This window comes from Telopea speciosissima, chromosome 3, assembly GCF_018873765.1.
Source record: "Telopea speciosissima isolate NSW1024214 ecotype Mountain lineage chromosome 3, Tspe_v1, whole genome shotgun sequence".
Lineage (NCBI taxonomy): Eukaryota > Viridiplantae > Streptophyta > Magnoliopsida > Proteales > Proteaceae > Telopea > Telopea speciosissima.
The window spans coordinates 6,793,620-7,072,668 of NC_057918.1; the positions used below are offsets into that span (position 1 = coordinate 6,793,620).

Here is a 279,049-nt window from a genome sequence, read left to right on the forward strand (position 1 = left end):
TGAGTAAGTTGTGTATTAATTGCTGTATTAATTGCCGTATTCGATCACATAATTCAAATTCTCAATTCTTACCATATTGTATGGGGTAGCTTAATTCCGTATGCGATTTTTATAAGTAACTATATTAATTGTTGTATTAATACATATTTATATATTTTAATTTAATTAAACAAAATAAAAAACTAAAACCTAAATCTAAATGATGTATTAATTGTTGTATTAATAAATATTTATGTATTAATTGTTGTATTAAATGCCGTATTAATTGGTTAAACTTAATTAATATTAGATGTAGAAATCCAAAAGAATGGGAAATGATTTCAAATTAGAAAGCCATATTAGCTTTAAGTATTCACGAATGCATGAAAAGATTCCACAAAAAAATAAAAAGAATGCATGAGAATATTAGAATTTAGTTGCAAAAAAACCAGTTTTTTCCTTGATTTTTACTAGGATAAACCCATATTTTTGCTTCTATACTATTTCAAAATGACCGTATTAAACACATACCAATTAATTACAAAATGCATTTTATTGCCTCGAATTTTTTAAAACGAACTATTGCCGTATGAGCCAATTAATTGCCATATGTATCCATTACCATATTATTACCGTATCCAAACTTACTAACTATGGGTATGCTTTGACCGAAATTCTTGCATTTAAAACACGTCAAAAAAAAAATAAAAATTTAAGATGTATAGTAAGCTTCCGGATGATTTCTGTGCCAATGCTCATTCTGAAGAATTACTCATTCAACATTCATTAATAAAACTATGAATTCCTCATTCAACATTCATTAATAATTTGGAGATAAATATCAGAAGCCCCATTCAGAAGCCCCATTACCGTCAGGATTAGAAAGGAGAGAAACCATTAGCCATGGAGGCACAAGACTGGCTACAAGAAGCCGAAATATTTCCAGTCTATTTCAATCTTTTATGTGATTAAATAATGCATCTTCATGACAAAGTCCCGGCGGTGCCCGTTGTTGACTTCCCAACCCCACCCTCCCCCCGTCAAAAAAAGAATCTAATTTTTAAGGAAACAATCGAGGAGCAGCCCAAGATCCAAGGAGTTCTGTAGATCATTAATTTGATCTCATTTGTGTTCTGCAACTCCAATTCAATCCAATGATCCAGTATTCCAGTCCACTCATTGGTTTGTGTTCATAAAATATGATTACTGATTAACATTATTCGTTACCAGGTTGAGAAAGTCGTCAACGGGCGGCGGATTTTCCTCCCCACCTTCCTCAGTTTTCCTTTGGCTCTTTCTGTCTATAAGGGTTGACTTGGTGAGGGAATTTTTTGATTAATAAATTGTTTGTTTGTTTGTTTGAAGAATTAATGGGAAGGAAAGAGGGAAAAAGCAGATCCAAGTGGGAAGAGAGTTGGTGTGAATTTCTTCTCCCCATTCACGAGTTTCTTCATCGTTATCACCGTCATCCTATTCCCCTGTTTTTAGCTTACGTCGCAGTCAAACTCAATTGCTCAAAGTAATCTTTCCACTCTATTTCCTGGGGAAGACTTCTGCAACTCTTATCATTTCCTATCTCCAAGATCCCTTTTCCTCTCCCTTCTTCTTCTTCATCTTCTTCGTCGTTTCACCATGTCTTCACCGTGTTCATTGATTATCTGTGTCTTCTTCTTGTTCTTCTCGTTATTTACAAGTCTATCTGTTTCGGACCCAAGAGCTACGATGGCGGGTCTTATATGTTCCAACAATACAGCATCACCATCCCAGCGACAGAGCTTTGTTGATAACTTCGTGGCGGCCATGGATGCTGTTACCCCCCAAGTCACTTCCCGTAGATATGCCAGAGTTGTTAGTGGGAGTGGAAACACCACGGTGTACGCCTTTGGTCAGTGTATGAATGATCTCTCGCAGACGGACTGTGACCTATGCTTCGCCCAGTGCAAGACCCAGATCCCCAAGTGTGTTCCCTTCCAAAAAGCGACTCGTGGTGGCAGAGATTTCTTTGATGGCTGTTATCTGAGGTACGACGAGTATGATTTCTTCAGTGAAGCTTTGAGTCCTGAGGACCGGACTGTTTGTGGGAACCAAAGTTTCGCTGGAAATCGGATAGCTTTCAGGGCGAACACCATCGTGCTCATGAAGAATCTGAGTGCCCAAGCACCCAAGAATGGTGGTTTCTTCGTTGGGTACGTAGATCGAGGGAACTCCACTGTGTACGGATTGGCACAATGCTGGGAGTATTTGAATGCAAGCGCTTGCAGTAGTTGTTTGCGAAATGGGGTTTCAAGGATTGGTTCATGCCTGCCAAATGATGAAGGAAGGGTGTTGAACGCTGGGTGCTATATGAGGTATTCGACGCAGAAATTTTATAACAATTCAACGAGCGTTGCAGCTGGAGGAGGTGGAGGTCAGTTTATTATTTCCTTTTTTTTGTATGTGTGTGTGAAGGGTGCCGGAGGTGATTCTGGGTTTCTTGGTGAATATTTAAATTCCCTATGCTCGTTCTATATTTCTGCATCTTAGTTCTGGCTATTGAATTTTGTACAAAGGAAGGTTTCTGAAATTTCTAATTGAGATTTCTAACAATCTCAGTCATGGTGTGCTTAATTGGACTTTTGATCATCTTTTCTAATCGTTGCAACGGAAAAGCTGTTATCTATCTCTTGGACTTTTGATCATCTTTTCTAATCGTTGCAACGGAAAAGCTGTTATCTCTCTCTCTCTCTCTTAACGTGCCTTCCCCCGTTCGCCAGAGAGGGAGAAGTAATAAGATTACCCGTGTAGCCGACCTTGTTTGGTTGTGCCTTATGTTCACATTACACTCCAGAAAGTAGTCATTTATAGTTCAATTGTGCCCTCTACCAAACTTATGTTCAACTTTACAGACTTTTGTGGCTAACGATGACATTGAAAATCAGTGCAGACCCTCCCCCCCCCCCCCTTCCCTCCCTCTTTCTTAGGATCTCCTTTGTCTTTGATGGATACATCTATGCCTCAGGAAGGTTGATGAAAACCATCCAAATTGTTCATGCCACCAAATTTTTTGGGTCCTTATGGTTAAATGGTTCCAATCTGTTTTCCAGGGAGGAGTGTGCATTGAAGTTCTCTGAGAATGCACCACCCAATTTTAGAAAGTATGGTTGTGTTAAAACCCTTTAGGGAACATTGTACCGCAAGTATACACCCAATGTTCAGAGTATGTTCTAGGAACCAAACCACCTGTTAGGCTTCATCTGGTTGAATGTAAAGTAATGTGAAGTTGAAAGAGAAATAAATTAAAATTTCCAGTGTAGCGAAATGTTGAGTGCCTAATTATAAAGCTTTTTAAATAGGGTAACAAAAATTTTCAATTAAATTACTTAAATTTGTGTGGAAAATGATGACAAAGGAAATAGTTTACTTCACTTTCAACAATGTTAATAATTGCTACTATGCTATTGATCTTTTCTTGAAATATGTTACAACTTCTGCATCCAACCAAACAACAACAACTCAGCCTTATCCCAACTAAATGAGATCGGCTACATGGATCCTTGCAAAGACAAAAAATAATAATAATAGGTTAATAGGAAACAGAAAAGAACTCAACAACAACAACAACAACACTACACAGCCTTATCCTACCTGGATGGGGTTGGGTACATGGATCCTTGCGCTGCACAAATACAGAAACAACAACTCAGCCTTATCTCAACTAAATGAGGTCGGCTACATGGATCCTAGTCCTCCAAGCAGCTCTATTCGATGACATACATGATAGAAGCCCTAAGCTATGCATGCCTTTCCTCACCACTTCTCGTAGCTACTCCCAAAACACACTAATATGGTCGTTCTGTACTTTATCCTTCCTAGTCTTGCCTTGCATCCAACCAGACAGACCCTTCATATGTTTAAATATCTTGTGCACCGTGTTTGGGTAGACTCTGTTTGCTGAGGTGGATAACTGAGTTTTCCCAGCAAGACTTTCCTTTGAGCTCTTTCAAAGTATTTTGCGGTTTGTTTTGCCGCCATTAATGAGGACATAGTGTACATAGTGCTTGAGTCAGTGGCTGCATTTAAAAGGACTGATCTACCTGTGTGGACAGGAACAGAACCTAATGATTTCTGTTGGCGTTTTGGTCCTGTATCAAATATTGAAAACTTTTGCTCTTACATTTTTAAATCTACATTGGACATCTGAGTTAATTTTCTTTGTATTTTGGAGTAAATATGCAATATTTTCCATGCTTGTCCTCAGAGGCTTCGATTTCTGGAAGTTGACCCGTCCGAATAGGGTCCTGTAGGTGGCTAATATGTCCATTTCCTTGATTTCTGTTAGATAAGCCCTACAGAACAGAAACACAGCCACTTCACCTTAACAACTTGAGTATTGGGATGGCACTTGACAAGCCACCTTGACTCCATTATTTTTGTTGTGCTCTTATACTGCTGTAATTAATTTGTGCTACTTGGTACAATTAGAGGCCTTTGCCATGCTGCAGGTTGAAGGGCCATTGGATTCCAGTACTGCACTATCTTTGTTGGTGGTGTGAAGAATCTCTTGAATCAAATCATGCCCAGGTTCTGTTGGTTTAGAAGAAACACAACTTGGGATGGGAATATTATGATGGCAATGATAGGTGGTAATTATGAAGATGCATTTATTGATGTGTTTCTTGAGAAGAAGAGATTTGGGTTTTTGGTGGTACTTAGAATTCATGGTCGGGTATTTTTTCCACAATGTTGTCATGGGATTTTTATAGGGGCACTTGATTGACTTTGCAAAACAAAGAACATCCCCTTAGTGGGTTTGCGGACTTGAGTTGTTTTGATTTTGTTCCTTGTTCTTTGTTCTTTGAATTGTACTTTCGGGCTGCCGCTTGTGAGAGAAAATGCACCCCATATGGATTGGAATTAATAGGAAGGAGAACAGGGTAATATCATAACCCAAGTGTGTTTATATAAGGTTCTAGTTAGTTGAGTATGTTAGCTTTGGAGTCCTGTATCTTCCTTTTACTTACGGTTGGAGGAGGAAATGGTATCCAATTATTTAGATTCTGTTGTTAGAAATTGGAGGAGTGAAGGAGAGATGGAATATCCATTAGAAATGCCTAAGTACTTGAAATTGTACTGAAGGAATTTGTTCTAATGATATGGTGTTACTGAGCAGGGGTAAGGCTGCATACATTATGACCCTCCCCAGACCCTTCAGTGGCAGGAGCCTTGTGCACTGGGTACGCCCTTTATGATATGGTGTTGCTGAGATTTAATTGAATAATGATGAAGTGTTTAGGTTCAGATTATGGTTATGAGGTTATTCCATTTGCTTTAAATTATAATCTTCTTCCATGTTGTACACAAATTGACAAGTCCAATTTTTTTCGTTCATGGTATGATACTGTTGCATTCAACTTGATCTTATTATTTATTAAACATTGGAGAATTTAATTGAAATAAAGTGTTGAGTAGAGAAATCCAATCCAATGTCTTATGGTCATGTGATTTGGATGTTTGGAGTCATCAGGGCAGGAAAAAAACCTAAGGGTGTTAACCTAGAATTCTTCAGATGGTATCCCTGTGGAATGAATGTTGAGACTGTGTTAACACAATTGTTTTGTACAATTGAGTGCATTTGTACATTGTTTATGGAATCTTTGGTCCATAAACTTAGCATAAAATACCGTTTATTTTTTTTTCTGTGAGTTTCATCCAATAGGATCATAATGTTGACAGTTGTACTTTACGTGATCAGGAGGCCACCACTTGGCCATTATTCTGGCTGTTACTCCTTCTGTATTGGTGGCTCTGATGGTTGTTGTGACAGCTATTTTCTTTGGAAAGAGAGAACTCGCAAGGCGGAGGAGAGGTATTGACCAATTTGAATTCTTCACATTTAATTTCTTCTTTCCATATAGGCCAGGATCCTACTGACGTTTGATTGGATATGTACTTCAGAGAGGAAACAACTTGGTGCCCTGGTGTCAACTGTAAATAAGTCTGAGCTCAATTTTAAATATGAAACTCTTGAAAGGGCCACAAACTACTTCGACAATTCTAATAAACTTGGCCAAGGAGGATCTGGTTCAGTGTACAAAGTAATTCATATGTAACCCACTCCTTGCCACAGATAAGTTGCTTAACTTTTTATGATCTTAAACTATGTTTGTTGCAAACAGGGGATTTTTCCAGATGGGAGGGTTGTTGCCATAAAGAGGCTTTTCTTTAATACAAGGCAATGGGTAGATCATTTCTTTAATGAAGTCAATTTGATCAGCGGCCTACATCACAAAAATCTTGTAAAGCTGCTAGGTTGCAGTATTACTGGTCCTGAAAGCCTTCTTGTTTATGAATATGTTCCAAATAGAAGCCTCCATGATTACCTTTTCGGTAGGATTCTCTTCCAGGTCAACCCATTTTAATAAATGATTAATTTCTTCCTCACTCCTCTGAATTCGGGTCAATTTGACTTGTTTAGATAGAAATAATGCTCGGCAGCTAAGCTGGGAGCTGCGATATAACATCATCCTGGGCACCGCTGAAGGCTTGGCCTATCTCCATGAAGAATCAAACTTGAGGATTATTCACAGAGACATTAAATTGAGCAATGTACTGCTTGATGAGAACTTTACAGCCAAGATTGCAGATTTTGGGCTTGCTAGACTATTCCCGGAAGATAAGACTCATGTCAGCACTGCAGTAGCAGGAACACTGTAAGTTTACGAGTCTTCCCACCCTCCAATTTGATCTTTTAATTACTTGGGTTTTTTTAGTCTCCCTTTCCTCTTGACTAAACATATGAGGAATAAAAACTTGAAATCTAAAGATTGTCTGAATCATCTTAGAGATCTGGAATGGGAATTTGAAACTTTATTCTAACCATCTACTCCATTGCATTTCTTGGATGCTCAGAAGAGAAGAAGAATGGTTGAACCATCTTTTCTTTTGCATTTTAGTGGATTGTGGTTGGGATATTCTGTTCCCGATCTTGTGAGTGGGCGATTAAATGGCGGTCTTTGTCCTGTTTCATCTGTGTCATGGGTACAATGGAGACAATGAAGATGGATTCTCCTTGTCCTGTCTTTGGCACAAGTTTAAGATCTCTCTCACATAATCTTTTCCTTTTCACTGAACCGTGCATCTCTTGCTCTGTTACAAATGTGATAATATAGTCACTCTTTGCTACAGACTTGAGGACACTCGTGCCCATAAACACCATATCTACGACATAGGTTGTCAAGTGCATGTTCCTAACAATAGCTACCTAACTATTTGTGACTGTGACATTGTAATTACAGGCCATAGAATGTTACTGTTGCATATTTAAACACACAGTACTAAATTATTAATTGTTACACATTTTATGTAGACCATTATCTGATAATTTTTGGGCTGTTGTTGAACTAGTATTACCAGATTGATGTTTAGCTAATTTTATGAGTACCAAATACATAGATTATAAAATATTGGCAACAAGATATAAATAATTTGGGAAAATGTTGGGTATGCTAGCACCCTATGTGTCTGTCTCTATCTTCTCCCACCCCCTTTGAAATGACTCCCTTACCTTTCAAAGGGGGGAAGAGAGAGATAGACACATAGGGTGCTAGCATACCCAACCTTTTCCCTAAATAATTTATATCACAATAATAATTTTTTTAAGCAATTACGGGTTATGGCCGTGTACTGTCTGTGTCATGCGTATTGTGGAGATAATGAGGATGGTTTCTTCCTTCCCTCTCTTCAACACTTGTTTCCTTATTTTCTATATTGTTTGCTGGATTCCTCTTTGAAATGGTAAAAAGAAAAAAGTATGCATCACTTTAAACAGTCAAGGTCCAGTGGTCCACACCACTATCAAGTATCATCCTGGTTTTTCAAAATATATATATATATTTTTTTGGGGGGGTGGGGTGGGGGGGAGACTTTGAGAAGTTTTCTAGGTGGATTGTCAATGTCTTTCCACACACTCCCTCTATTATTCCCCATGGTGGATGATGTGGCTACTCCTGAGTGTCAACCGGATACGTAAACCTCTGGGATTGGCTTTGTGTTTAGTGTCTCGATAGGAATTCTCTTTCCACTGACTGCTGTTCCATGGAGATTTGATCTTGATGAACAAATTACCCATTTAGTGTGGGATACTCATACTGATAAAAGGATAGTTTGGGCTAAAATGGTTTGGTTTTGTTCAAAAAATTCTAAGGTGAGGAATTGTTGGGTACTTTCTCATTTTGGAAAGATAGGTGGCTGTTGGGTTCTTAAGTGGCAGGTGAAGGGAAAATACAAGTCACTGGCACTCTTTTAAGTACTACTAGAAAGCAAACAATTCAAGCATGACCTGCATTAGGTCAGCCTGGTACAAAATGGGATGTCTAGAAGAAGAAGCATTTTTTCTGGCCATCCTTTTAATTTGGAAAGGAAATAGAAAAACAGAAAATCAGGGGATGTCATTCAAAGGAGTGTACTGCATATCCAGATGAACCTTTAATAAATGGTCTTGATGGGCCACACCATAAACCTCACTGCATGTTTGAAAAAGGGGCCATATAGTTATTTTGGACACCAATCAAGGAACTCCCTCCCAAAGCACATGCACGGGCACAGACACATCGCCCTGTAATGTTAATTGTGATAGATTCATGTTGAGATTTACATTTTGTAGGGGCTACATGGCTCCTGAATATGTAGTCTGCGGCAAATTGACTGAGAAAGCAGACGTATATAGTTTTGGCGTGCTCGTGATTGAAGTTGCTTGTGGGAAGAGGAACAATTCCTTCTTGCAAGACTCATTGTCTATTTTACAGATGGTAACACTATCTATTATGTTACTACTCATTTCTTGTGATGGTGATACTCTCCTTGGAGACTAGCTTATTCATCAATCTAACTTTTTTCAGGTTTGGAACCTGTATGGGTCAGGTAGACTATCCGAGGCTGTTGACCCACAGCTGGAGGGTGGGCTTCATGAAGAAGAGGCCTGTCAGGTACTCCAAATTGGACTACTTTGTATTCAAGCCTCTGCAGAATTGCGGCCATCGATGTCTATGGTGGTAAAAATGCTCACTGATAAGCATGACATCCCCAGGCCGACACAACCACCATTTCTTAATTCGAGGAACATGATGAGCTCCATACCTCCACCTGGAAGTTACAATTCCCAGCCTGAATCCTGTGGTCGATCTTCTGGAAATAATGAGACAGAGAGCTTGATTGAACCCAGATGAACTAGTTTCCTCTTGAAGAATCTTGCTTATATTATGGAATTCTAATCTTGTCTTGTTACTCAATTTACCTGGCTTACCTCGGGGCTTAAGACTGGCCTCAAGATAGAGACTCCGCTCACTTTATACATCGAGTCTTCAGCATTTTTCTGCATGTCCTTGTATTGGCCCAATCTTGGTTGAAGTTGGACTGCCCTGAACGATTCAGTAGGTGAGTGCTCAATGGCTGGAACACACCTACAGGTGATGTAACATAGGGGTCAATGAAGTGTTCACATTCTAGATGGGCTTCACATGTTGTCGATATCAAGAAACCTTTTGCTCCCATTTTTGCCAGCCATTGAAGGTGATACATTTGGATTATGATGTGAGCCTTCTCTCAGATTTTAGCACTTCCAGAAAACTAAATCTGTATACACTTTCGATGTAAATTGTATTTTATACTTGCTAACTTGGTGCAATGCTTAAAATTTTTAATTCTTAAATCTTCCATTTGAGTTCTCAAGCCTAAGATTGTTTGTCCTTTGAGAATCAGGTAAAAATCTCATTTGATGAGCTTGAAAATGGAGGCGACCATGGGTTTTAATAGACACACAAGGAACTTGTAACTATGGTTGTTTTGAGAGTTACACATCCTTCTACAAATATATTGTCCCTCAAGTTCTCTCAACACTTTAAACATCATTGTTCCAGGGTAGCAATTCGATCAGTGTAAATGTGTCAAGGTCAAGTAGTTTTATTGGGCCTAATTTTCTGTTTTACGTATCATAGCACACTACAATGCCTATGGGTTTGAATAAGAAGACTAGATCCAATGCCACAGACAATACGTCTTATGTATCTCATCCACCCACGCCATTTCTCTTAATCTGATAAATTATCTCCTCCACTATACTTTTATTTGTTCCAACCAACCACACTAATATCTTTTTATCCACCAAGACTTGAAGATGGAGGAGTAATAAGGGAGAAACTAATAGCCTTTTGCCCGCTTTGATTTGAAGTTTCACGCGCTAAGTCACTTCTTGGGGCTAGAAATTCAGATTATAGTCTCAACGAGATAAGCTATCACAAAAATTACCAAAAAACTCCACAAGAGGAATCATTGAAACCATAAATTGGTTCCCAACAACCCAATAACTCAAAGAAACAAACTTTTTAGATTTATGTTAGCATCAAAATATGAAGAGGACACACTATGATATCACCATGTGTACTAATTTTCTATATTTCAGAAGGGGGCAATTCTACAAAAGCAATGGGAAACAAAACTAAATAAAAAAGAATGGCAAAACATCTCTATTTTCCAACCCCCAATGTAATTCATTATATAAAACTCTTCCTCCCTGAGTACCTCTTTGATTCTGCTTATTACATGTAGCAAGCAATCTCTTCTTCATTAGCTTCTCTGCTGATTCCTAATTGATTCGAATTGATAAACTTTCATGAGGTCATATGAGTGCAAATGCTGCCACATCGACATTTTTCTATCCATGAAACCAGAGTACAAACTTTTTCTTATGATACTGCATGTAATGCTCACAATAATGTCTGATGTTCTGATGAGAAGTGAGATTGCTTCTACCTTGGCTGAGATACTTCACTTGTCAAAATTCGGTGGTGTTTGATGTCAAACTATTACATAGGAATGGAGGATTTGCTGGTGTAGGAATCATGTAATCGTCATTGGTAAGCATCTGAACCACTTCAGACATTGATGGTCTTGAAGATACAGAGGCCTGGGTGCAAAGAAGCCCAATTTGGAGCACATTACATGCTTCTTTTACTGGATAATCATCTCTCATTAATGGGTCGACAGAATCTGGCAATGTACTTGACTGATAATGATTCCAAACCTGAGTCCAGAGTCATCAACCATGTTTTAAATTGCATGAATGGCTTGATCATTTATGTTTAACATATGGTTACAAGAAAAAGTGAAAGATATAAATTGATTTGTACTATCAAAAATATTAAATATTTGACCATTTTTGCACAATCAAAATGAGACTTACCATGAGTAGAACAGAACCGGACTCCTGCACGAAAACACTGTTCCTCCTACCACATACAGTCTCAAGGACAAGCACCCCAAAGCTAAAAACATCAGCTTTCTCTGTTAGTTGCCCACGAACAAGATATTCAGGAGCCATGTACCCCCTACATCAAAAAGAAACTATCAAGGATGGTTTTTTTTTTTTTTTTGGTTAAAAGGGAGCTTATATATTATAGATTACAAGTATAGAATTACAGTCGTAGCATCATTCTGACTCTATGGTTGCCATCCAGATGATAGTTGGGAGTTTTCAGATATCATGGGATGTTCGGTGGCTTGTCGAGGACATTTGGCAGTTGCGGGACACCTTTGTTAGCTGTATTTTTGCACACCACGTTCGCGAAACCAACAGTTGTGCTGATTTCTTAGCTAGTTTTTTGCATTCCACACAAGAGATATCACTATCAATGATGTTTTCTAGAAAGTAGACCAAACATCACCAATAAGAAAAGAGTGCAACGATTTAGCAAGAATACTGATAGGTGATGGGACTTCAAGGGGGCAAGGCTGCATACATTATGACCCTTCCCAGACCCCACAATGGCGGAAGCTTCACGCACTGGGTTCGCCCTTTACTGATAGGTGATATTGATGCTTTCATAGTGGGATGGGGCTTCAAGGGGCATCTAAGTCTGTACGCCTTTGGCTTGACTTCCAATCTGACAGTTTGAAACTCACTAGCACCATGCGCGTGGTCATTCTATATAATGATACATAACATCAGAGAATAGGTTAAATCTATGATTAAAATTCAACATCCAGGACTGAATCAGACTCTGCTGATCCAATTGATGCAGTTAAGACTGTCAAATTGGGTCAATGGGATCTCAGAAGACTTTATTTTCGCCCATGGTTGGGTTCTATGAACCTTGGGCTTCTTATTTTTGGGTTTATTGATGTAATGGGCCTCATTTATAAGCCCATAAAGTGGGGGATGAAGTTAGCACACAGGATTAGTAGTTAAGTTGAGTGTTTAAGTTAATTGGGATACTTAATAGCTATAGAGTTCTGTTTTGAGATTATTTACATTATTGAGAGTATTAGAGTGATTAGGATACCTTTTATGAGTCAAATTAGGAAGGTGTATATATATGTAATACATCCCCTTTCAATAGAGATGATTATAATCAAGAATATGAGTTTTTTTTTCTAAGAGTTTTGGTGCAGTAGATCAATCCATATGGGATTGGTATCCCAAACCTGATTTCTTCTCTTCTCTTCTTTTTTCTTCTTCTCGCTTCTACCTCCCAAGAAGATCAATCTCATCTTTCTTCCCTCCACTTTCATCGATCTGATTTTTTTCCTTAACAACACAGTTGCTTCCTTTATCTCAGATCTGATCACAGATTTGATTATTGGCCTGCTTGCATCTGAGATCCAAATCTGGATTTTCAGATTGCATTACCAATCCTGAGTTGACTTGACTAATGCTGAGCAAGAATGGTGAGTTTTGGCCGAAATTGAGTTAAACAGACCTGGCCAACCAAAAGCAGATCAAGCTCTCAGTCTCAAGTTGGCTCAGTCAGTCTGCCCAGTCCGATTTCCGATGATAAAAACTATTGATTAAAATGAGTATTTCTGCAGCGGATGATCAGGTAGTCGGGATAAGGCACAGACTAGAATAAATGACATTTTTCCAGTTAATTGTAGAGAAAGTTTCATGGAAAATATAAATTAGAATGTGAAAAAACTATAACAAGATACCAGCTGTGATAAATAATAGATTTGGGCAGATTGCATCAAACCATGTGCTAGGAAGCAAACCTAAAGAAACCTCTCACCAAAGTGAGAGAGGCATGGAAAAAAAAGTGTCGGTGTTAATCACACTAGTTTGAGACGGGGTAAACAAGTGCTCAACATGATTACCTCACTCTAAACTGTGCATAGAGTAGGCCTGATGGTTTTAGAACACCTCTTGCTCCAACATAATAGGCTGTATCTTCTGTTGAATCATCTATCATTACCAATCTCTTCTCGCCAATTTACCCCATGTCCACTGTGGCCGTCTCCCCATCCTTTTGAGGCAATTTGTACTAGTAAAGCTAATCCGTCTCATTGGTGCATTCATCGTTGTCACAGTTGACTTTCTTCATTTGTAAACCTTCAGGGTTCGACCCTGAGGTCTCGTTGGCTGCTTCATTTCTAGTTTTATGATGTTATCGTGCATACCCCATCAATCATCCCTCTTGACAATCTTCATAGTGGCTAAACTCATTCTACAGACATGTTTATTGATTTGTGCAATTGCGTGCAGGTCACAATCAGTCAAAAAGCAATATCTTCTACATTTACTCTGCTATAGTACTAGGGAAACATCATCTTCAATCTCTCACCAAGAATTTGTAGCTCAAAGAGCTAAGATTTGGGGTTTCTTAAATTATTCAAGGATAACCCATTATCCTTGTTACTTGACAAGAACAGATTGAATTAATGCAATCATTATGTACTGCAAGCGGAGGGTGGGCCTTGGTGCAACGGTAATGTTGCTCCGTCGGGTTTGAGTCTGGAAACAGCCTCTCTGCAAAATCAGGGGTAAGGCTGCGTACATTATGACCCTCCCCAGACCCCGCAGTGGCGGGAGCCTCGTGCACTGGGTACGACCTTTTTTATTATGTACTACTGCAAGCAAGAAATAATGTGAATGAAACCAAAGCCAGTGAAAGAATGACTGAAATGAAGCTTGGCTTACATTGTTCCTGCAATTCCAGTGCTAAGGTGAGTCTTATCAGTTGAAAAGTGTCGAGCAAGTCCGAAGTCAGCAATCTTTGCAGCCAGATTCTCGTCCAGGAGAACATTACTACATTTTATATCCCTGTGGATTATTCTTGGTTCAGAACCATCATGAAGATATGCCAGCCCCTCAGCTGTTCCGACAATGATGTTAAACCTCTGCTCCCAGGTTAAAATTTGGGTCTTGTTCTTACCTACATGCAACCAAAATAATAGAAGCAGCTAGTTTAAAGACGTGATTGTAGAATCTACGGCAACATCATGCTTCTGTGCATTGGCAATTCATAACAATTTTTACTCATAACGTAAAACAGTAGAAATACCAAATTGGAAATCAAAGGTACTCAAATTTGAACTATTGTTATTTAGCTTATATTAGAATTCAAATGAGCTGCAAACTGTGAAAGAATGTAACTAATTCTAAGCTGAGCAGTGAAAAGAACTGTGAAGGAAATTCAGAAATTTGTATTGAAGAGGGACTTACCAAAAAGGTACTGATCAAGACTCTTGTTGGGAACAAACTCGTAAACCAGAAGGCTTTCCGGGCCTTCAATACTACAACCCAGAAGCTTTATGAGATTGTTATGGTTGATTCCACTGATCAAGTTCACCTCATTGAAGAATTCATCCACCCATTGTCGGGTGCTAAAAAACAACCTCTTGACAGCAACAGTCCTTCCATCAGGGAGGTCGCCCCTGAACACCGAACCAGCTCCTCCTTGGCCTAATTTTCTTGAGGGACTGAAAGAATCTGTTGCCCTCTCAAGTGTTTCATAATTGAAATTCAAATTAGATTTTTTTGCACTTAAAACCTTACTGAGGCTGCATTGTGCTGGAAGATGCAAGAGAGAAGAGAACTCTATATCAGAAAACATTGATGGATGAGATGAAATTATGGATGGAAGCAAGCTATTTCTACCACATGATATTATTGTTGCTGGTGTGGTAGTCATGGTAAATATACCTGTGTCCTTCGCTGATAGTTTCGCGTACCCAAGACAACCACCAACCAGAGCAAGCACAAGAAAAGCAATCATATTAAGCACGATGATCACAAAAACCTCTGCGCTTTTAATATCTGAAAAGGCATGAATATAAGGGTAAGGAGAATTGAGATAAGAAGCTAAATTGAAAAAATACTGATGGTGAACAACAGGAACAAAGCGCCCAGAAGAATACACAGGATATGAATTATTCATCAATCAAGAACAGCGATTAGAAACCAAAGTCGTAAACGCCACACAAGCATCAATATTGGAATGGGAATTGACACTTTTAAAATAAAGAAGAACAACATACTTGAATTAACAATTTCTGTGGCTTCGTCATTATAAAACTTGGTGGTTGAATACCTCAAATAACACCCTGCATTCATTGCAATCCCTTCCGTTCTAGGCAGGCAAGAAACCAGCCCTCGCGCTGCGCTCTTCAAGCAAACTACGCATCCGGCCTTGCTGACGGTATTCCAACATTGGGCTAACATAAATACAGGGTTCACACCACCTTTGGCCTCCACCACCCCGAATCCAGCGTGGGCCGATGCAATTTCCGTAACATTGATGAACGATTGAGCGACCTTCTTGAAGAAGTCGTGAAACAGATATGGCTCCGTAATCTTAGGAGCTGTGGGACTACATTTGATGGTATCGATTTGGGGGTCAGACGACTGGTTGAAGAAGTAGAATTCGTCATAGCGGAGGAAACAACCGTTTAGGTAGATTCGACCCGAAGTGGAGGGAAGACATTGTTGGATCTTGTTGCGGCTTTCAGAGAAGCAGTGCTCGCACTGACTCTGGGAGAGGTCTCCAAAGCATTGGACCAGAGCGTACAAGACAGAAGAGGAGGAGGGTTTTGGGGACAGGGTTGCCCAACTCTGGCTTCTGATGGGTGCTATAAGATTCATCAGGGAGGAGAGGAAAGAGATTTTGGCCAAGTGCGAGGCATCGGAGGAAGAGTTGTGGCAGAATACGCCATCTACGTTGGCTTGGTGGTGGGAGAGGCAGAGAGGGAAGAAGAGAGAGAAGCTGGAGAAGAAGAAGATTAAAGAGGAGGAGATACGAATGGGTGATCGGAATTCAATTGGGAATGGAGAAGGCATTGAATTCTTAGAACTGATCAATGAATACCCAATGAACCAATGACTTTCCGATGTCTTTGTTAATTCACGTGAGGATGAGATGAATCTCTCTCTCTCTCTCTCTCTCTCTCTCTCTGTGTGTTTATCTGTGCGTCTCCTCCTCCTCCAACCTTGTGCCCTGGTTCGGAAGGAAGGAGGGGGTGGAGGTTTGGAGGCTTGGAGATTGTCCAGGAGTTGGGAGTTAATCGTTCCGTTTTCTACTTTTCATGGTGTTGGGTTTGGGTTTTCTTCTTCTTCTACTTTTTTTTTTTTTTGGGTTGTTGATTGAGAATCACGGAGAGGATTCAAGAGGACTAGAAATTTGGAGTGGGTATCCTCTCCTCTCTCCCCTCGCCCCTCGCCCATTTGTGGGGTGTGAGCTTAATAACTGTATATCAAACTTCTCTCATCAGAAAAACTGTATTTGCTTCTGTGAGTTGTTATTTGCTTATAATTCTTATCGGAGATTTTACGAGTTTGTTCGAGTTCGCTGTTCTTATGGTTTGTCTCGCATCTGTCCGTTTGGCGGTTCTTAGGAACCGCTATTTCCACTCCTGTTTTTGTTAGTTCCAGATCCGGATTCCGTTTGCAACATTCTTTCTCCAATGAAGTAGAAACTTCTGCTTGGAACCCGCAAAATGGGACCGCAAATTGGCCGTAAACGTGGTTTTGTTTTCTCCGGTTCTCTTTCTATACTTACCGTATTTTAGCTCAAAATGAAAATGCAAATAAGATAGAAACTAGGGGCCAATGGGAGCATACGAAAGAGCATATTTCATGGGGATAGCCGGTAGGTCTTTGGAGACTCACTCGCTCAAGTGATTTGGTATGATTTCTATTTTTATTTCATGTAGTGATTTATATGTTGGAAATTGTTTGGTTTGATTTTTACACCTTATTTCAGTGAAATAAAAATCAAATGAAATACAAATTCTGAAATAGGTGAGGAGATGTATCAGTTTTGAAATTGAAATTGATTTCACTCCTTCTCTGAAATCTGAAATAGAGCTAAGAAGAAGAGAGAGAATGGAATCTTCTCAACAGAATCCATCCATGAAAAATCATTTTTGAAGATCTATTGACCATGAAATTTGATGCAGAGTTTTCTAATCTCTTAATGATGAAATCAAAGCACCACAGCCTGCAAAACACAAGCGCTGTTATAACCCGGTGAAAGGGAGACGAGCTTAGATACCATTTTATTAGAACTAAAGGTATAAATAAGCATAGATCTAACTAAGTTAATTAAGAAAGGAAGATGGGTAGCTACAGGACATTGTTCTAAGATTAAATCTGTATTTAGAAAACCTTCCTTCACCTCAAGCTTCTCGGGATGAAGATTTGATAATTTAAGGATTTTACAGTTCCATTCTCAGACATTGAAGGGTCTTGTGAACTATATCAAGACGGCAAGTAGAGGCCATTCGTTGTCTGAAAGAAAGACCCATAAAGCTACTCTCTTGTTCCTTCCTGGGGGTTTTCTTTGCCCCTCTTCATTCAATTTCAAACTTTGAATTTCATAAAACCTCATGGAGGGTTCTCTCCATCTCATGCTCACTTTAATTTAAGGGTTCCATTATGTTATGAACAAATCGCTTTCATCTCAACCAACCCAGAATCCGATCATGGTGTTATATAGCTTGAATTGCACCACAAGATAAAATGAAAAAATATATATATATAATAAAATATAAAAAAAAAAGAGGCAAAAATTATGTATTAGTGTCATTGGGTCTCACAATCACTATAACGAGGTTTACATGAATTAGACAATATTGGTTCAGAGGGATTTTCACAAGAGAATAAGGGATGTGAAAGCTTCGTAGAATTGGCAACAAAAGGAGGTTTTGAAGGAGTAGGGAGATCCAAGTCCTTTTGTATAAGCATTTCAATTGCCTGTGCCATTGTAGGACGCAAAGAGGGAGATAGCTGAGTGCACAGAAGACCCACATGAATAACTCGTATGACATGTTCCATGTCATCAATCTCCAAATATTCATCTATGATTTCCTTTACTGTATTTGACTGAAAGTGCTTCCATGCCTGTAAGAGGAGATCAGATGACAACTTATTCTTGATAGATGGAAAACACATATCCAAGTTGAATAATTCAGTAAATCGAATTTATACTTGTATGTCTTATATATGTGAAGCTATATATGGCTAAATGGAAGTAAGCATTTGGTTGGTAAGCTTGGAAAATTACAATAGTAACTAGAGTGTCGAGTGATTCGTCTTGCTTGAACTTGCTATTCATAATGCCACTGACGATTTCAAGTACAAGAATTCCAAAGCTATAAACATCAATTTTCTCACTTAATTGGCCATTAGCCAAGTACTCTGGTGCCATGTACCCTCTTTAGTCCATGAAAACCACAAAGCAAGTGTAAGAATCTGAAAAAGGTATATAGCAATTTAATGAAAAGTAACCAAGGTTTGAAGACTAAGACTAGTGAAGAAGTAATTAACTAGAACATTATGGTTTTAGGACATACAATGTGCCGCAAATAGGAGTGCAGTCAAGGGACATGTCTTTCGAGCAGAACCTTGCTAGACCAAAATCTGCGATCTTTGGTCTATATCTCAAGTCTAGTAAGATGTTACTCGCCTTAATATCTCTGTGAACAATTAAACATTCACAATCATTGTGAAGGTATTGTATACCTTCAGCAGTTCCCATTATTATCCCAGACCTTTTCTTCCAGTCTAGTTCTTTTCTCTTCTCTGGATCTGCACTTCATGGATAGGATGAGATCAGTCATAGTAATTGGAGAAATTCTTAGTGGGTTTCTTTTCCATGATTAGAAACTAAAATAGGACTATCCCTATCACCAGGCCAAAAAAAAAAAAAAAAAAAAAGACTATTTGATCTACTGAACAACCCAAACCTGTTTAAAAACCATATAAAACCCTGTGTGTTCAATACTGTACTAGTTGTCTGACTGACTCACCAAAAAGGAAGTTGTCAAGGCTCTTGTTTGGAAAAAATTCATAGACAAAAAGCGTAACATCGTTTGTGAGGCAGCAACCCAGAAAACGAACTAAATTCTTGTGCTGTGTGTGAGTTAAGATGTACATTTCATTGTAAATCTCATCACTTCGACTCTTATAGCTAATAAATAACCGCTTTACTGCGATTTCTCTGCCATCTGCCAAGCATCCCTGTGTAGAAAAGAAATAAGTAGGAGAAAAATACATAGAGCAGCAAAAAGAAGCAAGCTGAAGTCGAAGAATTAAGAAGAATATATAACTCAACAAAGTAAAGGGAGAAAAATATATATATAAGAAGTATTTACCTTGAAAACTTCACCAGATGCTCCCTCCCCAAGCTTGTTCATTTCATTAAAAAACTGTGTTGCTTTCTCTAAGGTTGAGTATTTAAAGTTCAAGCTACTTTTGAATAATGCTGCTAAGTTCATACCTATTCCTTCAGAATTTAAAAATACAATGGTGAGATCAGATGAACATTAAAATCCATCCCTGTAAGTAAAGAGCACAAGTGTGAGGTTCAACATTAACCATTTACATGTTTTTTTTCTCAGGCTTTTTGTCAAATAGCTGAACTTCACTCTTTTTACTACCTTGAGGTTTGACCCACCTTCGGTGTTACAATATCTTAACAAGAAGACTACAACGCTTTCATAATAAACGCTTGATTTTCTCGGTCTCAAGCATTATCAGAAGATATTGATCATTATTACCTTTAATTTTACTTCGCTCCCTGTGTATTCTAGCATGAACCATGCAACCAACAACAACTCCGATTGCAATCGCTCCCACGGAGCCAACACCAATAACCAGAATAAAAATGACCAATGTAATAAGAGAATCTACATAAAATTGCAAATTAAGGAAGATTAATGCATTGAATCATGGAGAAATCTAGTATAATTCATAGAAAGAGGGTGATGGGATAGCAGAGACAGAGACAGAGAGAGAGGATTACAACATATGATAAGTTAGGCACTTACTCCTCATTTCTTGTTTTTTGAGTGGGTTGAAGAAAGGATAATCAGCATATCTCAGAAAACAATCATCAGTAACAACGCGAGCCTCTGTTTTGGGCAGGCAATGGAGGATAGATTTCTTTGCATTTTTAAGGCAAGTGTGACATGTTCCTTTGTCCGTCAGCTTCCAGCAAATGGCCGATGCAGACACTTCTGTCTTCTCGGATACTCCCTTCATAATGTACCCATAGCTATGATCTTTATCCACTAACACCTTCTCCACCAAGGAATGAATCGTTTCCTTCACCACTTCATTAAATTTCGCTTGCTCATATTTGTGTTCCGGGCTCGTGCCGCACAACTTTCTTATCCGATCCGTAACATAACAACTTGTTAGATTGAAAAGGAAAAATTGATGATCTCCCATATCAGATTTATATATATAAAAGTTTGGAATTGATAGAGAAAAATTTTTTATTTAATAGAAGTTGGTTACCTTCTCTGAGAATGTAGAGGGATCGTTATAAAAGCTGTAATTCTCAGACCTCATGAAACAACCGTCAAGGAAGATACGGCCACCGTTGAACGGAATGCAACTAGAGAGCATTTCGTTGGCTGTTTGGAAACAGGTCAAGCAATCGGATTTGGTGAGATCGAAATGGCATTGGGCCATAAGGTATACCCTGTCTGGAGGTTCTCCATTAATTCCAAACCCAAATAAGCTTCGTCTGATTTGGGTTCTCACCATTTCTGCACTTGCTTTGTAGTTCTGTATAAACTGTGTTACGTTGTGAGAATGTATCGTTTTGCACTTCTGCACCACGATTTCTTTCCTAGGGTTTGCGTTCGTTAGTTGTATTAGGGAAGGTAAGAGTATCAAAAAGGATAGCAGAGGATCTGCCATGATCATGGATGAGAGAGAATTTTTTATTTTTCTTATTTTTTCCTTCATTTTTTTCCCCCGAAATTTTCTTTTCTTTTCTTCAAAAGCGATTGTTGTTACTTTCGTTATTTTTAGTCCGTCTAATATCTCTCTCTATTTTCTTTTTTTAATTTGTACATTTTTTTTTCATTGCGGGTAGAGAGATTGCTTGGTTTATTTTGAGCAATAATGAGAAAATGGCGGCAAGACGGTAAGATATATAATCACTTACAACTGAAATTGTTGAAACTTTGAGGACAATGAGGCCCAGTTCCAAGCTTGTATGATACAAATTGATATTTACACGGCCACGTGCTAGGATGTTGTTCGAACGACGTGGACAGATGAAGCACATCTGAGTGTGGTGCACATGCGTGGTGCGTGGTGTGATGGAGAGAAGGATTTCTTAATTTTGAAAATCTCCTTTTGACGCCAGATGATCTCCAGCTCGGCCACATATCAACATCTGCTGCTGCGTCAGACGTGATGCAATTCGAGAGTGTGCTGGAGAGGAATTGAATCCCTCAAACCATGCGTCCATGTTAGATACCATCCAACCCACCCTCCAACGGATGCAAAAACAAATAAAAAGTATTAGCGAATTTTCCATTCTCTCTCTCAAATTGTGTATGATGGTCTTGTTGGCGGTACGATGTCTTGTATTTCGTCACATGGATTTGTGGGTTGATTCTATTAAAGGGCCATAGGGCCCAAGGCCCGAGGAAATATAATTTTTTAGGATTACATGGGTATCTCGATAATGTGTGCCTATTAAGGTTTTGTTATAAATTTGTAGTGATTGCTCATTCTCTGTAATCTGAGAGAGATGTGAGAACAAGTAATTATAACCATATTTTCCATTGGTAGTAAAAGAGATCTCATCTCATCATGGACGTAAGCAATCTTACCAAATCATGTATATTCTTATAGACGACAGTGTGCTTGTTTATTTGTAATATCCATTCGTTTCTTGCTTCGTTTTAGATATTCGTTTTCTCCAGGTAATTATTGGGTCAATTTGCCTAATATTACTCGTCATACATCCCCTGGGAAAACTATGCCACATAATTCCTTTTTTTTTTTTTGGGTGGTAAATACATAATTCCATTAACCTCCATTGATTATTAAATTTTAGAAAAACGAGTTCTGTTAAAATATGTGGCTTTTCTAATAGGAAAACGTGTTTTGTTGGTTTTTTTTTTTGTTTTTTGATAGAAACATGTTTTGTTGGTTTGATCATTTAGAAATAGGAAATGTAACGAAATTCTCATTAATCGGAATTGGAATCACAATCTAATTTTTGATATCTTCCACAATTACATGACGAAATTTTGCTACTACACTTGTAGCAAGAATGTTTTTGCTACGATGCTGACAGTCAAGGAAATTGAATAAAGGGTATTTTAAAAAATACAAAAAACCTAGGAGGGTATTTATGAGTCCAAAGGGAGAGTAAATTATTCTACTTCCTTGGCTGTCAGCCTTGTAGCAGTAAAATTTTTTCCACAATCACATTGGAGTTGGCGAAAGAAATTTTGCTTCTACACTTATAGCAGGGGTGTTCCTGCTACAAGGCTAGCAGCCAAGGAATGGAATAATTCACTTTCCCTTTAGTAGCAGCAGAAATTTTTCCGCACTTGCCATCACCAGCTCTTTACCTCTTGGCCATTCTCTTCACTTCTCATCCCAACTCTAACTCCAATACCCCATTAGCCTCGGAGTATTACCTTTACCTTAATATCCCCACTGATTCCAACTTTTAGAATTTGGCATGGCATATGTGCATTAGCTTGAAGGGAAGGCTTCCTTGGAGGCATGGTTCGTAATATCAGATCAGATTGGTCAGATTGGATCGGTATTGGCCTTGACCGATTGGTCGATAATTGGATCCCTTGACCTGATGTGATACGTTTTATTTATTTATTTATTGTTTTGGTTTTTTAACGAATTTTTTGGGGGGTTTGACTTTTGATTCTTGTTTTAAAATTTTAAAAATTAAAAAAAAAAACCAATCTTGCAAAATCCAAGCCGCTTTTGACCAATCTTAGGCTATGTTTGTATGTCAAGAAAAGAAAAAAATTTAACAAGCGACATAACAACAGAAGAACTGAAATTAACAAGAGACATAACACCAGAAAGGAAGAGTGTATTTCGATTTGTGAAAGGGAGAGAAAGCAAAGTACCCTATCCAGTCGGTGGGGCCCTGTGTTAAGAAATAGGATAATTATCACCTCAATTTATCTGTCGGTCAATTTTCTCAATTTTTTACAATAGAGGGAGATTGATCCCACCCAAGCAGTGTGTTCAGGTAGCGAATAGAATGATCATTTCCACCCCGTACTAGATGGAACTGAGGAAATCAAGGGGCAGGTAAATTGGGGGTATAAAGATCCGCCATGGCATTTTTTTCTTCCAATCAAATTTTATACTCAAAATATTGACAATGGATTGTAAGTAAAGTCAAAGTCAACACAATTAAAGTTAACAACAATACCTTCCAAGGCCGCGTTAGCGGGGCTTAGTGCTGGTTGGTTGCTTTGGCAGCATGTGTTAGTGGGATCCACACAACCCCAAGCAAAAAGTCAACGATAGCCCAAATGTGAGGGTAAAAAGGTCAATGAAAAAAACTCTTCTCTTATCTTCTCTTTTGTGTGTTTTGAACTTCCAAATTCCAAACGTCGACCACAAGGAACGACACTGACGTCGAAACTGTCGTGGAGTCACTAGAAAGGAAAAAACAAAAAAAAAAAAGGAAACGTCGGAGGAGATCAGGTCAGGCCGACCACTCTGCTTTAAGACCTTGAGCGTTTAATATTGACCTTCTTGCTCTTTATAGATCCATTCGATCTGAGTTCGAGAAACATCTTTCCTTTTTATTTTACTTCTTCTTTGACTCTCGTGTTTGTACTGTAATATTTCCTTTTTTGCTTCAACGTTGATCCATTTGATGCCCTTTCATGGAGGTCTGCAAGTTTTCATCCTTTCTTTTCATGAACCTAGTTGAAGATAGATTCTTCCTCTCAGAGCTTGGTGTTATACTGTTATTATAGGCTGCGATCGGAGAAGTGAAAGGTATGTGTTCTAGTTTCGAGTAGTTTCTCTAACAATTTTTTTTTTTTTTTGGTTCAATTATGCTCTGAGAACTCGAGATATAGGATCTATATATTTTGATCGTATTAATATGCAATTTTTATTAATGAAATCTCGTTTTTGTAATGAGTCTTAAGAGTTGAATGTGCTGGCTTGATGGTTAAGTTTTTATATTCTTCTATCTCTATTGAAGAATTCCTGAATCTTTCTCACTAGGTTTTCTAGATTTTCTACAAATTTCTGATCTTGCTTCTTTTTTCTTTCCTTCTCGTTTCACCTTAAAAATGAGATTTGATGTTCATGAACTCTTGAGCTTGAGCAACAAAGCAAGTTGAAGTCTCAATCTAAAACAGAGCTTAATTGTTCTTTGAAATCGGAAATCAAACCCCGCCTGAACATCAAAGCAATCTTCTCCCTTAAAATTTAACTCTTCAGTCGAAAACAAAGTAAGTCTAATTGTTCTTTTGAAATCCAAAATCCAACCCCTCCTTCTCAGGGTAGAGCGGATGGACGGATCATTAAAATGGCCTTTTCTCATTTTCTCTTCACTTTATCATCTGATTATTTGTTTCTGAGAAAGGGGAAAATAGATCATAAAGGGCTACTCGTCGCTCACAACTTGCAGTGCAAATTTGGTTGTTAGGTTCCTTGGCACGAGGTGGCGTACTGCGTAAGCGTAACCCCTCTGTATTTGTTTAATTTTTTATTCCATGTGGAAAAAAAATTTAAAATTCCCCAATCATGTCGCCGAGACTACTACGCTCAGTAGGCCCCAGTTCCCACACAATACAAAAATGAATCAAAAAATAAATCCCAAGTTGCCATTTTCAAACCGACAAAGATTAAGAAGAAACATGAACATCTTCTGACTGGCCCAATTCGAATTTGGTTGGCAGATTGTCTCATCAATCAATTGAAACATTCTGATAATTCCAGAGCAAATAGTGGTCCGTAAGTCGAGAAGTAAATTAGGTGGTAGTGACCAGTAAGTAGAGCAATTACATGGATTGGTTATCAATCCGATCCGGTTCAAAAGTTTTTCAAAAAAAAAAAAAACTGAGCCGAACTGATCTGATCCAATACAGATTGATCCGGGCCAATATTGAACCGATCTAAGTCAATACAGGCTGATACCGAATCTTAAAACCATGAAAGTGGCCGATCCTGGGCCAATCAGGGGTCTGATCCCAAAGGTACTGTTTTCTCCACTCCAACCTGATCCAAGGTCAATAATACAGGCCAATCCGGATTGCTATATTACTAAATACCCGATGCCCAACGGTAGCAGGTAGCTCTATGCTCCTCTCATGGCGTTTTCTGGTCCGCCTAAGATGTCAATATGTTTGATTTTGATTTTTTTTTTTTTTTTTTTAGTTTGATTGAAGATGCAATATATATATAAACTGAAATCAAATTGGAACCAATTAATAAATTTTATAATCACAAATTTAAATCAAATTGAATTGGTTCAGTTTATTGGTTTTTATTTGGTTTTTTGTATTTGATTTCATTTGGTTCGTATGCGGTCTAAATAATTGGTTTTAGGGAAAAGGTTGGGGAGGTTGCTGGGCTGCTCAGCCTCTCTATCTCTCTCCCCTCTATGAAGACTTGTTAATTTTTGTTTGGTTCACTTCTTTGGTTTGTATGAAACTTGGGTACTACTCATAGAAGAAATCAGCCAGTAAAGAGCAAACGATGAAAAAAATTCAATACTATGAGAGAGAAGTGAAGAGAGTCGATAACAAAAAACGGAAAAGAAAGAGACGAAGTGAAAAATGAAATCTTAGAACTGGTGTTTTAGCCATCTAGGTTTTAGTCTAGTTATACTTCATTCAATTCAATTCAAACTGATTGTTTATGCCTAAAATTGAAACTTAACAGAATGAAATTTTATCAAACCAAGGCAAACCGAGTTTTTTCGATGTGAATCAATTCAATTTCAACGGCCTATTTCGATTCCAATTTTAAATTAACAACCTTTGGTCCGCCCTATGTCATTAGAGGGTAGAAAAACAGCAAGTTTTGGGAACAACTGTAAAGATGATAAAGTTCATCTCAATCATCAATTTGGTTGACTATTAATAATTGCCCAATAAAGAAAAGAAGAAACTACCAAGTTTTCTTTAAGCTGTCTAACTTGGTGCACAAGCGTCCTATCACGATTTAGAAACGTTGTGCAGAATTGAAGATTCGATGAACCTGCATTCACACGCATTTACTATGGAGCACTCATGGGCAATAAACAAGTTGGATGAATACAGATTACAGACATTACTAGTTAATTAACCCACCATCATCATCTTCTTTCAGTAATCGTTTATTTTCTATGCAAAAAGGCATCTAATGCATGACTGTTCTGCTTTACTGGACAGGCTCAAATACCAAATTTCATCAAAATATGAAGAAATCAGATTCTCCCCTGTTTCTTGTCTTCGTACTCATAGTATCTCTACTAGTAGAAACAACATTAGCAGATCCAAGATCCCACACAATTGAGCTCATGTGCGAAACTAAGTTAGAGCACAACACAACCATCTATGTCCCCAACTTCATTGGCACCATGGATATCCTTGGCAACAAGATTCGAACTTCTGATTTTGGAGTAGCAATTGTGGGCTCAGGGCCTGACGGTAACTATGGCCTTGCTCAATGCTACGGAGATCTCTCCCAGCTTGACTGTGTTCTTTGCTATGCTGAGGCACGAACTGTCCTTCCCAAATGCTTCCCTAACAATGGGGGCCGCATCTACCTGGATGGTTGCTTCTTGCGTGCTGAGAATTATAGCTTCTTCCAGGAGATTACAGGTGCTGGAGACAAGGCTGTATGTGGAAACGCAACGAAGGGACCTGGGTTCTTGCAGTCTGCTAGAAAGGCTGTGCTGGATGCAGTTGCAGCTGCACCGCATCAGGGAGGATACTCCAGGTCTACGGTGCGTGTGTCAGGTACAAGTAATGAGTCAGCTTATGTTCTGGCAAATTGCTGGAGAACATTGGATCCCACCTCTTGCAGAGCATGTTTGGAGAATGCATCAGCCTCGATAATAGGGTGCTTGCCATGGTCAGAAGGGCGGGCACTATGCAGGGTGCTTCATGAGGTATTCAGACACAAACTTCCTGAACGCAGAACAGAGCAGTGGAAATTCAGCAGGTATGCAACTAGGCAATTACATCTCCCATTCGTATATAGGTGATTCCGATGATCCCATAACTCAAAGTTACATTCACCAAGATACAATCTCATTAAACATCAAGTGCCACAACAAAGGAGATTTAAATAAGAATCATGGCATTGTACAGCGTTGCATCAACTAATACAAAGTTTACTGCATTGTTCAATTTTACCTGACTAGATGCTACATTGATGGTCTTTGCAGGGAGAATAGCAGTGATGGTGGTTGCCATCTTGAGTTCTGTGGCTATTTTACTAATGGGGGTGGCTATAGGAATATACATTTGGAAGCGCAGAATAATACAGAAGAAAAGAAGAGGTACAATACCTTCGAAATTTACACCTTTTTTATTTGGCTATTCAAATTATAATCATCAATATGTGATAATCATTTAAAAATATCATAAGACCAGGCTAATCCTATGCATTCAAGAATGGTTTACCTTTTTGGATTTATCACAGTCCACATTATATGATTTTCAATAGAAGCCTTAAAAACTTGACCTTGCTTTTCAAGTGCAGAAAACTTCTTGAATCCTCGCAGCTTGCGGACAATTTTAACAAGACAATACAGTTTTAGATATTAATAATAATATTTTGTTCTGCCTTATTATCTGCTTTTCCAGGTGCAAATGACATGGTAAAATTGGTGAAGACGCTTCACGACAGTAGCTTGAATTTCAAGTACTCTACACTTGAAAGGGCTACCGGAGCTTTTGATGATGACAACAAGCTTGGTCAAGGAGGATTTGGAACAGTTTACAAGGTAGCTTTTCCATATGAGAGGAAATCAAATGACTCTGTCGTATTCCTATATCTGTTTCTTGGGCATCCAACAAAGATCCAATTGTTAAGCATCATTCAAACATCTGAGACTTCAGGAAACTTTTATTGGTATGTCCTCTAATTGACTTCTAAATTGATTTACTCACCTCCACTTCTAGGGAGTTCTGCCTGATGGAAGGGAGATCGCTGTGAAGAGGCTTTTCTTTAATAACAGACACAGAGCTGCAGATTTCTACAATGAAGTTAACATGATAAGTACCCTGGAACACAAGAATTTGGTCAGGTTGTTGGGTTGCAGCTGTTCAGGACCAGAAAGCCTTCTCGTCTATGAATTTCTCCCAAATAAGAGCCTTGACCGCTTCCTATTCGGTACGTCTAATTTTCACTCGGTATCCTTTCTTTCTATTCTTCTTTCCCACTGTCAAAGATCAACAAATAATTTGGTTTCACTCAGTTGGCTGGGTCCTAAGTATGATACGTGCACTTCAAGTTTACAGTAGAAAGGATCAGCATTTTGGGCTGCATAAGCTTACCCAAAATGACTAACTGCTAAGATATCAAAACCACAGGTCTCAGAAGTTTTGCAATTGGCCGATTTTAATATATGGGACTCAAAGCAAATATGTATTGTTTATGGTTTTCAACATATTTGCAACGATTGACAGCTTTTCTCTTGTTTCACAACAAGATAGATCCAAGTAGAGGTAACGTACTGGCCTGGGAGAAAAGATTCGAAATAATCAAAGGGGCAGCACAAGGTTTGGTCTACCTTCATGAGAACCCCAATATTAGAGTCATTCACAGAGATATAAAAGCCAGCAACATCCTATTAGATTCAAAGCTCCAAGCTAAAATTGCTGATTTTGGGTTAGCAAGGTCTTTCCAAGAAGATAAAAGCCACATCAGTACTGCCATTGCAGGAACACTGTAAGTGTGCCTTCATTCGTTGTTTTCTGCAAACGCCCAATGCAATTAAGTCCTTGGGGATTACGATCAAGTTCCCACACCTAAGTTCATGGATATATGCATTCACATATAACACCAATATTGTTTTAACATGTATATGAAGATTTACATGTATGAATGTATATACATACAGGATCTATGAAGAACTTGATTTATTTTTTTCTGAATCACAGGGGATATATGGCTCCTGAATACCTAGCTCATGGTCAGTTAACAGAAAAGGCAGATGTCTATAGCTTTGGGGTGCTGTTACTAGAGATCGTCACAGGACTGCAGAACAACAGAAACAAAACAGCTGAGTATTCTGACAGTCTTGTCGCTGCTGTAAGTTTCTATTTCACTTGATATTTTCCTTTGAAAAGCACTTTCATCCGCTACTCTTTGCATCTTCCGATAATCCAATAATCAAATTATACTTGATAACATCTTATTTCTTCTTTCCTTCAACTTGCACCATTTGGGTGGAATAGGCATGGAAACACTTCCAACTAGGGACAGCAGAGAAGCTTTTTGATCCAAATTTATTGTTGCATAATTACAATGATGACATTAAGAAGGAAATTGTGTGGGTAGTGCATGTGGCACTTTTATGCACACAAGAGGTGCCCTTGTTGAGACCATCAATGTCAAAGGCCCTACAAATGCTCTTGAAGATGGATGAACAACTCCCTGCACCCACAAATCCTCCTTTTATGGATGTGACGACAATGGCACTCACTGACTCATGTGGAGTCCAAGATCACCTTCTTAGTACTACTACCACACTTTCTGTTGCTACCGTCTCCCACAGCTCCTTTTATCCCAGGTGACCTCAGAAGGAAATTTCAAAAACAAACCATGCCAGCGCTTGCACAAATGCAAGAGCACAAGCAGTTTGGATATAAAACTTGGCCAGCTTCATTTAGAGGGGGTGTCAGAGAGGAAAAGGCAATGAGATCTGGATGAACTAAATGAAGCTTCTGTGTTGACAAGAGTAGCCAGGCTAATATGAGGAAAATCTTCGAACTGAAACGTATGCAGTGTAAGAATGTAATGTAACTTTTTTCACATGATTTCTTCTCAATTAATTCAGAGCAATTGAGTAGATAATCAATTATGGTAACATATAGATCAAGAAATGGAGTTGATAGATCCCCAAAAATCTCAACTTCTCTCTCTCTCTCTCTCTCTCTCTCTCTCTCTCTCTCTCTCTATATATATATATATATATATATATATATATATCTTGGATCCATGCAAAAGGGTTTGGCTACAATTTTTTTACAATGTCGGCTGCTGACTTGACGCACCAAACCTCCTCCTTTATTTGGGCTTGGGGCCGACAAGCTAAAGGAGGAGAAATAGAGATGAAGAAGTAGAATATGGTAGATGAAATGGAATGGTGTATCTGGAGTGTTGTGTAACTGATGTATTCTTTTAAAATTCAAAGGAAAATGTTATAGGACAAGTTTACAACAAGGGATGATGTATGGAGCTGAATATCGGGCAGTAACGAAACAACAATAAACAAATGTAGTGTAGCTGAAATGAAGATGTCGAGTTGGATGAGTAGTAAAACTAGAAAATATAAAATTAGGAATGAACAAATTAGAGCTAATTTAAGAGTAGCTCTGATACATGATAAGTTGTGAGAAAGTTATTTGAGTTGGCATGGACATATGCTCCAGTACATTGTAAATAGGGGTGAATTGATTCAGATTGGAGGAGCTAAAAGAGTCTGGGGTAGGCACAAAATGATACTAGGCGAAATGGAAAAGAAAGACACGCATAGTTTTGGATTAGTATCAAATATGTGGCTTTGCCTTCCCCCCCAAAAAAAGTTTATGTGGCTTTTGAATTGGAGATCAGGATTCATGTAGCCAACCCCATTTTGTTGGGGTAAGGTTGAGTTGAGTTTGAGTTTGATATCCGTTCATACGTAAAGAGTTTTTAGAGGTTGTAAATACAGAATTAAGTGCATGAAAGTAACCAAAACTCCCACTAATGCTGAGCAGAATATGAATTATGATCTTATTTCATGTTTCTATGAAATGAATACTACATTAACAGGTTTGAAGTTCAAGGGAAACATTTCATATTAGGCTTTAAAAATTGCTAACCTACCAAACTGGACAGTAAATACAAATAGGGAAAACACTGAGAATTACCAAAGATGAATAGACATCCTTTTTCCTTCTTATCACATTGCAACCAAGCAAAATTCAATTTCCTTCACCCAATAAGGCTGTGGAGTTGCAGAGAGAGCAGCAAGTGAAACTACCAACTAACGCATGGCTACCAGGTTCCCCATGAGGCCTCCACCAATTTCATAATGCTTGGCATCAGAAAATCCTGCTTCTAATGCAAGTGTCTCCAACTCTCTCCCTGTATCAGAAAACATTTTTGTAATCACTAAATAATTACCAATCAGTAACAAAAAATTGCCCTGTGATGAAAGCTTTGATACTGTCCTGCTTCCTAATACAATCGTTGATCGGCCCTGTTCTCTTTAAGGCTTCTTTTGTTTTGACATAAAACAACGGAAGTAAAAAAAAAGGGGGGGAAAAGAATGCAAAATTCCTAGTTACAGAGGTTGTTTCACCAGGAGTAAAAGACGGGACCATAGTTGTCATGGCATCGCCATGGCGTCCTGGCGCTGGGAGAGGTGGCATATCGAGCTACGCCATGGTGATGTAAATATATCGTTCGATATGGCTTCCATGGCGACGCCATGACGCCATACCACGATATGTTGGCATATCGGTCGATATTTGTACATATAAAAGTTAGATTTAAATTATTTTTTTTTAAACCATTTAATAGCTTAGATGCTTTGCTCCAAATCACACACACTGAAGAAAGACTATTGTTATCAAGCTTCAGTAAATAGGTTAGCCTATCATTTGATTTTTACTATTGCTTTCAATTATTTGACAGGTTAATCTATATTTTCAATTTTTCATACTTTCATATACACTAATGGATATTAGTTACACTTTCATGAATTAAACCATAGTGGCATAGTATATTAGTAGTAGTGTAGTACACTTTCATGTTGATTTTTTATGTTATAGGACATATATTATAGCATACTAAATGACATTAAAAATACAGAAAATAAAAAATTAAACATGGTCGACATGCTCGCCATGGCAATGCCATGGCAGGCGACATGTCGATATATCGACGTGACACCCTTCCACCGACTTGGATCGCCGTGACGCCGTGACAACTATGGACGGGACATAAATTTCCAGCAGGTCACACTATTGTTGTGCCTAAATGTCGTAAAATAAAATAGAAGTAAAATATTTCCCCTACTTTATTTTATTGAGAAGATTTGTGTAGCAGAGATGAGGATGTTCAGATGGATGTGTAGAAGAACTAGGAAAGATAAAGTAAGGAATGATCGTATTAGAGTTGACTTGGGATTTGCCCCCATCAATGACGAGCTTCGAGAGAGTCGTTTAAGGTGGTATGGTCATGTCCAACAGAGGCCTAAGGATAACCCAGTAAGGAGGAGTGATATGATCCCGACTGAAGGAGTTAAAAGAAGTAGGAGCAGGCCTAAAATGACCATAGGAGAAGCTGCGAGGAAGAACATGCATAGCCTAGGTCTTGTACCAAGTATGACCTCGGATAGAGCTTATTGGAGGGCAAGGATCCATGTAGCAAATCCCATTTAGCTGAGATTCTCCTGACTTTCGGGGCTGTGCCTTTTCCTCTTGCTTTCATCTTCCATCTTTCATTTTTCCTTTATTTCCCATTTTTCAATTGCCATTTTTTATTTGCATCCCTCATCTCTTCATTATTTTTTCCTACCTTGTTTTGTTTGGATCCATGTACCCAACCCCATTAGTTGGGATAGCTGCGATTCTCCTGACTTGCTGGGCTGTGCCTTTTCCTCTTGCTTTCATCTTTCGTTTTTCGTTTATTTCCCATTTTTCACTTGCCATTTTTCATTTTCCTTCTCTTACCTCTTTCCCTATCTCTTCATTATTTTTACCTACCTTGTTTTGTTTGGATCCATGTACCCAACCCCATTAAGTTGGGATAAGGCTGAGTTTGTTGTTGTTGTTGTTGCATAACACAGTCAGGAAGAGAACTTCAATTATTTTGCAACCAAATCTCTGATCAGCAGCAAAGCACGGTCGAAGGACCTATATAAGATGAACTTCAAAGCCCTAAAAGATTAGGGTAATGCGATGGATAGATTGAAAGTAATCAACCAATCAAATATTGCCAGAAACCATAGTACAACAGGGTACCACCAGCCTTGAATAATATTCAGTAACAATGGAAGGTTGAGGGAATCTTCATAGCAATAAGAAACCCTGGTTTTTCATTATTTTATCAACTAGGATTTTAGACAAAGCACTCATACAGCATTGGTTTCTGTGGACCATAAAAAGAGAAGTCCAAGGAAGACTCTGAAGGTGAAAAGAGTCTGAGAATCACTAGATCTTAATGCTCTGATACCATGTGACAATACCAAAACACCAAAACCAGTAACAATGGAGAGAAAAGGAGAGAAGAAGAAGAAGTCGAGAGATAACGGTTGAGTTGTGTGCAGAATACTCAACCATGGGTCGTAACCTTTTATTTATATTCAATGAGAGCAAAAGTACAAACTGACTTAAGAAGAAATTACAGCAATACCCTAAATACCCCTCACTCTAACTAACACTAAAATTAAGAATAAAAAACATAACCACAGGAGAAACCGAGACTAACAAGTGACTAACACTTAACACTGCCGTTTCTTTCAGATTCAGATCAGAATCGGTGGCGATCGATTCCGGTGCTGTTCCAATCTCTCAAACCCTGCTTTCCTATTAAATGTGTCAGATCCTTCTTGTCCTTGTCTGTGCTATAAAAGACCATACAGTTCAGAAGTTAGGTAGGTTTGGGCAAGCTCCTCAACCTCCGAATCATTCAAATTTTCATTGAACCATAAGAATTCATACCACCTGACATCCACTTCATATAATCCGCTACTAATGCTTCTTTGTTAGAAGCCACATCCAAAAAGGAGGATGATGAGTTCCCTCACCATATCTATCTATATATACATACATAAAAGTTTCGACCAAGATTTAGCTCTTGCCATTTTTTCTGTTCACTTTATGTCCATCAAAACAAAAGCACATTTTCCAGTAAGCAGAGATACAAATGGATACAGAGATTATACATCATTGAAAGACAACATACCTGTTAAGAATTCCCTAATTGAACTTTTCAAGTATGTATACTCTTCAGCTAGTCCATAACTGCTTGCAACCGGAATGACAACGTTATCAATCATCCATTCCTTGCAAAAATGAACAGGATCAAAATCAAATAAACTGTTTGCATCTATGCTGGTATTCTGCATTAGGACTTTATACTTACAAGTTACAAGTCACAAGATGATCCCTATATTGTTTGAATGAAATCAAATATTCTAAAGGGCCATTTAAATACACAAACCACTTCTTCTAAGTGGCAACTCTACATGCAATACCACAAAGCATTTAAATGCATGACAGCATCATCCTAAAGTCACTTCAAATGATAAAGAAATAGAGCTTAGTTCATTTCTTCAAGTTCCATAGTGCCCCAATTCTAAATAAGCTTCTCAGAATCCTTAGTTATGCCCTTTTCAAATGCAAATTGCGTGGTCCTTGACGATATGGTGACTTCAAATTACATGAAACACAAAATAGGATAACTCATCCTCCAACATTGATAATAAATGAATAATCACATTAAATTAGATTTCAAATTTGGGTAGATACTATACAGACAGACATAATAAATGGGTGAATAATATATGATGGACAGAGAATTTTATAAAGTCTTCTAGATGAACACACAGCTCACTATACTCATGTTCATGTATTCTTATTATTTCTTTCTTCATACTTCATGCCACTATCAACTAAAAGATGGATACCAGTACATCCTTCAACATTCTCACACAGAAGCATAAATCACAATATTTAAGGTTTGCAGTGGTCACAACTCAAAATGTTTCCAACACTTACCATGCAGAGAATTTCATTGATACCTGATTTGCACTATAGAAGATGCACCAAAAGCGGATCACATGGCAATGTAAACACACAGAAGTAACAGATTTCTTATTCAAACTGATACCAAATACAAAACCGCAGTGCTTCTTTCCAAAAAACAAACGCAATTAAAATGAAATCAATTTAAGCAAGAAAATATTGAGTCATTGACTATTTACAGCTGATCAAATAATGAAATAAACACCTGGACATGGTATTTATACATTTGGGAGACCCTATACATTCTCTTCAAAGGTGCTGAATTTGGTATTAGAAAAAAATTATTCATCAGCTGATCAAAATAAATACCAGCACTGTGGAAGTAAATAGTTGTGAGCTCTTGTTGAAATCCAGAATTGAAACTCTGGCACCTGGAAAAAACAGCAATAATGAGATGCGTGTGTGTGCATTGTGTGTTTGTGAGAGAGAGAGAATAAAATGACCTGGTTTTAGGACTCGCAACATCCCCTTCATAGCTTTATTTCTATCTACCAGATTGCGTAGCCCATAGCCAACAGTTATTGCGTCGAAGTGACAGTCTGGAAATGGTAAATCAAGTGCATCGCCTTCTATCCACCTGCAAGTATATAATACATAAGTTGGAAGTTCATATGGGATAGAGGGAAGAAAAGGTGTATCACAGTCACCAAAATCCAGAAATGCAAACTGTTGTGTCTGGAATTCTTGGACCCATTTCGAAGAATGACCCGCTCCGACATTTTTTGTGGTGACCCGAATGGAACTTTTTCTGAGATCTGTGATGGTAGCGGAGGGCTTGGCCCAATAGGAGGAGTATTTATGTTCTTTACCCGCTTTGTTGTAAAACAGTGAGAATTCCGGGGTTTTCGATTTAGGGTTTCTAGGAGAGAACTGCACCGCCGTTTTGGGTGTTCTTGAGGGATCTCCATTGTAACTTTCTCTGATTTATATAGTGAAACAGCTTCGCCTTCGCCCGTGGATGTAGCACACCATTGTGTGAACCATGTTAAATCTCTGTGTCATCTTGCTCTGCTTTTGTTTCTTTTCGTATTTTGGTTGGTGTTTGCTCTAACACAAACTTAAGCTTTGCCATTTCAAGGGGGAATTATAAATGGTTGACAAACAGATTATTTTTCCTTTTCTTTTCCTTTTTTTTGTTTTTTTTTTTGGGGGGGGGGGGGTTGGGGTGGGGTGGGATCCGGCTCCTCTCCAGGGAGTATCCAAGGGTTGGGCTGTGCCGCACACATCTTGGCGCATGCCTAGGGATGTGTGCAGCACAGTCCAACAACTGGATGCTCCCTGAGCGTGCTGGGCTCCCTGGAGAGGACCTCAATCCGGTGGGGTGGGGGGAGGGGTAAGAGTGTTAACTAACAATTTGTCCAAGCAACTCTAATGTATAAGATAGCATGCATGTGTGGACACCCAACGTCAAGATCTTTACTTTCATATAGACTTGCAGACTTTAAATCTCTAAAAAATAGAAAGAAAAAAAAAAAAAGAAGAAAATTGCTTGATATGTGAGTGTGGAGGAAAGTCTTTATTTTAAAGTTCTGTTTGCATGAAAAACCTTTTGCTGGATACAGACATACAGTTGTCAGGACTTACATTTTTGCATGTTGTAAACAGAAGCAAGCTTATCAATAAACATGATAAGGAAACCAACAGCGTATGCTGAAGCATTGAGATTGATGGTCAATAATGATCCATGATTAAGGATCCAAGACGAATGAAACTAGATCACCATCCGATTGTGACTTATAAGATCATAATTGGATCAGTTTATGAAATGGTTCATATGATCAAGTCATCAACATAAAAAGGGGGTGGATGATCATATGATTTGAAGGGGGTCAAGGCCATCATTTTAGGAATTGTCAGAATCTTCAACTGAGATCAAAGGTTGTGACAAAGGATAAAATATGTTTAGAACTTTAATTAAACAAGTGAGCTTTGGCACCCAAAAAAAGAAACAACTTTCAAATGAAATGTGGGAGCTGACAGTAAGGATTATATGAGACGGATAAGATCACTTTTCTTTGACAGCAAAAAGGAGGCAGCATGGAAGGAAAACCAGGGGGGGGGGGGGTTAGAAAATATTAGGGCCAAAGATTAAGAGACCAGCCAAGAGACTATCATGATCACTTGGTTAACAAAGAGTTCCAGTGACACGGTTAGGACAAAACAGAGAAAATAGGGACTTTGCAATATGAGAAGATAAACAAAGAGGGAAGTGGAATATCACTCTAGAAAGCATCAGAACTGTCCATATACACAGCAGACTTCTCAGACAACAAAATAGCAACACAACACAATAGGATCCAATTCAATATACTCACTACCACTTTTATTTTGAACCAGGCTTCTTTTAGAATTCTATTTCAATATCTTTTTAATTCAATTAATCAATCACACACAGATCAGCATTTTCTTTTTATTTAATCGATAACCTGATCACAACACCAGTCTCATACTGTTCACAGTCTTGTCATTTTGCAATTAAAGTCCTCCATACAAAGAGGGTAAAAATAACTCATTTGGAAGTATGATCCTCCCTTCTTAGTTCCTAGGTCTGTATTTTGGTGTCCAGATATGCATGCAATCAAGGTTTCTTAACCTTTTGTTTCTCGGCTGTAAACGGCAACCAGGGTTAGAGGAAGTGTTTGATTGTGAGCCATGAGGGCAAAACATGAAATGATATGAAGAGATTGTTAAAAGTACTAACAACTGCTAGATTTACCAATGCTCACACAATGTTCTTGTAGAAAGGCTTCCAAAGCAAGCCTTGTCGAGATGCTGCAATGAATAATTGCTCCTTTGAGAAATCAAGACCAGTCACCTGTGAATTGTGAAAAGAAACACAAATGGTCATTAGATTCCCTTAAATCCAATCAAACATAGTAGTTAGGATTTAGGAGTAATTTCTTTCTTTGCATAAAGGAAATCATAGTGCTCCATGAGAGGAAACAAAAGGGATTACAGCTCACCGAAACAAATGGTTCACACTACAGCATGAAATACACTAAGGCTCCATCTGGTTGGATGAAAGTGTTGTAATGTGATGTTTAAAATAATTATGTAACTAAAATCAACTTACTAACAAAAATAAGAAAATTTCTTCTTCATTTTTCAGCCACATCACTTAGTTTTTAGTTTGAAAGTATGACAATGCAGAATATTACTTCACTTTTCAACTACCATCTAAAATGTAGCTTTTATTGTTATTCTACCAGTCCCTTAGAGCAATTACTTCAACCAAAACAACTGGTCTATTTCACTGAGAGCACAAAAATTCTAAGGGATAATTTGCAAATTTTTTAGCATAAACATACTGAAGACGAACAAATAAAAGTAAAACCAACCTTCCCTTGAGAGCCAACCTTCTGAGACAAGAGAAACGCTAAATCCCCACTTCCACAACACAAATCCAGCACGCAGTCTCCCTCCTTTGCTCTACACGGGAACAACAGAAAATTCAAACCTCAACAATGATTACTGAACAAGTAATACAAGAAGGAAGATTGGAGAGAGAGAGAGGTGGGCATTGAATAAAAGTGTTCACCCGCTCCAGGAGACGGCCATTCTTTTCCACACACGGTGCTGTCCCAAGCTCAACAAATCGTTCAACTGAGAAATGTTGCATAACGATAGTTTAGAAATACTATGCTATGCTCTACTCTACTCCACTCCACTAGAAAAAATCATTTCAGTTTAACGCTAAAATCCTTAACCCATGATTTACAGAGATGTACATTATCATAGACAGGAGCGATGCGATTAAAGAGTGCTTGGCGTTCGATAGCACATAGAACAGGCCGATAACCGGCGGGAAGTTTGGTTCTTGGCCGGAGACAGAGAAGACAGGAAGACGTGGGTTTGAGGGAAGCAGTAGCTGCTACGGCCATCATCGTCACTCGTCACCCTCAAGGCTTATGAGCTTATCCATAATCCACAGAGTCCCTCCACAACCTTTGTGAATCCGAATGTGACTAAAAAGGCGAGAAATTTCCAACCTGAACCCATATCTAGGCCCAATGGGTAGAAGCATAAGCCCCATTCGGGTTCAAGGCATGATCGAGTTAACAGTGCCAAACGGTTTTTTTTTTTTTTTTTTTTTTTGGGTTTTTTATTATTACCACCCAAAAACTTTGATATCTACTATTACCCTCCCAAAAACTTTCAAACAACTGTTACCCTCCCTTCTTGCATACTAATAACAAAATGACCCCCACCGTTACAGACCCGTAACGGAAGGAGTTAGTAGTGATATTGTGCTGTTGTCACGAATTATATATGACCAAAATACCCTTATGTCTAAACGAAATAAAACAAATCTTCAAATGGGACCTTCCTCTTCAGTTCCTCTTGATTTCCTCTTCACTTCATCTGTTGCAGCCAATCGGATTGGTATTTTTTTTTTTTTTTCAATATTAAACCTTTCAAAGGATAGGTTGCAGCGAAAGAAGAAGAAGAGCGATGGGCAATGAAAGGAGCAAGTTGCAGGGAAAGAAGAAGTGAGGAGGGAGTGAGTGAGGGACAGGGGCGGTGGGTTGGGAGGATTTGAGTTGTAGGGCAAGGAGGAGAAGAAATAAAATATGGATTTGTATTTCGAATAAAAAACAAAACCAGGGAGAGAGAAGTTAGAGATAGGAAGAATAGTAAGGGTTCTTCGTCTTCTTCGCAGAGGGGGTGGGGCAGTTTTAGACTTTTAGTGTAGCTTTGCTCCACTATTACTATTGTTGCTCGTCACTCAACTGCTTTGCCACGTTTTGACTTCCGACTTCAGAGTTCAGATGGTCTCTGTTGTGAGTCACAAAATAGAGCTTATTCATATTCATGTGTGCAACAGAAAAGTTGTTCATATCCCATTAGATGCAGAATCGTTTCTTATTGTTTCTTTTTCAAGATCAAAGAACTCCCACTTGACAGAGATTGATTCGGTTGTTATGGGCCAAGAACAGGGGTGGTCACAAATTGAGGGCCAAGGTATTGGGTTACCATCGATTCCGGTGGTGCTGCCTACTCTTGGAGGTGGGGCGAGGTTCCAGGGGGATTGGGAGGAAGAAAAGGGGGTGAGCAGGATTGCAAGAGAGGATTTGAGGAACCATGACAGCTACTTCAAAATTGGTCTTGGTAAGGGATTTGAGGATTTGAGGTTCTGGTTCGTAGTGGAGAAAGAAGAAGGCTAGAGGTGTTTTTATTTCTTCTTCTTCCCTTGCACATGAACTCCCATTCGTCTCCCATCATACCGCATCTGGTTTCCACTGGCATCAATCGCATAGAAGAAACCATCTTCTCCAAACGCTGTAGAGATCTTTAACCTCTAATTTTAATTCAGGGTTTTGATCTTTCCTGAATCTGAATCCACCTTAACAATTGAATATTTTTTTTCAAACCCTAACTTCCTGAATCTGACTGAATCCATGGTAATGGATTTTGATGGTTCTGTGTTTTTTTTTGGCATGTTTATCTCATTTGGCTTGATTTGAATCAATGAGAGTGGTTAATTTATCATTGGAGAGGTCATTTTTCAAACCCTAACTTCCTTCGCCGGGAGAAGGAAGCCGATGTTCATGTTCCACCGATGTGCTGCAAGTGATAAAGTGAAGAGAGGAAGTGAAGAGGAAGGGTTTGGATGAAGGGTATTTTGGTCATGTATAATTCGTGACAACAGCACAATGTCACTATTAACCCCCTCCGTTACAGGTTTGTAATGGTGGGGGTCATTTTGTTATTAGTATGCAACAGGGGAGGATAACAGTTGTTTGAAAGGTTTTTTTTTGGAGGAGGGGTAATAGTAGATATGAAAGATTTGGGGGTGATAATTGTAAAAAACCCTTTTTTTTATTTTGGGGTACGAATAGTGCCAAACTTACACCCCTATCAGAGAAGGAATCGTTATCCTCTCCTGTTACAGCACGGTACTGTAACACATCGTACGGTGCTGCAGAGATTATGTGGCACAGTGGACCTCACATGGTGCACAAGACCTCTGCAGCTCTCACGATGCGTTACAGAACCGTGCTGTAACAGAAAACGATAAAAATTCATCAGAGAGGTGGATTTTGAAACATACTAAAATAGGATGGTGGCTGAACCTTAACCGTGAAATGAAGGAAAATTTTATCTTCAAAAATATGTTTGACGGTCAAAAAATTCTTTCATGACAATCCACAGAGTTTGGCCTTTTTGAACCACAAGAAAACATTGTTTGAGGAATCAGAATTGTATCAGACATATCGGTCTATCCAGAAATTGTCCAATTCCATCGATACGTGCCGATATGGGATCTTGTGAACTAAAATCATGCATGGAAGGCATCTTGCTTCAAGCACAGTAGTGTTGATCAGCCGATTTGGTCTGGTACTGGCCAAGTTGAAGTCGAACCGATGAGGTAGAGCAAGGTTTGGTCCAATTCGATTTAGGTTTTTTCTTTGTTTTCCCTAACAGATTCATATTGGTCCGATAACCTATCAAAAAAATATATATATATATATATATATTGGTCCGATAACGGTTTTGCTTTTCCATATTATATTATATAAATAATGGAAACAAATGCCATTTATCGTTTTTCTTGGGGGTTTTTGTTTTTTATCGTTTTCCTTTTAATCCGGTTTTCAGCTGGTTTGGTTAGTTTTGGTTTAGGATCAGTTTCTTTTAATTTCTAAAAATCCAAGTGAAGCCAAACCGGTAAATATCTGGTCAATTCAGATTGAACCCGTTTATTTTCAACCGACCTGAACCGTTCGGCCGGAGTTTGACACTCCTAAAACCAACCATTGGATGGGAAGCCCCCCCTTATTGGATTTACGACTCATCTCTTACTGCTCTTGTTTTGTTTGTCTATGCTTGTTCTGGAACAAAACCTGGTTCCTTCATTGTTAAACTTATATTCAAACTGATTTCAAATGAAAATAAAAAAATTGATTCATTTTGACCACTGAGATTAACAATTAGCTTACGAATGACGGTCTCTAATGAAATTACATACCCAAAGATCCATAATCGCAGCCAAAAGGATCGAAAAAGCCAACCAAAGACTAGTTACAAACTAATCTAACAGAACCTCATTAACAATGAAGATTATGCCTGATGCCCCCCAACCCAAACTTTCAAACAGAGTTGAGTGGTAAACGAAACACCTTAAGTTTATTTTAAAAAGAATGGACCAGTTTCAATCAAATCATTGGGAAATCTAATTGAATGGCCTAAATCATTTGTCCTTTAACCCTAATTAAAAGGCATAGAATAGATACCCCTGTTGGGGATTAGGCAAACATTTGGAGCTCTTAGTAACACTACTGTAAATTTCCAATGGCACCTGTGAACAAACCACGAACCCATCCACAAAGTAGTAATCTGGAGCAGATCCTGTGAAACAAGAGAAATCTTCATGCACAAACTATAGATAGGTGCATCACACTCTCTATCGACAAAATGGGAAATTATCTACAGTTCTGCAACTGGTATCTATAAAAAAGCTGCTTGGCAAAGCTTCGAAGCAGTCCACAACATGCACTCCCCAACCACCATTATCTTTTCCCTATAAAAAGATATAAATTAAAAGACCAGATAGGGCACAAATATGAGAGGAATACACAAATTGAACTTTGAAAACAATGCATTCAGTATTAACAAAGATCATATTCAAGAATATACACACACAACAAGTGTTTGGTGCCAATCTCAGTCACCCATAAAAAGGGGTCCAGAAAGACTGTCCACAATAGCAAACTGCATGTTTTCGGATGGTCTCCAGTGCCGCTTCCGCTGGTTTATAAACCAATTGTTTATTTGCTTTTGGTCGAGGCCTGTCGACTCAGCTAGTGCAATCTTATCAGCCTCCTGAAAATTGAACCCAAAAAGGAAAAAAGGATATATAAGAGATTGAACTTGATGATGAAGACAGTTAACTCAGACACACAAACATTTAAAAATAATAATTATGGCCTGGTCTATTATTCTCTTGTTGGATCTGCGGAGATGGAACAGAACCAGGAAATAAAACCAAGGACATGAACCTTGCAATCAAATGAGGTCGCAGGATACGATCATGAACACCATGGGTAAGCAAAATGTATTCCAATCAAATGAAGATAAAATAAGGTTTCAGAATATGGAAGGAAGGGCTATTAGGCCACTGATGTATGCAGTATATTTGGAACTCTCAAAAACGTAACTTTAGTTGAAAAGTTTAAGGGATCAAATAGAGAGACAGGAAAAGATATGGTTGATCATCTGTCCAAGCTATTCTTGTGTCTAGTATAATATTAGGATGTCTTATCCAACTGTGAGTCCACATGGAAATAAGATATCAGTTCACTGTAAAATACCCTAAGAAGTATTATTATGGTCTCTATTGCAAATGTGAATCCAAACGCAACCCAGTGTCAGCCCCAGGGAATGGTTGAAGAAACCAGTTCGATCCCGCTTAATTTCTTCTAAATCATGTGTACAAGAAATCTCAGCTCATTAAGGATATGCATGTGGGCAAGACAACCCAATAAATCATAGTTGACAGTAATGTTGAAAGCAAACCAAATTTTTAGTGGGTTTTTAGTTACTGCAATAACTCTATAATGAATAGATTTGTAGCTGTGGTCATCATAGATTCCTTAAACAATTAGCAATTCCAGCCATCGCTTGGTAGAAAAAGTAATTTTTACCGTTGGGTACGGCCATTTGTAGTGAAAATTCCACCAGTCGAGCAGTGTTTGCCTTGCTTCTCTAGGCAGTTTTCCTTTCTTCTTTTTCTTTGAAAATTCCTGCTTCAAGCTACTAATACAACCACTATACTTGCGTAAGAGTTTATCCTTAAGCTCTCGATCCTCAGCTCTTCGCTGGACCTCCTGAACCTCCATCTCTCCGCCACTAAAATCGTCATCAGATGATCCAGCAATTTCATCTGCCAGATATTTGACAGATACAATTTAAATAAGCCAAACACCAGATTTCATGTAGAACATGTTGATTTTGCTAGCAGAAGTCAGTTAGCAATTAAAATATCATTACTTAATCCAAAAGCAATAGTCAAATGTACGTGTGGACAATAAATGATCAAAAATGATGAAAATTAAATAATAACGTGGGCAATATACCAAAAGTCACATGAATGAGATTTTTTTTTTCCTCAAAAGACACAAAGACACGAATTCCATCCTTAGCGACTTGCCTATGCAACCTCTAGAAGAAACTAATGCTCATTCTCAAGAATTGACAAACGACACAAAAGCGGAAGCCAAGGCAAAAGTTTTGATTGTAATTGACATCCTCAGCACCCTACATAGATATAATGTTCCATAAGCACAAAATCTAGAAATATGTCAAAGATACTTGCTTGGGAGAATGCAGGATCAATTGGTAGGACTGACCTAAATTTAGTTCTTGCACTTTACATGGAAGTTCATTTGGTCTTATTTCAGTCTATGACAATAAGCGCCGCTTTCGAACAAACTTAGTTTATGTTATCCCACGATTGATGATTTGGTAGAAACCAATCTACTCACATAGAACTGGCTTGTTTGCAATGTTAAATTCTATGGTCTAACTAGGCAAAATAAGAAAAAAAGATCAAACATGACAGCTTCCGGCCACTGACCCATTTTCAATGCCCTATCTCCAGCCCCTAAAGAAAGAGGAATAGAACACCCAAACCCAACCCCTAAAGAAAGAAGAGAAAGAGATAGTGAAGAATAAGATCCCATCCATGTTATTGGTGTAAAGGTTGCTTTGGTCATTCATGAAATTACAAAATTAACCATTGTTTCTCATATCATAACAATATTTCTTCCACACAAATTCTTTTTTTTTTTTTTTGGTTAGTCCACAGAAATTCTACATCACAAGATACTTTTATTTAACTTTATTTATATTATTGTTTGGTATTTTAAGTACATTAATATGTAAATACACACAAAATCACATTAATTGCTCTTCAATAAATTTTTTTTTTTTATTTTTTTTTTTTTTTTTTTGTGGGTAGAACCTCACCAAATATTGTATGTGTCCTGTGACAATGAATAATACTTCCAAAATCTACAGAACCCAGCCTTAAGCCATGATATGAACAACCAAATAAATGGCAGCACTAAACCAATCTCATCGAAGTCACATTGAACCCAAAATATTTGATCCAACTAAATAGTTAGAAATGCAGTGAACCATACATAATGCATTCTAGGAAGGCAAAACAGAAAGCATACTCTTCAACCCCAACTATTCTTATCCAAAGGATTAAACTACATATAAATTAAATTTAAGAGATGAATGCCAGATACTCATTGAAACCCAGTGTTTTAACATCTCGTCTGACACAAACCCAATGAATCGTTTGACCTGAGATTTAACCTTCCAATACCATTGAAATGTCTTCTTCATTCTGAGAAATTGCAAAGTGCATGCAAGATTGGATGGCTTTGGAAAAGGTTAATTTTGTGAAAATTTCTTACTGATAAAACATTTCAATCTGTGTCATCAATAACTACACTAACTAAATAGGAAAGAGACAAAAGAAAAGTCATTTAGTTTTACATCCATTTTAATATTCATAAAAATTTGAAATACAAAGAGAAAATTAAGTATCAAACATCGCAATATTAAAATTAGGCTTAACAATGCCTCCTATAGATTATTTGTTTTTCCCTCCTTTCCTTCTCCCAGTCCCAGCAACAAAAGAACAAAATAGTGAGTAAAGGCCATCACCCATGCGCACACATTACAACAAGCAGCTTGCTCAAAAAATAAAAGAAAGTGGGTGCAAGAACTGGAGGATGGTCTGTTTTGGGGATAAAAGCCAGATGCGAAGACCGAGCATTGGGTGCTACACAGTACAGAGGCTACCTTGACCGACCGACCGAGATCTAAGGCCACACTTGTGAATGTGCTTTACCAGTGTTTGGCCTTGTGCATTATGCACCTCACCCACACCCAAAAGGAAACAAACCAAAAAAACCCCATCGCCTGTGGCATCCGCAGAGTCGTTGGAAGCCGGACTGGCACCGTCAAAGCTGGACCTGGGATTGACCACCGGGAGAACAGAGATATAGAGAGAGAGAGAGAGAAAGTGGGAGACAAGATTCTGAGGGTTCGTTCTGTCGTTTCAAACTTTCAAAGTCTGTCAGTTACGACGTGACAGTACAGCAATCGCATCAAACTGCACAAGTAAAACCGTAAGGCACGCATCCCCCTCTATGTTCATACCCTATTTACCAAAGCACCACTCAAGGTCAGTTCTAACTCAGACGCTGAGTCTTTAGTGGTTTATAACTTTTAACCCATCGCCAGAACCTCCTAACTTCAGTTGCGTTGAACAAATACCATGGTTCTGTTATTTCAAGAAATGGTTTTCAAATAAAAAAAATTAGAAAGTCGCAGTTCAGAAGGGAATACGGTGAGGGACGAAGGCGTTACGTCATTCCAAAATTCAACCTGAGCTACTTAATAGAGGTCAACAGCCCAACCATATACCTGAGCCAGCCCATGCCACAACATCCATAGCTGTTGTGCATCACATCACGTCGAGTTAAGAACACTAGCCCACCCCTCCAAGAACAGTTCGAACCTTTTAAACCTTTCACCGAGTATGGTCAAGACATGAAAAAAATGTAACCCTAACTCTTCATTCTCCCTCGCACGCCGACCAAGTGTGGCCAAACACGACTACACTGTAGAGCTTTTACGTACCATCATATTGAGAAGCCCTAAAAATAAAAAGCAAGAAAACCAACCTGAAAGATCCTAGCGGTAAATCGAAATAGGCAAAAACATAAAAACAACCTAGCGAACCTCAATAAGTTATAGGTCCCTTTCCCTGGCATCGAAATCTCAACTCACTAGCCAACGTCTAAACACCTAAACAGGACTGTCGAGACTAAAGCATGGGTTGCGCGAATATCATCGTGAACTGAAAGCTTGGGTTCAGAAGAACCAACATCACAGCTCGGTTCGAGGCCAAAAAGATTCAGTTCTCGGTTCAACCACATGAGAACTCCAGTAACGACCAAGTTTACTTATTAATGGAAGGAAGACAATGGCCATACTTTGCACGGTACTCTGTAGTCTGTACTGACCTGCGCTGGATTCCGACAACCTAAATAGTGCCACATCATTAGTTCATCGCCCTGATCTGTACACAAATAATTACGCTACATGACATCCTTACCCTACAAGCTATACTTAATGTTTGCCAATGCAATCATCTGGGTTTTTAATCGAAATCCCCCAAGCGCCCTTCCCCCCTGCCAGTGTTTTCGTTCATCAAATCATGATTTCAGTAATTCTACCCAAAAAAAAACATTTCATGATTTCTGTAATCAGATCCCTGCAAATTGCAAAACGGCCGATTAGGGAAAGGGAGGGTTAAGGGCTAGGGGAGATCTTATTACAAAAAAGTAAACGCATTTGATTCGGGGCCTAGTTACAAGGTAGACCTAACGCTACCGAGACGTGCGAAGAAACGGCACTCAGAAACTAGACGAGGCTTTTAATCAAGCACTGGACAGGCAGTGGCCCACATCGATACGTGTCAACGACGAGAAGAGAAGAGAGAGAAGAGGAGATTTTTGATCATTCGAAGGTCTACCTAGGCGAGAAGAAAATGGAGAAAATGCCCCAACAGAAATGACAAGTACTAATCAGGGAGCAGTGACGAGTCCAGTCAGTCACTCAGACTCAGTCAGAAATACTGTGTAAAGAAAGAGAAAGATAAATCTAAAAACAGTCCCGCAGCGGGAACAGCGGGAGTCCATGTGATCCACCGAACACCCGTTCCAGCCGGGTGCACCATCAGACGTCAGGTTTGGCATTTTCACCGACTAAAACCGCGTCACCCTCAAAAGCCCGTTTCCCCAAAAGTTGCCCTTCCTATTTTCTCAAGCTACCCAACTTACCTCTCTCTCTCTCTCTCCATAGTTCTGCTACTGCATGTACCCTTACTTCGGTTAGTAAAACATCGACAGGACAAGACAAGAAGAATTAAAAGCTCGAGCAAGGAGGTCCAAAGGCCAAAACTCCAAAACCTAGATATTCTGCAGCAATGTAAAATCTAAAACAACCCTTCCTACTTCGCATCAAACAAAACCATTGAATACCATCCAATATGCATAATAAGATTATTTTAATTAAAAAGTTATACATGCAGCTATATCAATCTAATAATTCCCTTCCAGGGCTTTTCAGGCTTCATATTGGGTAGCATCTGTTCACCTCATCTGTTCATTCAAGTCTAACCAGTTATCAAGCTAATATTCAAGCGTTCTATGAAATCACTAGCAGTTTGTACATAAAGTCATTTCTGATGAGATGACCACATCTAATTCTAATAACAAACTCACATTGTCACCCACCAACAGAACCAACATATAGTCCATTGTTCACACCCTTATCTCAGGGACATCCCCATCCCCTCACCCAGTCACCCCCCCCCCCCAAAAAAAAAGGTAATTGCACCGCCTATGAGTGCTGAAAAACAATCTCATTCCAAACACAATTATAATTAAATCCAGTAAGGCATACTTCTAGATCTTTTCACACAAGCAATAGACATAAAACTAATCCTCTAACATAATAGTGCTAATGAAAACAACAGCCCCAACAACACCCCCCCCCCCCCAAAAAAAAAAAAGAACAGAGTTTTTGGTTTAATTCTAGATGTGATCATTACTGCTGCAGACCAGAAACCTGATAAACAACACTCACACACTAGTACTTGTCCTCGAATTTCTATCAGGAGAAGAGAATCTTTTCTTTTTATTTTTTTTGGGAGGAGAGAATAATCTTTACTCTCCCAATGGAAAATTTGCAGCTTCAAAATTGTATTAAAGTCTATATTTAACTTAACATTGATATAGAATCCCAAAGCAACCCTAACAAATCAACCAATCCTCCAATGCACAGCTATGTTGCACTCAATATTCTTCAGACTTGTCAAGCCTGATAAGTTTTATTTTTTCTTTTGGGGGAAGGGCACCCAGTAGTAGGGTGCCAATTGTTCTATTGAACCATACCAAAGACCACTATCCATCCTGTAAATTGCAGAAATAAGTGAACCAAAATTCCTCCAACAATATGCATAAACAAAACAGCTCATTAAAGAAGAATAGAAAATCACGAAAGTACGAGAACTTGGAATATGATATCCAGCAAAAAATACTTAGAAAAGAGGGATTAATCAGTATCAACTGATACTTCAAGAAGTAAAGGGCAATGGCAATCTGAAGAAGTGGTATGGAGGTGCTCTTAGCCAAAGGTGGCACAAAAAATTATTTCCTTAAACAATCTAACCACGTGCATCCCTAACATAGAAATTAGAATTGGCAGCAAATCTCTCAAGTATCTCAGTATAAGCCTGTAAGGTGAATTCTTGAGGGCCCACTTAAGTGATGACGAAAGAAAACAGGAGATGAAAGCAATATGATTAAGAAAATTAACAACCCTGAAAAGGTAAATCACTACTTCAGAACACCACTAGTTGCCTAACCACATCCAACCTCCAAAGCCATCATCGTCAACCCTTTTACCGCATTGATAATGCCAAACCGAACTAACATTTTTTAATCACTAAACCCACATTAAACTAAGTCAAGGCTGTCATTCCAACATCAATTCCATAAACTCATACAACACGATCATAAGAACAGAGAAGCGTGCACCGATTTGCTAAAAAAGATACTAAAAATAGCACAACTCCATACAACAAAGGGGACAAACATGATCTTTATTTAGATCATTTTTCTTATAATTATGGTTAACCCATTATTTTATTGAACCACAAAACTATGAAAGGAATCAACAAACCCAAGAGAAAGAGCAAAAAAGGCACGATGTCAAAGGACAAGATCAGAGAAATCACGTGTTGTGATATTCGCTTAGGAATCCAGTGAATTGATCACGAGGAAAATCAAGGTTTGGTTCAGGTTCTAAATGGCAACTTCCGAGGATTCTTTCTTTGCCAAGAAAAGATTCTCCCTTTAGCCTCTTTAATTTTTTAATCTATGGCTGGCAGAACCAACCTGCTCATTAGATCTTTCCCAAGGCTTAAACCACCACCCACCAAAGCATGCACCACAGCAGGCTCTTTTGGAACTTGAAACTTAATTTTTAAAGAATATCCCACAGGCCACAGCAGACATCATTACATACCATTAAACAAGAGAACCATTTATTTACCCGGGCAAGAAATTAAAAGAAAAGAGAAGCTTCAGATATCATGTCAATGCCTTCACTTGCTTAATAATTTTCACCATTAGTAGTGCCACTAGAAAGGAATAAAGCACAACAAAAAGTATCTAAAAATAAAAATACCAAAACTATGAGCAAAACCCAAACAACTTGCAATATTTGAATGCAACGCTGAGTATTGAAAAGTTCTAAGAATGAATTTCGAAGAGAAAAAAAACCAGTATTCACAACATTCTCTTTACTAAAACCATACTATATGTCCCATTTCCACCTAAAGATTGTTCCCTTTAGTCTAATAACTCACAAAATGTGTCAAAATATCTTAAACTAAGTAACTTGCAGAAAATATAATAGGATCACAGCAAGAAAGAAAAAGCTGGATTCCTCATGTGTCTCATACATTGCTGCACCATTGAGAACTTGGCCAAAAAAAAAAAAAGACTACAAAACATAAGGGAGATGACATGATTAGGAAGATGAAAATGCCAATTACAGTAGTAGAGCTTCCATCATATTCCAGTCATTATGGATTCACCAGCTCATGCCAAGAATACTTGGCAAAAAAATTAGTTCGTCACAACAAAATCAAGAGAAATAAATTTCTGATGGTGTATCATACAAAACATAAGAAGATGAAGCTAAGAGGAATCAGTCATTCTGTGATAACTAACATCAAATAAATTTCACCCTAAAGTCTACATCAAATGAAACTTTTACCCAAACATTAAATCAAAAGAGACAAGCAAACATGGTTTAGATGTGTTTGGTTGAAATATTGTTATTTTCATAACTGAAATAACAATAAAATCTACCTTGTTTAAAATGTTTAAGAAAAAAAAAAAAAACAAAACAAAAACTGTCATAATGCCTAAGTACTACAAATCCAAATAACTAAATAAGTTGGCATGAGCATGCTTCCTACCTGTATAATACTTGTAACACTTTTTGATTGACTATATTACCTAAGCTAAAAACTTCTCTGAAGCTACCACTCTTTATTAAGGGAAATCATTACCAGATTCATTTTTCATCATTATTTAGGAGATGCTCCAGAACAAATCTCTCTAACCTTCTCAAGTTTCAATGCACAAAACTAATAAAAAAAGAATTATAAAAACTAACCACAAGATATGCCAACACAAAGCTATGAAATGTCAAAGTCAGAATCTCTTCCAAGTAAAGGTAACTTACTACATCAGTAGGAAAAAGGAATAAATAAATTAAAAAAAAATACCAGATTCAGTCCAACAAGTAAAAAGCAGACTCAACAAAACAAAAGAACTAAGAAGAAAGAAATGAAACTATTCTCAAACTTACAAACACCCTCCAAAAAAAAAATTTTTTTTTTTTTTTTTTGAGGATCCCTAGGCCTTTTTAATTTTTCCAAGAGTTAGTATGAATGTGTGTGAATGCTGCTGCTAATGTTTAAATGTGAAACTCTGGTAATCCAATTCCCAGCACCAGAGTAGGAGTGAAGGAGTAGGTTTGCTTCGGATTCTACAACATCGATCACTGTGGCTTGCAAGCTGAAAGCAACAGTGACTAGCTCCTTCAAGTGTATTAGTTTGTGTTTGTCGAAAACTCTAGTACAATACAATTAGTACTATAAGGAGGAAAAACCAACATAAATGGCTGAAAACATCAAGAAGGAACTATAAATGCACATCAAATGAGGAAAGAGAACCTAAACAGCACAAAGATCAATGAATCAAAATACTGTAACTGAGATCATCACAAGAAAAGATCGAAAGAGAGAGACCCGAAACTGAGCTTCTAGAAACACCCTTGCAAAGATTGCTGAGCTGTATTTCAATCTTGTTCAAGAAGGAGGTAGCTTCATCAAAAGGCCTTGCGAGATCAGATTTATATTTCACCAACATATCACAGTACATTTCCTAAAAGAAAAAGAAACAAAAAGAAGTTATTAGATATAGTAAAAAAAATTAAAAAAATTAAAAAAAAAAAAAAACCAGACAGTAAACGAAATGAAGGTAACCACACACACACACACCATGAATTCGTCGAGCTCGGGATCAACGCCTACGCAAGTGGAAGCAGTAGCAGCGTTTCTCTTGCAGACGTCATTTTCTCGCCGGATTTCGTCTAATAGGCACGCTATCTCCGGAGGCGCTCCTACCTGTAACCGATTAAGGAAACCTATTAGTAAATTGTAAAACGGCGATAAGAAGATCTAGCTATAGACCGAAATTAATGACGGTGAAGTGTTTTGAGAAATGGAAAGGTGGGAACTTGGAAGCTTGACAACCGTAAACCTTTTTTTTTTTTTAATTTCACGACGAAACTCTTTGAATCATGAAAGAAAAAACTCTGAAGTCCTTGTTTTGAAAGGAGTAAAGTAAGAAAGGGAATTCCTTTGCAGTGATTTTGAGGCAAAACTAACACTGAAGTGGTAACAAGAAAGGATCAAAGACAAAGATCGAACGATAAAAACAAAAAAAACAAAAAAAAGGCACCAAACCGAACTTACTTCGAAAGACACAGATATGTTTGAAGGTTCATCAAATTTTGCTTGCATCTTCAACACCTGAATACTAGACTAACCTACTTCTCTACGTAAACCTACTCACGTAGTAATGCGAAAAAATCCAGATTATTTTAAAAGAAAATTTTAAAAAACGTAAGCCATGGATAATTGTACACCACCGATCGAAAAAGTTGAAATCATACACTAAACTAAACTCCTCTTTGATCTTTGAGAAATTTCTGTTTCTCAGAGAGATACAAAAACTCCTTCTTTCAGTCTTTACCTTCTGACAATCGATGTAAGCTTCAAGGAGTCTTGGATACCGAGGATGAGATGCGATTTTCGCCTTTATCACACTTGACATTTCTTCTCCTCCTCCTCCAACAACAACACCACTTCCTCTTGTTTGAATTTCATGAGGCGTAAAAGCTGCCGCCGAAAACAACTGATCCGCTCCAAAGATCGGAATTCGATCGCTTCCAAGTGCTCCGCTACTAAGCAAACTCTGGTAATCCGCCGCTGAAACCATATTATCCGGCGACAACGACGTCTGCTCCGTGTAATCCAGACTCGGTTGGAGTCCGTACATTCCCTCCATCAATAATCAATATTTCTCACACACAAAAAGATAAAGAACGAAATTTTTAACTACTACAGAAATATATATATATATATATATCTCAAAACACACAAAAAAAACTACTTATTCTTCGTATACATCAAGAAGACGTAGGTAGAGAGGTTCCTGCTTTTCTCGTTTCGTAATCATATTCTCATAAGAAGATTATACTTTTAAATCTCTCTCCAGTCTCCACTGCTTTCTTCTCTGTAAATTCTGATTTTCTGGACCTGGAACTTGGAGTTGGAGGAGTAGCAGAGAAGGACTGCAAGTTGTGTTCTTGGAGATTGTGATTTTGTTTAGCGTACAAACAACAGGATATGAAGAAGCCTCACATGTATTTTTTTTAATAATTAATGGTGAAAGGTTTTTCGGATGGTCAATGGGTGAGTGGTTACTGACCCACTTTTGCGAATTGCCAGGTGGATTGATGATGTGGCAATTTAGAAAAAATGGTCCAGATTTGCCACTTGGCAAATCTCATTATTTAATTCAATTATTTACGCTCTTATTTGTAACCGTCCGATCTTGGTAGTCCTAAATTTGTATAAATCTTTATTTTGCCACTTGGAAATTTTAGCGTTTGTTCCTTCGTTTCTATAAATTTTAGCCACATCAGACCTCCAATGTGATACAAATACGCTCTGTGGCCATGTCTATATATGCCCTATTATGGGCTTCCCATTACTTAATTTTTCTGCTTATCTTTTTACTTCACAACATTTTGAAGAGGTAATATTGTACTTTCATCTCAATTCAGTCAATTCAACAATTAAAGAAAATATTTAAATCGTCCCCCTACTGTTTTTCCCTCCTCAAAGAATAAAATAAAAGAAAGCCCATGAGATTAAATATGCATTGTCCACTTAAACAAACAGTGCCGCACGATGTCTTTTTCATTTGACAAATATGTCCTCAACAGAAAATAAAATTCCACTCTTCTTTTCTTCTGGTCCATGATGATGGCATGGCGCACACACAGCTTTCTCCAATGGACCGTCCGATACTGTTGACAAGATCTCGTTTCAACCGTGAATATACGTCGCTCCATCATCAGTGGCCGATACGATTCCAGATGTTCCTTAGCTCCGATACAACTTTGATCACTTAATCACAATAACTAGACCTTTTTTTTTGGTAATTGAGAACTTTACATATATATTTGATAGAAGGGAGGGATCGAATCAGGGAGGGGATAAGATACCAGCCAAGAGACTCGAACTCGAGACCTTTTGGTGAGCATGGGCATGAAGCGCACCAATTGAGCTAAGCAATTGTTGGTCACAATAACTAAACTTTTTTCACGTATCAGAGGTTTTGGATGATTAAAACCGTTAGATCAGAACATTTTTTGACAAAATTCGTGGGAGGCTAATATGATCTAGACCGTCGGCGTCGTAGGATGGTATTTGTAGAGGAAGGACAGAACTGTACATTATGTCACTATGTTAATATCCGATCTAAGAAAAACATAACAGAATCTCATGTCATGAGGTTCTCGGTCGGCCTTTACACTTATAAAAAGCATAAAATCAATTCCTTTCTTAGTTAATTACTCAAAAAGGCAAAAAAAATTTGTCACTAATTAATCAACTCTTTTTTGATAAAAATTAATTAATCAACTAAACACTAACGCTTGCGATTGAATAATTCGGAAAATAGGCATTCATGGAACGAATAAGTTGTAAACTGTCAAAAGATAACAAATAAACATGAGCTCTGATACCATGTTAGATGGCTCAATACAAAACTTGAAGGATCAAGTTTTCCTCCACCCAAGGTGGATGGGATCCCATTCAATGTGGGGTGGCATAGAGCAGGAAAAGGTATCAAGAGAGTATTTTAGAATATACCAAAACCCTAAGATGGTAGATGAACTATCCTCTATGGGTGGATGGAATCTTATTCCAAACTTTAATGCATTAAGTGAAAAGACCGTATCAAATCCATGTAGAACTATACCTCTATAATTTTCAACAAATTCACGTGAAAGCATCAATAAGTGGCCATTCCCCCTTTTCTTTGGGGCAAGGTGGTAATTTTGCACCCTCTCTCTCTCTCCTCAGGAACTATGCTCCCCCACAAAAATCATTTTTCTCAATTTTCAATAACAAAGGGTCTGTGATGATTTTTTTAATTTTTTTTTCTTTCTCTGTTTTTTTCTGTTGAGAAAGTGCACGGATGGTGATAGTGTAGGCCAAGTATTGAATTCTTCCTCTTTTGAGAGGATGGTTTTATCTTAGTGGGGTATTGTTTGCATCAAGCGTCAAAATGCCATTTTATTTTTGTACCAACAGAATATCTACAAAAATAGAGCGATGATTTCCCACCAGAGAAGTGTTTTTTGTCATCCAAGCTTATCTACCATGATTATTTTTTTTCTCTCTATTAAACCTTATCTACCTTGAAATGAGGTTTAAATTTTGTGGATATACCTGATTAGGGTTGATGTCTTGTTCTCATTGTTTTCCCGTTAAGGTGTGAGGAAAGAGTTTATAATTTTTTTATCCAATACTAGTGAAGACTGTTCTCATCTCACCGTAAACATAAACATAATTGATAGTGGGAATCCAATAACATAATGGAATAATTGAATTAGGTGACTATTGCATCCAAAATAATAGTATAAAAATAATAATTTAATTAGAAAGAGAATATTTTAGCTTAGAACCACAAATGAAGTTCTTCCCCTTGATAATGGTTTTTCTACACTAGAGCAACGCACGAGAGATAAATGCCTCCAATGCTTGAATGGATCGAAAACTCCACAAGAAGCACACACAATCTCTCACTTTTAGGGTTTCACAAAACCTCATTTTCAAGCACACAAGGAAGGAGAGGGAGGGAGACTACCAAATTTGTGTGGTGTCCTCCCTTTAGTTATAAATCCCACTTATTGGGTATCTTAGATTATGTGCAATTGGAATTCGATCTAATCCGTACTTGTCATGTGTCCAACTTAAGAAGTTACCTATTTCTAAATTGCTACTAAAGGGACGGAGGAGGTAGAATCAAAAAGAGATTTATACTTAATATAATTATCTTCATTTTTTTTTGCATCGTAAACATGTTTCAGTTTCTATAAGACCTCCAAGGTCTCTCATCCACGTGTTAAGTTTTAATTTAGTGAGTTGGTCAAGTGGTAAGTAAAGAATCAGAAAGCCTTAAACCATCAAAACAATGAGTGATCCTATTGAAAAGCAAGTAGACATAAACTAGACGGTAGGCCTGTATATATGTGAATTTGGTTGGGAGTAATTTTGAGAGATGGTCAATTCAAGTGTTGCCATATCTATTCAATGTTGAAATCAACTCATCATCTTACTACATGGCAAAACTAGGTGACAGCCTAGAGAAAACTTATTTGAGTCTTTAACTAGATTCTCAAGAGGAATTTTTTTTCCTAAAATAATTGTAAAATTGTTTATCCAAATTTATGTATCCAAAGCATATTTTAAAAAGGGTTCTTCTAGGTGTCACAATGCATATTGAAGTATAACGCTTCACTATTTGTCACTAGGACATGGATTTGTCTACTATGATAAAGGAAAATTGCTCAAACTTTTATTCAAAATTTTTAAAAAATTACTAAAATGACATCTTTAATAATTTTAGCTAGTTGTTCTACTCATTTTAAGCTGAAATTGTATCGATGAAATGTGTGTTTGATCTTCTATCACATGGACTAACCCATATACTACCACGTGGCAAATACTGAAATGTTATACTTCACTAGACATAGTGGTAGGACAAAAAAAATCATAAAATAATTTATTTATGGAAACAAAAATTTTATGTATGGACACACCCGATCAAGTGAGATTGAAAATTGATTCCCTTAAAAAGAATACATTTATTGGAAAAGGATCTCATGTCTACACAAATTCGCTACCATGTGGTAGATCAAGTGAGATTGAGAACCCATGGTCCCCTAGTCATTCATCAAATTTCAACCTAAAAGGAGTTATTAGTCAGTAATCAAGAAGTTAATAAAGAAACTGGAGTCAATGAATCAAAATTAAATGAGTGTGTGTCATAAGGGTCAATCTCAATACAACCCAAAAAAAAAAACTAACCCAAACATGGCATGATACAATTAATGAAAAGGCTCTGCTTGGATCGACCAAAATGACACAAAATCACATGGAATGATATAAGAGGAATTTTTTTAAATTAAATGGTTACACAAGATTTTTTCGAGTCATTATCGAGTTGGCAGATTTAACCTGAAAATAACATTTTTTTTTCTTTTTTCTTTTTTCGTGTTATTTCATGTCAACCCGAAAATGACCCAAACCCACCCCTTCAAACCAAATAAAACTTCAGGGTTGTGTTCATATGGGATTGGGTGTCGTATTTCAAGGAATAACTCATCCTCATGGTCTAAAAATAGTAATTTAAAAACATAACCGTTCGATGTTCAGGTGTCATGGACCGACCATAGAATCTTGTTCAATAAGTGGAACGTATTATCTGTCCGCTATCAATATGGACAATAAGAGTTGAAAAAGAGTAATCACTCATTCTTAAAACAGCACAAGTTAATTATGGTTGTAATATCATTATAATTATGGATGTAGAGAAATCTCCACATCCAATCTCATTAGTACCATTAGATCGTATTAAGGAATAATTATCGCATTGTCAATACTCAATGGTATCAAAAGTGTAATGAAGACCCAAGAATCCAATCATATATATATGGTTATATCATTCGTGGGAAAGAGATTTATCTTATATGGTTGAAAGAAAACTTAATCATATTTATAAAAATAAATTTCTTTAATAATTCTAAGGGTCGAGCTTTCCTTCAGTCACAGTCAATGGGTATCCATTGGCTGACGCATTTAATCAATAACCATAGGAGATCATGCATTATATTCGACCATTCATAAATGGGGGGCAGACTTTTATGGCCATTAATGAGGATGGTGATCCTTCATCACGTGGCGAATGAAAACTTCTTCTTAATTCTAATATTTAAATATCTAAAAACAAAACAAAGGGAGGAATACCAAACAATGCATAGAACTTAAAAATCACCTATGTAACTTCGCAACATTATAAAATGGGAGAAGAGTTCTTTGGTTTGGCTAAACTAGTTTGGTCTCTAGTTTGAACATCATTCCAAGATCTCTTGCTCACAATTCAAGTTTCATCCCAAATCAAATAGCCTAAGTAGGAATGTAAAACCAATTTGGATTCTCTATTGCCGAGCTGTCCAGTAGGATCGTGCTGCTCAAACACGGTGTTATGCGCAATGTCTGTCTTACCCCTGCCCAAATGCCTCGTTTGAATGGGGGGAAGACGATCATTGTGGGTAGCACCGTGTCTGAATAACACAGTCTTGCCGGACAGCTCGACAGTAAAGGATCTGGATCCATGTAAAACTTTGAAAAACTAGGACTATGAGAGGATGCCTGCTAACACACGACCTACTGAAATAAAACAAAGTACCAATACATGAGAATGTAACCGAATGAATTTGAATCTCAAACTTTGGATACATAGTCAATCTAAAACTTTTTTGTTTTTTAATATCTAAAACGGGTAAGTGATTTGCACACGCCAACTTAAATTTCGAATTTGCATGCAGGCACCCACCATTCTTAAAACTTAGATTACTGTAGCACCATCTCCTATAAAACATCTTATGTATCCTCTCATTTTCATTATTTTCCCATAATACCCCCTTCTAAGGCTTGAAACTGCACATTTGCATTGGAGGGAACCCTCCTCCATCAAAAAATTAGATATGGGGAAAAGATCTCTGTCCGGAAGTACTGGCGTAGATGGCATTGGAGGGAACCCTCCTCCATCAAAAAATTAGATATGGGAAAAAGATCTCTGTTCGGGAGTGTGGCCTACGCCAGCACTCCCATGAGTCTATCTCTCTCCTCCTCATGTGAAAAGACTCCTCTACCCCCTTGTTTTAAGGAGGAGAGAGATAGACACATGGGAGTGCTGGCGTAGGCCACACTCTCGGACAGAAAACTGCTTTCCATTAGATATATACGCCCAATAAATTTAGATGGTGTGCCTTGAGTCCTCGACAAGGAAACCTTTTACATGTTGTAACTTTTGTTTCAGCTTTGGAAATCAATCGAGGGTATAAAGCGTATGAAGGTGAAACCGAATGTAAATTGACACCACAAACCATATGTAAACCGAATCTAAATCAAGATTAAATACATTACAAGTTGGAATTGTAAACCGTTTTCCAAAATTGACAATACAAATCACATTTAAACCGGACATGAATAAATAACAAAAATCGATTAGAAATCAATAAAATTGGACTGCATGCTAAATGATTCTGATTTTGATTGATTTCTATTTGTGATTTACACCTTATCAAGATGTAAACCGAACCAAAATTAAATGGATTGATACCCTTACCATGGTTTGAGGTATCAATGATACGAAACGATTAAAGGGTGAAATGGTTAAAAAAAAAACATTTTTAAAGAAGAATAAGGGATAAATTTATCCGATACCAAATTGATTTCCGAGTTGACCGATACCTATTTCGATACCATGCAATGAAACGAGGACCCTTACAGGCCTCAGCAGGTCAGCTCAGGTCATCTTTGCTTTCGATCCAGTTTCTCCCACCAGTTCTCTCCAAATCCTGGGCCGGGGTGATTGAAGCCTTAATTGCAGGCGTTTTTTTTCAACTACACGAAATTCGGACACAGAAAACCACTGTAAAGCCAGCAATGGTAGCAGTTGCTACTGGCTGCGGCGATTTAAAATTATTGGCCAGTAAAATTTCTAAAAGGAAGGCATCGCCATGATCGTTTCGTACGTACTGCTTTCTTTGCTTGCGTTTTCGTCTTTGTTTGGCAGTGTTTTACAACTTTTACTTGCCAAATTTTTTTTTTTCAATTTTTTGCAGACCATTTGATTGATTGATTGATTGATTGACAAGGTGACTGTCAGAGCGCTTCAGTCGTCGGAGGAGTAACTTTATATGTAAAAGCTAGCCTCCTCCTGCTCTTCCTTCCGCCATGGTTCCTTCCTTCCCTCTTCTTTGACCTCTGCTCTTTTTAAACAGCGTAGGCAATAATGCAAGTAGTTTATGGTCATTTCTTGATTCATACAACCTACGAAGTAAACCTTACTAATTACATACTAATCATATAAATGGATATAAACAAGTCTTATTAGCAGAAAGTTCTATATATATATATATATATGTCAGTAGGTTATGTTAAAGTTATGAGTTTATTCTTACCAAAAAAAAAAAGAAAGGCTATGGGTTTAAGAATCCTAACCCGTCGTGCTCTAGGCATGGTTCCAACACCTAGATACTGCTTTGCTTTCATGAAAAGATAGAAATCAAATGGGATAAGATGGTCATTTCCTATGCGTTCCTTTTCCCTAAAGTTTTTTTCTTGGTGAAATTCTTTTCCCTAAAGTTATACATGAATAAACTAGTGTTACCATATTGTGATATTTTTAGAAATCCCAAAATAGATCTGAGTGGTTTATTTTCATGATTTTTCCTACTTGGAATACTAGTAGTTAATTGTAGTCAATTCTTTTGGATTAGAAATGTTATAGTCTTACCATATCATCTATCGGAGTATATATCAGTTATGAAAACATCTTTACTTAAAAATAAAAAATAATCGAGTTTTCCTCCACCCACGGTAAATGGGATCTCGCATTCACCGAGAGGTAGGAGAGGATGGGAATGGATGTCGGGATGGTATTTTAAAACATGCTAAAACCCTAGGAGAAGTACACCAGACTTGAGAGGATAAAAATTCAAAACCCACTCAGTCCCAATCAAAATCATTAGGGAAAAAGATCTCTGTCCAGGAGTGTGGCCTAGGCCAGCACTCCTATGAGTCTATCTCTCTCCTCCCCATGTGAAAAAGACACATCTGCCCCCTTATTTTAAAAAAGAGAAAGATAGACACATGGAAGTGTTGGTGTAGGCCACACTCCCGTACAGAAAACTACTTCCCAAATCATCATTATGTGTGAATCTCAACAAAAGGACAAAGAATTTTTTTCACCACACTATCCTAGGGTTCAAAAACCCTATAGGGTTTTAGTATATTTTCCAAAATACCCTACAATATGCATCTGATGCCCGGATAAATGGGTTAGTGTGACTTAACAAAAACTTGGTCCTCAATAAAAATCGAACTTTGATGAAGTCACAAGTCAAAGGGATTATTCTCAACAAAAATCTCTTTTTTGAGGTTAGAATTCAAAGTAGTCAAGGAGGGGATTCTCAAAAGAAGACCACTTGTTGAGGTTATATATATAAATACATCAAGTCAAAGGGAAAAAGAAAGATGTGCAGCAAAAAGAGGAAAGAAATTCTTTGCCACTGGCCTGTTTCTTAATTATAACCCACTAATTTGAATCCTATGGGATTTGATTTAAGGAGTGCTTTGAGATTGAAATTCTTCTTCTTCGATCCATTGGGGTGTTTTGATCATTCTGGTTTGTTAGTTTAGTCATAAAGAGCTAGTATATATCACCAACGCCACAAAAAAGCCACTTTGGACATTGGACCATGAAAGAGAACAGCGTTTCCTCTTGGTCATCCTTTAACAATGGAGCTGGGTAGCTAGTAATTAATTACCCTAATTTGATACCCAGCAGCTTCATAATCCCTTTATAAGTATCTATTATATTTCTAAATAATATTTGGCTTTAATGGAGGCGCGCATCTTCTTTATCACATTCTGTCCTTGTTTTGAGTCTAATTCATGATTTCATGCATGTTCTCCCAATAATTGAAATTCGATCAAGTAGGAAAAAGATAAGAGTAGCATATTTCAGTTCAGTTCAGTTCAGGTGTTCTTAATCAAAAAAGAAGGATTCTCAAAGCTGTTTTTTAGGGAAAAGTGATTATATATTATAAGAACTTGATTATTCTTTATAAATGTTTCATTTAATGAGTTGGGGACAGTAATTGCAAATGTAATCAACCTTTTTTTTTTTTTTTTTTGGTAAACCAAATTTAATCAACTTAAGAGGGTATAGAAAATTAATTTGTATCTAATACCCATCATCTTTTGACCCAATAAATTCACACATAAAACAGAGAAGAAATCACATCATCATCATCATATAAATATATATATATATAAAAAATATATATATATATATATATATATATAGTAAAAAGAGAGCCTCGGATTAGAGAGAAGGCAACAAAGGGTTGCGGAATCTGATTTACATTTTAAGTATGGAATAGAGAGATCTGAGATCTCCCACCGGGAAATGGCTCGAATCCATCTAGTTTCCCTGCACGTAAGTGTGCTACGAAGTTCAATGATTTTTATCTGCTGTTGTAACTGGAGCACTGTTGTGCACATTGTGCGGCACAGCAGTAGCCATGTGTGCACAGTGGGGCCCATGTGCGCACAGCGGGCCCCACTGTGCACACATGGCCGCTGCTGTGCCGCACGATGTTCACAGCAGCGCCCCAGTTACAAAAGCGGATAAAAGTCCTAAAAAATGGTAGTGTTGAATTAAATGATATTATATATGGAAATTTCAAAATATCTTTTCTTAAAAAGGTTTTCCTATGTTAGTCTGAAAAAAAAATCCTCTCCAATTCCCCCATGGCACAGTGTTGTGCAATTTGGGATGGAGATGAGGTGCGGCATCCAACGATGCCGAGCTCAAAAAGAAAAAGAAAATAAAAAAATAAAACTAGGGCGGTACAACTTGGACCTTTGGCTGTTGCACCATGTTAGTCTCCCATAAAGTATTGCACTTAAGACGTAGTTGATATTAATTTTAGCAAAACAAAGAAGTGGGAAATCTTTAGTCTCACATTGATTACATAAAATAATAAAATGAAGTTCATATAATGGGGATTAAAAGGGTAAGGTTACATGAAACTGAGATTCTCATCTCTAGGGGTTTTAGGGTTTATTTTCAGGGGGTTCTTTTTTTTGCTAGATTGGAATTGTATCCGAAACTCCTTTGCCATCTGATAAGGTTTTCTCAGTGCCGGTAACAACTATATTTTTGTGTCATCTCACTCCAAGAGACGCCTCACTATGGGGATGGTGAGAAGAGATATATTTTACATCCCAGAGGGGCTATAATTGGAGATTCCATTCTTTCTGGTACAGAATTTTCTATAAAAATGGGAAATGCCCTACCTTTGAGTGCGATTTGAACCATTGATTTACGATGAAACCTAGAAATCGATCACTGATCCAATTTGAGTACCTCTGTGGGATTTTCAAAGGGTATCTCTCCTCTATAAATAGAGGACGCTCTAGACACTTGAGAGATGATTTTGTAAGTGTTCTATTTCTTCTTTCTTCTTTGTCTCTCTCTCTCTCTCTCTCTCTCTCTATTTTGCCTTTTATTTTATTATTTTGAGAAATATTTTGAGTTTCATTCCTCCCATTGGTACAATCCAAGTGTATTTTGGCGTGGCCAGGTAAGTGAGTGTAACAATTATTGAAAAGCCTAAAGAGTTGTTTCATCTTAGAGATCGATTTGCAAAGAGCCATATTGTATCATAGGGGCGACTACCATCTCAAAGAAAAAGACCGGTGAGATGACTTATCTCCACCATTACTCTTATCCGTATGAAGTATTATGTTCACAATTGGAAGTGTTTTTTATTTTCGTTCGTGTACTAAGCTCTACTACAATACATGGTTGCTTCTTTTCAACTTTCAAGTGTTAAGCCATTGATATAAATTCTATATTCTTAATATTTCTTTGATTTTATTTCCAAAAAATAGAAACTCTCGTAAACAGTTGAAGGGTGGAAGTGTGGAACAATCTACCGGGACCTTTATCTGCTCCATTTCCTAGGCAAATACATTTCCCCAAGTTCTTCTAATAGAGGGGATGGAAATGACCACCTTACCCCTATTCGAACACACTGCCCAGGTGGGATCCACCCCTCTCTATTAGAGGAACTTGGGGAAATGGAACGGACAGAAAATAGAGTTGATAAAAATAGCAATCTATCGTGACAAAATATTTGTAGAGTTTTGATCCAAATCACATTATCAAGGAAGGCAGTAGCTACTCTGGTAGTCTTGCAAATTACACCATGGAAAAGTAAAAGATGGCCTCTTCACATGCCCTTGGAATCCTCTACAGTACCGACGGGGCGGTAGTGCACATCCGGCGGTACAGCAGAGGCCATGTGTGCCACCTGGCCTCTGCCACATGGCCTCTACTGCACCAGCAGATGTGCACCGTCGCCCCACCGGTACTGCAAAGGATCTGGTCCCTTTGGACACCAAGTGGATTGATGCGGCATTTACTATTAATGAACTCCTAATTATGATTAGGGTTATTGATGTTTTTGGTTGGCCATTGTTGAGGTAGTGCAAGAAACTCGGGAACATGTCTATGTGTTTCCCGTTCTCTTCCTTCTCTATGTCATTTTGAGAGTTGACTAGTTATGACTTTTTTTTCCCTCTTTCTTTTAGTTAAATATAAAATCATTAACAAGCTTAGATGAAGTAGAGAACAGTAAAAGCTTTTCTGTTAAGTGCATATGTTGTGATGGGATTGGGCAATTATCACATCCTTAAGTATAATTATTAAAAGAGAAAACGGTAGGAGGCCGTATGGTTCCCTATCCAGCATAAGCTAAAATTTGATTGGTCATCATGATGTTTATTAAGTGGCTTTATTGCATTATTTTATGATTTTTTTCTTCTGTTTTTTTTAATACCGGCCATCATTCCCTTTCTATCTATTTACCACATGCAGTGGGGTCAGCCTTTAACATAAAAATTGGTTTGGTAATGATTGAATTTTTTTCATATATCAGTCCGATAAGATACGGTACCAATACCGTAGATGAGTGTAAAATGGTCCAAAAACTAATGTATCAGTTTTTTTAAGGGCAAAATGGTCCACTGATACGGGGTATCGATATCTAAGACCACGGCAAACACATCATTCTTCATAACAAGTAATATCAAATAGAAAACTAGAGATTGTGCATTCCCCGGCATGAGAGTTAGAATGGCAATGGGAGCACATAGACGGGCATTCAAACAGGGGTGGAGTGGTCATTTCATGATGTATTATGTCTGACCATAGGGGGTTGTGGGCAGTGTTCTTTTTCTTATAAATATATGGGAAAGAGAATGCCATCCGGTCACTTAGTGCATGTTGCCCTGACACAGTGGCGCGTGAGATAACCACCGCACTTCTGGAACCCCGAAAATGATCAGAGTTGCGAAGGTCATTTCGCGCACCCTGTGTCAAGGGGCAGGGACGGTGTGTCTAACGTGACCAGGTGACATTCGTTCTCCCTAATATATATTTATATGTTAACCCAAGATCCAGCCCATACATAAAAAATACATGCCCCTAAATATTATTTAGTTTTAAGCCCATAGTCCATTGGCAATTTAAAATCCCCTACTCAATTGATTAAAAGAGGAGCACCCAAAAAAAAAAATTTGGATTTTGGTCAATTTTTCCTTTGTTTATTGTATACTTGTTATATGTATAAATATTAGGGGTGCAAGTTTGGCCCTGTCGGCCCGACCTTGCTTTGGCCCGTCCTGAGCCCGAATAGGGCCTGGGCTAAGATATCTTGACCCTGAGGACGGGTTAGGGCTGGAAATTTCTTATCTTGAGTCAGGGTTGAGGCCTTAGGTTGAGCTGGCCCGGTCCGGCTCAATCCTGTTTTAAGTTATACTATAAAATATATATTGATATAGTGTATATATTATAAACTTTAAATGTCACCCATGTTTTGTTATATAATATATTATATATAAAGATAATAAGTGATATAAATATTTTATTATAGTGTTATTTTAAGTAAAAATGATAATTTTCTCCCTAGCCCAGTCCAGCCCATGCATCTACTTTCCCCCTCCCCATGATCAAATCATATTCAAATCTATTTATAACATCTATCATTCACCCCCAAAATTAACTTAATATGTGTGTGATTATATAATTCAACAAATAAGGCACCCACCCAGGGTTTTGGGTATAGGTATCAATGCTTGTATTGATAAAGAAGCATTCTATATCAGCCCATTATCGGTCAAAAACTAAAAAATGAACCATTTTTTGAGCGATACACCCGATCCATGTCAATATTGGGTACCGACGATACCAATACACCCAATCCGTATACGTATCAACAATATGAATGCCTGATACAATACCGATACCTTAAACCATGCACCTAAGAGACCAGAAAATACTCAACTCAACCAGGCTTTAACCCAACTATATGGGCTTGGCTATGTGTGTTATTTTAGACATTTAAAAATTGTTTTAAAACAATGTAGGGAAATGAAGTCAAACGTGCAAAAAGAATTTCAAAGGAAAAACCTATATATGATGAATCATATGGTTGGGATAGGTGATTAAATTTAATACGTAACCTATAGAAATAATCCCAAATAAATCTAATATAGACATGGAAAAAGTATAGGTGTAGTTAGACACCTCATTTTGTCACCCTAGATATATGCATAATGATGAATGAACGTCTCAAAATGATCAAGAGAGGTAATTGGGCCAAAAGCTTGGTGGGCTGAAATTTGAATGCCCAAACAGAACTCAGCCCTTACTCTTGGGCCTGGGCTGCCAGGCCTAGAATTGGGGTTTGGGAAAGAAAAAGTATTATACGTAGGGATGTTTACCTTTACCCCTTTAAAAACAATTTTTTTTTTTTTTATGTATACATCCATTCATACGAAAAACGCAAATTTATAAAGACCATGTATTGGAAAAGCGAATGCTACCTGGGCGCATACAGTGCGCTGCCTTTGCGCCAAACATAGGGTCATGTAAAATGACAAATGTGCCTTTTCTGGGGGCATGGCGATCATTTCGCATGCTTCTGTGTCTGAACGTAGGGGCAACGCACCGCATGCAACCATGTACCGTTAGAGGAGTTGGAGATTGGAGTTTAGGACTTCAGGTAGAGGGTGGGGGCAATGGGTGAGTAGTAGAGGGCACAGGCGATCGTTGTACAAGATGGGCGCGCAGAGGTTTACTAAGGGGAGAGCCGGAGTTCGGTACCATTTGATGACACTCCAAGAAACATTTTTTTGTGTTTTTCTGTTATAAAAAACGGAAAAACACCTAAAAACCGTTTGATAAAAGTGTTTTGTTTTTCCTGTTTCTTGAAACAGAAATTAAAAAATATGGGCAAAAGAATTTGAAGAAACAACTCTGAGGTGTTTTTGTGTTTTCAGAAAAACAAGTCGATGGAAACAAGAGGGCAAATTGTGCCCGATACTTTGGACCAATCGACCTCACAACCTCCGTCGCGTAACGGTGCCTCAAACCTCCATCGCTCTCACGAACAAAGCTCCAAGGAACTCGAACCTGTGTCTCACGACCCAAGCTCACACTCTCCTTCGTGATACTCGCCCAAGGAACGAAAGCTCCTCCATCGCTGTGAAAGGTCCAACCTGCTTCTCCTAACGAAGCTCCTCCATCGCCTCTCCAGGGAATGTGAATGTACAACTTGCTTCTCTGAACGAAGCTCCTCCATCGCTGTGAAAGGTCCTTCAAGTTGATCCCTCCCTATGCAAGCTCGATTTCCGGCTCTGGTCTTTGTGGAGCGCAATCTCTGCAACACATTCACCCTATAGGTATGCTATATCGCCCTCTCTTCCTCCCTTATTCTTTCTATAACTGATACATCCATCTCTTCCATCTCTGTTTCGAACTTCAAACCCTAAAATTCCTTTTTTTTTTTTTTATGATTGATATTCGTTTTATGTTGATTTAAATGTTTGATTTTGGTTTGGTGACGAAGGGAAAATGATTGGTTCTTTCCTTCTCTTTTGGGTCTGGTTTGGATCTCTTTTGTTGCTTGGTTTGATTTTTCATTCAATTGCGTTGGAATCTGAATTTTCCAGATTGATAATGCCTGCTTGAATAAGAGATATAAGAGATACTTTTCAAGTGGGTCTCTGGAGTCTGGACTCTGGCCTTACCCCATTGATTGGATAATGTAGTAAACCTGAGTGAGAAATATGGAGACACTTTCCAGAGATGGGTTGTTAAGCAGCCTCAACTTTGATTGATTCCTATGTCCTAGCCCAGTTGATTGCAACGCCGGTAGGCGAGTCTCTTCTCAGTAAGTCCCTTCGTCTTCTCCGTACCTTGGTGAACTGATTCGAGTGTGATGATTCCTGTGATAATGAGTTCCCTTGTCCTTCTCTGATTCGATTGTGATGGGTCCTTTGTTTATCTTCTCGAGTGTGATGAACACTATTTTTCTTTATTTGAGAAAAACCACCACAATTAACTTGACTGTGTTTTTTCTTCTCAAAATTTTGGCGCCCCTTTTTTCCTTCCCTTGCCCAAGCTCCTCCCCCTACTCTTTACTCTCTTTCTTATGTACATTTAGAGATCACTTATTTAGCTTCTTTTCCGAGTCTTATGTTCAAAATTCTTTAGATTTTACCTATTTAATGATAATTGATTGTTCCTAGATTGATGAATCATTCATGGCTTTGAAATTACATTTTGTGAATTTTTCATTGAAAGTTTCATGTTAGAAGATCCTATTGTCTATTCTTTAATCTTTAGTCATCTATCTTCCTCTCCCAAAAAAAAATATAAGAGTAATGATTGTCTTTTCTGTTTTTGTAAGACTTATAGTTCACTTATATCCTTTCTCTTATGAATGAAAGCAGTAGATGGGAATATATGCGGGTCTATGTTTTGCTTCAGTTTGGGCTTAGATGTGGTTCTGCCTACTTGTATAATATGCGTTACAATTGATAGTTACATAATTGTATTTACATTGTTTTCTTTGTTCTGAGTGATTATTTCAGGTATGGATGTGGCACATTGCTATCTAGATGGCAATGCTGATGCGGTTGAGTTTTGCCCACATCAATCCTTCCACCATCTTCTAGCTGCTTCAACATACACATTACAAGAGGGTGTTCAGCCGAGTCGGTCAGGAAGCATATCCCTTTTCTCTGTCGATGCCAATGCTTGCAGTCTTAACTTGCTCCATCGTGTAGAAACTGCTGGCATCTTTGATATAAAATGGAGCCCCATCGAAATTGGTGCGGGTCCCCTGTTAGGGCAAGCTGATGCTGATGGTTACCTGAGACTTCATAGTTTGGAACACAGTTTGGATGGACCAGAAACTAGAGGTATGACTGAGTTCTATTTCTATTTAGCTTTGAGTTTTCAAGTTACGAGACAAAGATGTATTAAAAGATACACACTGGAAATGAATGGCTGGCAAAAACTTTATAAACATTATTTATCTACTTTCAGTTGCTTGAATGCCAACTTTATAAGAGACCTAATGGAACTATTTGATTACTTTTTGGCAAATATTATTTGACTTCACATATGTTCTATTTTCCTTTAGATGTTGATAGTTGTTTCTCGTCCTAGTGATTTATGTTGTGTTGTCCTTATCTATTAAATGGGCAACATATTTATGTTGTTAGTGCAATCACAACTATTTGCATAAGTTCAGGGATCCATATTGACATTCTTCCTGAACCATGCTAATCCTGTGTGTGTGTGTGTGTGTTGTCAATGAGTAATTAGGGAAGTGTTCCGGCAAAACATTCTCTTGTCCTTTAAATTATATGAGACACCCTGAATACTAAGCTCTAGGCCTATTTATAGATCTACAGCATCTGGAATTATGCCAATTTTTTGTAATAGAACCACAAGGTTTCTTCATCTAATAATCCTCCCATCTCCAGAAGAGGTTTTGATTAGCTGTGGTATATTGCATTTATTAATGTCTCTTTCTGCTATATGTTTGCAGTAGCCTGTCAACCTGTGATTTGTAACTACTATTCTCCTCTTACAGTGACTTTTTTTGGTTTGTCTCCATACATGCAACAGCTGAATACCCGTTCGACTTCGAACATTTGCCCAGTTGATTGGGCTTATCAGTAATTCCCAAAAGATAGTTTCTTTCACTTCACAGACTGCCTGCAGAACTTTTGTAGAATATTTTATATGGATTAGGGATCACTTGCAGTTGGCACTTTATTAAAGGTTTCACTCTTACAGGATTAATGTTGCCAATTGATTGTAGAAGATGCAATTTTTTTAAGACTGAAATACGCATTATGGTGTGCTTAGGTTTCATTTTAGGTCCATAAATGGTCTTATTCAAACTCTTGATCATGTGTTTAGAATCTATCCCTTCCTTAACACCATGTGGAGGTGAGCTTGGGCCTAATAAACCATTTTATGCAGAACATTTTTCAAAGGCAATGCAGTTCCTCTTCTTTCATCTGCAGTTTTGTGTCAAGTTTTCTATTTCTGTGGGTAACTGCAACCCATGCCCCTCCCAGACTTTGACATAGGACTGTTGTTACGAGTATATCCTCGTGATACGGTCTCCTACATTAATTGTATATATTCTCATCTTTGTTATGTTGTGAGTTGTAGGTACCAGGCAGTCACTGCACACATTTTGACACATATTGTTATGATAACCATCATTCATTATTAAGGGTGTCAAAATCAAACCGAAACTGTTTATCAAAATTGAATTGAACCATTAAATCTGAACCAGTGAACATTTATAAATGGTTTAGTTTTGGTTTAAAATGAAATTGTTTATTAAACGGTTTGGTTTTGAACCATTAAACTAACGATTTTAATCTGTGTGAAAACTGTTAACTTGAATATAAACCAAATCGTTGAAGGACCGTTTATGAACCTATTACCTCTTCCTTACGTCTATGTCTTATCTCTTTGAGTTTCAGAGTCACAAAATCCAGGCCAAAACTGTTAACAAAACGTTTAAGGACTGTTTATAAGCCTATTACCTCAAATCGGTAACAAAATCAAAACTAAAATGCTTAAAACCGTGAAACCGAAACGTTTATAAGCCAAGAAATCGAAACCGTTTAATGAATGGTTTTGGTTTGATGGTTTCATAAACTCAAACTGTTAATAAATGGTTCGATTTTAAATTTTTAATGTCTACCTACTACATTATGTACCAAATCGAACTGAACTGTTTAAACCATAATTGCACTGTTTAACACCCTTATTCATTATCATGTTCATACACTTACTAATTACAGCTAACAAATCCTAGTATTGAGAAGCCCCATTTCTATCTTCAAAATTAAAATGAACATAATGCAAACTGAAAATCCAGACAATGGAACTCAGATGCAAGGGGGCCCAATGATCAAAAAAATAAAATTCATAAAAAAAAAAAATCTGTGATCAGATCTTAGATGAAGGGAGTAACTACGTTCTTAAGGGAAGAAATCAGATAAATGGAAGGGGAGGGAAGATAGATGAGATCGATCTGATTGGGAGAAAAAGAGAGGAGAAGAAATCAGGTTTTGGATACCAATCCCGTATTCCCGTATGCATTGCTCAATAACAAAAACATTTAAAAACAAAAAAAAAACACTCATTCTTTACTTAAATCATTTCTAATTGATGGGGTCTAAATTTTCTAAATTGCCTCATAAAAGGACTCCTAAGCACACTCATATGCTTGATAAGTATATGAACTCAAAACAGAACTCTATCTAGCTTTTAAGTATTCTAATCTAACTCAGACACTGAACTTAACTATTAATTCCATGTACTAACTTTATACCTACTACATAGCTTTATAATTTAGTCCCATTATAATGAAGTCCAGAAAAATAAAAGGCCCAACCTATAATATACCTAAAGGTTAACTTCAGCTCATTGGACTGCCACCAGCACCTTATGGACCTCCCAAGCTTGCGCAAATGCCTCCATACAGGATAATTTCTAGTGCAACTGCATCAGAATAGAATGGTTAGTTAGTGATTTCGTTGTTATCACTCAGTAAAATGTGCTTGTAATCATCAACTATCTGTCAGAATAAAAGTTCCTACTGCTATGTGTGATATGATTTATTTGTATAGTGGCAAGTGAACTGAGATAGTTAAAGTCTAAGTAGGATGGATTATTTCATCTGATGCAGGGCATGTTCTGAGAGAAGTTGGTGGAGAAAATGTTAGTTCTTCGATGTGCCTGTGCCTAGACTGGAATGCATCAGCCTCATCCATCTCCCTTGGGATTTCAGATGGTTCCATCTCAGTAGTCACCCTTGGAGAGGCCCAACTACAGAAACAACAAGCTTGGCAGGCACATGAATTTGAGGTCTGGGCTACATCTTTCGATATCCATCAACCACAATTGGTGTACTCTGGCTCGGATGACTGTAAATTCAGTTGTTGGGATTTGCGGGAGAACCCTTCACAGTTGGTGTTTCAAAATACCAGAATTCATAAGATGGGTGTTTGTTGCATTACAAACAGTTCCAGGGATTGCAATACAGTGCTCACTGGGAGCTATGATGAGTACCTTAGGGTTTGGGATTTACGATCAATATCTAAGCCTCTAAATGAGATCGCAATTGGTTTAGGAGGAGGAGTTTGGAGAATAAAGCAGCACCCTTCAGTTCCAGACTTGATATTAGCTGCATGTATGCACAATGGATTTGCAATTGTGAAAGTTAGAGAGGAAAGTGCTGAATTAGTGGAGACATATGTCAAGCATGACTCTCTGGCATACGGAGCAGATTGGCAACGCGGAGAATCAAGTGATAAAAGTGGAAGAGGAAAAGGGTCCTCCACAGTAGCTACTTGTTCATTTTATGATCGCCTTCTTCGAATTTGGATGCCTAAAACTCAGATGGTTACATGACTTAAAATGCATGATGTTCCTCAATATATCTTTGGTTCGGTATGCCGTGTCTTTTTCTGGAACTTCATCCATTTCTCATTAGGTATGTTCCCTCTCTTGGAAAATCTGGAAGACAAGAAACCGAGCTATTTTTCAGCATGTGGATCCCTCATTACTTGGCACCTTTATGGCTTTCCAAAGTGCTGTTGAGGCATATTATTTGAGCTGGGACCCAAAGTCTCTTGTTTGTATGAGAGCCCCGCTTGCAGTATCTGCTTCACTACCGATTGTTTCGCCTTTGCATGTTCTCATTACCACAGATGGTGCCTGGCTTATTCACAACAAGCATGGTGGAAGGGGAGTCGTCATTCGGTCTTCTACTGGGGAGTTCATTGCTGCTAGATGCTTCTTTTGTCTGGGCTTCTCTGCTCTTGCTATGGAGGTGGAGGACATTCGTGATGGACTTCTTGTGCATGCTTTGAAGCTCCATTTTTTGATTGTTTTGTCGGACTGCCAACCTCTGATTGTGAGTCTCCAGTCTTCGGCTGTATTGCTTGATTGGGCTGCGGAGGTTATTGTAGAGAATATTAGAGCTTTGCTTCCTTGGTTTTCTCATGTGTCTTTCTTTTTTGTTCCTCATTCGCATACCAAATAAGCTCTGAAGCCCACTTTTTGGCTTCTGGTGCTTTGAAATTGAAGCTTTCTCGTGTATGGTTAGTCACACCTCCTGCTTTCCTTCCTGATTCTGTTGTTCTTGATTGTGGGAGATTTTCCCTGATCTTTTTTCTTAATAAAGATTGCTTTTTCTGACCAAAAAAAAATACTACAAGTGAAGGTAGCAAAAGAATATTGACCTGTACCATGTTAGCAATTGATTATACAGCCAATAGATTGCCACCCAAAGAAACACACTTAAGGATTCTGTGTGACCTCTGATTGGGATGAGCTTAAATTAATGATGTGAGCTATTAGAAACAAGTGAAAGGACAGAAACTTACAGGCAACCTTCCTATATCCCCATATGCAGTAAGTTTATAATTTTTATTTGTAGTTACCTTCTTGACAGAAGCAACTTGGTTCAAAAGTGTATAAACAACCATCTATGGTATCTATTGGCTTTTCTAGTTATGTGTTTGCAGTGATGTATGTACCCTTTATGGCAGAAACAAAAATTTGCACTAATCATAGATATGAAACCTTATCTGTCATCTTTCTTTTTTTTGTCTCTCTCACAATTTTAATTCTTCTTGCACAATACTCTCTGTTTTTTTTTTTTTTTTTAAAAAGTTGGGGTTGGGCGGGTTAGTGACGTATTGAGAACTTAATATCTGATAATGTTTACATTTTACAACCCTAAATGGGTAAGGGAATCTACTGTAGAAATCCAAAATAATTACCATTTTGGAACATAAAATTAAAATATTGCTGACAGAGGAGGATGCATTGAAAAATTTCTGCATTCTGTTTAACAACTATTAGTTGTTGGACATATTGTGGAAACTTTGGCAAAAAATCATTAAAAGTTCTTCTCCCTTTTTCTACTAGGCTTAGAACCGTTTAGAAGTTGGTACCGTACCGTCCCGTCCCGTCCCGTCCCATTAATAATCTAGACTAGAACCTAGGTTTGGTCCTGTTAACTAAATGAGACGGTATTGGGATTGACACATTTGGTACCGATATCAGTACAAACCCATCCCAAAATACCGGGAACCGTCCAAATTGACACCCTTAGGTTTCGCTATATACCGACCTAAGTTACTACTTGTTGACTCGATTCTTCAACCTCTAAACTTGATCCGAGTTTGACCATGTCAACGGTTGATTGGTTCATTGACCAACTTGACCAGTTGATTCGGTTCGGTTTATTTTTTTAAAACCTGATTCAATTTTGTCCCATTGTTTATTTTGGTTGATTAGAATTGGAAATAGTTTCTGAGTTTGGTTTCTGTTATTTTCAAAAACGAATTATGGGCTAGAAATCATTTCTTGAAATACATTTGATTTTGACTATTTTCAGAATTGATTTATGGGTGAAATAAGTTTATGGAAAGTGTTTTAAACAACTGCTTCTATTTCAGTACTTGTTTCTGCTTCATGGAAACAATTCTATTTTAGAAAAATTGACATCCCTAGCCTCATCTTGTTTATTTTTGGACGAGCAACGCTACGAGGACCATGGGGTCAGCTATAAATCTGATGTACCCTTCCACTTGCATTGCACTACAGATAAAGCAATGAAAATTCCAGGGCTACCAAGACGATGCGTGAGAATACTATTGTGATGTTCTAGATTTTTCAATGTTTTCTTTTGCCATTTGGCAAATTCCATTAAGTCTCTTGCTGTGAGAAATAATATTTTTGTTTCATGATATACAATTTTCATTTTCCCCTCTACCTTCTAGCTTTATCCCCTTTCTTCTTCTTTGCTTTTTAAAAATCCTTGGCCTACAATAGTGTCTCAAAGTAATTAGATTATGTCCTATTTTGATCTTTCAGGTGGAGACTTAAGAGTGAGCATATATGGTTTTAACTGTCATTGGATTTGTCATACTGGTTTGGAGTTCTCTGGTTTAATCTTCATAATCTTGTTAGTCTTAGCCACAAAAAAGTACAATTATTGAGTAAAGTCATAGTACTGCACTGCAGCAGCAAGCATGTTTCATAGAACAAACCCCACTTCTTAATTATTTGTTAGATGTAAAATTTGTTACGTGTTAATGGATATAATGACAAAACTAGTGGCATTTTTGTCAATTTGGGTCTGCTTCGTGTTACACGTGGCAAACTTATTGCTTAATGTTTGGAATTGACTCGAGTTATGTTTGGGTTTGTGTCCCAAAAACCCTGGCCCTACCTTGATTGGCCTCTTTAGCTCCCAACATTGCATGGCTCAAAACAAACCCTCCATGCGTATCAGGATTTCTGTTAAAAAAACAAAATGGGCCCAACAGCCAAAAATCAAATAAGACGGTGCATCGTCTCATGTTAATAGGCCCAATAACTACTGACCCATCTCAAATAATGGCTGGCGCCACATGGCGCACATGGATGGCTGTGGACTGATATATGACCTTACACCCGTCTCACATGTTTAAACTGCAATCTAAAACCCATCTCACTACTCTTCCTCCCCCATCCCTTTCCACCCACCTCCGTCATGCCCCGTCAGCCTTCCAACCCCCTGCCATGAGCTCCAATTGTCAGCTTCGACAGTTTATAGTTGCTGGCAAGTTTTAGGGTCGATGAGCCCTGTTGAAGATATTGTCCCCAAGACCAGAGACCTCCATGGAATGAGAATGTGAGAGAATTTTACATGACCCATGGAGCTAACCATGTTTTCTACTGGGCTTCTTCGTGTCTACTATCCAATCAAGGCCACAGTACCATGCAGACAATAAAGAGAGAACAAAAAAGTACAAAAGTAAGGGGAAAGGATATTTTTATCAACCTAAAACTTTACATGTCAAAATTTTTAAGCAAAAACCCAATCAACCCACCCAATTTTTCAACAGATGAGAATGTGAGATAATTTTACATGACCTTCCTTTTTGTACAGATGAATACAGGCATTGAACAGCTATAAACAAATAACATATTTCCATTTCCAAGCTCTTCAAATAAAAGATATAGAATGTAGAGGTAGAGGGCAACAAGGAAAGTTGTGGGTTATCTAGGACCCGAGAGCTCCATTGCTTCAACCACAAGTGAAGATTCTTCTATAAAATCTGAATATCTCTGAGGGAGGTTCTCAGATAATCGGAATCTTGGGGTCTCAACCTTCTGTGAAGCCTCCCATTTCTCAGCTAGGCCGTCACCTTCTAACATCCTCACCACTTCAGACATTTTTGGGCGCTGAGAAGGGTGGAACTGTGTACACAAGAGAGCTACCTGCACCATCTCCTCTAATTCGACTCTGTCAAAATTGTTTTTCAAAATTTTGTCCACCATTATATTGAGTTTTCCCTCCTGATGAAGCTTCTTCACCTGCATAAAATTTTAACCACATTGTCAAGAGGGAACCAAAAGGAGACAGCAAGTTATACTTAAGATCATAGTGAAACAAGTCCACCATTCTTCGGTTGGGAGAAATCCTTGAACAATACTAAAGTTGAACTCATCTACAGACATCAAGGCTGAGTTAAAACACTCAAAACACGAATTTTTTAAAAGGTACAAGGAACAGTCTCATATTGGGTGACCTACATCTGTTGAATATAAAGTACAGCCTTATATTGCACCCAACAAATAAAAGGTACAGTCTCAAATGGTTGGACTGTTCAGTGCATGCAGTGGGTTACGGTACTACCATTCATTAGGCATAACCTGCTATCTCTATGCCGCCCCCCCCCCCCCCACAATCCAAAAAACAAGGATTTCATAACCTTAACTTTCTGATGGACTGTTCATATTTTACTGGAAAGAGAAATGCAATACACAACAGAGGATAACAGAAAGGTCATCTGATAGTATCAATTTTTGGTATAGGTCCATCCAGAAAGTGGGGCCTAAGGAATGTTGGCTTAAATTGAGTCCCTTACAAGAAATACATTTGGGTTGCAATGCAATTTGTGAAAATTGGCTGAAAATGGACTTTCCAATACACATTCTATAGGGGGCTATTGGGAGAGAGAAAGAGAGAGAGAGAGAGAGAAAGTACCCAATCAAGCATTACACCTTTCTGGTTTGCTTGCCGTCCAAAATCCAAAGCCCTCTGACCTGTAATGAGTTCAAGGAGCAAGATCCCAAAGCCAAAAACATCTGTCTTTTCTGATGACTGGCCAGTTGACAAGTACTCTGGAGCTATGTGGCCAACAGTGCCACGCACAGCTGTAGTTACATGAGAATCCCGGTGATCCAAGAGCTTAGCCAACCCAAAGTCTCCAACAACTGCTTCAAAGTCTTCATCAAGCAGAATGTTGGCAGCTTTCACATCGCGGTGAATAATTTTGGGGTCACACTGTTCATGCAAATACAGTAGTCCACGTGCTGTCCCTAACGCTATCCTCTTACGTCTCAACCAGTCCAACACTGGCTTACCATGAATGTGATCTGAAAATAGCGGGGGGGGGGGGGGGGCAGAGCTTTAAAAACTGAAGTATTGAGACGTGGATATACAAGTTATCATTGGACTGAAAGCCCAAAAATTGAAAAAAAGTTGGCACAAAACATGGTTAGATAATTGAAATCAACCAGTGTTCTGCAATAAAAAGTAAGTCAATGAAGTACAGCTAGGTCAATTTTTTTATTTTTTATTTTTTAAAATTTAGAACTATAACAGAAATTTCTTCAATTATTCACCTTTACAGAAAATTATATGAATTAAACAAATGTAAAAAAAATTCAAGAGAACCAAACCAAGATAGGACATTTCTAACTCCTTTAATCATTTTCATTTCTAGAAAGTAGCCTAGATTCACATGAGTCACAAGTTTATCAAGTTTCAAAATATGGCACATAAAACACAAGGCCTCATATGAGTCGAGGATGAAGCCCATAAATGGGGTAATCCGTAAACAGTTATGAAGACTGAGCATAATAAAAGGATTGCAAAGCAAATTCTAACCTTATCCATCAAATTAAAAAGGAGTGAATAAGGAAGTAACCACAAACCATGGGAAATTCTGTGAAAGGAAAAATATAGTGAAATACTGAAATAGATGTCTACATATAATTCATAATATATCTCAAATAATGAGTAAAAAAAGCAAATAGAATAAAACTGCAGAATAATGCCACAGAAGTTAAAAAATAATACAGGTAAAGTACAAAAATGTTTGCTTATCTCTGGAAAATGTCATAGAATATGCATATTTTAAAAGATGCTAAACACAAGAATTATTCTCAAATAATTCTAGCCACCAAGTCCATCTCACCTCTTAATCGAGAAGCAACACTTCCATTTGGCATGTAGGGGTAGACCAGGAGCCTTTCGTTCTCCGTCGTGCAAAACCCACAAAGTCGGAGAAGATTTCGATGGACAGCTAAACTTATCAACTCAACTTCAGTCTGGAATTGTAGTTCACCACCAACAGCATTATAGTCTTTCAACCTCTTAACAGCAACTACAGTCCCATCTTGCAAGCATCCTTTGTAAACAATTCCAAAACCACCGCTTCCTAAAATGTTCTTGGAGTTGAAATGGTCAGTGGCTGCTCGGAGCTCTTTAAATGAATACCTCTTCAAATGACCCAAGCACACCTCTGGATCATATTGATCTGCCATGCAAAACATAAACTGAGAAATGCTGGGACAATCATATTCACGGACAAATGCACAAGCAAATAAACAAACTGTCGCATTAAATACCATATAAGCATATTTAAATACAGAAAAAAGTGCTAATAAAAAAAAAGGAAAAAAGGAAAATTGGAAATAGAAATAAGTTCAACAAGGACTAAGTAAGTAATCTTATTAGAAGAGGCATTAAATGCTAAACCAGGTACAGGAGTCGAGAAGCTCAAAACTGGCTCAACTCTACCAGGAGATTTCCAAATATCAAGACCAATCTGTCATAGCAGTTTGGAATGGTGAAAACAGAGCTCATCCAACACTAAAAGAAGTTTAGATTAGATTATTAGGATTGTCTCATCACTTTTTGACTTTCTTACTTTTGACCAATAATATGTTCACAGTAGAATACAATATCTAGACATGCTTATCCCCATTTTCCACAGCATACATAGAAAGCACTGGCCTTTTAAAGATCCTTCAGTACTGGCCAACATTATGGATACAGATGGCACACCACGGGATACAGATGGGTATTTATGAGATTTAAACTATTAACTGCATCTGTATCAACTAACAAGAGAAATGACCAGGAAACCAAATCTTGATTTAAGTATGAAGGAACCAACCATTGACATCGAAAAAAATCTGTTGATTGTGCCTGTGTCGCCACCAAAGAAACAAACCCACTACAATGATGATAAAGGATGCAGATCCGAAGCTTGAGCCCAATGCAAGAGCTAGTCGGGGGCTTTTCGTTCTCCCAGGTTCTGATGGATCTGGGAAGACATGCATTTCAATAGCTTAGAATAGCCCATCAAAGACACATTATCTTACTGTTCATGTAAACAACTATATTAGTCACCTCTTAAAGCATCTGGTGGGAAATATAGTGGCTCAGGAGACACAGCAGAACAGTTGTTCTCAGAATTTGGCCCACAAATTAAAGGGTTTCCAATGATTCTGCAAGGAGAAACCGAGATGGGAAATTGATAAACATAAACTCCAAAAAGCAAAACGAGCACTTAAGTGTGAGAAAATAAAGCTTACTTGAATGTTCTTGCAGAAACTTTTGGCAGGGAACCACTTAGATTGTTATATGAAAGGTCCCTAGAAGCAAAGCAAAACCACAAATTCAGTAACAAGTTCATGGGGGGAAAGACGAAAATCCAATATGTTGTTCCAACAAAGGTCAAACTGTGCAAGTAGAAGACTTCAAGGATATGGACATACACAAGAGTGAGACCTTTAACAGTGGATAGAGACTCCGGACACGGTCCAGAAAGGCTGTTGTTATTCAGTCGTCTGGCTTACTCACAAACGAAATGAAAGAAGCATCTGTTAGCTTTCATCAAGAACACAGTTCGAGTAAACAGAGAAAATTATCCAATAGACCCTCTCTCAAATAAATAAATAAATAAAATCATTTATCAGGGCAATTATTTAATCAACTGACAATCTCCGTATGATTTTGAAGGATAATGACATTCATTTATTGGGATTAAATTAAAAGTTTAGGGTTTGGTTCTAAAAATTAAAGCAACATGAAGCTCTCCTTACTTACAGATAATTAAGGTTCTTAAGGTCTCCCAGAGAACTTGGTATCCCACCAGTGAACTTATTGTTTGAGAGATCTAGTGTTTGTAGCTTCTCCAGCTTTCCAATGTCACTAGGAATAGGACCAGAAATGGCATTGTTCTGCAACAACCTACACAAAAGTAAAAGCATTTCTAATATGTCTTGTTATGTATTCCTGATGAAAGTATGATTTTTGGAATTACCCAAAAGTATAAACATCAGTATTACTTCAGCATAAAGGAAGAAAATGCAAAATGGAGCAAAGACTCCGAGGAAGTAGCCCAGAGCCAGTAACAAACAGAAACAACTTCCAAGCCTAGAATCATAATCTGAATAATCATACATTTGTTGAGTACCAATAAGAATAGGAAGGTGGCCCCAACTTACACAGATTGCAGGTTACTGAGATTTCCGATTCCTGGAGATAATGTCCCGGATAAGCTCTGACTAGGCAGCCCTCTGGTTGCAAAAAACACAAGAAATGAGGAGTTGGAAAGATGTTTATTAGTTTCTCCGCTTTGTTTTGTTCTTAATCGTTCAAAAGGAAGGGATGAGGGACCATAGATCTTACAGAGCAGAGACGTGACCATCGGCAGAGCAGGTAACCATCCTCCAGCTACAAGGATCAACCGAATTAATGTCCCAGTTCTCCAATACGTTATAAGGATCGTTTAGATCATTTTTTATAGCCATCAAAGCTACAACTGCATCCAGATTTTAAGAAGGATGAAAAGGGAATGGGAGAGTTAGGACCATTCATTGTTTTCATTCTCTTTCCCCCTCATCAAGAGAGTTATAAGCAAAATACCCCTAAAAACACAAGAACAACATAATATGAAGCTTCAACACCATAAAAGCGTCAAAAACAAAAGGGGCTGTTCAGTAGTAGTTTCTCTGTTTCTTATGGATACTTAGATATACCAGGAAGAGAAAACTAAATGGCTCAAAAAAAATCCGAAAGCTGGGGAGAAACAGAAAATCCCAGTGGATTGTTGCTTCATTGGGCAACATTACATCAGTATTATCAGCGTAGCTAAGAAGGAACTCAAAAGAAAACAAGATCTACTGACCTTCATAGTTTATACCAGAAGGAGAGAGAGTAGCAAATGAGCCCTCCATACATGCCAAAACCAGTAAACTCATTCGCCAGAAAACCAAAAGCGTTCTTTCCATGCTCTGTTTTCGGTGCTGGAACGTCCTAATGCTCGTCTCACCACAAGCAAAAGCACAATGACTAACACAAAGAAGTCGTTCTCAGTAATCAAATGAAACTACCGCTGTAGGAAGATTATAGTGGCAGCAGGGACGCAACAGAAATATTGCTTAATTCGAACAAACTCCGCACTGAAAGAGCTCGCCCAATCAGAAGCTCAGAGCCAAACTTTGATTACCAAAGAAAGAAAACTGTCGATTTTGGCTTTTTCTTCAAACAAACTCCATTAACAGGCAAGAAGCCTCTTCAGTGGTCATACCCAGATGCCAATCCGCCAATGCTTCAAAAGGAAGCCTTTCAGCTGAACGAAATTCATTGCTAAAACCACCATTTCAGGCTCTCAGCATAAGAGAGAGAAGGAAGCAGAACTCAATGACGGAAAACTTCACCAGCAAACGATACCCAGATGCAAACGCCACCAACCCAACAAAAAAGCCACAAGCTCAGCCACAGAAAAAAAAGGAACACTAGTTCCAATTGCAACTCCTTGGCAACATTCAAACCAAAACAGACAAGAAGTAGAAGAGCAGAATTTCCTCGGGAAACAAGAGACCCATCAACTATCATATCTGAAATTCTGAAATCCTAGAGATGTGAGAATGGTGGCCGTGATTTCTATCCCATTCACCCGATCCCCACATATTCCCTGTGGGTATGTTGTTGGTTTTTATCCCTGCCTTGTTCATCCCCTGCGATTCTTGCAAATACTCTTCAGCTAAAAAGCAGAGATTGACAACAAAAACAGAACCAGACACGCAAAAGCCAATACAAATAGGCCAAAGACGACACAGATACAGATGCAAAGAGCAAGTAAAGAAGAGAAAAAGCAGTATAATCCCAATAAGGTAACTATTAGTAATCTGTAATCAAAGAATCAAAATTTAAATAAAAGGGCAAATAGAGAAGAATCATAAAAATGTGGGGTTCTTTTGTACCCTAATAATTTTGCTGGGTTGAGAGTGATTAGACTGGATAACACAGAGGGGACTGGGTAGGGATGATCACTGAAAAGATAAGAAAAAAACAAAGGAAATGAGGTTATCCAGAAAAGCAGAGTCTGAGAAAAAGAAAGAAAGGATAAAAAGAAGAAGAAAAGAGGCAGGTAAAAATTTGGCAGGTCACGTGCTTGGATTGTCTCAAGCTTTGTTGGCTGGCTTTTTTGGCCTGGATCGAACGAAAATATATATTTTTTTCCTTTTTTTTCTTATTAAATTTCTTTCTGCCATTAAAGTTAAACATTAGTTAAACAAAAAAGTGAAAAAGTGAAAAAAGAGAAAAAGCTGTTCTGTTAATTGATAATTTTCCCTTCTTCCCCTTCTCTCTATAGTCTCCAGGAGGACATACTCCATGCTAACATGCGCCTGATATTTATTTAAAGGAGAGGCCCTTTGCTTTTACCTTTAATCCATAACTTTTTTTTCTCTTTTTTCCATTGAAAAGTTGAAAGAGATCCCTCTTTCCACTTTCCTTTTTGTGTTTCTTGTTGGGCTTAAATTAAAAAGTTTTTGTGTTTAACTATTGTTGGTTACACTTGAGATTGTATCTCAATTATCTTTCTTCACACATGTAAGGTATAAGTGTGGACAGCCCATGGCTGGTGTTAGATGGGGTGAGATGGTTACCACATGGAGAGAGGATTTGGACTCATAAGGGTGTCAATCGTTTCAATTTTTTCAATTGGTTTTATTTGATTTCAGTTTGGTTTCATTCGATTCGTATACAATTTCAATTCAGTTTCATTGAAATCTTAGAATTTTCGTATTAATTTTCTAGGGTTTCATATGGTTTAGGTTTAATTCACTTCAATTTATACAATTATACTTCACCCTAAGTGAGGGAAGAGTCTAGCGCTACTACACATACGGCCAGTGCTCAACACTTTGTCTTCTTTTCACTTCCAAAAATCTTCATTTATGTGCTTTAAACAGTAGTGGAGGGGACAAATGTTGAACAATATTGTCCCTACACATACATGCAGCGTAACTGGTCTCGTAAGGGGGGGGGGGCATTAATCTTTGTATTATAGGGGCAAAAATGATAATGTACATCACAATTAAAAGTTTAAGAACATCATATAATTATTATATAAAAAGAAGGCTACCAGGCTATGGTGACGCTACATCCCCAGACACAAGAAGGATGAAATGATTATATCTCTCCTACGGTGGTGCAAGGGCCACACACGACGCAGCGTGGCTGCGGTCCCCCTCCCAATTCATTTTTTTTTTTTTTCAACCCATTATATGATTATAGACTAACTGTAAAGAAGCCTGATTATATAAAGAATATTTGTAAATTAAATTAAATGTGATGTTTTCAGATTCATTGGCTCATAAAGAAGGATTCTCATTCTCCCTTTAACTTAACTCTATTAAAAGTGCCACTATAGCCATTTGTTAGTAGAAATTGGATTCTTGCGAAAAACTTCGCTCTTTCTCTCTCCTTCTCTCCTCCTGTGATTAGTGTTCCTTCTTCCCATCTTTCAAAGCACTTTACTATTGGGGGTTAATTGGATTGGTACTTAAAAGGTGCAGAGTCCAGAGTCCTCCTAGCCCTGGAATAAATAACAAGTAAATTTGAATTCCATATTCTTTCTGCTAACTTTGTGAACAATTTGCTGGGCAGTTGGGCACGAATGGTTATCCTCTCCTGTGAAGTGCTGCACTGCATTGTGCGGCGCAGCAGAGGCCATATGGCACAATGAGCCTCATATGGTGCACATGGTCTCTGTAGCCGCCGCACGATACAGTACAACACTGTGCAGTTACTACATAGGATAAAAATTCGTTGGGCACTTGGGCATCAGAATTTAGGTGCCTCAAACAAGGCCCTATAGTATTTGTTTTTAACATAAGATAGGAAGTACATTATATTACAGGACTAAACAGTAATAGAGGAATACAAAACTATAGACAAGCAGGGATAAGGGATCCGGCTCCTCTCCAGTGAACTTGTGCGTCACACGATGTGCAGCGCACATCGTTGGATAATCGAGCTGCAAGGTGTCGACCTTTTCACCCTAAACTACACCATAGGGGAATTGGAGAGGTTTTAAATTTGACCAATACCAATTTCTGTCCAGGGGTAAAATGTAAAAAAATCAACTTTTTTAAAGAAAAATGACCAGTCCAGATCGATAGTCGTGAATCTGATACCCATGTATACACCATGATGTCGCCAGCCATTGAAGCAAGAGACTATTAACAAAGTGCTATTGTTTTTCAATCCTATCAAATTTTAGATTATTCGAGAATTAAAATTGACTTAAAATGCATTCCAAGAATGCATGCCAAACAGAGCTTAATAGATTATCTTATTCATGCGTCTTATATTATTTATTAACATGTCTCCATCATTTTTTTGTTATTTTCAAAAAATAAATAGAAGTGACAAATATTATTTTTCCAGTTTAATTGTGCTTTCTAAGATGCGCCGGAATTTTTAATTTCCAATTTCATTCCTAAAAGGGTCATGATTCAAGAGATCATGGATTCCAATCCAAATCAATAAGACTCGGTAAAAATCGGCCAATTGTTGTCAGAAATCAACTAAAATGGCCTAGAAACACCAGATCAGAATCGGCAACAGAATGGATTGCTGCAGATTGGAATTACACCCGAATTGAGAGAATCCGCGAAAATATCGACAGGAATCAACTAAAATGACCAAAAAACACCGGATCAAATCAATGCTGATTCGAAATTTTGAATAAATGGATTTGGCCGATCCACTCTCGATTCTAAAACAGTAAACAAAAAGGCAACTTTGAAATAACCTTAATACAAGAGGGAATAGCTAAAATACATGGAAATGATGAACTCTTAGGGCTGTTTGTTTGACTGGAAGGATGGGATGAGATTGTGAGATTGTTGTGGGATTGGATTTCAAAATGTAGTGGATTGGAGAATAAAGGGGTGGGATTTTTATTTTTTCCATGAATAGTAATCAACATGGTTTTAGTACACGGTATTGGAATAGTTATCGATCAACTCGAAAATTGATATGATATCGGAACAGATCGACCATATTGAGCAAATTTGTCCTTGATTCTTCTTTTAAAAATGAGTTTTTGATTATTTTACCGCTTATCTGTACCGTATCATCGATACGATGTTGACACAATATCAGATTTAGTCACCTGCAAAATCGGCACATATCGGGCAATATATATCTATACTTCAAACCATGTTAACCAAAGTCTTTTGGTTTTTTTTTTTTTTTTTTTTTTTTTTTGATGAATCTTTGGATAATATAGGGGCAGGATTTTCCAATACCACATCAATACTTTGTCATCCTAATTCTCTCAACTCACCTAAGTCCCCGTCAAACAAACGGGCCTTAGAGACATGGTTGATAATACTGGTCTTGGATCGATGGATTCATCCGGATTTATCAAGGCTGATCCCGTTACTTGACCAGTCCATTACCGGTCCATTGGTACATCTCAGGGGTAAAAGGTCATAAAAATCGTTTTTATGAACCGATTCAGAGCGATCCCAATCCGATTTCCCAGAACTGAAACCATGGTCAGAGAGGCAGGCATGGGCATCAATAGAAGTGCCAAATTCTGGAATTTGCATTGGATGATTCAAAAACCTCTCAATCTATCAGTCCCCTTCACTTGTCAATCAGCTTTAGTCCCTCCCTCATTGTTCAAAAGCTCAAACTCCAAAAAGAATAATACTGTAGATCCGTAGAGGCATATATAATATGATATATTATAATAATAATAATATTACACTAGTGTTTACTGTATGTCTAGTGAAGTGCTTTGGTATTCCATTATAGACACATATGACAAATGCTAACTATTGTTAGTATGTAAAGCCGCCATACTTTTAAGTTTTAACCCTAAGAACACGGAATCGTGGGACCCACATACTTTTAGGAAAAGTTCGTTTCATAGATAAGGTGGTGGGCCCTGTGCATTCTTACGGACCTGTCCAAGAGCGCCTGGCCCTTGCACCACGGGGGACAAATGAGAGAGTACTTAATAGCATGGATGAATTTTTATTTTATTTTATGAGGGGTAGGGCAGTAGTTTCATAGGCTTTTGTATTTGGATACAGGGACACACAACTAGCAGACTTAAGGGGTGTCAATTGATCAGATTCTGGGTTGTTGGTCTGGTTTTTTAATGATTCTGGACTTAAGGGGTCAGGATTAGAACCAGATCAATAAATTAATCGATTCTAAAACTGAGATTCAAGATCATTAGCTAATAGGTGGGTCGATTCCAATTTTTAAACAGTTTTAAACAATTCAAAACAAAAATAAATTTCTAATACATGTTATAAATATTTAATAATATTATAATAAGACATTAATTTCAATCACATGGAATATGTAATCCACTATCATTTTATCTCAAATCACAGATCCAGTTTGTTTAGGTAATGACCATCTTGTTGATGTCGTATCACACACACACACACAGGAGCCATGGTGTCCATAAAGAACTTTTATTTTTTTATTTTTAAATTCTCATATACGTGAAGAAATTACTATTTTTTCCTATAACAGAATGAAAAGGGGGAGGGAAAAAGTAAACTTTCAAATGTACACGATTTAGTGCCTCAATTTTGATTTCAGATCATACGATTCATCCGATCCAATTCCTCAAACCTTGGGAGTTAACCGACCCAGTAGAATTGAAACAGAAAATAAAAGAGTTCATTTAAATAAGAAATGACTGGTTTGCTGGAGAATTTGGAAGATCTTAGAGCCTAGGGCTGTATTTGACTTGGTATGGTTGGGAGACAAATTGTGAACTTTCCCTACATCATTTTCTTCCTCACTATAATGGAAAAGTGGGATGGACTTACTTTTGCATTTAGGAGCTATTTGCTCTTTCACGCGCAAAAGAAACAGTCGGCAAGCCCTACAGCGGCTCCATCAACTTAAGTACCACCATGTGATTTAGGATTCGCAGGCCTTGCGAATGTCAGATGGAGAGGAGGTTTTTTCGGGATGCAACTCCACTTCAGGGAGTCCATCACTGTCTAGTAAGGCATTCAACAGTTGAGCTGATTGGGGGCATGTACCATGATGTGCGCAGGCACATATCAAGCTCACTGGGGACTCCCTCCCTGATGGGGGTGGCTGGAGAGGAGCCCGACATTTTTTTGTCATAAAAAAATATAAAATTCACGTATTATATATATATATATAATATCGATGTACATAAAATCTGTGAATTTTTTCCATTATCTATGAAAAAATCTGTAAAATAAATTCTTTGGATTATATGATCAAATACATGAACTTAAATGGAGGGTGGGTTCCATTTCTAGTACTTCTCTCCCCTGGGATCTGATGATGGGGTCCATAAAATCTAGTTGATTACCATTGGATGGTCAGATCTGGGAAAGAGATTGATGAACGGTCGACCATGTATCATCCACGACTTCATATTATAGGGAAAGGGTGGTTTTGGTATTTCAAGGGAGGGCTTTGTCCTCATCCCCAAGGATTTCAAGAATGACGGTGCACCATGCATGTCAGTAGACTCAGTACTCAGTACATGATTCCTTTTGCTTGTTTAATTTCATTTCTCTTTATTTTCTTTACTTTTCATTTCATTTCATTTCATTTTTGGGCATCCAAGCATAGCCTTGGTTGATTGTAATTGTACTCTAATCGTATGCCCAAATCCTTAAGTCACCTATCCCTATAGAAAAACTTCTCTAATATTCTATTTTATATTTTGTCAGCGTCACAAAACCACCCACCTCGCCATGTCGGAGTGCTATTATTTAATTTATCTAATTAAATAAAACTATCCTAATAGACTTCATATTCTTAGTTTCCTACCACCTGACCCGACTGTGTCCAAGAACGGGGGATGGAGCGGGTAAAACCCAATATGGGAATAGGATTCATTGGTGGATAATTCTGGATCCTCTATTTGCGAGCTGCTCTTACTTCTGTGTGCCCCACACACGGCAAGGTGGAAAAGACCGCCTCTTTGCTTGGGCAGGGGTAAGGTGATTTTTTCGCTGTCTTGTTGTAACTGGGGTGTATACGGCAGTGGGGATAGCTCGGCAATAGAGGACCCCAACGCTTCATTGGTTGTTTATTTGTTTTTTTTCTCCCCCCCCCCCCCCCTCATTTTGGATTAAGTTTTCCTTCACTTGCCACACCTTGGTTACTTGACCCTATGATTGGATTATTATAATGTTTTATTGGAGGTTTTAAAGATTTTGTGAAATTTTAGAGTTTCATCCAAGGTGCAGTCTTTTTTATGAAAGATGTGCTGAAGCGCTATTAAGATTTTGTCCAATTTGAAGTATAAGTATATTGTTCAGTCTAACATTGAATAATTATCATTGGTGTGTGGTTTGTGTGATTACACTTTTACTAAAAAAAAAAAATAAAAATTGAATAATTATCACCTTCAATTCCTCTAGTAGGGAGGGAGTGGAACCCATCTTGGGCAGTGTCTTCGGACAGGGGATAGGGTGGTCATGTCCATCCTCATGTGAGGAATTAAAGGAATTGGATGGGGCAGCGAATTGGAGGGGATAACGATTCGTCTAACATTTGCCTTGGATGTGGGTACAACTTTGAGACTGTGGAGCACACATGTAGGGGTGCCAATTTTTAGACCGGAATCAGAACCAACCACCTATTAGCTTATTGGTTTGGATCTGGATTTGGTTCCAAGAACCGCTAAGGAACTATTAAGAAATTGAAGAAATGCACATAACTCCTACCCTAAATCGCATGATATAAATATAATCCTTAATAGAAAAAGAGGAATTGTCGAACTTGGGAAGTCAAATACTCAAAGATGAATTAAATTGTTGTTAACGAATATTTCCTCACTACAAATTATGAATGTAAGATTTCATTGTTGTCCAAACCAGAAAATAAATCGATCTAAACCGGTATTAATCTGACATTGAAAAATTGAAATAAATCCAAACTGCACCGGATCAAAACTGATCGAAAACCAAAGTTTTTTAACAGTTTGATTTTGATCTCACTCATTTCGAGATCAAAACCAATTGAACCCAACCGAAACCAAACCGAAACAACCGTTTGACACCCCTAAAAATAAAAATGTGAAAGAAACCTGTTGCGTCAAGAAATCGTCGAGCGGTCCTGCGAGTGCCGTCACCTGCAAGTGGACCAAAGGGGTCAATTAGAGAGAACCGGTGTGGTCCCGGCCTAGGGCTCTCCGATGCCAAAGTTAGATCTCCTGGCGCAAACAGATGAATAGTATTTATTCAGTATGAGTTTAGATGTCCCTTTAAGGGTGGTGTACCTTTCCTTTTATAGTAGTGTATGGCTGTGTGGAGAGTCCCAGTTTGATGGCGATTGTGCCGTTGAGTGGATAGAGGCCCTGGGTAACAGGACTCTATCTTGATTGATCATCTCCCCGCGGGAGGGAGTGTCCTAGTGGTATCAAGATCCTTGGTGGATAGATACCCGCGTGTGGTGATAACGTCCTTGGTGATTGAATCCGTTTGGGGGACGTGACTTCTAAGCGGTGGCCTAGAGTCCTGGTGGTGACATGAGTCTGTAGCGATACGATCGGGTCATAGATGAGTAGCCCCGATGTTCGTGCACGTCACGTCTGCTGCCACAATGCCGTGCCTGGGTGAGAGGCCACGCCTAGGTGAGGTCGCGCCCATGGCCCCCCGCGCCCCAGGGTCGCACCCGGGTGAGGCCGCGCCGGGTGAGAGGCGGCGCCGGATGTGGCCCGCCTAGGTGAGGCCGCTCCGGGTGGGCCGTGCCTGGTGAGAGGCTCGCCGAGGATGTGGTCGCGCCTAGGTGAGGCAGCGCCTAAGTGGTGGCCGCGCCTAGGTGTGGCCGCGCCTGGGCGAGAGGCCGCGCCTGGATGTGGCCACGCCTTGGTGAGGCCGCGCCTAAGTGGTGGCCACGCCTGGGTGAGAGGCCTCCTGGGTGTGGCCGCGCCTAGGTGAGGCCGCACCCGAGTGGAGGCCGCGCCTGGGTGAGGCCGCGCCTGGATGCTGGCCCCGCCTGGGTGCTGGCTGCGCCCGGGTACTGGAACCCCGGTTCGTTCCCCTTGGTTTTGGAGCGGGTCGCCCTGTGACAAATGGCGGCCACTGATTGGCCCGGTGAATATTGGATGTATCATTTGCCCCCCACTCTCTTGGGATAGGATGTCCAAAAGAGTAGATGCCTTTACATAGTGAGGGGTCCGCCGCGAATAGACCTTCCTTACGGGGCTTGCTCAGAATCTAGTAATGAGGTAGGAGAGGTTGGGGGTTCAAACCTTTCCTCCCGCACTTTTTCATCTTTTGTTTTTTATAGACATATGTCCTTCTCCTTCACTTTTTCTTCTTTCACTTCTCATTCCTCTTTCTTGTTTTTGTCCTCTTTTGGTGCCCACCATATGTTTGTCTTTGGGTCACCTAGCCTAGTATCCATTTTTGCTTGATTTTGGGTCCTTGTGTTTGCTTTGTGCTCACTTGGTGTCTTGTTTCTTTGGAGGGCCGGTGGTGCTTAGCTTGAGTGCCTTGTCTCTGGTGGTCTCTGTCACTTGATCGTGCCAGTGGTGTGGCCGCGTCGTCGTGTGCACTGCCTCCCCGTTCGATCGCCTTCCCTTGAGGTAAGTTCGACCCCTTCTCTTTCTTTTTCCTTTTTTTTTTTTTTTTTTATGCAGGGTTGCGCCTAGGTGAGGCCGCGCCTGCGGGAGCGAGGCCTCGCCTGTGGGGTGTGAGGCCTCGCTTGGGTTGCCGCGCTTGTGGGTCTTGAGGCCACGCCTGGGGTGGTCTCGCCTGTGGGCGTGAGGCCTCTGGGTCGTCGCGCATGCGTGAGGCCGCGCCTAGGTGGTCCCCGCTGCGGGTGTGAGGTCGGCCGGGATGGTCTGTGCTGTGGGTGTGAGGCCACGACGTGGGTGTGATGGACCCTCATGCTTGTCCACTCTCCTTCTTCTTTCTCGTGATGGATTTTTGTTTATACTTTGCGGTGGTCTTCATTTCATTTTTCTTGTTAGCTTCTTGTGCGGGAGATCGTTGCTCGAGCAAGTAGCTAGTCCGCTTCATTATTTATCCATGTCATCACCTAATGACTCGATCCGATGCGGTCATGGTTGGATCCCTTGAGGATTCTTCTTCCCCGCGGATACTTTTTCTTTTTGCCTTCCCCTGTTGCTAGTGAAGGGGAGGAGGAGGTTCTGGAGATTCCACCCCTAGTAGGGGTCGTAGGGCCTCGAGCTTCTATTTCGTTGGTGATCTTAGGAGTAAGTTGGCTTTCATTCCTAGCGTCTTGACTTCTTCGGACTTGGTGGTTCGCGTCGGAGAAGACTCGTGATTATGACTTCTCAAGGTTCCCCGAGGTCACTACGTGCTACCCGAGACCGCTATAGTGGCTCGTGTCTCTCCCGAGGATGATGTTGTGGTGACAGAGGAGGGTGCGGTCTTACGGAGGAGAGTGTTGCTCGCCCGGTGAGGCCGATATGATGTCTCCTTCTCGGATCGAGGGCGCTCCTCCACTAGATGCCCCCGATTTTATAGATGTTCTTTTTGGATGTTGACTTTTTGGATGATAATTTTTGGATTGTGATGCTTGCTTTTGTATGTACTTGACTCTTTCTTTAGATGTTGATATGATTTGATCCTTGTCGCTTTGATATTGATCTATGCAATCTCATGTAGTTGGCATCCATAGGGATGCCTTGTCTCGTGGTCCCGGACCTTAGTGGCATGACGCCTCGGTGGTGGCATAACACCTTGGGCATAAAGCCTCGGTGGTGGCATAACGCCTTAGGCATAAAGCCTCCATGGTGGCATAATGCCTTAGGCATGAAGCCTCGATGGTGGCATAACGCCTTAACGTAAGTCGGTGGTGACATAAAGCTTTAGGCATGAAGCCTCGGTGGTGGCATAAAGCCTTAGGCATGAAGCCTCGTGGTGGCATAAAGCCTTAGGCATGAAGCCTCGGGGTGGCATGTTGCCTTAGACATGAAGCCTCGGTGGTGGCATGACGCCTTAGGCATGAAGCCTCGGTGGTGGCATGACGCCCAGGCATAGAGCCTCGGTGGTGGCATGACGCCTTAGGCTTAAAACCCCGGTGGTGGCATGACGCCAGGCATAGAGCCTCGGTGGTGGCATGACGCCTTAGGCATGAAGCCTCGGGGGTGGCATAATGCCTTAGGCATGAAGCCTCGGTGGTGGCATAAAGCCTTAGGCATGAAGCCTCGGTGGTGGCATGACGCCTTAGGCATAGAACCTCGGTGGTGGCATGTTGCCTTAGGCATAGAGCCTCGGTGGTGGCATGACGCCTTAGGCTTAAAGCCTCAATGGTGGCATGCGCCTTAGGCATGAAGCCTCGGTGGTGGCATGTCGCCTTAGGCACGAAGCCTCAATGTTGGCATGTCGCCTTAGGCATAAAGCCTCAATGTTGGCATATCGCCTTAGGCATAAAGCCTTAGTTGAGTAGTAGAAGAAGCAGAGTATTCCCGAAATTTTTTTCAATTCATCCTTGAAACCGTAATGCCATCTACTGCTACTATTGGTGGTGCCAAACTCTGTTGTTGTTACTTTTTCTTGATAGTACTTCTTCAAGTATAATGAGTTTCGTGTACGGTCTACCTTCTTGCCCCTTGGAGTCTTCAAGCGATAGGTCCCTCGGACGTATCCGCTTGGAGACTATGTAGGGTCCTTCCCGTTGGTGGTCGGCTTCTCTGCCTTGGTGGGCTGTGATGCACTTGCCCTCCGTAGGACTAGATCTCCCTGGTAGAATAGTCTTTCCTTGACCCTGGCATTATAGTACATGGCAAGATATCATTCTTTGTAGGCGACGTTCCTTAATAGTGCTCTCTCACGGACCTCATCTATAAAGTCTAGGTTACTTGTAGTCCGTCGAGATAGTATCGTTCATTGAAGTGCAGAACCCTATGGGACATGGCGCGAGACCTCTTGGCGCCAATGCGTCGATGCCATATGCTAGGCGGAAGGGCTCTCTCCTGTGGGTGTCCAGATCGTAGTTCGGTATGCCCACAGGGACGCTTGGCAAGCTCTTCGACCCACTTTGCTTTGGCTCCCTCTAGCCTTTTCTTGACTCCTTCCAAGTAGTGTTACGTGGGTGACCTCCACCGACCATTGGCTCATGGGTATGCTACCGACACAAGCCAATAGTCAAGTTGTAGCTGTGATGAGAATGCTTGGAATTTGGGGTTGTTAAATTGTTTGCCGTTATCCGAGATGAGGATCCATGGTACCCGAACTCGTAGATGACGCCGTCGGACGAACTTCTCCATCTCTGCCTCTATTATCTTGGCCAAGGTTTAGCTCGACCCGCTTGGTGAAGTAGTCAATCGCGACAACCAGGTACTTTCTATTTTCCATGTGCGGTGAAGTTGCCTAAGATGTCCGGTCCCCACATAGCAAAAGGTATGGGGTTGAGGATTGATGTCACTTGGTGGCGGGTAGATGGGGTTGGGCGAACAAGTGACATTGCTCACACGTCTTGGCATATTGGATGGCCTCCTCTTGCATTCGTGGTCGACCCTAGTCACTCGGCGAAGGATTTTGTAGGCTAGGCTCGTCCTCCCATGTGGCTTCCGCATATCCCCTCACGGACTTCGCTAGGGGCGTACTCGCCCCCTTGGGTCCTAGGCACCGAAGTAGTGGTGCTGTTGCCCCCGCTTGTACAATACCCCGTCTAGGGACGGTGTACTTTGCAGCTCTCGTCTTGATCTTCCTTGCCTCGGCCTTGTCTTACGGTAAGACGTCGTCCCGTAGGTAGTTGAGTATAGGGTCCATCTAGCTAGGCCCCTCCTCAATCTCATTAACTTGCTTCTCCCGGCATGTTAGCTCATGTAATATCTCCACGCACACTTTGCATTGGCCAGGTTTACGAGTTCATCATTGGGTAGCCTGGACGGTGCATCAACAGATTGCATTCTCGATCCTTAGAACTCGAACCATCTCGAACTTCCTGACCTCGGACCTCGAACCTCAAACTTCTACCATGGTTTGTCGATAATGGTCCTTGGCCATGGCCAAAGACCCCCTTTTTATTTTTCTTCCTTCTCTCTCTTCTTCTTTGCTTTTGGACAGCAGCCTTTGACGGAGGGCACCCATTCATGAAATTTTTTTTTTTTTTTTTTTCTCTATTGATAGGTGACGTCCATTAATGATGACCATAGCCCTTTGGCCGTGGCCTCTTGGTCGTGGTCTTTTGGCCATGGCCTCTTGGCCGTAGCCACTTGGCCTCTCTCTTTTGATAGGTGACGTCCATTGATGACGACCATAGCCCTTTGGCCGTGGCCCCTTGGTTGTGGTCTTTTGGCCATGGCCTCTTGGCTGTAGCCACTTGGCCTCTCTCTTTTGATAGGTGACGTCCATTGATGACAACCATAACCCTTTGGCCGTGGCCCTTGGTCGTGGTCTTTTGGCCATAGCCTCTTGGCTGTAGCCACTTGACCTCTCTCTCTTCTTCCCCCTCTGTTCTCCCTCTGTCTCCGGTAAGGTGCATTCAACGCGAAGTACGCCAAGGCTTGGCCTTTGATGGCAGTCTGGGTTGGAACCCGAGGTCATGCTCACTTAACTCCACCGCCCATGTTATCAATCGCAGGAGATGTCCATGCGTGCAGATATCTTCTTGGGGTAGGTGCGTGAGGACTATGATGGTATGGGCTTGGAAGTATGGTCGAGTAGCTTCTCGGCCGTCGTTACCAATGTATAGGCTACCTTCTCGATCCTAGTGTACCTGGTCTCTGCATCGATCGGGACATGGTGATGTAGTAGATGGGCCTCACGGACTTTGTCTTCTTCCTTGCGATGCTAGATCCCGACCCCGAGGGGTGGCGGCCGGTAGAGCCGCAACTCTTCGTTAGGTTAGGTCGCCGCCAGCGGTGGTGGGCTCTCTAAGTACTCCTTCAATTCTTGAACGCCTTTTGGCACTCTTCCGTCAATGTGAAATCTTTAGGGCTTCGGAGGTTCTTCAATGTTTTGAAGAATGGTAAGCACTTATCACCCGATCGTGACATGAACCTGGAAAGGGCGGCGACCCTTCCATTTAACCTCCGCACTTCCACGACCGTTCGAGGAGGTGCCATCTCTTGATGGCCTTAATCTTGGTTGGGTTGGCTTCTATTCCACGGATTGAGACCAAGAACCCCGGGAATTTTCCGACGTTACGCCGAAGGCGCACTTTGAGGTTTAGCTTCATCTGGTTCCTCCTCAGACCGCAAATGCCACCTCTAGGTCGGTCGGTGTTGGTTGGCATGGATGCTTTTCACGAGCATGTCATCCACATATACCTCCATGTTGCGCCCGATCCGCTCCTCGAACATCTTGTTGACCATCCTCTCGATAGGTGGCCCCTGCATTCTTTAATCCAAACGGCATGACGTTGTAGCAGTAGTTCTCTTTCTCCGTCCGGAATGCGGTGTAAGACTCATCATCCTCATACATGAGGATCGGTTGTATCCGGAGTAGGCGTCCATGAAACTCACATCTCATGGTCGGCGGTGGCGTCGATCAATAGGTCGATCTGGGCGTGGGTACTCATCTTTTGGGCATGCCTTGTTGTGTCGGTATAGTCGACACACATCCTCCACTTCCTACTTAGCTTTGGTACCATGACCACGTTGGAGAGCCAGGTTGGGAACTTCTCCTTTTTGATGAACCCTGATCGGCTTAACTTCTCGACCTCCTCCTTGATTGTTGCTTGTCGGTCGAGGGTGAAGTTACACCACTACATTGAATGGGCTTCCTGGTTGGATCGACATGTAGTCGGTGTTCCGCTATGGAGCGTGGTATTCCCGGCATGTCGGAGGTCGACCATGCGAAGACATCCATGTTCGCGTGGAGGAGGTGTCCAAGCCCTTCTTCTGTTCCTTGCTTAGCGAGGAGCCGACTGAACGACCTTGGAGGGGTCGTCTGGCTGAGGGGCCATGGGATGAGGTCTTCCACCGGCCTTCCCTTCTCTCTGTCGGTTCATCTCTCTCGGTCATTGATCATGCTCTCTAGGCGAGTGCCATTCCACGGGTGTTACCATTATTCTTTTTCATGAAGGTGGCGTAGCACTCCTTGCTTTTCTTACGATCTCCTCGGACTTCGCCTACCCCGTTCTCGGTGGGGAACTTCATCTTCGAGTGAAGTGGTGATATGACTCCTCTAAAGGGCACAGTGATGGTCGCCCTAAGAGGCCGTTGAAGGACACCACGGACTTGACTACCATGAAATTTACCATGATGGTTACTTGTTGAGGGTGTACCCGAAGGTGATGGTAGCTCGTGGTACCTCCGATGGAGGCGGTGGCACCGAGAATCCATGGAGATAAGTGGGCTCTGGTTTGAGCGGTCGTCCCCGAACCCGAATTGTCGATAGGCGTCCAAGGAGAGTACGTCAGCGACGCCCCTATGTCTATCAAGACACGTACAGTCGATTGGCTACCTCCTGTACTACCAGGGCATCTTCATGCGGGAAGTTTAGTCCTTCCGAGGTCTTCATCCGAGAAGGAGATCACCGCCTCGATCTTGGCTATCTTCTTGGGCTTCTCTGCCACTCCCACGAACCTGGCATGAGCTTTAGCTTTTCTGGTGGACTCTTGCCCTGGTCCTCCAAGTATGGTGAGGATAGGAGGTCCCTTGGTGCCACTAGGTTCGTGGCATCTCTCCGCTCTTCTGGGCGGTCTCTCTCGATCTGTTTTTCTTTCTTCTCGTCTCGGCTCCACTCTGTCTCCGTCGCGACCTCTATCTCCTTGGCCTCGAGCGGTTGTCACGTCTCCTTCACATACTTGTTCAAGCTTCCTGCTTTTACCAGTTGTTCTATCTCTCTCTTCAATTGATAGCACTCATCCGTGTCGTGCCCATTCTCTTTGTGGAAGAGACAATATTTGTTAGGGTTTCGCTTCTCCGGCGTTGCTAGCATGGGTCGTGGCCAATGGGTAGGTCACGGTCCCGGATCTGCATGAGTATCGGGACTGGTGGTGTTCGAGTGGTGTGAATTCAGGGTGCTTGCCCTCTCGCTTCTCTCGGGCGGCGGTCTGTCCTCCTAGATGGGCGGTCGCTCTTCTCTTGTTGGCGCTCTGTCCTTGACCTCTTACCCTCGTTGCGGTCATCGGGTGCGACCTCTTGTTGTCCTGAGGCTTGGCCTCGATTATTTTTGTTCTAGCTTGTAGTACCTCGGCCATATTTGCAAACTCGTTGCACCGCTCCAGGAGCTCTTTCATAGTCCTGGTCTCATGACGTGCCGGTCCTTGATCAAGTCCAGGTCCCTAATACCTCCTGCTAGGGCTGCATGTCGTGTGTCGGTCATCCAAGTCTCGAACCTCCAGGGACTCCTTGGTGAACCTGGTAACGTATTCCTGAGAGATTCCCCAGGGGTTCGTACCACGTTTAGTAGATTGACGGTGGTCTTCTTCGATTGATTTGCTTTGGAAGCGGGTGACGAATCGCCGCATAGCTCGCGAACGAGCCTATAGATCTCGATCGTAGCCTGGAGAACCATGATGTGGCTGCTCCCTTGAGGGACGCAGGGAATGCCCGACAGATACCACGTCCGACCCCCATACGGCGTCATCATACCATTAAAGTAGTTGATGTGGTCATTAGGGTCGGTGGTACCACTGTGAGAGTTCAAAGGTGGGTAGTCGAAACCTGGAAGGTAGTGTGGTGACATGATCTCTGCCGAGAAGGGGTGTTGTCCAGGTATGGAATGTGTCTCGCCTTTGGTCTGCTTCTTCAACCCTTCCAGCTTCTCATCCAGGTCGCGGAGTCTTTGATCGAGCTCCTCCCGTGTCCGCCCCCACGCCTAGCCGGACGTTCGGCTGCGACCCCGTTCACGCTCTCTCCTGGATGTCCCCTCCCGCCTTGAGTGTTGGCGGGATGATGAATGGTCATCTTTGTGATGAACCCTGTCGTGAAGGTGAGGGCTTTCTTCTCTGTAGGTCCGGCCGTCGTCGTATGTGACTTTCTTCCAGTCGTCAGTCGAACACGGACCTCGGACCGATCTCTGCGGGCTAGACACCCTCGCCTTGGGTGTTGGCGTCCTCCCACGTTCCGACCGTGGTGAGAGGTCTCTTGTTCTCCTGGGATGCTTGGGAAGGCTCCCCGCTGCGGAGTGGGGGTTGCCTGTCGCGCAGAGTCTCTCTCGATCTCGCGCCCCGGGAGATGATCTCCTAGGGTTTGGCTCTTGTTGAGGTATGGACTCCACCCTTGCTGGGTGAAGTCCTCCGACGGTGAGATGTCGCCACGCTGCGTCAGGTATTCTCGAAAGAGTCGTTGTTCATCGAGGATCTGTCGTTGCAGGTCGTTGATCGACCCACGGTGGCGGAGCATTGGGGTCGGTGTCACCTCCACCACCACATCGTTGGCCTCGTCATTGTTGGGCTCGGCGATCACGAACTGGTCATTAGGGGGGGATCTCCTCCTCCCGGAGGGACATGGTCCTGGTCGTTGACTCTGCGTGAGAGCACTCGGGGGTGGTGATCCATTCCTTGCTCCGTTGTTGGTGGTGGTAGTCTTCCTTCGTGCCATTGAATGAGTATGGAGGCGAGCTAGTAGCTGTAATGGCTAGCGTCGTTCCCACAGACGGCGCCAATCTGTTGCGTCAAGAAATCGTCGAGCGGTCCTGCGAGTGCCGTCACTGCAAGTGGACCAAAGGGGTCAATCAGAGAGAACCGGTGTGGTCCCGCCTAGGGCTCTCCGATGCCAAAGTTAGATCTCCTGGCGCAAACAGGATGAATAGTATTTATTCAGATGAGTTTAGATGTCCCTTTAAGGGTGGTGTACCTTTCCTTTTATAGTAGTGTATGGCGGTGTGGAGAGTCCCGGTTTGATGGCGATTGTGCCGTTGAGTGGATAGAGGCCCTGGGTAACAGGACTCTATCTTGATTGATCATCTCCCCCGCGGGAGGAGTGTCCTAGTGGTATCAAGATCCTTGGTGGATAGATACCGCGTGTGGTGATAACGCCTTGGTGATTGAATCCGTTTGGGGATGTGACTTCTAAGCGGTGGCCTAGAGTCACGGGTGGTGACATGAGTGCCAGTAGCGTACGATCGGGTCATAGATGAGTAGCCCCGATGTTCGTGCACGCCACGTCTGCGCCACAATGTCGTGCCTGGGTGAGAGGCCACGCCGGGTGTGGCCACGCCTAGGTGAGGTCGCGCTGAGTGGTGGCCGCGCTGGGTGCGGGTCGCACTGGGTGAGGCCGCGCTGGATGTGGCCGCGCCTAGGTGAGGCCGCGCCTGGGTGAGGCCGTGCCTGGGTGAGAGGCTGCGCCAGGATGTGGTCGTGCCTAGGTGAGGCCGCGCTGGATGTGGCCACGCCTTGGTGAGGCCGCGCCTAAGTGGTGCCACGCACGGGTGAGAGCCTCCTGGGTGTGGCAGCGCCTAGGTGAGGCCGCACAGTGGAGGGCGCGCCACGGGTGAGGCCGCGCTGGATCTTGGCCCCGCTTTGCGTGTTTGGGCCTGCGCCAGATCTTTGGAACCCGGTTCGTTCCCCTTGGTTTTGGGCGGGTCGCCTGTGACACATGGCGGCCGCTGATTGGCCCGGTGAATATTGGATGTATCAAAACCCTTTCCTTAATTCCTAGCTCTTTGGTAGGCCGGAAGTCACGGATTCATCCTGAGGATTCTCTCCTTACCCCTGAGCAGTTTGCAAGTAATGGGAAGGGTGGGAGACGAATCTATAAATAAGAGGCTTTGAGGAGAGAGAAAATATTAGTGGGTTGCACAATATTTTCCCTTGAATCTTCAATAGCGTCCCATAGCATATAATGGTACATTTTTTTTTAATGTCTAATTTTGCAAGTAAGTGGGAACGTGTGGTAGAAAGGGGTTGTAAGTATAAACCAATGTGTGGTCTTGTCGGATCCATCATGAGCCGCCCCTAATGGGTTGTTGGGTCTGGTCTGATTAAAGATTATGCGTTCGGTCCATAGGTATAAGCCTGATCGAGCCCGCCCTACTCCCTACCCAATCCACACCCAGAGGGTCTCGTCCCAACTCCCAACTGCCTTCAGAAGTGGTAAGCCCCATGTGCGTTTCACAGGACAGGATGAGTGTAGCTGAGCATTGTTTCGATGGATTGGTTCCAGTTTTGGCTAAACTCCAACTTGGCCCTGTTGCCATTCCCGGGGTTTGAAAAATGGGATAAGGAATATGTTCTATTACGTAGGATTGTTTAAATGGTTATATTATCCCAAATGGTAACTAATTAATAAAACGGTTCTAATTAAACGTTTCTATCGGTTTTAGTTTCGGTTTTGTTGTTGAATTCAATTTACCAATTTTGGGCCCAATTGAGATGGACCTATTTTATTTGGTTTGAACCACGACATTTAAGCTCAAATTTTAATTCAAAAAAAAAAAAAAAAAAAAAAAACTAGATTAAATTAATTTACATGGTGTAAATCCATTACAAAACACCAGAAAACGTATATAGAATGTCAAGGCTGACCAATATTTTTATTTGGTTTAGTATGTATAAGTGGTTCAATATCATTTTCGTTTTTAGTCACTTTTAATCAATTCAAATCGAATTATTCAATAAACAATTTTACTTTTAAAACTAAGATTGAAAAGAATAGTAAATAATTTAATTTGTTTTCGATTTGCAATTTACACTTTTATTGTGGAATTTATCCTGACACTCTCTCTCTAGGGGTGCAAGTTTGGCCTTGTCGATCTGAACCCGCCCTGGCCTGTCCTAAGCCTGAATAGGACTTGGGCTGAGATACCTGACCGAGGGCGGGTCAGGGCTGGAAATTGTTGGTCCTGAGTCAGGGTCAGGTTGAGGCCTTGGGCTGAGTCTGGCCCTGTTTTAAGTAATACTATAATATATATATTGATATATTATAAATATTATAAACTTTAAATGTCACACATAATTTGTTATATAATATATTATATATGAAGATAATAAGTGATAATATATTTTATATAAAATTGATAATTTTCTCCCATACCCTCTATCCAACTCAATCCAGTCCATGCATCTCTATCTTCTCCGACTCCATGATTAGGTTCAATCAGGGTCAGCCCGGCCCAACCCTGAGGGTGGGTCAGGGTTGGATTTTTCAGACCCTGAGTCAGGATCAGGTCGAGCTTGGGCCCAACTAAAGAGAGTTAGGGTTGGACTGGGAATTTGAAAAGCCCGGCCCAATCCGACCCTATTGCAACCCTATCTCTCTCTCCTTAGGCAGAAATACAAATCATGTATTGAATGAATCTATTTTCCACCCTCTCATTGGTGCGATTTTCCACTCTTACATTATGGGAAATATCTACCTTATTGAATTTACCTACGAGAATATTGATGCACATGTGATTGGTAATAGTGGAATTATAGATAAATTTTATTTTTATTTCACCATTTTTTTTTTTTTTTTTTTCAAGATATGAATATATGATATCTAATAAAGGGAGTTTGTCCTTTACCAAAACATAATAATAATAAAGGGAGTTTGTCTTTAATTAAAGTAATTAACAATGCTTTGATATACTCGACCCAACTCACCCAAAGCCCTAGGGTACTTTTGTCGCTTTGGAAAAACAGAATATTCTTATTCTCTATGGGTCCCAGCCTATGTTATAAATTCCCCAAAAAGAGTGTGAGAATTAAGAGGGCTCAATTAACTAACGATATTATACCCTATCAAATGTGCTCTCGAGTTTTACCCACAAAAAAAAAAAAATGTGCTCTCGAGACAATAACCTCAACCCACGGGGTATTTTGGTCGCTTTGGGAAGATGGAAAGCTCCCCTCGTAAAAATAATGGAAAAAAAATCATTTTCTATACATAAACTCTCTTAAATTTCCCTAAAAGTTGAAACATTGCTCACCCATCCCTTTCTCTCTTACGCACAAGGAAATGGATCCGTCTTAGGTTGGCATGGTCGCTTTGTAACGATCTTCTACCAAATTATACCAAATCTTTTTTGTATTGGTAAAATATACCAAATCCAATACCAAATCCAATTCTTAAATTTAATATATATTTAATAGATTTTAAATATGGTATAAGGTTCCTAAAAAGCGGGGTGGGGCGGGACATAGAACGATCATTTCATGCCCCTCTGTGTCTAGGATATAAGGGGCCACAGCCTTCCAAGGTTTTTTTTCTCTTATATATTTATCTTGTGGCAATTTACGTGAGGCTCAAATTTTTTTCGACATGTAAATTCCAAAAGTTTCGTATTCACATGTAAAATTTTAATGTAATTGTAATTTGGCAAATGAAAAAATAGAAATCGAAAAATCTAAAGACCAATGGAGAGTGTGTAGTAGTGGCCAACACATAACAATATAGTTATTGAAGGGAAAATGTTTTTTGTCCAAGGGCATGGCCTATGCTACTACCCCAGTGTCTATCTCTCTCCTACCTCTATAAAATGACAATTTTGTCCCCAAGGATGAGAGAGACATTAGAGCTACTAAACAGAAAATATAATCTTGTTTTTTTTTTTTTGGGTGAAAGGACAGAAAACATTATCACTTGATTGAGTTATGCTTTAAAATTTAACAAGTGGTCAATTCACATCATTCTTTAGTCCTTGCTAATGGTTATAAATATCATATCACACACTTTTACATGGCAAAACTTATGAGTGTCAAATAGTCTGTTTGGTTCGATTTTGATTGGGTTGAATCAGTCTTAGTCTTTGGGCCAGAGTGGGCCAAACAAAAGCTGGTGATAAGGGAATGCTCGGTTCCAATCTGTTTCAGTTTTTGTATTGGGTTTTTATTGGTTTGATATCGGGCTTGGTCTGGTTTGGTTTATCATATATATAAGCACTTATCAAAAAGCATTAATTTTTTTTCTTCCGGATTTGTATCGATTTTTGTCAATTTCTGTCCATTTTCATTTTCAGTTGGTTCGATTTTTGCAACCACCGGTTTGTTTGGTTTTTAAACCCTTAGCAAAACTGAAGAAATCTTCCCATGGATTCCTTGCCAAATGGGCTGCTTGGACAAAACTTTTTATTTTAATCTTTTGGTGTCAATTTTAGGTTTTATTGGACCATTTCATTATATTTAGTGAATGGTATTAGATCGGGTATCGGCCATTCCAGAAACCAACACGGATCAACTCGTATATTTCTAAAAAATCAAATTTTTTAAAAACAATTTTACCCCTAGTCTTACCATTGTACCAGCCGATCCAATATCGATATCATTCTAAAGCTTCAAACCATGCATTTCATAAGAATTGCGAATCTATGCATATTGGACAAGCTAGGGTTTGGCAAAAGGTTTTACAATGTCAGTTGCTGATTTGACGCACCACCCTTCTTCTTTTTCCTCCTTTGTCTGAAGTTTGAGATCGCGACATAAAACGATGTCCCAATTATTTCACAGAACAGGGGATAAAAAAGCAAATAAAATTTTATCGGTCACATGATGGGAAGGTCAAAAGTGACATAAAACTGTGACTGTGAGGTGGTAAGTATTTAATTACAGAGGTGGGGGGGGGGGGGGTTTGCAAAAGGTGAGAGAAAGGTTACAATCTTTCAATCATGGTGATGTGTTAACCCTATAGGAAAACAAAAATGATAAGAAAAGTATAAAGCAAAGATTTGATATGAAAATGTTGAAAATGAAGGCTCCAGAAGCAAACAATCAATCAAAACCACTCCTCTCACCTTTTCCTCTTTCAATTTCAAAGTGGGCCTCCTACCCCCCCCAACAAACAAAAAAGGATAAAATACGAAGTAGGCCTAAACCCTAGGCATTGTTTGTTTTGGTTCAACAAATTAGAATCAGACAGGAAAGATGACCCTACTTGGCTTTGCTTTCTGGTTCAGGATGAGGTGGACTGGGACTAGTTGGGGAGCGGAGACCATACTCATCCCTTGTGTGTGGGGGGGGGGGGGCTCATGAAAGAGCACATGGGCTAGTAGGGTTTTGGGCCCCCAGTTCTCTTTCTCTCTCTCTCTCTCCCTCTCATGATTTTTAGGAATCGGTATCAGATCAGCTGTATATGTATCATATTAGCCATGACCGGTACTGATACCGATATGGATCAGGTACCGTAAATTAAATCCATGCACACACACACAGCCACACACACTTATGAAGTTGGATAAGAAAATGGTAAATAAACCAGAGTGCAAACAGCACCCATCAGATGATGCTCATAATTAACCATTGGATCAACTTGGACGCCAGTAATAATGGCAACAATTCGAAAGAGAGGGGGGGGGGGGGATGATCATTATATCGGGTATCTAACCCAGGCCCATGCTTGGCCTTTTTTATCATAAAAAAGGGAAAGGTTTTGGTCCTTTGGGACCTGTTTGGTCGGATTGAATCGCTCCAAACTCCTGAAGTAACATTAATCTACCCATATATTATGGGCAGAGGTTTCTCATGATGCCAACATGGGATTGCCAGGCCCACAAGAGATGGATCCGTATACAAAAAGGCCCATTTGGTGTGGGTCTGTCACATCAATAGGCATAGTTTCGTATACAAGGAGGCCCATTTGGTGTGAAAAGAAAGAGAATCCCAGTGTGGGATTCACTGGTTAGAATGTGAGAGGACGTGAGAAAGAATCCCCACATCGGCGTGGTGGGGATCTTTATCCACTATGTCAGTTTTCAGTCTTAGAAGAGGAAAAGAGAAGTGGTATCAAAAGGATGGTTGTTTGAGGCCTAGCATAAAAGTTCTCTTACTATTTGTCGTGTGATTAAGGATGTAACAACTAACAACTATGCCGAAGGGTAAAACTCCATTTTTTAGGTTAGTCATATGTCAAATTTGGTAGAAAAAATGTGAGTATAGACATGTGAATTGAACCATAAATGCCCGAGTTGGGTCCCACAAATTGGGTGTCTAATTACACAAGAGGGCTCATCACTTCATTCTCTCAAGGAAGTAAAGTAAGTTAGAGATCGAACTGCCAAAAACAGATGTTCCTATAGCTAAGATCAATACCATTGTGAAGTAGTCTAAATAGCAAGCTTTGATTGTATTTACTAGTCAGCTTCGTCTTAATAAATTAGATGGGGCTTTGGCTTTCCGCCATCCAGCCCAATACACAGGCCCAGGCCTTAGAGAAGGAAATTTTATTTTTTACCCTTTTTGGGTTCATCTTAACCAAAAAAAAAAAAGAGTAAGTAGTAAAGAGCGCGCAGTCCACACTTGTCTTTTAGCATCAGTCAGCTGTCGTCAAAGTTCAAATGCCAGCGTTTTAACTGAACTTGCCAGCTCGCCTTCGAACGGATAAGAACCACAACCGGCGGTGCTTCGGTTTGGCGCCATGTCCACCGCTTTTCTCTTCTCTTCAACTTCGCTAGCTCTGAAGCATTCTTCTGGCTTCTCTACTTCTTCATCGAACCCTAGTTTTTTTACAGAGTCTATCCCAGAAGACAGAGTCGATTCTCCAATCACTTCACTAGTGCTTCACTTCGTTGTTTCGCAACCACTGCCGCTTTGTTTTCAAATAAATTCAATTTTTATTTTTCTTTGTGCGTTTCACCACTAAATTCAGGCGATGAAATGGCGAGGGTCATATGGAGGATGGTAAAAGAAAAGGTAAGGTTCTAAGAGTTTCGTGATAACCTTCTGTACGATAAATTTCTTTCGTGCTTTGCATTTTGGTTTGATACTTTGATGTATCGCAGCTTATAGTTCCGTATCTGGATTTAGACATAAAGTACTACGATTTGGGCATTCTGAATTGAGATGCAACCGAAGACAAGGTTACGGTGGAAGCCGCTGAAGCTACTCTAAAGTAAGTGATCATACTGTGGATTTGTCTAACGCCTTGATTCTGACGGTGGGAGAGTAATTCAACCTAGTTCGTTCTCGTTTCTGTTTGTGATTGCTTTTGCAAAGTGTCATACCGCGCGCTTTTCAATTTCAATTTCCGGTTACGTGGTTTTCCTAAACTCTTTACTAGTAGCAATTGGACGTAATTATTATCAATTCTCTTGATACTTCGATTATATTTATACACATTGTTGCATCTGAGATTCTCCTGAGGTGAACCTGCACCCGAAGAGCCAAGAGATAAGGCAGAAGAGCTAACCGGAGTGAGCTCCGGGAACTCCTCCGATGCCTAAATAGATCACTCCGGGGATTCTCCGATGCCTAAATAGATCTAAGAGAAACAGTAGTCGAGCAAGAGTAGAAAAAGACCAGTAAGCTTAAGATTGTGTGATTTCACCTGTGTACTTCGATCACTGTAGTTCTATTTATAGGACGAACAAGGAATGTCTTGAGTTCACGTAAACCTTAGGTTCATATCGTCCTGACCTCATGTGAAACACGTACTTTAGAGTTTATGTGGGAGATCTGAGCAAGAACCGTTGAACTGATTTGTAGTTGGCATAATGGAGAATCCCCAGTTGACTGGTCACATGGGAAGTTCCAGTCATGAGTTTGGTGTGAGAAAACTTAGTCCCAACAGCTTCCTCGTGGTCTCAAACCGATCATATGCGGGCTTGCTTATGTGATTTCGGGCTCGAGTCCCTACCACGTGGCGTCCATCTATTGGAGAGCTGATCTTATTTGTATCACACATTGAGTGGATACTTGTAAATCTTTGTAAATCTAAATTGCACACCTAATTTGTGAAAATGAGCCTACTCAATAATACTTGTGAAAAGGTAAGTGGAATTGGAACCACATGGTGGTCTGACTAAAGGCAATAGATGTTCCTTTAAGAGCTGTCAGTGTCATGTCTTGCTTGGGAAATCTTAGTACAGCGGAAAATGCTGAATTTTAAAGGTCTCTGCCCTTTGGGTTGTTACGTTGATTTTTTCTCTTTCCAAACTTTGGGTTCGTGTTCTTATTTGGATGCTCACTTCAGCAAATAGAAGCTCTTCCGCAAAATGAACCAAAACTAATCTGTGTAGTAATGGAAATTTAAAGTTCAGGAGATGACTAAGGTGGTCCTAATTATATTGGTATCCCGAAAACAATCTAATGAGAAACGAGAAATTAAACACTCACAATTAAACGAATGAAAACCTTATCTAACCAACCGCATGGGACCACAGCCATCTGACCGAGTCTACCAAAAGGCTAAAGAATCAATTTGATCTTTTGGTTCACCCACTTCTTCCATACCCTCAATGCACAGAAGTTTCCAAGTCTTCTTTCTCTGCTTGTGTGACACCTCTCTGGCTTTGTGCCATTTGAGCCATAAAATTGGTTTCCTCCTCTCTCTCCCCGATCTTTTAATTAATATCCGTCATTTTTTCCTATTAAAATGCACAGAGAGCTTTATTGATTATAAGATTTTACATGAATTCATGTTTTTTGTTCTGCTGAGGTTCTAATTTTTTATGTACTGCAGGTATAATGTTGCTGTGAAATGTGCACCCATAACTCCTGGTTAGTTAGATTTTATTTTTTTCCAGTACTCTTAAGTCATAAGTACTTAGAAAATGGTTTTTAAAACATGAATTTGTTCCTTACGGTAATTTTGTAACATAAGTTCTTGAATCCAAACAAACTTCTGGGGGTGTGTGCTAGTCCTTGTTACTGAGACATAGGTCTAAGCGGAAAGGGAATGTGAATTTTTGAAATTGCTCCAAGAGAGATTTTACTGACAAATGCTTTTCATTCATACAGATGAAGCCAGGGTTAAGGAATTTGGGCTAAAGAAGATGTGGAGTTGTCCAAATGGCACAATACGAAATATTTTAAATGGTTTGCATTGCATCCTTTCTCTTTTTCTTTCTTTGTATTCATCTTGGCGATAGTAAAAGCATAGCTTGATAATTTCTGCACTAACTTGGTTGTCTTACATTTTTGAATGGTATTTGCATTAAAAAAAGAGTAACCAGTGCACAAAGCTCCTGCTACTGCAGGGTCTGGGAGGGGCAAAATGCTTTAATATGGAACCTTTACTACTTGTTCCTGTCAGTCATGTCTTTCTGAATTTTACATTCCTTTTAGTTGATGGCAACTGATGTCTTGAATGTATACTTCCCTTCAGGATTTGAAAAATTGCTCATTTCCAACTGCAGGTACTGTTTTCCGTGAACCGACACTCTGTTGGAATATTCCCAGGATTGTTCCTGGTAATGCTCTAATCCTAGCCTCACATTGTATCTGATTTATTATGATAACACCACTTGGTACTTATTCTTTGGAAATGTAGGTTGGAAGAAACCCATATGCATTGGCAGACATGCATTTGGTGACCAGTATTGTGCCACTGATACAATCATCAAGGGACCAGGAAAGCTTAAAATGGTTTTTGGTTAGATAATAGAAACTGTTCTTTAGTTTTTATGATGTTCTTTTCTCTACATGTGACTCTGGTAAATGTTTGATTTTAAAAAATAGTGAAATAAATTGTTTGAATGGTCAATTATTAAAATGCTTCCTGAGTTACCTTGTGAATGCCAGTCCCAACAGAGGGGGGGATGCCCGTGGAGATGGATGTTTATGATTTCAAAGGTCCCGGAATAGCTCTTGCCATGTACAATGTTGATGAGGTTTGTTCTATACTGCTTTCCTTTGGAAATTTGCATTGGGATGCCTTTCCTGACAATTTAATGGAGAGTTTTGTAACTAATCAGTCTATTCGAGCATTTGCCGAGGCATCAATGTCAATGGCATTTGCAAAGAAATGGCCTCTTTACTTTAGCACCAAAAATACAATCCTTAAGATATATGATGGAAGGTAATGTAGTTTTTCTGTGTGTTATTTTATTTCTTTAATTCCTATATGATTCAGTTAGATTTTTTCAGATAACTGGAATTTTCGAATCATAATGCTTGCTCATGATCTTAAAATATGGGTTCATCACAGGTTTAAGGATATCTTCCAGGAGGTATACGAAGGGAAATGGAAGCAGAAGTTTGAAGAGCATTCACTATGGTCTGTTCATGTCGTTGATTTTGACTGTTACCTATATTCTAGAGACTTCTTGAAATAACTGATGGAAGTCAATTTTTTGACACTCAGGTATGAACATCGTCTCATTGACGACATGGTGGCTTTTGCACTAAAAAGTGATGGTGGATATGTATGGGCTTGCAAAAACTATGATGGTGACGTCCAGAGTGATTTACTAGCTCAAGGTGCTGTTATGTGCTTCAATACTTTTTATATGTTTATTAATGGGGAAATTGTGCATTTCTTGATCTTAAAATGGGTAAAAGATTTGTATGGGAAAATCAAGACAGTTGTGCCTTTATGCATGTAGAATGACTGCTGCCAAGGGTTCTGAGATTAGTTTGTGGGCGTACATGGGTGGAATGAGAAATAAGGAATCACCAGACATAGTTGTGTTATGTTTGATAATTCCATGTATGGCTCCGATGAGGAATGTGCTGGTGATGGTCAAAACTTTCTAAATGAGGAAGGGAAGGCCGAATACGATGTGATTGAGGTAGTGAAGGACTTGAAGGCCCTGTGGAAGGATAATATGTACCTAGATCATGATGAAACTGAATTCATGTTAACTCTATACAGTTGATCAAGTTTTGATTGATTATGGTGTGAGTAGTAATGATTGTCTGCATGTATACAAAGAGAAAAGAAAATGAAAAAGAGATGAAGTGCATTCGCTGATTACTTGATTAGTAGTTATGATTGGATGTGATTCTTCATTCTCTTAAAATATTGAAATAATTTATAGAAAACTCATTCATTGACATTTAAGTATAGGCATTGGCTCACTGTGATATCTGGATGTTGAAAGAGCTTCTTGAATGGTTTCATTTTTTGACATTTTAAGTATAAGCATTTTCTCACTGTTGATGACTCACTGTGATCTCTGGATATTGAAAGAGATTTTTGAATGGTTCTACAGTTCTACTAAAGGTTCCAGTAAGGTCTCTAGAAACTTAACCTAGAGTGCTAAACTAAGAAAGAAAGGGATTTATCATGACCGATTTTTTCTTTGGCTCTTAGGGCTGGCTGATTTGGTTGATTGGGAATTGAAAGGGTAAGATGAATACTTGTATATGGATGCAAACATCAATACTTGGGTTTTGATTGATGGAATGATCCTTATTATAGAGAGAAAAAAAAGGAGAACATGAAACAAACCTAGGAATCCACCTAAGGCGTGGAAAAATCCACTATCACTCCATGGATCTGCACAGCAAAGAGAGATTACGCTGCAACACTCAATTCATTGAATTGTCTAGGACATGTTGTTACAGCTCCTTAATATAGACTCTTTTAATAACAATTACTTATTACAAAGATTTGGGTAAGCCCAGTCCTGTTACAGCGCATACAAAACCTACTAAGACTGGTCATCCAGCAGAAAAAGGAAAGCGGGAGATACTTAAAATACTTATTGTAACAGCACTGCTTCTCTTAGGGACACTATTGACCGAATCCCACATTCAGCAAGAACCCGGTTGATTTAGCATTGTTGAACTGAGTGGGTTTCTTGTGGATATTGAATCCCAATCAACACTGATCAAAATTTGAACCCAGAACCAGTAAAATGTGATTCAGTTTGGTGAGTAGTGGATTGAATGTTAAATAAAATTTGAGCTTAGTCTAGCAAAAGTAAAAAACTATTGAAGTTGGTGGAATTGAGCTCTCAACTGATAAAAATGTGTATTCTGCAGAGACAGGTCAACCAGATCTACATCCCGCTTCTTTGAACGACTTGCCTCCAAGTCAACAAACATATAACATAAAACTATCAAAGAACAGGGGAAGCAGAAAGCTTCATGAAAGCATGTAAACCAAGATATGTGGACTATGAGAAAACCTCCATAGCCAACATATATTGAGGAAACCCCTCTAATGATGGACATCACATCACTCTCTACCTAATTGGAACCAAATGAATGGAACAAATTGGTCCAGTCGATGGATGAGATTGAAGCTTGGATGTAATCGAGTCAGCTAAACTAATGGGGCTGAATAGTTGTTACAGAACCTTCATAATCCCTGAAGACTCCTCCTGTGCCAATTGGATCTGAGATGATTTGCTTCCCCCTTTTGGACGCGAGCTGGTTTTGGGCGCTGCCCATTTGAGGCCCCTTTGGTCCGCATTGTCTGTGTTGTGGCTTGTATCCTTTAGGGTCTCATGTAGTTACTACCCCGCGCTTTTTTTTTTCCTTTCTTTCTGTTTCGTTTTCTCTTTCCTTTAAAATTGACTTTGGTGGATGCAGGATTTGGTTCTCTAGGCCTCATGCTTGCATTTTCCAATTCATGAATTCAATTGGTATTACTCCATCTGTCCATGTTTCTCCCACTTTAATCATAAACCTGACGCCATGTTTGAGTTTTGTTGATAGTTAATTTAACAATTATGGAACTTAGATAAAATGAAGTAGTTGTACATAATCGAGAATCAGTCTATTGCATTCTATGTTCTCTCAGTTAATTGAGCATAAACATACCTAACTTTCTTAAAAGTTAAACTAAGCTTTGTCCGAACTAATTGGGGCTAGCTACACATACTCCATCATTCCTCTCTGTTCATAGGAGTAGTCAATACATAAGTGAACGTGTCCGCTTTCACCACTTTAACCCTAGTCATCTTCACTCCTCTTCCTTGCCCTTTGACCACCTTTAAATTTGCACCGCGTTTCTCAATTTTCTAGAAACCATTTGACATTGTAAAACTGATTTGTCTCCTTCAAAAGTGTGAGTTTGGTTAAACCAGCTGAATGTTGTTGACTTGTGAATTATCCTATGTTTCTGGATTAGTGAATCACGTGACAGCCCTTATGTTTTAGCATTGATATTAGCATTTATTATGTGTTGCCAGAAGCCGATTAATTTTGACAGTCAGCTTTACAAATTATCAGGGAATAAGATTAAAACAACTGACAAACTCCCAACTGGCATCAGTGCATCACTGTATCCTTACCAGCTTCATATTGTTAGCCACCAGCTCTAAACCCAGCTTTCAGGAGGAGGCGATGAGGAGCTGCATTACAACTGACTTTCAGGAGGCGGCGGTGAGGAGCTGCTTCCTAGGATGTCGAAAAGATGTTTTGGAACCAGAATTTTGAGAAAATGGGCATTTTTGGTTAGATTTGTATGACTATGTTACGTGCAAGATAATCTGGAAATAAATAAAATTAAAGAGAAATAATAGGGATAGAAAGAGTGGAAGAGAGAGATAAATTTGGGATAGAGTTTGCTTTACAGACGAAGCAATGGCGTCTGGCTTGTTGGGAGGTAGCTTGCCTCTCTCAAGATAATCTCTAGAGAAAAATTAGGATTCCAAAAGTCTAATTTCTATTTCACCATTCACAAATAAATGCACGTACAATAATTGGTTATCACAACTACTCACTTCCCACTCCTACATTTTCTTTTTAACTCATCCGGTTGCTAATAACTGATTACACACTTACTACTAATTAATAACTTAATAATAAATAAAATTACTACTACTAATTAACTACTTAATATTAATTAACTATTAAATAAGATACACATGGAGTACGTAACAGACTATCAGTGTCATTTTAGGAATTCAGACTCCTGATTTTGGGCTTCTCGGGAAGAAGTAGCCAGGCTCCTGCTTTGCAGTTTGTCAGTGAGTTGAACTTGTATTGGGCTTTTCAAAAATGACATTTGGTCCAACTTGGATCAACATCCATGAGAGGCAAAAGTTGGAAAATCTTCCTCCTGTGCTTGTCTGTCTGCCAAAAAATTTAAGTAGGGACATTCATCATATGTCCTATCATTTCAAATTTAGGGATGTTATACATGGGTGTATCCCATCAAAATTTCATTTTACTTTTTACATGTATATATGTTATTTCTCACATCTACAGAGTACTTGTGTGTTTCACAAGTTGCCTATTAGAAATTTACTGTTAGATTTGACTTTTCAATTCATGCACATTATTCAATGGCAGATCCCAGGAAATAATCCTTAGGACTCCTTGGTCGCCTTGAAATTTGGCCATGGATGTATGTTCTTGAACATGTTTTGAGTAATATTAATGATGCTGGAATGGTTATATAAGTTTTAAATGAAACTTAGGTATTATCATGGTTGAAAATTCTACCCTTGCTCTTTGTATTGGTGGTCTCAAGCCCAGGTTAAAGAGGGACGGTGTGTCAGGTTGACAACTAGCACTAGAAAAATACATGGCCAAACCTTTAGCATGGACTATGAAAGTTTTCTATTTCTGCCAAACTCGATCTAAATGGCCAACCCCATTTAATTGGGGAAGGCTTGATAGTGTACAGTGAATGGTACTATTATATTTAAGGGGCGCTGTTCTCTGTGCTGCTGTACAGCCTGCGCCCAGGCACAGGGTCTGGGCACAATGACCACCCTGCCCCCCTACACAGGCTGCCCATGTGCCGGGGTGCAGGCTGCGCTGCGGCACAGAGAACATTTTCCCTATATTTAAACCTCATATGGGCTCTCAACAAACCAGGCAACTCAATTCATCCAGTTCCTGACCGGTACCTGTTCTGATATGGATAGTTAATTGTAGTCCTTATTTTACATCATCATCTCCCTCCCACGTTATTTCTCAAAGCAATTGAAAGTTCTTCTCTCCTCCCCCCTCCTCCTCCGCCCTTCTTTTGTTTATGCTAATTATTCTCCACAATGTGTGTGCAGAGTAACGAGAGAGGATGAATTTATTGAGCTCTACTTGAACACACAAGATTTTATTGATGCCGTTGTACAGTATCTAAAGGTAAAGCTACAGGGAACAGTAACTTTATAAGCATATCGTTCATTAGAGAGAATCAAACAAGTAATGTGAGGTGAAAGAACTGTATATGTACATAAGTACATTTTTGTTTCTACTTTAAAAATACAGTAGTAGACAGATTTGCACCGTTATTTTCATTGTCGTTACTACGGTTATCAATTTATACATGGAGCATCCTTCCATAAGGCATGTAAGCCGCACTATCCTCTCCGGTTCCCTGCCTAGAACAATTGTCCGGTTCTTCTCATAGGTGATCGGAAATGACGATCTAACTCCCTACTCAAACACATTGTCCGAGTGAAATTAGGTCATCATTTTCACCTCCCTATGAGAGGAATTGGACAATTGTACCGGCAGGAGCCAGATAGGATAAAAATTCCGGAACCAGTCGTTTAAAAGCCAACTGAAAAAATACGATTCTGTTTTGGTTTTGAAAATTGGGATTTTCTTTGGTTTCGGTTTTAGGTCAAATACTGTTGGTTTGAATTGAATCAAACCAAATAGTGCGACTCCTATGAACCGAATCCAAATCAAACCTAAACCTTATTAAACCCTAAAAGGCTAAAACAGAGTTCTAAGTCACATCGTTATCCCTTCTGCCTCTATCTTCGATTATCGATTCTCAGTGATTTTTCCAGAATTGCAAAATACGTACAATCCGATACTGTTTTCAGCTGCACAGCTTACATACGAAACTGGTGGGATCTCTCGGCTGTGTTAAGGGCTCCCAAAGATCCCCCAATCTCATGGTTTGTGCAAACGAAGTAGCTGATACAGACAACTTGGACTTGTGTTTGCCTGTTTTGTGCAAGTTCTCTGAAATTTTATATTTCCTGTTATGTTAGATCAACTGAGGCCCAGTTACACCCATGCTCGGGTAGATATTGGGGTTTGAAGTTTCATGCCTGGTCCAAAGTGGATCCTCTAGAATGTCCATTTCATGGACACACCCAGGGATTTAAAAATTGGATCGGATCAGCCGATTCGAGTGAATACACATTGGTAGGGGGCTTTTCCCAAGCTGGGACCAATCTAGATCCGGACTCCATCAATTGCAAGCATAAATCATTGGACAAACAGAGAAAGTGATGTTGTATCCTCTAACTCTTTCTTGTGGTGAAATGCTAAAGAGATCACACGTCGGGTCAGCTTCTCATACGTCGAGTGTAATGACTCTTCACATATGGTTTTGTAATGTTTTGTCTTTTCTACTCACAAATGTCTTAAACACTCGTAATTGCAGTACGATGGGGTATTTGTGGAAGCCAAAGAACACATGTCAGATCACGAAAAACTTTACCTAAAGCCTTTGCATATGGGGAGCTGATCTGGCACCACTGCTACCAGGTAGACACTGCCAAAACATTCAGATTTCAAAATCAGGATTGCTCTAAAATGATTCTATGGTTGTCCAAGGCCTCATCTTGAAATCCTGAATACAGACAGGTAGGACAAGGAGTGGTCAAATAATACAAGCAGTACTGTTTCTTGCATGAATTAATACCGGACTGCTGACTGCTTCTAGACGTTGCAGGGAAAATATTGAATGATGAATTTTTAAAATTGAAGAAGACACATTGCGGATTTTGAATGATTATGAAATTTCCTCCGTCAGAGGAGTCTCTTGATTGGTCACATGGTGGCCCAGTTTAAACATATACACCAATATTGAAGTTGTTTACAGAGCAATGGATTTTTTTATTTTATTTTATAAATCTTGATGTTTTCTTCTAATAGATTAATGTGACCGGAATAAAACTCAAAATAATAGAGAATTACGGGGATAACATGTTCACAAAGTTTGAGCATCAATAAAAACTGATGCATGATAGATAAGCTGCTAGTGCTGGAAATGACTTAGTTGTTGGTTTCCTCCTAGCTTCAATTGATTTGAAGGTTACGGGCATTTGGTGGTGGCAAGTGATCATCTTGCAAAAAATGTCGAAACTTCTAAAATTTGCACTACAAATTTGTCAAGACACAATCAGTTGTCTGAAAATACATGTTTGTATTGGAGCTGCATCCGTCAAGTTTCTTGAGACTTTAGTAAAACTCATCATCTTATACAAGAGCAATTAGAACACATCTATAGATTCAACAAATGATGAAAATTTAAAAGAACAAACAAAATAAAAAAAGGGAGAAAATTTTTCTTCACCGCACTGGAAGGGTTCAACTACCATTCTAGGGTCCTAAAATAACTTATACTTATGAATGGTCGAACATATCACTCGATTTTTTTTTTTGAATTTGTTTTTATTTATGTGAGAAAAAAATGACTATCTATCTTGTATATGAAGGCGAAAAAAACCTTACACTGTGGTTAGAGTGAAATCAAATTCCATTGATGAAGTAATGAAATGTGAGAGAGAAAGAGAAGAAGAAAAAATCTTTAGATGGGGGTGTTTCATTGGAAATAAAGATGATGTATAGTGGCCATTCTAGGATAGAAAATCTCTTCACCTGTGGGTTATGGGCCTATGGCATTTGGATGAGATTCTAGAAAACTACCAAGGGTATTTCTGATAATCTTATAAAAGGATGGAGGTCTTCTAATTTACTTCACTTGTTCTTTTTCAATGGGTAGGTCAAAGTGATGAATATAAACCACAGAGCCTGATAACGCATTAATGGACTGAAGTAAGTGAAAGGAAATGAACGTTTTCCTTTCTGTTTGGTTGGCCACCTTAAGTTTTCCTTGGAAAGAGAATATTTCTACACAGACAGGAATTAAAAATGACATTTGAGGTCCAGTTTGAACTGCGACCATGAACTCATGATCTGGGTTTCAATGAAGAGATAACGAGTGTGAGGCCTAAGACTTCTCTGGTTACTTGTTAACATAAATCATTCTAATTTCCTCTTTATCTTCCTCTATAATCCACAGGAGGGCCTTTTTTCAAAAATTTTAAGCAAGGAAACCTAATTTGGACTGAAATTTAGTGGATGAATACAAAGTGAAGTAATCAATAATGCTTTGAAAAGAAAGGACTAACTGTAATATAGTGATTATTAAAGTTCTATATGAATCCCAAATTCTTTTTTTCCCCTCTCTTTATAAGTTGGTAATGTAACAGTTATTGTGAAGGGTCTTGAGACATTGCTTGGGACCCCAATTTGGTCCTCAGGTAGGCTAAAAGCTGCTATATTCACTTATCAAATTCAATCATTTGGTAAATCAAAGATTTTTTAATTAAATGGTTGAAAGGTAACAAAGCAGTTCAATGGTAGAAAATATAAGAAAAATCAAATATAAGTGTGAAATACGATTGAGTTGGAACATCAAATTTAATTTGTTACTCGACGGGGTAGCAACATGTTTGATAATTCAAATTAACAATTTTCTCTCTTTTAATACCTAAAATCATTCACTCGTGCTACAGAGTTAATGGCTCAGAGAATACTAAAAACAAGTCATTAAATTTGATAAATGGTCTATTAAGAAGGGTCCTTATTCTAGCCAACGAAGAGTTTACAAAGGAAAAATAGGGATAAGGTAAAGCAGTAGTAACACACACTGCTTGAACCAAAGAAAGAGTGGGGTGGGGGAGCACAAAATTATCTCCTCAGGTTCTCTGTCGGATACAGTTTTCTAGTACCTCTAATAAGAGGAGGGTGGATCTCACCCGGACAGTGTGTTCGAGCAGAAGATAAGGTGGTCATTTCGACCCCTATGAGAAGAACCGTAGAAACTGTACCAAGCAAGCAGGGAACCGATCCTATGGGGTATGGCCAAAGCTATAGGTCTCTACTCTCCACACTTATTGGTTATTGGAGGACTTTTTTTTACTGATAGTCCATGTGGGACGGCGACCTTGAAATTAAATTCCTCTGAAATGGTTTTACCTCTGTCCATTTATTGCTGAATGCTGATTTGTTGGTGCTTCCCTGTTTGTCAGATTCTGCTTCCTTCATTACAGGGATTCTTTCTCCTCATGTCACCTTATCATATTACTCTCTCTCTCTCTCTCATTTAATCTGGGCTTTGGATAATAGCAGTGGCTTGCATCACTGTCTTCATGTGTCATGTGCAATTATCTGCAACAAAACCTTCATCATTCACGCATACCCATGATTTTTATCAGTCTCTTGTTTTCATTAGGAGTTTAGGACCAAGGTTTCCTTAATGGAGACTCTCTTTTCTCTTCTTCATCAATTTCTAGTTAGTGTGGTCCATCAATTCAATTTCCTGTCACACTGTAAGTCTTGCAAAAGCTTTCAGCACGGCTTTCATTTTTTACTTCTTTTCCGCTTTACTGTTTAGGCCGTTTAGAGTTTCAAACAAAGCCAACATAAACTCCACTCTTCTGGGACTGCAAGTTGGGGTGTTATCCCCACTAGAAGCTTCAAACCCCCTAGTTTTTCTGAAATGGGCCTGACGGTATTCTCACTGTTGGATTTTATCTCTTTGTTCTTTCTTTTCTGTCTGGAGGTTTACTGTGATAGCTCTCAGTTCTCTGTGAATTTCTTGGAGTTTCCTCCGGCATTGTCGCCTCTGGCGTCAGCTACATTTGTGTTTGAAGTTCTGGAGGGCCAACATGGAGATATTTGCAGAAATTGTAGCATCAAGTGCAAGGTTGGTTGCACACACTTCTGTCTTTCTCTTGAGCTGTTATATCCTTTTCTCATTCTACTGTTAGTTGGTGGATCTTTTCTTCTTTAGTTTTGGTTCTGCTTTATCTGTGTAATTCGTTTCTTTTATCAATGTGGGTTGCTATTTGATTTTGTTGAAGCTGTACCTGATGTTGAAAGGATACTTTTGTATACAGTGATAGTTTACATTCGAAACTCTTAGGAAATCAGCTACTTCCTCTGAATTTCAGGAGTGATGGGACTCAGGGATTTGAGAAAATTATAATAATTTTAGGAATTTGGGTTCGTTTTCTTGGCAAGTTTTAATAAATAAACCTACAAAACAAAAGATGGTGGCCCAGGGAAGCTGGTAAGATGGAGCTTCCCTTGAAATTTTGAGTAAATTATGTTGATTGGAAAGACAAGCTTTGACGACCAGAGCCCAGATGGAGATACACATGGTGGGGATACAGCTCTTCATTTTTTACTTTTTCCAATGCAGGACATGGTGGGTAGGAGACTATTAGAATACCGTCTAGTATGCTGATACAGGCTTTTTTAATTTTTTTTTATTTTTATAGCCAAGTATATAAGAATCCAAGTACTTATATTATTGTATCCTTCCAAATAAAGTAATTAAAATGAAATTTTTATTGTTCATATACTTATTTTATTGAAGATATTTGAGAATTTACCACTTCTATATTTCTATTTAGCAGAAGAAATAAGAAAATTGTTAGGACTGAAGAGAATAACATAAAGTATGATAGAGAAGAAGAAAATTTAAGAATGAAAGCAAGCATGTAGTGTATAATTTGATTATTGTCAATTTTTTGTCAGAACAGGCATGATTTTCATGTTCAACAGACGAAGTAACAATGAAAGCAGTTCACATTTAGTAAACTAGTTCATGGACAGAATACTAATGGACAATTATTTCTTTCTTCTGTTGTACTGATGAGATAGAGTATTCTTATTAGGATTAGAAAGACACTCCCTTTTTTCTTCTAAAATGTTAATGTTTGCCTAGGATGGATCAGTATTCATTTTCTTTCTATTTAAGAATTTTTCCTATATGAATTGGTCAGATGGGTCGATTTCAATATCATTTTTTTTTGGTTTCTGTAAAAATTGGATATTCATTGATTTTAGAGGTTTTAAGATTGTTTTCATGGTACAGTCCTCCATTTGTTCCCCTACCCTAGCCCATACAGATCTCGAAATCGAGAGCCTGGCCCATTCGGTCCAGGCCTCCATATGTTCCCCTACCCTGGCCTATTCAGATGTCGTTGGGGGACTGTCCCACTCCACTTCTAGTTCGGGTTCCTCAATAGGTGGGGATTCTACCCATTCTGACCCTATCACCTCATCTTCTTTGCCCATGCTGGACCTGCAAATCACTCTCTCCCATCCTCTGCTGGCTTTGTTGACTCATATCCACCCTTCGTGTCTACCGCTGGCGCGACATAAGTTCCCCCTCCTTATCCCAAGGAACGGCCTCTCCTAGACTATTCTTTACCCAACAATGAGGAGATATTGCCTCTAAGTAAGGTTATCTGCGACCATGCCCTCTCCCCAGACAAATAGTTGTGATTCATGGGCTACCTTGCATTCACTATGGATCTCTCATTTCCTGGCTCGTGCTTCTTCCTGAAGACGGGCCTGTTAGTCGTGTTGTAGTTAGGCACCTCCTATCGGTGTGCCACCTTCCTGGTTTTGTCCATTGGGATTTCTTGGGGTTATTCCCCTTTCCTCTTTCAGGCCCTTGCCTCCCCCTTTGTAAAGGCAGGGTCTTGTAGTTTGCTTGTTATTTGTTTGTTCTCTCACTCCCCCCGTCTCTTTCCTTTGGTAATGAATTTTTTATTCATCCAAAAAGAAAAAGGGATTGTTTTCATGGTTATTCTGGTAGAGATCTTTCATGGTCGTTTATCTCATTTTGTCCTAAATTCCTTGTTAGATTACAGGGTTTTACCTTTCTATATGAATTGAGGAATCCTTATGACTGAAGATTTGGGATTTCCATCGTAAAATTTAAGTATATGACTTCAATATAAGGAATCAAGCTGTTTTTTTCTGTTGCTTGTTCTAGTACCTTGTATGTTTGCCTTGATTATCATGCCATGTGTGCAGCTGGATGACCAGATCTCATCAGACTGTGAAGCCAGGAAAGCTTCGTACACGGACTTGCATGATGGAAGACATTTATTTGAGGTCTGCATCAATGGGTCTCAAGGAGCTGGCTGTGCTAGCTATAACTGGACTGTTGGTTAAGATCCTGTCCCTCATCTTTCTTTCAGTTCTTGTTGTATCTTTCATATCACAACATTAAAATTATGGAAAACTCTCTAAATAGTTATAAAGTACTGGTTAATGAGCCAAATCCTTTTTAAGGTGTTTTTGAAAACTTGGATTCAACAGAGAGCTATCATCAAACTTCTTGGTTTAATTTGAGTAGATGCTAGAATGCACCCTTAATCTATGAAAATTGGACTTTAACGTTAACATGGAACCATGGAAAATCATGTCAACCTGAATGAACTAGAAGGCCCCTCTGTCACGGACCGACTCAATTGGGCGTCTGTGCGGCACTCACTAGCACACTTTGGCTAGGAGTAAGCCTAAACAAGCCCTTTAAAGGGAAAGGAGGGAAGCAAGCACAACAAACACACACATATGGAAGGAAATCAAAGCACGTTCATTAAATGAAGCAAAGCATTACAACCTATCTCTCTAAAAGGGATCACCAGGCAAAGTGTGTAGCAATGATGGGCCTCAGGCCACAAATGTAGGGGCAGGCAACCAAAGGCTACACTCCTTGACAATTTGCCACCTCTACAAGGTAGCTCTTATGCTCTTTAGGGATTTTCTTCAGGAGACATGATCCCTCCTGAAAAGTCATACTCTTTACAATTTAATTACAGAAATTCCATTGGGCAACACCCCATGCTATGGCTAGCTCTCAAGGTCCACCTGTCACAACCATAGGCCATATGAACAATGTTGGATGAAACAGCCGTGACACCGCACCCCTCTTTTTAAGTCTTATGTTGGATGCTATGCTAATGTCAGTATTATTATATTTTTGCAGATACAGTTCACCCTACTGCATATGTTACGGCTGCAACATCTTTTACAAATGCCCTCAATGTCACTGTAAATATTTCTTTCAGTGAACCCTGCATCGGAGGAGGTGGTTTTGGGTGCTTATCCGTGAATGCCTGCAATGTGAGTAGGTGGTCTTCATTTCTTTCTGTTTCAATTTCATTTGGCTAGTTCATATAACCACCTTGAATTATAGCAACTCATCTTACCAGAAGAATTATGGATTTTGTTGATTATGGAAGATAATGGAAGGTCAAATTGATAAGATCGTGTATTTATGTTTCTATAATAAAATGTTAATCTTAATTGTAGCATCATGCCTGCAGGACACTTGTCATCACAGCTAGTATAATGAAACTTTTTTTGGGCTGCGTTTCCTGGTAGTAGTTAATTATATCTAACCTATTGTATTTCTGGAAAGATCCGCATTATCTGGTTGTAATTAAGGAAATTAAGCATATTGCATTTGACGAAAAAAGGCATTATATTAAAGGGAAATCAATATTCAATTTCTAGCATTCTTGATAAGAGTGCAGGGGCGGTTGCCACAGAAAAGGTATGATAGAGCGTTCAAATTTTCAGCCATGAGAAATTAGGAAGAAAATAAATTCCTGCTTACTCTGTCTGTGCACAAAACCAAACAAAATATGTTCGAGCTTATGTCTGAGAACCACAAATATCATGTAGAAGTGACAAGTAATTTATTATTCATACAGTTGATCACTGTGCATCACTGTGATCGTTTGGATTTTACTTGTAATTGGACAAACCCAGGTGAGGTGCTTCCTTCATACATAATAGGCTTTTCTGTTATTAACTGTATATATGTGCCAGCGTGTTGGTTTTCTTGTAATTAGCTACATTATTATAAATTTATAATTATAAATATATCTTTAAGCTGTCGATTAGTGTAACATGACTCCCTAAGCGACAAGCTTCTGTTTTCTCCCCTATCCTCTTCTCTTCTTTTTTTCTTTCTTCTTCCTTCTCTTATCTCCCCATTTGAGTCCACTTTTATTAAATATCAGGCTACTAACTTTAAAAACAACTATTTGGATGGAAGTATGACTTTCAACAATGAAAATAAAATAACTCCTTCCAAATTTAGTCTATTTTTCGTACAGATCAAGTTGATTAAATTTGAAAAAATTGATTAAATGCAACTATGGGAGTTCAACTTCCAAATAAATTACCAATCAAAGATGGTAGGAAAAAACTCTTCAATAGATTAACTGGAAGGGTGTGAATTAGTTTCCGATTTCTAATAATTCGAGATTTCTCATTTCTCAAGCATAGAGATATGCTCTGGTTAGTCTATTCTTTCCTAATTGATTATCTTGGTTTGGGGCTTTTCTTTTCTTCTTCGGGTTGGGGGATGGTCTGTGCTCTTGGGAGCAAGGTTAGTCTATTCTTTCCTAATTGATTATCTTGGTTTGGGGCTTTTCTTTTTCTTCTTCTCGGGGTTGGGGGGGATGGTCTGTGCTCTTTGGACTGCTCCCCTCATTCTTAGATGATGTCTTCTCCTGTGTCTTTCTTCTCATATTTAATATAGATGCCTTGAGAAATTAAGGCACCGATAAATAAAAAAAGATTTTTTCAATTAACAAACACATTGAAATACTGCTCCATCACAGGAATTTGTGCTTTAACTAAAAGTGATTTGATAAACTTTTGACCTGTTAGGTGAAGGAAAAAAACAAAGAAAGATAGACAAACAAACATATTGAAACAACTTCTGACAAATAACTGGTGCATTTTCTTTACAGCTTGTTGTCCATTGTGCTGGCCAAGTTGACCATCTACATTCAATTCTACAGCCAGATCTCAAAAATTTTCTTCTCGCTGTTTTATCATCTAGCTTTCATTATGGGTGAATATTAGTGGTTATCTGTAAGAATTTATGTACCAAACCTGCCAAGAGGAAAGTAAATAAACACATTGACACAAATTCTGATAGATACCTGGTGAATTTTCTTTACAGCTTCTTGTCTATGGTGCTGGCCAAGTTATACCATCTACACTCAAAATCCTTCATCCAGACCTCATATTTTCTCTTGTTGTGGGTTTATCATCTAATGTTCATTACGGGCGAATAATAGTGGTTATGGATAAGAATTTCTGTACAGACAGTGCTGGAAACCCATTTATGAGGAGTGCAAACTCAAGTTTCTTTGTACACTTCGGTAAGTTATGCAAATTTATTTTTCCCCCCTTCAGTGAAACTGGTTAAAAGTTTGGTTTATTTCGAATGGAAATACATAAAAAAACTTCTACACAAAAGAATAAACTTCTTGTTGGAATTATGTACATGACCTATTTATATTTCTGTCTTAAGTTTTTAAATTTAAGTTATGTTGGAAAAAGTGTTTGTATTTATAAAATGAAAAAAATTCAAAATATACTTTTATTCACCCAAAAAAAAAATAAAAAAATTTGTTGTATTTCTGTTTTTCAAATTTTATTTATACAAGAGAAAAAATCATATATTGGCATGTAATTATTATGCCGTAGTACCAAGTTGTTTGAAATTGAACTCCGGATAAATCGTAGACTACGTTCTGACATCAATTTATAGGAATTTGTCATTCATGTGTGCTTTTTCAACACACTTTCTTCCTTTTGGTTGGTTGTTCAGATAGAAGAAATGTGTTTCTGAACCTAAGGACTGGCATTCCTGAACAGCTCCTGCAAATCAATGGTGAAACCAGAACAGTTGAGGCAACAAACAATTCTAAGAACCTAAAGGTGTATTTGAACTTCTCAGATCCTGTTCTCAACTCATCTGCAGAAATTCTTGATTCTCTTCAAATGAGTCAGGGCCTGCTTCTTCCTACTAATGGAAATAGCCTTGGAAATCGCCGATTCGGCTTCCTCGTGAGTTATTTCTCATATAATACACTGTTCATCTCCTCTACTCTCCTTTTGGTTTTAGTTTGCCATTTTATGCCAGAGTAGAACTGGAAGTGATTTATTTCACTTTGTAGATAAGTAAAAACAATTAGCTGCTTATCTTCACTATTATATATTTCTTTTATGGTATATCTTTAGTCCAAGTCTAGAATACCACTGCCAGATTGCTAGTTATGATATCTACTTCATCCTCAAGTGTCTAACTTGAATACACTCTTTACAGGTTAAGAATATATCAAATGTTTCTGTTGTTACTATAAGCTTTAAATCAAGCTCTATAATAAGCAGACATGGGACGCCAGTTTCTCCGATTGCTCCGGTCACTTTCCTCTATGGTAATTCCTGTACTCATAAATGGAAGTGATTTATTTCACTTTGGAGATAAGCAGCTGTTTGCCAATTTTTAAATTTCAACTAACAAAAGATTTCCAGCATTTAAAATTAATATCGTAGTCTGAAAGTTTAAATTATAAGCTGTCAAATTCTTTGGAGAAAGTTTAGCTTTAAAATACAAAATATTTTCTCCATACTCTCAAAACTACGTGGTGCAGTTAAGGTATTATTCTATACTCATGTACATAGAAACATTTTGTTAATTCTTGATTATTTCCTTTTAGCTGTCTGAGTTATTGAAATTTCCATTTTCCCAAATTGCCAATGAATTTTGTGACCTACTACCAAATATCCTTGTTCTAAAGCTGCAATTTTATTAGTCTGCAGAATCTACAGATTTTTTAACATGTTTCAAGGTCAAAATGATATCTTGAAAACGGATGTTTTGACCATTTATGAGAAAACAATGTAGTCTATTCAGTTCTAGGAAAAATCAATTCAAATGGATTAAGGAAAACTATTGCTACTTCTCTTAAGAAATTGTAGCATCTATATGAACTGCTGATATCTTTGATGCACGACCCATCTCTAGATAACTATTTTAAGATTTCATGGTGTTCCCTTTACGTATTTAAGTGTGTGGATTATGAAATGACAGATCGTCAAAGGCCTACTGTGAGATTGACCACAACATCTAACATGAGGACTAGAGAACACAGTGTACCAGTACTAATAAAGTTTGCAAAGCCAATATTTGGCTTTAACCATTCAGCAGTATCAATTTCAGGCGGGCATTTGCAGAGGCAAGTTACTCTTATCACTTTATTTTAGTCTGTTGCAGTTAGCAAGCCTTTATGATTATTTTAGATCAAATGGTTCTAAAAGACTTGCAGACATATTTGAAGGACCAAATATGAAGGTTTTCCCACAGTTGCAAGACCCTGCTTTAGGACTGATTCCTGCAGTCTTGCTTAGTGATGGAAGGTGAAGGAATATATAATGACCTGATTGCAGGGAGCCAGTGGCTGAAAGGGGGGTGGGATTCGGAAACTTTAAACCTAATGGAATGCTGATATTTCCAAAAGTACCAAACAGTTTAAAAGATATTTTCCTTGAAAAAGTTTAGCAAATGTTTTGTAGGACTTTAGGCTGATATCCTTTTATTCTTTTTTATATTTTCTTAATTTTTCCGTACATAAATTTTAATTTTCTTTAATCTTCAATAAATCATTACTGCTTACAGTTAAATCTTTGTCATGTATGTAATAGTTTCTCCTTTTTTTAAAAAAAAAAATTTTCCCCTTGAAATACTATAAAATATATTTAGTACTTAATACAAACATGTGAATGCATCAATGTAACATCTCGAACTGAGAAAATGTCCATATAGCCTTTTTTTTAAACAGTAATGATGTGCTTGAATATTTCACAATGCTCTTCACAATGGATTGGTTTATTCAGTGATATTGCACAAGAATTTCGGTTCTTCTTGGTTATCTTTTCCCCTTATCACTTTGTTACATTGTGCAGCTTTCGGGAAATCAGTTGGAGCAAATATGCTGTAGAGGTACATGCAACTGACAAAATTGTATCCGTCCATGTTCCTGAAAATATAACTGCAGATGTTGCGGGAAACAGAAATCTGGCATCAAACACTCTACAAGTGAGGCACTGTAAGGATGTTAGTCTGTCTTACTGTTATTTTTGGCATGTAGGCTTTTGCTGATCGACATTATCCCTATTTAAGGATGTCTAGTATATTGTATTGTCATCTTCTATCTGTATCACCACATCTTTCTGTAATTCTGTCTGCATCTTGAACCAACATTATTCTTTTCTATTGTTTTTGTTTTCCTTTATTAGGTCATTTGGTTTTCATGTGTAATAACATATTTGCAAAAACTTTTACAGATTCAGTGCCTTTGGTATCTTCAGTTGTCTCCACCTTCGCAACTACTGTTTTTGCAGTAACTTCTTCAGCTTCAGGATTGCTTACAGTTTCTACTGCAAGCCTTCAATCAATTGGGGCACTTTCTGGGCTATCTTCATTGACGTCTGATCCTGCGAAGAATCTTTTTGTACTATCCCAACTTTTTTAAAACTCTTATCTGGCTATTGTTATATTTAGCCACTTCTCAATCATTATAGGCTTAAGACTTCTATTTGCAACTTTGTTCACAAAAATAAAGCTATCACTTCCTATATATAAGATTTAGATTTATGAATTTTAAATCAAGAAGCAGAAAAAGTTGGTTGTTTTTTTGGTAAATGAATATATTACCGAACCCCAGGAGGGGGCAGGGAAGAGAGAACAAAGAAACAATATACAAAGAGGGGAAAGGGGCAAGAACAAGGATGCCCACAAGGCCGACAACCAGCCAACCAAAAAGGGGGAGGGGAGGCGGGCAGCCTGCCTACGCAGAGGTGACTGACCGCAAAAGGGCAGAATCAAGGCCCCAAAAATCCAAAATATGCCTATTCCTAGTGGTATCCGTGGAGGGTCTCTGACGGATGCAACTGAGCTTTGAGGACACATCAAAGGAGATGGCTTTCCAAATCACATCAAAAGACCTTGATTTGGAAGTCCATCTCCTGAGGTTCCTCTCCATCCAGATATGGTGGATAGTAGCTCTGAAAACTAGCTTCCCAATAGTGTCGCATATAGAGCTCCCAGGAAAAGCATTGAGCAACCAAAGCCATTCGCGATCAAATCTCCTGATCCGTCTACTGCGTGGCCAAATAGAGGCTAAAGCTTGTTTCCAGATGGTGGAAGAGAAGGGACAGTCAAAGAAGAGGTGAGGGATATCTTCACGGCCAATCCAACAAAGGATACAAGCGGGGGCAGCGGGGATGGTTCGGTGAATAAGGAAGGCTTGTGTGGGCAGGCAAAGTCTGAGGGCTCTCCAAACAGTAAGGCTATGGCGAGGGATATGGCCTTTGAACCAAACCAAGTTATGCCAGGGGACGGAGGGGCTAGGGACCCTGGAAAGGTTCCAGGCAGAAGAGGAGGAGAAGAGACTGGTGGGGGAGGGGAGCCAAATAACCTTATCCGCGTGGGAGGAGGATAAACAGGGTAAAGGAGGAAGGGTGGCCCAGATCAGCCAGATAATGACTGGGTTGAGGGAAGGGTGAGGGGTCCAAGATCCAGAGGAGATGAGGGAGGAGACAGGGGCTGCCTTAGGGAGGCCAGAGTAGGAGATGGCCCTGGGCCCAAGAATATTATAGAGAATGCCAGCTGGGTGCCAAGGGTCAGGCCAAAGAGAGGTGGAATTGCCATTGGTAATGGAAGAGGAGATGCCAAGGAGGGCTAGGGGGCGGAGAGAGAGGATCTTACGCCAAATCCAGGAGGAGTCAGCATGGATGGGGACAGTCCAAATGGAGTCGGATTTGAGGAGATGAGAGTGAACCCAAGAGACCCAGATGGAATCCTGTCGGGAAGAGATTCTCCAGAGGAGCTTCAGGAGTCCCGCAGTGTTGGAATCTCGAATACAGCGAATTCCCAGACCACCTTCAGACTTGGGGAGGCAGATAGACTTCCAACTGACAGGGTGGAGAAATCTGGGGGAGTCACTACCCTTCCAAAGGAAGGCACAGAGAATGCGCTCAATGGCCTTAATGGTGGAGGAGGGGATGTAAAGATGCCGGTCCAGTAGATGTAGGTGGCTTGGAGGACCGAGCGGATACATTCCAGCCTACCTTCGTAGGAGAGAAGCTTACCTTTCCAGAGCTGGAGCCGCTTGCGAATGCTGTCAAGCATAGGGGTGCAATGGTGGCTCGAGAGCCTGGCTGGAATCAGAGGAAGACCAAGGTAAGAGACAGGAAGAGAACCAATGGAGAAACCAGTTAAGAGGCGGAGAGCTTCTTTAGTGGTGTCAGAGGTCCCAGCAAGGAAGATTTTGGACTTCAGGAGGTTGACTCTGAGACCAGAGAGGGTTTCAAAGAGATGGAGCGAGTCCATGATGGCAGAGAGGCGTGGGACGCCTTAGAGAAAATCATCAGGTCATCGGCAAAGGCTAGATGGGAGAGGTTGATGCGCTTGCATTTGGGAAGAGGAGAGATTAGGTGGAGATCAGTTTTGGTTTGCAGGCTCCTGGAGAGGACTTCCAGGGCAAGGGAGAAGAGGAAAGGGGAAAGAGGGCAGCCTTGGCGGATACCAACTTTAGAGCGGAAGAAACCGGTGGGCGAGCCATTGACCAGGACCGAGAAGGAAGGGGAAAAAGTTGGTTGTTTATTGCATGCAAAATGGGAAAAAAAAAAAAAAAAAGAATGTACTCACAAATCATCTCTAGTTTCGTTGTTGTGATCTCCCCCCCCCCCCCTATTTATGATTATTTTTAATGTTGAGAACTATGGGAGATGGAGCATTTTCCTTACATTCCCAAGTACCCTTTTATATGGAGAAATGTTGGTTAATCTACATAAAAGCATGTGTTCTGTGTTCAGGAGTTCTATTTAAAAGGGTGTATCCAATGCACGAGGCTCCCGCCACTGCGGGGTCTGGGGAGGGTCATAATGTATGCAGCCTTACCCCTGCTTTCGCAAAGAGGCTGTTTCCAGACTCGAACCTGTGATCTCTTGGTCAATGGAGCAACCTTACTGTTGCACCAAGGCCTGTCCTCATTCAGGAGTTCTCTTTCAGTTTCCTAAAGAAAAACACAAGATTCTCTCTCTGCCTTTTTGATAAAATAACAAGATTTATTGATAAAGATGAAAGGTACACTATATAGTGTATGACAAGAAGGAAAGAAATAAGAAAATAGCTGCGTCACGTCAAAGAAAGCTCCCCCAAATAAAGAGGCTCCCTAGCTTTCCCCCCCGCCCCCCAGCTAACACATCTTTCGTTGAGTTGGTCAATCTCTTTTTCCATGATTGAGAGAACTTTTCTTGAACTAGAAGAGATCGAGCTTTTTGGTTCAGATGAATAAATTTTAAGTTTCCTTAGAAGTTTGTCCAGATGAATGTACCTACTCTTAGTTTGGTATTGTAAACCCTGAACTTTTAAAACGAGTTTTCAAGTGGTTTTATCTAAAAGCTTCTAAAATATGTCATAATTTTCTGAAAAATTGGTGCCTCAAAAAACTTAAACTTCGTGCTTTTATTTCCAAAATCAACCAGACAAATCATAAGATGCACTTGTATGTCTAGATTACAAACCCCAGGATCATAATCTGGCCACTGCTTCAAATTGGCAGGTTACTCATGATATTTCACCAGTGATAAACTACCAGACAGGAACTGGCTAAGGGCTAGATGACTTGTTCAGGACAAACAGGCCTCGTTATGAATTTTTTTTTTGGGGAAGGGGTGGTGGTGGTTCGAGCCTTAGTATGACTTACCTAAACTGTTTATCAGATTCTGGACAAATCAATCAGTCACATGATTGTGTAATAGTAGTATAACGTCTGGAAGACCTAAGGATCATATTCCTAAGTTCCTTTGTCTCGTTTTGATATTTTAGCTTCTCTTCCAATTAAACTGTCCTGTTATATTCAATAAAATGAATTAAGGACTTCTTATGAAACCTTTTCTTATCCTTTTTTCCCCTTAATTGTGGCACAGAGGATTGCATGCCACATTCAGGTCTTTGCACTCTCTAGATGGTTAGCAGTTACCATACCAGTTGAATATTATGAGTTTGCAAGGGGTTTGCAGTGGACTATTCCCTACCTCAGACTCCCATGGGAAAGTGGACATGTCCAGCCAGTCATAGTAGATTCAAACCCTACAGCCATTACAAGTTCAGTAATATTGGAAAATCATAAGGGAATTTACAAGAGTGTGCAATCACCAGATGGAAATTTAGATATGTCTGCTTCAATAAATGGCTTGCCACTTGCACCCATGGAGTATAGATCATATTTTGAGGTCAGGGACCCTTTTACTTTTCTTGTGATTTATTTATTCTTTAAACTTTGTTCACAATGACATATTGCATTTATACTTACAGGGCCAAAATATGAAACCTGAAGCTGATGATATCCTGGACCAGCAGAATTCAGATGGGTGAGCCATTTGGATATTTATACTTTGCATGCAGTTGTTAAATATTTATGATTTATGATTTGAACTCTATAATTTGGTTCATTTTGGAAATCATGGGAAAAGTTGAAGAGTTTTGGGGAAACTTGACTTGTATCAATGAGACACCAACCCACCTTTTTTTATATTAAATGAGATATGAGGTGCAAAGACAATAGTTCCCCTAGGGCAACACCAAAGAAACCCTAAGGCCAATTCTACCCTTGTACCCATATTACACCACTCCCCTTCAAGTTGGTGCATAAATATTATGCATGCCCAACTTGCACACAATAGGATGAAAAACCTTACTACTAAGCCCTTTAGTAAACAGATCAACTAACTGATCACTGGACTAAACAAATGGAATACAGATGAGACCTTGTTCAAGTTTTTCTTTGATGAAGTGATGGTCCATCTCCATGTGCTTCGTCCGATCATGCTGTACAGGATTATGGGCAATACTAATGGCCGATTTACTATCACAATAAAGCATCAGGGGAAGTTGGACAGAGACATTGAGATCTTGAAGAAGACCCTGAAGCCATATCAGCTCACATATACCCTGGGCCATAGAACCAAATTCAGCTTCAGCACTTGATCTGGCAACCACAGCCAGTTTCTTGCTACGCCAAATAACCAGTTTCCCACCAACATAAGTACAATAACCTGAAGTTGATCTTCTATCATCAAGATATCTAGCCTAGTATCAAATAGATACCGGAGAAACATCACAGAAATCACCCATCTGGGAAAGAAACCCTGACATCTCTTCAAAACATTTGAAGGGAGCCAAAAAGAGCCCTCAGTGGGAGAGAAAATCACCATTGAGGGTGAAAGATGGAGGGGCGGAGAGGTGGTGGTGGTACTGGAAGAAAAAAAAAAAGAAGAGAGAGAGGCGGAGAGAGGGAGGTGGAAAAACCGAGTGGCTATGAGAGGCGGCAGTGAAGGTTGAGAGGTGGTGGTGCTAGTCGAGCGGCGGCGGTGCTAGGTGAGTGGCAGCGGTGATGGTGTGAGAGGGGAGATGGTGGGTGATGGTGGCCACTAGGGTTCCTTCGACTCCATTTTGACATTAGGGTTTGGATCCCAAGGTGGATCCTCACTCTGATACCATGAAGGGTTTTGGGGAAATGTGACTTGTGTCAATGAGACACCAGCCCACTTTTACTTATAATAAATGAGATATGAGGTACAAAGACAATAGTGCCCCTAGGGCAACACCAAAGAAACCCTAAGGACAATTCTACCCTTATACCCATATTACAACAAAAGCCTATTCTGGATAGAATCATAGTTAGATCATGTAATTCATGATTCAAATAATAAAGTTTCACAACTTAACATTGTATGGGTAGCAAAAAACAGGCCAACTTATTTGATACCCCAAGCTCGATTGATTTTATTTCTTTAGTGGTAATTTATAATAAATTTGCTACAGAGCCCAATTTATTTATGGAAATTATCCTTTGGAAGCTAATTGAATCCCTGAACCCCGCTAGAGTAGAGGATTTTTCAAATATAGATGGGGAGGACCAAAAACTAGTACTCTGGTTATTGACTTACCTAAACTGGAAAAAATCATTATTTTGGTCTATAAAGATCAGAAATATTTTTTAAATATTTTGTTTCTTTATTATGTTTTTTGTAGGTGGAGAGAATTCAATAGAAACATATTCTGGTTATCTGTAATTGGTGGCAGCTTAATTCTTCTGCATGCTATAGTCCTTTGTATTTTAAGACTCAGAAAGAGGAGTTCAGAAAAACAGGGGTCTTACGGAGCACTCATTTTTCCGAGGTTTGAGATATTTCTGATAGTTCTTGCATTGCCCTGCATCTGCCAGGCCTCAGCAGCTGTAATTAAAGGTACCATGAATGATAAAGACTCCTGTGGGCTTTTTTTTTTATGCATGTGTGAAAATTATGTCTGTGGTTCTAAAGTGAGGAATCACTTGTTCTCTCCATATGAAATAAAAAAAAAAAAAACACTATGATAGATCAGCATGCCACTTTTAGTTATCATTAGATGAATTCTGTAAGTCAATGTTTGGGTCTTCTATTTTTTGTTCGGGTGAATAAAAATTCATTACCAAAGAGAGAAAAAACAGGGACTCCCCTAGAGAGGGGGAGGTGAATACAGGGGGAAATATAAATACAAAGCTTTGCCTTTACAGAAGTGGGGAGGTATCAGCTTGCAGAATAGAAGGAGAAAGACCCCAAGAATTAAAAATACACCTATTTCTAGGTGAGTCTGCACACCGGGACGGGGCAGCATCAATCTTAGCTTTTACGTAAAAAATAATGGAATTCCGAAATCTGCTATATGAGCATCCATCTGCGGAGGTTGCGCTCAAACCGGATGTGGTAGATTGTGGCTCCAAAAGCAAGCTTCCCCACAATATCACTACAAGATTCGCCTGCCTCTATCAAAGGAGAGGATTCTTCTTCTAGAGGGTCAGCACTTGGAGACGATACCTTTCCACACAGAGGAAGAGAATGTGCAGTCGAAGAAGAGGTTATCCACATATTTGGTAGCATTCCAACAAAGGCAGCAATTAGGGGAGGCAGGGATCTATCGTTGAATCAGAAAGGCTTGGGTCGGGAGGCAGCGGGAGAAGACCCTCCAAACAGTGAAGCTGTGGCGGGGAATGTGCTCTCATTTGATTGTGATAAAAACAGATGAAGATATAAATTTGCATTTTAAGAAAATATACTTTCATTTGATGAGCAGAATGAATTCACAATATCGGATTACAAATTCATCACTTGGTTGTCTAATGATATACATAGGGTCCAATGGTGTATGAAGCCCATATGTTTTATGAAACAAAACTATAAAGAAATGAATGAACTTAGGAAGTTAGGAACGCAGAAAACGATTAGTTCTTTGTGAACATAGAAATCAACATTAACACTGATGTCCTTTCCTACAGGAATATTAGATTGTTATATTCTTTAGATATCTAGATTTTTAAGGGAAAGCATATGCATAGTAATGCCATATGTACTTCATGATGAGATAATTCTTCAGTACTCGGCTCTATGTTTTGATCAGCTTTTCACAGTTAGTTTTCTGCTCTCAAATATTTTGGCTTTCTATTGCGGAACTGATGTTCTCTTCTTGCTTTCTCAAGGAGGAACTACTTCAGGGGTTATAGTTGGTATTCTGCTGTTGGGTGTTGAATCTTTTCTACTACTAGCCTTACTGCTGTTTCTCTCAGCTGGGATAACAATAGGTAAGCTACTTCAGTATAAGGAAGTTCATCAAGAAGGCCAGAAATTTCACTGGTATCAAGAAATTGTCCGAGTGACCTTGGGTCCTGGTAAGAGAGGCCAATGGACATGGAAGAACCAGCCGAACTCTATTTATCCAACAATGTTAGGCCCTTTGTTTGAGGATCTGAGAGGCCCTCCAAAGTACATGCTCTCACAGATCTCTGGGGGAAATCCTAGCAAGCAGGGGGACCGCATCATAGCCTCAGATGATGAAACCGAAGATGCAGAGGCACCTTTTATCCAGAAGCTCTTTGGCATTCTTAGGATATACTATATTTTTCTTGAAACTGCTAAGCGTTTTGTGCTTGGAATTGTGGTTGGTGCTTATTCGCTGGATGTGTCATCCAGGACTCCTGCATTAACGTTGCTATGCATCACCTCATTTCAGCTCTTCTTTCTATTGTTGAAGAAACCTTTTATAAAGAAAAAGGTTCAGTTAGTTGAGATCCTCACAATTGGCAGTGAAGTCGGAATCTTCTCTACATGTCTGGTACTCTCAGAGAAGGAATTTTCATCAGGTGATGAGACAAAAATTGGAATATTCATGCTATCACTTTTCTTGATTGGATTTTCTGCGCAGATGATCAATGAATGGTATGCATTGTATAGGCAGACGCTCCGACTGAGCCCAACCAACTCTTTCTTGTCCGGATTAAGAAGTGCTTGTGTTGGATTACTGTTGATTTTGATCCCATGGAATTTACTTAAGAACCTGGACAATGTGTTCCCCTTGAATCAGTCTGGGGGTGAAGAGAAAGAGATTTCTGTCACTTTCGGAGACCGGGATAGGAGTTCTGGGAGCAAAAGCTCAGGTACACCTGATAAACCATGGATGAGACAACTAAGAGAATTGGCTAAAGCTAGCTTCAGTAAGGAGGATGGAAGTGCTTCAAAAGATCCATCGACTAGTCAGACACAGAGAAGTACTTCAAAAGATCCATCGACTAGTCAGACACATACGACTAGTCATCAGACACAGAGAAGTGGGTTTTGGAGCGGCAAGAGGAGTGGGAGTTCATCAGTAAGTTCATCATCAGATTATAAGGCGAGGAGATCAAAAAGCTTGTACAGAGATTTAGAAGCCATTTTCTCATCCAAGTAAACTTCCAACATTTTTCACAGTGGAGTAGAGCTTTTGAGTTCATGAAGAGTCCTTGTCTTCCCATCAGCTGGTTTACTACTGACAAAACTATCATTTGGAACTATAAAGCAGTTGATGGATGGTTGTGATCAGAGTGCTCTTGAATGTCCTAGTGTTCTCAGACATTGCTTGGTTGGGGTTTTGTAATCTAGATTATAGACATTAAAAGAAGGTTCACTAAAGCTGTTTGCAAGTAGCTGTAATTGCCAATGTTGTTCACATTGGAGGTTGAATGTACTTAAAGTCGTTTAAAAATGAAGCACAGCAAGAATTTATATTTCATTACTTCTTGATGTTGGTGTACTTGTTCATATAACACTGGAGGGCTTTCAACTGAGTGGCAGAATGATTCATTGCAGTTCACTAACATGTCATTTCCTCTACTTGGGTTCTTATTTACTAATTAATCTTCTTTTGTTGCTGTAGGCAGTTAAAGGCCATACACAGTTCTAAGAACTAAATTTGCCTGAAAACCATTAAGGGCTGTTCACCTTGAATAGGTTGCTTCATTGGAACTGGGTCAACACTTTAGAAGTCATGTGCTGTAACAATAACAAACTAAATACAGATTCCAAGGTTTAAGGCTTGGAAATCTTAATGTCATGATGCCTTTCAAATCCTCCTACCCATTATACTACTGCAATAATTCTCAGCATAATAAGTATGCCCTTGTTGTCACAACTCACAATTCCCCCTCAGAAGGTAATGAATAACTTCTACATTATGTCCTTCTAGTTCTTGCCCGTAAGCACCGCCCATTGACCAGAAATATTAAACAGTTTTTATTTTTGGGGTGCAGGGCTAAGCTTTTAATTGGTTCCAAGTTCAAGTCTTGTAATAATCACTTCTTCCTGGGAGAAGGGATGTGGTGGGTCAGATGAATGCAGATCTGTTGCAGATTCTGAAAGTGACAAACGTTGAACTGCAAGTGTGAACATGAGAATTGAAGGCTTGTCGAGACTTAAAAAGTAAAGGAGAAAGTGAAAAGACAAAGGGTCCACGCAGATTTACTCTTTTTTGAACTAAAGAAAGAGTTCTGAGAAAAGAGCACACCACTCCACTGAAAAAATAAAGACAAAAAAAGGAAAAAGCACCCGCCGACAAGTCGACAGCAACTATGAATTCGATTTCCACTGTTCCAGTGACCGTTTAGAAAATGATTCTCTCTCTCTCTCTCTCTCTCACACACACCCACACACACACACACACACACACACACACACACACACTTGGATTTTGCGATTTCAAACAAAATTTGAGTGGAAAGAATGATAGGAATAAGGATTTTCAGTTTTCCTTCACCCATAAATGGATCAATTTTGGCCAGACTCGACCAGACCCTTTGATTCTGTGGAAGAATGATATTTCGGAGTTCAGACAATATAGGTGGGAGTCAATAATAAGGCTCATTGTCCTAGGAGTCCGATCATATGCTCAAATCATTGTGGGTGACGAGATTATCTTTTCACCTAGTCTAGGAATAATTCATCAATGAACACTCTCCTTAAGACCTTAATTGCCCTTAGAGGTGCCACTAGGTGTATCCGTGTATGTGAGTAGGCAGGCTTTCAAGATACAACAGTTTTGTTGGTTGGCTGCATAACAGTATATGAGACTATGAGAGAAAGAGGGGTGGATGCATTCTTTCAATATACCTCATGGTCGGAAGGAGTACAAATTACAGTACATCCATGTTAGGAAGACAGTGTTCCTTGAAGATACCTCATGGAGGGATCTGCGGTTCCCTAACACTCCTGATCGAACCCTCTGTCCGGGTGGGTGGAACACGCTTTTAAGACATAAGAAGTCATGAAACGTGTTTGTGTTGTGTTGTGGACTTGTGAGTACGTTTTGAGGGGAGTGGGGAGGTGGGTTTTTTTCGAAGCTGACAAAAAAAGAGCTCATCCCCAAGATTCCACGATACACATACACACTGACACACACAGACAACTTTGTGGGAAACAAAAACATCAAAGAGAGCATCAAGAACCATGCAATAAGGGATCGCCAGCTGGGAAGAAAGAAAAGGAATCATTTCTTTCGACCCTCTCCTCCTTAATGTTTTGGATTATTTATTGTAGAAAACCCCAAGAGACACCAACTAGTGGACGCATTGACAATTACAGTGAAAGCAGGAAAAGTCTTGGTGAGATCAGATTCATGATCGAGACTTCAAAGTTAGTTTTTTCTACGCTGAGTGACGTCGGACTAGTGGTTGTGGAGTTTCTGGATTGATGTGGAAGAGAGGAATTAAGGAATCACACGGTCACATGGGTCCACGTGTTATGTATTTAATGGGGTTCTATCACTCTATTGTATGGACATTAGATTAGATCAGCCTAACATGAAAGATATAGTTTAAATGATTTGATTTAATGTGTTCTATCAGCTTTTGAATTTTTGACGTATCAATTAAGTATCTAATTAACACAATGTGTAGAGATTAGAGAATCGACATTTGCGGGCCATGGGAAGAAAAAGAAGGATCCTACTCACAATTGTAGATGATGGACGAATTCATTGGTCCCACCCCCTCCTCATGCTGCCCGGGCAAGGTGCTGGACAGGATCTTTTTGACCCTTCTCGACCTGCCATAACTATCTCTATCTAATGTAAGGCCTACTCTGTCATATCATATCGAGTATATTATATCCCACTTGAGTTGACAATGAGGTTAAAAATATAGAAGGCAAAAGAGAAAGCCGAGCTTTCTAATATGAGACACATATAGCTGGTTTGTCAAGATCACACAACTTCCGCTCCACTTATCTTTTAACTATAATTCCTACCAAACGATTCCATTTTAATTAGAGGGATAACAGTCAAGTTATTTGAGGAATGGGATTATCTAAAGTAATGATATAATAAAAATATTAAAATTAAAAAAAAGTAAATTAAATTATAAAGTATTTGACACTTTAACAGGTGTTCAGAAGACAATCCCCTTATTAATGCTTACTTGGTGTTGATGGCTTGGTTAGTGCTCAAGAAATCAAAAAAATCTGGGCTGAGACTGAGAGTGAAATTGACATGCATTTACATGAATTTTTATCCGCTGCTGTGCACTGTAGCATTGTTGTGCCATCGTGCGGTGTAGCAACGGCCATGTGTGCATAGTGGGCCCCACTATGCACACATAGCCGTTGGTATGCCGCACGATGACACATCAGTGGATAAAGGTCTCATTTACGTGATTGATTCCAGACGCTACCCTTTCCCTTTTTTGACGGTATACTTTTCTTGAACCCATAAAGCCTTTACCTTTCTCGATGCTATACTTTTCTTGAGCCATGTCATGGTTCTAAGCATCGGTATAGGTCTCCTCAGGTTATACTGACCATTGATCACCAAAGGGATATTAATTATTTGGGATCGAGAATGCTATCTGGGTATGTGCAGTACCAATTTAGCTCTCCTTTAGCAGTGGCGGGAGTTGGAGGGTCTAACTCAACAAAAACAAGGGGTATGGTCATTTCACAGGGGGGAGAGCTAGATCTGTGTAGTACATTGCCCCTGCGTCCCGAACAGGGGTGGGTGAAATGACTACCACGCCCTTATAGAAAGGTAAAATTTCACAAGGGTGTGACAGTCATTTTGCCTATCATTGTGTCTGGGCACAGGAGTAGCGTACTGCACACGCCCATGTAGCATTCTTTCTCCTTTTTTTTTAAATGTTTTCAAAGGGATAGATGATGAAGTGGCCAACTCAACTCATCCACGAAATTTTAGTCCAAATATATATATATATATATATATATATATATATATATATATAGAGAGAGAGAGAGAGAGAGAGAGAGAGAGAGAGAGAGAGAGAGAGAGAGAGCACATGGAGAATAGGGTTCTCCTATAACACCCAAGGGAAGAGAGGGGGGGGGGGGGATATTAAAAAATTAGTAAATATATGAAAAAAAAAGAGGTTTAATCAAGAAAAATATATATATGGAAAATGGTAAAAATTTCCTTGATTGTGAAATCCATTATTGAATGTGTAGATAGCATACTCAATTATGATACATATAAAATTATGAATATTGGATATTGGGGAATAGTTTGGATTATACATAATATAAAATATCTTATTCAAATTCAATCATGTATCATCTCATGTATTGTTATATTTTAACATTTAGTTGACTCTATTTTGATTGAAACTTGAAATGTAAGCAAGAAACCTTAGGATATACTTGCCTACAAAATTCCAACCTCATTGGACTTGCCATATATTATATATTTGTGTCATTAATAAATGCAAAAGTAGATGAACCATCTAGATAAACATTCTTATATAAATCATTACACATTAACTTTATTTAATACGATGACATAAGAAAAACTAATAAAAAAAGTAGATGCTTAGTTCGAAAAAGTTAATTTTTATAAATTAGGTGTTGATTCATGGTCTAGTGTAGGAAATTAATCCTTTTACTTTAAAAAAAAAAAAAAGCAAATTAATCCAATCTAATGCATCAAGATCGGTCATGTGACAGGTTGGACGTACATGAAATTTTGTGCATAGGTAGACCCCAAGGGCCCTTGCTCGAATGTCCAGTTTTAAATCAAATAGATTTTTCTAAGTGGGAAAATAAATGATTGAAAAATATTAAAGTACCAAAAAGGTGCATATAGATCACCAAGAGGGTATTTGGACATGAATGGGAAGGGATGTTACAATACATTAGGGTATATGATTGAATTTGGATTTAAAAATTGATATATGATATATCTAAACTTTTTTTTTGGGAATTGGAGAGCTTTGATAGGGGAGGGGGGAATAGGCCCCAAGATGATTTGAACTCATGACCTCTTATTTGAGGAATTGATCTTTTGCCAACTGAGCAGATCCCTCAGGGTTTATATCTAAACTTCTTAGATATTTAATACACAAATTTAGGTAGATTCATCGTGTCACATGGCATGGATAAGTGCGCAAGACTAGAAAACTTTCTTAGATTAGATAAATTATACAAGGAGGTGGTGGGTTGTTGGTTGTTACAACTTGCAACCACTTTTTTTTAGCTTTTAATATTAAAGAATCCCTTTACCCAAAAAAAATTTATAGAATCCAAAAAAAAATTTAAAAATAGATATTTTAGTTTTGAAAATAAGATATTAAATCTTAAAATCCCTATCTTCTCTACATCTCCTGTCTTCCTCAACTCTTATTAGAATAATAAATTTTGTATTTCATTTTATCATTGAGAATTTTTTTAATCATTCTAGTGCTTTGCACTTATTTAATGCTAGAATTTCAGATTGAGAGAGGGATTTTGAGAAATTGCCACAAAATTAATGAAACTCAATGCGGTCATTTTTAATCCCATCCCCTAATTCTCTCAAATTCAAATTATCTTTTTGAGAGTCCATGGTTCATTATTTTTATCTTCCTCGTTTTGGATACAGAATGGGTCTCCATTGATTCGGATTAAATATGACCCGATAAGCAAAGGATTGGGATTAATCAGATAGGTATTGGTCGATTCTAAATCCAAATCAATCGATTAATTTAAATACCTTTTTTTTTTTTTTTTTTTCTTTTTTATCTACAATATAGTATTTGTTAGATTTTTATATCTTACATTCGGTAGTAGCCCACATAATTATTATTGAGTTTATATATGTTTGGGTTAGGTTTTGTATATATGGGTAAAATTGTAATTATGTGGAGATTAAGGTTTTTAGGGTTTCTTCTATATTATTTATATGAGAAAACCCTAAATATATACAATCAAAGATGATCACATTGTGAGATGAATAATGGTATAGAGCTTTTTTTTTTGTTAGTGAAGAGTTTTTCGGTTTTCTCCAAGTAGATGTAGATATTCATGTCGAACCACGTTAAACTTCTCATATTGTGTGATTGTTTGATTGGTTTATTATCTATGGTTGCACATTCGTTCCCAACAATAACCCATCATCCAATAAAAAAAAATTCTTCTTTTTTAGGCCTCAATATTTAAAGTTAAAAGTTTTGGGAGGAAAGTTTACAGTTTTCTGTCATCTAAGGTGAAGAGAGAATCTCTTCATCCACAATGATTTGATGCTATGATTAAACTATTGGAACGGTGTTGAATATTATCATTAACTCTTACCCTTACGACAAAGTAGTTGAAGAGATTTTCGCTTTCACCATGGGTGACATAATACTTGATCCCACCTTTTGCTTGATGTGGACCATAAAAGTTAAAAGGGTCATCATGGAATGTAAGACCATCCCTATTGAGCCAAGATCAGGTTCAAGTACATGAGAACATACGAGAATGGCTCACAGCTGTTTAGATGCAGATGTTTAGATGGATCCATTCTGTGGGATACACATGTAGTGGATTCCATCTGAACGACTGTGAGTTGCTCTCGTACATGAACTTGAGCCCAACTCATCCCTATTTGAAGAAACGGACTTCGTGATTATATATGCTTTATAAAACCCATAAAAAATGCTGAAAACCTAATTAATCTTAAATAATTCCAAGCTGGGAGCTGTTAAAGTGAAGAGGGAGGGTGACTAAATTGACCTAGGGAAAGATATAGACTAGTGAGCAAAAGAAAAGGGATCGTGATCGTCTACGGTGCGTTGCCTATAGTGGCCCACACACATCGCCGCATGCATTGTCCGTCTTTCCCCTGCCCGAGCGCCTTGTCTGAATAGGAGTAAGGCGGACATTGCGTTTGTTTGTTTCTCTCCTTTTCCTTATTGTTTCTTAAAGAGGCTTCTGGGGGTCACAACAAGAAGCTCATTATAGGAATAATTATCACCTCCAATTTGCGGTCACCTTCAATTCCTCCAATTCCTCTAATAGGGGGGAGTGGACCCCACATTGGGCAGTGTTTTCGGGTAAGGGTAGGGTGGTCATTTCTGCCTCCATGTGAGGAATTGAAGGAATTGGAGAGGGCAGCGAATTGGAAGGGATAACGATTGTCATTATAGAAGGCGTAAATGAAGTTACATATATAATCTTCTCATCCATGCCATCCCAAGTCCCAACTGCAAACAAGTGAAAGAGAACATAGCTAGCAGAGATCAGGGTGGTCTTAATTCATGAATGGGGATGATGCATGGCTTGTGGGTTGTTGTGGTTCACGCAGAAGCCATGCATGAAACGTGTTGTGTTGTGGTTTTATTTGTGAATACGTTTATATATATACAAACTATTAACTTACTTTAATTTGAGCCAAACAAAACCATAAAAGAAATTAGCCAAGGCAATAAGCAATTAAGCAGCATGGAAGAAGGAACCATTTTTCTTTCTTTGTTTATGTTTTGGATTAATGTCCTTAATATATTTCACTGTTTTTAATTATTTTAAATGTTGTAGGACACCGATCGAGGCGGCTACTAGGGGATGAATTCAAGATCACCGCTTGCTCAGCTCAATGACAAGTACACAACTTCTTCTTCTTCTTCACTCTCATAAGTCAACAGTCTAATTAAGAATTGTTTAATCCTACTACTTAATTTCTGTTTTAATTTCCATTAAATTTTGTTTAATAAGCCTTTCTCAACAAGAGTACGTCAAGACGGTGGAGACTTCAAATTAAGGTAGTGTCGTCTACTTTGAGTCACAGAGTAGGAAGTTTATTATAACTATAATTAAATGGAGGCTTATAAGTTCCTTGGTTAGTTTAGTCCCCTCCTCCGAGCCTGGGAAGTCTTCTCTGTGGGGGACCATGGTCCTTGTATGCGCACGGGGCAACTGTAACACACGTGAAAGCATCACAGGGTGTGCATTTCCTCATTTCATAGGGAACAAGGAAACAATTTCTCTTATATATAGGGCCAATGTTCTCTATGCCGCAACGCAGCCTGTGCCCAGGCACATGGGCAGCCTGTGTAGGGGACCAAGGTTATCATTGCGCCTACTCCCATGTGCCTAGGCGCAGGCTGTGCTGTGGCACAGAGAACAGCGCCCCATATATATATATATATATATATGGAAAAAGAAAGTTCTCCTTGACATAGGAACGCATAAAATTATCACTATGCCCTCTAAGAAATAAAAAATCCATATATGTTAATTTGATGCTCTGTGCCATTCTCATTGGCCTTCTTATCTGTCATGTATCTCTATCTAGTCCTACTCAGTCATCGAGTTGTATATACATGTACAAGGGAAGAGAGAGAGAGCAAAAACCATTTATATATGTAATCACGGCCACCTCCTTTCTTTGTTTTTTTTTTTGGGATAGGAACCGCCACCCTCTTTTTTTTTTTTTTGGGGGGGGCGGGGGGAGGGTAAATGACATGTGAGGTGCCCAATCTTTAGCAAAAGGATGTAGAAACTAATGTTTAGGATGTCTTTTAAATTGGTTTTATTTAAAACTATTTTATTTTCTAATTTTGCCCACCGTTATTTTCTTCTTCTATCTTCAATAGACTATTTTTTTTCAATAAGTTATATGTTTTTTTTTTAATACTTAATTGACTCCATTTTTTTTTTTAATCTTGCAATATAAATAGAAAATTTTAGGATCTTTACTTGGGATGGGGCACCTCTGTAGCGCGACATGGTGTGTAGCGCACATCCAACGGCCTGCAGCGTATAGGCATGCAAGGCCATTGAATGGTGCACTACACACCATGTCGCGATACAGAGGATCCAAATCCCTCTACTTGCTTATAAAATTTTAACCCTAGTTGATCTACCATAGATTAGATATTTGTGCCATTAAATGAATGCAAAAGTGGAGGAGCCATCTAGAAAAAACACTCCTATGTGTAAATTATTACACAAACTTAATTTAATAGTTGACATAAGAAAACAAATAAACAAGCAAGTGCTTAATTCGAAAAAGTCTATTCATGTTAATCAGTTGCTTATAATTCTTTTTTAAATTAATTAAAAATTAAAAGTTATTAATTGTTTTTTCCTGACCTAGTACGTGTAGGAAACTAATCCAGTCTCACACAACTACTAGCATAGATAGACCCTAAGGTCCCTAGCTCGCATGTCCAATTTCATACCAATTAGAGTTTTCAAAAAGGTGCATATACACCAAGAGGCTGTATGGACATAACTGGGAAAGGATGTCATAATAAATAAGGGTATATGATTGAATTTGGATTTAAAATTTGACATATGGATATATCTAAACTTCTTAGATATCCGATAGTCAGAATCACCACGTCACATTGGGGTGAAATAAACTCCCCAACTCATGAAAAGTGCAAATTAATGATGCCTTGCTTGATGCTCTTGTGTGCTTTCCCATCGAGCCCTATGCACGCAAGAGCCATGCTCTTGGACAGAGAACACTTCCCTATAAATTATATAAGGAGGGTTGTTACAACCACTTTTTTAGGTTTTAATTTAAAATAATTGGATATTTTATTTTTGAAAAAATAAGATATTAAATCTTAAGATCGCTATCTTCTCTACATCACATTCCTTTTTTCTTTTCTTGTACTATAGGAGAGTAACTCTTGTCAATACCAAATAACTCTCTTACGTACCTCTTTGATATCTTCATTTTGGGAGAATGTTTTCTGTGCCGATGGTGCAGGCTACACCCAGACACATGAGGGTTCTCGAAATGACCACCCTACCCCCCTGAATGGCAAACCCATGTGTCTGGGTGCAGGTTGTGTTGCGACACAGAAAACATCAACCCCTTCATTTTATATTGAAAATGGTGAAATTTTTTAACCAATCAAAACACAAACCTGCATCATTCATTTTTATTATTTTTTAAATTTAAACCATTGGTTGTCACTCAAAGTTGGGAGAATGCACAATATTGTCTAGAGTACGTGTATGTCCTCTCTATCCAACAACTAGTTATGAATAAACACATTATATGTCCACGTGGTAGAATACAATTCTTCTGACATTTGAAAAAAGTACACACCGTTGTGCTAATAATAATTCACGTTAAATTTTTATCTTACATAATAAAATGAGAAGTATCTTCTATCTCCAACAAATCCCGTCCTCCCCTACCATCTTCTTTTCACATCTCACTTAAAATCTTCTCTCCCATTTTCCCTCTTTTTTGAGCATTATTGCGTGTGAAAACCTTCGGTGCTTGGTTCGTCCACGGATGAACCTGCAAAAATCAAGCGATGAGCACAAGAGAACTGGTGTGGCTCCGGCCTAAGACTCTTTGATGCTTAAGTCAGATCTCCAATGCAATAGCGTAACTGCGTAGTAAAAAGCCAGATGATCGATGGTGTTCCATACCTGGGTATTTATAGAGTGAGGAGGAGATGAGGCGGTTGGGAGAGTCCTAGTATGGTAGGAGTCCTTCTTTCGGAAGGTTCTCTCGCGTATAGCGGAGTGGAGAGCAATTTTTAGGGTCGGACTCTTATTAAGGTAAGAGTCCATGTAGAGTGTGATTCTGCGTTGCGCTGGGATCGTGGCTCGATCCTCATCCCGTGATTCTCGGGATGTGCTGGCGTGGCCCGGAGGTCCCCGGTGGGGTGCTAAGGCAGCTTCAATGGAGGAGGGCTTCGGCCTCGGAGGTCAGCCCAGGGGGTCGGCAGAGGAGGTCGGCCCGAGAGGTTGGTCTCGGCCGCAAGCTCGGCCAGGAGTCTATGGCTGACCTGTATGAGCTCGGCCTCAGCCACCGGCTAGCTCTCTCGAGTCTGGCTCTGTCAGGTGATTTATCGGAGATGGGGTCGGCCCGGTCTCCTTTTCAGCCCAACTCGATTCTCGGACTGAGGTCGGGTCGACCCTGTGGCAGCCTCTGATAGGAGGGGTGTTTTATGCCTCATCAAGCATTTTATCATTTTAGGGTCCAATCCAGCCCAATCCCAGAACAACAAAATTGTAAAGTTTTCCTTAATTTTTTAAAGGGTGTTAGAGATCGTTGTGTGGTTGTGTAACACCTACTCTAATATTGGAATCAATGAAAACATATGCAAGAGCATCAATATAGATGTGATTTTTAAATAACTAACAATAAATCGGTCATTTCACTTATGGGTGGGATTTCTGAATAACTAACAATAGAACAAGGACAAGGGCAGAAAGGTTATAATTTTGAAGAGCGCTACCTGGAAGTCAGCAATGTGTTGCTCCTGCGCCACACACATGACCGTCATATACATCATGAAAAGGCCAAATTTTCCAGGAGTACAACGGTCATTTCGCCTGCCCTGTATCTGATTGCAGGGGAACACGTGCGCAGGTAGGGTTCTCTTTCCCAATTTTAAATTAAACCTTTAGTGATAGAGATGCCATTCACTAATAATTAAAAGTTACTTTATAGTTTATACAAGTAATTAAGAAATTCATAGATTATGAATATCAATTAGTAATATTTTTAAAATCAAATTTATATTACAACAAAATCCATTACAAATATTTGATCGTTGGGTTCGTAAGTTCTTTTTTTTTGGAATTGGAGAGCTTTGATAAGGGGAAGGGGGTTAGGCCCCAAGGTGTTGGTCTTTTGCCAACTGAGCTGAACCCTTGGTTAAAGGTTCGTAAGTTACTTATACCTACCTCTGCTACACTGGTTTTGTGGATGTAGGGGCATTATAGTACTTTAGGTTAGAGCTCCCTGGCCTTCCTCTACGCGCCGCCTCCAGCCATGGTAACTCAGAACAAGACCAGAGGACGGTGGAAAATCCCACCCCTTCTCTTCTCTCGCTCTCTCTCTCTCTCCCCCTACACTCCAAAACCCACTCCTCTCTTGCCAGACCGGCCACGCCAGTCGTGTTCATTTTCTTTGCAATTTGGGGCTTTAGTTAATAGACACAGAAAAGAGGGAAGTTGGGTTGGTTTTCAATTTTTGTAGTTGTAGGGATTGGGGCCTTTTATTGCTTCAGCTCTTTCCGATAATGTGTGTCAGGTCAATTCCGATGAGATGGAACCAATGTATTCTTTAATGTCACATGATAACTTTGCTTTCTTTATTACGAAATCAAATGAAGTACACAGAAAAGTTATCAATCATCCTATCCCAGTCAAGATCTGGAAACAAAAGTAACAGTGTCCGTCGGTGAGATCTGAGAAAGGCCCTGCAGTGCGCCCATGGATCACTGTCCACTTAGAAGTTGGAAGTGCAAATTATAAATTAAGAATCTCAGCCAACTCAGGCATTCACATGGAAGGGAACAGGGTCGACGGTGACAAACCGCCATTCAATCAGGGAACAGAGTCGGACCTTGGAGTTGCTAATGGATCACAGTGTCTCAGACAAAAAGAGACAAAACCGCCGATCAATTAGGGAACAGCCCTTGGAGTTGTGGAAGATCACAAACTCTAGAACCCATCTCCCTCCGATTCCACCGTCAATCTTCGGTTCGCAGTCGCCATAGCCTTCTGAAGGTCACCCATCCCGACTCTGGAGCATGTGAACACGAATCTGTGCATCCGATTGCGGGCGTTCGCCATGGAATTCACAGCATTACCCCATTGACACTTCCCCTCGTTCAATTCGCAGAAAAATATCTGTTCTGGGTTCGAAGGGTTATAGATGTAGATGAAATCACCTTCCATTGATGCACTTGGGGTGGAGAGCCGCGAGTTCGCGTTCTTGAGACTCTCTACCATCGTCGGTGGCATCTCTCCGATCTTTCTACACTCGTAAGTGACCTGATCGACTTCCCAGAGCCCCAGGTCCTTCAAGTCCTCTGGTTCGCCCATCAGACCCACCAGGACTAACCGGTCATCGGCGAATCCGATGATGGAGTGAAACACAGACACAGGTGCATTGGTGCTCAAGATCAGATTGAAAGTAGGTCCCCAGGTCTTAGTCTCAGCATCGAAGGAGCAGATCACATGGGAGCGCTTCTCCAGCAGGTAGAGCCTATTGTTGGTGGCAGCGGTGGAGAGCCAAGTGCTGGTGGCGGAGTCCTTGAGCAGGACAGGCATGGACTCACACGCCTCCCATCTCCGGGATCCGGTGTCGTACATCTCAACGGCGAGTGGATCGTCGACGAAGTCACAGGTGCCACCAGCAACGAGGACACGAGAGCCGAGGCGTGCGACGATGGGGTCCTGACGCCACACGAGTGGCGCTTCCGCTTGGTGCCAAGTGAGGTGGAGGGCGTCGAAGGAGAAGGAGAAGGATCCTGCTGAAAGCTTGTAGAGTAGGTGTTGGGAGTGGGAGGATCGGAGTGCTGGGGAGGCAGAGGAAGCGGCGTTGTTATTGGCAGTGAAGTGGTGGGTGTCGCTGATGTCGATGCGAAGCCAGACACGAGAGGCAGGATCGAAGGCGCAGGCTGAGGTGAGGGAATGGTTGCGGTGGTGCAGGACGTGGACGATGAACCAGGGCTTGACACGTGGAGATATCCGGAGGGAAGTGGAGACGGCACCTCGCCATGACTTGGAGACACGAGACGCCGCCACCATGTCAAGCAGGGTGAGACGGGTGAGGATTGTCTCCAACACATCTCCATAGATCGGAGCTTCTTGTGGTAGCTGTTTCCCTTCATTTCCTTCTCTTGCTTCTTCTATGTTATGAGGGATTTTCTTTGCAGCCTTTGCCATTCTTGATTCTTTAAATCAAACACCAACGAGTCTTGTGAAAAGCAGAAAGCAGAGAGAGCAGAGGATGACGAGAAGCTGTAGAGTATGGCCGATATTTATACTCTATTTATCAACATATCCGCATCATAGATAGATAGATAGATAGACCTATAGAGAGAGAGAAAATGATGGGATTTCCACCACCTCAATTCTTGCCAATGGGGCCATGGTTAATGGGATCTCCACCTCAATTTTTCGCCAATGGGCCCATGGTGTTGTTTGTGTTGGGACCATTCTCTTTCTCTCTCACAGAGTGCAATTGTATATTCATTCATTCATTCATTCATTCAAGATACCGTGTCTTCTAGATACAACGTTAATCTTCATATTACTTTTAGTGAAAGGTGAGCAAACTTTTCCCTATTAATTAGCTTGTAAGCAAACTCTACTTGGAACATTTTGTTCATCTAGAAACCTACCCCACCCCCTACAGTGTCTAAGTGGATCCTCCCTCTATCACTGTCCAAAATTCACTCCTACACATAGAAAAAAATTTCAACTGCAATTATGAACAAGGTTTAAATACTCAGAATTGGATATTGGTGGATCCGTCTCCATCCGATTCCTTTCTGAATCATTTTGGAAGAATCGGCTTAAAATTGATCGGACTCTGTCAGAATCGGTAAAACAAATAATCAGGGTTAATTAAGATTGGCAATCTATGGATTCTAAGTCTGTCCCTCTTGATGGTGATCCAAAGATTCACAAATGGATTGAGACATGGAACAAAGTTCAGCCTCCTGATAAGCAACACGCAAAAGAATTTAAGAGTTTAGCTTCCTTCATCGCGTAGCATATCTGGCTTGCACGGAATGACTACGTATTTCAGAGGAAGAATTGGAATCCCACAGACGTTATCATTGCTGCACAGAGAGCCCATCGGGATTTTATTACGGCCACTTTCAATCCAAAGAATCTTTCGTCTCCCTCGTCTGCAAATCCACGCCTTTCTGATGTTGGTTGACAATTCCCAAGCCTAGGTTTCGGCAAGGTTAATAGTGATGCTTCAGTTGTTCCAGGTTCTTAAAAAGGCGGTTTAGGCATATCCATCAGAGATAGCCATGTGATCCGTAGTGTCACTGTGTCTCAATTAACCTGCTCAGTTCCATTCCAGTATTGTTGGAGAAGCCCTTGCATTGAGAGATGCCATGTTCTATGCCATTGAAGAATGCCTTGATAAAGTTGAGATGGAGTCGGATAATAAGGAGTTGATTGGTCTGATCCAAGACCACTTGAAGCCCTGCCCTATAGAGATCATGCCCATTGTTCAGGATATTCGGCAGTTGGTTTCATATTTTGAAGAATGTAATGTTATCCATATTTTCAAGGAGAATAACAGCTTGGCTGACTCCTTCACTTAGAAGGCTCTATGTCTTGCGTGTGAGACGATGTGGCCTGTTTCTACTCCTTGGATCTAAGATCTATGTAATTTAGATTTCTTGGTTGCTTCATGCGCTTATCAATGAATTTGCTCTTTACCAGAAAAGGGGGAACATATATATATATATATTTTCTATCTCTTCTCTTTCTTTAAAAAATGATTTAAAGGAAAAAATTCCTTCTCAAATTGTGTGGATCTTGTGTACCAATGGAGCGTGTAAAATCACCACTCCTGTCTTCATGAAATAAAAAATTCCATTTATATTAATATTCTTATGGGGAACTCTCATTGTGCAGGGCCACTCAGCATGGTAGCGATCTCTTGCCCAGATATATGATTTAAATATTCTTTGTGAGAGGTGTTGGATCCCTGGCCGCTCAATAATCCCTACAATTCATTTATTTTAACATTTTTCAACTAAACCAAATTTATTTTCTGAAAATTTTTACCCAAAATAAAATTGTTTTTTTTTTAGTAAAATTGATATCGCAATTTCAATCATTGAATACAATGGTTTTAGTAATCGGATTGATTATATTGATCAATTTGTATCAGTATCAAATGATGACGATATCAATTCGATATCGATTTTTATTATTTTTTAAATTTTTTTAATTTTAATATCATGTGTCACTACCCTTTTGGGCATAAATCAATTCATATCGGTATCCATCAAGACAAATACCGATCCCAATAACAATTAATAAATCTATAAGATTCCTGTTGGGACCGGCCATGTCTCAAAATTTAGGCTCCAAGTTCAATTGTTGTTCTTTACAAGTAATATCATATCATTTCATGTATGTTTATGTGTCTTTATGTAGTCTCATATATCATAAATTGAGATTTATTTAATAATTAATGGGCAAGTATCATTGCATGGCTGTGTAGCTCCTAGACTAGTGCAGGTGTCAATGAAAATAAGCAAATAAACATCAACATGGATGAAATTTTTATTTCATTAGAATAAAAATCTCACAAACGTGTGTCTAGACATAGAATCCCTGCGATCAGACATCATTCTTTTTCTCATAATTTATCTTGCCACCTTGATTAAATTGGATTGGGCTCCACTCGGACATCCAGTGGGCACTCACTGGGTGATGCCCTCCAAGTAGAGAGCCCAATCCGATCAATTGCACCTAGATTTAAAATCAACATGTCACTACTTAGACATTCGGATTGGCGAACACCGTCAGATCTATCACATGGAGAAATTAATTGATCACTAATACAAGAGAACTGAATCACCAATGCCAACTCATCTAATAAGTGATTGGTGGAGCCCATCCTAATGAATTTGCTTTTTATTTTTTAAAGGAACCTTCTAGAAGCTATGCAGTGTAATTTCAATTAAGACGGCTAAGATTGTCTTTTACTGTATACTTTATTAATATAATTATTATTTTTTAATAATAATAATAATACTTTATTATTCCTAGTCAGTTGAGTTGAGCCCACCTCAACTGCTTTTAAAGGAAATACACATAATAGGACTTAGGTCTTAGGAGTTAGGAGACATGACCTGACCTAGAAAGATAAAAGGATCCTCCGTTGCTGACCAACCATCCCCACTCCGGGGTAAGGTGGGGCCCATGTTACTACACACTTACACTTGTCGGCCTCATGTTAAGCAAAAGCCCAGCCCTACCCAACCCAATATAATATTTCGAGACTTGGATTGGCCCATCTTCCAACAATTTTTATAAATTATTTTACAAGTAAAATATAATCAATAAAAATATATATATTATAATAGAAGATAGAAATGAATAATTTATAGGAGAATGTTCTTTGTGCAATAGTGCAGGCTGCGGCCAGGCACATGGGCAGGGCAACCTAGACAAGGGGCAGGATGGTGATTACGCCCACCCCCATGTGCTTGGGTACAGCCTGCGCTGCGGCACAGAGAATAGTACCCCATAATTTATATATATAACTAGGAGTATAGAAACTAGGAAGGATTGGGTTATGGAGAAGGGGTCCTAGTCATGCTACAATTCAACATGACCTATGAGGTATAGAGGAATAAGTGGATGAAAAATGATTTGAAGACTTAGTCTAAAAACTTATTACTCATATGTACATTGGGCCAGCCCAAACACTCACCTATATTGGGGCAGAGCTGGGCTCGGATTAAATATTTTTGGGCCTACATCAAGCCTGGCTGGTTGGGTTAAATTCAGAGTCGGGTAGATCGAGCCAGTGTATGACCTAGACCAAGTTTCATTCATAACCTTGACTGAACTTTGATATATTTTAAAGGATTTTCTTCTCGTCACTATGCCTAGTGAAATATAACGCTTCACTCTTTGCTACATATCAGTTCATGGTTTAGTTCATGTGATAGAGGAGTTGAGGACCAGACAAGCATCTCATTGGTACAATTTCAGCTTAAATTGAGTAAAGGAATTAACTAAAATTACAAAGGGAAAAAGGCCATCCGCAAGTGTGGCCCTTGCGCCCAGATATAGGATGGGTAAAAATGATTGCCTATGAAAGGTAGAAATCCCGCTCTTGTTGATGTTTCTACACTCCCTAACATAAAACACTTTTCCAATTTCAAAAGATGCTATTTCGTATTTTATATTCATCTCCATTTGATGATATTTTGATAATTTTACTAAAACCTTACATCAGAGTTTGAGAAACCTTCTTTACTTATTTTAGACTAAAATTTGCCCGTTGAGATGTATCTGAGGTCACCTTTCTTATTTTAAAAGATTTAATAATAATATCCAACTACCAAGTATCAAGTGAGAAATAAAAAGGGCCAAAACGATATTGCCACTTCTTGTGATCCATGCCTAGTGCTGAGAAAGAAAAATGGTGGGTGGGGGGTTCCGTAATAAAGTTGGATAAGGAACAAAGAAGAATGGGCCAAGGTGCAAAGCCCACGCCCTGTGGAAGCTTGGTGCTTTTTAGTACAACCCGCATGTGTATTTCAGTCTTTTTGAATGGAAGTATACCACTATACCCACATATGTGCTGCTTAGTGCCTTTGTGTTGGATTGAGCTCCTCTCCAGGGAGCCCAACACGCCAGGGGGCATCCAGTCATTGGGCTGTGCCGCACACATTCCGCGTGCACCCAGATGTGTGCGGGACAGCCCAGCCCAGCCCTTGGATGCCCCCTGGGTACTCCTTGGCCGCTAAGCTCCCTGGAGAGGAGCCGGATCCCTTTGTGTTTGGTGATCATAGTAAGTGGAGTAGTTATTTTATTTTCATAAATATAAGGGATTAAGTTTTCTTTCATCAGGATGATGTGACCCTATGATTAAATTCCTATATCATGTTAATACTCACCCATTCATGTATGGGATTCAAAGTATCTTCTTCCTTATGCTAATCAAAGAGTCAGATCTCCATGATGAAGATATTCACTTCTAAGAAAAAATTGGTCCAATATTTATTAATAAAAAGTTTCATAAAATACTCACGGTTTTAAGTATTGGGATCGAATCGATCGATCATATCGCTATTTTGAGAAGAAAAACTATCTAATCCAACCCGATTTGTACGGATATTGGTATCAACGACAAGTAATACTGATGCCAACATCATGCAATAAAACTCTAGAAATACCAATTTTGTCAAATAAATTACATGAGCAATTATAATTTATCTATGTGGAGTCCCTATAATCATTCTCAACGTTGGTTGATAGATCAACCTTTTGATTGGTCACATGTCAAATTTTATGATACAATTCAACCAATTAAATCAATTTGTATTAGATTTTGTTGTGTATTTCAATTGTTGAACTATTATGCTTCTTTTCATTCCTATTTTTTATTTTTTTATTTGTTTTGTCAAATTTCAAAGTGATTTATGTCATATGTAAGGATTCATTTTTACTTTATTCATTATTGAAATTTTACCAAAAATGCCACCACATGACGGTTATGATAGCCCATGATAGTTGAACAACATTTCAACCAAAAAACAAATATAGCTGAACAACATCCAGCTATCCAGTGTTGGTGTACAGCTTATACCAATATTTATAACCAAGAGTTCAAAAATCGAAACATATGAATTTTGGATTAAAAATCATATCATGTATCATGTTCCTGATCTGTCTGATTGTGTAATTTAAATTGAGGAAAAGGCTCTTGAACCGTTAGAGTAGGATTCATTAAAGGTAAAAATGACCACCTTATCCTCTGCCCAAACACATTATTTGGGTGTAATCCACCTCCCTCTATTAGAGGGACTTTAAAAATTAGATCGAACAGATAATTTTCCGCACATCTGTAATCTTCCTCTTCTTTATGTGAATTATCTTAAGAATTATAACTCTATTCAGTGATACCATTTTAACGCACCTCATTAATGCACACCTTATGCCATTTGCTCATACAACGTGATACATTGGTCTTCCCTTCTCATCAATATTATTATTAGTTATCTACTGAAGAGAGCCGCCGTCCCTGGGACCTACCAATTGGTCGGTGATTGTGATCCTTTAAAAAAGAATTTAAAAAATTTGGTGGAGTTTGTTTTTTTATGACCAATCATCAACATTAGAGATGGATATATGGAATAGATTAAATAGTGCAGTCAGCCTGTCACCATTTTGGCCGGACTATCGAATCTGTAAAAGAATTCCTCTTTTTATAGATTATCTAGTTGATTTTTTTTTTTGTGCTAACTCTACACAGGGGTCGGACGGAAAATTATCTTCAGGTTCTTTGTCCGGTATGGTTTACTAGTGCCTCTAATAAGAGGGGGTGGATCCCACCCGGACAATATGTTCAGGTAGGGGATTAGGTGATCATTTTCATTTTTCGCCCTCCTTATGAAAGAAATCGTATGAATTGTATCGGGTAGGGAGCCTAAGAGGATAAAGATACGGGGTCAGACACGGATCCATAAGGAACAGTAAAGAGACCCATTGGACCATACTTATTACTATACTATTAATACTATTTCAAGAAGATTGGGATATGATGGTCGGTACTCTCGATTTTCCCTGGATTTGTTTTAGACAAATTTTTATCCTGTTCGGTTCCCTGCCCGGCACGGTTGTCTAGTTCCTCTCATAGGGAGGCGGAAATGACGACTTAACCTCACTCGGGCAGTGTGTTCGGGCAAGGGTTTAGGTCATCATTTCTGACCCCTATGAGAGGAACCAGACAACTGTATCGGGCAGAAAATCGAGGATCCGGCTCCTCTCCAGGGAGTGCCCAGGGGCCATCCAAGGGTTGGACTGTGTTGCACACATCTCGATGCATGTCTAGGGATGTGTGTGGCGAAACCCAATGGTTGGATGCTCCCTGGGCGTACTGGGCTCCCTGAAGAGGAGCTCAATTCCGAAATCGGAGAGGATAATGATCCGTGTTAGACCCAATTGTGTAGCCGCCTGCCACTGAACTAGAACTGCATCCCCAAGTTTGATTGAGGTTGCTTTTATGGATTTTGTATTTTTGTATGAGCAAAGTTTTTATACACTTTCGGTGTAGAGAAACGCTACTTTATAAGGTCAGCCTTCTTGAATCATTGGAACACTTTTTTTCCTCCTTTTAATCAAATTGAGTATTGGATGACATGTTCCTCATCTTGGATTAATCACATGTCAAGTTTTAGTTCTCATATGTATTCCATGTCTCAACATGAATTAACCACATGTCAAGTTTTTCGATCTCAAACCATTTTGGGATTTTTTTATATATTTTTATTTCAAATGTTGAACTCAAATTACCTAAAATTTAGCTCAAAAGAAAAACTGAGCACCCAACAAGAAAAAAAAAGTCCTTGAAATATATATAGGGGTTACATCACTTACACGGATCTAGTATTTTCTTCTGTCCAACTCTCTTTTCCTCGCATGAAATGACCTTTCTACTTGTTTATTTATGAAATCGTTCCATCGCAACTTATTAGTGCGCCCCCTATGCCGTTTATTCATATAACCCTATCCCTTAGACTAAAATACAGGGATCACTATCATCTAATGTTCTCCATTATACATTAATGGATGTATCTTACCCCCCCCTCCCGAATGTAATTAGTTCGTCTCCATGGAGGCGTGCGCCCAGGGTGTTGCCAGAGAGCATCCAACGGTTGAACTGTGCCGTATACATCTCGGTGCACACCTAGGGATGTATGCAGCACAACCCAACGGCTGGCAGCGCCCTGACCGTTCCCTGCTCCCTGGAGACGATCCTAATCCCTCTCCCACCCCCCCTATTTAGAGTGTGATGTGATGTTGAACTACAATTAGCCACCCACATAATTGACCGTCTTCCTGTTCACATTTTGGAGAGCAACTTCCTTAGTGAGATTAATTTGGTTGACTTCCTTGGATAAAGAATCACATTAATCAAAGAACGGTTGAGTTTCCTCACAAGCAGGTTTGCGTATTTGGTTTCATGGCAGTGACGGTGAAAAGAGCTGACAATGGAATGGTAAACTTCCCTAAACAATGGATAGATACTTAGTCATAAGAGTTCTAGATTAGTTTATGGGCGTGCCTTGAAAGATTGTATTCTCCTCTATAAATTGAGGAAGTGAGTGCCTTCACACTCATCGAACAATTCGTGTTCAACTTTCTTCTTCCTCTCTCTCAACACGTACTGTTTTGTTGCCCCCTTATTCTATGAAACCAGAATCATGTTTTACCGATTGCATTGCATTTTATGGCCTAAGCACAATTTCGAGTACTCTTGGATTCCATCTGTGCGGCTCTCTTGCAGGCCCATACGAGAATGGTTCTTATATGAGAATCTGAGCTGCACTCAAAACTAAGTTGGGTATCTTCTCAAATATCTTTACTGTAGTGTTGTCCCTCTAATTAAAATGGAATCGTTTTCTTAGGAATTATAGTTAAAAGAGACAAGTGTGGTGGTAGTTGTGTGATCTTGAAAAGCCAGCTATAATATATTTGTCTAATATGGGAAGCTAGCTGGGCTTTCTCTTTTGCCTTCTATATATATTTATGTAACTTGATTGTCAAGTGGGATATTAGAAACAAACTCGATATCACATGTAGAGTAGTAGGCCATAGATAGCTAGATAGAGTGAGACAAGACATGCAAATATATATAGGGAAATAGTTTTCTGTACGGGAGTGTGGCCTACGTCAGCACTCTCATGTGACTATCTCTCTCCTCCTTAAACAAAGGGGCATAGATGTCTTTTTACATAAGAAGAAGAGAGATAGACTCATGGGGTGCTAGCGTAGACCACACTCCCAGACAAAGATCTTTTTTCCATATATATATATATATGGGGAGTTGTTCTCTGTGCCGTAGTGCAACAGCTTGCATCCAGACACATGGGGGTAGATGCAATGACCTTCCTGTCCATGTGCCTGAACGCAGGCTGAGCTGCAACACAGAGAACATTCTCCATATATATATATAAGAGATAGTTATGGCCGGGAAGGGCAGCAAGAGGAGGAGGGGACCAATTATTAAGGAACTCCTCCATCATCAACAACTCTCAATAGGTCTCTATGCGCCGACCCGTGTGGCCCATGTGGTTCCTTTTGCCTCTCGTAGACATCCAGAAACCCCCAACCACTACGTCTCCGTCACCCAGCGTAGACCAGACACACTACTAGTGCACTACTACCTCAATTTGAAAGAAGTCTCGATCATCGTCTTTAGATAGATGAAAGGCACTCCCCGGACAGAAAACAACTTAGAATTAGGTAGATCTCCTACTGTCCTTATCATTGAGATGAAAGAGCGGTGATCGATCATCCTTGCTGTTCCATGCATCATTCATCCACTAGCCAGTAGCCAGCCGCCTCGGTCCTACAGTTAAACTATTAAACACTGAAATTAAAGTACAATCCAAAACATAAAAGAAAGAAAGATGATTCCTTCTTCTTCTTCCCTGCTGGCTTATTGCCTTGGCCTTTTTTATTTATGTTTAATTTGTTTGGCACAAAATAGTTTGTATCGTGGAATCTAGGGGAGGTCTGTTTTTGTCTGCTGCGAAAAAACCCCACCTCCCCACTCCCCCTACAATACGCACTCACAAGTCCACAACACAAACACGTTTCATCGCTTCTTCGTTTCGATCCTCCTCCATGTCCACTTCTAGTTCTTTCCGCCAATTCCGGTACCCAAATTTTTATTGGGTTAGGCCTTAAATGTGTGTTCCACAACCCACAACCCACAACCCACAACCCAATTACGCACGCCATTAATTAATCTATCTTGAAATGAAGAGAAACCAGACTCACTTATTCTTGCTGTCCATACAATATGTGGACTAGAATCCAATCATTATATGGGTATGGATTAGTGAATAGGTAGGTATTGACTGATGAGTTTGATTGTATAGAGTTTAATTTAGGAGGTGGTCTACTTAATGGGTAATTGGGTAGTTTTTCTAGTTAATCTACTTCAATACATAAAACTTGTCTCTTATGTATGAACCTATTAACAACTGAGTCCTTCTTTCTTATTAGTTCCTAGCTCCTAAGAAACAACTCAAACAAGCTAGGAAAGAAAGAAACACAACTCTTTTTGTGGGATAAATCAAAAGGTTTCACATCCTAAACACGATTTCCGTCTTTTTTGTATGGAGCATGGTGCTCCAAGGTCTTTTGTTTGGTGAGCTGTTGGAAAAAAAATATCCTCAGTAGTTGAGTCTAAGATCGAGCTCGACGACATGTGGAAGATGCGACATCCAAGGTGCCAAGCTCCAGAAGAAAGATAAGAAAAAGAAAAAAAAAAAGTTTTGCATCGAGCTTGCACCGTTGGATGAAGCTTCTTCCACATGTCGAGTTCTCATGGCCGCTAATGGCCGCACTATAGTGCACCGCCTAATGCCTGCACTACAGAGGATTTTAATCCTGATCTGTCTTTCCTTGTCAATATCTGCTATGACCTCTCCTTCCGACAGGTCAACATGTTCACCCTCATCACTATAACATCTCCCTAGTAATTATTTAAAATTAGATTTTCACCATTTTTATGGGTTTTGCTATTTGTAATCACAATTAGTTATTTGTTTTCATATTGAATTTGTTCTTCGTACAATAGGGATATGGTTTTCTCTTCTCTGTCTATTAGTGTTTTCACGATGCTCTTTCATCGTATATGGTCCACATCAAATGGTGACATTTGAATCTAAAATTGACATACAAGCAAGAATGTGTGACACTACCAACCAATGAAGTGGTAAGAAATCATGTCTACAATTTGGGAAAAAGCTGACACGATGCAGGGCGCCCAACATGTCACATCTTCTCTATTCCTTCGTTGGGAAACACCCCTTGCCCTCCTATGTTTAGTCCTGTGATTGATGTATGCCGCTACTTATCAAAAGTTGACCACATACCCAACCCTCCCCCCTATAATTTTTAGCCAAACTATCATCCTTTATGTCTAATTTATCTCTTCTCATCAACATTAAGGGAATTGCAAATACAATTTCTTTTTTTTTTTCTGACCATAATAAAAAATTAAAAATCGGAGAAATGCCACTAACAATGGTAAAACAGTCTGGAGAGTATAATTGATTTTGGAGATATTTTCAGTGACATCAAGGATAGGAGGCAAAGTCCCTAACATGTGAAGCTATCAAAACGTAAGTTCGTTGCACCCAAAAAAAAAAAAAGAATCTTAATAGAAAATAAAATTTTAAATACCTCTTTGTTCCAAACCTTAATTCATTGCATCGAACCATTTATTTTAATAAATAATGTATAATCACCTTGTACGAACCATATCTTTGGACTTTAAAAATCATCAAACTGAGGGTGATGTCGCCAGGAACTCCATTCATCAGCGAGGACGACTAAGGATTATGATCAGAGATCACCTTGGGCAGTTATGCGTTGCAAAGTCTGAACCAGTAGGTTTTGGATCTATTCATCTGAGCAAAGCAATAGCGGTTTGAAATGGTTTGTTGGAGGCTCAAGGGGATTGCGTAGAGAGGCTTATAGTAAAGTGCATATAACTACATTCATATATCATAGGCACTTCTCTAAATATTCCTTTATTTGTGCAGTTTGTGATTGAAAATATCTTACGTTTGACTACATATGTTTTTTTATACAATTTCCAGTATTTTTCTAGGAAAATTAAAAGTCTAACCGGTTCTTAGCCAAAAAAACGTTGTCTATAATTAATACGACAATATAACCTAATTCCACTCCGTGATTGATGGAGCTCTTTAATTTTTCAGCTACATGTTTCTGAATTAATTTTTCCCATCAAGCTTCACTGATAGATACAAAATCTGATTGAAATCACAAAAAAGATTATTACCAAAAAACAAAAAAAAAAAATCACTAAAAAAATTGAAGTTCAGGCCAAAACACCACTCCAAACGCAGAGGGTGGAAGAATTATGCATTTTAAAGAATTTGGGAACAGATTTATCCTCAAAAGAGTCCTTTCGTTTCCATTAAAAAAACCACAATCAAAAATTTCTTATGTGCAATATACTAATATGATATTTAAGGAATCGTCCATGGAGCATAGCCCTCGCTCGAGCATTCCAAATTAGAATAAGCATAGCTCAGCCAAAATTAAGGAAAAGTAAAATCGCATCAACACACATCTTTGCAAAGATTCGAAAATGGGGAAAAAAAAGAAACAGCGAAAACAGAGAAAACAGAGAATTGACACCCACCAAGGGAAACTATCTGCAAAGACGATAGAGCTATGAGAAAAGGCTAAGAAGGAAACATTACTATCCACCAATTCCTACTCTCTTTTTTTGGGGTACTTTTTTTCTGGGTAGATCTTTGGGAAATATCGATATCCACCAATTCTTAGATTTCCTCTTACAAAGTCTTCCTCTTTACGCCTACATTCCCCTTCTTTGTATTTCATATGAAGAGGAACAGGGTTTCTGTTTATGATGACAAACCACCATTCAATTATGGAGCAGATCTTGGAGTTGCTAGTGGATCACTCTTGTCTCTGAAAAGTGACAAAACCATCGATCAATCACTTTTAAGGGAACAGCCCTTGGAGTTGTGGAAGTGCACAAACTCGAGAACCCATTTCCCTACGATTCCACCGTCAATCTTCGATTCCCAGTCGTCATAGCCTTGTGAAGGTCACCCATCCCGACTCTGGAGCTTGTGAACACGAATCTGTGCATCCGACTGCGGAAGTTGGCCATGGGATTCACAGAGTGACCCCATTGACACTTCCCCTCGTTCAATTCGCAGAAGAATATCTCTTCCGGGTTCGAGGGGTTATAGATGTAGATTAAATCACCCTCCATTGATGCACTTGGGGTCGACAGCTGCGAGTTCGCATTCCTGAGACTGTCTACCATCGCCGGTGGCATCTGTCCGATCTTTCTACACTCGTAAGTGACCTGATCGACTTCCCAGAGCCCCAGGCCCTGCAAGTCCTCTGGTTCGCCCATCAGACCCACCAGAACTAACCGGTCGTCGGCGAATCCGATGATGGAATGAAACACAGCCACAGGTGCGTTGGTACTCAAGATCAGATTGAAAGTGGGTCCCCAGGTTTTAGTCTCAGCATCGAAGGAGCAGATTACACGGGAGCGCTTCTCCAGCAGGTAGAGCCTATCGTCGGTGGTGGCGGTGGAGAGCCAAGTGCTGGTGGCGGAGTCTTTGAGCAGGACCGGCATGGGTTCACACGCCTCCCATCTCCGGGATCCGGTGTCGTACATCTCGACGGCGAGTGGGTCGTCCACGAAGTCACAGGTGCCACCGGCAACGAGTACGCGAGAGCCGAGGCGTGCGACGATGGGGTCCTGACGCCACACGAGTGGCGCTTCAGCTTGGTGCCAAGTGAGATGGAGGGCGTCGAAGGAGAAGGAGAAGAATCCGGCGGAAATCTTGTAGAGCAGGTGTTGGGAATGGGAGGATCGGAGTGCTGGGGAGGCGGAGGAAGAGGCGTTGAAGTCTGCGGTGAAGTGGTGGAGGTCACCGATGTCAATGCGAAGCCAGATGCGAGAGGCAGGGTCGAAGGCACAGGCGGAAGTGAGAGAATGGTTGCGGTGGTGAAGGACGTAGGCGATGAACCAGGGCTTGTCACGGGGAGATATGCGGAGGGAAGTGGAGACGGCACCTCGCCATGACTTGGAGACACGAGACGCCGCCACCATGTCAAGCAGGGTGAGGCGGGTGAGGACTGTCTCCAACACATCTCCATAGATGGGAGCTTCTTGCAGTTGCTGTTGTTTCCCATCGTCTCCTTCTCTTGCTTCAGCCTTTTCTTTGTTATTAGGGATTCTCTTCGCAGCCTTTGCCATTATTTGATTCTTTACAACAACAACACACACACCAGAGTCTCTGTAAATGATAAAGATGAAGAAGGGGATATTGAGAAGCGATGAAGAGAAGGTGGAGAGAGTAGGGCCTATTTATACGACCTTTATCCACACATTGGACAGAATAAACCTATGGAGAAGAACACGAGATGGGATTTCCACCTCAACAACTCCTAACTCTTGCCAATGGGGCCATAGTTATTGGTGACCATTCATTCATTCTCTATCTATCTCTCTGGAATTTTTAAATTTAAAATGGGTTGTGAAGATTCCATGTCTTCTAGATAGATACAGTGTTAATCTTATTCATATTGGAAAAAAGCTAACATTTTGTCCCACCACATATATATCTTCATCTAGAAACAACCCCCCAGCAATGCCATCTGGATTCTGGATAGGATAACCTCCCATCATCCTCAAGCTGTCAACTTCCTAGATAATTCTACCAAAAAAAATTCATTATAGTATATAGGTAAGAGATCTCTATTTTGTCGCATCTTCTCTACACAAGCATTTGGACCAATGGAAGAACATGCCTAGGTATCTACCCAAGGCAAGGCAGAAACATCATCTCATGGAGGAAATCACCACCCAGTGGAGATCTTTTTCCCATAATTTGTATTTAAGGGTGGGAGGTGACAATACATACGTACACACTCCCAACTTATTTCTAAGTTCTTTAATTATAATTATACATCTATCATAAATTTAATCTGAGCCATCAACTAGTTTTCCCTTAATTCACTGGGCACGCAAGATTCATATCTTCTATTGCTAAGAAACTATTTGTCATTGTCCTGCCCATTCTATGAGTGACATGTAGACTTATTACAATCCAACGGTCAATTTTAAAATAATTCAAAAGTCACTTGCATTTAGTTTATTCTCAGATAAAACCCAAGCCGATCGACCACAATAGATCAAAACCGACCGATCGACTTGGGTTTCAAACATAACCTAGGAGAGGTGCGATGGAACTATGAAATCAACAGGCGTAAATTGGGCCAGTCCAACCAGAGTCGACTCCTCTCCAGGGAGCTCAACACCAGGCCAGGGAGTGCCCAGGGGGCATCCAAGGGTTGGGCTGTGCAGCACACATCTTGGTGCATCCCTAGGGATGTGTGCGGCATAGCCCAATAGTTGGATGCTCCCTGGGCGTGTCGAGCTCCCTAGAGAGGAGCTCAATCCAGCCCAACCCTCATTTATATTGGGCTAGAACAGACTTAGATTAAATTGTGAAGTCGTGAGTAACTTGTAATTAGCACTATTGGATCAAAACCATACATATTCATCTAGTGCAAACAGTTGTTATTCGGTTTTCCAGTTTCAAATCAAATCACGTACACCAGATAAAACTATATGTTTTTTTTTTTTTTTCAAGAACTAAATTAAGATTCCTTGAGCAGCCAAGGGTATCCTAGCATTTTCTCTCTCTATTTCTCTCCTCACATGAAATGACTTCGATGTCCTCCTATGCATGAACTCATTCCATCGCACCATTAAAGTCCGTTCCCTTGTTTATAGAATCTTATCCTTTGGAATAAAAATAAAGGGATCTCTATCACCTAATTAAATCTCTCCAATCATCTAGTGATATGAAGTTGATCTTACTATATATTAATTGGGATAAGCATTATCTGACTTTGAATTGAGGTGTACCGTGGCAAGATTGAGATTAAAAAGAGAATTGAGAGAGAGAGAGAGAACCTAGAACCCATTCCGTCACGCAAACTATCTTTAACCACATATCTATGTTTCGAGAAATCAAGCCTTTTGATTATATAAAAAGGCTTGCTTTTTGCCAACTGGAGACGAAATTATAAATGTAGAGGGGAGAGGGGAGAGGGGAGAGGGGAGAGGGGAGAACATAATGTGGAAGGTCAAGGTGAAACTCAATCGCAGATCTCAACTAAGGAAAATTTCATAGAATTAAAAGAATATTAAATGGTTTATAAACGGTTACACGCTTCTATTCAGGACGGTGTAAAGTAAACTGGCTAAATATCGTTATCAAATTATTTATTAAACTAGGGAAGTAGTTCTCTGTCCAGGAGTGTGGCCTACACTAGTACTTCCATGTGTCTATCTCTCTTTTCCTCAAAACAAGGATGCAGATGTGTCTTTTCATTTGGGGAAGAGAACGATAGACTTATGAGAATGTTGATGTAGACCACACTTCAGGACAGAGAACTTTCTCCCATAACTGTGAAACCAAAACCATTTATAATTGGTTTCGATTTAAACAATTTTTTATTGTTTTTTTCATATCACTATTCAATGGAGTAGTGGTATATTATTATATAATAAATATAATATTTTTTATACATATATAGTTGACTATGAATGGTGATTATTTCTTAGAACTTAAATCTTCACCATGGAATAAAGGGAAACTTGATCCTTCTTGTAATGATTCTAAGAAATCTATTAATTTATGGCATATTTCTCCCCCATCGATTAACAACAACTTACCCTTTTCTTAAGAACCTAAATTTAAATTAAAACCATCTTTATCATGGAAGGACAATTTTTTTTTCATTATTAATTAAAGAAAAGGACAGTGTCCGATTGGTCCCCTACCCCATACATAACCTTATGTAATGCTTCTTTTTTTCTTCTTTTTTTCTTTCTTGAGAGCCTAACCTGATGCAATCTCTAACCACAATTAGGCTACCAATTAGTTACTTGTGTCTTCTAGTTCATATACTTGGACAGAGATTTTTTTTCCTCCCCCAAGAGCGAGCTGAGTAGGTTAACATTTACCATAGAGATGTTGAAATCCCTGGTAATCAGCCTTGATTAGGGCTGTGTTTGATATGCATTCTAGGTCGATTTCACTTTTTTTGGACGATAAAAACAATTATTATTATCATCCAAATGCTGCCCAAATATCTTTTGGGGTTTTAACTTTCCCTCAACCATAGTATCATGATTTCTTGAAGGGCTTGCTTTGTGAGTTAGAGGTGGACTTTGAATTTCTTATTTACACCAAATTTATATGGCTCTATTAGTACTACGGAGAGGACAAATCTACATTGGCAAATTACTGCTATGTTTGGAAGACAAGAAAAGAAAAACTTTGTAAAAAAGGAGAGAGAAAGACACATATTCATCATTGATTATTAATTCCATGGAACCAATTCCTTCACGACAACTACCTTCTTTTTGATAATCACATGACAACTACCTTCAACCAACGAATTCTTGCTTCAAGAATTTGAGCCTTTGAAATTTAATATTAAAGGCTTGCATGGTTACATTAGTGGAGATGATATATAAAAAGCTTCCAAACATGTTGTACTTTCTTTCAATTCGTCATATTGTGTAGAGTCTGTAAACATCTTATTTTGTCATCCTTTGAGAGTGATCAAGATAATGATGGATGTCTTTATAAAAAAAAGAAGATAATGATGGATGTTTATTTTAGGATTCAGGGAAGGTTCTATTTTTAGATTTAAGAAATTCTCCAAAATCTCAATGACATTTAAGATCATACAAATGAAATGACCAAAATAACCTTGAAAGATAAATATGATTAAAAGATATCAGAGTCTACCCAAATGTCCAAATAAAATGAGTTTTATACATAGGTAGGTTGTAATGGTATTTTTGAGTTTCTTGATATTTGTTTTTTGGGAAATTTACACATACCACCACTGAGGTTTGACGAAAGGATATTTTCACCCCCCCGTTTTGCAAAATTCTGCATACCCCCCTGAGGTTTGCAAACGATAACAAATAAGCCCATTCCGTCAGTTCATGACTAACAGTGTTAAAAATAAGAGGTGAACTAACGGAATTGCCCTCACAAGAAAAAAAAAAAAAAACACATGCAACTCATCTTCCCCAATCGATTTTGGGGAAAATGAGTTGCAGGTTTCAAAACCCTTTCAACCCTTAAGGAATTTATCAAAAGTGTTTTAGCTTGAAGCATGAGAAATCCAAGAAAATATATAGTTTATCAACAATGACTTACAATATCAAATGGATCAAAATTATTTTTCCATCTACCACGGATATCAGATTCCTACAACTACTCAACAAAGTTGAGCAAAAACGGATGATCCAATCATTACATTTTAGACACAATAACTTAGAACTAGCCAACCATTGGATGGTTTGCAATATACTCAATAGCGAGGGGGTAGGAATTAATTTTATCAGCCTCCTTATCTGGAATCTCTAGCTTGAACTCCTCCTCTAAAGCCATTACAATTTCAATAGTATCCAAGCTATCCAAGCCTAGATCTTTCTCGAAATGGACATCAGGGGTAACCTTAGAAGGATCGACCATGGGGAAGCACTTGACAACATCGAGAACTCTCTCGATCACTTCTTCCCCCTCGACATGATCATCTCCATGGGATGACATCGATCGAATGGAGTTGCAGAGATTCCATGCCTGAGATCCCAATCGATCTAGTGTCGCAGTTTGAACTGGGACTCGAATGTGGCGGAGAATCGCAGCTCTCAGAGCCATCTCTCTCTCTCTCTTTGGCTCTCGCTCTCGTTCACGCCCTTGATCTCGACCCCCTTAATGAATTTAGGGTTTCAAATTGGGAAAAAATCCCAAATCAAAACCCTTTTGCGCATCAAAGTTTTGATACCCAACCCGATCGATTCTTGACTGGAATCCAAGAGAGGGAAAGGCAGAATGACATCAGACATTGAAAGGGTTGAAAGGGTTTTGAAATCTGCAACTCATCTTCCCCAAAATCGATTGGGGAAGATGAGTTGCAGGTGTTTATTTATTTATTTATTTTTCTTGTAAGGGCAATTCCGTCAGTTCAAGTCTAATTTTTAACAGTGTTAGTCATGAACTGACGGAATGGGCTTATTTGTTACTGTTTGCAAACCTCAGGGGGGTACGTAGAATTTTCCAAAACTGAGGGGTGAAAATATCCTTTCGTCAAACCTCACGGGTGGTATGTGTAAGTTTCCCTTGTTTTTTTCATTTTATCTATATTTTTCATCTCCACATATTTCTACCATTTGATCTCTTCATTTTTCATCATGGCCTTATGCATACCGTGCATTGTATTTTTTTTAGTTAAATTTATTTTATGGATTTTTGCCATCATGTAGGATTTCCACTTCCTTCTAGGTATAATTTTGATTCATTCTTGATGATTTTAGTGGTTAATCATTTACCATGTTTTCCCATATCTTTAGGCTTCATTTAGCCCTAGAAGTATTTTCATCATTTTTAGTGTAGGCTTCACTCATAGTGCACTAATTTTTCAAATTTTTTTTAAAATGTTTTTAAATATGTTAGAGATGATTTCTTGTTTTATTTTACTTTTTCTCATGTATTATCATGTAGTTAGATTGCACTGGGCATGTGCACTGCACTTGAGAGGATAAAAATTCTTTGAAATTTTATATTAAAGACTTGTTTGGTTACGTACATTAGTGGAGATGACATATAAAAGGCTTCCAAACATCTTGTATTTTCTTTCAATTCATCAGATTATGTAGAATCCATAAACATCTCATTTTGTCATCTTTTGAGAGTGATCAAGACAATGATGGATGCTTATTTTAGGACTAAGGGAAGGTTATATTTTTAGATTTAGGAGATTCTCCACAATCTCAATGACGTATGAAGATCATACAAGCGAAATGACCAAAATAACCTTGAAGTATAAATAGGATTTAAATATGATTAAAAGATATCAGATTCTACCCAAATGTCCAAATAAAATGTTTTTTTATACATAAGTAGGTTGTAATGGTGTTTTTGAGTTCCTTGATTTTGGATTTTGCATTTAATTACCAGTATTTTTCATCTCCACATATTTCTACGATTTGATCTCTTCTTCATTTTTCATCATGGCTTTATGCATGCCATACCATGCATCGTATATTTTAGTTAAATTTATTTTATGGAGTTTTGCCATCATGTCTAGGTATAATTTTGATTCATTCTTGATGATTTTAGTAGTTCATCATTTACTATGTTTTCCTATATATATCCTTAGGCTTCATTTAGCCCTACGAGTATTTTTCGTCATTTTTAGTGTATGTTATAGTGCACCAATTTTTCTTTTTCTCATGTATTATCATACATTATCATGTAGTTAGATTGCGTTGAATAGGTGCACGTACTAGGCATTGCAATGCACTTGAGAAGATAAAAATTCTTCATCCGGGTGGATGAACCTTATTTTCCCTCTCTTCCCCTATGAGAACAGATGATAGTTGGATCACAGGAGATACCGGCCAATATTTAGCTCAAGAAAAAATGGACCATCAAAGAATTGAAATCATGTAAGGGCATGACATTTTCCTTCTAATCTCAGATATTTTTGATTAATTGACCACGTACCAACCGAAGCCATCAACACCAAGCAAGCATTACACAATAACCAGTTGGGTATATCTTCTTTTTCTACGATTTCTTCTTTCAATGGCAAACACCAACTCTCCGTCTAGTCTCTAAACGTGGACCCATGTGGGCTGTATGATTCCTTCCTCGACCTCTCGTCCACATCTAAAAGAAACCCTTCAATTCGACTCCAACACTCCCTTTGAAGTCTCGATCATCGATCGTCTTGATGAAAGGATTAAAAGAACAACTTGAATATGTTCTCTTAGTTTACCCATCGACTTTGACTTGTTAGTTGTTAGTTGTGAGGTGTGAGTTGTGAGTTGTGATTTTTCTTTTTTGTGATAAAAGTTATTTGTGAGAGTCGATCACCGAGAGTCGATCAGTAGTGAAGTGCTGTCCTTGTCTGTCCTTGTCATTTTTTGTCATTGAGCGAAGAGCGGTGATCATGACTCTGCTGTTCTGTACATTACATGCATCATTCATCCATCCATCCACTTGTTGTTGTCTGTGGGTCCACCTCCTCTTCATTTATAGAACACTGCAAAGGACATTCAAAAAACCAAACCTAAATTAAGAAAGAAAGAAAGGGATATGAAGTTAACAATTTAGACAACCTACATTAAGAAAGAAAGAAAGAAAAGGTTATGTTCACGGTCCAGTGATAATCAGAGCCTCTATTATTTTGATGAAAAAAAATAATAAAATCCTTACACACAACTCTTTACAAGATCAAACATACATATGGCGTTTTGATGTATTACAATATGGAGAAACCCTAATTTCTAAATGACTCTCAAAAAATTGGATTGTGTTTCGTCCTCTACACCCACTAAAGAAAAGTGAGCGTAACTTTTTAGATTAAGTTGAGATTAGGCTTCACCAATTCAATGACATGAGATATTCTTTTCCGGTTTTTTTGTCTGAAGCAGAAAAACCCACCTCCCAACTCTTTCTTTCCCAAACGCACTCACAAGAGAGTCTACAACACGTTCCATGGTTTCGTCCCGATCCTCCTCCTCAATCGCCTGTCCACATCTTGTTCCGTCAATTACGACCCTTAATGAGGATCTTTATCGTCCCCAGTATTGGGGGCGGTCAAATGCCATCGTACAGTTGAACATCACCCATGTGTGCACGGTGGGACCCACTATACACACATGGGCGGTGCCCCAGCCGCATGATGCGCACTTGACCACCCCCTGTACGAGGGGCGATAATTTTCCCTTAATGATGAAACTTGAAATGAAGACCACCCTCCTCTGGTTCTTCTCCTCACTTATATTATTACCAGTTGGGATGGAATGGAGAAGATCTGGCTCCTCCATTCATGCCTTACAAATGAGCTTCTTGTGGTTTCAGATGCATGCCTAGCTCCTAACAGTTAAGTACCAAGCCCAACTGGGCCCTCTCTATTCTGTCCCCTTGTATTGGTTAAAGTGTCATAAGGTTTCAACATTCTAACACGGCACCATTTCTGTATTATGTTTTTTTGTGTGAGGCTGGCTCTACTACCATAGTGTTCGAAGGTCTTTTGGATCTATTTTTCCTTGTCAAGATCTGCTATGACCATCTCTCCTTCCAACGGGTTAAACTTTTTCACCCTCTTTACCATATAACCGCTCCCTCGGAATTATTGAAGATTAGATGTTTCACCGATTTTATGTGTTTTGCTATCGTGTAAATCAATTAGTTATTTGTTTTTGTATTGAATTTGTTCTTCGCAAAATAGGGATTCTCTTAGGGTTGCAATAGGATCGGGTTGAGTCAGGCTTTATAGAACCCTAACCCAACTCTGAGTCTCTTTAGTTGGGCCCTGGCCTAACCCGACTCTGATTCAGCGCCTAAAAAATCCAACCCTAACCCATCCTCAAGGTCGGCCGGTCTGACCTTGATTGGTCCTGATCACGGAAAGGGGAAAGGAAATGCATGGACTGAAATGGGCTGGAGAGAAAATTATCAATTTCTCGTAAAATAACCTTATAATAAAATGTATTATATCACTTATTATCTTCATACATAATATATTATATAATAAAATATGGATGACGTTTAAAGTTTATAATATATATATTATAATATAATTTAAAACAGAATTGGGCCTAGCTGGACCAGACTTAGTCCGAGGCCTCAACCTTGGCCCGACCCAACCTTGACCCACCCTCATGGTCAAATATCTCAACCAAGACCCTGTTCAGGCTTAGGGGGTCAGGACGGGTTCGATCCAACAGGGCCAAACTTGCACCCCTAGATGCTCTTCTTTATCTAGCATTGCTTAATTTATAGTGACCATTTATCTTATATGATCCACATCAGATGGTGACATTTGAATCCAAAATTGGCATGCAAGCGGATGGATGGCAAAATCAACATGTGAAATGATAAGAAATCTTGTTACTCGTGTCCAACAATTTTTAGTCAAGTTGCATCAACCTTTATGTCTAATTTATCTCTTTTTGTTTTTTTGTTTTTTTTTTTTAATCAACATTAAGGGAATGCAAATAAAATTTCTTCTTTTTTAAATCACAGTAAAGATCAGAGAGATGCCAGCTGAAGATATAATTGATGAGCCAATGAATGAAGTGTATAATTGATTTTGGAGATATTTTCATCGACATCAGGTAGGAAACAAACTCTCCTACAGGTGAAGCTAAAAGAGAATCTATAATAGAAAACAAATTTCCAAATACCTCTTTATTTATATATTTTTTTGGTGAAAAATCTCTCTTTCAAAAACATAACGAAAATTACAAGATTAGCCAAAATCAGCTTTTTTCTTACAAAACTGTCCACTCATTCTTTCACTTGACAAAATATACTGTTGTGGGTTTGGATGTACAAAATTACCTAAAACAGTGATCCTATCTTATAAAGATTTTTTTTAACAATAGTACCCCCATCTCCCCTTCTTGAATTTTTTTCCTCTCCTCTCCGCTGCCCAGGTAGGACTGTGCTGTCCCTTCACATGGGGTGCGAAATGACGACTTAATCTCGTCGGGCAGTGTGTTCGGGCAGGGGGTTGGGTCATCATTTTGCACCTCCATGTGAGGGGACAGTACGGTCCTGTCCGGGCAGCGGAGCTGAGAGGATAACGATTCCCCCTTCTCTAATCACGATTCATCTGACAAAACACCCGCCCTTATCCCAGAAATTTATTCTCTCAAGTGCAATGCACCACAACGGTTGGATTCATAGTGTGGTGAACTGGACTTGAGAGGATGAAAATCCGCCTACTCCCCTCATTCTTCTTCTTCCCCTTCCTCTTCTCCACCCCACCCCACATGCCCCCACGCCCCCATCCTCTGTTGCACCCCAATGGCCAATACACCCCTCCCTCCCCTATCCTTCCTTCTTATTCATCTTCCTCCACCCCACCTGTCCCTACCCCCTGCTTCTTCTCTTCTTCCTAAAATCCCATGCCCTCACCGGAGCACCTGCTTCCCCGCACCTCTCCCATGCAATCCCCTGCAACCATGCCCCACCTTCCCTTGTAATCCCGGCCCCACCACTGTTTCCCCACTTGCAAACATGACCCACCCTCCCCTATTATTCCGCCCCACCCCTGCTTCATTAAAGCAAATAAACAAGCGAAAAATCGATGAAAGAAAACTCTGAAACCATTTAGACTCACCATCCACAAATGCTTGTCTGCTCTCTCTCTCTTGGTTACGAATTACGATCACCAAACACATCCATACCCAACAAAAAATTCTGAAGAGCACCGATGAGTAGAAACCCCCAAAAGAGGCAAGACCCCATACAAACTGCCAGCGAGGAATCCAACATTTTCCCCAAGATCTTTGGTTACACCCAACTTCGCAATCTGCCTCTGGTTGTGGTCCAGATATCTCTTTACCGGTGAGAGACTCCCAAACAGGTACCGATTTCCGCACAGGACTGAATTCACATTGCAGCCAAGAACACAAGCCATCGGTTATTGATGAACACCCTAAACCTATCTTATAATGGAAGCATTACCCAGAAGCTCGTTTCCTTCTTATTTCCTCGTAGATGGGAAGGCCTGAGTTGCAGGGTCATCGAACTCTGAACCGTAAGAATAAAGGGCAGTACGAGATTACTTTTATTTCTTTTTGTGAGACAAGAACAACACAAAAAGATCTCAGTTAAATCCAAATTGTTGATTAGATACGAAGGCCTTGGATGGTAAAATTAGGATACAGAACCCGGTTGAATCACCAAGGAGACAAAAGTATTATACATTTTAAAGAAATTAGGAACAGATTTATCCTAAGACTCCTAAATTTCATTTCCATTAAAATAATCACATTAGGTTTGTTATGTGTAATGTGCCAGCATAATATTTTTAAGGATTGTGATTAGTGAAGAACTCCAACATTGTAACTTAGAATAATCATTTGTCCAAACAAAATTAAGCAAAGCAAAATCGCATAGATTCGAAAAAGGGGGGAAGAGAAAAACAGAGAACAGACACCCATCATGGAGAAAAACTATATACATATAAAGTAGAGCTGTGAGAAAAAGGCTCACAAGGAAACATTACAATCCTCCAATCCCTACCCTCTCTTCTTTGTTAAACAACACTATCCACCAATCCTTTGATTTTCTCTTTACACCTACAGTCCCCTTCTCTCTTTGTATCTCACATGGACAGGAACAGGGTTTATGATGACAAACCACCATTCAATGAGGAGGGAACAGACCTTGGATTAGCTAGTGGATCACTCTGTCTCTGTAATTGAGAAAACCATCGATCAATTAGGGAACAGTCCTTGGGGTTGGGGTTGGGGAAGAGCACAAACTCGAGAACCCATTTCCCTACGATGCCACCGTCAATCTTCGATTCCCAGTCGCCATAGCCTTCTGAAGGTCACCCATCCCGACTCTGGAGCAAGTGAACACGAATCTGTGCATCTGACTGCGGATGTTCGCCATGGGATTCACAGCGTGACCCCATTGACACTTCCCCTCGTTTAATTCGCAGAAGAATATCTCTTCCGGGTTCGAAGGATTATAGACGTAGATGAAATTACCCTCAATAGATGCAATTGGGGTCGAGAGCCGCGAGTTCGCGTTCCTGAGACGGTCTACCATCGCCGGTGGCATCTCTCCGATCTTTCTACACTCGTAAGTGACCTGATCGACTTCCCAGAACCCCAGGCCCTTCAAGTCATCTGCTTCGCCCATCAGACCCACCAGGACTAACCGGTCATCGGCGAATCCGATGATGGAGTGAAACACAGCCACAGGTGCGTTGGTACTCAAGATCAGATTGAAAGTGGGTCCCCATGTCTTAGTCTCCGCATCGAAGGAGCAGATCACATGGGAACGCTTCTCCAGCAGGTAGAGCCTATCGTCTGTGGCGGCGGTGGAGAGCCAAGTGCTGGTGGCGGAGTCCTTGAGCAGGATCGGCATGGGCTCACAAGCCTCCCATCTCCGGGATCCGGTGTCGTACATCTCGACGGCGAGTGGATCGTCGACGAAGTCACAGGTGCCACCGGCAACGATGACACGAGAGCCGAGGCGTGCGACGATGGGGTCCTGACGCCACACGAGTGGCGCTTCCGCTTGGTGCCAAGTGAGGTGGAGGGCGTCGAAGGAGAAGGAGAAGAATCCGGCGGAAAACTTGTAGAGTAGGTGTTGGGAGTGGGAGGATCGGAGTGCTGGGGAGGCGGAGGCAGAGGCGTTGAAGTCGGAGGTGAAGTGGTGGAGGTCGCGGATGTCGATGCGAAGCCAGACGCGAGAGGCAGGGTCGAAGGCACAGGCGGAGGTGAGAGAATGGTTGCGGTGGTGCAGGACGTAGGCGATGAACCAGGGCTTGACACGTGGAGATATCCGGAGGGAGGTAGAGACAGCACCTCGCCATGACATGGAGACACGAGACGCCGCGACCATGTCAAGCAGGGTGAGGCGGGTGAGGATTGCCTCCAACACATCTCCATAGATCGGAGCTTCTTTAAGTAGCTGTTGTTTTCCACCGTCTCCTTCTCTTGCTTCAGCCTTTTCTTTGTTAAGAGAGATTCTCTTTGCAGCCATGGTCATTCTTTACAACAACAACAACAACAAACCAGAGAGTCTCTGTAACACAACTCAGTGACAAACACAGAGCAGAAATGATAAGAGGAAGAAGAAGAAGATCTTGAGAAGCGATGAAGAGAAAGTGAAGGAGAGTAGGGCCTATTTATAGTAACTTTTATCCACATCGGACAGAATAGGACCTCCGTATGGAGAAAGAAAGAGAAGGGATTTCCACCTCAACTCTTTTATTAGTCTCTTACCAATGGGCCCATAGTTGTTGGATGGGGACCACTCTCTCTCTCTCTCTCTCTCTGTGCAATTTTTAATATTTAAAATGGGTTGTGAAGAATCCGTGTCTTCTAGATACAACGTTAACATTTTGTCCAAACACATATATGTTAATCTAGAAGCATACCCCCCAATGGCCATGTGGATAACCACCTCCCATCTTCATCATCATCCATGTGTGCTTCAGTTGTTTACTTCCTAAATATAAAAAATATAAAAAATATAAAATTCATTGAATGATTTAATCCTAAAAATAGGAAAAACTCAATTCCCAATGATGAACGAGTCCAGATCTTTTTCAATCACATTTAATCATCAGAGTCGATCTCTCACCATCTATGGCCTATGGGTGTGGTCCTCACATGTCAAAAAGGGTCTCCACACCCTGTAGATGGTGGGAGATTGACCCTGATAGTTAAATATCTTTGGAGGAGATCTGAATTCATGATAATCAAACTAAAGTTTAAAAACTTAAAATTATAAGTATATGGATGGTCCATCGATTCCGTTTGAATCGTCTTAGAATTGATTTAGAATTGACTTAGAAATTAATCGGACTCTGATTAGACTTGGCCTGACGGAAATCAAGGTTAATTGGGATTTGCATCTATCCATTCAAAAGTTAAAGTCGTCCAACTTTGTCGATTCTAAGTCTTTTTTTTTTAAACCTGTTAGTTAATTAATGAAAGGAAGGGAAGGAAAGAGAAGAGAATACCATAGAATCTGAATGGAAAAAAGAGCGGTGAATCACCAACTCACACTTCATCACCTCCTCACCCCCTTTTTTTTTATGGGAAAATTTTCTCTCAGCCGCCGGGCCCAGTTCTGGGTAAGGTGGGACCCATTTACTGTACATTTATAAATATTGGGCCCATGTAAAGAAAAAGTCCTGTAACCTAACCCAACCCAACCTAATATAATATAAAATATAATAGATATGAATAAGGGAATGAAAAAAAATTATTGGAAGACTTAAAATAGAAAATTATTACTCATATCTACAATGGGCCAACCCAACACTCACTTATATTGGGCTAGTACCGTACTTGGATTAAATTTTTGGGCCGAAATCAGGTCAGGCTGTTTGGGCTAAATTCAAGGTCGGGCTGATCGTGCCAGTAGATAGCCCAGCCTAAGTTTGAATGAACTAGTGCAGTGAAGGGGGCACAACAATAGGGATTGGGGTCTCCTGCTGCACGCAGCTGCCCCAACTTGCCTGCAGATACATAAAGGCATAAAATGATCGCCTTAACCTCATTATGGCAAGGCGCTCAGGTAGGGGTAAGGCGATCATTTTGTGCATTGTTATGTCTACACAGCAAGGTAGTTGGGGCAGCCACGCAGATGATCCGGATCCCAATAATAGTGCCACTTCCTTTGCTCCCTATCTAGTGCTACAAAAAAAGGTCACTTTTTCATACCTATTCTTAGGGTGGGAGAGGGAGGGAAGATGAGAACCAGGTGGAGGCACTGGGATCAGGGATGTGTGCGGCACACTCACTGGGCGATGCCCTTCAAGGAGAGGAGTCCAATCCAAACCAGGTAGGCTGAGCTTTTCCTTATGCCCTTTTGATGGACCTCATTGGTGCCCTCTTTAAACGAAGGTAAGATTGGAAGTTGGTCATCTCTTCTCATGATTATTATTCGTAGGGGCAATTACTATCACTATCCTACACTTAGCCTATATTTACTAAAACTACCCTACCTTAAACTTCTTTTTTGAAACTACCCTGCTTTTAAACTTTTACATCTCCTTCTACCCTCATGTTTTTAAATACCTAAATTACCCTTCTTTTTCACCTAGTAACCTGCTAATCTACTTAACCAACCATTCATCTTCTACAAATCACCCACCCGCATCTTCTCTCTCCTGTTTTTTATTCCATTCGGTTATTTTTGTTTTTTTGTTTTTTCTTCAATTGATCTATTTAATTAATTTTTTATTCAATATTTCATCCTCATCGTTCTTCTTTGAACAGATCATGGTTCTAAGTATCGGTATCGTATCACCCATATCGGGCGATACATACCGACTTTGCTAGTCACTAATACCGATATTGTGCCAATACCGTATCAGTAGCACGGTATGAACAAGGGGTAAAATGGTCAGAAAACTCATTTTTTATGGAGATTCAAGGGTAATTTTGTCTGATACAGCCGATCCAGGCCGATACTATATCGATTTTGCCGGTTACCGATACCCGTTCTGATACCATGCACTAAAACCATGGAACAAATTAACTCTCTTCAAAGCACCCCACTTCTTCTCTCTCTTCCTCTTTTTATTCAGTTTACTTTTTACTATTTTTGAAGAGAGTCGATCTGATCCATGGTTTTAGTGCATGGTATTAGAATGGGTATTGATAGCTTGCAAAACCAATATGATACTGATATGGTATCAGCCTAGATCGGGAGTATCGGGCAATTATCCTTGAATCTCTTTTAAAAAATGAGTTTTTTTACCATTTTACCCCTTGTCCGTACTGCACTATCGATATGATATCAGCATAGTATCGTTATCAGTGACTAGCAAAACCGGTACCGGCCGATACGATACCAATACTTAGAACCATGATCTGTTCGAAGAAGAACGATGAGGATGAAATATTTAATAAAAAATTAATTAAATAAAAAAATTGAAGAATAAACAAAAAAAAAAAAAACCGAATGGGGTAAAAAACGGGAGAGAGAAGAAGCGGGTGGGTGCTTTCATTTTTTACTATTTTAATGACAAAAATTGTAAGAAGTAAAAGATGAATAGTAGGTTAAATAGATTTTTAGGTTACTAGATGAAAATGAAGGGTAAACTGAGTATTTAAAAACATGAGGGTAGAAGGAGATGTAAAAGTTTAAAAACAAGGTAGTATTAGAAAAGAAGTTGAAGATATGATAATTTTAATAAATATAGGCTAAATGTAGGGTAGTGATAGTAATTGCCCCTTACTAGTATTAATATAATGAAGATAACCTCCCTCTCCTCAGCCTCTTTATTTATTTTTATTTTTTAAGACTAATAATCAATCATCAACGTTGGAATAGGATATATTATACTTTTCGTTTTATAGATTTAAGTAAGAAAAAATTTTTCATACACGATCGTGTAAACCGTGTATGTGAGAAGGTGGGAGTTTTAAGACATTAATTAATGGGTGGGAATTTATGACTTTTTCAACTCTTTGTGAGAGACTCTCTCACATACACGGCTTACACAGCCGTGTATGAAAACCTTCCCCTTTAAGTAATGCAGTGACCATTTTGGCCGGCTTTTTTTAATCTATACGTTAAGACTTCCTCTTTTATTATAAATTATCTCATCCCATACATGAACAACATGATTATACATCCTTTGGAAGTTTAGTTAGTTGAGGTTAGCGGTGTTTTTATTTGTATTGGCAAAGTTTTCTTACATTGCTAGTGTAGATAAGCTATTTTACTAAATCAGTCATTTAATTTAATTTATTATATTATTATTTTGGGTATTGGATGACAAGTACGTTTCATAGAGAACATTTGGCCTATAGATCATAAGGGAGATGAGTCTCTCATTTTGCTTCAATAGGGAACTAGTTCGTCAATAGGAATTGGGGAGATAATGTCAAAAAGGAAAGAGAGTAAAAGAGCACATCTAGATCTAGTGCACGAGGGGTCTAGGGAGGGATCATAATGTATACAGCCTTACTCCTGCTTTCACATAGTGTAAAAAGAGATTCTTTGGTGGTAGTGTATGAATCATTTTCCCATTTTATAAATTATAATGAGATATTTATTCAAGAAATGTCAAAGAGAAAAACTTGAGAGTGAGTTCCATGACTTTATGGAAATACTTTTCCAATATAAAAAATTACAATGAGATATTTATTCAAAGTTTTTTTTATTTTTATTTTATAACTCCAATAGTTATTTCATAGAGTACAATTGTAGATGACATAGTTGTTAAGGCTAAATATGTGATATATAGAGGGTTTTGTGATCAAATCCCTCTAGAAATAATATTTCTTTTTGTTTTCTAGTAAACAACCACTTAATGCCCTAGTGAGATTAGAAATGTAAATAGATGTTTAATTGGATAGAAAATAGGACATGGATTGGACTGGACACTTGTCAAAATTTAGAGTAAAATTCAACTACAACATTCAATGTATTTTAACAATTATTTTTTTGGTAAAGACTGTATTTTAACATTTTCTCTACCAAAAAAAAAAATCTTGATGTTCAACTCCAACCAGGAAAACAAAAAAAGAGATGTTTAATGTTTTGGTAGTTATGGGTTTTCAAAGCTTTATTTTGTCACCTAATTAATTTTGTATAGACTTGAATTTGATATGTGAACAGGACCTTGGTGTCTGGTCATTTATGTATTATAGAATGAGCATTGAAAGGCATAGTTGTAAATTTGTTTTGATAAATTTTGATTTGTTGACTTGAATGAAATTTTTTTTTGGATATTTTTGAAATCTTGTCTAGATATTTAAAATTTTTCTATTTTCTTCACTCTGATTCCATTTTCTAGGTTTCAAGTCAATTCTAAGCCAATTTCGATATGATTCGCATTGGAATCAAGGGAGGCCGATCCTATGTCCAATTCCAAGTTTTTAAAACTTGGTTTGCCATCTTATATGGGCTGATCGTGACTCCAAATCAAGTTTAGTAGAAATAGATTATAGTATACTAATCAAAGTGATAAAGGGCCGGGGGATGTGAAACGTAACAGAATCCAATCATAGGGTGTCATTCGGGTGCGAATTATCCTCGTTGATCAAGACAATCTGACCAATGGAGAGATCGATATCTTGACATACACAAAACTATCCCACTCAAACTTTAATGTTTGAGAGAGAGAAAGAGAGGGTGCTAGCTTATGCCGACAATGTATCCAGCCTTTTTCTAAATTAAAATTTTTTAAAAAAAAAATGTTATTTGACTCTCTATCTCTATCTTCTTCACATGAAATGATCTCATTCAGTGCCCTCCAAGGCTCCAATGTACGAAAGCGTCCATATACCGATTATTCAATTACCCTCTCCCTTGGAATAGAAATAAAAGGATCTCTTTCACCTAATGTTTTCCATTATTACATAATAAAGGGACGTATGTGAGGTTCTCCTATTTATAACCTGATGTGATGTTGAACTACAACTAGCCACCCAGATAATTGAATGTTTTCCCTGTTCACATTTTGAAGAGCAACTTGCTTAGAAAGATTAATTCAGATGATTTCATCCCTTGGGCAAAGAATCACATTAATTAGAGAACAAGTGGAAATTAAAGATATGCATGAGTTAAGGTTGATGAGTATGACTTTGAATAGAGAGTTAAATGACGCATTAAACGAAATCTTATCTTAATTGAACCTAAATAGTTGGGATAAGCTTCGCTTGACTTGACTTGGAGTTTGTACATTGGCTGGATTGAGAGAGGGAGAGGCAACTACATCAAAAGTCATTAATCATCAATTACATTGGTAGATCATATGCTTCATATAATAGCCTCTTAACTCTCTCCTATTATAAAATATGAATGACAGTACTTATATTTAGAACATATAATCTTCTTTTAATCTTCCTTTGTCTTATTTTCAGAGGTTTATTTTAAGTTTTTATCAAAAAAAAAAAAAAAATTCTCAAGTTTGAGTCAAAAAAAGAAAGGTTTTCATATACATTTCGAATATACATGTGAAATGATAGGATTTTAACTTCACTAACAGAAGAAGCATGTTATACTAAAAAGACCCCCTCCCCCACAAAAAAAAAAAGAGTTATATATCTTCGTGTTGATTTTTTGAAGCTAGATTCCAATGCGATTGTACCAAGAGCCCCTTCCATCACGCCAATTCCCTTCAACACCACATAGCTATGTTTCAAGTTATCAAACGTGTTGACTATACAAAAGGGTAGCATATATATATATATATATTGATAAAAGATATACATGAATCAAGTAAAGTTGACAAGTATGGTTTGAATAAATTTGAATATGAAATAGCTCTTGTATAATTGACCCTAATTAGTTGGGATAAGCTTAATTTGATTTGACTTGAATTGTGCAACGACAGGATTGGGATTCGAAAGGAGAATACACTTGGAGAGAGAGAGAGCTACTGACACATTCGTATAAAAAGGCAATTAACAATTTTTTTAAAGCTAAATATTGATTTATAAAAATTTTTATTTTTTTATTTTTTTTGTTGAAGTATAAAAATGCTTGTTTTACCAACTAGAGATGAAAATGTAAATTGTAATTCTCATAAATAAATAAAAAAATCAAATTAAGCTCATTATCAAGATTAGAGATCCTCAAGGAAGGTGGCCTAGGGTTCAATACAAAGAGGAGGGAGAATATATATATTTTTTTGGTAGAAGGAGGGAGAATATAATGTGTAAGGTCAAGGTGATACTCAATCCCAAGTCTGAGCAACAACAAAAGTGCCACATTTTTACCAATGCAACCTGCTTAGCTAATAATTGCAGACCTCCCACCAAATTAATGGATACATCTCCTTTTTCTCACCAATATTACAAATATATTGTTGATTGTTTGCCTAAGGGGTGTTTAAGAGAATATTGTTTTTAAACTTTCTAAACTTATTGACTTCTTTGTAACCAAATAATGGGTTTAGAAGGATGATCATCTAAATGAAAGTAATTTTGGACAAGCGGTGAGAATAGATAAAGGTATTTTTTTTTCTGACATGGATAGCTTGGGTTAACAAAAAAATAGATTTTAAGGGAGAGAGATCTACATGTTGCCTGCTTATATTGTCATCTTACATGTCAAACCAATAGTGAATAACCAAACAGTATAGTTAACGATGAAAGAGAAAAATAACCTATACATTTGACATTTAATGTGGAAGGAGAGGGGAGAGAGGAGAGGAGAGGAGAGAAAAGACTATGTGAGGAATGTAAACAATGATAACGTGTACTTCCTTTTTCTATAATTTAATTGAGATGACTTTATTTTTCGGGGTTTAGAGTTGACTATGAATGGTGATGTATCAATTTCTTTTTCTTGCAAGAAGAAAATCTTCATCCACCATGATGTAATCCTATGATTGGATTCCGAAACGATTAGTCTTGCCTTGATTTTATATCCAATAGATACACATTTAGGACCCACACCTTACTCAGTTTATTAGAGAACCACTAATTCCAATAATTATTTTTATAAATTTGACTGGTTCGGATTTTCCTAATCATCAGCCAAGCCTTGCCCGGCCCAGCCCAGCCCAACAAACTTTTAACATTTTTCATTTTTTTGGGTTCTTAGTTTAGGCAGTTTTAAATATGTATAGGGAGAATGTTCTCTGTGCCGCAGCGCAGGCTGCGCCTAGGCACATGGGCAGCCTGTGCAGGGGGCCAGGTGGTCATTGCGCCCACCCCCATGTGCCTGAGCGCAACCTGCACTGCGGTACAGAGAACAGCGCCCCTATGTAGTATTTTACATTGTATTAATAAATACAAAACTAAATCTACTTATAAATAACACTTAATAATTTAATATACTCCTAGTCTGAATGCAAAATCATGACCTTAGGTGAAAACAAGAATGTGAAGTGCAGGCAGGGGGTGGGGTTGGAGTTCAGCTGGTCTGGGCAAGGCCCATGTCTTCTAAACCCAGGCCCAGCCTGGTGTATCTAAAGCCTAAGCCTGGGTCCAGACTGTAGGGCTCATGGCTAGGCTGTGATGGGCTTAATTTTTCAACATATGTTTTAACCTGTCTTTTTGCCACCCATTTGCTATTGCAAATGTATGTTAAGGAGGTTTTATATTATGGTAGGTCCTAAAACAGGTATACTAATCAATAATACATGTTGCACTTAAATGAATACATACATTTTTGAGTTGGGCTGAACTATGTCCGGGTTAAACTTGAGGCCCCAAATCAAAGCAGGCCTGGCTTGATCTCTGGTTGGAAACCCATGTTCAAGCCCAATATACAAACCAGCGCAGAGAGGAGAAGAGAAAATTGGTGAAAGTAGTAGTTTGTTTTTTTTGGTAACAAGTAATAGTTGTTGTTGTGTGTGTGTGTGTGTGTGTTGGGGGTGGGTTGTTGAGGTGGGGGGGGGGGGGGGTTAGAAGTTTTAAATGTATCCATCTAAAATAAATTTAGACACATCATTTATTTAAGGGCAAGAGATCGGTATCTCCTCGTGTAGCACTTGCACTAGGACGGGAGCCAATAAGAGCATGAGTATTTGATTGAATGAGATTTTTAATTCACTAGGGGGTTGAATGATAATTTCACACGGTCCTATATCTAGGCACAAGAACAATGGAACCATGGGTTAATTATAGGGATCCCAATGGAGGAAGGTATTGGAAAGAGAAAACTGCTAGTGCAGCTGGTGCCCCATACCAAAAATCATGGGACCGACTCTCATGCTTGGGGGTGGTTAAGGATGAAAATTAAAAACAATAGTTTTATCCTTATAAAAAAAATGGGTTGTTGTTAATGTAACTATTGTATGGTTACATTGAAATGTCACCATAATTCAAGTAAATAGGTTCGACAATCAATTAGAACATCTTAACCCTAACAAAAATAACAAAAAAAGAGAAAAGAATCAACCATTTCGACCAATCCACTCCCTATTCTTTGAACCAATGATTTTACCCTTCTCATGTAAATCATATAAGACAAAGATTGTTTGCTTCATAAATTTCTATTGTACCATTGTTGCCCTTTATAGGACAAGGAAGACCGCCAAAGGAAGGCAAAATTGTTAGGTTACACTCTCAATGTACCAACAGTGGTTACACAAAATAAAACCCATACAAGTCTCATAAAAATAAATAAAACCCTTTCCAAGAGTAGGACCCACATGCAAGGGCATTGGTGACATTTTCTTTTGATTTTACTGTACATTCAATAACATCTATGTCATAGTTAGAAAGGGGTCAGCTCACATGGTAAAAGACCAACTCCTCAAATAAGAGGTCATGAGTTCAAACCACCTTGGGGTCTATTCTCATCTCCTGTCCCCCCTATTTAGAGATGTAAACGGATTGGATTCGGCTCGGATAGTGCTATATCTACATTTACATCTGATTACCTTTTGGACGGATACGGATCGGATATTTTATCTGTTTACATGTACATATAGTTTTTCGGATAGCTATAACCTATCCGTATCCGCATCCGTTTAGTTTTCAGACAGATTCGGCCAATGCTAAATGGATATGGAAGCGGATTTTGACTATTCATTTACACCCCTACCCCTATTAAAGTTCTCCAATTCCTCCCCCCCTCCAAAAAAAAAAAAGAAGGGTAAATTACACATCAACCCCTGATTTTTGAACAAAACTCAAATCACCCCTTGGTTTTTGAAAAAACTCAAATCACCCCCTAGTTTAGACCCCAATATGACAAATTAATCCCTACCGTTAATTTGATACTGTTAAGTGATGATGTTAGCCACTTAAATAAATTTAAATCCCTAAACTACCCTTGACCAATGTTGAAGATGAAGGAAGGATAGTATTGTAAATTTAATTCTAATGTTTTAATATAAGGGTAAAATAGTCATTTCACACCAATAAGTAACAGCAGACTAACACGATTACTATAGAGGGGGTGATTTGAGTGTTTTCAAAAATCAGGAGGTGATCTGAATTTCGTTTGAAAATCAGGGGGTGTCGTGTAATTTATCAAAAAAAAAAATAAGAATACCGTATAGCATCCTATATGGATATCTCTGCAGAAAAAATAAAAAAATCTAAAATGGTCAAACTCTTTAGAGCGGAGGCCAATGCTGAGATCTTGTGACTTTGTCGAGAGAGGGAGAGTGCTGAAGAGGGCAGAAGATGGGAGCGATATTCAGTTCGAGCAGTAAGAGCGGAGAAGAATTAGAGATGGCTCTATCCAAGGCCAAGGAGATCGTTTCATCTACCCCTGTAGTTGTCTTCAGGTGCTCTCCCTCTTCTCTTCCCTTTCTTTGTTTTCTATCTTTATCCCTATACAAAAATCTTGACTTGTATTACTCTTGAACCATTATCTCTCTTCTTTAGATTCAATTTTTTGTTTTGGTTCCTCCCTGGGTTCACGGTTACCTGTACAGAAATCTGTTATCAGTACCGTCTTTTTGCTAAATCAATATCATTATCAAATGGAATAACTGTTGAGCTGTTCGATGACTTCGTTTGCGCTCTGCTTTTTGGATCGAGATCCTCTCCAGCATCCCTGCTTTTTCCTTGTTAACTATCGCTGCTTTCAATAATTTCTTCATGAGATGACTTCCAAAAGAACAATTTCTTTTCCCCATGAGAATCAATGAGAATCCATCTTTGGGTTCTCACCACAACCAACCAAATGAAGCCCTCTATTTCGGTAAACTGGTAAGACTTAGAGTTGTTTCCAATTCCATTAAGAGCCAAATCCGAGTTTATTTCACTAAATTGGTACTTTCCCATTTATCTTATCCCATAAATGGGATAATTCCAGTCAGATGCTCAATTGGGGCCATGGATTTACGGGTACAGCTAAACCCATTAAAACAATCGATTGGAAAGTACCAATTTAAAACGATCAATTGGAATGGGATAATTCCAGTCAGATGCTCAATTGGGGCCATGGATTTACGGGTACAGCTGAACCCATTAAAACAATTGATTGGAATAATGATAGAACTCGGAATTTCTTGATGGCCAGGCTTCTACTGAGAGTTAGTATATGAATTATAGAATTCAGAACTATGTCAATAAGGAATTGTAGGTCAATCTATCTGTAGGTCCTTTGTAACTAGGTGTGGCATACCCACTGCATTCTTATGTTTCTGTTACATTTTATTTGAGATGTCACCCTTGGCTTGGTGGTAAGGTTTCTAGCTTTCAACAGTAGAGAGTCTAGAGACTAGCAATCAAATCCTGCCTTATGCGGGGGTGTTGGTTTGTTTTTTGGTTGGGGGGGACCCAGCATTCTTATGTGTCGAATTCGTTTTATCTTTCATCTATTTACCTAAGATTCAAAATCCTCATTAAAAGTTTGTAGAGGTTGTTTCCTTTTGGATCATCAAAGAGAAATTATTCTCTAATTTCTCTTGAGTCTCTTCTTTCATTGCTAATCTTGTCTAGTAGACATACTTTGTTGATCTTGTCTCTCAAATTTCTCGTTTTTATGTTTCACTGTATCGTAGAACTTTCCGAATTTCTGAGACTAACAAATCTCTCTCCCATGCAGTAAGACACACTGTCCATATTGCAAGAGGGTCAAGCAATTGCTCTCACAGCTAGGAGCAACATACAAGGTTATTGAGTTGAATTCGGAAAGTGAGTGTACTTTGAATGTTCATTTCCACATATTTTGACCCGTAGACATGTATTCGGTTGATAGAAAACACCTGAATCTTTTAGGGTTTCCACAAATCTGATAAAGCTGTAGAATATTCTTATCCTCGAGAAAAGCTTTATGAGTTATTTCTCTCATTGGTTCCTTGTGTTATTTGAAGAACTTCTTATCCCTACATCTACTGTCTTTTGAGTGGTTAAACTTGGAATAACTGTAAATCCCTGCCACCCACAAAAGAAAAGATAAGAAAGGGAGGGGGTATGGGGAGACCTTGGCCATGGAATTCATTAGCAGATTCTTGTAGTAGTGAGCCAGTATTTAGAAGATGGAACATGTGGACTTTTAGATGGGAAAAGGACATTGTTATCAGTTAAAAATTTTGAAGTAGCCAAATGATTAGCCATATCTTTTTTCTCCCAATAATATGGGCAGTATTTCACACATTTCCTTAGAGCCCTGTTAAAAATTTTAACCCATTTCCTTTGTTTATAGAAAATCTGTTCTGGAATACCAGAAATATGGTGACATTTATTAAACTAGATATGTATACGCTATTGATCTTCTGTGGTTGAAAATGCATAAAAAAACTCATCTTCATTAAACTTGTCTTGGGGACAGAACTAGTAGCTGTGTTTCTGATAGTTGCCAAAGATTCTGAGATTCAATAATAGGTTGTTGGAAGTTGCAATTATCCATATTGCCACATTAGATTTCCTGTTGACACTGGTAACGGTCTGCTTTTTGCAAGCAACTTCCTCTGATTGATACTAAAACTAGTTCTGCCCTTCATCTCACTCCTATTTTCTCAATTAAGCAAAAGATAAGATGTTTATGCCTGAATAATGCTAAGAAACAGATATGTTGTTTAAATATTTATTATTTTCCCCTGCGGTGAAGGTGATGGAGGCGATATTCAGGCTGCACTAAGGGAGTGGACGGGACAAAGAACAGTCCCAAACGTGTTTATTGGAGGAAATCACATCGGTGGCTGTGACTGTAAGAGTTTCTGATTGACTACATCTTTTTCATGTCAAATTTCTTCAGAGATTTTGATTAATGGATTGGTTTTTGGGGTTTCTGGTGGCTGCAGCTGTCACAGCGAAGCACCAGCAAGGGAAGCTTGTGCCCTTGCTCACTGATGCTGGTGCACTTGCTACTAATTCTACTCTGTAAATGGCTTGAAACTAAACAATACGCTTACAGGCACGAAAGGAGGATAAGAACAATATTCCAATTATCTGTAACAATATTCCAATTATCTGTATAGTACCTAAGAAGATCGATGAACAGAGTCCCCTCCCCCCTCCCCCGGTGTGTCTGAATACACTGCATCTTTATTTGTTTCATTTCCCCCTTCTTTTATATATAAATTGAAGTTATTTAAATCATGCACCCTCTCTCTCTCTCTCTCTCACACTTGTGATACCCCTGACATGTGCTCATGGATTTAGTGCACGGTATTGGATCGGGTACCGGCCATCTTAGAAACCTATACGGATCAACCCAAACCGGACAGTTTTGCCCTTGGTTTTCCTAAAAAAAAATTCACTGTTTTTGACAGTTTTACCCTTGGTCAAGCCATGTGAATGAATTTAATCTTACATAGAAGTTGTGGCTCAGAGAGGGAGAAAAAAGTGTCCAACTAATATGTAGCTCCTCTCTCACCATGCATAGTTCGAATATTTGACGAGTCAAATTAACCATAAACGTAACTCGGTATGGCTGGGTGGAGGTGTTTATGGGTCCTTGTTCCATCAAAAGGATAAGAGAAAAACACTTGTATTAAACTCCTTCAAGGGATAAGGAAAAGAGAATTCAAAATTCAATTTACAAACCAGAGCAACACAATCACAAGAACAGTCAATCCCAAGCAGTAATGTTGGTTTAATACATATGAGATATAATAATAAATTGCAGACCCTGCAAGCTTCTAGTCAATGGCCCATCCAGGCAGGATTTAACAATGGTCCACCGCCTTCTGTGATGTAATATCTCCTGAGCTTTCCATAGATTTGATCACTTAATTTTTAATTTCTTAACTTAACCTGTTGGGTTAAATTCCACCGGGTGATGTTGGTTGCCGCCCCTGCATTTATTGCTATAGTTTTTCATAAAATAGGATTCCATCTTCAACACCATCAAGTTGTCACACTGTCAAAATTGAATTAACCATTCTGGTATCTTATTCCGACTCTCTTCCTGTGATTATGATGAACATCAGGGAACTTACACAACTGATCGAGATTATCAACCTGAAAGTCCAAAATAGATCCCAAACCAGACATGTTCACTTACCTTGGTGATGCTTATCCAAGACTCGAGAGTCTTGATAGCTTTCCCTGAGTGATGTGTTTTTCTGGCCAGGGCTACTCCTTCACTCAGGCTGCTCGCATGCCCGCTCACTAAGAGAGCTGCTGCTGTGTTTAGTATCTGTTCATTTGTTCAGGCAAGGAGAAGGAATGATTTCTTACAGGTATGTGACCAGTGACAATTAATCCACTTTCAATTATATCTTTCATGTGTATAGGATTTTATATTTTGCTATTTGAATCATACTGTTTAATGACATTCTGTGCTCCTTCAATTAAACTCTAGTAGGAGAAACGACAGAGAGAAACTGCCCAGTACCTTCTTTACCATCTGATCAAAAGTTATTCAAAGTTCCTTTTAATTTTTCTTTCCCCAACCCCATTTAATTTAAATTCCTATCAAAAAAGGCATTGCACAAAAGACTTACAAATGCATCTGCAATAGATCCTCTCTCCCCTGATAGAACACGCCTCAATACCTCTGCATTATACTCCGGGCCTCCTCCTCGCAAGCTTTCCAGTGTACATCGTTGCATCCCAAAATCCACTGTATGCATCATGCAATAGGGTTTGTTAGAATCTTAAAACTATGAAGTAGAAGTTAGAGAGAGAGAGTCTAAACCTACTCTGTTCATTGTTATATTAGAACTGCAAACTGAAACAAACAAGTAATGGCAATAAGTTTACATGGATCAAAAGAAAACTTCTCAATCTTTTCAGGAGTAACATCAAGAGCCAGGCCAGGTCCTGCCAACATAGGTTAAAGCAATAGGTTTGTAAGTCATCTTTCTGTAGCAAAATAGATAATAAAAGATGAGAAATAGGCCATGGAAACATCAGAGACAATGAGTACTTTTTAGATAAGAAAATCTCAAAGACTGAATCATGAAAAGAAAGGGTATTACCAAGGGGACTCATTTCATCTAAACCCTCTGAATGTACAACTAATGCTCTCTTCATGCCAAATCTTTGTAGTGCTTTAGCCATTTTTGCAACCTATGCAAGAATTTAACATTCCCTTAAATATATCATTGGAAAATTAGATGAAAATGACAATGTCATAGCAAGCTGTAACAAAATTATTGCTGAAGTTGATTTGAAACTGAAAAGGACAACATGCTTTTAATGGACAAGATAACTCAACTGATACTTATCCCAACTAAATGGGTCAGCTACACAAATCATGTGTGACCATTCAATGGACACATGGATGAAAACGTATTATATTTATATGCATATCTCTGTGGAGAGTAAGAGAAACCACAACCAAGGCCAGGATGAAACTCTGTCCCTTGAACCTGGCAATACATGTATTCTTACAGGCTTTGCAAACTTTAACCTTTTCACTTGATACTTAGGTCAGGACATTTCGGATTGGTAACTGACGACGTCAGTCCATTTTCATCAGGTAAATTGGTAATATAATTTGATTAATTGATTTCATTATTGTTTCAAAAGGTAAGTTGGTGAACAGAAGGCCCTACTGTGGCTAGAACTGAAACCTACAGTGTGCCATTCCGTTTTGATTAGTTATTTTAATCTTCGTTTTATTAGGATGTCTAGGCATGTAGATAATTTTATTGAGTCTTGTTAAGTTTCTTTCTGTGCCCTGCATAGCCTACTTTCACCTCTTTATGGAAAAGAGTTACATATCACCAACTAGAGATACTCCTCAGGTTTACAATTCAAGTCACATATCATCCGCTAGGATATGTACACATTGTGCGATGGCAAGAAGTATCCATGTGAACCAAATGTCTTGTGGTAAAGATTTATTAACTACTAAAATCTCAGAGACTCTACCATTACACAGTTTGAACTGAACTGTGAAGCTTAGGTCTCTAGGAAGTCACCTTTTACCATCGTTCATTTAATATGTAAACTGCTCTTTACTAAATTATCCCATGAAACCCAGGGAAAAAGCAGGTGCTTCTACTGTGAGATGGGATTTGATGTTTTATGGCATAATATTACTTGGTCACCACAGGGCCAATAGGCGAGGATGATTCTTCTCAGGAACGATTGATGTCCATGTCCTTCAGACTTAGATCAACTCCCTTTGGAAGATATGTTTTGTTGTGAATGGTTAATTCTGCTAGTTTATATCAAAAACATTTTCCCTTAGAATTCTTGCCCATTTAAACATTGGAAAAGAGTTAAAGAGGTAACATACTGAACTGGTGTCAAACACAAACAATATAAAGAGGTAAAAGTAGAAACCAATAGTGAAAAACTTCACTCAGGAAGTGCAAATATACAGCTGCATATAGAGTAACTAATGATCATATAGTAAACAAGACATGAAAAGAAACCTAATACTGCTATTGTTAATTATGATAGAACTTACTAGATCTTCCTTGTATACACCAACAACTGCAAAAGGTACCCGTGCTGGATTCAACATAGGACCCAAGATATTGAACACAGTTTTCACTTTAAGCTTTTTCCTCACAGGACCAACAATTTTCATTGCCGGATGGTACTTTGGAGCCATCATGAAACCAATGCCTGCTTCCTTTACACATCTCTCTACCCCCTAGTTCCATGATAAAAAGAAAAAAAAATGAAAAATAAAAGAATTTTAATACACAAAAGTTCACCTGTTTATAGAATACAAGAAAACTGCATTAAATTGTTAAAGAACAATCAGAAGTCCACTTTAGAGTTTCTTTATCTTCCTCTTTGAGAACTCCATAACCAAAAATTCACCTCATGTAGTTGCAAGAAACTGAACACTAGGCATTCTCATGTGAGGCCTGTTACTATTGTACAAACTCTGAAAATTGTTGATCAGATATTGCATGAAATAACCTCAAAGAGCATAAGTGAGAGGAAATTGTCAGCTATAGTCTAGATAGGGATACTGTGATAGAATTCATAAATAAGAATCCATTATCTATGTCATTTAATACTCGCCATGCTTTTATTAGAAATTGAAAGCCAATAAAACAGAATTTTTATTCAAACACACTGGATATCTAATATGTTATATAATTTCAAAATACACTTGCAACAACAAATTAACACTGAGTTTAAATATGTCACACGGGTAAAAGTAGGCATGACAGAGTTTTTCACCTGAAACATAAGTGGACGCAGGTCTGACAACCATTCCAGGGAGTCTAGGTAAAATAGTCTATTTTGTTGTATGAATAAAGCTAGGAGTAGGGTGATACAACTCATGCATTTTTTGTTCCATTGGACTAAACTGGATCCTCTGCAGAACCAATTGAAGAACTAACAGACATCACAAATATTGTACCTTGACAACATTGAGGTTCAACAATTACAGCTGGGAAACAAATAAGGCTTACAGTTTTATGGTCTGTTGCAGTAGGGCTGTCTCTTGATAACTTTTTCAAACTTCCCATACAAGTAATGTAAAAAAGGTAGTATTTCGGGTTTGGAACCGTTGAGAAGTGCTTCTCCAATTCTTAGAATTTTAACAAAGAAAACCATCATGTTCACATCATACACTTAAATACACAAGACCATTTTATGGGTTTACCAATTAATAACAAAGTATTTATACTGTTCAATCATACAATATACAAGACTTTTTTTGGGTTTACCGATTAATAACAAAATATTTACACTTACCTGGGGCTCCAAGTCAATGACAACTCCCAATGTTTCCAACACATCTGCACTTCCACAAGCAGAAGAACTGGAACGGTTTCCTTGCTGCAAATCAGAGATAATGTCACCTTCTTCCTTTCATTTATTTATTTATTTATGTTCCCCTTAACAGTTATAGACAAATAGGGATCAAACTAACAACATTTTCAGGAAAAAATATCTTATGAAAAAGGAGATATCACCTTTGCAACTTTTGCACCAGAAGCTGCAGCAAGAATTGAAGCACCAGTTGAGATGTTAACTGTGTTTGCCCCATCACCACCTGTTCCAACAATGTCAACTACATCACCCACATCTTCAACCTTCACACAGTGTTTGATCATCGCCCTTGCCAATCCAACAATCTGCACATCAAAACATCTATTTATTACATCAAGATAAGTGAAACTACAAGTGTATTTAGAACTTCACACATTCTTTTAATTGCCCCTTGTCTTAATCCCCAAAGTTCTTCAAGTTACAGTTATAAAAGGGTTTTCAAAAATAATTTGAAAGTGACATCATTATGTAATTATCAAAAAATGTCATTGGTCATCATAATTGTCAAGGCATTACCTAAGCGGGCGCTTTGGTGTCCAGGTGCCTTGACAACTAGGGTTGCCTTTCGTCCAGGCCCCCTCCAACATCTTGGGTCATCTAGACGTTGTGACAACTATGATTGTCATGCACATATTTCAAGTACATATGTAAAATGATAATATTTACCCTCACTGAAAAAAATGTATGTAATACTAAAAGGGCAAATAAGTAAGGTTACAAATTATTTGGCACCTTGCGGGATTAAGTTCCATTCATCACATATTTACCAGAAAATACAGAGGACTTACTTCTTCAAACGTTTCCCCTTTGGCTCTCAAGAGAACAAGAAAAGCACTGATCAATGCTTCATTGGCCTTATTCAATAGAAACTCAAGAGAGGCCTCAGCCTCGTCCTCAGATAAATCTATCTTAGTTATCAGAGATTCAATTAACTGCAAAACCACAGAGGAATCTTCCATTTTACTAATAAAACTAAAATTGAAGGTAATACACCAGGCCAAAATTAGCAAACAACTTCCAAACCTCCTTAAAGGATACTATAGAATGCCCTCCTGGACTGTGCAAAACACTTGGCGCACTGGTCACAGAAGCCGTTAAGCCCTTTTGCTTGATTTGACCGGCCGAAGCATTGAAAAAACATTTCCGGGTCCCAAATGATTTCCCTGGAGGACTGAAAATGCCAGCATGAAAAGCCTGAATGCGGACACCAAGAGCTGTCATTACCAACTCTCTCAGAAATCTAGTCTGCAGCCCTTTGAGTCGAAACTACAAGATAGGATAAATATATGGGATGCCCCCGCAACAGCAATGATGATCAAGGTTCGAGAACCTGTGAAACACGTGATCAAATCGCCTGAGTAGCCGACAAATAGGCAAAGTAATGAAGAAACACTCAAAACGTTTCGCGTTGTGACCTGCCGCACAAGTTCTGTAGATAATGGCCCAGAAGGCCAGAACAACATATTTGTGGTGTTCTGGAGGCAAATTCAATTTTGAGAAGAAAGAAGATTGAAAAAAAAAAAATGGAGGAAAAGAAATTGAAACATGCAAGGGATCATCGTTATTCCCCAGTAATAAAATTCGAATCTCCTAATCCAGGAAAAGCGCAAAGTCGGATATTGCATTGATTAGTGGAGGAGGCGAAGGCATGAATCACCAATCTATCCGATACAGTAAGAATTAGAGAAAATATTTAGAGCTTTGAATGTTAAAAGGATTCAAGATTAGATCATACCTTCAGTCTCGGTAGCAATAAGACTTCAATTAATAGATTGTGGCTTGCTTTCTCAGAATTTGCTGAAACAGTTCGAGCAAAGAGTTAACCTAGCCCAGTATGCGAGGAAGAAGAGGTGGGCATTTGCAGCTTTTGAAGCTTTTAGACAATGGTAAGGTCCTAGAGATTGCAGACCACCGAATGGTAAGAATGCCACGTCCCAGCTAGGAAGGAGTGACCTCCATTACTGGCTTGTTAAATAAATAGTAAATGATTTAAACTGAAAAACAAATTCCCTCCAAAACAGCCAAAACTGAAACTCTGGAATCCCCTTGTTCACAACAACTCTCTCTCTCTCATGTTTTTCCTTCCAAGCTTTAGAGCTTTTCTAGACCATTACCTCCCACCATATGCGACCAGAAAAGGTTTGTGATCCAATTCATCTTTACTTGATCTGTAGAATATGATTGGGCAGTAGGATTTTATTTCTTGTATTCTAAAGTGGTCCATATAATTACCATTGGGTTTGTATATGTTTGGGTCGGGTTTTAAATCCACTACATGTACATGGGTACTATTGTAATTGTGTAAGGATTGTACTTCTTAGGGTTTCCAATATATTGTCTTTATGGAGAAAATGCTAGATACAAGCAAGGGATATCACATTACTTGTAGATAGTTTAGGTTGTGAACACACATAGATCTCGAAAGAAGCAGATCTCATTCACTTCGGATCTTGTGAGTGGTACTGATATCTCTGATCAGGTTAGAGTGGTAAGAGATGTAGAGCCACATCAGGTGCTGCGACAGTGAGCTTTGCGGGGGCAACTAGACAAGGATATGGACAACGTCGATTTGGGGATTGGACAAGCAGAGACAATGGTGGAGTTTGCAAAATCGACATCAACACTAGTCTTCTGTAGGGTGGCTTGCAAAATCCAAGGGATTATGTCTTGTATTCTATTGTGGTCCACATAATTATTATTGAGCTTGTATATGTTTGGGTTGGATTTTGTATTTATCACATGTACATTTTTACCCCCAAAAAAAAATATATTGCATGTACTTGAGTTAAATTTGTAATTGTATGGTGATTAGGGTTTTTAATATATTGTCTATGTATGAAAAATCCTAGATACAAGCAAAGGCGATCACATTGTGAGTTAGAGAGTGGTATAGCATGTTTTTTCTGGCTTAGTGAAAATTTCTCTAGTTATCTTAGATTGATGTAAACATTTGTGACGAGGCACATTAAATTCATCTTATTATATATTATGTATGATTGTTTGCTTGAATTTTTCCTCTTGGTTGCGCATTTATCCCCAACACACATCTACTCCTTACCTTTGTTTATTTCTACAAGATGAGCGAAATCAAACACATTTGTTCTTTTTATTTACTTTTGTTCGGAATACATCTCTCCATTTTTCAGTTTGTATAGTGGGGAAAGCAAGAAACACTTGAGAATTGCCCCCTTGGATCGTCTTAACACTCGTTGTAGACATTTGAGCGTTAATCCAAAAGCTATGGGCCACACTCCCTTGTTGGTTTGGTCGATGAGTGAGTAATTGTCAAGGTCGAGTCAGGGTTGACAAGGAGCCTTCCGTAATCCAAAGAGAGAGGAAACCAGCATATTGAGATTTTCACAAAAAGTATTTTGGAAGGGTTTTCTGTCAAAGCTGATTGATGCTTTCAGATAATCAATTTTCATGGATTCTATGGGGAGTCTTTGATGTTCTTGTAGTGCTTCCGCCTGCTCTTTTTGGAAGTTTCTTCTCCATCCCGGAGATCATCGATGAAAAAGGTAATTTTAAGATTACAAGAAGGTTGTCTAACCATGTCTGTTACTTTGGATGAAAATCCTTGTATTTCTAAGTTAATGCCCCAACAAGCCATTGGAAATCCTAATACGATAACCGTGAATTGGTAAACACAGGATGCATCACCATAAAGAACAGTTGTACAACATAATTTGTTCCACCAAAAACCAAAAAACATACAACATAATTAACCTCCAGAGCTTTCCTTCTAATATAGTCGAATGACGCTAAGAGCTGATAATTTACTTGAAACTTGCAAGAAATTGACAACTAACAGTAAAAGAATGGAAGTTCTAAGGACATTATATTTGGAATTAATGATTTTATGCTGCAGCAGTGATGTAATCAATTGCTTGTTTGCATATGCCGGTCATTGTCTCTGCAGGTCCATAAACCTGTAAATGGAAACAAGAAACAGGAATAGTTTCATGAGAAAATCTTCTTATATTCTACAAAACTAGTGGCCTCAGGAGGTTGTTTCTTCATCGTTGTATCTATAAAGGGAAAAATCTACTGATATCCAAGGTAGCTTTTTCTCACCTCAATAGGAATGCCAATTTCCTCTCCAAGCAAACGCATTTTTTCGAGACCTCTCTGATAATTTGGACCTCCTCGCCTCACAAATATATGCATTTGTGCTGCTTTGAGCTTTGTTTCCTGTCAAGCCAGTGCAAATTCCAATGCTTGTTTATTAAAAGGTAGGAAGATGTTGTACTGCAGTAAAGCGAAAGAGATTATTGGCTTACCTTCTCCCTCAATGCTCTAATTATTCCATTAAATGTAGCAGCAACATCAGTGAAATTAGCTATTCCTCCTCCAATTACGAGAGCTCTCTTGCGACCATCAGGATTTGCAGTTGCACACTGTAGATAGTTACATAGTTCACACATGACATCTAGGACCAATAAGTTATTATATAGTTCATACATGAAAGCTACAGCAAATGAGTAATTATATCATTTAATGTGTGTGCCAAGCTTTACATAAGACTAAATAGTTTAGTCAAAAACCAAAAAATGTCAATTCATAATTAGTGTAACCAAACTTGTGGGACAATTTGGTAACATTACCTCTCTTTCTTTGGGATTGTAATGAATAATTATGTTCTATAGCACACCAGTTAGCCAATTATGCCAGGACTACTAAAAGAGCCAGTTCATCAGGTCTTACAAACATCGACAGTCTGGAAAAACTGGGATGCAATTTCTTCTCCACCATTAGTGTATTAAATGGATCAGCATCCAAGAAAAAAATAAATAAATAATGGGACAATTGCAGAAATACAAAGACACACACACACACACGCAGAGACTTACATCAATTACAACTCTGGCATACTGCAACACCTCCTCTTCATTCGGGGCTCCACTATATTCAGCATAATTCCCAAGCTCAGATGCATAGCCAAGATCCCCAACCTAATTAGTAATTAAGAATCATTCTCCAGCATTTAAGTCAATAACGAAAAAGGAGGGTAAGTAAAAACTGGGAATAAATCTGAAATATGAAGAACAGCTGTACCGTATCTGCATAGATGACGCTTGCACCTCCTCCGGCTACCATTGTCCAAATTCGTCCTGTTGGATTCAAAACTGTGAATTTCAAAGATGCACTAGTCTGCAGACAAAGAGCAACATTCACTGCATCAACTGCTTTGTATAATAAAAATGCAAGACGAATCCTTATGATGTATAGATGCTTTAAAAAATAAATTTCAAAGGTGCGTTTTCACAATTGCACAGTTCTGATGACTACAAATGAATTAGAAAGCATCAAAGATCCTCAATACAAAAACCAATAAGCTAAACAGGAAAATCAAATTGTGGAGTGTTGCTGAAGTGCTGAACATTAATGGCATGGGCAAGTTGACCTAGGCTTGAAAAGAAGGGCGTACCCAGTGCACGAGGCTCCCACCACTGCGGGGTCTGGGGAGGGTCATAATGCACGCAGCCTGACCCCTGCTTTGCAGAGAGGCTGTTTCCCGAAGTTGACCTATGCTTGAAAACACGAAACAATGTAGAGTACTAAGGTTGAGATTTAAGGGGCCTCAACTAATTCAGTTATGTTCGTATGAAACTGCCCACCCCCTTGATAAAATATCTAACAATCTGTGGTCTAGATTAAGACCTGCAAACTACTAGTTTCATGCTGTAACTATTATGTACACTTCCATTATTGGGGACTTCAAGAATCTACCTTTTCATCAAGCCCATGGACAAATCTTTCCGTCGGACTCATTACTCTTCCAAATGGCATTGGAAATTCAATATTGCCCCACCTACAAAATAAGGTGATATCTGTAATCAAACTAATCTACTACACTAAACCATTTTATATACTGTATAGGAGGAAAAATCAACAAAAAACATGGTAAGAATAAATTATACTTCTTAAAGTTCTTGAAAGCTGCAGTGTCATCCAGCTCGCCTCTCATATCTAAAGGATAAGGCTTTCCATCAATCAGAGTAAATGGATTCATCTCTAGGAAGGTGAAGTCTAGATCTGGTTGCACAGAATTTGAATGTCAATGTTCAAATAAAGTAGTTCCAAGAATTCTAGTGGGATTTCAAAAACTGGTACATTATAAAAATCAGGCATAGCTACAAATAAATCCATAAAAGGTAAAAAGCATACCTACAAATAGAGTGAAAATTACTCTGATAAACTCCTCAACTTTATCCTTGACCTGGATCAATTAAATGTGATTTAGTAATTGCCAATTTCCTTTTCAGAATCATTTTTTTTTTGGTTGTGGGGGGGGGGGGGAGGGGGGATAGGAAAAGGCGTTGTGTAATTGCATCAAATGGAGATTACTCCTTGCAAAGTGCACTACATGGAAACAAACTTGGATGTTGAGAAACAAAAAATCTAGACCACTATTAAAGCTTTGAACTCAAAGTTTGACTAATGTAATAGGTCCCAAAATTTCTACCATTACCCAGAGGATACAGATCATCAGTCCACTTGGTTAAATATCAGAAGGAAATTACCTCAAGTGGAAGGGTTGCAATTAGTGGAGCACATGTTTCTGATGTGAAGGACGTACCAGTTGGGACAAATATGGTCTTTACCTGGATAAAGACAAATATATTCAGCAATTATGGAAATATGCAATAACAAAGATTAGATAGCGACGGTATAGTATGCATTTTAGAATCACAATAATTGAATTAGCAGATAGCTAGCACTTCCAATCCACATAGTTTTTTGTTTGTATTACCTCATTTGATCGAGTTATTACATTTAAATTTGTTCTTCTCTTCACACAACTAGAAGGTTAGACAATGTAGATTCATGAATCTATATATGTAAAGAAAACCAAGGTACATGTGCATAGCATATGTTCATTTGCATTTTATTATTGAATATGTTTGTGGTTGTTGTGTATGTGTCAGTTAACAAATAGTAAGTTTAAATTGTGCATACCTTATCCCAGTTTTCTTCAATTTCAATTCCCCCACATTCTGAAAAGCTTACACTGCACCCAAGCCGCTCCGAAACAATATTAAGATAAAATTCTTCATTGTGCGGAACAAATGGTTCAACGATGAATGTTGTTATTGGTCCTTTGCATCCTCCCATCTCCACCTATGAACACAAGAAGGAGAATATAAATATAGTAATAAAATTTGTTACAGAATTGATGCATTGAAAGGAATATCTATTCCCACCTATGAAAATCAAGCTGAATAAGTTCATTGAATAATTTAAGTACCTCTTTTCCAAGACGCTCTTTGACAAATGTAGCAACCTCAGCAAAATCAAGATTTAGGGCAACTAAACCACTTTTCCCACGCTTCCCAAACAACATATCAGGCTTTACAACAAGTTTTTCTGTCAAAACCCAGGGTTCTTTCTCTGCTAGCTCATTGAGATCAGTCGATTCTGTAATCTAAGGCATCAAATAGAAAATAAATGCATCTTAAATGTCAAATAGAGAATTCAATCCCAGCTAAGCTTTCATTGGCCTCTTTCAAAACTAGTAACAAAAGAGAATAAGAAAATTCATCATCAAAGAGTTAAGCATCATAACCAAGATTTTTATACTTAATGTAAAACTGCTAAACAATAGGTGCATACATAAAATTCACCACACATAGAACTTTCATAATAAGCCAACAGTTCGGGGGGGGGGGGGGAGGTGGGAGGGGGAATACTTTTAGTTTCCAACTACCAGATGCTTATTTTAAAAGTTGATGGAACCTTTGACACCAGCACTGGAATAGCCAGATTTGTTGTCAATGCACCTCCAAACTCATAAATAATTTGGGAGAGCTGTCGCCTAGTTAAGGTCATTTCTCAGTCGCTAAAAAAATCAAGCAATCAGACAAGTAGATCTGAGAACCTGATAAATGATGCTCTGCCTCCATGGCTCATGTACTTCAAATTTCAGGACACATATTGGTCAATGAAACAATGTAGAATATTGCCGGTTAATATTTTTTTGGGGAGGGTGGGGAGGGAGGGGGGATAGAACCCAGTATGAGCACATTTCCTGAATAAACTGTGACCATATTCGTCTGGTGAGTAATTCAATGGATTGTATGTCTTCGGAATTCATTTTGCTTCATATGGTAATTATAAATGCTTAATATGTATCTTGTAGATTAGAATTCTGTTTGGCAGAAATCATGTTACATTACCATGAACATTTAGTTAATTTAGTGTAGTTAAACATCAAGAAGCTGAAATTGATGAATTGAGGTTAATAGAGCAATCGGCATTGCCAACCAATTATATTACATCATTCCTGGACTTCAGAAGCAATAATGAATGATATCGATGTTGGAAAGGTGTCCATGAAATCGATATAAATCAATCAACAATCGAGACGTCCTATCATTAACTAATCCCCCTCCCCCCACCCATCCAAACTAAAAAAGGGGAACCATGTTGCGAAATCAATGCTCACATGGAGAAGATTTACACACCTGCGCAGATTTAATGCCTAATTCTGTACCGGAGAGCCTCTTAAAATGCTCCTTCAATTGCCTCTTCGAATCATACTCTCTGATCTTCTTCCGTGCCATTTCGACCTACATCCACGAGACCTAAACTAATCAGAGTGAAATTTCAACCTAGATCTACAGAAGTTCATGAAGAAAATTGAAAAATCCACCTAAAGAGCTTTTTTTTCCCCCTCTAAAAAGCAATGGAACATTTTTTAAATTGAAGAGTAGAAAAGACGGTAGTTTTCAAGCTGAAACTGGTGACAAATTTAACGATGCAGAATCAAACACAAATCACAAGACGTAAACGGAGAAAACTCATTTACCAAAAAAAAAGGGAGAAAACTCAGATAAAGGAAGTAGAGTTCCAAGTAAGAAAGAACAAGCGATCTGAAAACGGAAAACAAAACGGTATGGACGAACATTAGATCAAAGATGGGGGAAGGAGAAGAACAAACTAACCTGAGCGAGAAAATGCGGATGCAACTACCTGAAAGATGCACCGAAAAAATGCAGAGCGAGCGAGAAAGAGAGAGGGAAGGGTAGCAACCAAAATGAAATTTCCTAACCACCCGTAGTCTATTTATAGAGATGAGAAAAAAATTCCGTTATTATTTGTTCTTTTTTCAATCGCGGGAAATTTTATATGTCCTCCTGAAAAATGAGGACACCTAACCGTTAGAGAACGAACGAAGATCAACTACCTCTCTTCTTTTTTAGCGTCACAGTGGATTCTAGTGAGTGATCCTGAAGGAGGGTGTTGGACGGTACTTGTACAAGGACATGACTGGTCTTTTTTCATGGACAAAAGTCGTTTTCCACAATTTACTAGGTTTAAAAACTTGGAATCGGTAATCGAATCGGTCAATTCTGATTCAATACTTGTCGCTCCTGTCAGTTTTTGGCTGATTTTGATTGGTTCAATCGATCCAATTTCGGTTTTTGAAACCATGCAATTAGAGATCTTTATGATCTGCGGTTTCTTGCCTGGTACAGTTCCTGCAATTCCTCTTATAAGGGAACAAGAATGAACACCCTACCCCTTGCCCGGGTGGAGTCCACTGCCCCTCTTATTAGAGGTACTAAGAAATTGTACCAGACAGGAAATCACAGGAGATATTTTTCCATGCAATTAACACTTCTTGACACCGGAGATTACAGGACGAGATGGAAATGCTGGCAATGGATTCAATTCGGTCAAGCCCCCAGATATTAGGGGTTGCATTTAAAGTCATTGGGACAAATCGGCCCAGCTCGAGTTGGACCTCATAATGTTTGTAAATTGAGAGACTTTTGAGAGTTCGAACTTGGAAGTTGGAACTAGGGGTGTCAAATGATCTGTTCAATTGGGTTTTGATTATTTTTTTTCGGTTTCTTCATATAGGGCTAGATCGAAACTGGACTGATAAGGTGTTCGGTTTACAAAAATAAAAGTGAAATCATGGCCATCGCAATCTCGATCTTCCATATATGAAAAGAAAAAGTGTAGTATTTCACCAATGAAAATAATTAGAAAAATACTGAAGTTCATTGTTTTTCCAAATTTCAGTTTAACCGGTCTTATCGATTAGTCCAATCAATATATAGTTTTAGGAACCTAAGCAAATACCAAATCAAAGCTTCCTAGTGTGGGGAGAAATTTGCACACCATACGAGAACAGGTGTTCTAAAGAAAAGTATCATCCAAATAGGGCCCATATTTTTAAAAGCAAGTGAAAAAAAAAATAGGAAAAAAGAATGTTGTCTGCCAACGCCCCTATGCCCTCTCACATGGGGCACTAAAATGACCACCACTCCTTTGGATGCTTGTTCGTGCGCTCCCATTAAGTCCTGTGTTGGCGCAAAGGCCACACAGCCTGAAAGCAAACCTTTTTGCAAGAAAATTTTAAAAAAAAAATCATGAAAAAGGGTAACTGCACATTGGTGGCATAACAATCTTTTTCCCTTAAAAAAATTACAAATAAAAAAAAAACATATTTGTTCATATAAGATTAATGTAGGTTGTATAGTTGTATCATTTGATTGCTCTATTTGAAACATAAGATAATGATAATGATATTTTAGAGGATGGATCGTGTTTTACATCATCCATGGTGAACTGATGAGAACCCAAATATTTGGCACATGAATCCATTTTTTAACTTCCAAGCAATATTTTTAATTGCATTCATGTTAGAGGAGAAGTGTTGCTATCAAAGAAGATACTAATCTTGGTCCGATTGATTTGTTTGAAAGACAAATCCTCAAATAGAGCAGGAATGGATTTGAGGGTGGAAACATCTATGTTGGATCCCTCTAGATGTTTCAAAAGAGTTGAAACAGCTACCTTTGAGTTTAATGGAGATAGAATATGCAAAAAGTTTACAAATTGTATCATAGGGGTGTCAATGGGGATTACCTTCAACTAAAAAATTTTTAAAAAACCCCCCCTCAGGTTGGGCCCCCCCCATAAACTCTCTCTCTACAATTGCATAGCGATGTCCTACCTTAATGGGCCTGGAAGCTTATAGGGCTCTGACTAAATAACAATCTGTCGGTGACTCTTTTTTTTATGGTCCTGATCAAAATAGTAGATGATCTACTCTTTTTATGGGTTCCTAACTTCCTGATGATGATGACAAATCTAGTAGTTGTCTATGTCTAATTCTCTTCTGTTTTTTTTTTTTTTTTTTTTTGTCAAGAAAATACTTATATTAAGTATATAATATATATATATATATATATGTAATATAATACCTATAATTAATATAAAGAAGTCGGGATGTCGGGCCGGGCTAGGCTAGGCCCATGATCTAAACCCTGACCCGACCCGAACCACCGAGTCGGTATAATCGCCAAACCCGACCCGCCCTCGGGTCAAAAAATCGGAATTCGGGCCGGGTGGCGGGCTCGGGCGGGTTCGGGCCAGCAGACTTTATTGACACCCCTATTGTATCATACCAAAGATAGTTAAATCCAAGAAATTCAAAAATTGCTCGAATAAAGCCCTAGGTAAGTCGATTTTTGACATATCTATCTTTAAAGCAAAATATCTTGTTTTTCTTCTCTTGTTTTTCCTAAGAAAATGGAAGATTTCATGAGCAATTACAATATTGTCGATAATTTGCCTACTTGATGAAGTGATATGAAAGAATTTTAAAAAGGTTTTAATTTATTTGCAAGAAGTTTAACAATAATTTTGTAATAAACATTACAAAGATTAATAGGTCGAAAATCTTCGACACCAGAAGCATTGTCTTTCTTAGGAATAAGAGTGACAAGTGTTTGATTGATTCTTGAAGATAGAGATTGTGACTCAAAAAATGCTCTCATAACCTTAAGTATGTCCGGTTTAACATCAGCATAATTAGATTAGTAAAATCCAAAATAAAGGAAAAAGATCCCTGCTAGGCTGAGTGTCTACACCTAAACACAAGACCACACAAAATGACCGCTATACCCATGAAATGAAAAAAATCCTACACCAATTGATGCTCCTTCACACACTCCCATTGGCCCCCCACATTAGTGCATGGCCACACAACCTGGCCACCAACGATCTTCTACTCAATAATAAATTAATGGGATAAAATTCCTTGCACTAGGGGCACAAGGTACACCCAAACACATGGGAGATTGACGAAATAACCGACCCACCCCCTGAATGACCCAAATCCCGCCCCTGTTCCGCCCCCATTTGTTTTTACTTGATGTTATCAAGGACCGAACCTCCTTAATGAAGGTCTAGACTTGCCATGTGGTAGATCAAATCAGGCTTGGATTTTATAGATAGGTAAATCCTAAGGTCTCCTACTTGCGTAGACTCCAATGATGATGGATTACATATATAAGAGGGTATGGTAGGTGGGTGGTTTCATGTTTACCACTAGTATGTGATTTTGTTCTCAAAGGCGAACCACATACCTACCACCTAAAGCAACATTTTAAGGATGTGAAATCCCTACAAACTAATGAAGGGTTATACAACCACGACATCACACCATCACAAGGTTTTGTGACCATATAATATAAGGCCATAAGATTTGATTTACAACATGACAACGATAAAACATTTTTTGCCAATTGAGAAAAAGAAATAATCCTATAATCTCAATCAAGACCTGTAACTGCAAAATGGAAATTAATTCACTGGTGTATCTCTCTGGGTACAAGTAAGAAAATTGATCATACTGAATACTTAACTGGTGAAAGTCAGAGTCTATATTTGGTCCAACCAAGAAGCTGAACAAAAATGCATACTCCAAAACTTCATTACTACCTATGGAGCTATCTCAAACCTTGATAGCATATTTCCTCATTGGGAAATACATCTCTCTCTTCTTCTCCCTCTCACTCTTCAGTGAATCCTGAAAAGAAAAAAATGAAAACCAAGATCCAAATTAGAAGCCAAACCATTTAACTTGATATATGTAATTGTGAACACATAAGCCTCCTTCACGCTTGGTGTTTGACATATATGCACTTACCAAAAAAAAAACCCCACCTGCTGATGGTTACCAAAACACAAATAATCTGTAATCTAATTGTTTCCAAAAAAAATGTCCATTATTGTAATCTATTATTTATGGTGGTAGATCGGACAAGAATGAAATATTCAGGATCCATCCATATCCATAAGTGATCCTACCATGTCTGGATCCAAAACCCCAATCCAAACACCCCCCCCTCCCTCCAAAAAAATAAAAAATAAAATAAAACCATACCAGCTCTCCCAAACTACCAAAACACAATGCTTAAAGTAAATGAAGCAGACTGACCTAAGCACTCAGAAAGATTTCATTTCAGCAATGTGTTTTTCATATAGAAAATTAAATTAAAAGAAAAGACTTTGCTGATTCATTCTCTGTTCCTTTTCCTCAATAGTCTACAGTTCACAATCATAGCTAACCAGTGACATCTTTCACCAGTCCACTTTGTGGAACATATCATATCCTTCTTATTTCAACGAACTCTCCAAAAGGTTGTTCACAATCACCAAGCTTTGTTCAAAGAAAAACCTTCACCAGCTCCGAACTAGATTTGACATCTCATGCATCCTCTAATACCTAACCAATCCGGTTGGACTAGCAAACCTTTTACACTATCTACCATAGAAATACAGATGAATATTAAGAGAGGGATGGAGAGACTGGTGAGTCTTAATGTGAATACAATGTTGTTAAAATGACTAGGGAACCCTATAAGATAGGAGTCTCACGTAACAATCTATGTTAATAAACACCTTTTGCTAGACACGGATGCACATGCCTGAAGACTGGTGGACAAATTTAATCAGTTACCCACCCCTTCTCCCTAAGCAATCAACATATCAGCATTGAGTGAAGGGAGAGAGAGAGAGAGAGAGAGATTACAATTAATAAAACATGTGAACAAAAAAATCATTAAAACACCAACACTACCATATCTGGTTAAAACATCCACCAATCAAATGCATAGTAATTAAGCATCCCACAACCAGTTCACCAATCACTACTTCAAATAAGTAAACAAAAAACACACACAAACACATTGACATGTGTGTATTTTATTGTGCATCTTAACGGTGACATCGTCATGTAAAGCAAGTGTATGGATTATGTTAGTCAGAAGGGGTATTACAAGGCGCCCATTCATCACGTAAAGCATGGGAATTGTCTAATAATATAGACATCACCCGTAGAACCTTCCATTTTCAACTGCTTAGTTTCGTAGGTGAAACTTTCACTACACTTTGAAGCAGTTGCAGGAAGAGCAAGTGCCCAATGAGAAACAGCGGGCAAAGAAGTAGAGACCACAAACAACCATAGGTTTTGATAATCACCAACACAAACAATGAAGAATCAACTCATCCGAAAAAATGAATGATAACTATGCACATAGAAGCTTCACACACCACCCAGGAAACAATTCCCATATAATTAGCATATTTTTGTGTGTATATTGGGGGGGGGGGGTTGAGCTCGGGTCACAGAAAGAAAAGTACAGAACATAGAAATATACTACAATCTATGTTGACTGGCAATAATTGAATGATAAGATCAACCATGCCCTTTAGCAGCCATGCTCTATCATTTCCTCTTAGTTTCAATCAATTTCATCTTGATATTAAATTTCTTTTGCCCCTAAATAATTCCATGATAATTCCCATTGGCTTTGAAATCTCATAAGTTATAAATGTTCAGGCAAGTTTCATCTAACAAAAGCCCAAACATGCCTTTTCCCTAATACTTTATTTCTTCAATCCAACAACGCTACACAAAATGACCCAATTGATGAGTAACGTACATGCAACATAATTATAACCGACATTGGGTTCCATGGTGTTTATCTCAGAGGCCGACATAAATAATTTATCAAACCACGAAGTTATCAGTTAGGAGTAAGAATCAATCGAAAGGAAAGCAATTAAACACCTGATGCTTTGTGAGGCGACGCCTAATTGCACGGGTCTTCTTTGGTCGAAGATCCAATGGAAGAAATTTCTTATTCTTGTATGCTTCTCTCAAAGCAGCCTTCTGTTTCTGGGAGATGACTGTAAGCACACGAGCAATAGAAAGCCTAACAACCTTTCTGCAATGCCAAATAAGAGATATAAACATATTAATCGTCAAACCACTACAGTAGAAAATAGAAAAGCATAACGCGAATAAGCAAAGCCCATAGTAAACACTCACATCTTAGAGAGCTTGTTAGGTGCACCTCCAGTGACCTTAGCCACTCGAAGCAGGGCAAGCTCAGCCTTGAGCTCCTTGAGCTGGCCTAGAAGATCTGTCTTCGACTTGGTCCGGAGCTCATGGACTTTAATTCTCGCTGTTCATAAAATCGCAGCAACCGAATAAAAAGCAAAATCCAGCGAATTAATAGAAAAAATGGAAGACACGAGCATACAGTATATCCCACACTATAACTAGCAGATATAATCGATCAAACACCAAGAAGCCTATGAAAATAGTATTGATCGAGAAGAAAAACCCCAGATTTGAACATTATAGATCCTTCTTCTGTTGGAGGACCTTATAGAAAACCCTAATCATATGAATAAACCCTGAAGTTGTAGCTTTGATCATACAAAGTTGCAGACTCACGAAATCAGCTAGATGATGCTTACCCATTTCGAGCTAATCGATACCAGCCAACTGAGCTTCGCCTCTGCGATGTAGCGCCTTGCTGATTGCGGTTGTGCTGTTTATTTATAGTCGGTGAAGTCCTTAGGGTTCTTAATAGTGAATGACGAAAATGTCCTTGACTGGGGGTGAGACTGGGAAAATCTCTATATGTGCCAACCTGCAACCCATCTCTCCAATTTCGTAAATTCAAGTAAAATTCCATCAAAATTTTTGCTATACCCATGCCACCGTTCTTCAACGATGCCCAATTGCCCATTGGGCCTTTAGCTCGCATTGTTTCATCTTCTCTCGGTGACGGTTTTGAAGCTTTATTCTAAGTAAAGAATTGTGCTGAAGTTCATCGAAGAGAATTCTTGACCTTGAGTTGTTCATGGAATCGACCAGAGGTTCAATCTTATATCCCTTTTAAGTGTTTGCTGTGACAGAGTGTCCAATCATGGAGACCGCAGAGAAACCCGAAGGAACCGTCTATACTGTGAGAATCTCTCCGTCTTCAAACTTCTCGCTTGAAATTTCTTTCTTATTCATCTTTAATTAGTTTTCCTTCTTCGAATTCACCATATTTACAAAGTTTGATATTTTTTTCCATTTTATATGTGGATTTGCACATTTGATTGTATCAAATGCTGGTGTGGTACCATTGATACTCTTACTTGCGTTGAAATTGTTTATTTACTGAAAGGGAAATGAAGTTTTCAAATTTAAGAGTAGTTATCAGTAATTCATACTGCATGATTGGAGTTTCAGAATGTAGTATGCACCGTGAGATTTTATACGCTATTTCTTTTATTTATTCACAGAATGGTAAATATTTCCCTATTTCTGCCAATGCATAGATTGTACTAATTTCATGAACTTCTGCTTTGTTTTTGAGTGTCCCTAAACCTAGTTTGATTTTGCCATGCTTAGCTTTGGGAGCGTGTGTAACATGGATATTGCAATTTTATGGATCTAAATTAAGAATTTGGAGCAATTGCAATTGCAAGAACAGTTTTAATAGTATGTTTTCCTTGTGTTTACCCTATGCCTTGAACAAAAGTACTTGAGCCAGTGGAATATCCATTTTTGTGACCACAGTCTCAGCAGGTGATCTGAACTCCTTAATTAGATTGTTGTTTTTCAAATTTTTTGCTCGTCTCATCACATTTTTCTTCACATTTTTAATGATAAGCAAAGTAAAATATATGAGAAAAGAAACATGGAAGGACCCCATTCACTACAAATTTCTGCATGTGAATGCTTTCTGTATTTTTATGGACTCCTATACAAAGAGTTATACCGCTGACTTATAGAGTGTCAATTGGTCGGTTGATTTGGTCTGGTTCCAGGGTGAGAATGGGTGATTCCGAAACCAAACCAATAAGGGTAGGTTCAGTTTCTGTCAGTTTTGGTCCGGTTTTTCATGTAAATCTATACATAATTATGGGAAAAAGACATAAATTTTTTATGGTTTTTGGGTTGTTATAGGTTTTTTATTGGTTTGGGTTCAGCTTCGGTCTGATTTTCTGCCGGTTTGGTGTGGTATAGTTTTCAGCCAGTTGCATGATAACCCAAACTGAAGATGGCCCAATAAGGAACGGTTTGGTTTGGTTTGGGCTTTTCGGTCAGTTTGATCGATTTGACCGGCTCGGTTCAGCCTTTAGGGTTTGACACCCCTATTTATAAACACAATTTTTTTTGGGCGTACCCAATGCACGAGGCTCCCGCCACTACGGGGTCTGGGGAGGGTCATAATGTACACAGCCTTACCCCTGCTTTCGCAGAGAGGCTGTTTCCACACTCGAACCCGTGACCACTTGGTCACAATGGAGCAACCTTACCATTGCACCAAACATAAATTAACATAAACTCGTGTTATCTCAATAAGGTGTGTTGTCGCCTTGGACCCTAGAAAGAGCCTGGACACCTAGGCAGTGCCTAGGCGACTCATTGATAACTATGGTTATTATTTTGAAAACCATTTTTTACCCCTAACTTAAAGAACTTTTGGGAATTAGACATGGGGCCATCAAAATAAGGTTACAAGTTCTAAATACAACGATAGAGGTGTCATTTAGACAGTCCCTTCAAGTAGACTTGTATTTATTTTCAATTTTCTCTTACTGATAGTAATGTTTAGCTGTAACAAGGACTGCCCGAGTGGTTTGGTCTTTAATAAGAATAACCAGAGTCTTCATGTAGATATAGAAAGTAAAAATTTGAATTTTTAGTCTTGCAGTAGTGGAGGATGATATCCTGAATAATTAATAGTGAAGCTTTGTGCCATTTCTTGATGGTGCTTCAACTTTACATGTTTGATTATTAGGGTACTATCTAGGAGTGAAGTTCCTCCAATCATAGTCTTCATGCGTTAACTCTATGTTTTCCCCCATTGAGGGATTATTTTGTCACTAGTAGCTTAGTCTTTGTTTATTTATTATTTTCTTTATCTTTGTGATTGTCGTGTGTAGTTATGTGTGCATACTAATTACAGTAGCCACAATGACTGTGCATTGTTGCCAGCTAATCCAGATGCACTTTTAGGTTATTCTTGTAGGAACTAAGGCAGAGGAGAAGAAATGTTGCTACTCGTACCAATCAGTCATTCATAATGATCTGATGAAGTAACAACTTGAGGGGGATAATCTCAATTCTCAAGGCTTGCCTTGTGTTGTCTGCTGGATGAGTTTCAAATTTAAATTTTTTGAGAGAGATATCATGGGTGCCCTTGGGAAAACAAATGCTAATGCCTCCAAACCACCTCTCCAGGTGTTTATGACATCTAAAATCCCCATATGATATAAAGTGATTCAGTAGCATCACTGATGATGCCAATATATCCTCGATCTAGCCTTCCCCTCTCTCCCTCAGAATCTCCTTATGCTGTCTTTTGTTATAGATATGTATTATATGTTGATCCTAATTTATCCCAGATATGTTCCTCTTCATCTTATTTATTTTTCATGTAACTTGCTTCTTGTCTTTTGTAAGAAGTGATAGTTAACTATCAGTTGGCTACGGCCTCCATGGAACTGAAAGTTTGTTTCAATCATGTAGGAGATCTTTCCATAAAGAGACAGCTTTTGCTTTACTCTCTCTCTCTCTCTGTGTGGGTCTTTATGATGTGTTGGATGCAACTCAACTAAGTCTTATCCCAATTAAATGTGGTTGGCTACAATGATTCTAATTCTTCATTCAATTCTATTCAAAGCCATTTTGTTGTCAAACCTAATCCATGCATTTCTTCTTGCATCATTCCTCCTAAAGTCATTTTAGGCCTATCCCTTGCTCTTTTAGCTTCTCTAGACTCTGTCATATCATCCTCATTTCCAGTGCAGTTGAAGATTCTTTGCACATTACCACGCTACCTCCTGAAATGAGTTTCTCTCAATTTATCATGTAGCAGTGTGCTACTCCTAAATTACCTTGATTGTGTTAATTCCTTATTTTGTCTCTTCTAGATGTACTACTCATTCATCTCAACATCTTCATCTCGGCTACACTAATTTTATTTTATATGCTATTTCTTTACTGCGAGCTATATATTTTTGTTGGATGATGAAGAAATTTTAGAAAAAAAAAATGGTTAAGCACACAAGCAAAGACATAATCTCGTATACTGTAGAACAACGAGCCATGAATTTTTTAGTACCTCACATATAGGCAAGTAGGTGTCCATCTTAGATGATTTGCTATGCCCCTGTTTTTTTCTCATTTTCACTGTTGATTAGTATTTGTCTGGTGATAACTAAGAACATGGATATTGTGCTCAAAGAAGTATTGCTGCATTGCTCCTTTATCTTGTTTGCCTCAACATAATATTGTTTTTGCATTGAATTTATATTATTTCTGTAAGCTGCTGATACCATTTGGTAAACAGAGAACTCCAAGACTGGCGGGTACTGTGAACTGGGGCACTGCTACAGTTATTGGTGTGTTTGCTGGCATGCTATATGGAGGAAGCAAGGAAGCAGCTGCATCTGTTGTAAGTTCATATTTTTAAACTCTGCTTTGTGTAGATCATTGTTTCCTGGTTATGACCTTTGATTTTTCTGTTTACTTGGATAGTCATGCTTCTTATTCTGAGCCCTCCCCTGCCTAGACAGGCAAAGTCCGAAGAAATCTAGGAATGGGGAAGGAGAAAGGGGCTGGGGATAAGAAATGAGACCTGTGGGTATCTCTAAAAGATTCCAGAGATGAAAGCTTGAATTTTAGATGACCGAAAGATGAAAATTCTGATTCCATAGGAAATATGACACCCATTTCTTTTGCTAGTAATTATCTGCTTTTGTTGCATGAATAGTGATAGTGGGAATGGTAGTTATTGTACGCATTCCACTTAAATTCTTAAGTGGTGGTTCTGAAGTTTGCTGATTTCAGATTCTTTGATTGATACTGTTGATTAACATGCTATGCAGCTGGAACCTTCTTCTTTATTTCTTTTAAAACCATTTTTTTTGGTGGGTGTGTGTGTGTGTGGAAAGAGAATGAATTGTGTTAGTCTGTTAGAAGGAATAGGGAAGCCCCTCTGTACAGGCAGGCTGTGAAGAGAGGGAGCTTATTTCATTGTAACCTGGAAATTACTTCAAATAGATCAAAATGTTTTCTGATTACAGTCCATATTTATTTTGGTTTGATCCTCCGAACTATTTTTCTGTTTCTGCAGAGCAAGGATGCAGAAGTTATGTTGAAGCTTGGGAGCACTCCAGACAAGCGTGAGCAGTACAGGTTAATGAGAGATGCAATGGAAAAAAGGTTCATCCGGGTTACTCGTGGATCAATAGTAGGTGGTGTTCGTCTTGGCATGTTCACTGCTGCCTTTTGTGGCTTGCAGAATCTGCTTGCTGAGAAACGGGGTGTTCATGATGTTTACAATGTCGTTGGAGCTGGTTCAGTCACTGCTGCAACATTTGGCCTCATCAGTAAGCAATCAATGCTCATTGACTAAATTTCACTGAGTGGTTGACCTTTGCTTTATAGTATCCTTTATACTCAATAGCTGAGCTTTCCAGTCCTAAAGGCTCTTCTAGAGACTCCTAATAAGATGCTTGAATAGCTAGTGTTTTCCCATAATGTCCAGAATGGCCTATATTGGTCAATGTTTTAGAAGGCGAAGGTGTGAATCATGAAGTGTGTGCCTCGTCTATGTCAGACTTTTGCTGTGTGAGTTTCAAGGATTTAGAACTCGGAGTCAAGATACAGGATCAGATCCGCCTTTGCAGAATCCTGGTTGGACCTTCTTATCATGGCTGATACTTGGCTGAAGTCCAGGCAGGTGACCTGATTCTTTTCAAGTATCTATATCTTATCGCTACTTTGGTCTCTGCTGTTCCCAATACCAATTGTCCAGTACGCCCAATCTGATCCCAATAGTTGAAACCTTGGACTGGGCACTGGGCTCTAAGGCTGTACTTCAGGTGCCTTTTAGAACACTGCTGTTGAAGTTTAAGTGCAATTTTTATGGGTGGTTTACTTATGACCCTTGCAGTATTTTTTACTGGTGGAGCGAAGCTTATCTCACAATTTTATTTTCTAGCATCGCTGAGGTCTATATTTCCTTGTTTTTATCAATTATCTTTTCTATCTTCTTTTGCTGCCTCCCAGTCTAATTCCTTTGACCAGCCAAATGCTTCAATGAATATCACAATAGATGGCAAATAATCAATTTTCCCCCTTAAAAAATGGTTTATTTACATGGAGGGCAGCTATCCAAAGCACTCATTCAGCACCTCTAAAGTATTATTTGTTTATTTCCTATACATCACATCAAAACATGCTCTTCCCTTCATCCAGGGTTATACATTGGAAACTTAAGATCATGTGATTAGCATAGTTGTCATGGCGCCATGGTGAGGCAAGGCGGTGGCCAAGCACCTTGGCACCTTAATTCAATGTTTCTATTAAAATGATTTTCATTGGTGATCTATAGTTTTAGTTGTGTATGCTCATACACCCTACCCTATCGTATTTTACTCATGTATTAAATACATGTTCATTATGTTTGTCTTTTACCTTTCCCCATTTACGAACCTTAAATCCCAAACTTCCATTCGCCTCTGCAGTTCGAGTCTCTCTCCTCACCCTCGCGTCTGCAACTCAGTGAAGCTCATTGAAGGTCCGACGAGCAAGTAATACCCTATTGTAACACTCTATTGCCTCTGCAATTCGAGTCCCTCTTCTCACCCTCTAATCTTCTTTCCTCTTCTTCTTCTTCTCTGGTAGTTGCATTGACAGAGGTTGTCGCTGCTGCTGCTTCATCATCTTCTGTTGTAATATGGGTATAAGGGTAGAATTGTCATAGGGATATTTCAGTACTTGTATCCACTTTCATTCTATTATAATTAAAGGCTGGCTGTGTCTCACTGACATAAGTCAGATTTCCTCAATCAACATGGTATCAGTGCAGGGAGGTCAAGTGTTCGACTCCTGGGAAGTGCATCGGAAGAGTTTTCCCAACATTTCTTCTCCCTCGGTGTTGCGCGAAGGAAATGCCCTGTTAGGTCCACGTGCTAGGACTATGGGATCTTGGCCTGCACGTGTGGGGTAGTGTTGATATAACATTTACACTGCCCTTTCCTAACAGTTCGAGCTTTTAGGTGAGATGGTAGTGAACATGGTATCGGAGCAGGAAATGTTGTAATATGGGTATAAGGGTATAATTATCATAGGAATATTTCAGTTCTTGTACCCACTTGCATTCTATTATAAATAAAGGCTGGCTGTGTCTCCCTGACATAAGTCAGATTTCCTCAATCAACATCTTCTTCTTCTCCAGCCGTCATGGTGACAGTGGTTGCTGTTACTGCTACTTCTTTTTCAGCAGTGATGGTGGCAGCAGTTGTCTCTGCTGCTGCTTCTTCCTCTTCTTGATGTAGATAGGTTCTTCTCCAAGCACTACAGCCGCATGAAGAAGAGGAACCAGGCCTCTCCATAACCTGCTGTTCCTCAACTGAACCTGTTCTGGTTCAGGCCAGACCAACCCAGATCTGGGTGTTTCCCTGCTTCACCCAAAACCGGGTCATGGGGGGTTTTAAGTTGTTCTATTTGTTTTTTAGATTAGGAACTTTCTATTTCTAAGGTTGCTACTGTAAAAAAGGTAAAAAGAAACCCATCTCTCTACATATGTAGAAGGTTCCTATTTGTTGCCTTTTCTCTAATGTTTCTATTTTCTAGTTTTCTTATTGTACAAGGCAGCCCCTACTACATGTGTGGGACTTTTCTTAGGCACACTCTATTTTTCTGTTTTTCTTTTCTAGAGGCACTATTATCCTCTATATATTGTAAGGGTCATAGAGCCCTCCTCGTGATTTTTGAAGTTCAATAAAAGATTGGTTTTTGTGCCTCCATTGCTGTGAGAAGCAGTCGCTTGGTGAGATTCTGACCTAGGCCATAGGTGAGAGGCCTTGGTCATATCACCCTTTCCCTTTCTCTTCTTCTACTTAATCCCTTTGATCCCTGCATCTGTTTCTGAACCTGTTAGAGGTCTATATCATCCTTTCCCTGTTAGATATACTTATCTTTCTGTATTTGATATTTTTTTTTTTTGGTTGTCCTTTCTCTTTCCAGTGCCAGGATCCCTCTTTTGGCGTGCAAGGAATGTATTGATGGGTTCAGTTTTGGGAGCAGCATTTTGCTTCCCTATCGGTAACATATTCTTGCCATCACTTTTTTATTAATATAAAGTAATGGGTTTGCTGTGTTCTCTTGTAATGTAAATCAGTATCATCTGGTGGAGTTAATTTATTTTATTTATTCAGAACTACTCATATGTTTTCCTATTTTTAGTTTTATTCATTGCTATTTGTGTGCGAAAAGGAATTTTTCATGAAAAAACTCTTTGTCTGGCAAGTGCCAGTAACAGGTTAATATGGTTTGAGAATTACTTCATAATTCTTGCTCTTCTGGATCATTATATATATTGCTGTATGGTGATGCTGTCCTTTAATATTGTTATTTTCTTAATGAATAACAAACCCAGGCCTCAATCAGACTGGCCAACAAGCCTAGAGGAGTGTGCTTTTCCTATTGCATGTGTTTTTTTTTTACCTCTCTAGCTTCATATTAGTAAATAAATATTTATCTAAGAGGATTTGTTTTGCCAGGGCATCCTCACTTCCCACCTTCATACATGGCCCCATCTGAAGAATAGTGTCTAACCCAGGAAACCCTTATGGCAAAGATCAACCTAATCATATGGCCTATGCATAAAAAATTATGTTATCTTTTGGGTGGAATGTGCTATTAAGATGGCTGTTCCTACATTTCTTTGGGTTTTCTCAAAATTTGTAGAATTATCACATCTCCCCTTCCAAAAAAGACAAAATTCCCATCCTCATCTCAAAATTCCGTCCCAGCTGGAAAAAAAAAGGATATAATTTGGATAAGGAGATGGATGCACTCTTCTGATACAATTTAGCGAGGGGATTCCATAAGTTCCCTACTTTTATGAAGAAGAATGAACATTTAATAGATTTTAACTTGGATATTATACTCCTAAGAGTGTTCATCGCCTGCGTATTGGATGAGGTTGTTGCTGGTACTTGTTTTTAATTGGGAAGCACAATTCAAAATCAACAAGTACATTTTTTTTTCCAGGTTGGATTCATTTGAAGCTTGTGGAGAAGGCAAATGAAGAGAATTCAGCTGTTAATTCCAGATTGGATGAACACTGTGAGGCAAAAAGCGGAGTTGGTGCCGCAATTGAGAGGCTTGAGGGGAGCTTGAGTAAATAAAAAAAGAAAAACAGTTAAAGAGGCCTTTACTCTCCTCCCCGGGAAGAAAGTGAAAGGAAACAGTTTATGTACTTTTTGCCTTTTAGTTGCTACTGATCTCTACTCTTTTGTGAATTTTTTTTCCTCACTAGGATGGAGGAAATTACAGTGTTTTTGTGGTTTCACTTTTCCCATTCTTGTAGTGTCTTTTTGCCCTTTCCCCATGTTTGTGAATGAGGCCTCTCTCTCTCTCTCTCTCTCTCTCTCTCTCACACACACACACACACACACACACACATTACCCACTGGCTCAAGCAGCAGATTTGCTTGGAATGCACTTGGTTTTCAATAAACACCAACAAAAATTATATTTCTAAACAATAATATTACAACGAAGTACAAGACAGCAAGTGTGCAATGCTCAAGTTACTCTCCAATTTTAGAGACCTTGTAAGATTGATTCCTTGTCAAATTTGATGGCTATCCAATCGAAGGATTAACTTTAATTGACTTTTTTCCCTTAAATTTTTATTTGTTTGTTTTATGAGAAAATTGTCTGATTAAGCAAAATGGCTCCCAAACCTATTCAAAATAGGTAGATCAGTAAAATACTCATGGAATTATGCATTATGAAGTGTGTGATGACCAAACTATGCACGGGGTGGATACTCACAATAATAGTACACATTGTCCATTTATAAATTCTGGGTTTATACGCACTTTGGACAACCAATCTGTCAAATTATGCAAAACAAGGCTAGACTTAGGTTGTGTTTGGTATGTATTCTTGGAATAAATTCAGGGTTTAGAATGCATTCTGAAATCTGGTTCTTCTCAATTTTCTCTCTGCAGAATAGATTCTAGGCCAAGAATCTATTCCGAGTGCGTACCAAACACAACCATAGAATCTATACACTTACACAGCTTTTTACACATAAAATAGAGGACCCACACTGTTAATATGGGTCCTTAATGAACCAAGACAAGGGCAAGTAGCACAGTAAGCTATTTTTATTTAGAAATTGAGAACTTACATTGTAAGGGTGGATTATGTTTTACTCACTCGAGAGCATTCAATTCACTTCCGAATGAAAATAGAAATGAAATTAGTAAAAGTGAGTTCTCATTTACTAACCTTTTTTGGTAAAATTCATTTACTAACCTAGAGCTTTTTATGAGAGGTAAAAATATTTCAGCATGACCTCACTTGGGTGTAGACGAGCATGCCTTGTGTTTTTTGCCACATGGAAAGATGATTTGAAATTTTTGACAGTTGGGTGTTTAGGAAATAAATAAAATTACCATTCAATGTATTTTGTCATAAATAGGTTTTCTTTTTTTCTTTTTTTTTTTCTATCCTCCACTATATATGTAGGTATTCTCTCATACATCCATGCACCCCACTGTAGTCCCTAGGTAGCCATTGATTTTTTCAATACATTGTTTTGTCACTTGACAAGTTCGGATTGGAATGAAAGTTGATAATTGAACAAAGGATCTTGAATCCACGTATCCACAAATTTTCAATCCCACCTGAATTGCCATGCGATAGTTATTGGAGAACATGCTATTTTTTACTTCTGGACAAGGGCATACTAAAATCCGACTCCATTCATAAAATAGAGGACATGCGTTAATCTAGTGGGTTTTTTTTTTTTTTTTCTTCTTTTCTTTTCTTTCTTAAACTCAATATAGTGGATTCTCATATTGCATAATTTGGTAATTATACACTCAAAAGCACATAATTTTTTAAAAATATAAATGAGCTGCCTTTTCTTAATAAATTTGAAAATCATATTGCTTAATCCGATAGATTTTTTTTTGGGCAAAACATTGACTTTGACTTGTAATATTGCTCATTGCTCAGATCATCCAGGTTTCTTTTCCACTCTTCCACTTTAATCTTTATCAACTCCATATGCAATTGTTCCAATCTAACCACTGTGACACTGTTCCCACGTAATACTTGTCTTTTTAAATCTTTTGTTTCTCCATTTTTCTTTTTTTTCTTTTTTTGTTGGGTAGGAAAAGTAAGTTATACGCTGTTAGTGTGTAGTTCCCTTTTTGTCTCTCTCTTGTTTCTCCTTTCTCCTCACTAAATACATTTTTTTTTGTAATTAAACTTTAAATATATCATTTTGATCTTCTTTATTGGTTTAGCATGTAAGATGTCAATATAAACGAATAACGTGTAGATTTTACCCAAAAAAAATTAAAATGTGTAGATTCTTTTAAAAAGAATAATTTTTCAACGAATAAAAAAAGGGAAAGAGATCTATACACCCAACTTATAGATCAAGGGTTCGACTCTCCTGGATTGCATTTGTGCCAAAAAAATGCATCTTTCTTCCCTCCCCTTCCCTCCCCCCCCCTCCCTTTAGTTGTAGATTGTGGGCTTGTCTTAGCCTTTCCCTTAGCTTGTAGTTGGTCTATGGGCCCTTGAGTAGGATAAACCAAAAATAAAAAAAAAACTTATATTGACATCTTACTGCAAAGTCAATAGGAAATATAATAAAATTCAGGGTGAAAGAAAAGAGGCTCTTATAATTAATGAGATAGGGGTGAAAGGGACTTTTTCTCATTTTTCTTCTCACCAAATCGGAGTTTGCAATATAAAATCTTTATTTAAGAGGCATACTCAATGCACAAGGGACGAGGCTCCACCACTGTAGGATCCAGGGAAGATCATAATGTACGCATTCTTATCTCTCTTTCACACAGAGAGGTTGTTTTCAGACTCAAACCCGCGACCACTTGATTATTATGGAACAACTTTACAGTAAAATCTTTACTATTTATTAAACAAAAAAAAATCTTTTACTGTTTGCATGAGTCGTGACGACGACAAAAGAAACAAATTTACTGAAAGAGTTCTGCAACTGAGGGAGCCTTTTTTGGAATTTTCTCAAATTCAAAGTTCAAACCAATCTCGTTCGAAGCGCGATTTCGAAGGTCAGTTCCCATTTTTTTGTTTTGAATTGTTTCAACATTCTCGTTGTTTCGATTTTTCCTCTTTCCGATCAATAAAGAGAAATTCTGTCTCAAATAGCAACCCTGTTCTATCATACATACCAGAATTAAATTCGGCACCGATTTTGATGTTAGGTACTAAAATATCCAAATTTTATTGGTGAATTTCTTGTGGTATTGGTTGATCAAACCGAAGGTAGTTTGATTGGGAACAACTGTTACTTCTCTGTTTTGATCTTCTGTCTTCATGTGAGTTCGCTTAGTTGTGGCAGAAGATCTGAATTTTATTTTGAGCATCAGATGATCAATGGAGAGGAGGACCGAGAGATTTCCTCCGATGTCGCCTCTCCAGATCCGCTTGACGAATTTATGTCCTGGGTAGGGCCTAAATCCGATGCTGGCGATGCCTCGCCTGTTTTATCGGATTACTCTTCATGTGGAGAATCAGATTACGAGAGGTATTGCAGCGCAAATTCATTTATGGGGACTGCAAGTATGTGTAGCTCCCTCGGAACTTGTAATGATTTTCTGGATTCTGATTTAGGTTCTGTGAGGAGTTTGGGGTTCGGAGAGGACCGTGTCTTGGAAAATGTTGGCTTTGGAGCCAGATTCCAAAAAAATTATGTGGACAGGGGTTGTGCTTCTTTCGATAGGTATGATTATTCATCTGATGGAAGAGTCGAATTTTGTAAAGGAAACGGTGAGATTGGGAATTCTGTTTCTGCGCTGAATAAACGGTCCAATTCATTGCCCAGGCACGGGGAGAATTCATCATTTGGGGTCATTTTTTTGGAAAATAATGTTGAAAATTTGACGACTCATAATTTTGGCAATGGATCTGAATCACTTGGAAGTTCAGATGTAAATAGTGCATTGCCCAAGGTTGATTGTGGCAGGGATAATGCAGAAGGTTTGATGTTGAGTGGTCACAGTGACCAAGGATTTTTGCCTAGCTCAGCTGAACATATTCCATCCGAAGAGATTATTACTGTACAGAATAACAAGAATAATTTGCCTCAGTTTGGGGTTGTGAACGCATCCATCGTTTTGCAGTCTGGTGAAGATTCCCCATCTTATGTTGCTTCTTGTGGAGAGATTACCAAACAAGGTCCCAGTGATGTGGATCAGTCACGTGAATCGACTTCAGCATCTGGGGTTTCAGTTGATGGAAAGGAAGCTGGGAAATTAACTGAAGCAGATGAGGAAACCTCAACTAGATATGAACATTCAGATGATGAGAGGTCATCAGTGGATTATGGTACGGATGATGAACAAAGTATTGGTTCAAGTGATAGGATAAGCCTGCGTTATTATCAGAAGAGCAAACCTGATGATGACAATCCATTGCTCATTAACTCCACTGTGGCCTTTGGTTCAGATGATTGGGATAACTTCGAGCAAGAAGCTTTAAAGGCTCTATCGTTGGATGAAACTCAAGAGCGGCCACAGCTTTTAGAAACTGAGAGAAATCTTCTGAGTTCCACTCTTGGGGCTGATAGTGTTTCTCCAATTTTTGGTGGACCTGAGCAACCAGAAAACGTGAAAGAAATACCAATAAATAGTTGTCATGTCCAAGCTACCAATCAATCAATAGAAAATATAGAAAGCTGTTCAGTCAGCAATGTCTTTACATTGCAGGACCTACCTGCGCAAAAGGCTTCAGCAGGGATAGATTTGAACATCATGGATGGTACTACAGAAACAGAGCTTCAATATACAAGTGACAAGCAAATGAGCAGTCTTGATAAGAGTGTGGTTTCAAAAGGTGACTTTTTGGGGAAATCAGAGTCTCAACTTAAGTTGGATCCTCTTTCTAATATGGCAATTCGCCATCTTCATTCTATGGCAACAGAAACACCTCAAAATAATGTGGCAGGAGATTTACAAAATGATGTAAAAGATGCACTACCACCAATGGTTCAAAATGACCAGGAGGCCTTTCTAAAGAGAATATTGACAGATTCTTCCATATCAAAAGGTCCGGGTGAAGAACATGTGGCAGCAAATGAGGTAAGGTTTTTTGTTTGACACATTCTTAAAAAAACAAATCAGTTATTTGCTTTGTATGACATAACAGTGAGAAATGTTGATCTGAAGTTACCCATCCTTTGTCATTACTACTTGTTAGCATTCTAACCTTTAGTGCAGACTGTCAAGGAGTTTCGTTACAATACAGTCATTATAGTTACGACTGCCTTGCCATAATGGTTCAGTTCCTGTTATTATCAATGATACAAGTCGGATCCTAGGCGTCAGCCCCCATACATGCTCTTAAGACTTTGTGGAGACCTGTGTTTTTGGTTACCCATCCTTTGTCATTACTGTTAGCATTCTCACCTTAAATGCAGACCACAAACAATCATTTGACCTGAATGCATTTTCTGGACTTATATTTTCAATTTTGAAGTGTTTGGGTGAATTATGATTGTTCAGCTGACCCCATTTAGTTGGGATAAGGCTATGTTGTTGTTGCAAGTAGAAGACATACTGTTGCAATAATTCTTATATATATATGTGTGTGTGTGTGTGTGTGTGTGTGTGTGTGTGTTGTAGCAATTACTCCACGTATTAATGATCCAATTGTTTTTGCAGTGTGCTGGAGATGTAATGGGAAACAAAATTCATGGAAAAATCTTAACAAAATCTTGCTGAAATAATAAATTTAGATATGGGTGGTTGCAAACAAAATTAGGAAGGACAATAGAACAAGGAAAACACGAAATCGTAGCTGAATGAAGTTCAGGATTGGAGTTGAATAACTTACTGTTTTAGTGTTTTTACAGTGTCAATGTAGAAAAGGAATACTTGTAAGAGTTTCTGAAATAGGTGACCTAATATTTAGCTTTAACATTGTTGCATGCTAATCTAAATATAGATGAAGATCCTTGTGGTTTCAGCTCAACTCAGTAAGCCTTATCTCAGCCATTTGGGCTCAGCTACATTGGTCCTATTCCAATATTCCAAATTACTTGTGGCCAGAGCTGCCATTTTCTTGGAGAGGTCACATAGTTTGTATCCTTTAATACTTCATGCGGTATATTGCCTCCTTTATTGTTCTAGTAGAGTGTTGAATGTCTTGATCTCGAAATCATCTCTTGGAAGGAACACTGTGGCAGAAAAAAGGAAAAAGAAAGTAGTAAATGCAGTAGAAAGAGGTCACATAGTTTGTATCCTTTAATACTTCATGCGGTATATTGCCTCCTTTATTGTTCTAGTAGATGTCTTGATCTTGAAATAATCTCTTGGAAGGAACACTGGCAGGAAAAAGGAAAAAGAAAGTAGTAAATGCAGTAGAAACCTTTATACTGCTTGATACTACATGACCAAGAATCAAGAGCTTAACAACAAATAGAGTAATTCAATTTGTCTCCAAAATATATCTAGGTGCAACAGCCAAGATTCCAACCCAGGTCATATCAATATATGGAAGGGGAGGAAAATTGGATTTATAACTATTTTGTACTTACAAGTTACACCAACTCATTAGACTTATAAAATTTGGAAATATGATGAAATCATGCATATCTATACGTTTCTGCATTGAATGAGCACATATTGGCTGTGAATTTCATACTTCCATAGTTATCAAGACGGCAAGGCGACCATGGCGTTGGAGAGGATCTAAAAGCAAGGCGACACCAACAAGACAGCAAGGCGCCCGCCTAGGCACCCACGACGACCAAGGAGCCTGGACGCCTAGGCGATGCCTTGATAACTATGCATACTTTGGAAAAATAATCCACAATCATAGAGACATTTTTTAGAAAATTGGGTTTAGCCATTTAGGAACTTCTCAGATCTGGGGCTAAAGGACTTTGTTCTTGAGACTCAGCCCCAATAATTTGCCCCTTAAATGAAATGAATTCCTTTAAAGCTTATGAATTGCAAAATTCAGCATGATCAGATTATTCTTTAACCGTCTATCTTAATATTATATTGTTACATTAAATAAAAGCTATTTTTAAATTCTTTTTGACTGTTTCTTAAAGATGAACATTGTAGTCATCTGTTTGTGCAAGTTTTGTTGCAGTTAATCTCTTAGATGGGGGCCCACTGCAATAATTTGTTCCAATCATTTATTCTCAAAATACTTGCTTAGATTGTACAGGGTTCAGATCTGTGGAACAGGGATCCCAGCCTGAGAGAGTGCCTTGTATGATACATTACGTCAGAACCAACCACATGGATCTTTCTATCTAGTCTTAAGCTTTTTTTTGTATTCATGTTTGTCATTTGGGAAATTAACTCAGGCTTATTTTTTTGGGAAAATAATTTTATATGAATTTGCTTCCATGTCCCTTTCTGTTGATTCTATTGGAAATTTCATCCTAAAAATCACTATATTATACATTTTTGCTATAATCTGTTTCATGCTTTTTGAGGTTGATGTTTCTCTTCTTTGGAATCTATGGAAAGTGCAATATTTTGAAATGAAATGTAGCCTATGTTGGCCCTTTGCTATGGAATGCAGGGGCACGTCCTTCCTAAACCCCAATTTGTCCCTGTGCTTGTGCATTGCCCATGTTCATGAACTCTTAGTGACTGTTGCTTGTTATGTTTGTTTAGAAAAAGTAAGGTGATACAGTGAGGTTTTGAATTACCTTGCTGGTATCATTCTGAGCTGTGGCCCATCTGAGGCTAATCATATCTGTAAGGGACTCTGATGGATTTTGGATAGGTGGTTGAGACCCATGATTTTGAGAGGCCAATGGTATTTTTCCTCGTGTAAACACTTTTCTGTGGGGCATGAGCTGCTTGTATTCTAATCCTTTCATTTTCTCCCCCTTAAAATTCTTTCCAGGCTGAGAACCTCTACTTAAATGAAGTCTATGACGAGGTTGTCCATGAAATGGAGGAGATTTTGCTCAACTCTGGGGAGTCTCCTGGGGCTAGGTTCAGCAAGGGTAATAGGGCATCTGTATCACATCCACCTAAGCCTTTTCGAGATGGCAGCTCAACTGCTTCTACATCTGGTACTAATGATGCACATCCACAAGTTCAGCAGCCTCTGAAAATTGATGGGATTGAAGTTGTAGGTGCAAAGCAAAAGAAAGGAGAGGTCTCACTGGGGGAGAGACTGGTTGGTGTAAAGGAATATACAGTTTACAGGTTAAAACTGTGGAGTGGCAAGGACCAATGGGAGGTTGAGCGGAGATATCGTGATTTTGTTTCTCTTTATCGTCAGTTGAAAATATTTTTTTCTGATAAAGGTCAGGTCCTTCCGTCTCCCTGGTCAGATGTTGAACGAGAATCTAGAAAGATATTTGGGAATGCTTCTCCTTATGTTATCACTCAGAGAAGTGCTCTTATCCAAGACTGTTTACGATCCATTTGGCACTCTGGGTTTTCATTCAGCGCATCAAGTCCTATGATTTGGTTTTTATCCCCTCAAAACGTACTCCCTCGTTCTTCTATGTTAAATACTTTGGTGCCTCATTCACTTTCAGCATACAGTGGAGAAACTTCAACACAAGGTGCTTCCACTTTGGGAAAGACAATTTCACTTCTGGTGCAAATTCCACCTCACAAGTCGATGAAACAGTCGCTGGAAGCACAGCATTATTCTTGTGCAGGATGCCACAGATACTTGAATGAGGGGAAGACACTGTTGAAAGAATTTGTGGAGACTTTTGGGTGGGGCAAGCCACGACTATGTGAATACACCGGTCAATTGTTTTGTGCTTCATGCCATACTAATGACACTGCCATTCTGCCAGCAAGAGTCTTGCATTTCTGGGATTTTACTTGGTATCCAGTTTCACAAATGGCTAAATCATATCTTACGTCGATATATGAGCAGGTAATCTTTTTGACTTTTCCCTTTCATGGATAGGAACAATTTAGCTTGGTTAAGGAATTAATACACTGAGGTGGTTGGAGATTATCTCAATATATGGGTCTCTAAGAACTGAGAAACATGTGTCTGTTTATGTTGGCAGATTCCCTCATTCTGTTATTGAGAATCCATTTTCGCATTTATCTGCCCCAGCATGGCATGTATGGAAATTAAATTGCTTATGGCAATCAAGGGGTTCATTTTATGGATCATGTGAGTGAAACCAGTTTGAAAGATGATCCTGAACAACCAAATGCCAAACATTTTACTAAACTAAGAAAATTGACCCCGTCGGAAATAATCCCACATCAACCAACTCTGGGACCACATGTTCCACATGTATTTCCAATCTAGAGAGAGGCGTGTTGGGAATTATCCCACATTGACTAATTCTGGAGCCGGGATGACTTCATATACCAGTTGAGCCTCTCCACCTAACACCTTAAGCTTTTGGTTTGGATAATTTGACTGACCCCCTTCTTCCTTTTTTGGGTGGTTGGGATCATCTCATTGGGCTTGTGTTGCTGGACCATGTGATTTACAAGAGTAGACTGCATGAAATTCCATTTCATTTTCACGTGTGATTTGCCAAATGGCTGTAAGCCGGTGACTGACCAAGATACCTGTCAGTTTGTACCAGACTTACAACCACTTGAGTTCAGTTTTGTGGCTCTATCAATCCTTAGTTTGGTTTCATAGTATTTGCATCCTTACAGATTTATCTCTTTTGCAGCCCATGCTTTGCGTCAGTGCGGTTAATCCTTTTCTATTTTCAAAGGTTCAAACCCTTCTCCATATTATGAGTATCAGAAAGAAAATAGGTGCTATGCTTCCATATGTTCGCTGCCCATTTCGGAGGTCCATCTATAGAGGACTGGGTTCTCGAAAATATCTTGTTGAAAGCAATGATTTCTTTGCACTCCGAGACCTTGTTGATCTTTCCAAAGGACCATTTGCAGGTTATAATTTTGTAACAGCTTTTCATTGGTCCATGTAGATGTACCTTCATCAACATAGATGCATGTCTTTTAGATTTGACATGTGGTAGTCTTATTACCTCTTGTTCACTTGCTTCGTAGAATGAAATGATTTCATTTTTAATATCTGTGGCATTTATATGCATAAGGCGATGCATTAAAAAGGACTTGTCTGAAGTGGTTCATTAATCAGATAAGGTCATTTTAGCATTGTGGGGTCTATTTTTGTCAAGTGAATTTGATGTCAGTGTGCAAATATCTTGAATTCATCTAGACTGGTTCGAAACTGAAAGCTTTTCAATTGATTGGACATTGGGTTTGTGAAAGAGGACATTTTCTTAGAGGTGTTTACTCTCATTTTCCAGGGGCAAAAAGTGGTACTGAACTTTTAAATGAGAAAACTTCCTTTAGCCTGTTTCTTCATACGAAGTTTGTCTTAAAGTTTCAAATCTTCCACTACATTTAAAGCCTTCTAACTTGAAATTTTAACTCTCACTTTTTGTTTTTTCCCCTTTTACCTTCTTGTCAAGTTAAGGTCTAAGATAGTAGTGAACTTTGATCAAAATCTTTTAGATCTTTTGAGACATAATTTTTATTATTTTGGGGGTTTATCTTACTTAGAAATGGATCATTTTTTATCAGCATAAATAACAGACATTACATAACTTAATACACAACATATTAGTTAGAAAGAGGCGGGGGGGGGGGGGGGAGGGGAAGTTCTGACAATGGATTTAGATTATAGAGATTTCATGCCATACGTCCATGAATTTCTTCAGCTTGTGGGTTCATCATTCCTATTTTCTCACTATTTATTCACTTTCATTGCAGCACTCCCGGTCATGGTCGAGAATGTGTCTAAAACAATCTCTGAGCACATCACTGAGCAGTGCCTCATATGCTGTGATGTTGGTGTTCCTTGTGGTGCTGGACAAGCTTGTGAAGACCCGTCATCCCTCATTTTCCCATTTCAGGTTGGTGTTCATTAACTTCTTTTGATGGAACAAAACCATCATGGACCTGTAGGACTTCAGGGTTACCCCATTCTTTACATGGATGACATGCACAGAAGATTTCTTTACCAAAAAATGGAATTCTAGACCTTGCTGTATTTCTGGATGCTTTTTCTTCTTGGTTGACTCATTAATTGGAATTTCTAGATGGTTGAGCTTTTGCTCCTGGTATAATAACATGGGATCAGGCTTCCACCACACCTTTACGTGGAATCCTTCCACTGCAGCCTCGATATTTGCCACATGGCAGTTCAGTTAGGGGCCCAGATGTGGTGGACATATTTTAGGAGTTTGAAAAATGTGGCATCATGGAACGAATCCAGGCCAGGGTGTGGTGGAAACATTATCTCATTTTATAGTAATGATTTTATCTAAAATGGGTTTTGATGATGTAGAATGTTGAAAGCTCTTGGATTCTCTCTTGACTTATGGTCCTATAATCAACAGGAAGCCAAGGTTGAAAAATGCAGGTCTTGTGAATCAGCTTTCCATAAAACTTGCTTTAGAAAGCTTAGAAGCTGTCGATGTGGTGCTGATCTAGAGGTGGAACATCATGGAGGTTCAACGCATGCCGTCAGGTGCAAGGCTGGTGATGAAGTAGATGGAGCTTTGGGTTTGTCAGCAAGGAAGTCCAACACCGGGTCAACAATGCGTTTTCTCACTGGGCTGTTTTCAAGAGGGGGATCAGAGAAGACATTATTAGGTCCTAGAGACAACAATGCAGTTATTGTCATGGGTTCTTTGCCAAGTAATTATCTCTAATCCCTTGTAATAGTATTATACAATTTGTATTATTTGTGCTTGGAAAACCTGAACAGTTGAGAGAATATTTGTTGCCCCATTGGTGTGTTAGTAAAATAATAACAGTTGTCTGAGATTATTGGGGAATGTAAGAAAGGATTGAAAAAGGCTGAGATAATTGTGTCTGCCATCCCTATTACTGTGCTGAAATGTAACTAAGAGACTTAAAAAGGCAAGATCCATGCATGCGTCCGTGTGAGCTTTTGTGGAAGCTTGCAGGAGTGAAAGGGCGTAGGGCAAAGAACTCACTTCTATGAAGGGACTAGGGAGTGGGGGAGAGAACTCAAGGGACAAACCTTTGGTAGTGTGACTGTTGCCCAGCGCACTAAAATGGAAGACATGCCTAGAATTTCATGCTTTTAGGGCATGTTTGGTAGAAAGATTATTTATCTCCAAGCCCCATTAGAGATTAACAATCAGTTGGGGAAGATCATTCAGCTGAAGTAGAGTGTGAAGCCATTCTGATTTGAAGGCCCTTTTGAGCAGTGTGGCAGTGCTTGACGGGATTGAAGCCCCAATCATACAAGAAACAAACACGTACAACTAGGCGATCCAGATTGTAGAATCATTTTTGTTTATCGTTCTTCAAAAGTTATATAGGCGTACCCAGTGCACACGAGGCTCATGCCACTGCAGTGTTTGGAGAGGGTCATAATGTACGTTGTCTTACCCCTGCTTTGCAGAGAAGCTGTTTCTAGAGACTCGAACCCATGACCACTTGGTTACAATGGAGCAACCTAATCGTTGCACCAAGGTCCACCTTCAAAAGTTATATGATAGTAACAATTGCATGGGTAAAAGATCCCCATGCCGACAATATGGGGATACTTTCTTATGCTCTCTCAAATTCTGACTATATGGGTCCTATACAAACACTTTTTCTTTCCATGTTGAGAAAACCATTTCCCACCATGGTTCGTGATGAATTTTTCTCCTCTCAGGTTCCCTGCCCGGTTAGGTGCGCAGGTTCCTCTCATAGGAGAGCGTAGATGATGACCTCACCCCATCCGGGGCAGTGCGTTTGGGCAGGGGGTGAGGTCATCAATTCCGCCCCTCCTATGAGAGGAACCTACGCACCTGACCGGGCAAGGAACCTGAGAGGAGAACGATTCGATTGGTGACATGATTAGTGTGGCATAGGAAATTCCCCATACTAACGACGAAGTGAGAAGCCTAATTGACACCGCAACATTGTTCGCGTGTAAGATAACAGCCAGATCATTTCACTCGAGGAAAGAGATAAAGAGATGATGCTAACATAATGTCTCAGGAGGACTCAGAGAACCTTTTCCCTTATTTATTTTAGGGTGTGAAATAGTTTATTCAACAATTACGAATCAGAGACATCAAGGCTCTTGGAGACTTGGATTAAGCATTAGAAGGAGCTTATGCTTGGAGGGTCGTACCAACCGCAAGGCGGATACAGATCCTCTATTGCCGAGCTGACCGGCAGTAAAGGATCCAAATTGCCACAAAGCCCCCAATTTGCTCTCCCAACAAAACCATCTTCTACTTTGTCCAGCTGCAGTACTGCACAGGCTGCTTTCTCTAAAGATTGCTACATAGGAATGTAAGGCGACTCAGGTTTGTACAGGTACTTGGCTGAGTATGAATCACCAAAGGTGGCCATTACTCTAAACTTTCACACATTGTGTTCTCAAATATATAACAGAATTGTGGCAACCAGACAGATGGAGCTTGCGTTAGCATTGCCTACTAATGGAGGGCTGAACCAAGTGCCAGTCCAATCTAGATGTTTTCCTTCATGGGTTTTTTTTCCCCAAGGCTCCGTTTGTTTCTGCGTAAAGTTTTACCTGGAAAATTTTATGAGACAAATTTTACTTCGTAAATGTAAATTTTTACATGTTAAAAAAGTTTCTATAGTTTGTTTCCATAAAAAATCAAACATTGGAACACTTTCAACATTTGAAATTTTACATCTAAATTTTTTTGAAGTGAAAATTTTCAAGTGAAATTTTACCTTGAAACAAACGAAGCCCAAGTAAAAACCACAGAATGAACATTTTCCAATACAATCTTAATTTTTTTCATACTAATACCAGAAAAGACTTGAGAAACCGCAGAACACATCCATGACAATCAAACCTGTTTTCCTCATAAATTTGTGGGTCCTTACGCAGTGAAGGCCATTGACAGGCAGCCAAACATGATGGAAATCCAAACACATTCATAAGTATTTCGAATGGCTTTATGTCAACATATATTTTTGAGGATGTAAAGGACAGGTGGTGAATGCTTTAACTGGGGAATCCAAAAGAGTCAATTGAAAGATCAGGAATTCTAATAAACCTTTTAAAATAGCAATATATTCAGTAAGATCCTCCCATCGAAAGGATAAATGAAGAAATGAACAGTGTTATGCTCTTTTTGTAGCACCAATCACATTTTTCTGAAACAAAAATTTTTGAAAGTTATCCATACAATCAGTAATACTTCTTTGAATTTTGTAAGGTGTTGATCCTTGATTCAATTGTTATCTTTGTACATCACTCTCTTGCTGTTCTAAAACTGGCTCTCCTAGGGAATAGTGACCTTGCTCAGCTACCTGCTTGCGAAAGACAAACCCAATTCACAAATTCTGTGTGGCCATGAAGTGGTTTGGTAATGGCTAATTTTATACTAATGCTTCATACATTGATAAGATTCAGGAAACCATCTTGACAGCACAGAGTTTTTCAGCTTTATTATCAAAGCCAAAATGCAGTAGCACGGGATATGCATCAAACCCACTGACAAGTACCTGCAAAACCAGATCAGCAAACGGGGAATACGACAATCAAGTCCTTGCACGTATCACAAAACACAAGTATTTTCATACTTTTGACCAGTTAATAAGTCACGTCTTAACAAATGCTGATCAGTTTCCCCATTAGACCACAACCCCGAAAGAAAGAAGGATTGAATATTAAAATAACTTCAGACAGAAAAACAAATGAATGGAAGGATCAACATACGCATCAATCGTGGATAGATGTTCCAATATGAATTTTCAGTTGGCGGAAGAAATTTATTTTCTAAATGGAAAAAACTAGATTTGCTTTTGTACTTGAACAAGGTAAATATGGTTTTAAGTAACTTACCAAACTGGTGCATATGACGAAGACAGGTCAAGAAATGGGTATGGCCACCTACAATAACGATATTTTCATCAGAAACAATACAACCAAAAGTCCTCAAATACAGAAAGATTAAAAGGTGACCGACTTTACCACATTGAGACACAAGCATGGATGATCCACTGGAAGATGACAAATGTACCCGTCCACAAGACAAAGTAAGCGATCCTAAACCAAGGAAATCGCTGAAATAGGAAAAAGAAAACATAAATGATCATCAAGTAACTCAAGAAATTACAAGTAACTAAACCATTAAATAGCCTTAACTTACCAAGCAATTCAACACCGTGTCACCAAGGAGGAAAACAGCATTCAATGAATGCATACCAATAATCAACTGTCACGGATGGAAAAGAATCACTGAAGTGATAGGAGTGGAGGTCTTCCAAACAATAGCAAAAACAGTTCTTTAATCATGTGAGAAATTAAAAGCCAGAGATATTGGGACTTGGGAGATTACACATCTGCAGTAAGTATTTATCATCTGGTTTCAGGTATAGGCATGTGCATCATTTAGGAAGGCCATAGCCAGTAATATGCCAACCAATTTCATTTTGTAGCTTGCAAACCACCTTCTGTGGCCTAATCAATTCCATTTTCCTTTTTTTAATGAATTACTTTTTCATATATCCACTTATGACAAAAAAAAAAATTGGGGTTGGGCCACCTCGGTAACCAATGGAAGCAAAAAATGCAAAATGTTGGATATGAGAGGTCATTCCCAATTAATAATTTATTTTGATACTTACTATAAAACATTAAGGATGAAATGTTGGGTTGGTTTATCATCTCATACACGATGTTGTGTCATGTTAACAGTAGAACAACTGGCTGAAACCACAAAGTTAAGTGCATGAAAATTTCAAAACTATCATTTGCACTTAAATTATTAACATGGTTCAAGATATCCAATATTAGAGCTCATGAAATTGGCTTCCAGCTAAATACCAAAAAAATAGCCCAAAGTCTACTTCTTGAGTGGCAATTACATGTCCATCAATATGGTTGAGATTCTAGGGGTAGTTTGGTCTAGCTTTTTTAAATTTATTCTTCTACTTGTAAGGCGCGATTGGTACAGGAATATTTCTGTCCCCTTGTGTTTTTTTCACTTAAATATATCTAAAAGTGGGAGGGGCCTGCAGTAGAACAATTAGTTCTAGCCCCAGGCAGCCTCCCACGGTTCTGGCTGTCTTCTCTTCTCTCTTCTCTTTGTTTTGGTTTGATTGCAGGAATCTGGCTTTGTAACAAATATATACTTTCTATACTCAATTTGCAACTACAACAAACTTAAACATCAATCAAAATGCTTGGAATGTTCAGCTATAAACACATGCTAATTACAAAATAAATAACTCCAGGAACTTAAGTGCCAATCTGCAGTATTTTGATACTTACAAAATTCAGATTGTAGTCTTTCAAAAGAAATGGAACAATGATTAGCCAAAAAACGCAATCAGTGAGCATTACAGCACCAGCATTAATCTGATAATAAAAAAAAAAACTTTTGTCAACAACTTGGTAAGTAGATGGTTGAATTAAACGATGTATAAAGGTAATATAGTCCATATGTAATTGATTTTTTCAAGTGTGGAAGTGGGAATTTAATCGGCTGTCTTAAGCAATAATTAGTCAATTTTATCCGGTTTAAAAGTAAACCTAGAAACCTCCTGTTGCATTTGCAGCATCACATTCAGGAATTAAAATATATAATCATTCTTAAGTAAATACCATCCAATTAGCCAATGTCAGGCCAAAAAAAAATCTGATAAGGGAACCATCAAACGGTAAGTGATGTAGATGGGAACAGAATGAAAACAAGCATAGAAACAAAGGAAAAACTAGCACATGCAAGAATTAGGAGGAGGAGGAAAAAGAATGCCTCTTTTGACTAAGGCAACCAAACTACACTTAGCAGAAGAAAACACAACTGGATCAACTCATTCTTGTGAATTTCAACGAGAATGACCTGAAAAATAATTTGAAAGAAATAACACCAAATGCCAGCAGTTTGGCGAATATGATGTCCTTCCTGGGGACCTGAGCTCTTCCGTATACTGCTCGTATTCACATTTTCCCCATGAGTGGGAGCTACATAGGTGCCACCTTCTGCATCTAACCCCGCATGATAAGCATTGTCACCACCAACTCTATTGCGATATTGGAAACATCCATAAATGGAGAGCAATGAACCAAGCTACAAGTGGAAGATGAAACCATACAACATAAGATTAAGTAAATGAAAAATGACATGAATTAGTTCACAATACAATGAAGCATTTAATGGAAACAGAGTAACAGACCATACTGTCAGATGCGCTATGTAGAGAGAGAGAGAGAGAGAGAGAGAATTTTGAATAAGAAGCCTTAAGTTGAAGGTCATACCCCAAAATAAATGGTAACCAGCGTAAAAGTCCATCTGTCCATCACCCAAAAAATCACAAAAACAAGACAATGATAAGAATTCTGTATTTCATGGTTGACTAAAAAGGTGGAGTACACAATGCTTTGTGTTATTTTAAACAAAAGTCTATCTTCAATTGGCACAAGCAATCCCAATCCCTCCTCTTTTTTTTGTTTTTTGTGTGGGTGTTGGGGGGGTAGATAGTCCCAATCCCCTATCTTTACAAGGTATTGAAGAGACCCTCCGAAAGATACCACTAAGCAGAATGTCTTGTATAAAAATTTCTATTTGAATAAGAACCCTATTTAGAGGATGCTCCCACATAACAACCCATAAGCCACTTCCTTACAATAAGCTATCTTGTGTATTAACCATTTCAAATTCATAAATTCCAAACAAATCCAAATGCGTTTTCTCAAAAAGAAGAAGAAGAAAGAAACAGAGAGAAGCTATCAGAGCCAACAGCATGAATGTATGGTGCATGCTGTAGTACCAGAATTCAAAAAGAGCTAATCCTTCGAACAGACACATTACATAAAGTAAAAGGAAAGGGAAATTTTGGATTGAGAATTATCATTAAGGGAATGTAAGTTAAGCACAAATATGAACCCATGTAAAGGGTTGACTTACTGTGTATAGAAATAAAATATGCCACCTCCATCAATAATGACATTGGCAAGGAGAATTGCCAAAAGCACAGAGAAAGCAATTATTCGGTAAGCTAATAGCCAAGCAGGATGGATATTTTTCAGACATGTCCTCCAAGCTTCATCCTCATACAAAGTCCCAACTGTTTCTTGCTGAGTTTCTCCTCTGTCAAGTTTTGAATTGTTGGAACCTTCATATTTCCATATCAATACTGATGCTAAAACCATAGGGACCAAGACCGATATTGCACAGAGCAAGAATCTCCAGTTCAACCAATAACTAAGGTCGGTTGTATCAGCAGTCATGACTGGCTGAAAGGAATGCTTTGAGGATCCTGTTAAGAAATTCATTGAGTTACTTCTCTTCTGATTTTTCAAGCTATAACGCCAGAGGACGGTTGATCTTTTTACACATTCCTATACGGGGTAAATATTTCAATTGGGACTTGGGTTTCAACCAAATCCAAGAAAAAAGGCTGTTTGAAGTTGAAGGGGGGAGGGGGAGAAAAAAAGAGAGTTAAGAATGAAAATATTCGAAAGATTTTAGAAAACGATTCTGATAAAACCATCAGCTTCTTATTAATGAAGAGTGTCTATGAAGAGAAAATCCTTGCCAACGTGCAGAACAAATGAAAAAGAAAAACAAGTGTATAAAATTCTTATTTGAAAAACCAATCATCACTATCTAACATGAGAAACTTCAGGAAACCCAAACCAGTTAGCCCAAAATGTAGAACTCTTGATAAGAATCAAAGCTCCAAAACTGATAATTCCCCACAAAATCATGAGGACCAATCGCGTAGAAACAAAACTTCAAAGCCAATTAGAAAAAACAGAACAACAGATGCTCAACCCAGCAACGAAATCTTCCACAACCCCATTACTCTGAAGATGCTGAAGAACTCAACAATGAAAGAGCTCGGAAACTCCAGAAACCATAACGAGAAAAACGACAGAGAAACGAATCAACAGCATCCGGAGATGAACTTAGAGCCCATTTGAAAAAAATCCAACTAAAAATTGGGTTTTTCATTTAAGATACAATCAAAGGAGTTAAAACCTGCGAAAAGGGTAACCAAACAACAATAGCCAGTTGGAAGATGGCCTCAATAGTATTAGAATTTTTTATCTTTTGGGCGGGGGAAGGGGAGAGAAAGGAGTTGGCGCCATTAATGGACGAAATTAAGCAGAGATTCTTAAATTTAGGTGGGTTTGGCAGCAGAACGAGAAATGCAATATTAAACCTAAACCATATGATTGCAACCCCAAAAACACTATAAACGATATGAAAGAAGAACATAAAGTCCGAAATTCTTAGAAAAGTAGGATATACTCACAGGAGAAAAAGCAGGAGACTCGGGTGGTGTGGCAAACAAGATACTTTTACTTCCTCGCTTCGGACTTCGGAAGCAAAATCTGAAACTAAACTGAATCAAATTATAAAAGGAAAAAAAAAATGGGGGGGGTGGAGGAAAGGACGATAAAAGGGTGGTATGGTAATGTTTGATCGTAAGATTCTCCTTTTTTTGGTTCATCTAGAAAACAAACTCATCTGAGGTCGCAATCTGTATTACTAAATTGAAGAATACACAGAATTCATCCATAACAGTTACATGATAAAGAAATGAAACATATGTTGTTTAGAGATTTCAGCTAGCCACCTTTTCTAAATGATCCGTCTTCGTCTTTCTTGGTCTCCAAGCACCGAAACTCCCAACGTAAGAGGTGGAGGGAGACAGAGAGATATCAAAGATCCGTGGCAGAGAGAGAGAGAGAGTTTATTTTATTCAGAAAAGAAGACAGGTGTTTCTCTAGAGTACCATGGGCCCTGGGCTCATTGGACCAAAGAGCTCCCGACCCCAATATGGAAATATATTAAATTACCAAAATATCCTTGTTCTATTGCTTTAAAGTGTTCAACTATTAAAAATTTCAAGCAACAAAAAGGGTATTTATTGCTTCTAAAAAGAGGATGGGCAAATGTTTTCAAGAAAACTTTGAGAACCATCCAATGATTTAATGACAAATCAAACTACTATTCATGGACGGTGGTGGACCTACTTATTCAAGTTGGATTGGGCTTTCTTGAGCCCAATCCAAATAGAATCACATTACTCGGAAATAACCATGAAGAAGAAGAAGCCAAATTGTCAAATGCAAATGCTGTAATGATGAGTCGATTAGTAATGAATAGTTCTTTTCATTCTAAGATCCGATACGTTTCGGTTTCATCCAAAAAAGTTCTTGATGTGATATTCAAAACAATACCGGATTGGTTCAGCTCGAAAGAAACCATAAACAAACTGATTGACACCCATAGATTGTATCAGCACAAAACTGGTTACCTTTTGATTTTACCACATGATACTGGCTTAATACCGCTGATCTGCTATCGGTCTCGGCCGAGAACGATACAAACAATGATGAGAGCTGATGGAAACAACACGTAATTCATAGGGATGGAGAATCTGCATGGCATGGCCATGCATGCATGAATGCAAAGAAAGAGAATATGATAGAATCTTGACTAGTGGGCCCTCCCTATGAGTGATTCAGTGTTGGTGGTAGTTAGAATGTCATGGTCATCGGCATTTTTATGAATTAATTAGTTTGTTCAATAACTTCAGTAAATTAGATTAGGAGTGTCGTGCATGGAAAGTCTTATTGGCTCTCAGTTTTAAAAAGCACCAAAAACCCAAAAAGAACGATCGTCACTATCATCACATTTGTCTAAGACTATTCCACACTTCTTTCTTTCTTTCTCTCTCTCTCTCTCTTTGAATTTGATATCTGACAAAAGTACAGCCGTGTTTTATTTTCCACCACCCAACAGTGAATTGAATCACATTCACCGACGGGGCGGGAGAGAGTGGGAGAAGTATCGGGAGGGTGTTTTGGAAATATACAAAAACCCTATTATAAAGGGTTTGTGAATCCTAAGATGGTGGGTGAACCATATAGAGAAAAAGAACATTAATTAGTCGTATGGTTCTTGTGCTTCGGTGTAGGAGTGCATGAAAAGACTGTTCAACCCCTAGTGAAATCTAAAACCCCATTCACACCAATGTTTTTGCGTGCATTCTCATTGACCCCCACACTGGTGCAAGGGCTACATGACCAATTAGTGTTCTCTCTTTGCAAACAACTGTTTGGTAGGTTGGTTGGTGGTTTGCCAGTTCGAGTGCATGCTCCCCAGGATGTCAAGGAATCAATTCTCCAAGTAAAAGGAAAAATAATGATATCAGGTCGTGTGGCCTCTGTGGCTCCTGTACCTAGACATAGAAGTGCGTGAAAATCTCAAATTGACACCCTTGTCATTCTTATACCCAATTCTGAGTTCTTAAACGCGCATCTTTGTATTTCAAGCCCTTAAAAAAATATGATTGTAAAAAGGGAAGAAGAACGTTGCACGGTGTTGGCCCTGCACCACCACAAGGGCCAATGAAAGGACAAGTAGGGGCATTGACCAAGGAGATTTTTCATTTTGTGGGGGATGGGATAGTCATTTCAAGGGGTCGTGTCATGGCGGAGGACGTGCAGGGGCATCAACAGGGGGATTTTTCATTTTGTAGGGAGTGGGGCAATCATTTCAGGGGGTTGTGTCATGGCGGGCTGCACGCGACCAGGCAATATTCTTTATCTCTTTTTAAGAATAAGAGAAAAGGTCTCTGAGCCGTCGAGGCAGGTTACGCTAGCATCTCTATGTCTATCTGTTTCCTTCTCACATGAAATAATCTCACTACTTTTCTATGTACAAGACCATTTTATTGCATTTCATTAAGGTTTTGTGATTTTACCAAAGGAAAAAGAACATGACGGATAAAGAATACAAGAAGAAAAGAAAACCATAAGAACACAAATAGGTGGGCATAATAATGAATGTAATTAGTTCAATGGAATGTTACCCAAAAACAAATAAATTTAGTTCAATGGAATGACATTATTAGTCTTGGCATGATAGTAAGGGGAGTCATGTCCTTAACACCATATTCTTATTTTTTCCCCACCAAATATAGACATTGGAAGGTACTTTTCACGTTGGTCAAAAAGAAATGTAGATATAAATTTTATATATATATATATATTTGGAGTCGGTTTTCATGCACGGTCGTGTATAAGAGGAATCTTTTATACTGAATTTTAATAACCATCAGATTAAAGTATTTTAATCTGAACCGTCCAAAGATAACTTCCCTTATACGATTATCTTTTAGTTACTTTTTTTAAATACAAGTAAAAGATTTTATTTTTATCAACAATAATTATAAAAAAATACAAAACACGTCTCTGCAACTCCCTTGTTCATTCATTCTCTCTCCTCTTTTCTGGTGAACTCTCTCCGTTCAACGCCTCTCCTCTTTTCTCTCACAATGATCAAACCCTTGCGCCAACAGTACAACGGCTCTCTCACGCCGGCGACGGTCTCCCGTGACGGAGCACCCTCACGCCGGCACATTATCCAACAGTGCAGGGCGAATTGAACTTCTTGGTTTTAAAACCCCTACTCAATCTTTGCGAAAACAGTGTTGCAGCAGAGTTCCTCTTCTTCGCAACACTAATCTGGAGAGAAATCCATATTTCAATCCATAATATATATAGATAGAGAGAGAGAGAGGGAGAGATCTCAACAACACGGATTGGAAGAACCTTCACCTTCCCAAATAGCAGCCAGATTCCTCTTCTAGCCGCGGGGAAAAAAGCTTCCACGGCAGTTCGAGAGGGAGGAGTGGAGATCGCCAGGGAGAAGAGGAAAAAAAAGAAAAAAACAGAGAGCATAAATGGAGAGCAGAGAGAGTGAACCAGGAGGAGGGAATGAAAAGGATCTGAGACAATGAAGCCGAGGCTTCTCTGAGCCGGGGGAGGCGACCAGCCAGTGTGGTTCTTCATCTTCTTCCCGTTTTTTGTTTTTATTTTCTTCTCTTTGCTTGAATTCCAGCCATGGTTCTCCATCTTCCTTCCATTTTCTGAATTTCTTTCACTCCTCACCGAACCCATTACTCCCTAAACCCATCTGTTCACCACCATCAACGAATCTCACTCACACCCCAGTCAAATCCATTTTCGTTTTTCCTTCTCTTCTTTACTTCTTCACTTCTACCTAAGAGCCTATTAGCCAAATTCGGTTTCTGGAAGGGAACAGCCGATGCCTCTCCTCGATGGAACCAAGCAAACAGGGTTGTTCTTGGAGAAATAAGGAGTAGAAAATGATAGCTTACCTGGACCGTGAGAAAGCCCTAAGCAATGGTTTCTTTTGCAAGAGAACGTATTTGAGAGAGGAAGTTGCAGAGAAGGAAACCAAAAGGAAATTATTTTGTTTTTTATCTTTTGCAAGAGAAAAGGAAGTTGCAGAAAACTGGAAAAAATGGATTTTTTATGTTTGGCATGAGAAAAGGGAGTTGCAGAGAAAAAAATAGAAGCTGTTTCGTTTTTTTTGTTAATTGTTATTGATAAATATAAAAGGCAGTCTTTTATATGTATTTGAAAATGTAACTGTATAGGAGTATATACCTACTTTATCCTTGAACAGTTCAAATTAAAACTCTTGAATCCAACGGTTAATAAAATCCAGTGTAAAAGATTCCTCTTATACACGACCGTGTATGAACCTTTTTGCCTATATATTTTTATCAATTATATGGTAGCATATTATCAAGCTATTATATAAAAATATGAACTCTTTTTTGTAGTATTTATTTACAAAAGTATGTTTTATAAATATATTTATTTTTAATTTATTTTAGATCCACTTAAAAAAAAAGGGAAAGTAGTTTTCTATCCGAGAGTGTGGCCTAAACCAACACTCCCATGTGTCTATTTTTCTCCTCTTCAAAATAAGGGGGTAGAAGTGTCTTTTCATATGGGGAAGAGAGAGAATTAGACTCATGGGAGTGCTGGTGTAGGCCACACTCCCGGACAGTGTTCTTTTTGCCAAACAAATAATAGATCTCTTTCAAAAATAAATCAAATCTTGCTTATCCACTTTCTTAGAAAAAGTCTCCTCTTCCCCTATTTTCTCTCTCCTACATCTCTCCCATACCCTACCAATAAGAAACCAAACCATCCTATTCTAGATGCTGGTTCACATTCTCATCCGAGAATTGTTCTAGTACTCTAGATCCTAGCCAAATGGAATCCACACCCCTTGCCCAAGGAAGAGTGGATTCTCGAATGGGGGGGGGGGGGGGGGGGTTGGACCCCACCAGGGCAGAGTATTTGGGTAGGGGTAAGGTGGTCATTGTGCCCCCTTGTTTGGGCTACTAGGGAACTGGGCCGGGCTTGGAACTAGAGGGGATAAAGATCCATGGATTCCCTGCCCAAGGTCCCTATTTTGTTCTCACCAGTTATCTCTCTAAAACATCTCTCCATTGTCCACTCTCCACCATGGTTTGAGGAATCGATATCGAATCGGCCAATGTGTGACCGATCCATATTGGTGGATCGATATGGACAAGGATAAAAATGTTATAACAACAAAAAATCAACTTTTTAAAGAAAACATGATCGATCCAGACCGATGGACCGATTTGGATTGATATTGGTAAAGACCAAGACCAATATCGATACCGATTACCGAAACCCTGTTCTCCACTTTCCACTCTCGAAAAATTATCACCTCCAGTTCCCTGTCTAGCCCAAATCCCCGGTGCCTATAATAAGGGGGGATGGATCCCACCCGGGCAGAGTGTTCGTGCAAGGGTAGAGTGGTCATTACGGCCCCCTTATTAGAGGCACTGTAGGAACTGGACTGGGCACGGAACTGGAGAGGAGAAAGATCCCTCCACTCTCCGTCTCTTACCAATAGGAAGTCTATGGTTGAGATGAGTTATCAACATTGTGCCATGAGTGGGGGATCCGCATGGAGTTCTGAGCAGAGAGAGAGACCTCTCGGGGAGGAAACCATATTTCCACTGTAGCCACGGAGAAGACAATGACAACAAAGAACAACAAAGAAGAAAAGAGTCCTTCTTGACGGAGAGAGAAAACTATCAAGCCAGAAGGACGTAATCAAAATGTCTCTGAACATCACAACAACTGCCGTCCAACACAACTACAATCACCATAGAGAAGCTCATCAACACCGCCAAAAGCAGGAAAAGACAACTCTTCATGACTCTCTAGAGATGGTGGATGAGGCCGACAAGGAGGTGAAGGCAGTGCTAGAGGCGGGTCAGAATTCCATTCTCGTGGAGAGCAGTGCTAGAGGCGGGTCAGAATTTCATTCTTGTGGAGGCAGTGCAGTGCAGTGACCAACCAAGACTCCTTTTTGGTAACATGTGTGTGGTGCGTGGAAGCCCATAGCTATCATGAGGTCTTGGTTCAAGTCTCTTGGTTCACACCTCTCCCTCCCCCCCCTAATATCTATCCTCATCGCGGTCTGATCCCGATATTACATACATGGTTTCTATTTAGAATCATGTACTTTTATTCTAAGGGAAGGAAACAGTTTGACTGACTCCTTTATTTGAGGGTCCGGTCCTTGAAATGTATGACTGTTTGACCTAATTCTATTCCAAGACTTATTGAAACTTGTAATTCAGAATCTATGTGTGCAACACTTAATTATCAGTAAAACTTTGTATACCAAAAAAAAAGTTACAAGGAAAATAGTTGATCCGAAAGGAATTGGTGCCCAATTCAAGTTGGTGGTCACTATCACTTTCGAGTTTCGCCCTCTTTTATTAGTTTCTCTTTCTAGCTTCTCTTTTGCTTCCCCAAGTGATAATTATTTGGCTTGATATATATTAAATGAGATTGTCAAAAGAATTCTTTTTATGAACATTACAGCACATAGAGGATGCATAACAAGAAGCTAGAAGTAGCATGTTTGGTTGGTGGAGCCCTTCAACTTAAAGAAAGGGCAAGGGAAAATGGGGAGGAAACCAATGTAAGGATACTAAAATCCTCCCAATCTTTTTGAGCCAACTTCTGTTGAAGTTTGAGAATTTGGGCAAGTATTTTTTGGGCCTTAAAGCCTGGCCTCAAATTAACCCAAGTGAGGATACAAATCTCCAGGAGTTTGTCTAGCTAACCAGTAGTTCATTGGATCATCATGGGCCTGAGATGGGCTTTCATGATGGCCCAGTTTCTGATGTCAAAGGCCCTCATCTTACAAGAGTGAAAGGCTGCTAGCATTTGTAAATAACTCAAGTACTAACCTCAAGGGGTTAGCACAGCTGGATTGGAGGGGACATGAGATTTTGCCTCAAACCTTCGCCGCTGCATAATTTCTTGGGGCCACTCCCCTGAGGCTCACTAGGGCCCAGAAGCTCCAGGTTCGTGCGTGGCGCGGGGTTCATGTACGAGCCCAGGGGGGATTTAGTTGGCCTAAAGTCGGATACCCCTCGTGTCTCCAAAAAACAAAAAACTCAAGCACAACCCCAACACCCAAAAAAAAATGTGGGGATTAACATGCCAAGACTCACATTTGACTATCCATCTCTATCAATATGAACTTTGAGTCATTGGGTCACTTTCATCATCCTTAAATACATGAACCAAAGAGGAAGGACTCCCTTACTGGCTTACTGTCATATGTGAAAGAATGAGAAAATGACACTCAAACCTTCCATCTATATAAAAAATTTAAAAAAATATATTCTTAAATCATTTAAAAGGTTCTTCTATATTCATTTGGATTTTTCTTTCCCTTTTGCATCAGTACATGAATTTAGTTGATCCACAAGATTTCGATTCAGATGATACTAATTGTATGATCCATGGTGTCCAAAATCCAAGGTCAACAGGTTGATGGACTTTCCAAATGTTAGGAAGCCACTTGAGATTTAACCATCCATAGTTCTTGTTTTTTTGGTTATTGTACTATTACCAAGATGGGCTTTCAAGCCTGCAAGATACCTCCTTGTCCAAATCAGCAGTTAAAGATTTTCATAAATAATGCATATATTTCAAATTATTTTCATACTGATTGGACAAAAGAGATCTGTGGTTGAATCAGAGGGAAGAAGATGGACAATGTGGTAAGAGTGCTTGAGGGGTGGGAAAGGGGAAGATGAAACTACTCCACATGCTTTCACATGGGTGATTATTGAATGGTAACATTTAAGAGATGAAATCTGGTAGAGGGAGTAGGTGTTTGGCATTAAGAGTGTAAATGCTCAGTTGAGAGAGATCCAGATAGGGATGGGAAATAACATGAAAGAGTAAGCACAAAAAGTGGGGGAGAGGTGTCATGGTCAATTTTATAATCTCTCTTTCAGGAAAGGCAAAACCTAAGATGCCTCTTCTTTCCTTCTCCAAATGCTCTTCTAGAAACTTCCACTTCTTCAAATATGGCAAACCTTCAGCACCTTTATTTTCCATTCACACTCTCCCACAGAGAGAGAGTCAGCAAAAACCCATGTGTGAAGGAAGAGAAGACTTTATATAAATGATGGAAGAATTAATAAGAAGAAAACAACATAACATTCTGCATCTCTGCAACCTTAGGCACAGATGAAAGTTCCTAAGTGTTCAATGTGGGGTTTAAGGTCTCTCTTTTGTTGTGATAATAATGGTTTCCATAGGAAGGTTAGATTCTGAGGAGAGAAAACATGAAATTTATTAAAAATTGTCATCAGATGATTGAGGATGTAAATAACCCAATAACCCATGAGCCTGTGAAGAATTGTGGCATTTTTGCTGCTAACTTTGCAGTAAAGTCTCACCAAGAAAGCATCAAATTCATAATTCCAGGAAGCAGGGCTGTTATGGTAATTTAGCTATGAACTTTAAAATATTTTGAAATCCACCCTCATTCAACATTTATTCTTTGGAGATCATCAGTGATTTTCAACTATTTTACCAACAAAAACATATAAGATGAATAATAAACATACCTGATTAGTGTCTTACAGCCCATATAAATCCCATCTTCCAATCATCATAAGAGTCAAAAAAAAATTTGTGTTTCTTCTTTTTCTCTTCCTTCCCTTCCCTCTCCCTCTTCAGTCTTATAACACAACCCCTTGCATGCCCCAAAACAAAACAAAACAAAACAAAAATGTCTGCATGCAACAGCTTACTAGATCTACAAGAGCAGATTTGCTATGTACACTGTGGCTTCTGCAACATCATTCTATTGGTAAATCACTATAATAAGCTATACAGTACAAAAGCAAAACAATAATTCTAACTATAGTTGTTTCAGTATTAGAATTCTTTTTTCTTTGTCATCAAATGCAGGTTAGTGTCCCTTGTAGCAGCTTATTGAAAGTTGTCACAGTAAGATGTGGTCACTGTGGAGGTCTCCTCTCAGTAAACATGATGAGAGCTTCATTTCTCCCTCTACATGTCTTAGCTTCACTCAACAACACTTCCCTCATTGATGATGAGGTAACCAATTATCTCCTTATAAGTTCATATCAAGTTCCAGTTCATGAACAGGTCTTACCTTTTCTAAGTTTAATAATTCTGTGTCTTCAGCAAACAAAAGAAGTCTGTGCTGAAGATGTGGAGCCTCTGAAAGCTTCAGATGAGTACTGCTCACCAATGACCATTTCTGACAATGATGAAGAAGAGAAAGTACCATCCAACCCAATAGTCAATAAGCGTAAGCTCATCAAACATTTGTTCATGTTCAAGTTACTGTTTCTAAAACCATGAACATTGTTTTTATTGGGTTTGATTACAACTCAACAGCCCCAGAGAAGAGGCAAAGAGCTCCATCAGCCTACAATCACTTCATCAAGTAAGATATGATATTAACAGTTCCAAACTTTTAATTCGGATTTGCATCAAAATTTTCTTCAATGGTTTCATAACTTGAATTTAAATTGGTAAAATTATGACAGAGAAGAGATACAGAGGCTGAAGGCTAGAGAACCCAATATCACCCACAAAGAAGCTTTCAGCACAGCTGCCAAAAATGTAAGTTTTTCTTTAAGCTGAATAAGATGCTTTCACTAACCATGATAAAAACTACAGAAATATGATGGAAATTAACTCAAATTTTGACTGTGTTGAACTGTTTTCAGTGGGCCCATTTCCCTCGAATTCAGTACAAAGGAGATGGAGAGAGCTGCAGCAAGTGCCAGGGGAAGGGAAAAGTGTCAAGGAACCCAGCTGTTAACGAGGTATGAAACCTCTTAAATAGTAAACCATTAGATCCTACCAAGGGCAAAGGTAGATTGGATCACGTGAACTCATTTATACACACTACCAAGCATGTGTTTGTGTGTTTGTGTGTGTGTGAGAGAGAGAGAGAGAGAGATGGGTTGGGACCGTGGGGGTGTACTTGTTTGGCTGTACCATGAAGTGGAGGCAATTAAGAAACGTTACCTCAAAAGTGACCTTCTTGTTATGTTTGGTAGATTATAGAGGTTCCTCTGTAACTGGGTCTAGTTGTGACTGCCCAATTAATCTGTACTCACCCTGGGTAGGTGGGTAATAGCCAAACCTGAAGGCAGAAGGAATGGGTGTTGTGGGCCTGTTGCCAAAATCAAGCCATCTATGCAGACCGTGCTTTAGCACATTGGCACATTGCTGTCTGAAGAAATATCGAAACCAGGGTTTTAAAACCAACTGATTTCTGTTCCGGGTCAGTCGGAATTAGTTGGCAATCAGCCCAAATCGATCAGATTCTACCTGAACCATAGAAACCCAGATTGGATTGCCCGTTGTAGAACTACAGGAATCAGGATCAGGCTCAGCCGATTCGTCCAATCCAATTTTGATTCTAAGTCCATTATCGAAACCCAGAATCTCTATTATTTGTAGGATGAGAAAAAGATGTGTCTGGCAACATGGAGTCAGCTTCCAGACACAAAGGGACGCAAAATGACCTCTCTGAATGCGAAAAATTTCACCTTGCTGATTGATTCTCACATTGATATAAGGCCACGCTGCCAGGCAGAGAACCCTCCCCAAATAAGATTTAGTTTTTCTTTGCACATGGTCATTCAAAACGGACACCCATCAGAACCTGATGGACTACAGTTTGCATGGGCCGTTTGTTAGAGGATTGGTCTTTGTACGAATTTGAACACTAGGCGCCAGTCGGTAATAAAAGTCAAGGATTGGGACATAGTTGGTAATAATTGTTAAGGAGTCCAAAGTCCAAACTCCACCTTGGAGTCATGCACTCATGGGTTGAAGAAATTCCATAACCATAAACCTCCTTGGGTTTCGATTGCAGAACTTACAAGATAAGAGCAAGAATCCTTCTTTCTTCTTTTCTTTTTCTGAATTCCATTTGAGGTGTTTCATAAGGAGTTGGGAGACAATAGCCCTTTTTGGGTTACAGAACTTATTGTTCAATTTGGCTCTCCTCCAGCCGTGGCCGGAGTTGGAAGGTCGAGCCCAGCAATACAAGGGGGTTTTTGGTCATTTCACAGGTGGGACCCAAGTCCCCCCAACCCCACTCTTGCAGGGCTGGACCCTCCAGCTCCCACCACGGTTGGAAGAGAGCCAGATCCCTTATTGCAGGACTTGCTTTATATTTAATGTTTTTGAGGTATTTTGCCAGTGAAACGAATGTGTTCCCTTGTCTTTATGGTGAATATATTTTCCAGGTCGATGTGCAAAACAAAGGTTTTCGTGAAAGGAAGGCCAAGAGGCATTCTATACAGGGAAAGACACCCTTGAAGTGAGATGGGCTCTACATATGGCTAAGAAAGGAAAGCTTTTAATTTGTTCTCTCTTTTCAAGGTTGGAAGTATCATGCATTTGCCCCTTTACAACAACTAAGTAGATGGATGCTTTTAGAAATGTACCACTGAAATAGGGTTTGTTTCCTAAAGTAGTGAAGAGCAATTTGGTTCATCTTTTTGGTTCATGGAGGACCTATGATTAGAACTTTTGCTAAATTTCATCCTCTGTTTAATTTAATGAAGCCTATTGCATTGTGTGTGTGATGAGTGGGAAAAAACCTACTTATTGTCTTAAATGAGAGGATAAACCTCGTTGCAACGGTAAGGTTCCTCCATTGCGACTTAGTGGTTGTGATTTAAGAACAACCTCTTCTCGAAACGGAGATAAAGACGCCACAGTGGCGGGAGCCCCTTGCATTAAGTATGCCGTTTTTAGTTTATTGTCTAAGTGGGTACCTAAGAAAGATGGCCAAGCTGCACACTAGAGGTTGTAGACCATCCCTAGATTCTGTTGGTAGAATAGTCTCACATCACTTATCCCTCAAAGTCTTTCAAAATGTCATATATCTATGAGTCCCTCCACCTAATAGTTCGAGTTTTAGGTTCAATAGGTATATGGCCAGACTCCGATCCATCCCGTTCCATCTTGCATACATACATGTGAGGGGAAGTGTAGGGAGACATTTCCACATTGGTTACCCCTAAAGCCTTCTAGTAGCGGGATTCATAGATTATCTTGCGCTGATCGATTAAGAACATCCTTCACCGTTAATAGCAGCTTTAATTAAGTACACTTGAGTACTTGACAACAATAATATCGATACAGATCATCTACCGTGCCCTTCCTATAGCGGCCTATGCGGTCAGACAGAGCGCGCATGCAATGTCCGCCTTACCCCTGCTCGGGCAAGGCGCTGGGGCAGGGGTAAGGTGGACATTGCGCATGACGCTCTGTCTAGACCGCACAGGCTGCTACGGGCAGGGCGCCATAGAGGATCACGATTCCAATAATATACTTTACATAATATGCATGCAAGTAATGTACTTGATGTTCCTGACTTAGGAGGGAAGACTTCCAAGAAATTAACTAGATCAATTTTATCATTTCTCATAACATATCCACCTTGACAGGCTTTAAGTTTTGAAGTAGGACTTCTTATTTTTTAAGAGGCCAAGCCTTAACTTACCACATGTGATGTAGTTCCTCATTTAATAACTTAATTAAGTCAAAATTACAAGGAAGAGAAGAAAGAAAACACATAAATTTTTTATAATGCTTTCTATGGGAGAAGTGGCATTAATCTGTTTCTTTCATCTCCATGGCTTCCTCCTCCTAATCTTGATACCCTTTCAACAGTTCTACCTGAAGAAATCACATGAAAAGTTCAATTACTAACAATTACCCCAATACTGAAAACAAAAAGAAAATAAGAAATGTTTGCTACCAAATGGAACTCCACCTTTCTTTTCTTCCCCCTCTCCCCCTCTTTCACAGAGAGAGAGTCTAACCTCGCATTCTTTCTCAAAGAGAAACTTTACAGATTTCTTTGAAAAAGTGTGAAGATCGACTTACTCTTTGGGGTTTCTAGGACAAGATTTTCACTTAATTTGACCTCTAATCCAGATGAACTTCTAGTGCAAAGTCCTTCAAAAGTAGAGCTGATGAAGAGTTATGTTGTCTGAAAAAGGGTTTTCTGCATAACATTTGGTGGGGATCTTTGTGGGTCGGACTTACCATTGAAATTGAAAGGTCTTGGAGAAACAGCATCGAAATATTCTTGAAAGAAGTGTCTGTTCTCTTTAAATAGCTCCTTCCACACTGCAAAGCACCAATAACTACTCGTTAATACTACACACACACACACACACACACACACACACACAAACAGAGAGAGAAAGAGAAAGAGACCAGTAAGAGTGATAAGTGGGCGGATGCTAGCATGCTCTGCAAGAGCTTCAATGCAGTCATCTCTACTCATGCGAAGGAGAAGGCACCTCTCTATCAGATGTTGAACCTGAAACTCCATGCAAAACGTTCAATGATCCATAAATATTATATTTTTATGAAGAGATTAGACAGCTAGTGAGAAAAAGGAAAGAATACTATGAAGACAAAAGTAAAGATTCCACAGTCTTTCTCTCTCTATTCTTGGTGGATGGGGTTCTAGCTATATATTGTCGCTTACCATTCGAATGTAGTCATTTGGATAGCAACGCAAACAAGGGAATTGGTGGCTGTGACACATATTGATACCTCTTATTTCTTTTTTCTCTCTAACTAATATGTAATGGAAGTGGACAAAACATATATATATATATATATAGAATTAGAAGGAAAGAGGAAGAAGTGAGAAAGAATCTAAAGAGAAGAGAAAGCAAACAAAAGGGGAAAAAGTGCAAGAGGCAGAAGTGGAGATAGAGGGTACAAGGAAGGAAAGAAAAGGGTTGGTAGGGGAGAGGGTGGGGTTGTTATCCATAGATATCCAAGTGAAGGGCCAAAAGAGAAGCAGCAATCCCAGCATGGATTTACCTCTATCTTCAAAAGATAAGACTCAGTGCTGGGTCAATCGCTTCTCCCCAAGGAGAGTGGGAGTTTTGAGATTAGGCTGTGATTAGCTCCTCTTTCTCTACTTCCATCACTACTTACTCCATCGTGGCCAGCTCTTTAGCCACTTACCTGTGAGTGCCATCACGTCCCCGTCTCTGCGTCTCGCCTCTTAATAAACCATTTCGGTCCCACTGTCTTCAATGGTCGTCCATGCATTGCAATCGATCTGATCCAGCTATATCTCTGGCTCATGGCACTTGGCTTAGCATCATCAATTCTTTGCTTCCCAACCCTTTTTCTTCCTTCTTCCATCATTATTTTACCACCACTTTTATGCAGTTGTACTCAAGGTTATTCAACACTCTATCGGATAACGTATTGGTCAAAAGGTCATTTTTTTATCCAGAAAAAATTAACTTTTTTACAGTATCGGTATTGATGCATATTGCTCTCAGGCACTGGGTATATCGATACGGCCAATACTGATAATTAGAACACTGGTTGTACCGACTCCTCTTGACCCCGTGGTAGTGAAATTGATCATATGACACGATCCAGGAAGGTGGATATCTCTGTAACCAAGATGATGCCAAACATTCCCTCCTTCAATATTATTATGATTTTTTTGGGGGGTTAAACTTCCATATTATTATAATTACTCCCACCCTTACATGCATCTGTTGATTCTAATTTTTTTCAGGGAAAGAAAACACCACCCAGTCACACTGCACACGCCAGACACGGGTGCACAAAATGCCAGGGGTTAAATGTGTGGCAGTCATTATGCACGCTCCAATGTCTGGGCACATTTGGCATGAACCATACGACCAGGTGACATTTTTTCTCCCTTTTTTTATGGGAATCTATTGATCTATATTCCCAACTAATTCTTTTTTTGGTGCAATTTTCCCAACACTATAAAACTCCATGCAACTTTCTACCAAAAAAATAAAATAAAATAAAACTCCATGCAATTGATGAATTAATGACATACTAACTAACTGCTAATATACCGTGTCATTTTTTGCATTCATGGGAAGTCATTTCACCTCCCTTTGTGAGCCATTTCAACTCCCTTTGTGTCTGCACACAAGCATCATACTGCCAGGTATAGTTCTTTTTCCCTTCGAGAATAGTTCCAACTTCCAACTTTCAACTTTTCACAATGTTTCAAAATCCTGCCCAACTTCATTCCAGTTTGATTGCTGGGTCATCAGTTCAGCAATCAAAGCAGGCAACAGTTCAGAAGCCACTTTAAGTTCTCTCCGTCTCCTTTCTGAAGTATGGGAAGGAGGGGAGGGGGTTTAGACCCACGTTCCAGTGATTGGACAATTGAGGCCGGGTTTCAAATACTGATTTTGCATCATTACCATTTACCTTTGAATGCATCTTACTTTGGTAAGAAAAAACTAGAATCAAAACAATCTGAAATGTTGAACAAAAAAGTCAACACAATCTCACTATGATAGCATGTTCAATTAACAGAACATAGGTGTATATCATTACAAGAGAATCCATTATGCAAGCTATATCTATGTAATGTTCTTCTTACGAGAGTTGTGATTCAAGATAAGCAGTCGCCCATCCTGTCAACCGGACTCAGTTTTATCCAAAGCTGTAAACAAAATAACAGCATTCATTAATGAACTGCACAGAGCACAAATTAACCTTAATAATAAATGGTGTATGGGTGGCTAGATTAGGGACTGAGTATAAGTGCATGAGAGAGAGAGAGATTACCGTTGTAGTTTAAGAGCTTCTCAATTAGGTCAACATGAGTCATGAGCATCCGTCTGCAGCAATATCGGACCAATCCCAGTGCATCAAGAGCATCTCTGCATTCCAACCAAAATATGAATGATCTATGCAGTTATCATTCCTAATGTTCCACTAAATTTTCAAGATTTGATGGGGATTCAATGCATACAAATTAGTTACTGATACCAAACAACTCAGACATGCCAAAAGAAGTGAATGATTACAATGATAGACAAAAGCAGGTACTAACCCCCCAAGGTTCCCACTTGTATTAATCCTAACTAAATCATAATGAAAGAGACTGTGATACCATAACAATCACAATATTTGCATCATTGAAAACCCTAGGCCTCCTCAAGAGTTGTAGAACTTGTTGAAATAGATTTCTCCAAAGCATCAACCAATTACTGCATGATCAAGCATGGTAGATCCCCCTTATACACATACCACCAAAGCTAACAAAGATTCAAGGTTGAAATTTCAAAATATTGGGAAACATCCCCAGTTTGAAAGAAACTCCTGACTTATCTGCACAAACACAAACACATGCCATAAACAGTCACCATGGCCTTTGATCTCCACTATCTAACTGCCTATTGGTTTTGTCACAGGAGCCATCCAGCATATCAAGTCACTTCCTTTGGAGATCTCATTTGATTTGCAACCTTGATCTAGCAATTCCATGGTGAAGATTCCTATTTACATTGGGTTACATATGTTTATAGTTGGAGATACACTTCTTGGCAAGTCTATTATGCTAAGGTTTTGCTCCTTGTTTTTGTATCATTTTATACCCCCTACAATTTTATATCATTTTCTACGCCCCTTCCTTAATATAACAGTCATCCACAAGGTCAGCCACCTAGAGGACCCCAATATCATTGGGCCTCGTGAAGAAAAATTCCTCGAAGGAAAGAAATTAAGTATGAGGTATCATGTGATTTAATGCAATTAAGGGGATTTGCCAGATAACTCACCTTGGATCCTCCTAACTTTGCTCTTTCCACTTCTACATATCTTTTCAACCATTAAATGAGGGCCGAAGGGCAAATCTTTAGCAGAGTCAATCTGCTCGTGTGGCAACTTTGCCAATGTTTGATCAAGGAAAGACTAAGGCCATTCCAGCCATCTTGATATTCACCCAACCTGATTTCACAACAATCAACAGGACAATGTTTGTCGAGACTTACTGATGCTTCACTGCTCACCTAACAGTCCCTTGTCATGCAGCCCATCATTAGTGCCACTCCAACTCCAAGCAACACCAAGCCAACCATCATGTTTGTGCCGAAGTTGTAAAAACAGCCCCACACAAATGGCACGATGCAACCGAGGGTTTGTCAAGCCTATGGCACACTCGTCCAGTGCCACCACTGTCGCCCATCATTGGCTAGTTGCTAGCACCACACAGACACACACAAGGCAGGCCAAGCCCAAGTGATGCAGATTCATCACCAAATAGGGCTTGTTTCATTAGAAATAAGTCTAGGGTTGGGTTACATACATGTTGGGCCTTTGATCCCATGGGTTTCTAATGTAATAGGCCACTTTTCTGGGCCTAAAATAGGGGTACATAGGTTGCATACGGGATTAGCCCAATACTTAATTTTTATTGTGTGTTTTTAATTGAACCGGTTTAAATTGCTTGCATCCAATTGGTTCAATTGGTCTAATTTAAGTGAAGTGATCCTATTGGCTAAGAGGTTCTTATATCTTATTGGCTACTAGGGAATCTTCTTTATTTTAAGTAGTTTAAGTTGTTTTTAAGTCATTAGGACTCTATTTTGAGTCTATTTCAGTTTCCTAGTCAGTTTAAGTTAGCTAATAGGTAAATGATTGGGTTAGGCCATTCCTTTTTAGTGTCTAAGTCTAATTTTGAGTCTTTTATATAAGGTTCTAAGGGGGCCATATATTGAATACGAATTTGATTAATAAAAACTCAGCTTTATGCTTGCTGCCTTTGTTGCTGCCTTTGCTCCATTGTGAGTGTGTCTTGTGGGTAATATCAAGGTGAAGGGATTGGTGGACTCCGATCGACTCCTTGCATCTTGTAGATCGGGAGGTCCTTCTAGTTCTTCAAAGCTGCTACCATTGAAGATTTAATCTTTCAAGTAAGTAGTTTATTAATTCAGCATTTAACCTTCTTCTAATCCTCTAACCTAAGCTCCATCTACTCCTATTATCGCCCCTTCCATTAATCCATAGACCCATTAAAACCCTAAATCCAATTTTGCCCTAAATTGCAGAATTTTAAAACCTTCCCAAACCCTAACTTCTTTATACCAAAATAACCCCCTAGACCTGCCCATTAATACCCTATAAACCCCTTTCCCAAAATCCACCCCTAAACCCTAGATCTCACAAACAGTCCATTTTCATAAGGCCTCTAACCCGAAACCCTAGATTTCCAACTTCATCCAAATTGATCCAAACCTACACCAATAGACTCATAAAAACCTGCACATCATTACCAAATAAAACCCTAGCTCGAAACCCTAACCCTAACCCTCATTCTGCCCTAATTAGCCTAAGCTGTCTCAATCGGCCAGCCTTGTTAGGTGAACCCATTACCCTGGCTCCTAGTGGGATTACTCCTACCTAGGACTACATTAAGTGGTATCAAAGCCATGGATGAGCATGGCCAGCCCATTACCTCTGTCTCCATCGAATCTTTGAACAAAATTCTGGAGAAGCTTCAGCAGTTTCATGCTGGTCAAAGGGCTATAAGTGAAACATTGCAGCGAATTGAGCAACCCCAAACTACTCCAGTAAGGAGCAACAACATTCCCCTAGAAAAGGACAAATATCAAGTCAATTCGGTAGCACAAAGAGCCCCAAGGACAGATCAATACAGAGAAGACAGAGATTACATGGATCGACGTAGGCATGACAGAGATCATAGTGAAGATAGGAACAGAGGATACAGAGATTACAGGAGACGCCATAGACCTCCAGAGGCGTATGAGTTGAGACACTATGATGTCAGACCAGATCCACAGGTATTTTGTGACTGGTTAGTTGCTTTAGATGATTATTTTAATTGGTATGATTTGCTTGAGCATAGGAAAATGAGAATAGCACATACCAAGCTAGTGGGACCAGCACATAATTGGTGGAGAACCCAGATGGATTATCCTGACTACCGTGGTAGAGAACCTGTTACATGGGCAGAGATGAAAGAAGATCTGAGTAAGAAATATTTCCCACGGACGTTCAGAGCTCTACAACAAGGTAACTTAAATTCCCATCGACAACATCACCACCAAAAAGCCTTCAAATCTGAAGACAACTTGAAGCCTCCATCAATGAGATTCCGTTTACAAGTTGAAGAGTGTTGGAAATCTGACATCACCAGTGTTAAATCAGCGGCTGAATACAAATGTACATTGCCAACGGAAATTGTGAGAGCACAAGTTGAAGACAAAGCTAAAGTGATCATAGTGAATTGTGATGAAAAGAAAGAGACAATGCCTGGAGCTTCAAAGATGGAAAGTCAACATGCGGAAGATTCTACTGAAGAGGTCTACCTTGAAGAAGTCAAAGTAGACAAAGCTGAAACAGCAGAAGATGAAGAGGTGGTTGAGAATATTCCACAGGAGATCAATGATATTCAAGATGTTGTTCTTGAAGAGGTGGAGGTTGTATCTCAAGTATTAGATGAGAAGGTTGCTAACACTAAAGACTCTATGGATAGGGCATTCACAGTTGGTGCTGTATCAGAGGTAGAGCACATAGAGTTTGTTATGCTACCATGGTTCTTCGAAGAGAAAGCTCCACGCCTTGAAGACTATATTCCTAATGCTCCTGCTTCACCGGAATTCTGTTTGGGGATGGTTAAAGCTGCTGAACACATGTTGATTCCCCCTCATCACTACAAAATTCGGGGACGAATTTTTTCAAGTTGGGGAGAGTTGATGCAGATTCATCACCAAATAGGGCTTGTTTCATTAGAAATAAGTCTAGGGTTGGGTTACATATATGTTGGGCCTTTGATGCTATGGGTTTCTAATGTAATAGGCCACTTTTCTGGGCCTAAAATAGGGGTACATAGGTTGAATACGGGATTAGCCCAATACTTAGTTTTTATTTTGTTTTTAATTGAACCGGTTTAAATAGGTTGCATCCAATTGGTTCAATTGGTCTAATTTAAGTGAAGTGATCCTATTGGCTAAGAGGTTCTTAATCTTATTGGCTACTAGGGAATTTTCTTTATTTTAAATAATTTAAGTTGTTTTTAAGTCATTAGGACTCTATTTTGAGTCTATTTCAGTTTCCTAGTCAGTTTAAGTTAGCTAATAGGTTAAGGATTGGATTAGGCCATTCCTTTATAGTGTCTAAGTCTAATTTTGAGTCTTTTATATAAGGTTCTAAGGGGGCCATTTATTGAATACGAATTTGATTAATAAAAACTCAGCTTTGTGCTTGCTGCCTTTGTTGCTGCCTTTGCTCCATTGTAAGTGTGCCTTGTGGGTAATATCAAGGTGAAGGGATTGGTAGACTCCGATCGACTCCTTGCATCTTGTAGATCGGGAGGTCCTTCTTCTAATTCTTCAAAGCTGCTACCATTGAAGATTTAATCTTTCAAGTAAGCAGTTTATTAATTAAGCATTTAACCTTCTTCTTCTAATCCTCTAACCTAAGCTCCATCTACTCCTATTATTACCCCTTCCATTAATCCATAGATCCATTAAAACCCTAAATCCAATTCTGCCCTAAATTGCAGAATTTTAAAACCTTCCCAAACCCTAACTTCTTTATACCAAAATAACCCCCTAGACCTGCCCATTAATACCCTATAAACCCCTTTCCCAAAATCCACCCCTAAACCCTAGATCTCACAAACAGTCCATTTTCATAAGCTCTAACCCGAAACCCTAGATTTCCAACTTCATCCAAATTGATCCAAACCTACACCAATAGACTCATAAAAACCTGCACATCATTACCAAATAAAACCCTAGCTCGAAACCCTAACCCTAACCCTCATTCTGCCCTAATTAGCCTAAGTTGTCTCAATCGGCCAGCCTTGTTAGGTGAACCCATTACCCTGGCTCCTAGTAGGATTACTCCTTCCTAGGACTACATTACCAAGCCATGTCAAGCAAAGGCACACCCGCAAGCAAGACAGGGAATAGCCCTATCGCTCAAGACCATGTGCCACTATCGCATTCACAGATAGTTGGTGCTACTAGTAGCATCATAATCCCCAACTTTCATCTCTCGGTGGGGTACCCCATGCAAGCATCTTCTGTTGAACTTGGTCCCTGTTAGTAACCAAACCTACAGGGGAGACACTCATAGTCCGCTTCAACTAGCAAGTGCCCATCCATGGTATCCACCCATGGAATGTGCTATGATGCATGCACGGCAAGGCCAACCCCGCACACAATGCCTTGGCTGTGACAAGAATGATACCCACCAAGCCTTGCCTATGACATGTCATTATGCTATGCTAGGAGCCATGGCACCAAGGAGGGTGAGGCACACCATCCCTCATCAAGGTAGATTTTATGCTTTTCGTAGTTTTCCAGAAGAAGACATGGACCTCCCTCGTTTTCTCATACAATAGCCAAAAAGGAATTGTTGAATAACTTAATAGAGTTGATATGACCATGACTAAATAGAATCTGGTTCATGAGAGCTCAATGCACTCCATTCCCTACTCTATGCCCCACCACAAGCTATCCTCAAGCCACCATGCACGCCCACGCACGCCAACCCATGTGGCAGTGCAACCAGAATGGACATGACAGCATGGCCGATTCCAACAACCATCCAAGTTATGAGCTAAGGAATGGGAGTTTGGGATAGAATTTCAACTCAACTCGTATGACCCAAAAAGAAGTAGAAGTCGATTGTTGCAGGTATCCGATGAACTAAGAACAAAACAGACAAAACTCCTAACTCAACTCAATTCAACTAAGCCTTAACCCAACTCGATGGATTTGGGTACACGAATGTTGTTTTTGCTCAAACTGCATGTATTTTATTTCCTAAGGTAACTTCTCCGTCCAAAATCGTTCTCCATATCCTTTCAATAAATCAATCAATAATGAAAAAAATAAATACTACCTTCTGAATCAATGCCCTTAAACCCAGACGTTCCATTAAACAATAAGAACAAAAACTTTCGAATACTCCAGATGATTATAAAACATGAAAAGCTGGTTTGCGTTAACTCAAATGAAAGGAAAATAGATCGAAAAAATGCAGAGCAGCCAGTGATCTCACCCTTCCGTGTAATCGGCTTGAAGGAGGTCCAGATATGTATCCCATTTGTTACCGATCACCTAAAAAAACAATTGATACGGAACAAACACCAAAAAACTTAGATGCAGCAGTTCTAACCCTAGAAAGGAAAAGAGAACAGGAAAATTAGAGACAACATACAAGAAATTCTCAATCCATCGAAAAACAAACTAAGACAAAGAAAATTATCCTTTGATCCAGCCGCAGTGATTACAGTTCAAATTTAACAAGACTAAACCCTAAAAGAGTCAAAGATCGACCTCTAAAAAACATATGAAAAAGAAAGGAACTAAATATTTAATGCATATCCATACCACCCTTCTAAACCTGTAAGATAAAATACCTTTCCGCAGGTGAAGCACCGAACAGGAATAATCATCTTGTCGCCTCTGCGTCGTCCCCTTCAGCTCGCAGTCTCTCCCCAACTCTCGACTCGTCGACCAACACTCTCCCACGATAGATTTCAATGTGGACTGGCCTTTATATCAAAGTAGGGTATGATTAAATTGACGGTAATTTCCTTATTATTTTCCAAAACCTATAAAGGGTATTATGGTAAATCAATGTTCAGGTCATCTAATGTTGGTTAAAATGGGAAACAGAAAAGAAGAAAAAAATGTTATACCGGCGTATTTTATGCAGACAATACTCATTTTAAAGGTTTAAATTTGAGCTATACAGCGCCCAAAAAAAGAGAAGAACAATCCAGATTCACAACAAATTATATCATCAAAAGACAAAAGTATCCTCTCTCAATTCCATTTTACCCATCTGTCCAGAATCCAGATTTCCAAGCTTCAGTGATTTTAATATAAGCTCATTCAAGATAAACAAAGAACGAAGGGGACAAGTTCTGTGTGTGGAGTCCAAATTTGTTAAGACTGGTTTTCCAACACATCAATGCCATTAACATCGCATGTACACTACAGTTCTGGCACATCCAAAAGCATCTGCCGATAAGTCACACAAAACCAAAGGTCAAAAAGAAACAAATGAAACCCACCCATCACGGACCTGGCTTTCCTCCACCCGTGGTGGGAGTTGGAGAATCCCGCGCAGCCAAAACAGGGGGTGGGGCTTTGGTCATTTTATAGGGTTGGGCTCCACTTGTGAAATGATCCAAACACCCCTATTTTGGCCGAGCTGGATCCTCCAACTCCCGCCACGGCTGAAGGAGTGTCAGATTCCACCCATCACATAGTGGAAAACAATCAAGGATTTGAGCGCATAAAATAACAATATAATAAAAGTATACTATAATAAAATGAATTTAAAGTTTATAATGTTATTATATTATATTTAGCAGCAGCCTCCCAATGTTCCCAAAACAATCCACGCCCCCTCGGCAAGGGGGGGGGCGGGTGGTGGGCAACCCTAGACCACCCATCTATAGTGGAAAACCAGGATTTGAGCGCATTTAGGACATGAATATAGATTACTTAATTTAAACATGGGAAGTAGTTTTCTGCACGGAAGTGTGGCCTGCACCAGCATTCCCTTGTATCTATCTCTCTCATGGGAGTACTGGCGTAGGCCACACTCCCAGATAGAGAACTTTTTCCCTTTAAACATATACCTATAGAGAGGTTGTCGAATCACCGCCGGTCTGGAAGGATAAATCGTAAACATCGCTAGGAATGAGAGAGAACGGAGAGAAATTGTGTAGCAACACCAACAGGAGTGCATGACTGTAGCTTCGAGCATTGGAGGTTTCCGGTGGCAGACCCTTCGAGTGTTGCAAGTTGCTGGCTCGCAACTTGCCATTGAGAGTGAGGGAGACTAGGAAATGTGATGTGCGATGAAAAGTGTTAAGGTTTTTGAAAGTGTATTTGGGGGGAACAAGAGGGGTTAGGATGGGGTATTGCCGTATTGGCTATTGGGGAGAGTTTCGTTTTTGATCGAGTACGTGAAGTGAACCGATGGGGAGCTAAAAGAGTTCTTCTTTGGTCATTTTCGACCTCTTTCTTTCAATCACCCTCACTTCTCTTTCATTTCTCTTTTCACACGTCTCTTGTGTCTTCATTTCTTATTTCTCTTACTTTGATTTGCTAGAATCCATGTATGGACCCCATTTAGATGGGATAAGACTTAATTAGTTATAATTGTTGTTGTTATTAGGTGAGGTGAACCGATGGGTTTGGGCTTTAGGGTATGGGAGCTCAGGTCCACGTACGAGGGAGACAACCCACGTCAGGCCTCCAACAACTGGAACGACGAGGAAGGGTAGAGTCGAAGGAATGAGAGTGGATCATCCAAAAACCAAAAGCCCAGACTCGGAACATTCTTATCCTCATCTTCGTGATTCTTCCCGCTATTTTGTTTAATATTTTATTCTTATTGATTAGTCTGAGACCGACCACCACGACCGAACTACTACTGCCAAATTTAGACTTGTGGTGGAGGGATACGTCGACGATGATGATGGATTTTGATTAAACAATTGGACACTTAATATGCCATAGCTACTGAAATGCCCTTGTTTTATTTTAAATTACATCTTAGGTCTTTTGACATTTTATACTTTATCTGACCAAAGTACCCTCTATATATCTCAGCAAAAACCCGATTCATTTATTAGTCATATTAAATTGTATTGGACAATTTTGCCGATTTGGGATCGGCCAAGCATCTTCACTTATGATGAATGAAGAACCCCCCTCACTATGTTTACCTAATCCATTGTTTCAAAAATTAGGAATTGGATTAGTGAATCAGCTGATTTGGATCAAAATTGATCGTCATTGATCTAGCCAATTCCACTATGTTTCTGATCCATTTTGTTCGAGTCCAACTAATACGAATTGGAATTGGCATTGATTGATTTGATTTTCAATTCCATTTTCTAAAACCTTGATCTAAACCCTCTGAACCCACGATGGATAATCATAAACAATAAGGTTTGGTAGTTAATGATGAACCAAAAATCCAATCATAGGATAACATCACCCATGGAGAAGGAATCCTTCTATTCTCTACTAGTGAAAAAAACTTTTGCCTTTTCAAAAAAAAAAAAAAAAAAAAACTTTTGCCAATGTTTTCATTAGAACATTTGTTAACTCTCTTCCTTGTCAGTGTTTGTTTCTCTCCTCCTCATGAGTGAATCATCATAAACATGAGTAGTAATCCACACAAAGACAAAGGTGAAGACGAAGAAAATGACAATGACGATGACGATGACAGAGGCGAAGACAAGATCATGGTAGGGGACGAATTTGCGGACAGCGCTGCAGTATTAGTTTTGACATGGAATGTTCAAGACGAGGTGGAGATTTCTAAGATGGAAGTGAGAGATGATATAGTTTGGAGTTTCAAATACATTGAAACACAGATACAATTTCATGGCGTTCTTAGTGAGTTACTATCTCTCAAACTTGTTTTCAGCTTTGGTTTAATATTAGGTCTAGCTAATAAGGCGATGCAGGTGCAAGGAAATATCCAAAGAACGAAGTAAACCGCTGCTTACTTCCATTCCATTTAATATATGTTTTGGGGTGCAAGGGGAAATCAAGTCATCTCCTTCCATTCACCTACCGAAGTATGGGCTTTTCCTTCGTGGAATGATTCCTAATCAGAGAAGCTTGGAGGAGTTGGAGCGTGCTATGTTTTTACTCCTTGAGAATTCAAGAATCTACACGACACACTCTTCCACCATAGCTATGAGTTCTACTAGGATGCCATCGCCGCTAGGCCGGCTACCAGAGATCAGAATTGCACCAGATATTCAGACATTATTTCATAGAGCACACATCCACGTGGCGGCATGTCATTGGGCTCTAATGGTATTGTTCTTGAGTCTGCCATTATTGGCCAACACATTTATCTAGATTTAGCCGTTTCAGGACAAAAACATGGAGTTACATCTATCAATGCTCTTCAATCCGTTTAATTAGGCAGCAGTTACACATCTCCTAGTAGTAATCAATGTCCTTATCTCTCGTCGGTTACAGCACCTAAAACTCCACCAATGCCTACATTCAGTGCTCCTTCAAAGTCTACACTTAGTGCTCCATAAACACCTACATTTAATGCTTATGAATTACCATTTGTGGTCAACAATTACAATCCCAGTGAAGCAAATGTGTCGATCTAGATTGTCAAGCCCGACGCTCCAATATATTTTCTTGTTTTGTTATCTGAACTTCTAGTTCCGTTTCTAGGGATATTAATGTTTTTGTCCATTTCTTAGCCCAGAAGCTCTTGTCTACAATATGTAAGACAGGGTAATATTCCACTCCTTGGTTTCTAAACCTAAATGTTTTGAAACCTTGTGTAACACATGTCTCCTATCTAAATAGAATTTTTTTACCATAAAATAAAAAAAGATAGACAAAAGGTTTTGTGCATGGTCATGCATGATATACAGTCATGCATACAACTGTTGGATGGGGGACGAGGGTCTACAGTGCACCCACCTCATCCCATCCAACAGTTGTGTGTATGGCCATGGCCGTAAACCATGCACAACCGTGCACAAAACCTCTCCCCAAAAAATTATTTGTACCCAAAGATACCTCAAAATAGATATAACTCAAAGAAGTAGGTTAATTACAATTTAATCTCACCACTTTGTAATATCAAATATGACTTACGGATATATATGTAAAAATAATTGTTGTCACCACGGAATAACTTATGCAAAGAATCTGAACCGTTAAGTGAACATAAAAATTCTTTTCAAAACATTATAACACTTTATTAATGCATAAAAATATATTTAATGTTTTCATAAATAATTTACAAAGCATGCCATTGGTATTGAAATTTCGTTTAATCATGAACATACATCTCTCTCTTGAGTCTTGATATTCACCCTATACAAAAACATTATAAATCAGACACATTGATATATAGTATGAGTACATTAAAACTCATAAATGCCCAACTACAACGATAATGATCTCTCAAGTTTGGAGACCAATTGTAATCTACTAATGAGAATCTTGTTCATTACAAAGTTTGGTAGTAATTTATTCAATATTTTTCATACGATTTTTTTTTGGGGGTAAAGTACGATTTAGTTCTATATATATATATATGCATACTCACATTTGAGTATAAAAATTTTATTTTTTTTGGTAAAAGGAAGATTCATCAAAGGATACTATGTGTACAACCTAAAGCTTTAGATTCACAAAGATCATGAAGCTACGGAATAGAATTCACCCAATCTGTCATACACATAATAGACAGGGCCTTCCTAGCCAAGGCATCTAAATTACTATTCATAGCCCATGGAATACAATGAAACGATATGGATTCAAAAGAAGAGTAAAGCCTCCTAATATTTGAAATAATGGTAGAAAATTCATAGGGTAAAATTCAGTTCTAGTCATGGATATAGTTGATCACCTCCTTGCAATTCGATTCTATTTGATGTTTAGTGAAACCAGCAATCATAGTTTTTATACGAGCACATCGAATTGCAATAACTTCACCTTGAATAGCCAATCTAAAGTGGTGTGGAGTAGAGACTGTCTTTACCTGATAGTTCCTATGATCTCTGAAAATGAAACCTAGACCTCCCTTTGAACTTCTATTACCAACGCTGCATCACAATTAACCTTATGGTGATCGACCGGTGAAGATATCCAATTGAGAACAACAACAGACACATTATAAGATGCAGAGGTTGTTGCATAGCCACTAGCAGAAGCAGCATGGAACTCAAGAAAAGCTCACTCGATCAATGTGATTATCTCTTGCAATGTCCAATTTGAGTACACAATTTGGCACCTATATAACCTAAAGACAACAACCCTCTATTAAAATGATTTGGTCTATATTTCTGATAAAGCCCAAGATATATGTTTTAATTCTCAAGGAGACTTCTACCCAAAAAAAAATACAAAAAATTCTCAAAAAGACACCTTCTGTATAGCTTTAGCTATGAACCTTGCTACACATGCCCAAACAAAGAACAATGTATATTTCTCTGATTTTTAGTAATATATTTTATTCTTAACCATTAAAAACAAAAAATCCTTCATTAATTGATTTGACGACGAACTACATATCCATTAAAAAAAAAAAAAAAAGGTGAGTCAATAGAAGATTCTATCAAACCAGGGGGGGAAAATCCATAGAAGCGTATTTCAGTCAGTAAAAGTTATGTGGAAAGGAACTGAATAAGGGAGTACAATGCAATTCGGGAAAAAGGGTATATAGGTAAATCCACACAGGAATTAATAGCAGAAATAAAAAAATAAAATTGCTGGTGGGAAAACGAAAAGAAAAAAAGGAAGAGACTGGTGGGAGGAAGAGAACGAGAGATGAACGATTCCAAAACTTGGTGGTGTCCGACGCAACAACGGAGGTTTTTTTGGATCTTCAGAACGGAAAGCGGTTTTCGTAACCGAAAATTACTTACTATCCTTCATCAATATCGAATCCAATTTCAAGGTTTCCATCTCCTTTCTCTCACCCCTCCGATCTCCTTCTCAATCCAAATCTCCTTCTAACGATTATTATTATTATTATTATTATCATATCCTTGATATTACTGTGTCATCGGAGTTTGAATCGGTTATCCCTCTGTAACTTAACGCTTTTCTGTCGTCTTCTATTTCAGATCGGTGGCGAAATGAATATTGTAGACTATTGATGGTTCTGAACCCTCGCATTAGGAGGTATTGTAATGTATAATTGTTTTTCTTCAGTTTTGTTTCAGTTGTGTTGATTTGGCCGGTATATTCAGAGGACGATTGAGTATCTGATGCAATTATCATAGTTTTTTTCTAACTCTGAATCTAATGTTTCCGTATTGTGTTTTTGGATTCTGTCATTTGTTTCGACTGATGATCATTGTAGGGTAGCATATTTTCCTAGTGATTTTGAGTTTTATTTATAGATCTTAAGGAGTAGATCTTCAACTTGCTCTTTTATTTGTTGTTCTTTATTAGATTCTCTCCATATGTTTATAGACTGGATGATTAGGTTTCTATGTTATACGATTGATTTTGATTTATTACGGTGAGGCTTTTTCAATGTTACATTTGTCACTTGTTTCTTTTGTAATAGGGATGGTGGTTTTGTTTTTTGCCCCCTCCCTCCCTTAGTCAACATTGGTGTGCCACTCTCTCTGAATATCATCTGATAGCTTGGCTATGAGTCCCTCCTTGGTGAATGTTGAAAATGTTTGCTTTGAGTTCCTTCTGATTCTTTCTACTGAATCTTTTATTGATTTCTTTGTTTCCCAGACTAGTTACAAGATCATTCATTTCTCATCTAGAGCTTAGTCTTAAAAGATATTCTTGATTGGGCTTTTAAAATGGATGTTTGATAATGTAGAATCTACCCCCCCCCCTCCCCCAAAAAATTCAAAATGGACTTTATGTAGAGATCTTGCAATTTTTGTCCTTGATGATTTGGGAATTTATGGAGTTATTTTTTGTGCAGGTAGATTCGATCGGTTTGTTCTTCTCATAATCTTTTCGGCACATTAAAATTTTCAGGTATCTTGCCTCACTATTGTATATTGTAGTTCAGAATCTTGACTCTAAGGTGTATTCTATCATAATGACCATGCTTTAGTTTTTACTAGGAAGATGTTTGGTGGTGATAATGGTAATACTGTCTTCCCTACTTTCCTTGAGGACAACTGCTTTCAGTATGACTGCAGTACAGCTGATGCCTCCACTCAGTTGCAGTTATTTGGGAACTGTAAGTTTTCCCATGAACATAGTCTCTGCCATTCTTTTCATGTTCTTTTCTTGTACATTTGATTAGAGAATTATATTACATCAATAATCATATTCGAGTAAATTCTGTGCATGCTTATACCGGTATCTTATATCTAAGTTAATATTTGATTACTTTTTATCGTCTCTTTTGTGTGTAATCCTTGCCATGCAGCTTGGGCTTATCATTGTGAAACTGTACTACTTCGGCTGTGCATTAAAATAGAAATTCTCAATTCAATGGTGGAGAAAAAACAGTACTTCCTGCTTGTTCTGTATTTGTAGATTAGCTGCGGGTTTTTTTTTGGGGGGCGGGTTGGGGGGGATTGGAACTGCACTAAAGAAATCTTGGGCAGAGCTCATAATAACGGAGGCATCATATAAATTCCATTGATGAACTTGCCTAATTGTGTTCCATATTTGTTCTGACCAACAATGTAACAGGTGTATGTGGTTATTTGTCTGGACTCAACTTAACTGGGTGACCGTAAAATTCATTTTAGGACTTAGCCAAATTGTGTGCCATGTTCTTTCTGAGCATACACTAGAATGCAATGGTTCAATTATTTCGGCTTTGGAATATTATCTTGGTGGCCCATCAAATTCGAAGTTCCCATTAACCTCAAGTTTGTGCCATTGGGAAAGTAATGATTGGAAATCTTCCCCCAAGTCCTGGCATGAAAATTCATTTTCACCCAAGTACTGGAGTCTGAAAGAGGATTGCAGAGATTAAACCTCCTTCCCATGGGGCATGCTCTCTAGGGGTGTTGATTGAATTGACTTGACCGAACCGAAACCGACCGACCGAACTCCTTATAGGTCTGGTGTTGTTTTTAGAAACCACTAAAAGTCCAAGCCCGACTGGACCAAATGATCAGATCAACTGAAACCGACTGTTTAGACCGAAATTGGAAATAATAGATAAAAACAGGTAAATTGCAAAATGCTTTTACAATTTCCCCTTTTTTGTATGTATGGAAAACAGATACTGGACCATTAAAAGAAACTGACTGGACCGATAGCTATCAGCTTTGGTTTGGCTTTTGTAGGCTGAACACCTTATTGAGCCAGTTTCAGTCTCCTCTTCCCCTCCCCCCCCCAAAAAAAAAAAATTTTTTTTGAAACCATAGAACCAGCTGCATGACACCGTAATGCTCCCTTTCTAATGCCCTCACTGCTATTTAGATTTTGTAGCTAATAGTTTTCAATTTGATTTTTTATCTAGATCAGCATTGTTGTGTATTATTGGATCTAAATATTATTGAAATCAATTTCTGTTTCTCGTTCAGTCTCTAATTATACTTGGCTAGCATCTATGTTATTTTTTCCTGAATCTTCTTAAATATTATGTGGTTGTGCTGATCTCCAAAGGTAACTTTTTTCTTTTTCCAATCTGTGTGCAGTCCCAGCTGGTTGTAGTGTTGATCCAGTTAGCTGTGTTGGAAATGAGCATATCACTGCTATGAACCGGCCAGCCAAACGAGGTAGGGAGGGAGAAGACATTCTGAGGCAGCAGAGGCTTCAAATCTCTCTAAACACTAACTTCTGTCAAGATGAGGCTGACCAGTCTCCTAGCTTTCCTAACCCAAACCGTGTATCAACTGGGTTGAGGTTGTCATATGATGATGATGAAAGGAACTCAACTGTTACTTCCGCAAGTGGAACTATGGCAGCAGCCCTACCTGTCATCTTATCCCTTGGTGACAATCTCCGAACTGAGATTGATAGGCAGAAGGAGGAGTTCGACCATTATATCAGAGTTCAGGTATTTTAACTACTCCCGATAAACTTATACATCTTATCATGGATTGCATCCTAGTAGGTCCCCACCATCAGCATGAACGATTGTTGCTCCTTAGATTTTAATAATAATGATGATGATGCAAAAGTTTACTCGATTCCATGCATCTCTCGGTTGTCCAAGGATCCATGTACACACTTTTGATAGTCCTTAATTTTCTATGCTTTGGTTTGCCCTGTGGCTAACGACTTTTGAGTTAAAACTTGACATGTGAGTAGGGGACCTTGGGATCTACCTGTCCTCAGGCCCCATTATACCTGCAATGTAGCAGAAATTGCTGCTTGTCCAACTATTTATGTATATGCCCATGTAGAGAAACTTGACCCTAATAATAATAGTAATTAGGGAAAATCGTACATGTCCACATGAAGGTAGGCTTGGATTGACGGAAAGTATATTTGCCATATCGCAGATTTGTTTTCTTTCTAAAATTTTGAACAATTTTTTTCCACAGTATCATCTATAATACTGAAAATTTTTAACCAACTGTTTTGTCCACATGGAGATTAGGGTTTGAAAATTCATCTTTGGCTGTTTGGGGCCAACTTACTTCAGTTTGACCATTAAAAACACAAGGTTTAAACCTTAAAAATGAAGGAACTTATGGTTTTGACATTTGGTTAACCTTGGGGTCCACAATCTATTCAATGGTTGCTTTGTTGAGCTGAGGTCTCCTCGTGGCTCAAAAGAAGATGACTTTGAAGGCAAACCTCCCTTGATGTCCATGAAGGAAAACCATTCCCTCCTCCTCTACTTGCTATCAAGCTCAGTAGTAGTGTGTTCTACCACTTGCTGTGGAGCTATCAGTGTTCATATGGACACCTACAGGGTACCTATGTCAGTACATGGGGTATGGGTTTCGGTATTCAAGTTCCATTATGTGCACATTCAACAATTGTTGATGCTGTAATTGGCAAGTGTAGTAAATACATTATGATGTTTTTGTTGTCTCATTTAGTACCTTAGGTTTGAATGGACTCTTGATCGGTTCATCTTCAAACAGGAACAACACCTTGCAAAAGGAGTAAGGGAGATGAAGCAGAGACACACGGCTTTGTTCCTGAGTAGAATAGAGAAAGGAGTCGGCCGGAAGTTGCGTGAGAAAGAGCTTGAGATAGAAAACATGAATCGGAAAAACAGGGAATTGGTTGAGAGAATAAAGCATGTGGCCATGGAGGCACAGTCTTGGCACTACAGGGCAAAGTACAATGAGTCAGTGGTCAATGCCTTGAAGGGCAATCTCAAGCAAGCCATTGCACAGGGTGCCGACCAAGTGAAGGAAGGCTGTGGAGACAGTGAAGTAGATGATGCAGCCTCGTACATTGAGTACAATAACCGACCAGGTGTTCCAGGTGGACTGGGGAATCCAGTCTCTAGAAATCAAGGATTGAAGGAGCAGATGAGTTGCAGAGCATGCAAATGCAAAGAGGTATCCATCTTGTTGTGGCCTTGTAGGCATCTTTGCTTATGTAAGGATTGCGAAGGGTTTATCAATGTCTGCCCTGTGTGCCAGTCGGTGAAGACCTCAAGTGTTCAGGTATATATGTCCTGAGATTGGACCAATAATATGTAGAATCTCCAGAAAAAAAAAGTATTTCTTTTTCTTTTGTTCTGGAGTTTGTGACTTTTATCCATGATATGTGGGTTATGTGGAGGAATCACTTTGCGTTCCCATGTATTTTTAGCTGTGTCAGGGCACTTGCTCTTTAGTCTTGGACGCTGTTTCCATTCAATCCTGATTCCATGGTTGAAGTGGAGAAGGTGTTGACTAAGTTGGGCCTGCATTCTGACACTCTGGTTGTGGTAAGCATTTCACATATTTGGTCGTTGGGATATTGTACAAGAACAAATATCATGTCAGTGAGCTGTATACAAAATGACAAATTCCATGAAGTACAGGTGATGTTATCTACGTCTCCAACGTAAGTATGCATCTTCAAATGTAAGTGTTGGTCTCAATAAACCCACCTCCAAGGGAAGAAGTGGGAAAAGAGACTGATGGTTCGAGCATCTAAAGAATGTGAATACTGTATTGAGCATCATGAAGGAGGACCTGCTCTGTGAGACATACACATACACAGACAAAGGTGAGTGTGATTTGATACCAAGACCTGACCACAACCTGCCTAAGGCCCTTGCCAAGCTGAAACCATTTATGTTGATTCTGTGTAGCCCTTTTTTCCACGTTGTTTTCTGTGAATCTCTCTTTCTTTCCTTCATCTCTATAGTGTAATATTTAATTGCTTGGAATACCTGCTCGGCTGCCCTGTCGAGAAATATTTCTTTGCTACACCAGCTCTAGGAACCTCTGTTAGCCTTGCCCCTGATGTTGCCTTGGTGCATCGGTTAAGGTTGCTCCATTGTGATCAAGTGGTCACAAGTTCAAGTCTAGAAACAGCCTCTGCAAAAGCAGTGGTAAGATTACGTACATTATGACCCTTCCCAGACCCTGCAATGGTGAGCCTCGCAGTGGTGGGACTGGGGCATTAGGTACACCCTTTGGTTGCTTTTCCCATATTACTTTCTGAAGCCCCGCTTGGGCCACATTCATTTGCTAGCGTTTCATTCCTATTATCATCGTCGAATTTTGAAAATTAATACCACAAGCTCCTAAAGTTTTAAAAGCGTGTGATTGAAAAAGATGATAAAGATGAAGATGGTAAACTGCCCCCTAACCACTCTCCTGGGTATAAACGGTTACGTACCGAGTATGAGACAGAAAAGTAATATGATTCGTCTCTAAGGACCAGGACTGTGTTCTCAGTTCTCATCCTTACGTGGACAGAAAAAGAGCGGTAATTGGGATTTACAATGCTATGGATGATTTCGTGAACTGCATGAGAGGGTTTGCATGCCCTCAAAAGGCTCAAATTAAACAAGGATGATCAAAGAGTCCTGATGATGTCATAACTTCGGATTATTATCCTCTCCAATTCCCTATAGCTCGGTATGCGGCAGTGTTAGTATGGATGTCGAACATCCATCAGTCTGAACGCAACATAGTCAATGAACTTGGATCATTGGATGTCCAAGCTGCCACATGTTGGGCATCCACACTAGCACTGTCGAGCTGTAAGGAATTGAAGAGGATAATTTTCCCCATAACTTCATGGTATGAAAGTTTTTCCAATTAAACCAAAAAGGATGAGGGAGCGGTTTTCCATTAGCCAAGGTCATCTCTTGACCTAGGTGTTAGTGTTAAGAGGGTATTTGGAACAGCAAAGGGTATTATCGATTTTGTACTATAGAAGGGCAAATATTAATGACCTTAGATGGGTATAATTTTCCTTTAACCCAGATGAACGCAGGTGCAAGAAAAGTTTCTCCAAATGACAAATGCTTTCTACGAAAGAAAACGAATAGGGATATCAGTCATTTTAAGTTTTGGCAAAAGTTTTTAGAGGCAAGCGCAAGCCAAATTGTAAGCTATTTGGAATATTTTTGTTTTTTTTTTTAATACTCATTTAGAATGTTAATGTGATAATTCAAAAAAAGATGGGTATGCATTCAATCAATTGTCCTCCCATATATTCATGAATCCCTGTATATCTCAGCCATCCATGCATTGCCTTGCACCCTAGTCTTGAACTTTTCAATGCTTTATTTTGCAACGTCAATTTAGATTGGTATGAAACTTGAGATGTGAGCAAGGGATCCTAGGGTTCACCTGTCCACAGTAATACAACTCCATCAAGCATGCTATATGTCAGAACCAGCACCTACTTAGAGAACCCTCACCATTGTGCCTACCTAGAAATTCTAGTCCCGAATTGAATTTTCATGTCATTGGCTCATGCAAGCTCCATCTAATTTAAACCAGAAAGCTCAGAATCCCAAATCAAGTGAGGCTTTTGCCAAATCAAGGAAATTGATGAAGTAATGTTTCTTCCATATTACCCTTTACCCTGTGAAAGTAAAACTATGGAAAGGAATGGCTGATTGAATCGCTTCTGCCTTACCTGTTGACTATATTTATTGTTTGTTTGTAAATCGAAGTAAATGGGTTCAACGGTCGATTGGACCACCATCTCTCTTGTTGGGCAAGCACTCCTTTCGAGCAGGATAACAGAAGGCTAATAGGGAATGGAAGAGAGCAAGCAAGGTTTAAGCAGGAGGAAGACAAAAGAAACATGACTGACTCCCTCAATGATATACATTCCAGAAGTAAACACAAACTGATGTTACCCAGCTCTGCATAGAGAATGTTACAGGCAAAAACGATGGGTTAGTGAATTGAGTACCACAAGCATGGGCAATGCCACTTGTTACCAGAATTTCCATCATGCATTTGGTTCTTCAATGGGACAAGGATTCATCAAATTCTTCTCCTGTTGTCCACTCGTGGTTTCTTGAGTGCAGGTTGGGCATCCAGATGCGGGCTTGATTGTATCTAATACAGAGGAAGAATTTTTAAATTTATAATAATTGCTTAAATAATTACAAATGAAGGCACACGTTAGCTTTTCTTACCTTATCAAGCTTGTCCCTGACTAATTGAACCGTCTCATTCATGGATGGGGATGAAAAGTACTCCTGGGATTGATAGAAGACGAATCATTAGTTATTTCTAGAGGACAAAACATCAGTTATTCACTTATTCCTAGGAGATGCAAAGTAATTGAAATCTATTTATTTTCAATAAATCAAGTAAAATACTGTTATATGATGGCAAAAGTTTTTATATGTAGATGGGAATTTAGGGGCACCGTTAATAGGTGAAAAAAATAAAGAAAAGCTGACAGATGATTCGATCATTTACAATGAAAAACCAATTCTCTATATATGCCAGGCTAATCAATATACTGCATTTTTATTTTTCCTTTCCTGCTCATAAGGAATACAACGGAAGTTGAAGACATTAAAAAAAAAAAAATAAGGGGAAAGGCCAAAAACATGTTTTAGAGAAAGTGAGCACTGAGTAGAGATTGTTAGAAGGTTATGATCATCATCACTGCAACTTTTGGCATATAACCAGCTCAAGATTTTGTCAATAAATTAATTGGTCTTGACAAAAGAGGTCCACACTGAGTCATAAGATGATGTGAAGAGGTATAGGTTCCTATCTTGCGTGATACCAAGACATGCGGTTGCCATAAAATTGAAATCAGAGCAATATCAGCCAGGTTATTAACCTAGTCTTTGAAACTCGCCGCAAAACAACTGACACCAGGTTCCATTATTTATGCTGCTCATATCAGCAACCTAAATAGTTTGGTATAACAGATTCACACTTCACAGTGATGATTGTTGTTCAGTCTAAATTTAATGCACTTTTAAGCATAAATGTAGTCATAAGTTGGTATTCAAAATGATGGCTGTTCACTGAACAGCATACTTAATTACAAATGTAAAATACATGGAAAAATACAACAGCATAAGAAAGCTCCATACCCTGGTGGAAGAAGAAGAAGAGTGAAGCTACCATTAACTAGAAAAGAAAAGCCACATACCTGGTTAGATGACACCATCGGAAGGGGTGGATCATTCATGTGACTAGACTGTTCTGATTCGGCATGCTCTCTATAAATAGAAGTTTTTTTGGGGGTTGGTGGTGGGTGGGGTTGGTCCCATTCCATATCAAACCACTAGAAAATATTCCAATTGAGAAAATACAGAGAAAGTAGAAGTTAAACATAATATTCTACCTTTGTTTAGATATCATTTGATGGGGAATGCAATTGGATGGCAGTGGAGCTGGAGACACAAAAGACTCACTAACAACACCTTGGTTATGAGATGTAGGCCCTTTGGTTCTTCCTGCTGTGATAAGGAAGATCATATGAATAAGATGGGACTTCAAAAGAACATCATCACATTAGAAATTTGTTTGGTTATCAAAGATCCTGTTCTTCCCCTCCCAGTCCTTCGCAAAGATTTGCAATTAGGTCACGAGTATCATTCTGAAAAGAAACTTACGATTTAATCGGGCAAGAACTTCCTTTCTCCTGCCTTCTAGTTTTTCCTTTGTGTCAGAAAGGCTCTCAAAATAAGGAGCGTAAGAGACCTGCAGTCTATTCCCATAGAAAACAAACTCATCCAGTTTCCGCTTTGCAAACCTACAACAAATATGACCAAACAGTTCAAACATATGAAACCCAATAATCATACACTATATGATTTTTGTACCTGAATTTTGTAAGTGGAAATGCAACACAGAAATTAGTCAATCTAATGACATGAAGATGAAGAGGAGATGGCCCCTCTCGGCAGCACCTATAACAGCCACATCAAGGCTCAGCTGGTGCCCAAACTAAGTGCACCAGTAGACCCCAGCCTCCCCTACTAAGCACCACATTTCAGCCCAAATAGAGTGTGCCACATGACCCTATACAGTTGTAAAGCTGTTGAGAAATCCCCATCTAAAATAACAATTTTAAAGATTAAAAGATCGCGGAAAGATGCCAATACATGAGGGGTATTTTGACCAAGTTATATTCTGAAATTTGGCATGTGACCAACAAAAATGGTAGTCTACCTATCCAACAGTTGGTTTTTCCAGATCAGTCATCCACAGAAGAAACTGTGTCCATGGAGATTAGCATCACAGCTGACTAAAATGTTTTACTTTCCTGATTTATCTAATACATGAAATCAGATATATTATACGGTATTGTTCTCACGGTGTCTAGGTGACCCAAGGCGTTGGAGGGGGCCTGGACGCAAGGCAATCGCCTAGGTGACCTAGGCGCCTGGATGCCAAGGCAACACCTTGACAACTATGTTATACGGGTAAACAATAATATCTATAAGAAAGACAAATTAATGTGAATCACCTGGCGTTGCTGACCTGTACAAATTTGATCCAGTAAACATCCGTAAATGGTTCGCAGTCTTCTTCATCCATAGGTTTGCACCTAACAAAGGCTACGGAATAAGATAGAATATTCTCAATATACTAAAAGCTACAGGAAAGAAATATCTCAAAGAATTATTACATGGAGGTATCCTCAAAGACTTCAAAGATTAGTAGCAAAAAGAACATAAAGAATCCCCAGAATCAAACAGAAATGCATCAATTTTTTTTTTCTTTTATTTAGGAAATACCCTGAGCTGTCTCAAAGAAGTAAGAAATTATGTGGACTTTCCATATTCGAGATGGACTTACCTCTGGTATCCTTTTCCCTTTCTTCCTAATATACTTCTTTGTGTTGTCAACTATCCCCATCCACCCACACACACATCCCAAAATATAGAGTCAGCTTATCTTGCTCATGATATTGACTAGATGTTGAGCCTCAAAATCAGCTTGTTTGGTTAAATGACAATGAGCAGAGAATAGAAAGGTCCAACTAAAGCTTTGCTAATTTTGATTTTTGAGAAACATGTTCATGTTAAATATATGTATAGAGGAACAAAATCCACTCTCTCATTGCTGGTCTCTTTCAAATATAATTCCTGACTCTTAAGGGTGTCATCAAGCTCATCTATATTGATGGTTGCTCACTGGGTTACCCTGAGCTTCTAGGACTGCAAGTGTTCCGAAGACAGTGATACTGACATCGACCATCTGGAGGGGAACCAACAAGGTTAGTCTGAACCAGTAAGTTCATCAAACACTTCCCTGTGGAAGTAAAGAAACTAGGTGTAGGTTTAGGATGATATGATTCGGTGAGAAAAAGCTTTGGGTAATATTTGAAAATTGGAGCTAATATCATTCCAGAAGTTCTGCAAGAATTAGGGTTATGAGCAAAGAACTGGGGTTCTAGACAAGGAAAATTAGGGTTTATGGTAGAGTTTGAACTAGATTGACAGAATGAGTTAAGAGTTCAAAGTAAGTAGCTAAGAGTGAATGAACAATAACTGCAGAAAAGTGCTAGGATATGAAGAACAAAATTGGGATTCTTGGGTTTGTTTGAAGAATTTAAATAAAAAAATCAAAGAAAAACACTGATGGATTCAATCTAACATCATCGTAGATTTCAGAAACCTACCCAAAACAGGATTGTAAAAGTGCACAACCAGCAAATCAAAGTTCGCGTTATCTCCCAAACCAGAATTCTGATCACTCCCAAAATACTAACAATACTATGTCTCCCTAGGTGTCCTTCAACTCCCCAAAGTTTGGCTCTGATCCAATGGTTGGATAGGGAGATATGGGAGGGAAACCAAAATAGTAACTATGGTTCCAGATTTAGAAACTACGCTGAATCTTTACATCAACACAGTAGATCATCATCAAACTAACAACATATCCTCCACTCATTAGATGGGACAGCATACATAAAACTAGTCTTAATCCAATGGCCAGAATGCATAAACCAACAACCTCATGAAAGTAGTATTGTGGACAAAAGTTAGTAACTACCAGCAACTACCAATCCACTGGACAGATCAGACTCTAATTAACATCGATAACAGGACTTTGTTACCACTTAGAAACACCAAAGTTTTGCAGCGAACCAATGGCAACATGATGTTCAACCAACAACACAACAGTGAACCGCATGTCACCTCTATCAGCAGGAAACTTTAGCATTTCAACATTGATGGAGAATCATAGCAAAGGAATTCAACAATCAGCCAATAGCCAAGAGACAATTCAGTTCCAACAGTCACCTGATGCACAAGACAGACTGGAAAAGAGAGGTTAAGACAAATATTAAAAGAAGATATGGAAGAGCCTCTCATTCCACCTTGCTAGTCTCTCATCAGAACCACTAGCGTCTCACTAAGGTTAACTGTCTCTCACAGGAATCCGGCATCACACAATAACATGAGCAAACAGCCAGCCTAAATCGTGGGCTGTAGTACTGCCCCTCCTTTCTTATTTATTAACTTTAATCAAAGCGGCAAATTGAACCGTCCTTGCGTGGCCTAACTTACCCCCTTACTACTTTGAAGTCTTAGAAATAGAATCCCCTTAAAATAGAAACTAGTAAAGCTTTATAGAATCCAGCCTTCTAAAAGATATAAGGACACTAAAATAAGAAACTACTTTGCAACATAAATAAGTAGTAATCTTAATACAAAATTAGAAACTAATTACTACTAGTAAACCCTCCCCTCACCCCAACCCCAATGCAAGGACCATTAGACTGGTTCTGTTGGACCAACCCTAGACCAAAACTTGATCTAACTCAACCCCCCCAAGTGCTGGACATGATAGCTTGGCTGGCTGGGATTGGCCCGCTGTTTAATGTACCTCCTTTGTTTCTCTCCTTCAATATACATCAGCTCACCCCGGCTTGAAATAAACTCAACCTCAAGTTTTAGAAAGTCGAAGAATCAACTGCTTGTGATGGATGTCCCGTTTTAGTCCATGGCAAAACTCGGGCAGATCTCAGAAGTTGGAAATGTAGTTCTAAAGGCAATGAGTCCTCTCTTTGAAATACTCGGGTGGAATGATGAAACCTCCTCGCTTGGCTTGGCAGCTATTCAGTGGACTGTCCTGCATACCTGGAATCGAGAGTACATTGTTTTCCTTGTTTTTTGATCAGTCATACAAGTTTGGTTAATAAAGAGAAGTTGTTACCTTTGAATTTGACAAGGGTTTGCACGCCACTCATGCTTTTCAAAATAATTAAAGGGAAATTTTCACGTACCTCCACTGAGGTATCATGTAATTACAAAAACACCCCTCAGTTTTGGAAAATTCTGTGTGCCCCCCTGAGGTTCTTAAAAGTTAACACATGCCCCATTCTGTTAGTTTAAGACTAACAGTATTAAAATCAAGGGGTAAAGTGACAAAAATGCCCTTGCAAGGGAAAAAAAAACTGCAACTCATCTTCCCCAAATCTTTAGGGTTTGAAAAAAGAGAAGATGAGTTGCAAGTTTTTTCAAACCCTAAACGATCTTCCGGTTCTGAAGAACACCTGAAATCCAACCATCCTAGTGAGAGTAGGACTAATGTATCGCAGGGACAGAATCTGAATTCAATTTGCAGGATGTAGGACAGGAATTGAAAGACAAAATTTCAGTATTGGAACAAGAGATCAAGAGGACAGTACCTGGGCCTCCCACCACAAGCTATTGACTGGAGTCACCATCAATCAACCTTGATTCACCACAAGGAGAAACTCCCCATGCATGGAGCAGAAAAAACAACTTCTCTTCTCAGCAAAACAAAATCGTGGGCTAATGAACCCTTTATTTATAAAATCCCATAAAGCAGAATTGGAGTCAAGCTGGGAAACCCCCTAGTCAAATCCTTACAACTTGGCCAATCCTCTTTAAAATCTAAATAACCTGTAAAAAGGATACCCAAGCCTTTAAAGACTGGGCACACTAGGACTGGAACGAACTTCTTGGACTTCCTAAGCTGGTAGGTCTTCAATTCTGCATCACATCCTTAGTTAAGGAGAGAAAGCTCAATGTAAATAAAAACTAAACACCACATGATCAATGAGGTTCAGATGCTGAGCTACAGTTAGACTAGAACTGTTAGATGAATGACTCCACTATGAAAATAATTTGATCACTATACACCCTAGATGGCATTTGACATTACTATTGTAACAATATGCCATAACTTATATAAGCAGGAAGAACTTCCACTTCTATACTTATCACCGGGTAAGGGGGAAAAGGCACAAATAGAAAATCTTACTCTTCTATCTCCCCATACGATCCAAACAATTTCAACAGCTCATCGCCGCATCCTAATGCTGGTACATTCCTAACTATCAGGTACCTGCCAAAGATTTCAACAAAAAAAAAAAAAAGAGAGAACAATCTGGTTAGGGTTAAGTTAATGAGGCATTGAACAAAAGATTTATGTGTTGTTCGTCGGGAACAGAATAAAATAAACGAAGAAGACCAAACAATGAAAGAGAACATTAGGGTTAATGTAGTCACAAGAGTTCGAACCTTTGATTCCGCCACTTCAACCCAGTTCGACGTCGATTTCAACAAGAATTCTCAAAATGAGAAAGTGAAACCAAAATTTTCCGAAAATAAATAAATAGGAGATTTTTTTTTTGGGTGGGGGAAGGGGGAGATAGAGATAGAGGGAGAAGGAATTAAAAGTAAACCTTGATTCATCGCAAACTGTATAGACGCGAACGGCAGGAAGCTCGTCTTTGTTTCGCGGCATTTCTTCACATGGAGGGAACGGTTCGAAGTTTGAACAGTGACGGGGAACTTCTTGGCTTCATCGTTTCCCCTTTTCTGTTTTTTCACCGACTTAGAGTTTCTAACAAGATAACCGCCTCCATTCTAATATAAGGCGAAATTTCTATAAACCCCTCTACTTGTTCATAATTATTCAAATTTCCCTTGTCAGGACTACTTTTCTCTGTCTTTCAAAAAATAATAAATCTTACCTCTTTTTCTCCCTCAAACTTTAAATCCTAAATTCTCCTGCTCCTTCTAAATATGGTTAAAGTGAATCAAACCAGGTGTAATTCCTTGGGTCGACCAAGAGGATTGGAATATATGAACAACAGACTCCGGCAAAGTTGGATGGTTCTGTTGTGAGGGAGGGGGAGATAGAGAAACATAGCATCGAGGGATATAGAAAGAGGAACATGGGGAGGGCCGAGGGGGAGAGCAAGAAGAGAGGGAAACTTGAAAATAAAAAAAGGAAGGGGATCACTGCAAGGTTACGTGGTCCCTACACCAACGCAATGGGCTAATGAAAGCACATGGGGCATTTGATAGGGTGGAATTTT

At 39.1% G+C, this 279,049-nt stretch overlaps 23 protein-coding genes and 1 pseudogene across 50 annotated transcripts; 10 read left to right on the forward strand and 14 right to left on the reverse strand.

Moving 5' to 3' along the window:
- The first annotated feature begins 1,551 nt into the window (after window positions 1-1,551).
- On the forward strand, window positions 1,552-9,424 carry LOC122654423 (cysteine-rich receptor-like protein kinase 3). Of its 3 annotated transcripts, none has more exons than XM_043848501.1 (7): window positions 1,552-2,386; window positions 5,711-5,824; window positions 5,914-6,053; window positions 6,135-6,345; window positions 6,434-6,668; window positions 8,621-8,765; window positions 8,856-9,424. In XM_043848501.1, exons 1-7 carry the CDS (start codon window positions 1,612-1,614, stop codon window positions 9,180-9,182), a joined length of 1,947 nt encoding a protein of 648 aa, XP_043704436.1. In that variant the 5' UTR covers window positions 1,552-1,611; the 3' UTR covers window positions 9,183-9,424. The 3 variants fall into 3 exon arrangements, with proteins under 3 accessions (XP_043704436.1, XP_043704437.1, XP_043704438.1); XM_043848502.1 differs by having other exon boundaries at window positions 1,552-2,380; XM_043848503.1 differs by having other exon boundaries at window positions 1,552-2,380; window positions 5,714-5,824.
- A 1,362-nt stretch (window positions 9,425-10,786) lies between these two features.
- Window positions 10,787-15,868, reverse strand: LOC122654110 (cysteine-rich receptor-like protein kinase 42). Its single transcript, XM_043848088.1, has 6 exons — window positions 15,261-15,868; window positions 14,930-15,033; window positions 14,450-14,824; window positions 13,925-14,159; window positions 11,195-11,339; window positions 10,787-11,035 (listed from the first exon to the last, which is right to left on the reverse strand). The coding sequence occupies exons 1-6, from the start codon at window positions 15,866-15,868 to the stop codon at window positions 10,787-10,789; spliced, it is 1,716 nt and encodes a 571-aa protein (XP_043704023.1).
- Window positions 15,869-17,791: 1,923 nt separating this feature from the next.
- Window positions 17,792-20,908, reverse strand: LOC122654111 (putative cysteine-rich receptor-like protein kinase 43). Its single transcript, XM_043848089.1, has 8 exons — window positions 20,525-20,908; window positions 20,053-20,260; window positions 19,783-19,911; window positions 19,378-19,508; window positions 19,033-19,243; window positions 18,577-18,811; window positions 18,288-18,438; window positions 17,792-18,124 (listed from the first exon to the last, which is right to left on the reverse strand). The coding sequence occupies exons 1-8, from the start codon at window positions 20,774-20,776 to the stop codon at window positions 17,807-17,809; spliced, it is 1,635 nt and encodes a 544-aa protein (XP_043704024.1). The 5' UTR covers window positions 20,777-20,908; the 3' UTR covers window positions 17,792-17,806.
- A 5,495-nt stretch (window positions 20,909-26,403) lies between these two features.
- Window positions 26,404-30,044, forward strand: LOC122655969 (cysteine-rich receptor-like protein kinase 2). Its single transcript, XM_043850369.1, is given in 8 exon segments — window positions 26,404-27,115; window positions 27,117-27,187; window positions 27,414-27,527; window positions 27,835-27,974; window positions 28,153-28,363; window positions 28,687-28,921; window positions 29,134-29,284; window positions 29,431-30,044. Coding segments are annotated over 8 exon segments (1,938 nt in total). The 5' UTR covers window positions 26,404-26,438; the 3' UTR covers window positions 29,770-30,044.
- Window positions 30,045-30,947: 903 nt separating this feature from the next.
- On the reverse strand, window positions 30,948-38,889 carry LOC122655970 (2-phytyl-1,4-beta-naphthoquinone methyltransferase, chloroplastic-like). 6 transcript variants are annotated; one of them, XM_043850373.1, is made up of 8 exons: window positions 38,721-38,889; window positions 38,531-38,595; window positions 38,331-38,421; window positions 37,719-37,807; window positions 35,460-35,569; window positions 35,302-35,363; window positions 34,151-34,250; window positions 30,948-31,324 (listed from the first exon to the last, which is right to left on the reverse strand). In XM_043850373.1, the coding sequence occupies exons 1-8, from the start codon at window positions 38,874-38,876 to the stop codon at window positions 31,224-31,226; spliced, it is 774 nt and encodes a 257-aa protein (XP_043706308.1). In that variant the 5' UTR covers window positions 38,877-38,889; the 3' UTR covers window positions 30,948-31,223. The 6 variants fall into 6 exon arrangements, 5 of the variants coding, with proteins under 5 accessions (XP_043706308.1, XP_043706307.1, XP_043706306.1 ...); XM_043850372.1 differs by having other exon boundaries at window positions 35,436-35,569; XM_043850371.1 differs by having other exon boundaries at window positions 35,302-35,569; window positions 38,349-38,421.
- A 3,706-nt stretch (window positions 38,890-42,595) lies between these two features.
- LOC122653984 (homeobox protein knotted-1-like 6) lies at window positions 42,596-53,582 on the reverse strand. Its single transcript, XM_043847957.1, has 5 exons — window positions 52,917-53,582; window positions 52,160-52,285; window positions 51,908-52,043; window positions 43,638-43,876; window positions 42,596-42,816 (listed from the first exon to the last, which is right to left on the reverse strand). Exons 1-5 carry the CDS (start codon window positions 53,229-53,231, stop codon window positions 42,658-42,660), a joined length of 975 nt encoding a protein of 324 aa, XP_043703892.1. The 5' UTR covers window positions 53,232-53,582; the 3' UTR covers window positions 42,596-42,657.
- A 15,235-nt stretch (window positions 53,583-68,817) lies between these two features.
- Window positions 68,818-72,982, forward strand: LOC122654305 (diphthine methyltransferase). The gene is made up of 2 exons (XM_043848336.1): window positions 68,818-69,370; window positions 72,175-72,982. Exons 1-2 carry the CDS (start codon window positions 69,043-69,045, stop codon window positions 72,897-72,899), a joined length of 1,053 nt encoding a protein of 350 aa, XP_043704271.1. The 5' UTR covers window positions 68,818-69,042; the 3' UTR covers window positions 72,900-72,982.
- Window positions 72,983-76,347: 3,365 nt separating this feature from the next.
- On the reverse strand, window positions 76,348-82,935 carry LOC122654304 (protein NSP-INTERACTING KINASE 3-like). 3 transcript variants are annotated; one of them, XM_043848334.1, is made up of 12 exons: window positions 82,076-82,925; window positions 81,755-81,872; window positions 81,256-81,388; window positions 81,072-81,143; window positions 80,671-80,814; window positions 80,340-80,411; window positions 80,157-80,216; window positions 79,972-80,069; window positions 79,736-79,885; window positions 78,752-79,093; window positions 77,536-77,927; window positions 76,348-76,862 (listed from the first exon to the last, which is right to left on the reverse strand). In XM_043848334.1, the coding sequence occupies exons 2-12, from the start codon at window positions 81,855-81,857 to the stop codon at window positions 76,545-76,547; spliced, it is 1,884 nt and encodes a 627-aa protein (XP_043704269.1). In that variant the 5' UTR covers window positions 81,858-81,872; window positions 82,076-82,925; the 3' UTR covers window positions 76,348-76,544. The 3 variants fall into 3 exon arrangements, with proteins under 3 accessions (XP_043704269.1, XP_043704268.1, XP_043704270.1); XM_043848333.1 differs by having other exon boundaries at window positions 82,073-82,925; XM_043848335.1 differs by having other exon boundaries at window positions 76,662-76,862; window positions 77,658-77,927; window positions 81,755-82,935.
- Window positions 82,936-106,079: 23,144 nt separating this feature from the next.
- LOC122654112 lies at window positions 106,080-111,974 on the forward strand (annotated as a pseudogene).
- A 6,453-nt stretch (window positions 111,975-118,427) lies between these two features.
- LOC122654230 lies at window positions 118,428-136,087 on the forward strand. Of its 3 annotated transcripts, XM_043848217.1 has the most exons (14): window positions 118,428-119,029; window positions 121,156-121,291; window positions 122,114-122,250; window positions 124,109-124,310; window positions 124,763-125,001; window positions 125,261-125,372; window positions 126,029-126,173; window positions 126,901-127,043; window positions 127,282-127,448; window positions 130,930-131,235; window positions 131,318-131,373; window positions 133,037-133,251; window positions 134,520-135,584; window positions 135,635-136,087. In XM_043848217.1, the coding sequence occupies exons 1-14, from the start codon at window positions 118,823-118,825 to the stop codon at window positions 135,703-135,705; spliced, it is 3,201 nt and encodes a 1,066-aa protein (XP_043704152.1). In that variant the 5' UTR covers window positions 118,428-118,822; the 3' UTR covers window positions 135,706-136,087. The 3 variants fall into 3 exon arrangements, with proteins under 3 accessions (XP_043704152.1, XP_043704151.1, XP_043704153.1); XM_043848216.1 differs by having other exon boundaries at window positions 134,520-136,087; XM_043848218.1 differs by lacking the exons at window positions 124,763-125,001; window positions 125,261-125,372 and having other exon boundaries at window positions 134,520-136,087.
- An 11,699-nt stretch (window positions 136,088-147,786) lies between these two features.
- LOC122655894 (F-box/kelch-repeat protein At1g23390-like) lies at window positions 147,787-162,898 on the reverse strand. Of its 2 annotated transcripts, XM_043850273.1 has the most exons (3): window positions 162,797-162,875; window positions 147,966-149,181; window positions 147,787-147,932 (listed from the first exon to the last, which is right to left on the reverse strand). In XM_043850273.1, exons 1-2 carry the CDS (start codon window positions 162,857-162,859, stop codon window positions 148,009-148,011), a joined length of 1,236 nt encoding a protein of 411 aa, XP_043706208.1. In that variant the 5' UTR covers window positions 162,860-162,875; the 3' UTR covers window positions 147,787-147,932; window positions 147,966-148,008. The 2 variants fall into 2 exon arrangements, 1 of the variants encoding a protein (XP_043706208.1); XR_006332013.1 differs by lacking the exon at window positions 147,966-149,181 and having other exon boundaries at window positions 147,787-147,892; window positions 161,582-162,898.
- A 1,667-nt stretch (window positions 162,899-164,565) lies between these two features.
- LOC122656993 (glutaredoxin) lies at window positions 164,566-188,021 on the forward strand. 4 transcript variants are annotated; one of them, XM_043851720.1, is made up of 5 exons: window positions 164,566-164,582; window positions 185,263-185,397; window positions 186,666-186,754; window positions 187,671-187,769; window positions 187,864-188,021. In XM_043851720.1, the coding sequence occupies exons 2-5, from the start codon at window positions 185,294-185,296 to the stop codon at window positions 187,944-187,946; spliced, it is 375 nt and encodes a 124-aa protein (XP_043707655.1). In that variant the 5' UTR covers window positions 164,566-164,582; window positions 185,263-185,293; the 3' UTR covers window positions 187,947-188,021. The 4 variants fall into 4 exon arrangements, with proteins under 4 accessions (XP_043707655.1, XP_043707658.1, XP_043707657.1 ...); XM_043851723.1 differs by lacking the exon at window positions 164,566-164,582 and adding an exon at window positions 180,321-180,338 and having other exon boundaries at window positions 185,276-185,397; XM_043851722.1 differs by lacking the exon at window positions 164,566-164,582 and adding an exon at window positions 180,322-180,338 and having other exon boundaries at window positions 185,266-185,397.
- LOC122656992 (acyl carrier protein 1, mitochondrial-like) lies at window positions 166,838-167,357 on the reverse strand. The gene has a single exon (XM_043851719.1). It carries the CDS (start codon window positions 167,355-167,357, stop codon window positions 166,977-166,979), a length of 381 nt encoding a protein of 126 aa, XP_043707654.1. The 3' UTR covers window positions 166,838-166,976.
- On the reverse strand, window positions 173,948-175,220 carry LOC122653756 (F-box/kelch-repeat protein At1g23390-like). Its single transcript, XM_043847691.1, has one exon. It carries the CDS (start codon window positions 175,218-175,220, stop codon window positions 174,003-174,005), a length of 1,218 nt encoding a protein of 405 aa, XP_043703626.1. The 3' UTR covers window positions 173,948-174,002.
- A 620-nt stretch (window positions 188,022-188,641) lies between the features above and the next one.
- LOC122656990 (anthranilate phosphoribosyltransferase, chloroplastic-like) lies at window positions 188,642-194,570 on the reverse strand. Its single transcript, XM_043851716.1, has 11 exons — window positions 194,496-194,570; window positions 193,784-194,090; window positions 193,549-193,692; window positions 192,904-193,065; window positions 192,683-192,766; window positions 191,430-191,618; window positions 189,988-190,078; window positions 189,770-189,829; window positions 189,511-189,629; window positions 189,069-189,203; window positions 188,642-188,972 (listed from the first exon to the last, which is right to left on the reverse strand). Exons 2-11 carry the CDS (start codon window positions 193,979-193,981, stop codon window positions 188,928-188,930), a joined length of 1,227 nt encoding a protein of 408 aa, XP_043707651.1. The 5' UTR covers window positions 193,982-194,090; window positions 194,496-194,570; the 3' UTR covers window positions 188,642-188,927.
- Window positions 193,241-217,113, forward strand: LOC122656991. Of its 2 annotated transcripts, XM_043851717.1 has the most exons (6): window positions 193,241-193,251; window positions 208,617-208,824; window positions 212,209-212,313; window positions 212,995-213,250; window positions 215,895-215,972; window positions 216,924-217,113. In XM_043851717.1, exons 2-6 carry the CDS (start codon window positions 208,786-208,788, stop codon window positions 217,058-217,060), a joined length of 615 nt encoding a protein of 204 aa, XP_043707652.1. In that variant the 5' UTR covers window positions 193,241-193,251; window positions 208,617-208,785; the 3' UTR covers window positions 217,061-217,113. The 2 variants fall into 2 exon arrangements, with proteins under 2 accessions (XP_043707652.1, XP_043707653.1); XM_043851718.1 differs by lacking the exon at window positions 215,895-215,972.
- On the reverse strand, window positions 196,404-208,382 carry LOC122656988 (60S ribosomal protein L35). Of its 5 annotated transcripts, XM_043851711.1 has the most exons (12): window positions 201,226-201,339; window positions 200,010-200,186; window positions 199,721-199,882; window positions 199,285-199,365; window positions 198,929-198,980; window positions 198,682-198,796; window positions 198,491-198,572; window positions 197,816-197,911; window positions 197,611-197,712; window positions 197,041-197,157; window positions 196,835-196,951; window positions 196,404-196,689 (listed from the first exon to the last, which is right to left on the reverse strand). In XM_043851711.1, the coding sequence occupies exons 1-12, from the start codon at window positions 201,322-201,324 to the stop codon at window positions 196,618-196,620; spliced, it is 1,272 nt and encodes a 423-aa protein (XP_043707646.1). In that variant the 5' UTR covers window positions 201,325-201,339; the 3' UTR covers window positions 196,404-196,617. The 5 variants fall into 5 exon arrangements, with proteins under 5 accessions (XP_043707646.1, XP_043707647.1, XP_043707648.1 ...); XM_043851712.1 differs by lacking the exons at window positions 196,835-196,951; window positions 197,041-197,157; window positions 197,611-197,712; ... (6 more) ...; window positions 200,010-200,186; window positions 201,226-201,339 and adding exons at window positions 205,521-205,589; window positions 207,636-207,792; window positions 207,897-208,032; window positions 208,331-208,382; XM_043851713.1 differs by lacking the exons at window positions 196,835-196,951; window positions 197,041-197,157; window positions 197,611-197,712; ... (6 more) ...; window positions 200,010-200,186; window positions 201,226-201,339 and adding exons at window positions 205,521-205,589; window positions 207,636-207,792; window positions 207,897-208,032; window positions 208,331-208,382 and having other exon boundaries at window positions 196,404-196,709.
- Window positions 217,114-220,309: 3,196 nt separating the features above from the next.
- Window positions 220,310-228,723, forward strand: LOC122654114. Its single transcript, XM_043848090.1, has 5 exons — window positions 220,310-222,019; window positions 224,811-225,809; window positions 226,579-226,804; window positions 227,654-227,796; window positions 228,283-228,723. Exons 1-5 carry the CDS (start codon window positions 220,310-220,312, stop codon window positions 228,595-228,597), a joined length of 3,393 nt encoding a protein of 1,130 aa, XP_043704025.1. The 3' UTR covers window positions 228,598-228,723.
- Window positions 228,724-231,068: 2,345 nt separating this feature from the next.
- On the reverse strand, window positions 231,069-236,595 carry LOC122657087. 3 transcript variants are annotated; one of them, XM_043851852.1, is made up of 9 exons: window positions 236,483-236,595; window positions 234,805-235,156; window positions 234,156-234,189; window positions 233,740-233,967; window positions 233,169-233,255; window positions 232,045-232,110; window positions 231,867-231,958; window positions 231,738-231,785; window positions 231,069-231,397 (listed from the first exon to the last, which is right to left on the reverse strand). In XM_043851852.1, exons 2-9 carry the CDS (start codon window positions 235,125-235,127, stop codon window positions 231,277-231,279), a joined length of 999 nt encoding a protein of 332 aa, XP_043707787.1. In that variant the 5' UTR covers window positions 235,128-235,156; window positions 236,483-236,595; the 3' UTR covers window positions 231,069-231,276. The 3 variants fall into 3 exon arrangements, with proteins under 3 accessions (XP_043707787.1, XP_043707788.1, XP_043707786.1); XM_043851853.1 differs by lacking the exon at window positions 236,483-236,595 and adding an exon at window positions 236,159-236,422; XM_043851851.1 differs by lacking the exon at window positions 236,483-236,595 and having other exon boundaries at window positions 234,805-235,275.
- An 8,213-nt stretch (window positions 236,596-244,808) lies between these two features.
- Window positions 244,809-245,990, forward strand: LOC122657089 (axial regulator YABBY 4-like). Its single transcript, XM_043851854.1, has 6 exons — window positions 244,809-244,902; window positions 245,004-245,153; window positions 245,244-245,370; window positions 245,460-245,508; window positions 245,612-245,687; window positions 245,795-245,990. The coding sequence occupies exons 1-6, from the start codon at window positions 244,822-244,824 to the stop codon at window positions 245,897-245,899; spliced, it is 588 nt and encodes a 195-aa protein (XP_043707789.1). The 5' UTR covers window positions 244,809-244,821; the 3' UTR covers window positions 245,900-245,990.
- A 2,495-nt stretch (window positions 245,991-248,485) lies between these two features.
- On the reverse strand, window positions 248,486-249,841 carry LOC122657090. 3 transcript variants are annotated; one of them, XM_043851855.1, is made up of 4 exons: window positions 249,595-249,841; window positions 249,318-249,423; window positions 249,144-249,227; window positions 248,486-248,771 (listed from the first exon to the last, which is right to left on the reverse strand). In XM_043851855.1, exons 1-4 carry the CDS (start codon window positions 249,652-249,654, stop codon window positions 248,689-248,691), a joined length of 333 nt encoding a protein of 110 aa, XP_043707790.1. In that variant the 5' UTR covers window positions 249,655-249,841; the 3' UTR covers window positions 248,486-248,688. The 3 variants fall into 3 exon arrangements, with proteins under 3 accessions (XP_043707790.1, XP_043707792.1, XP_043707793.1); XM_043851857.1 differs by having other exon boundaries at window positions 248,486-248,767; window positions 249,140-249,227; XM_043851858.1 differs by having other exon boundaries at window positions 249,318-249,461.
- Window positions 249,842-251,361: 1,520 nt separating this feature from the next.
- LOC122656156 (DNA-directed RNA polymerase subunit 10-like protein) lies at window positions 251,362-258,432 on the reverse strand. The gene is made up of 4 exons (XM_043850612.1): window positions 258,307-258,432; window positions 257,946-258,004; window positions 251,697-251,791; window positions 251,362-251,571 (listed from the first exon to the last, which is right to left on the reverse strand). The coding sequence occupies exons 1-4, from the start codon at window positions 258,340-258,342 to the stop codon at window positions 251,546-251,548; spliced, it is 216 nt and encodes a 71-aa protein (XP_043706547.1). The 5' UTR covers window positions 258,343-258,432; the 3' UTR covers window positions 251,362-251,545.
- A 5,754-nt stretch (window positions 258,433-264,186) lies between these two features.
- Window positions 264,187-269,195, forward strand: LOC122656657 (E3 ubiquitin-protein ligase BOI-like). 3 transcript variants are annotated; one of them, XM_043851266.1, is made up of 6 exons: window positions 264,284-264,362; window positions 264,532-264,589; window positions 265,359-265,414; window positions 265,494-265,622; window positions 267,043-267,404; window positions 268,444-269,195. In XM_043851266.1, the coding sequence occupies exons 4-6, from the start codon at window positions 265,508-265,510 to the stop codon at window positions 268,990-268,992; spliced, it is 1,026 nt and encodes a 341-aa protein (XP_043707201.1). In that variant the 5' UTR covers window positions 264,284-264,362; window positions 264,532-264,589; window positions 265,359-265,414; window positions 265,494-265,507; the 3' UTR covers window positions 268,993-269,195. The 3 variants fall into 3 exon arrangements, with proteins under 3 accessions (XP_043707200.1, XP_043707201.1, XP_043707202.1); XM_043851265.1 differs by lacking the exon at window positions 265,359-265,414 and having other exon boundaries at window positions 264,187-264,362; window positions 265,504-265,622; XM_043851267.1 differs by lacking the exon at window positions 264,284-264,362 and having other exon boundaries at window positions 264,396-264,589; window positions 265,504-265,622.
- A 2,524-nt stretch (window positions 269,196-271,719) lies between these two features.
- Window positions 271,720-278,555, reverse strand: LOC122653918 (RNA-binding protein 48). Of its 2 annotated transcripts, none has more exons than XM_043847879.1 (8): window positions 278,411-278,555; window positions 277,987-278,070; window positions 274,214-274,294; window positions 273,357-273,496; window positions 273,086-273,197; window positions 272,891-272,960; window positions 271,911-271,973; window positions 271,720-271,830 (listed from the first exon to the last, which is right to left on the reverse strand). In XM_043847879.1, the coding sequence occupies exons 1-8, from the start codon at window positions 278,470-278,472 to the stop codon at window positions 271,756-271,758; spliced, it is 687 nt and encodes a 228-aa protein (XP_043703814.1). In that variant the 5' UTR covers window positions 278,473-278,555; the 3' UTR covers window positions 271,720-271,755. The 2 variants fall into 2 exon arrangements, with proteins under 2 accessions (XP_043703814.1, XP_043703813.1); XM_043847878.1 differs by having other exon boundaries at window positions 273,086-273,200.
- Between the last annotated feature and the right edge of the window lie 494 nt (window positions 278,556-279,049).

What these genes read in the sequence shown, in the direction of transcription:
- LOC122654423 (XM_043848501.1), top strand. Translation starts at nt 1,612, where the DNA reads ATGTCTTCACCGTGTTCATTGATTATCTGTGTCTTCTTCTTGTTCTTC. An exon ending in TGCAGCTGGAGGAGGTGGAG is followed by an intron (nt 2,387 to 5,710) that starts GTCAGTTTATTA and finishes TTACGTGATCAG; the next exon opens with GAGGCCACCACTTGGCCATT. An exon ending in CATTGTCTATTTTACAGATG is followed by an intron (nt 8,766 to 8,855) that starts GTAACACTATCT and finishes AACTTTTTTCAG; the next exon opens with GTTTGGAACCTGTATGGGTC.
- LOC122654110 (XM_043848088.1), bottom strand. Translation starts at nt 15,868, where the DNA reads ATGAATCTTATAGCACCCATCAGAAGCCAGAGTTGGGCAACCCTGTCC. An exon ending in GAAATTGTTAATTCAAGTAT is followed by an intron (nt 15,034 to 15,260) that starts GTTGTTCTTCTT and finishes AGATATTAAAAG; the next exon opens with CGCAGAGGTTTTTGTGATCA. An exon ending in TCTTGATCAGTACCTTTTTG is followed by an intron (nt 14,160 to 14,449) that starts GTAAGTCCCTCT and finishes GGTTGCATGTAG; the next exon opens with GTAAGAACAAGACCCAAATT.
- LOC122654111 (XM_043848089.1), bottom strand. Translation starts at nt 20,776, where the DNA reads ATGGTGAGAACCCAAATCAGACGAAGCTTATTTGGGTTTGGAATTAAT. An exon ending in CCTTGACAACTTCCTTTTTG is followed by an intron (nt 18,812 to 19,032) that starts GTGAGTCAGTCA and finishes CATGAAGTGCAG; the next exon opens with ATCCAGAGAAGAGAAAAGAA. An exon ending in TCGACACTCTAGTTACTATT is followed by an intron (nt 18,125 to 18,287) that starts GTAATTTTCCAA and finishes CTCCTCTTACAG; the next exon opens with GCATGGAAGCACTTTCAGTC.
- LOC122655970 (XM_043850370.1), bottom strand. Translation starts at nt 38,876, where the DNA reads ATGATGGCCGTAGCAGCTACTGCTTCCCTCAAACCCACGTCTTCCTGT. An exon ending in TCGCTCCTGTCTATGATAAT is followed by an intron (nt 38,596 to 38,720) that starts GTACATCTCTGT and finishes AACATTTCTCAG; the next exon opens with TTGAACGATTTGTTGAGCTT. An exon ending in CCTTTCTACAAGAACATTGT is followed by an intron (nt 35,570 to 37,718) that starts GTGAGCATTGGT and finishes ATATACTTGCAG; the next exon opens with GTGGATAGAAGGCGATGCAC.
- LOC122653984 (XM_043847957.1), bottom strand. Translation starts at nt 53,231, where the DNA reads ATGGAGGGAATGTACGGACTCCAACCGAGTCTGGATTACACGGAGCAG. An exon ending in CTTACATCGATTGTCAGAAG is followed by an intron (nt 52,286 to 52,916) that starts GTAAAGACTGAA and finishes AATCGGTTACAG; the next exon opens with GTAGGAGCGCCTCCGGAGAT. An exon ending in TTCTAGAAGCTCAGTTTCGG is followed by an intron (nt 43,877 to 51,907) that starts GTCTCTCTCTTT and finishes AATATCTGGCAG; the next exon opens with ATGAAATTGCTGGATCATCT.
- LOC122654305 (XM_043848336.1), top strand. Translation starts at nt 69,043, where the DNA reads ATGGATGTGGCACATTGCTATCTAGATGGCAATGCTGATGCGGTTGAG. An exon ending in GGATGGACCAGAAACTAGAG is followed by an intron (nt 69,371 to 72,174) that starts GTATGACTGAGT and finishes CATCTGATGCAG; the next exon opens with GGCATGTTCTGAGAGAAGTT.
- LOC122654304 (XM_043848334.1), bottom strand. Translation starts at nt 81,857, where the DNA reads ATGGAAAGAACGCTTTTGGTTTTCTGGCGAATGAGTTTACTGGTTTTG. An exon ending in GTTTCTGCAAGAACATTCAA is followed by an intron (nt 80,070 to 80,156) that starts GTAAGCTTTATT and finishes TTCTCCTTGCAG; the next exon opens with AATCATTGGAAACCCTTTAA. An exon ending in TGTTGCTTCTCGATTAAGAG is followed by an intron (nt 77,928 to 78,751) that starts GTGAGATGGACT and finishes CGCTATTTTCAG; the next exon opens with ATCACATTCATGGTAAGCCA.
- LOC122654230 (XM_043848216.1), top strand. Translation starts at nt 118,823, where the DNA reads ATGGGCCTGACGGTATTCTCACTGTTGGATTTTATCTCTTTGTTCTTT. An exon ending in TCCGGTCACTTTCCTCTATG is followed by an intron (nt 125,373 to 126,028) that starts GTAATTCCTGTA and finishes ATGAAATGACAG; the next exon opens with ATCGTCAAAGGCCTACTGTG. An exon ending in CTCAGCAGCTGTAATTAAAG is followed by an intron (nt 133,252 to 134,519) that starts GTACCATGAATG and finishes TGCTTTCTCAAG; the next exon opens with GAGGAACTACTTCAGGGGTT.
- LOC122655894 (XM_043850273.1), bottom strand. Translation starts at nt 162,859, where the DNA reads ATGGCAAAGGCTGCGAAGAGAATCCCTAATAACAAAGAAAAGGCTGAA. An exon ending in CTGAAGCAAGAGAAGGAGAC is followed by an intron (nt 149,182 to 162,796) that starts GATGGGAAACAA and finishes AGAGAAGGAAAT; the next exon opens with GAAGGGAAACAGCTACCACA.
- LOC122656992 (XM_043851719.1), bottom strand. Translation starts at nt 167,357, where the DNA reads ATGGCTCTGAGAGCTGCGATTCTCCGCCACATTCGAGTCCCAGTTCAA.
- LOC122653756 (XM_043847691.1), bottom strand. Translation starts at nt 175,220, where the DNA reads ATGGCTGCAAAGAGAATCTCTCTTAACAAAGAAAAGGCTGAAGCAAGA.
- LOC122656993 (XM_043851720.1), top strand. Translation starts at nt 185,294, where the DNA reads ATGGGAGCGATATTCAGTTCGAGCAGTAAGAGCGGAGAAGAATTAGAG. An exon ending in ACCCCTGTAGTTGTCTTCAG is followed by an intron (nt 185,398 to 186,665) that starts GTGCTCTCCCTC and finishes TCTCCCATGCAG; the next exon opens with TAAGACACACTGTCCATATT. An exon ending in TATTGAGTTGAATTCGGAAA is followed by an intron (nt 186,755 to 187,670) that starts GTGAGTGTACTT and finishes CCTGCGGTGAAG; the next exon opens with GTGATGGAGGCGATATTCAG.
- LOC122656990 (XM_043851716.1), bottom strand. Translation starts at nt 193,981, where the DNA reads ATGACAGCTCTTGGTGTCCGCATTCAGGCTTTTCATGCTGGCATTTTC. An exon ending in GAAGTTTTCTTTTGATCCAT is followed by an intron (nt 189,630 to 189,769) that starts GTAAACTTATTG and finishes TGATGCATACAG; the next exon opens with TGGATTTTGGGATGCAACGA. An exon ending in GATCTATTGCAGATGCATTT is followed by an intron (nt 189,204 to 189,510) that starts GTAAGTCTTTTG and finishes ACAAATGAACAG; the next exon opens with ATACTAAACACAGCAGCAGC.
- LOC122656988 (XM_043851711.1), bottom strand. Translation starts at nt 201,324, where the DNA reads ATGGCACGGAAGAAGATCAGAGAGTATGATTCGAAGAGGCAATTGAAG. An exon ending in TAGGCATTAAATCTGCGCAG is followed by an intron (nt 200,187 to 201,225) that starts GTGTGTAAATCT and finishes TTGATGCCTTAG; the next exon opens with ATTACAGAATCGACTGATCT. An exon ending in TTGAAGAAAACTGGGATAAG is followed by an intron (nt 199,366 to 199,720) that starts GTATGCACAATT and finishes GTCTTTATCCAG; the next exon opens with GTAAAGACCATATTTGTCCC.
- LOC122656991 (XM_043851717.1), top strand. Translation starts at nt 208,786, where the DNA reads ATGGAGACCGCAGAGAAACCCGAAGGAACCGTCTATACT. An exon ending in CCGAAGGAACCGTCTATACT is followed by an intron (nt 208,825 to 212,208) that starts GTGAGAATCTCT and finishes TTTGGTAAACAG; the next exon opens with AGAACTCCAAGACTGGCGGG. An exon ending in TGCAACATTTGGCCTCATCA is followed by an intron (nt 213,251 to 215,894) that starts GTAAGCAATCAA and finishes TTCTCTTTCCAG; the next exon opens with TGCCAGGATCCCTCTTTTGG.
- LOC122654114 (XM_043848090.1), top strand. Translation starts at nt 220,310, where the DNA reads ATGATCAATGGAGAGGAGGACCGAGAGATTTCCTCCGATGTCGCCTCT. An exon ending in AACATGTGGCAGCAAATGAG is followed by an intron (nt 222,020 to 224,810) that starts GTAAGGTTTTTT and finishes AATTCTTTCCAG; the next exon opens with GCTGAGAACCTCTACTTAAA. An exon ending in TTCCAAAGGACCATTTGCAG is followed by an intron (nt 226,805 to 227,653) that starts GTTATAATTTTG and finishes CTTTCATTGCAG; the next exon opens with CACTCCCGGTCATGGTCGAG.
- LOC122657087 (XM_043851851.1), bottom strand. Translation starts at nt 235,172, where the DNA reads ATGAATTTCTTAACAGGATCCTCAAAGCATTCCTTTCAGCCAGTCATG. An exon ending in ATATTTTATTTCTATACACA is followed by an intron (nt 234,190 to 234,804) that starts GTAAGTCAACCC and finishes GGTGATGGACAG; the next exon opens with ATGGACTTTTACGCTGGTTA. An exon ending in ACACGGTGTTGAATTGCTTG is followed by an intron (nt 231,959 to 232,044) that starts GTAAGTTAAGGC and finishes TTCCTATTTCAG; the next exon opens with CGATTTCCTTGGTTTAGGAT.
- LOC122657089 (XM_043851854.1), top strand. Translation starts at nt 244,822, where the DNA reads ATGTCTGCATGCAACAGCTTACTAGATCTACAAGAGCAGATTTGCTAT. An exon ending in TCTGCAACATCATTCTATTG is followed by an intron (nt 244,903 to 245,003) that starts GTAAATCACTAT and finishes CATCAAATGCAG; the next exon opens with GTTAGTGTCCCTTGTAGCAG. An exon ending in CAACCCAATAGTCAATAAGC is followed by an intron (nt 245,371 to 245,459) that starts GTAAGCTCATCA and finishes ACAACTCAACAG; the next exon opens with CCCCAGAGAAGAGGCAAAGA.
- LOC122657090 (XM_043851855.1), bottom strand. Translation starts at nt 249,654, where the DNA reads ATGTGTCACAGCCACCAATTCCCTTGTTTGCGTTGCTATCCAAATGAC. An exon ending in CAAATGACTACATTCGAATG is followed by an intron (nt 249,424 to 249,594) that starts GTAAGCGACAAT and finishes ATGGAGTTTCAG; the next exon opens with GTTCAACATCTGATAGAGAG. An exon ending in CCCACTTATCACTCTTACTG is followed by an intron (nt 249,228 to 249,317) that starts GTCTCTTTCTCT and finishes GGTGCTTTGCAG; the next exon opens with TGTGGAAGGAGCTATTTAAA.
- LOC122656156 (XM_043850612.1), bottom strand. Translation starts at nt 258,342, where the DNA reads ATGATTATTCCTGTTCGGTGCTTCACCTGCGGAAAG. An exon ending in GGTGCTTCACCTGCGGAAAG is followed by an intron (nt 258,005 to 258,306) that starts GTATTTTATCTT and finishes TTGTTTTTTTAG; the next exon opens with GTGATCGGTAACAAATGGGA. An exon ending in CAAGCCGATTACACGGAAGG is followed by an intron (nt 251,792 to 257,945) that starts GTGAGATCACTG and finishes GTTGGAATGCAG; the next exon opens with AGATGCTCTTGATGCACTGG.
- LOC122656657 (XM_043851265.1), top strand. Translation starts at nt 264,233, where the DNA reads ATGAACGATTCCAAAACTTGGTGGTGTCCGACGCAACAACGGAGGTTT. An exon ending in ATATCGAATCCAATTTCAAG is followed by an intron (nt 264,363 to 264,531) that starts GTTTCCATCTCC and finishes CTTCTATTTCAG; the next exon opens with ATCGGTGGCGAAATGAATAT. An exon ending in ACCATTATATCAGAGTTCAG is followed by an intron (nt 267,405 to 268,443) that starts GTATTTTAACTA and finishes ATCTTCAAACAG; the next exon opens with GAACAACACCTTGCAAAAGG.
- LOC122653918 (XM_043847878.1), bottom strand. Translation starts at nt 278,472, where the DNA reads ATGCCGCGAAACAAAGACGAGCTTCCTGCCGTTCGCGTCTATACAGTT. An exon ending in ACAGTTTGCGATGAATCAAG is followed by an intron (nt 278,071 to 278,410) that starts GTTTACTTTTAA and finishes AATCTTTGGCAG; the next exon opens with GTACCTGATAGTTAGGAATG. An exon ending in AGTTCTTGCCCGATTAAATC is followed by an intron (nt 273,201 to 273,356) that starts GTAAGTTTCTTT and finishes TCCTTATCACAG; the next exon opens with CAGGAAGAACCAAAGGGCCT.